General features: G+C 35.4%; 8 protein-coding genes and 1 long non-coding RNA gene across 17 annotated transcripts; 3 read left to right on the forward strand and 6 right to left on the reverse strand.

Moving 5' to 3' along the window:
- The first annotated feature begins 4,717 nt into the window (after nt 1–4,717).
- Nucleotides 4,718–29,723, forward strand: LOC123561441 (EGF-like domain-containing protein 2). Of its 8 annotated transcripts, none has more exons than XM_053553177.1 (12): nt 4,718–4,836; nt 7,459–7,516; nt 12,013–12,051; nt 13,712–13,795; nt 17,425–17,553; nt 18,166–18,380; nt 20,029–20,177; nt 20,474–20,622; nt 23,057–23,144; nt 24,095–24,293; nt 25,493–25,757; nt 26,125–29,723. In XM_053553177.1, the coding sequence occupies exons 2-12, from the start codon at nt 7,468–7,470 to the stop codon at nt 26,361–26,363; spliced, it is 1,605 nt and encodes a 534-aa protein (XP_053409152.1). In that variant the 5' UTR covers nt 4,718–4,836; nt 7,459–7,467; the 3' UTR covers nt 26,364–29,723. The 8 variants fall into 8 exon arrangements, with proteins under 8 accessions (XP_053409152.1, XP_045209745.2, XP_053409149.1 ...); XM_053553174.1 differs by having other exon boundaries at nt 4,828–4,863; XM_053553176.1 differs by lacking the exon at nt 4,718–4,836 and adding an exon at nt 5,131–5,395.
- Nucleotides 29,724–38,122: 8,399 nt separating this feature from the next.
- On the forward strand, nt 38,123–73,912 carry LOC123561440 (uncharacterized). 2 transcript variants are annotated; one of them, XM_053553178.1, is made up of 4 exons: nt 38,123–38,211; nt 44,140–46,555; nt 66,245–66,457; nt 68,239–73,912. In XM_053553178.1, exons 2-4 carry the CDS (start codon nt 44,143–44,145, stop codon nt 68,988–68,990), a joined length of 3,378 nt encoding a protein of 1,125 aa, XP_053409153.1. In that variant the 5' UTR covers nt 38,123–38,211; nt 44,140–44,142; the 3' UTR covers nt 68,991–73,912. The 2 variants fall into 2 exon arrangements, with proteins under 2 accessions (XP_053409153.1, XP_053409154.1); XM_053553179.1 differs by lacking the exons at nt 66,245–66,457; nt 68,239–73,912 and adding exons at nt 49,633–49,845; nt 53,178–54,011.
- Nucleotides 73,913–75,789: 1,877 nt separating this feature from the next.
- On the reverse strand, nt 75,790–78,023 carry LOC123560272 (uncharacterized). Its single transcript, XR_006688162.2, has 2 exons — nt 77,893–78,023; nt 75,790–75,880 (listed from the first exon to the last, which is right to left on the reverse strand). It is a non-coding gene; the product is annotated as an uncharacterized LOC123560272 (long non-coding RNA).
- A 177-nt stretch (nt 78,024–78,200) lies between these two features.
- On the reverse strand, nt 78,201–89,608 carry LOC128546422 (kielin/chordin-like protein). The gene is made up of 9 exons (XM_053516932.1): nt 89,507–89,608; nt 89,266–89,296; nt 88,119–88,250; nt 87,173–87,289; nt 86,742–86,858; nt 86,201–86,317; nt 83,953–84,195; nt 78,563–78,592; nt 78,201–78,205 (listed from the first exon to the last, which is right to left on the reverse strand). The coding sequence occupies exons 1-9, from the start codon at nt 89,606–89,608 to the stop codon at nt 78,201–78,203; spliced, it is 894 nt and encodes a 297-aa protein (XP_053372907.1).
- A 3,922-nt stretch (nt 89,609–93,530) lies between these two features.
- On the reverse strand, nt 93,531–100,614 carry LOC123561438 (uncharacterized). The gene is made up of 6 exons (XM_045353805.2): nt 100,497–100,614; nt 99,459–99,602; nt 97,696–97,775; nt 97,101–97,175; nt 96,117–96,360; nt 93,531–94,225 (listed from the first exon to the last, which is right to left on the reverse strand). The coding sequence occupies exons 1-6, from the start codon at nt 100,534–100,536 to the stop codon at nt 93,654–93,656; spliced, it is 1,155 nt and encodes a 384-aa protein (XP_045209740.2). The 5' UTR covers nt 100,537–100,614; the 3' UTR covers nt 93,531–93,653.
- An 8,328-nt stretch (nt 100,615–108,942) lies between these two features.
- On the reverse strand, nt 108,943–141,513 carry LOC123561437 (GTP-binding protein 4-like). The gene is made up of 17 exons (XM_045353804.2): nt 141,326–141,513; nt 129,608–129,778; nt 127,406–127,509; nt 126,784–126,867; nt 124,083–124,236; nt 122,926–123,018; nt 119,987–120,136; nt 119,449–119,556; nt 118,770–118,859; nt 118,187–118,297; nt 116,491–116,568; nt 115,934–115,985; nt 113,843–113,943; nt 113,007–113,119; nt 111,488–111,641; nt 110,446–110,589; nt 108,943–109,827 (listed from the first exon to the last, which is right to left on the reverse strand). The coding sequence occupies exons 1-17, from the start codon at nt 141,371–141,373 to the stop codon at nt 109,675–109,677; spliced, it is 1,908 nt and encodes a 635-aa protein (XP_045209739.2). The 5' UTR covers nt 141,374–141,513; the 3' UTR covers nt 108,943–109,674.
- Nucleotides 141,514–154,278: 12,765 nt separating this feature from the next.
- Nucleotides 154,279–176,681, reverse strand: LOC128546423 (GTP-binding protein 4-like). Its single transcript, XM_053516933.1, has 8 exons — nt 176,490–176,681; nt 169,069–169,239; nt 167,979–168,082; nt 167,197–167,280; nt 163,589–163,742; nt 160,901–160,993; nt 159,321–159,345; nt 154,279–154,454 (listed from the first exon to the last, which is right to left on the reverse strand). Exons 1-8 carry the CDS (start codon nt 176,535–176,537, stop codon nt 154,279–154,281), a joined length of 855 nt encoding a protein of 284 aa, XP_053372908.1. The 5' UTR covers nt 176,538–176,681.
- A 9,063-nt stretch (nt 176,682–185,744) lies between these two features.
- On the reverse strand, nt 185,745–204,261 carry LOC123560696 (BUD13 homolog). Its single transcript, XM_053553180.1, has 6 exons — nt 204,138–204,261; nt 197,478–197,662; nt 194,233–194,930; nt 192,203–192,354; nt 190,712–190,899; nt 185,745–186,454 (listed from the first exon to the last, which is right to left on the reverse strand). The coding sequence occupies exons 1-6, from the start codon at nt 204,248–204,250 to the stop codon at nt 186,279–186,281; spliced, it is 1,512 nt and encodes a 503-aa protein (XP_053409155.1). The 5' UTR covers nt 204,251–204,261; the 3' UTR covers nt 185,745–186,278.
- Nucleotides 204,262–204,454: 193 nt separating this feature from the next.
- On the forward strand, nt 204,455–263,909 carry LOC123560695 (activating signal cointegrator 1 complex subunit 2-like). The gene is given in 13 exon segments (XM_053516934.1): nt 204,455–204,588; nt 205,555–205,716; nt 207,865–208,035; nt 208,437–208,634; nt 215,862–215,942; nt 215,944–215,958; nt 226,486–226,716; nt 227,540–227,644; nt 228,632–228,735; nt 230,482–230,604; nt 245,661–245,879; nt 256,495–256,564; nt 262,935–263,909. Coding segments are annotated over 13 exon segments (1,809 nt in total). The 5' UTR covers nt 204,455–204,516; the 3' UTR covers nt 263,193–263,909.
- Nucleotides 263,910–282,601: the final 18,692 nt, after the last annotated feature.

Raw genomic sequence — 282,601 nt, forward strand, 5'->3', positions numbered from 1 at the left:
TTTAATTTATGTCTATAATTGTGACTGTCGTTTGGACTCTACACTTACGTAATTATAACTAATAATATTAATTATATTATGTATTTATTAAGTCAAATCATTTTAAACTGTTTCTAAGTATTCAAATGGTTGATATATCTATTAATCAAGACAAATACATAATTGAATCGCAGATTGTAAAATCAAACATTTACGAAAGTTCGCTTTTTCTGAACCCATGATAGAAAATATTCGCTATACAGCCAACCTGTGAAACATGTCTACTTGAAACAATAATTAGACATCCGTGGACATTCATTTTTACCTAAGTAAACAGACAGTTGGCGAAAAAAGCGAAAAAAGTTTCCATACGCGAATGCATTAAATATACAAATAAAGGTAGCAACTGCAATGTATTATATTCGTTATTTAGTTGCAACTCTCACGAGAAAACCTTTCTTAGTGACATGGTTTAATTGTTGCAGTTGTTTAAGTACTGAAAATCATAATTTTAATGTTCTAGTTTATTTTAATTCCGTTATCTAATTCCACTATATTCTACGAATAAATGTTATTTGGGTTGTCATAGCAACCAAACTTCTAAAGCACCCATGCATCGTGAGAATATAGACGTGCATGGATAAAGGGCCCGTGATGAAACCAAAATTAAACAATTGTGTATTTTTTCAGTCAAATCATTTTTAACTGTTTCTAAGTATTCAAATGGTTGGTGTTTAGGTAGTGATAAACATAATTTGTCGTATTAGTGATATGAAATACACGACATCATACTGCTTTCACGTCTCTAAATTCAAACGGCGGCTTACTTAAAAACATTGTAGGTCTTGAAATAGTGACTAAACAATGAGCAGAAATAAACAAACTGGAATTATAGTAATAACAAGTTCAAGAACCACGTTCCAGAGCACATGTTGGAACAAACATATTCGAATACATCAACTCGTTCTTGGAGTGGTCATTCTTGCGACTCTCTTACTGTGGTACTTGTCAATCTTAGTTCGACAGTGTGGTACTTACTAGAATTGCGATGTGCAGGGCCGCCTGTAATGACGGCCGTTCTATCATTTAAATGACTGGCAATAAAGTGCACTTTATTAAATAAATGATTGATTCTATTTTGTGATTGACTTGTGTTCTTCAACTATTTGTTAACGCTAGTTTCACGTGTAATTTATTTAATTTTACAGTGCTGATAATAATTGATGTGTATGTATTGACTGACTGCAGTCAGGCATTTTTGCTGACATTCTTTTTTGTAGGTAAATAATAAAAGTAATTCGGCTAATAAGCACCATATACACATAACTGAAGTTGGAAAATAAGTAATAGGTTAAAACTGGTAATGTCTTTGTCTAAATGTACCAGTCTGGAACTTTTTAAGGCTCGAAGCTACAAATGAAGAAGATGTTGCTTCTTTATTTAAGAATTTAAGGAGGTAGGTTACCTTGTTACAAGGGTAAATTCAAATTAGTTGAACCGCAGCATTTTTTTGTATTTCGTGTAATATGAAGTTTTAACTGCTACAATCTCAATTTCGTTTGTCTCTGTCTCTTCTAGTTCAGTTTTTATCCAGGTTTGAAGAACATGACCCTCCGAAGGTATTTCATAATGAAAGAAGAAGGAAAATACGGATATTTAACACTTTTCGGTGTATTTTAGTTTCATTGATATCCGTAAAAGTCTGCATAATTGATAATTGTACTAGTATGCACGTTAGCTTTCTAATATAAGCTTAAAATGTATATGTCGCGGGGCTCGTGTTTCCATGGTAACGCATTTTCTCTCATTTTTAAACAACTTTGTATAAAAATACGGGTTTTCGACGGCTTCAGTGCCATTCTGTTAATGATTAACATGGAATATTTTGGTAATATTATCAGCAAAATACCAAGCACTTTACATGGTGCCCTATTTTTCTCAAAGTTTAAAGTAACCATGGCAACAGAGATGTTTAAAATAGCTTATATCTTGCTTTTTGTAGTAATTTCTTATAAAAAAATATTGAATAAGATTATCTTTCTAGTTAATGTAGCTTTAAAACATATTATTTCTAACGTAAGTTATATTTTCGTGTTATTTGCATTTATTCAAACAAATTTCACAGCTTAGAATACTTATAGCAGTACCCCTCGTCTGGCATTTTTCATGGAAAAATCGTTCAGCATGCTGTTATTATTCTCATGGATATTGTTGAAATGAAAATAAAAAGCCGAAGCTGTGTTTCTTAAATAGACCAGTGTAAACGCTATTGAATTTCACATTTAGATATATAGGTCACGGGCTTCGTTTCCATGGTAACATCAATTTAATTAAAGAAACCACAATTTTCTACTGAAATTTGAACAATTTTAGATCTTAATTTGAGTATATAAGTAACAAATTATCAACGGAACCTGAAAAATAGGTGTTACAAATCAAACTGCTAGATTTTTTATTTGAAAATGACCGTAACAAGTAACCTTTCACCCAACTATATTCCAAATAACATTGGTTACCATCGTCCATTTTCTTACATTCCTCATAACATTTCAATATAACTACACAAAAGAAGCAAAATATTGATTATTATTCAGAGCAATAGACTCATAAAAATATTTCAACAAATAATGGTTATTTGAAAATAGTTGAAATAAAGTAAATGCACAGAATTACGTACTTTCAAGATAAATGCTATTAATTTTGCGCGGTAACTGACACGTAACGTCATGACGTCAATGACGTCATTTTAAAGCAACATTGTTTTGAAGCGTTTCTGTGGCAATTTATTCATTATTTCTGCATTATTAAGCCATAAAGCATCAGATCGAAGACAGGTTCATGATTTGTTTTCAGAAGAATGGATATACAAACACATTTAGTTTGTCGTAAACGTCGTCGTAATTCGTCACTTTAGCTTCCGGTTGGACATGCGCACATACAAATATGAAGGTAACCTACCTCCTTAAGTATGCGTCGTATTTGATTTAAACAAATCACCTTCTATCCTTTAGATGTGTCTAGAATACTAGAATATGACGACATTCAGATTTGGTTTATCATTAAGCACTTCTTCACCAAGGTTTATGAAATCAAAATGTAAGGGCAAACTTCATAGAAGCATAGAACACAACAGACACGGCAAAAGCATGGATCCGTAAACCGATCAATAAACTCCGCCCCTTAGTTACTGTTACTGCTTCCCACAAGCTTCTTTCAAAATGGCGGATTAATGTACCTTAGCAATTGACTCGCTAGAAAGTATTTCAGATGATTTTTTTTGTGAGGTAGGTCTGTCACAAATAAAAACTGTAGTGGAAAGATATAGCAAATGGTTGCTTCAAATATCCATCAACATGTACGTTTAATTTATATGAAAGATATGAAAATGGCGATGAGGTAAGGAAAAGAGGTCGGTGGGGAATTGTAAGCAAAGGCCAAAACATCAAGGATGAATACTCAATTGGGAAACCAACGTTCAAAAACTGTAAACCACCGAAACAACAGTAGTACAAGCATGGACGCGCGAAAAAAGCACGTATGCGCGCAAGCAAGCCAACACACGCCCGCACAAATACACAGAAAAACATACTTTCTGCCGACCACTTTCATCGGGCCCTTATTTGGTTTTCTCCTATTGCTCTGCCTGGATACATTCGTATATTGTCCACTACGTTATCTTTGCAAATATTTAAAACGACATTTTTTGTTTTACATATCATGCCGTTTGTTTTAAAAAATTCGTCTAATGGGAATAACAACTTGAACAGGGTGTTGGTTGAGAGGCGGGGTTTGGTGATAACAAATAACCAGTTTATTTCTCAGTGGTACTTTTGTCACTGACCAATCCTAGGCGATGTCATATCGTATTCCTTGATTCCTTTGTTTTGTCACTATATAAACCATGCATATAACCAGACACTATAACCGGTTCCAATAACCGGAACATTCCAATAACCGGAATTAAATTTTGAGCCAAAACAACTGAAGGCGCACCAGTGTTGTTTGATAAGTGTACGGTATTGGATACAATATATTTCATATTGGGCAATGTTAATTAAACGATAAAACGCGATGATATAAAATGTATCTAACATAAACAAAGAATACAATATCATTTAATTTGTTCCTGTATAATATTGAGTTTCAAATGGATGTGGCTGTACTGTACAGAACAATTTTAAACAACCTTATATTACTAATATTACTTCTCTCCCTTTTCCCATCCGTTATAGGGAAAACTTTCAAAAGAAATCGCAATATATCTTTACAAATACGCTCTTATTGTTTTCTTTCTACAAGAACCAATATCTATCTAATTGATTTAAAAACAATGGTAATGAAAATACTAAAATAATTATTAAATTATTGACATTTTGTCTGAAATTTTCGCTTTTGTGGAAAATAAGTACCTGTTATTTGATTGCATTTACTTTAAATGAAGGGAAAATATCATACTGTGACTTTTTAAAAAAATATTATGTTGATGTACTATAATATCCTTCACGTTCTTCTCTAAAGTGATTTTTGACATTCTCATTAAATTACATCGTCATATCATACACACTTAATCATAGACCGCGCCTAGCGCTATATTAAACATATCAAAAGAATAATTAGACAGACGCTTATTAAAGTGAATAATTATTAAATTGAATGATTGTTTCGCAACAGGCTTCAATTAATTTTTGCTTAAATATTAATCTTCTCGTGAACTATTTTGACAGAGATTATGTTTAACGCCCTGAGTTTTCAAGGCGGGTCTGCTCAAGATAGGCTTTATTTATTTACGTGCGTCGCTATTTGACGTCTTTAGGCAGCTTTCTGAACCAAGTTTGGACTTTGGAGACAATCAGAAAGGTTCGCATGGATTTTGTTAAAATTATGGTACTGTAATGTTTTGACTATATGAAAAAGTTTAAGAACATATTTTGCACCATCTGTAACTGTTTATAATTGCTGTGGGCCTTTTTTATTCTTTTGACATTTAAAATGTTACCAAACAAAAAATCTAGCTGATAGTGACGTAAATGTTTTTGTTAATGACTGTAATAACATTTTATATATTAGTAGAAAAAAGTAATATTTAAAACAATGTATGAGATATGTTTATAGTTACAGCGTGATAGGCATGTAAATGTTGTTAAAATAATTTCACATTGAAACGGGCGTTTACATGCAACTGTCAAGACTATATGAAATAGTAGTGGAATAAAAATGATTGAAACAAACGCATCTGTTAATAATGCAATGTGAAACGATACGTGAGAATTAAAAATAAATCACAGATTTAATGAGATTATTTGTACGCTATGTGGATACCAAATCTTCCTCTGTGAGGTAATATTTTCACTTGAAAGACACCATAAACAGCTAAAATCCTAACGTACGGTGGAAGTAAATTTTCCCTAATCTTGAGGTATGTGGACTGTTCGGTAAAATTCGTTTAGAGCAATTATTTATTTAGATGTAAAATGATATTTGTGTGCCTTAAATTTTGCATTAGCAAATGCGTGTTTACATGGAAAAGGTGAAGTTCGTTCTGTAATTAGCGTACAATTGCTTGCAGAGAAAATGTGCATTTGTCTGTATCAGCCAAGATTTCAAGTGGGGAAAATGTGTCTTTTATTCTGCACTTGCAATGACTGTTTACAGGGAACATGTGAATTTCATTTGACTGTTTACACGAAACTGTGCCTTTCATTCTGTACCATTGTTTACAGGAAAGTGTGCGTTTCATTATGTAATTATGTAATAAGCAAATGACTGTTAACGGGACGGACACTGTCTCTTTCATTCTGTATCAGAAAATAATTATTTCTGGGAAAATGTGCCTTTCATCCTGTATCAGAAAATGGTTGATTTCAATGAAAACTTGACATTCATTAAGAATGAACTGAACAAATTAATGTGTACATGGAAAATGTGTTTTTCGTTTATTATAAATAAATGACTGTTTACAGTAAAAATGTGCAAAAAAATGATTTAGTCTCTTCAACTAAGCGACCGGTCTTAGTTTTTAATTATTAAATGTAGTAAGAACTGAGCATGAATGTGACAATGACTTAACTGTTTGCAAAGGACCATTGTATTCATCAAGAGGGAATTGTAAATACCTTAGTGTCATACTCAAGCAACATGGCTAGTTTCTTTTGTTTTATAGAAAATATGGGTGTATTTCTTTCATTTCTAGTCTTGAGCAAGCAAGGTCACGCTAGTGGAGGTAACTGCTGTCGCAGCGAATTTTGTTGAAAGAAGTTGTTAAGAGAATGGCTGTGGTTAAACGAAGGGTTTAGCCATCTAAATCAATTTTAATATATCTTGTACTCCATCACATGAATTATATATTGCATTGTTATAACAAGTATCGATTTTGCTGTATCAAATTTAAAGACATTGAGCAAGATCAACTGAAGGATTAGGTTTTCTCTAGTAATTACTAATCATGACTGACTCAGAGACGAGCTGAAATCTACTCACCCTGCTGTTAAGCAGGGTTGTCTGGTTCGCGGCTTAATGGTCGTGCAGAATGAGCATGGCAAATGCAGTTTAACTTTTTGCAAGGGCCAATACTTTGATTGGTCAGTAATTTTATAGGAGGGAGTTATTATATCATCCAAAAATTCTACCCTACCCTTGAGTTTTAAGGTGAAATCAAAGAGTATTTAATGCATGCGTGTCAACTGTGATCGGTCATAAATCCTTTGACGTTTGATATGAAAAAAGAAACATCCATGTGACTAGTTTCTACAAGTTTAGCAAACAATTATTTCGCAGGAACTGAAACCATGTATGTGTATAAAATTTATACAAATTGAATTAACCCAGTCCCTTTAACAATTAACTGGGAAAAATGGTCATAATATAAACGTAATATTTAGCAGTTTCCTGTTATGTTGATATAGCCGCCATCGTGTTACGATTCTTCAGTCGTATTGCACTAAATTTAACGATCGGAGGCGTAACTTGAAAACCATGCTCCTTAACGTACCGTAGTATTTTAATAGACAGTTTATCATTAAAGTTTAGGTGAAGATGTACATCAAATCTATTTATTAAATGCTAATGTCATAATAAATTACATTTTGCGCTTATCGTGCATTTTATAGCAAAAATTCTGTTTTGACACACAATGTGTGGCAACGTTTCAATAATTTAATATCACACTCAATAGGCGCAATTTTCGTTAGTGATTAAACGATAAAAGGAGTTGTGTATAAGGAATGTGAATAGAATATATTTTTCATATTACCTATATTGGTAATTTCTTTTTGTGTTTAAAACATTTTGATTCATGGGAAAAATATTCATATCTATTTAAGTTTGAATCTTTCAAATATATTATACGTTATACAAAGTGAAAATAAAACAAAACTTAAAGATGTGAAATCTAAAGAAAAAGTAACATACATGTATATTTGCGAATATGTGAACAGAATTTGTTTGTTGAACACTTCATAACAAATATTTCCTGAATTTCAGATTCTAAAAATGAGATTACATCTTCTTGTTGCTGTCATCTTCATTTCCATTCTGACAGGTAAAGTAAAATATTATTATACAATTGTGGACTTTTCGGTTGTGCAATATGATGTGACATACACCATAAAAATAATATTTACCGAGAAGTTTAAATATGTTTTATTTCTCTCTATATATGACCATTTTAGTACTTAAAATCAGAACTGATCAATTTTATACTCCCTCATTGGCCAGATCGTCTAGCTATATTTTGTAATTGTGCAACATCATATTTTCAATACCAAACTAAAACTGTGCAATACCATGTGGTTTTCGTGCAATGTGAATTTATCTTGACCAATAAGAATCACTGTAACAATCACTTTTAGTTCACTGATAAACACCAAATACACGTGCAACAGTATATGTCTTTGAACAGAAACAAATGCAGTATAAAGAATCTGGAAAACGCAAACGTATTCGTTTATACTGATTCATATTTGCTCGATTGTGATGAAAGCTTAAAGCTTATTTGAACCACTCTCGACTCCGCTTCAAGGGGGGAGGGGGTGAAGAACAGTACAAGGAATATATTAGAAGGTATGGTCGTGACTCCTGTTGGGCTCGAACCCGAGAGCCCCGGATTAAGCGACAGAAGTCCTAGCTAATTCTTTATGTTCTTCACTGGGTGGTCCATATGCGTATATTTTGTTTGTTCCAAAGACGTGTATTTATAAACTAAGACAATTACAACCGGCTGAAAATGTCAGATTTATCAAATGATCAAGTCCTTTCGAATGGTTTGTCGTCTAATTTATCACGGTTCAAAGTTCAGATTATACAGGATTTTATTTATACGAGTAATAATAAACCGGACTTCATGTGGCAATTTGACGTCATAATTGACGTAATACAAGAGTCTTTCATTGGTTTTATTCCGTTTTTTTTTAAATAAAATATAAATTACTACATAAGTCTTCTACATATATGTTATACGTCATTTACAGTACGAGAGTCATATTACACCCCGGGGTTCTTACATCCCGGGGTGTAAGATGGATTTTTCCAGCACCGGTAAAAATACCGGACATCCCCTTCTGGTATGCAAGAATAATGCTATCTTACCGATCCGCGCGTCAACAGTTGTTTATCGTAATAAAATAGCTTGACCTTCTTCATTGTTTAACTGGCAATAAAATCAAGCAATGTTAGAACTGGAAAATAGATTTTAGTTTTGCATGCTTCGTTGGCAAATAAAACACGGGTTTGAGTACAGATGCGTAGTAATCTAATCACGAAGGCGGAATACTTCCGAATTACACCAGGAAGGGATACTAATCTGGAATCCTTTTTTAGGTGGAATAGCCAAAAGTAGGTCATTTTGCGAAACGTGTTGAATCGACAAGATACGCGGTAAAATCCTTCTCAGTTTATATAAAAGAAAATCTTAAAAGTGTTAGAATTTTAAATACGATACATCTTAACATGTCATGATCTTTAATGTAAACGTAAATTTCATATGCAAATATAGTTTGAAGGTGCATACTGTCATTGTTAATAAATTTAAATACTGATTATGACGTTTTAATTATCATTTCCTTAAGATCAACAAACCTCATTTTCCGGCATTATAAACGGCTATATCATAAATTTGAGTGTTTCAAAACAATTTATAACTATCATGTGGCACAAGCATAAAATGTAAACTACGTTTTGAATAGCACTTCGTGTATTTTTTTTAATAAACAAGATATTTCGTAGGTAAATATTATAAAAAAAATATTGAAACATCATATTTGAAAGTGAAAAAGTCCTTACGTTTATAAAATCATATTAAGCAGACCTGTACATATAACTTATAGGTATAGGTAATAAGCTTCGTATCGAAAAATAGCATATGAATTACTAGATGTACATTTTTTCCTGTAATATTCTGTCTGTGTTCATTTGAATTAACTTGGACAGAAACCAAATGACCGGAAGTAATCTTTTTAATTGTTAAGTACAATGATCAATTTAATTTACAGAAAAGACACGTTTTCAGTTGGTGTAAACATTTATAATTTCATGTCATACAGTGAAATCAAGTACGAAGGCTTTGTTTATTTCACACATCAATAGACTTGACAATAATTATTCAAATTAACAGGTTGATGGCAAAAAGTTCAAATGTATTGATATCTTTAGTTTTTGAAGCAGTTTTGTAAATGAGCCGTGCCATGAGAAAATCAACATAGTGGGTTTGCGACCAGCATGAATCCAGACAAGCCTGCGCATCCGCGCAGTCTGGTCAGGATCCATGCTGTTCTCTTTCAAAGCTTATTGCAATTAGAGAAACCGTCAGCGAACAGCATGGATTCTGACCAGACTGCGCGGATGCGCAGGCTGGTCTGGATCCATGCTGGTCGCAAACTCACTATGTTGATTTTCTCATGGCACGGCTCAAATGTATTTCTGGATTTGTCATGTGTTCTTGTCTAATAATATTTTAGAAGGTTTTGAGTCCGTTTCAAAATTCAAACGATTTTTTTTTTCAAAATAGCCATTATAGGATAGTTGCCACTCATTATTTTTAGGCTATGTTTTACTTTTACTGTAACATTGGTGACCCTAGATCCTGCTGCTTTATTTATGTTAACTAGACAGATCGATATGAAATTTATAATTTTCAAATCTTTAATTCATAGCACAGGCCATCATGTCCAGGTCGTACGGCCCTTTAAGAAGTAATGTAAATAAACTCGGAATAATGCTTCCAGTAATATTTAAAACATATACCTACTGAGCCGTTTCATCCCAGAAATATACTTCTGGTACGGAGGTTATAGTACGACCATTACATGAGGTTCAAAGGCATTGATCTTGACAGAAAGCCAAGAGATTTCATTTCTATCTTCACGGAGTCAGTATGGTTCCTATATAACAATGTTCTTTCTGCCCACTGTATAACTGTATCAATAACAGTGTATTTCATATCAAACTTTTATTTAATAAATATGTGATAACTTCAAAATGACAATCTTTTATTAAAAGCGTGTTGTTCAAACTAATAAACTTATTTATGAATATAATTCAAATGTTCTATCTGGTTCATACTGACGACTCATAAAAGTATAAAAAAATTGACTTCAATGAAAGAAAAATGTGACATTTATACAAGATTTTAAAAAAAGAGAATTTTCAGTGTTATAAATGAAAATAAAGCATAAAAAGGTACACTTTATGCAACTCATCATTCAATATAGATGAAACACACAGATTTGATGCCATTTTATTACTACTCACGAACAGACACACAGATGTGTTCATACGGCGATGCAAATAGAACCTTCAAGAATGCACTAATGTGTAATTCTATGAAGAGCAGCGTATGATCCCCAGATAAAGTACTAGTAATGGGCTTGCCCTAAACGAGAAAACAATTGGTAGAAAAAATTGGCATCAATTGGCAGAAAAAAAAACAGGCACCATATCCATACACAATACCCAAAGCTATGAAAGCAAGAGTATTGGAACCACCCAAGCCGAAATTTTCAAACTGAAAAACTAAAAAGTACCAATAAAAGAAGATAAAAGTCATGCTGAACGATCTGAAAATATCGAAATATAACAGCTCTGATTGAATGCACGGGTAGACATTTTACGGCCGCCTCAAGGAACAAACAACGCTGCTGTGATAATAAAATAGAAAAAGTGGAAACTCTATATGTCGCTCAACACGACAAAAAATGAAAATGGCGCAGGTTCGGTTTGACGTTAACATGAAAAATGAATGGAAAATGTTGATTTTCGTTAGAGTCTTTCTTTTTACATTTAAGCATGTGTAATTAAAATAAAATAAAATAAGATGCAGCATTAAAACCTTTTACAACATTATGTCAAATTTTATCATTCATTATGACTTGAAATACCTAGAACGGAGAAAGAAGTTTTAATGTCATATTTTTGTTAAATTTTATGGTGACATGTGGTAAAAATTGTTTATAACTAAATGTTTTTACAAAATTTCAGTAGGTGTTACGACGCTATAAGGGTAATAGGGTTAACATGTTTTTACAAGCCACAAAAATCATATAATTTATAACAATTGTGTAGGTAGTGCTGATAAACAATGTGAAGGCAATTAACTAAGATATTTTGAAATGGTTGTAAACAAAACAATATAAGGAAATATTGGTGTCGGTCGACACCAATACATCCGTGTGTTTCATATGCAATTTGTAATCAAATCCATCATAATAGCAAAAAATACGAGCTTAGCTTATTTTAAGTATGAGTTTTGAAAAGGTCAGACCTAAAGATAAGTGTCAAGGAAATATGGTGACATGATTCGGTGGACGCGGGAAAAACCCTAGCAAGAGAGAGAGCCACCGCCACAAACTAAATTCTAGCATATCTGGTGTTTTTGTCCACGTAAAAAATCTCAACTTGAAAAATTTGATAACATTAGAGTTTTTAAAACTTGCGTTGATTCATTATTGAACATTTTATCTTTTGATAACGGACGTGTTGTTGTTGACGAAGCAGTACCAAATGGTTTTCTAGAGAAAAATTCTATTTATAGATATATTTCAGTCAAGTCCCAATACAAATATGACTGTCGAAGAATGGAAGGTTGTAAAAATCAACATGTAAATGACGTGCTGATGCACGTATTACAACCTTTCGTGAACAAGATAGACAAAGTGGAAATACCACATGTCGCTTAACACGATAAAAAATAAAATCTACGACTGTTCATGGACGGTAATGGAAAAACATGCTACCGTCCATGCCCTCTAGCCCCGGGTTGAGCAGAACTCAACATTTACAAACGTTACAAGTACCAAAAACAAGACACATCCGCAGATGTGTTCATACGGCGATGCACATAGAACCTTCAATAATGCACTAATGTGTAGTTCTATGAAGCGCAGCGTATGATCCCCAGATAAAATACTAGTAATGGGCTTGCCCTAAACGAGAAAACAATTGGTAGAACTAAACGAATGGGATCTGAGGTTATGGAGCCTGCATATCACAGAAACAATATTAAAAAAAAAAAAAAAAAAAAAACAGGCACCATATCCATACACAATACCCAAAGCTATGAAAGCAGGAGTATTGGAACCACCCAAGCCGAAATTGTCCAACTGAAAACCTAAAATGTACCAATAACAGAAGATAAAAGTCGTGCTGAACGATCTGAAAAGATCGAAATATAACAGCTCTGACTGAATGCACAGATAAACATTTTACTGCCGCCACACGGCACAAACAACGCTGCTGTGATAATAAAATAGAAAAAGTGGAAACTCTATATGTCGCTCAACACGACAAAAATGAAAATGTTGCAGGCCAGGTTTGATTGAACTGTGTCTACTTAATTGCTATTTTTGCTTCCAGATTTCAATAACATGAAAATTTAATGAAAATTGAATGGAAAATGTTGAATTTCGTTATTTAAAGTCCTTCTTTTTACATTTAAGCAAGTGTAATTAAAATAAAATAAAATGCAGCATTTAAACCCTTTACAACATTATGTCAAATTTAATCATTCATTATGACTTAAAATATCTAGAATGGAGAAAGAAGTTTTAATGTTTTTTGTTTAGTGTTATGGTGACATATGGTAAAAATTGTTTATAACTAAATGTTATTACAAAATTTCAGTAGGTGTTACGACGCTAGAAGGGTAATAGGGTTAACATATTTTTACAAGCCACAAAAAATCATATAATTTATAATAATTATGAGCAAGAGATGCGAAATCTTGATGTGTAGGTAATGCTGATTATCAATATGAAGGCAATTAACTAAGATATTTTGAAATGGTTGTAAACAAAACAATATAAGGAAATATTGGTGTCGGTCGACTGTATTCCGTGTGTTTCATATGCAATTTGTTATCAAATCCATCATAATAGAAAAAATACGAGCTTAGCTTATTTTGAGTAAGAGTTTTGAAAAGGTCAGACCTAAAGATAAGTGTCAAGGAAAGTGTGACATAATTCAGTGGACGCGGGAAACCCCTAGCAAAAAAGAAAGCCGCCGCCACAGACTAAATCCCATCCTGTCTGGTGTTTCTGTCCACGTAAAAAAATCTCAACTTGAAAACTTTGATAACATTACAGTTTTTAAAACTTGCGTTGATTCATTATTGAACATTTTATCTTTTGATAACGAACGTGTTGTTGTTGACAAAGCAGCATCAAATGGTTATCTAGAGAAAATTCTATTCATAGATATATTTCAGTCAAGTCCCAATACAAATATGACTGTCGAAGAATAGAAGATTGTAAAAATGGAGGGAAGTGCACCGAGAATGACTGCACGTGCGTCGGGACATTTGGGGGACACGACTGTGGGTACGACACAGGTAAGGAAAATGCATAGATTACAAAATGGACCTTAAATTATAGAAGACTCTCGTACTTTTTTGTTCTAAAACTATTGTATTTGACTGTATCTAAATGATGTGTGAAAAGTCTTTTCTTCCTGTTAAGCTGGCATGTTTACTTAATCTTACTGACATGTCACAGACAAGTAGAAATGTCTATGATATTCAATGACTAGAGCCTTGATTGTTATATGGGTTTCAAAACTGAACAAGATAAAGTGAATATATGACTTCCTTTATTCTTCATTCTTGCAACGTTGAAGAATTTGCCAATATTCACTAAATTTATTGAGGGGTATGGGGTTGTGGCCTTGTGGGGAAAAGGGGGCTGGAGGATGATTCTTGCCGAAATAGCGTAACCAATGCGTTGCAATATATTAAGGTTTTAGTTCTTTCATTTTCCATAACAACAATTATATTTCAATTACACACACATTTACTGAGGAGTTGATAAAAAGGTAAGAGTTATAATTATACATACATTTATTGAGAAGCTGACATAAAAGTTATGTTATAAAAGAGTTATGTTATTTTCAAAAGATGACATTTTCTGACATATGGCAATGTGAGTATTAAATGATATTTTTATTTCCAGGATTCTAGAATTGACAAAACTTCTGTAGAAATATGCCAGCAAATAACCGTTAAAATAACTTTCAAGTGTTCAAGTTCTACTTGTCATATAATACTGGTTTACTTTTCCAGTAGGAACAAACTTTTCACACGACATTTAGAAGCTTTTATTTTTTTGAATAATATGGTTAATAGCATTGTTTAATATAATATTGTTGTGATGTGTTGAAATGAAACAAATATATTATGACTTGCGACATTTTGTGTATCAACGCTTCCGAAGAATCTTCTTATAGATGAACAGGCCCCGTGTTCACAAAGCATTTTTCGATCTCAGCTGAGTTTGAGTTTGAAATTTTATTAACAGTTTTACTAAAACTTCAAGACTTAATTCCAGATGAAACCGATCATCAATACTGAAAAGTCATTTGAAAATAGTTATTAACTTAAAATTTAGTTTTAAACATGCTATTTAGCTATAAGTGACAAATAAAGTTTCATTATCAAACTCAGCTGAGACTGAAAATGTTTTGTGAACACGGGGCCTGATCTCTCTAACAGTTTAGATCCGATCACATCAGTACCACTTTTTGTAATATAACAGTGTTTTTCAACGACCAGCTTCTTATATACAGTTACAGGCATTAAGAATTCACCATGAGAAAACCAACATAGTGCGTTTGCGACCAGCATGGATCCAGACCAGCCTGCGCATCTGCGCAGTCTGGTCAGGATCCATGCTGTTCGCTTTCAAAGTCTATTGCAATTAGAGAAACCGTTAGCGAACAGCATGGATCCTGACCAGACTGCGCGGATGCGCAGGCTGGTATGGACCCATGCTGGTCGCAAATGCACTATGTTGGTTTTCTCATGGTGCGGCTCAATTTTTCGAATTCTGGTTTAATTTGGTGGCATTATCAGGATTTCAAAATTCTTCAACATTTCAACAATCATTTATTCACTATTCTTGGACTCAGTGATTGATCGGCACACTACTAACAGTTACTTATGATATCACTTCAAAAGTAACAGAAAAGAAAGGTAGACGTATAATCATAATATAGAAATTCTGTAGACTTTCATCTGAATGGGATATGTTTGCATCATTGTGTTCATCAAACATATGTGTAATTATAAATGAACATTTAACAATCACTCATACTAGTTTTGATTAAATCCAACAGTTGTGTGTTGGAAATTCCTAAACTATTTGTAAACAAAAATTAATAACGAGGGAAATGTTTGATCAATCATTTAACATAAACAGCTTAAGAAGTTTTATACAAGTTCACTTCATCAAAGTAAAAGTCCGCTATCAGTAGTAATTACTTAAAACATTACATTGTCGCTAGAGTCCGTCCTGTCCTTCTTGTCAATGTTATGGATAAGTCTAAATTCATTAAGCGTTTATTTAAAATGATAGCAACCTCGTAGAAAACTGTTTTGGCATTGGTGAATAGCACTACTTTAAATCCTTGTCATAAAACACGAAAAACAGTCGTTTCAAATACGTATTTCAATGAACTATAAAGATAAATAAGTACATTTGTTATCACATTATAAAAGTCCATTTGTATATCATCAAACTTAATATAACAGCCAAGCAAATAGTATTATTCATGTCACCGTGCGTCACATACTTCTATATTTAGGAACAGTTGTAAATAGACGCCTTAATGTTAAGTAGGTTTTGGCCTACAGTAACTATCGCTGATACCAGATTTATATCAGGTAATGGCTATACATTTCATGTTGATTTCTCAGATAATCTATATTAAATTAAAGTAATTCTCATCCATCTTTGGTTAGATAAAGTCCCTAGACCCGTCATGTAAGGCCTCTGGTAGTAGAGAGTGCACTGTTTTAGCACCACAGATATTTCTGGATTCAAAGTTTTATAGCAATCAACGCCGTTAACATTTATCTATACAAACTATTTTAAATTGAATGAATGTAAAAGTGTCTTGCAGACTTTTATAGTTACAACAGAATGGAGAGGAAATGATCTTGCTAACATACTTATCAAGTAGGTGAAAGAGCGTGGTTTAGTGTATGTGAAACTTGTTTTTTGATACAGGGGAGAATCATCAATAAATGCAATTTCTTATGTAACTGAAAATTGTATACATAATTTGACTACAGTGTTGATAATTAAAATGTAAAACAGATCGAGAGTCTAAATATTTGTTCACATTATAATAATCCCAACATATATTAATTCAAGCAATTTAATTGGTTTAGCTGAGATATTCGCATATCATTGAACACCTTATTTATCATTTTTGTATCCATGCGCGTACCTCAGTGTTGCATACATTGCCAAAACAGATTGCACAAATATTTAAAAAAATATGGTGATGAGTATCTGATATATCAAACAAGTAATTGTGAGCACTTATCTATTCTTAGTTAGATCATTTCCTAACGGTTGGTGATTTTTTTTATTCAAATGTGATGAAATTTTTGATACGGAGAGCATAATCATTTGAAAATGGGAAATTGGTGTTAGAACGTGATTATTTTTTTTATTATTATTTTATAAATATTGATTTTTTTTTATTTCTGGTGTTCATGTATACGTGTAAATACTGCAGAATAACGCACACATTGAACACCATGCATTTAACATAACATCCTTTTGAAGCTTTATTCAATGTGTGCGTTATTCGGCATTGTTTACACATGCATGAACATCACAAAAATCAAAAATGCATTAATCATATAACAGAATCCAAGTTATGTTAAAGTAGCTTTTGGATATCTTCGCTCTTTCAGTGTGGTTTTTCCTTTTGTCTTTGTAATAATTCCGTTTGAGGAATTTTTGAAATATCAGTTTCGGCTTATTTAGACAAAACAGATATTCGATAGATTGCTATCATGAAAAAAGTACATTCTCCTTAGCCCAAACATATCTAATATTTTGAAAGTTTAAACTTTACTCGGTTACTTAAGTCACTGGATTCTTGGTATTTACTCTTCTATTTACTATTACAATGGACTGTATTTATATATTTTCTTCTTCCTGTCTCAACCAGCTCAAGTCGATGCGTGTACAGCTGATCCAAATCCATGTCAGAATGGCGGCGTATGTTATAACGATGGCACTAGTGACCTCTGCTATTGTGTTTATGGGTTCTTCGGAAAGACGTGTGAAAATAAAACGGGTAAAGCGATTTTATGACATATTTGAACTGCACTTTTGTTAACTTTTGTTATGTTTCTCAGTTATTTTTTATTTAGATAACTGTTGTGTTTTTGCGTTTAGCAAGACTTACTGCTATAAATTATTTTTTGAAAATTTTAATATTTTGTTGGCAATTATGCTTGTAATAGAAATGAAATATTCTGAACGTGTAAAATATGGCATCTTTCCTGTTATCCGTACTGGTTTAAAATTGAGGCCACTTTGAAAGAAATTTAAATTCGTTCATTTTAACAACAAAATGCTGTAAACCGGTTTTGTAATAATAGTTTTAAATTGTTTGCTACCTCTCCTCTACTGAACGAAACTGTCAGTAGATAGTATATATTCTGAAATAACGAAAACTACTTTAACAACTGTGGTGCTTTTCGTTTTAGAGACTTTCTGCCATTAAACAATTTATTAACATTTTTAACTTTGTTTGCATTGTTTCTTTGAATAAAATAAATTAATTTCAACCTGTGAAATCGTAATTGGTACAAATTGAGGTGACTTTGAAAGTACAGAATTTTAACATATTGTGTATTTCATGTACAAGATAACTTAGAAAATAACTAACAGTTTACCTTTACAGTTGTAATAGATTGTGAGGGAAATTCAGTTGATTTTACTTTGGCGTTTCCCATGGATTTTGCTGGTACGGTAAAACTTGGTGACGATCCAAATTGCGCAATGACTGAAAAGGAAGACAAGGAGTTGGGAATGAAGACATACTCTGTTAAAGTTGATATCTCAGAAAACGGGGCTGGGTGTAATGTAACAAATATCGAAAATGCCACTAATCCTGAGGTAGGCTTCTTCAGAGTCTAGAACTTACAAAGTTAATTTATATGTGATTATATCTCCTATATTTATAAACTATATAAGTCTCATTTCTGGCAGAGTTTCAGATTAGTTGAAGTACATTTTGTCAACATTTACAAGAACAACTCTCGATTAATTAGACATAATTGTTTGATTGCTGTTCAAAACTCCTTTGAAAAGTCCGAGAAGCTTTTGAATGATGATCGAAATCAACAATATTCCCCAATCTTGTTACTTTTCTATGACAGATATTAATTTTTATCAGGGGTCTCCTAGGCCGAGTGGTTAAAGTCGCTGACTGAATCACTTGCCCCTCACTGCTTGTGTTCGACAGCTTGCTTGGGGTATAGAATTGTTTCATGTGAGGGAGACATTCAGCTGGCTTCCGGAAATTGATGGTTCTACCTAGGTGCCCACTCAGGCACCTTTGGTCTTTCTACGTCATCAGAAGCAGATATGACCTATGAATAAAGTCGATACGATGCTTAACGTAACAAATATACATTGTATAACGAACTCTGTAAATACAATTATATATTAGCCCCAACTGTGAAAAAAATGAGTTACGTATGTATGCACTATGAATGTAACATGATTATTGTCTTTAATAATTGTCATAACTATTACTATGTTTGAATGTAGGAATAACGCATGTTTTTCGTGTTATATCTGCAGAATCCCGTGGAATTGTTTGGTACCTGGGCCTGATAGGGCGAGGGTACCAACGTATCCCGCGGGATTCTGAAGATGTTATCACACAAAATGAACATGCGCTAACGCTTCCCTCACATAAATGGTGTATAAACTAATCCCAACGTCATTAAATTTCAACGAAATGCGCGGAAATAACTGCGTTGTTTTTATCACGTTGCCGTCATTTCCTTTAGAAACATCTGATCCGCGCCACGAGAAAACCAACATAGTGGCTTTGCGACCAGCATGGATCCAGAACAGCCTGCGCATCCGCGCAGTCTGGTCAGGATCCATACTGTTCGCTTTCAAAGCATATTGCTATTAGAGAAACCGTTAGCGACCAGCATGGATCCTGATCAGACTGCGCGGATGCGCAGGCTGGTCTGGATCTATGCTGGTCGCAAAGCCACTATGTTGGTTTTCTCATGACGCGGCTCATCTGTTTTAGCGTCATACCTTTACGCTTTGTCATGGAATGCGCATATATAAAAAAGGTGTTTTAACAGCATGTGAGGGCAAGAATATCTCTGTAAAAACACATTTACTCTCCTGTTAAAGCACCCCCGAAAAGTGAAAAGAACAGCAGTTTTATGCTAGAACTAATTATAAAGTGATTTTAAAAATTACTAAATGAATGTAGGTACTCCGGATTATTATCAAATGGAATAATCAAGAAACAACTCAGACCGGATACCTTTTAGTGCGAAAATTTAGAACTTAATCATGTTTAAGACATGGACACCATTCAATATCATTGTAACAGAATTCCGGTTAAGCCGATGCTATGGGGCGTGAGAAGTATTGCAGTTTCCATTACCTGTCATGAACAGAATCATTCAAAGGACCTTCTTACAGACTTTAATTGATAGAAACAGAACATATACATAACGTTTAAGAAAAATCACAGGCGTTATAAAGAAAGAGAATGTTATTTTTACAGACGGGTGCTACCGAGTTTTCGGGTTTATTCGAAGTCAATTACCTGCCGTTTGTGACAACCGGGCACGATGAACTGTATAACCTTACATGTTCCCATGAGAGTGCTGACATCCAACTATCACAAGCATTCCCAAGCGTTGATGTGGTTAAGTATGTATGATTTTTGTAATAAAGTCTTTGTTAAGATCATGGGGATGAGCTATTGACTTGGTATCAATGTGCTAAGAAATTGAACATCTATATAATAGTTAGGCTTAAGCTTTAGATTTATTGACAGTTTTCTTCGAAGTTGGTATTTCTAGGAAAGATGTTTTGATAAATTAGACTTAGAGATTGATATCATTTTGAACGAAGTGCTGCTTTGAAAAATATTAATTTACCATTTGCATTTAATGTACGCACTTCTTATGACTCTGCTGAAAGCAACATTTTTGTCCCGTTTTCAGAGAGAATTTGACTGTATCAGAATTTAACGAGACCTACAGTCCGGTAGAACTTGCAGTGTTGGATGCCCAGGGTAATCCAATGGCGGCAGATACTCAGTTGTTCGTTGGAGATGTATTCCAGCTGCATGTTTATCTGACGGATGAACTAGGTATGCTGCTTTTTTATAGTCTCCACCTAAGTGCATTTATGAGAAGTAAAAAGCCTAAATTAACTGACATCTAACAGAAAACGTTTTTTTTTTCCATTTCTCGGTTTTGATTAACAGCTTAGTTGTGCATTCTTGCCATTATGGCACACCAAATGTCATAATTGTCCGAGGGGTTTAGCCTGTGGGTCATTATGAAACTATATGTACCATTATGACTAGAAGACACAGCTGGTTGTTTATTGACTTTTTAGCTCACCTGAGCACAAAGTGCTCAGGGTGAGGTATTGTGATCGCTCACCGTCCGGCGTCCGTCCGTCCGTCCGTCCGTCCGTCCGTCGTCCGTCCACACTTTCCTTTAAACAACATCTCCTCCTAAACCAACAGGCCAATTTTGATGAAACTTCACATGGATGTTCCTTGGATGGTCTTCTTTAAAAATTGTTCAAAGAATTGAATTCCATACAGAATTCTGGTTGCCATGGCAACCGAAAGGAAAAACTTTAAAAATCTTCTCAAAAACCAGAAGCCCTAGAGCTTAGATATTTGGTGTGAAGCATTGCCTAGTGGACCTCTACCAGTTTTGTTCAAATCATGACCCCGGGGTCAAAATTGACCCCGCCCCAGGGGTCACTTGATTTTACATAGGAAAATCTTAAAAAATCTTCTTCTCAAAAACCAGAAGCCCTAGAGCTTAGATATTTGACATGTAGCATTGCCTAGTGGACCTCTACTAAAGTTGTTCAAATCATGACCCGGGGGTCAAAATTGACTCCGCCCCAGGGGTCACTTGGTTTTACATATGAAAATCTTCAAAAAATTTCTAAAAAGAAACTAGAAGACCTAGAGCTTGGATATTTGACATGTAGCATTGCCTAGTGGACCTCTACAAAATTTGTTTAAATCATGACCCCCAGGGTCAAAATTGACCCCGCCCCAGGGGTCACTTGATTTTACATAGGAAAATCTTAAAAAATCTTCTTCTCAAAAACCAAAAGCCCTAGAGCTTAGATATATGGTGTGAAATATTGCCAAATGGACTTCTACCAAGTTTGTTCAAATCATGACCCCGGGGTCAAAATTGACCCCGCCCCAGGGGTTACTTGATTGTACATAGGAAAATCTTAAAAAATCTTCTTCTCAAAAAGCATAAGCCCTGGAGCTTTGATATTTGACATGTAGCATTGCCTAGTGGACCTCTACTAAAATTGTTCAAATCATGACCCGGGGGTCAAAATTGACCCCGCCCCAGGGGTCACTTGATTTTACATAGGAAAATCTTCAAAAAAAATTCTAAAAATAAACCAGAAGGCCTAGAGCTTAGATATTTGTCATGTAGCATTGCCTAGTGGACCTCTACTAAATTTGTTCAAATCATGACCCCGGGGTCAAAATTGACCCCGCCCTAGGGGTCACTTGATTTTACATATGAAAATCTTCAAAAAATTTCTAAAAATAAACCAGAAGGCCTAGAGCTTAGATATTTCACATGTAGCATGGCCTAGTGGACCTCTACAACATTTGTTCAAATAATGACCCCCTTGGTCAAAATTGATCCCGCCCCAGGGGTCACTTGATTTTACATAGGAAAATCTTCAAAAAAAATTCTAAAAATAAACCAGAAGGCCTAGATCTTAGATATTTGACATGTAGCATTGCCTAGTAGACTTCTACAAAAAATTTCAAATCATGACCCCTGGGGTTAAATTGGCTCCGCCCCATGGGGTTACTTGATTGTACATAGAAAAGTCTTTAAAATTTTCTAAAAAAAAAACAAACCAGAAGGCCTAGAGCTTAGATATTTGACATGTAGCATTGCCTAGTGGACCTCTACAAAAATTGTTCAAATCTTGACCCCCCCCCCCCTCCCCCTACGCAGGGTCAAATTTACCCGGCCCCAGGGTTACTTGATTGTACATAGGGAAATCTTCATAAATTTGCTAAAAATAAACCAGAAGGCCTAGATCTTGTTCAAGTAAGCAACTCTACTCAGGTGAGCGATATAGGGCCATCATGGCCCTCTTGTTTATTATATACCTTCTCTTCATATTCATCTTCTATTTTCACTTTACATATTTTCCGCAAACTCTTAAGGTTAATTTGTACTGTTTTATTTCATCAACAATTCCATCATATCTTGGGAATTGAGCTTAAAAATGATTTAGCACCCTTTCATCCTCTAATGTGCCGTTTTCTAAATGACATCAGTGTCAGAACGCGTGGACGTTCCGGTTACCATCCGAGGAACACTGCGCAAGTATGGATGGGTCAATGGCGACCCTAATGACCGTTTTCATTTTTGGCGCTTTTTTGTTACTATTTATAGTAAGGTATATAATAAATGTCAGTATTGGCTAAAACACCCTACGAATATTTAAATTCCTATGAGACATTCACCAGGACGCATTAGTAGAACTGATTGACAAGTATATTTCAGCCTTCAACGATGTTCTGATCGAACGTTGCACAACCAACAACACTTTAAAAGATGCTGACCAGAAAACATTTGTAGTCTTGGACCGAGGGTAAGCTACTAGTAACTGGAATCTACTAGTATACACACGATATACTAATCTTCTGATCAATCTAAATAGAGCAATAAAAATTATAATATGCCCTTCTTTAATCGACCTTATAATTGCAAATACACAATAACAAATACAAATAAATTACAAGTAGGGTTGAGTAGAAAGCCTTAAGCTCGCACTTTGCGAAAAAAAAATGATAGTAATCCGTAATTCCATATATTTAGGAGAAATTGAAGGAAATGCCTTTTGGTATAACATATTTAATATTGAAGATATACAATAACTCTAAACCGGTTTCACCATTAACATGGGACATCAGGAGAATAATAGTATTGACGTCGTCCAGCAACGACGTATTGAATAATGACGTCGCTTACGATAAATAAATAATTAATTTAATGATAAACTTAAAATGACATAAATGTATGAAAATGTCACATAACTTCTCGTTAACTTATATAACTGTAGGATCTGCAATTATGAAAAGTATATATTATATATTGATATTAAGATATATTTGACATTGCTAAATAACACGAGTAGATAATGTCTTGACAAAAATCCATGCCGTATGTTCATTACCAGTAATACGTAATCGTACACAAAAAAACTCCATCACTGGTCTACTACCTTAAAAATGAATTAATAAGATTTCGCTAGAAAAAAAAATTGTATAAAAAATGTTAAAGGACTTGTTATTCGTTTCAGTGTAAAATCGAAATATATGTGAAAATGTAAGAAAGTGAAAGACACGTTTATCTGAATCAGTAAGACTGATGCTGACCTTATTGCTGCACTTTTTACAATTCTTTAGTTCCACTCGAGTAAATATATTTCACTCTTATATTCAATTATCCATTTCATAACATGTAAATAATAAGCTACTTTAACAAAAAGATAAGATAACAAGGTATAAGTCATCCAATATGCTATTTTTTCTATTTCAGATGTCCTACAAAGTTAAGCAAACGGCTTACTAAAGGACAAGAGGTGAAAATGTATGATACAACGTTACCTGATGGGACACCTGTTCAGACCAATGGGAAGATTTTACCAATTGAAGCGTTCAAATTTGTTGATTCCAGTCTTATGGGTATCGTCTGCTCTGTCAAAGTCTGCAAACCCGGTGATTTAAAATGTCAAGTGGTAAGTTCATCAATTAAATTAAACACTCCTTGAAAAATTATTTCCTGTATTTAATAAAATGCTACAAAAACAAGTGCTACAAGAAGAATAATGTAAGGTCATAGCCTATATGCTTTACCAAAGCATGCGTACATTCAGCAAAGGCAAAAGAACAAGATGTATACATGCCTTATCACAGTATGCTTGCATTCAGAAGGACAAAGAACGCATTAACCAAGTCCACAGTTAACCGGACTATTGTTATCAAGCAAAAATGAGATAAGGAATTTTGATAAAATTTCGTTTCTAAAGTTTTCACTATATACCTGATTCATGTGCATACTCTCGAGGATGTGCACAGAATTTTGAAAGTCTATCATACTCATAGTCAAAAATAAGTAAGGATCGGACACGCGGGGCTATTTTTTAGTGATGTTGCAATTTTTTCTCCAGTTACAATCGCAGATCTTAGACTGAATCATACACTATATAATTTTAGTGATCAATTTATGTATCGGGTGATATATGGACACTATTTTGTCCATCATTTGAAATTTGATGAATACTTAAATGTTAATGGCGACCCACTAATCAATTATACTTTCCAGCTGACGAAACTAATATGTTCTTATGGTATTATAATAATGCATCTCGTATTCTGCGATTGTATTTCCATTTAAGAGCTAGTAATTGCTTCAATATAGAGTTGGCAAGTTTTGTACATTTATATTTCATGTCTATATGCACTGACTTGCCCTTTTGTCACAGCAGATGTTTAATATATTAGCATTTGAATTTTATCAAAACCATTAGTATGTATTTTGACCTGCCCAGCTTAAACGTAAAGGTATTTGTGCACCGCCAGTGACCATTTTGCAAGCAGTTAAAGGATAATTACATTGCGTGTAATTGTCAGTGTGGTATATTAATTGGTAATATAATGTGACAACCTCCCGTTAATTCTGGTTCACCCCTTGTACGCGTTCAATCAGAAATGAAAAGAATCACATACATTTCTAATAGGGAAAATCACCGTTGAAACAAAAACTGATACTGTTAAAAAAAAGGCTGCAAAGTAGGAAGTCATATTTTCATATTGTCTCTCGTCTTAAACGCTTTGAATTTGTAAATTGCGTAAATTACTTTAATATGCACAAAAAATGCTTGCTTTGCTGTTTGAATTAGCACATACTCATACATTCCATTTTTCCACATAAAAGCCTACCAACTGTGATGAAATCATGTATCAAAAGCCACCCACTCCCACTGAGGCTGGAGGGGCAACAGAAAAGACTGCAGAAGTAACAGCAGTAAAACCACCAACAGAAACACCAACAGAAACACCAGCGGAAACACCTACTGAAACACCAGCTGTAAGAAGAAAGAGAAGAGCGGCTAACAAAAATGCAGCTGAGGAGGAGAGTGTTGTATCAACTGTTCTGACAGTGGTGGGGCCTAGTGACTATCGAAGTAGCAGGCTAACTGGTAGAAACATTTAATTAGTGTTGATAAAATTGTATAAAAGTCCTTACCAGGCAATTTGTGTTTTTAACGTTTTATGGTCATGTTCACAAAAGTTAGTTTGTATTTAAGGGGCTCGTATTTAAGCCGAGCAGGTTACTGATGAATGCAAATATTCGAAAACGATTTACATATTTTCTAAAAGTAGTAACTTAAAAGAAGTAATAAACTTAATATCGCAGGGTTTACAACCTAATGGGATACTAAATAATTAGTAAATTGAGTTTACAAATGGTATGACATGCAATAGTTAAAGTGTTGCTTAATTTCTTTATTGATTTTGTTTTACAATACCATATTCTGAATGAAATGATTTTTATTATTTGTCTAGCACCCGAGCATGTCAATACGTTGGAGAAATGCTTGGCTCACGAAGAAATAACGGCAGTAGTGGCGGTTCTTGGAACAGCCGTCTGTACGCTTCTAATTGCGTGCTTCATACTTTCATGCCTTACAATAAAGCGGAGAGCAAAGGAATCGTCCTTCCATACAATGCCTCAACCCAACACAGAAAAGTTCCGAATACCACGGGCACACATAAATGATTCTTTCACTCTTGGAGACATATAGAATATTATTTTGCTTTATTTCTTTATACATATTTTCAATTTGAAATAGTATTCACGACATGTTTATTCTAACAATTATATTGCAGCATAATAATATATGTATTCTTGTTATCTTATGTATACGTGTAAACCATGTGTATTCTTATTAAATCAAAATCATACCAATGTATAGGACTTATACGGTATATATATTTTCACATTACAACACATCAAGAGTTCGTGATGACATAGACTTCAGTAAGCCTGCAGTCACAAGCGCATCATATAACATTATTTGGAATGACCGCGATCATTCAGGATCATGTATATATTTTTATTAAATCGTACTCATATCAATGTATTAATGTATCAATGTATAGGACGTACATATAATAGATTAAGAGTGTGATTACTAGTAATTGATTAATTAGACCGTCATGTCATAGACTTCCATAAGCCTCTTGCCACAATTGCTCTTACAGTCATAATTTTCATTAGTACCCCCACCTTCAACTAAAATATACGGAAACTGATGTAAATGTTATAAATTTATCTACCGATTATTGAAGTTAAAGGTATGTATACTTAAAAGATACCATGAAATACTTTTATATTTAAACAATGCTTGCGTCGGACATATTGACTGACATCAAGCAGTTTATCGTAATCTTAAAACTTTTAACAATTTACAGTTTTCTTAAAGACATCAGTTCGATTTTTACTGGAAAAGATCGAAACAAACTGAAAAAGAAGTATCACCACTTGTACCATATTTTTGTTTTTGCTTGTGGGAGAAATGACTGGAGCGGAACAGTTGTGTTTCTAGCTAAAGCACAACCCTATCAGTAAACCACTGGTTGAGTTAAATCTGGCTAGAGACACAGCTGTGATTGTAATCATTTACAAAAATACATTTGAACTTCTTGGTAATAATATTAACATGTATTTTTCAAGAGCATGTAGAAGTAAATGCTCTTTGGCGTTTTGAACATTAGAACAAAGTCAATGTTATTTATGTGCTACCTAGGTTGTTGTTGTAAAAAGTGTGCTCCACAATTTAGTTTCAGAAAGCGCAATGGCCCTTTTTAAATTAAGCTTTAAGTGTAGAACTCGTGCGTGTACTTATAATTTTGAAGTACTGTAATAAATTTTGGTGTGAACCTTATTCGTGTCAGCATATGAAAGATGTTTATGTCTTGAAAACACAAAACTGTATATGTTTCCATATAAAGTTAACTGATTAAATAATAATGATAAACGTTCGTGTTGTTTTTCATCTACAATTTAATGAAAATTTAAACATAGAGGAATGAACTTGTATTTTACAAAAGAATGTTTCCAACTGTTACTGTTCAGATTTATAAACAGAAATTCTGTTACTAGAAACAGAAAAAAAACTTCTTCTAACCATATGTAGTATGTAACTTATCTGCTATAAATTAAATTTTGAAAACAAAATTGCTTTTTTGACAATGTTTACAAGGTTAATAGATATGGATTATTCCAATTGACGTATCTGTCTGACATTTGATCATTTTCGACATGACTGTTTGTATTTCATCTACTGTAGCTATGGATTGTTGATAGTATATAAGATTTCAAGATTTTATTCAAGAACTAGGCCCATATGGGCATATACAAAATGTATCATGTATAGAAAGCCGCAGTTATCCCATAGCTGTGACTAAGTGAAGTCTACTTTACAGAGTATAATATTGTTAAATTTCAACTTTATCCTGTCGTACGGTTGTTCTATGTTGTTCACTGACATATTATTTTCATCAGATGTTATCTAAAATGATGAATGTTAGTGATCGAAAAATTATTAAGCTTTTTCTTAACATGATAAAATGTAAATTGATTTAGTATGTTCATTGATGCAATACCTCTCAGTTATAGCGTATAATCATATCTTTAATTCTAAACTGAAGTAAGCAATTGTTTAGACATCACTTTCAAACTTCTCTTTAGAGATATTTGGCAAATCAAAAGTGAAGATTCAGCTGCCTGAATGCAAAAGCTTTGTGAACTGAGTCTAGGACATCGGACAATTTCAACGTAATTGTTCTCATGCCTTTAGTTAAAATGCATGTAAAACTGAGATTATGTTTTAATTGTGAACAAATGTTTGCGTTGTATTTTAAAAGGGAGGTAACTAAAATAATTAATTTTGTAAAGACTATGGTTCTGCGAAAATATATGCAATTCTAACCCTTACCCTGCTAAATTTCTATAATGAACTCGTCCATCTTTCAATTTGGACAGTACTAATAACTGTTAAAAGGGGTGCATACCAAAAAGATACTGACTGAATGGCGAACAGTGCAGATCATGATATGCACCCAGGCCGCAAAGGCATAAACAATCGTGTCCGGCATGATAAGGGCAAATGTTCACAGGAAGTGGGTCTTGCGTATATTGCACATTTTCCATTGAGAAAATAGTTGAGAGAATATATTTTGATTTATAACAGCAAAACAAAGCCCATTTTTGACAAAGGCATAATCATGTTGAGCAGGGTTCGTTATAGATACTGAAACATTCTATTTTAACTAATTGTGAATCATTTTCCCAGTCTCTATCTAAAATTGGTTCAGTGATGGAAGTTGACTTTCAAATATCATTTCAATGTAACAGATGTTTTGAATGTTTGCCACTAGCATAAGTTGATTAATTTGTATTAGTTTGCTGGTGTTAATATGAGGGCCGGTCAAAGGTTTCTAGCAAATCTTGACAGTGTACTGTTTGATTGTTTCATGTACGCTAAGATTTACTTCTGCACAATTGCTTCAATAACATAATCTGCATTCCTAACAATTTTAATTGTCGTAATACACATGAAAGATACGTAAGGTGTTGCTGGACTTGTTTGCGCACCTCGGACAATGCATTAGTAGTAATTCTCCGTGGAATATTTAAAGGCTCATAATGCCTTTGTTTGAATATGGCTGTCACATTTTCCGCCATGAATACAAAAACTATTAATATGTTGTTAAATCCTATTTTCGATGACTATTTTCTCTTAAATTTCTCTTAAAGGTTTGAATATTAATGAATACTCGTACAGTAGAAAGTTTATTTGAATTTATTGTTTTGGTTACCTCCCTTTGTTGCTCTAACTGTAAACGTTCATGTACAATATTAAAAGTAACGGTTTACTGACCATGTTATTGTGCCCATCATCTATTTGAACAGCTGCTTCATTTGTTTTAGCATAAAATTTAAAGCCTCATGGAACTTTAATGTAAGCACATGTTAAGAGAAGAATTAAGACAGTTCTCAAACATATATTGATTGCATGAAAGTTTGATAGTTTTAAAGGCACGCAACAGGAAAGTGAATTTGAGTATCTGTTTTATATTAAAATCCTAATGAACACAAATTTTGTTATTATTAATTTGCGCTGCCAGTTACCTTGTATTTCGCAACAGTCTTCTATTACCTATATCGGATTGTGATAATTCTGCAAGTCCAGATATAATTTAGAATTCGATTTTAACCCCAGTTTAAAAAAAAACACACACACACACATGGTGATGCTTTACTAAAAACATTCTGCCAGTGAAAGGATAGGGTCAAAAGCTTGATACCTTTCTAGAGTAGTTAGAAAACTGATTGACCGCAAGTGAAGTCTACTGTATGAAAAAATCTTTATTTGAACGATATTTTCGCATAAAGAAAAATAAATCCTTCTACCCCCTATATTAAAAGGAAATGTCACAGGAACAATTGATCGACAAGATGTGGTCTAATATTTTAACTAAACATTAGTAAGTCCCCTTGAAATTAGAAAACACCAACTGTTAGAAAGTGCGCATGCATTCCAAAATGTATAATTATACATCCAGTACGAAAAATAAATTGTAGTTCTTACCTTGCACCTAATGAGCTTGCTCATCTTTTAACATTCTGTCCTAGACAAGCCTCCCAGTTATAATCAGTATTGATTGTTGGGCAGTACACTGTATATGTAGATGTAGATGTAGATATCTGAAATTAAATGATAAAGGCGGAACAATATTGCCTTTGTTTCTGATGGAACATAATATATTTCCGTATATAATAACTTAATATTAAACTGCTGATCCAGGATAAGAGAAATATCGACAGTACGTGTATGATATTCAGCAAGCGCCACTAAATAGTCTCGTTTCTTGGTGGCATATTTTCTGATGTAGACGTGTTACATGCTCCCTCAGACAAAAATTATTAATTGCTTCTAAGGTAGTTGACCCGTTATGACAATCAGCAATTTCCGTGCAATGTCATATTCTCGTCTGTTGTTTCGGATTCTTCAGCAATAAATGAACCTCATACGAACGACGGTTTCCCTAGCAACCGGACAATGCCAAAATCACATACGGGGAAAACGTAATCAAAAGGAAATTACCATTTGTCCTTGCAGATCCACTGCTCTCTTCCTCAGACAATTACTGCCTGATATTTTGTATAAATTATGTTTCTGTATGTTCATTATTGTTGACAGTTTTCAACAAAACAGCGTCACGGCTGGATGATATTTCAAATGTGCACTTTATTGCTTTCTTGGGGTGACGAATGTATCAACAAAAATAATTTGCTGCCATTTTATCTGTTTCCTTAAATTCAAATTTCATGAAGAGTAAAGTATTATACAATTATGATGCGATTTGCCGTTTACCATTTCAAACCAACTGTAAAAAGTTATAAAAAGTTATATAGGCCCTAGATAGCATCATTATTACCGGTTCAATGTCATCTCCATTGCACAGCCTTGATCAATATGCGCTACCATCAAGTGAACAAGCAATTTGAGTTTTAATTTAATAATTCTTGAGTATCATCATGTTTGATCATACTAGTAAATTTTGTAGGAAAGCTACGTATCTCCATGCAAGATCAATTTTCTGAAAGACTGGGGTCTCAGCAACTAGTATTAAAGAATGTCCGTATAGGAAATAAAAGACTTAGAGACAGTTAAATGAATCAATTGTGTTCTAGTTTCTCTTCCTTTGGGATCATGGAATCCATTCATATGTAGCCTTATAGAATTCCTCCCAATCCGTTCTTAGCTGGTGTGAGGGGTATGAGCATATCAATACAATACTTATTATACCGGATTTATATAGCGCCCTTTTCATGATCAATTTCACGTTCAAGGGCGCTTTACATAGTTCAATGCAGCCACACAGGGCGCATAATTCATCCTCTACTAGTACAGACACAGAGCGATCTGACCAGAGGGACAGAGTGAGACAAAGCCCCCACGACAGAGAGATCAGAAATCAGATACAGGCTTGTCCGCCTAGCTCGTTGCGAATAGACAGCCTGGTTCTTTAACGTGCCCAGTGTATAGCACTGATAAACGCAAGGATTGCCTGGGTTCCTGACCAGTACACCTCTAGTTGGGTGGGAAACACTGAAAAGCGTTTCTGAAAATTCCCGAGTAGCTGCCGGGGATCGAACCCCCGACCTCAGGATTGGAAGGCCAGTGTGCAAACCACTGAGCTATCCATCCACAATACAGGATAAAAAAAACTTCGGAGGTGAAATATGATATTAAATTGTTTCACTGACATTTTTTTCAGATATTTTATCTAAAAGCATGTAATCTAAAAGTTTCGAGTTTGATCATCCACTTCTCTAATTTGGACATGAGTTCCACGCATGGGTGTTGCACACCTTAGTTGCATGCTAAGGAACCAGAGAAACTTCTGCAGTTAGGGCATCGTTTTGCACTACACTATTCTGCAACTAAAATCGCTGAATTTTCTGTGGGTGAGCCACCCGTATGAGTGTAACAGATGTCTAAGTTGGATACATGTATTTATTTAATTATTATCGGAGTTCCATAAATTGACGATCATCTTCCAAGAGGTACATATTGGATAACCACCTTTCGTTACGGTTTTTTGAAAGTTTTACATATTCCAAAAGCAGGTGAGGTGCAATGTTTTAATAAAAATGTACGCTCATTGTCATTTGGGAAGTGTTGACTTGACATTCAGCGGTGCTAACTTGTCATTCTAAGTTGTCCGTATACCTTACGATGTGGTTTATTTTCATTCTGATGTCATTCGGCAATGCTAACTTGTAATTCTGCAATGCTAACTCAACATTCGGCTGTGCTATTTTGTAATTCGGCAGTGGTAATAAGTCATTTGGCAGTGCTAACTTGTCATTCCGCAGCGGTCACTTGTCATTCGGCAGTGGTTACTTCTCATTTGGCAGTGCTAACTGATCATTCGGCAGAAATTACTTGTTACTGTGCTTCCAGGAAATCTATTCCTACCGTGTTTTTTTCTTTGGTTATTCGTTAGTGGTAACTTTTCATTCTTATGATGTCACTTTAAAGAGTGGTAACTTGTAATTTGACAATGGTAATTCGTCATTTAGCTCTGCTAGCTTGTCATTTGGCAGTGCTAACTTGTCATTCGGAAATGCTAACTTGTCATTCGGCAATGCTAACTTGTCATTCAGCAGTGCTAACTTGTCATTCAGCAATGCTAACTTATCATTCGGCAGTGCTAACTTGCAGCTAAATTGTCATTCGACACTGCTAACTTGTCATTCGACAGTGCTAACTTGTCATTCGGCAATGCTTACTTGTCATTGTTACTTGTTTTTGTTAGTGGTAACCTTTCTTTTTGATGTCGTCACTTTACATTATGATGTGGTACATTTTCATTCTGATGTGGTCCGATATCATTCGGCAGTTATTGTCATTCGGCTGTGCTAATTTGTCAGTCTGCACTGATTTGTCACGAATATCTCAGTCGTCCCAGCTATAAACAGGTACCAGCAAAGAGCTATAAAAATGTATTTTATACTTCTTTGGTACCAGCAAACTGCTAGAGTGTGGTACAATTGTTGTTTTTTCCTGCTCTTAAAATAGTGCCGCTCAAAAGCTTTGCTGAGTTTATGTTAACTGTTTCACAAAGCGACAGTAAATATTAAGTTTTTTTAAAAGTCTAGCATGTGGAATAGATGATGGTCGACAGATTGGTCTTTATTTCTCGGATTATGCAGTGGAGCGAACTAAATGCATCCACTTTAGATTCCATACAGTTTGTTAACTCAGCGCCGGGTTATAGTGATGAGTACAGCCAGTCTACCTACCCCTACCGTGACATTCCGTGCAAAGCATGTACACTACTGACTAATGCACAAATTAAACCTGCGACTTAATATATTATGTTATTATTAAGTTATTAAGTATATATCTATTTCGTGAATTTTAACACAAACATTTGATAATTTTAGGTTTTTATTTATTTATTAATAACTCCCTTACATCTTTAAACGATGTTTCAGCAAATAATTTTTTATTTACACTAAAGTAAGTTCTTTGATTTTTATGCCCCCGAAGGTGGGAATCTTAAAATCGCACTGTCCGTCTGTCCGTCTTTTGTAAATTCTTATCCGGGCTGTAACTCTGCCATCCATTCAGGGATTTTGAAATAGCTTAGCATAATATTTACCTTAATGAGACGACGTTTCATACGTAAGACCCAGACCCCTAGCTCTAAGGTCAAGGTCACACTTAGAGGTCAAACGTTAATAGGGTCTGTTTTGTGTCCGGTTCGTAACTTTGCCATTCATCAAGGGATTTTGAAATTACTTAGCATAAATGTTTATCATAATGAGACGACGTTTAAGCCTATGAAAGATAATTATAAATGAAAAAGGAGTGAAAAAATGCATAGATCGATTGAATGAACAAAAAGCTAGTGGACCGGACAAGATCCTAATAAAAGTTTTGAAACAGTGCGCGAATGAACTTGCACCCATTTTAACTAAACAATTTCAACAATCATTATCTACTGGAGAAATTCCATTGGACTGGAAACATGCAAACGTTGTACCTATTTTCAAGAAAGGAGACCGATCAAAACCTGAAAATTATCGCCCAGTATCTTTAACAGTTGTTGTGTCAAAAATGCTTGAACACATTATAGTATCACAAATAATGGACCATCTTGACTCTCAAAATATTCTTCATGAAAACCAACATGGCTTCCGCTCCAAAAGATCATGTGAATCACAACTTTTAATGACTACAGATGACATCGCCAAATCTCTAAATTCCGGAAATCAGGTGGACATGGCAATATTGGACTTTTCAAAAGCATTCGACAAGGTTTCTCATCGTCGTTTGTCTCAAAAACTTGAATACTATGGTATTACAGGAAATACTAGAAACTGGATAAATTCTTTTCTAACTGAAAGAAAACAACAAGTAGTCGTAGACGGCGCAAGTTCAGAAATAGCACTGGTAACATCTGGAGTGCCACAAGGCACAGTTCTTGGACCTACGCTCTTTCTGTTATATATTAATGACATAGCTGACAACATCACTTCAAATATTCGTCTTTTTGCCGATGACTGTGTTTTGTATCGATCTATAGAAAACTTGTCAGATAATTTATTTCTACAAAAGGAATTCTCTAAACTTGAAAACTGGAGAACCATTTGGCAAATGAATTTTAACGTCAAAAAATGTGCAATTATGCAATTCTCATCTTCTGCTCGTAAAAGGAAATATGAATACAAAATGAAAGGTGATACTTTGGAAACTGTAGGCCACCACCCATATTTAGGAGTTGAACTTAGTAACAATCTGAAATATAACGATCATATTGACACCATCACGAAAAAGGCATCAAGTGTTCTTGGTTTTTTGAAAAGGAATCTAAGATACTGCGTCAAATGTAAAAGTAAAAGAAAATGCATATAAAAGTTTAGTTCGGCCAAAGTTAGAATATGCGTCACCTATTTGGAACCCTTCCCAAAAGACTCAAATAAAACAAATTGAACAGATTCAAAGAAATGCTGTGAGATGGGTGATGAACAAACCATACAATCCTTACAATCCGACCAGCGTTAGTGAAATGGTTACGAAATTAGAATGGCCAAGCCTTCAACAACGCAGAGCTTGTGCTGATGTCATACTTATGTATAAAGTTGTTAACTGTTTAATTGCTGTACCAGTGAACTACCACCCTACAACTGCTACTTTTCGATCTACTAGAAGGAGTCACAGCATGAAATTTATCCATTATCAATCAAGGATCAATATAAATCAAAATTCATTCTTTCCAAGAACTGTTATCACACGGAACATGATTCCGGAATCCTGTGTCACTTCTACGAGTCTGGATGCGTTCAAATCCTCCATCCAACTCGTCTCACTTGTGCCATCCAGTGTTTAAAAACAAAGACAAATATCAAACAGGGAATGCCACGAACCAAAATCGCAGCCTCCCCAAAACGAAACCTACAGCACGCAGACGTGCACACCACAAACACACACACATACACGTGCACACACACAAAGCCAACACACGAGGACAAAACGAACAAACAAAGGAACACACACACATACACGCGCACACACACAAAGCCTACACAAGAGGACAATACGAACAAACAAAGGAACACAGTGGGGCACTGCCTTGGAACGGTCAGTGGCAAAAACACCACTGGGGAGCTTAAACCGGTTTATGGTGCGCACCCAACCTCACTCTTAAAGCATCACGGCATTATTATATAGTGTATATACATGTTGGTCATTAGACTATTTTATGGTGTAGTGCGTAACATCAGTATGAAGAGACAGTTGAAGCTGCGGACTTGTGCATAGTTTCTAAAATAATTGTCGGAACACTTCGCTCTACACCGTTGTACAGTCACCTTTCCTCGATGTCGATGTCTACGTAGTGGATGTTGTCGAGTACCCCCAATGAAGCTGAAGTTGACGTGTCACCCAGACCCCTAGCTCTATGGTCAAAGTCACACTTAGAGGCCAAATTTTAACAGGGTCTGTTTTTGTGTCCGGTCCATAACTATGCCAACGATGAAGGGATTTTGAAATATCTTGGCATAAATGTTAACCATAATCAGACAATGTGTCTTGCGCAAGACCCAGATCCCTAGCTCCAAGGTCAAGGTCACACTTAGAAGTCAAAGGTTAATAGGATCTTTTTCGTGTCCGGTATATAACTCGATCTGTCATCCATGAAGGGATTTTGAAACAACTTGGCATACATGTTTGCCATAATGAGACAATGTGTCCCGCGCAAGACCCAGACCCCTAGCTCCAAGATCAAGGTCACACGTTAGAAGTCAAGTCAAAGGTTAATAGGGTCTGTTTCGTGTCCGGTTCGTAACTCTGCCATTCATCAAGGGATTTCGAAATTACTTGGCATAAATATTCCCCATAACAAGAAAACGTGTCATGCACAACATCCAGACCCCTAGCTCTAAGATCAAGTTCACATTTAGAGGTTAAAAGTTAACATCTTCCATCGATGAAGAGATTTTAAAATTACTTGGCATAAACGTTCCATATATTGAGATGACGTGTCAGACGCAAGACCAAGACCCCTAGCTTCAAGGTCAAGGTCACACTTAGAAGTCAAAGGTTAACATTGTATGTTTCTTGTCCGGTCAATAACTCTGCCATTCATCAAGGGATGTTAAAATTACTTGTCACAATTGTTCCCTATAATGAGTTGGTGTGTCATGCTCAAGACCCAGACCCCTAGCTCCAAGGTCAAGGTTACCTTTGGAGAACTTTTTTTTATCTGGACACAAAATGATTCATACCTATACTATATTCTGGCATATTTTGCGCAGACAACTGTAGCATTCTTTGGCACACTTCGGGGGCGTTTGTCACTAATAGTGACAGCTCTTGTTTGAGGTTCAATTTTAAATACTTAGTATATTTTAAGAGTTATGTATACTTGTATTTTTCCCTATAAAATGTCAAGGTCAGTAATGGCTGTTTGTCAAGTTACCTTAAAAACGCACCACAAAATAACTGTATTCTTTTGTATTTCCATGATGGTAATTATACATATTTTGCATGGAGAAAATGAGAAATAACAAGTATCTAGTTACAATTTGCCATGCAGTGACATATATAAGGCCAAGACAATGTGTTTAATGTCTAAATATATTATTAAATCAATGTAGTAGTATGCACGGTACTTCATGTATTAAGGTGAGTTTAGACAACACTTTGTTTCTACAGTGTAAGATAGTTATTATTCTAAGTTTATAAAACTATACTGAGAAGATAATGTCTAAATAATTTTGCAGATGAAGTTGTAAAAACACATTAATTCAAGAAGGGCCTACATTGTCCACCTGTCATCTTGTAGAATAGCTGTATTATACCAGTATTATCAGAATGATTTGCACCAAGTTCATGTGGGAGGAAGAGTAGGTCACTAGCTAGGTCGTTGTGGGTCTTTAACACTTCAAGTAATTTCTTGAATACCGATGGTTAAAAATAAATACTATAGCCTTAATGCGAATGCAATAATATTACACACTGATAGCCACACGAGAACTACATGCAGATATAGACTTGTCATAGTACGCTACTGCGGGAAATATAAAGTGGTAGTATTGGACTAGTTGGGAATTCATGGCATGCAGAGGTTCGTCAAAATCCCGAGACGATCATCCAGGGAACCATGGTAAAGCTCTGGTACGCGAAAATGACTAAATGGAGTGGATGGTTTTGACAAAGAGCTATAAAATTGTATTTTATACTTCTTTGGTTTTATGAGTCCATAGTATACCAGAAGACCAAATTAAGGGTGTGCAATAGTTAATTTTCAAAAAATTGGAGGACAAAGTTGACAATCTTGGGCGATAAGTCAGCTTTTCATGAAGTCATTTAAACTAGCTGGCTACTAAAGTCGTCCTATTTACATATATTACCCGAGAAATCGATGTCGTGCATTCGATGCGTCGCAAAACGAGATGATAACAATATAAAAAAGAAGTAGTCAGTAATTTAAAACAGAGACAAAAACAACGACGACGAAATACCTACCAAATAAAGTGAACCTGGGCTTTTCCTTTTCTAAAATAAGGTAAAAAGCTGACAAATCCCTTTATTAGAAAGAACTGCGACTTTAAGACAGTGTAATTAGCATGCTGTTCTGATTTTGTTTACCTTTGCGACCTGACTGTTGGAGTAGCCGGATAAAACGTGTCCGGACAAATTGGACAATATCCAGGAATAGTCCCCTCTACGGAATCAAGAAAAGCTAAACACATGCCTTAAATGTATTTTTATGAGGAAAACATCTGCATAGTTTAGAACTTGAAACCAACGTGCCCCTTCTTGCAAATTCTATATACTGAACTAATGGAACTTACAGTTACTCGAATTCCTCAAATCATTCACTAGCTATAGTCCAACAAATTTTTATCTCAGATTCTGTCTATCTCTGTCTTCCGTTAATGTCAAACTCCAAACAGGGACGTAGACATCTGGCGCGTCAAACCATAAACATATTAAAAGAATAAACTTGTGTAAAAAGAAAAATAGCTTTGTTAAAAGTAAAAGTTTAAAAGCAGTTCAAGGTGAGATAAGATAAGATCAATTTTATTTTAAGTCGGCAAGACTCTATATAACAAGGATAAACAGTTAAAACATATAGTAATTAAGATAGTCCAAATAATAGGACGTTTCGGGACAGTGTGATAACTTTTCACCGTCGCTGTCTCCGTCACGTCCAAACTTATTCCATGCATGCCATATCTCCCGCCGGGAGCCTTTTTCTCCCGTATATTCAGTATATCTCCCGGTCTCCCGCCGGGACATGAAAACCCCCCGTAAAAAATAAATTCAGAAAAAAAGTTCTCTGTCGAAAAATCGTATCTTGGACCCGATGTAGACCTTTAGAAAACACTTGAAATTCAATATCGAGTAGCCCGGAAATACTCTTAAAACATAATTTTGATAGTTGTCTGTAATCCCTATATAGCTTAATTGTTTATCGAGAGATACACGCCTGAGGCAATAATTATCTTTCCACCTACTGTCACCATCTGCAAACAATTAACCATTTAATCTTACCCGTAGGCAATTGTAAGCAAGTGCATTCGAGATTTTAGACTGATTCAATTACATCAAAGTCGCTGATCTGTAGTTTTTAAAACAATATGTAAACCAGTCTTAAAATTACGTCATTTTACCGCCACCTGCCAAAGTGTACTTTCGTTTTCTCTGACCTCAGTATTTATCAAGCCATCAGAAGATGAGACAGGTTAGTGCTAGCACCGAGTTCATGCTTCTCAATTTAAATACTTGCACAAGATGCAAAAAATCAACCATGATTTAACAAAAATTGGAGAGTTAATGTCAGACTACATTGAATTTCGGACAAACATGAATTCGGATAAGTGAATTTTATGAAATAAATTGCAATTAATACTGCCCAAAGAATTGACTACCATTCCTTTGTGATATTGTCATGTTGCAATAATTAACAGGAAAAGAATTCCCAGTTTAAATACATGTAGTTTAACTGTTTTAATCTAAATATGGACAATCCAGCAATAGAACGACTTTCATTTTTGTTTCAACAATTCCTGAAAAGAAATGACTGCCCTTAAAAGACTGTTTAGACATATGTCCACAATCTTTTGAGTATTGTATGCTTAAACATGTCAAAAAGATAACCCTCTCCAGATGCAGAAGCATCAACACATAAAGCAAAAACAAAGTTCCTGGTTCAATCTTTCATGGAATTCTGAATTTCCTTGGATTAATTAAAGCGCTGTAAGTAATAATCATGCATTCGTTACACAACTGTTGGCTCCAGTCATCAATTCAATATAAAAAACTTGATGATTTTTTTGTGAAAACGGCTATTTAGCGCGTAAAAATGAGCGAATAAAAGTCTCCCTTATTTCTACACAAATCTCCCTTAAAAAAAGCCCTGTTGAGGCAAATCTCCCTTATTGACCGTCTGAAAATATGGCATGTATGTTATTTTGCATATTTCTGTTAGGAAATCCCCAATTAAAATCCATTGGGAACGTTTTCTGGTACATGTATAAAGTATTCGTAATGATTACATCTCTGATAATGAATTTATGTTGACATTAAAGCATAAACTTGCCACGCTGACATTTTATGAATGTATATTTTGTGTTTTATTTCTGTAATTTAGTGTCATATCAGCAGTCTGTTGTTACTGAAAGTGGTGACGGGGTTAGATATCTCCTCGCACCTGTCACATATTTTTGAAGATTTAAGTCTCTAATTTCAAATTACGGATTAAATTCAACCCATTTGAAGTTTCTGCATGAATGTTAATGTTTAATTTATTATTTAAGTAAGTCTGACCAGTATATTATGACTTCTTTGGATTTTTTGAAGTCTTCATTCTCCTAACAGTAAAATGAAGATACGGGTAAGGCTTAGAGGGATGACAACTATAAAATATCAGATCATAAAATAAGTCATCCCGATAAGCCAGATGAGTAAGGCTAATAGTAAGAAAGCTGTAAAATAAGAGACAAGGTTATAATACATAGCATGTAGCAGCACATATTATGAAGTTAAACCTGTGAAAGATCTGCTGCTCTTGACCAAAGGCCTAAGATCCGCTTAAGACAATCTGGAATAAAAAAACTGATAGGCAAAACAGATGCAAAAAGCTGGGAAAAAACTTGCTAAAACAAGGATATCACCTCAGATCAGACCTGAAGTGAACTGAGCAGCAGCTCCTTCACAGTAGCACATAAAACATAGCATAATAATAAGATGTAGTAATGACAATAGCACATTCAAAGCGTATTATGGCAAGCAAGTTACTATATAATAAATAATAGAAAGCAAAGTATGCAACTAAAGCAACTAAACAAGGAAAGCAAGGTATACAACTAAAGTAGCTAAACATGAACAAGGCATACATCTAAAGTAACTAAACAAGGCCGGAAAGCAAGGTATACAAAGTAGCTAAACATGGAGAACAAGGCATACATCTAAAGCAAGTTTAAGCAACTTTAGAAACAAAGCAAAAACTACCAAGCAAAGCAAAAAAAAAGGTAAAGACATGATCAATACAGCAAAAGGCTGCATTGAACTGCTTAGGTGTCGGTTAGTGGACAACAGCAGGTGGGAGATAATTCCAGTGATACACTGTTCTGCCAAAGAAAGAATACTAAAAATAAGTAATCTGTAGTTGCTGTGAATATCTTGTAACTGAGGGAATGGAAATGACGGGTTCGGCGAGTGAAGGGAACTAAGAAGCCTTCTTTTGGGATGGCAACTAATTCATGGAGGATTTTGTACCTAAGGGAAAGTCTGCTATCAATACGTCTGAGATCAAGGTGACGAAGTTTGAGGGATTGTAACATGTCTGTGACACTAGAGGTTTGAAGTAGTCAGCCTTAATCCAGCGAGCAGCCAGTCTCTGGACAACCTCTATCTGGTCTATGAATGTTTGGGTATAGGGTGACCACACTTCAGAGCTTTAATTCCAGCTGTGGTCTAACGAGCGTCTGGTAAGCTATGGACTTAATGGGTTCAGATTTGACCTTGATGTTTCTTCGAAGAAACCCTAATTTTGATTTGCTTTCTTTGTTGACCTATTGATGTGGGCGTCCCATGAAAATTGTTTGATATATCCACGCCAAAGTATTTGGCCGATGTGACTGATTTGAGTAGGACTCCATGGAGGTAGTACTAGGTGGGAATAGGATGTTTCCTTCTTGTGACGTGGATAGTTTGACATTTGGAGGGGTTAAATTCCATATCCCACTCCAACTCCCTCTCTTCTAACATTTTGAGGTCATTTTAGAGGTTAACTGAATTTACTGATTCATTTGCAGATGACAGTGTGAGGTAGACTGCTGTATCATCTGCAAAGAGGCGGACTTTGGAGTTTATATTTTGTGGGAGGTCATTTTTATAAGCTAAAAAAACAAAATCAGCATTACAACCCAAATCAGCAGCTATAACAATTAAATCAGAAATTTCCTCCACTATTTTGGCCTTTCGAGTCTTTGACGCGAGTGGAGATATTGCCCATAAGAAAAATAACTATTCAATACAGGGGGGGTTTTTTGGCCATTTTTTATAGCTGTTATTCGGCTATATCCCCACTACCAAAATTTATGTATTTTTCCCAAAACGAGTGCAAAAATTCCCAATCTACATTCTGAAAAGAATTTCATCAAAATTGCACAAACATTAACCAAATTATGGACAATTTTGTAATGGCAATATGTTAAAGAGGTTGTACAATGTGAAACAAGTGTATGAGAAAGTGGTTAAACACATCCTTACTATATCCTATGGGACTAAATACTTCCCAATTCGGAACATTTACGCATCAAAATTCCCAATTTTTGGGGTATAGGCTATGTTACCAAAACAGCAAGAAAAAACCCTGCTATATTTTCTAAGATCGCATCAAATTAGTTGGCCAAATTGGGAAAAATTTTATCGAAAAAAATCATTGTTTTGGGGAATATTTTGTTCTCTGATTTTGTTAAATTAATGTGTTTTTCTATATGATTTAAATTGCCAAAAAGTGCTGGTTAATGCATCCAGATTTTTTTTTTTTTTCTGTTGTCTGCTGAGGAACTTTTCCCATGGCTCTCACAGGTCTGAAACAAACTGTTTCTGACAGACTCAGGGTGACTAGTAGAAGGTTCTGGCTCTAGACTCTGGGCTTGACTCTAACTCTATGGAGCATTTGCCCAGAGGGCAACTACAACTATACTTTTACTTGCCCAAACCCAATTTTTGGTTACCTGAATGTAACATGATGATGTGATGAGATACTGCAGTAGTACATGATATTCTGAGAAGTATTTCTTGGGATCTTTCATATATTTTACTTGCCGGTTGTGCAACTGAGTATGATTTTTGCCTGCCCACACTCCAATTTTACCTGCCCAGGGCAGTAGGGCAGTTCTTAAGGTCTTAACCCTTTCGCTGCCGAGGAACCAGTAACGTTATGTACACTTATTTGCGAAGGCACTTTCCTGGAAATCACCTTGGTTTTGACAAAATAGTTTAGAGACTTTATTGTTCACAGAATGTATACAAAACCTATAATTTTTAGAAAGAAAAATAATAAATGCATACAAATGTACAAACGAACAAACTTATTCTACAAAAGGTCTAGTTTTACTTTGAAATATGCTGACGTAAATGTGGGATGGGTATACTTATATACCCGTCCTACATGTAGACAGTGAAGGAGCTAGATGGGGAAGAATCAACGTAAACAGCTATAAATTTTTGAAGAATCTGCTTAGTTTGTAAATCAGTATTTAGCAAACAAAGCAATATGAAGTACCTAATTTCCTTATCGAATCTTCGACCTTTAGAGGAAATATTGGAGTTGTTTTCTCACTTTACCCAGCAGTTGAATTACCTTCCGCCATTTTGAAATGTGGAAATTTACAAGTCACTTAGGTCATTATGGGCTTTCCTATGTACAGTATTCTAAAAATACAACAGCAAACACAGATGGAAAACATTCTTTTGATATGATTGGTTGCTCTGGGATAAATTCATGTGACATCATTGCATTGTTTATAGATTGGAATGTTGGGAAATCCCAAGACGGGTAAACCCGTCTTGTAGGCAAATAGGCTGGCATAGTAGTGGGACAGGTATACCTGTCTGAGACTTTAAAGAAACGGTTTTTAGTGTTCAAGATTGAAGTCAAAGACTATTACTGGGATATTGACTTGTTTCACTGGCAGTACATATATATCTTTTCCCCAAAGGACATCATGTTTTTGTGTACTTTAGGCGTGAAGTTTTCGTAATTTGCCTTTGAAGAATTACAATATTGTGTTACATTTCGTTTGATCTGGCAACTGATCTGTTATCGTTGCACTACACCTCTACAATGTTCCAGAAAATTTTCACTATCCATGAGTTCCACTAGAATTCATGCTTTAAAAACCAGAACAGTCAAATACATAGAATCAGCAGACAGTACACCAACTTGCCATTTATTTTTGACATTTATTCTTTTCAGAGGATGTTTACAGTTCAAACAGTTCACAGTAATGATGAGGAAGGTCATCCCATAAATGTTCAGTTTGCAAATGAGACCCCATCAGTACAGGAAATGACCTCACATGACCTTGGAAATCATGGCGACCTTGGACAAGATGAAGGGCATACTCTGGAACATATTGAAGGTCAGTGCCAACAGTCCCTCGGTCAGACAGATGTCACATCAGTGCAGGGGAGCTACGTGTCTCTTCTTGCTGATATAGCAACCATAGAACAGAATGATGAATATTCAGGCCAGCAGATTGCCCAGGATATTTCAGATACTGTAGACTATGCAACTTCCACTTTTACTGGACAAGAGCATATTCAAGAACTTGCCTCTTTGCAAAATGAAAATCTTGTTTCATACCAGTCTGTTGAAAATCACAATATAGGGTACAGTCTCACAAATCCAGTGGAAAGTGGTCCGGGTATGCCACAGTATGTTATAATTCAGCCGTTTCTTGGTGATACGGGTGTTAATGGTTCAAGTACATTGATTCATTTGCCAAACACAGCAGAGAGTCTAGACAGCAATAGAGAGCTGGAAGATGCTGTAGCCAATATTACTGAGAAAGCTATGGCAGACACAGATGAAACACTAGATGGCAAAGTAATACCTGATCAGAGCTACCTAGTTAGTACAAATAGCAGAGGAGAGGTCAGAGAGATACAAGTTGTAGAAGGTGAACAAAGCTGGACTGCTAATGAGACAGAAGTGTCTACAAATAAAAGGAAGGGTCGGCTTAAGGGTCTTGATAAGGGTGTGAAAGGTAAACGAAAGAAAAGTGTCATAACTGAAAAGAAAGAATCATCATCACATGTGAAAAAGTTTTCTCTGGATGATTTAAACAGTGCTGGGAAGTCTAAGAAGGAAGTATTTGAAGAGTATTTAGTAAAAAGTAAAGTTAGAAATGATATGCAGACTGGTACAAAAGTAGACACATTTGCTAGTGATATTGAAAAATCAAGTTTTAATGTTGAGTGTGGTAGATCCGATACCAATTTGCAAGGTATAAACACACTAACAGAGAATTCAACAGAAATATTGAATGCTGAGATGGACAAAACATCCGATCTTGTGGAAATATTAATTTTTAGTGACACGCAGTCTGCTTCAGATATTGACAAGGTAAATGAAATTTGTCAGTCTGATTCTAGAGACAAAAGTTTGGAATCACAAATGATGGGAAATTTACAAAGATCTGTGAAGGAAAATGAAAGTGTTTCAGCTGTAGAGGATAAATTGGGAAGTGAAAAAGATACAGCTAAATTTTCAGTTGATGCTGAGGAAATTAATAAAGATTCAGTAAAAGAGAAAAAGTGTTTGAGAGTAGCTAAACATCAGACTTCCATAAGTAAATCTAGAATATTAAGAAGCAGACAGGCACTGGACAAGAATGTGACAACTCAAGTAAAATTTACAGGGAAGGAGTCAGAAGATCTAGAGACAAATTTATCAAAAGAAAAGGATGTTGTTAGGTTAAAAAACAAAGGCACTACTTTAAAAAGAAAGAAACATATGCCTAATTTAAAACAGTCTCACAAATTACCAAAAATGGATGACTTATGTGAAGAAAAAGAGCAAATTGAAGATGAACCTACAGATGATAATATTGACTGTAGAGTTCTAGAGGATTTTTGCAGGTTTTTTAGATCTGAAGAAAAGTGCATCCTTCATCTTGAACCTATAACTTTAAAACTTGTTAATCCAAACCAGCTATTAATGATTGAAATGGATGTTCAGAGTGATTTTAATGTAAGTTCTTTAGAAATGGGTGTAACTGCAGATGGATTGACAAAGTATTATGTAAAATTTAGTGTTCCTGAAAAATTTGCACTAGACAATGTTGAAGATATCAGTAATCCTGCAGATGAAAAACAAAAGGTTGAAAGAATATGTAACAAAACCCAGAAACAGGCATTGAAATGTTTAAAAAGTTCTAGGCGGAAACAAAACAAGAAGACAATAAAAGAAAAGAATTTAGTTTCTGATAAAGATACAGGGAAAGCTTTAAGATCAAAAGAAAAAAATAGCCAAGAGATTGATGAAAAATGTTGTAATGATTCAGAAAATTTGGACAGTGAAATTAAGGCAGATGCTGTTAATAACCATGATAATAATGAAAGCAAAGATACACAACAAGTTGAAGATGACCATCGTGAAGAAATTGAAACGGAAACACATGATGATGCAGATGAATTGGAAACAAATGAAGACACTGATATAAGTAAAAATCAAACTAGTAATGAAGGAAGTAATGCTACAAAGTCTAAAAGGAAGAAGGATGGGAAATTATCAGGAAAGAAGAAATCCAAGGTTGATAAAAGCAGTAGTAAAGACACAAAAGAAGATTCATCACAGAAGAATTACACTGTAGTAGTGTCTGAAGAAGGTGTGTATCACATTTCAGCAAATATAATTTGAAAATATTTATGAAGTTATTAGTTGATTATGATAGAAAAAATAATTGAATGATAAGTGAGTTTATAAAAAGTTTTGTCCTTCACTCATCTAGAATTTGTGAAGTTTTCTTTATAAAATTCACTATGCAGTGATGAATTGAGAGTGTATTGCACTGGACTATTTGAGATTTTGCTAGCGTCTGTATCACAAAAGATTTACATGTAGTAGGCAGGTTTCTTAAAGACTATTTTGACAAAAGCTTTCAAACTTCACACATGGTCTTTGGCATAACAGCAAGTAACAACTTTAGCTTTTATTTTGTTGAAGTTATGCCCCTTCTTAGAATTTTTAGTTAAAGTTTTACATATAAATCTATTTGAGCAAATGAACCACCTCAGTAGCCTAGTGATATAGCGTCCGCTTCGAGTGCGGGAGCTCATGGGTTCGATCCCCGGCCGCATCATACCAAAGACGTAAAAAATGGTACTAGTAGCTTCCTCGCTTGGCGTTCAGCATTAAGAGGGTAGTGCTAGGACTGGTCAGCCCGGTGTCAGTATAATGTGATAGGGTGGGGTATCTTGTCATGTGTCTACGGCGTGATATTCCAGTGAGGCAGCACTATAAAGTTGGGCATTGTGCTCACTGCTACAAGTAGACACCATCGTTTATATGACTGAAAATTTTTGAAAAAGACGTTAAACCCGAACGCACACACACACTTGAGCAAATGTTTTAAAACTTCACACATTTCTTCAGCATCATGAGATGGCCTTAAAGGACAAGTAACATAAAATCTAGCTTTTATTTTATCAAAATCATGCCCATTTTTAACACAATAGGAATTCTTATGAAAGTTTTGCATTTAATCTATGCAAAACTTAGCAGGATTTTCAGGAACTATTGTACTGAATGCTTTTAAAGTCTATAAGTCTCTGACATCATGTAATGACATTTCTGGGCCTGGTTTCATACCTCTGGCTTTCAGATTGCCAATTTATGCCCCTTTTCACAGGTTTCATTAATTGTTGAAGTAGAGGGTGGAAATTGCAAAGTAGAGAGGTCCTAGGTTCCTCCCATTTAAAACTTTATTTGATTAAGGAATTGTGGTCTGGACATCAGGCCACTATAGCAGGGGAGAAATCCCCCTCCCCTCCCCCTGGCCTTCAATGAAATCGCTGCTAGTTTCTATATATAAGCTAGTGTCATAAATGTAGTTTTTAGGGTTTCAAATGAACAAGCTGGTTTCTTTAGACAGCTCATGTTATATACTAATTTAATTTGTAAGCAGGTTATGAATTGCAAATGGCAATCTGAAATATCTAATTGATTTAATATCTGGAATATATGGGCTTTTCATTGCTTAATTTCACAATGTACTGGTATGTTTCATGTCACTTGAAATTGCCATTTGTACCAACTTTCAAACATTATGTCTGCTGGGTATAGTCATCTGTTAGTAACACTAGATGTTTTAATTATGTGTATACAATGGTTGCATGCAAGTTCATAGTAACTTTTCAGTTAGGTATTAGTATTTGGACTCTTAGAAGTAATAATATTTGTATGAAATTTATATAGCCTTACAAGCAGCATAAATTTAAAGTCAGTTATTGCTATGAAATTGTAAATTACTTGAATGTGCAACTTTTTAACTTGCAAATTTGCAGATAACAATACGAGACTTACTATCCATAGGTCACGAGTAGGTTTCGCGATTTTTGTTTTCTACGCTTGAAAAATGATTGGCTTCTATTTTGTTGGACTGGTAAGTTTTTACTCTAATCATTTCCTAGATGTTCATTTAACAAAAATTACCAGTGTACCAGTAGTGTAGTTTCAAAACTTTCTGAAATTTTTATATTTTTTATAAAATGTAGAAAATGTTAAAGCCGATATTGGACTGGGTCCTCTCCATTTCTATAAGCCCGTTTTGAAAAAACAGACTTATTATATGATGGCATGTGCGTCCATCTGTCCATCATAATTCGTGTTCAGAGCATAACTTTATAACCATTAAGGGAGTATTGACTATAAACTTGGCATAAAGGTTGATGGCGAAGAGACGATGTGCAGAGCACTTGAACTGGCTCTTTAGGTCAAAGATCAAGGTCATATATTGAGCTAAAAGGCCAAAACTGTCTATCATATTTTGTGTCCGGAGCATAACTAAATAACTATGCAAGATATTGACATTAAACTTGGCATGTAGGTAGGTGATGTGCAGAGCACATGGAACTGGCCTGTAGGTTTAAGGTCAAGGTCACAATTTTAATTCAAGGTCAGATCTGTCCATCATATTTTGTGTGTGGACTTATTAACCATTCAAAATATTGACTTCAGACTTGGCACGTAGGTAGGTAGTGATGAGATGATGTGTAGGATGCATGAACCAAGGTCAAAGGTCAAGGTCACAGCAATATAATCCTTTGGGCATATATTGCCAAGCTTGTAGGGAAATGGGTCCAGGGTCTTCTAATGTAGAGGTGGGGGTAGTTAAATGATATTTTCAAAGTAAAGGGGAATATTACTTCTGAATTTCTGTCTTTAACAGCAAAAACAATACAGTCCTAACACTAAATGTTTTAAAATTTGTCTTTATGGCTTTTCAGATGAGAATTTGCAATTTTAAAGGGAAAAGGTGTATAACCTACTACATGTATACATGGGGTAATTATTGAGCCTCTTGATGGTTCAAAACATGTAAAAGGGCCCTGCTGGATTTGCATTTTTAGATAGACATTGATTGTTTGAAAGTAGTTGTTACAAATGGCTTTGAAGTTGAACATGTAAACATTTAACGGCTTAAGTTGATGATTTTATCTTAGGCAGTGACAAGGTGATTTTCCATATATTCCTAAAGATTCAGTAAAGATTTAATCAATTTGACCTTCAAAATGTTCAAGTGCATGAATTCTTGCTGTTTTGAATGAAATCATGAAATCTTAAGCCCACAAAATCAAGTCATTTCACAGTAGTTAGGTTTTTGTTTTCCAAAATGAACGTTGCAATGTTTGGTTTCAGTGTAGTATAAACATAGTAACATATCTATGTGATGTTTCCTTTCAGGTATACGAATGTACATGTGTCCAGTGTGTGGCTATATGTCTAAGTATGTACAGAATGCAAAGAAGCATATATACGAGCACACGGCAACACGGGACTGGATATGTGAGATGTGTGGAATGAGTTTCAAGAGTAACAACAATCTCCAGAAACACAAGATAGTCCATTCAGATACACGGCCATTTCCATGTCCACTCTGCCCACAAACATTTAAAAGTAATATTAATATAATCATTGTCTGTTATAACCTACTTTACTTTATACTGTGTAATTTTCATGTCACTTTTATTTTGATAGACAACAGACTGACTCATGTTGTGAAGAATTCATGTATGGTAGTTGTTTATACTAGGAGCCACAAAAATACACTCCTGGACAAATCCCTTCCTGTTGATATTTCACAAAGCAGAGAAAAAGTCCACCTATACTTTTAACAGAATAATCACAACAAAGAATTTATGAAAACAGTTTTATATTTCAGCATCAGCATCTGTTTTCAACATTAACTCTTACCCTGCTAAGTTTCTAAAATGTACTACTCTGTCTTTCAATTTGGATATTTCCATTTATAGTTCATAGGGGTATTCATTGAAGATTTACTGACCGAACAGCGAACAGTGTAGATCATGATCAGACTGCATGGATGTGCAGGGTGATCTTGATCTGCACTGGTAGCAAAGGCAGATACAATTGCCACTAATATTTTAAGAGTTAAATATAGTTATTATACTCCCAGAAACAAAATATATGGGGGCTACATATATTTTGGATTCATTCATGACCCATCTGTACATCCATAATCTTCTTAACAGCTTGGAAGATTTTCATTAAACTAAGATCTATTTTTAACCTTATCAAGACAATGAGCAGAGCTCACAAACCAGGTCATTAAGTCTTAAGGTCAAGGTCACACTTGGAGGTCAAAGATCTAATAGCTTAACTTCATGTCTAAAAGATTTTCATAAAACTAACATCAATTGTTAGTCTCACCAAAGTGGTGAGCAAAGCACACAACCAAGTTCACTACGTCCAAAGTCAAAGTCACACAATTGTTTTAGCTCAGCTATTGAAAGAAAAAGTAGAGCTATTGGACTCGCCCATATGTTGGCGTATGTGTTGGCGTCCCCATTTGGTTAAGTTTTTTAGCTCACCAGAGCACAAGGTGCTCAAGATGAGCTATTGTGACCAGTCATTGTCCGGTGTCCGTCGACGTGGGTCATGCGTCGTCTGTCAACATTTGCCTTGTGAACACTCTAGAGACCACATTTTTGACCCAAACTTTATGAAACTTGGTCAGAATGTTTGTCTTGATGATCTCTAGGTCAGGTTCGAAACTGGGTCATGTGGGATCAAAAAATAGGTCAGTAGGTCAAATCATAGGAAAAGCTTGTGAACACTCTAAGAGACCACATTTTTGACCCAATCTTTATGAAACGTGGTCAGAATGTTTGTCTTGATGATCTTTAGGTCAAGTTCGAAACTGGGTCATGTGGGATCAAAAACTAGGTCAGTAGGTCAAATCATAGGAAAAGTTTGTGAACACTCCAGAGACCACTTTTTGACCTAATCTTTATGAAACTTGGTCAGAATGTTTGTCTTGATGATCTCTAGGTCAAGTTCGATACTGGGTCATGTGGGGTCAAAAACTAGGTCAGTAGGTCAGATCAATGGAAAAGCATGTGAACACTCCAGAGACCACATTTTTGACCTAATCTTTATGAAACTTGGTCAGAATGTTTGTCTTGATGATCTCTAGGTCAAGTTCTAAACTGGGTCATGTGGGGTCAAAAACTAGGTCAGTAGGTCAGGTCAGTGGAAAAACTTGTGAGCACTCTAGTGACCACATTTTTGACCCAATCTTTATGAAACTTTGTCAGAATGTTTGTCTTGATGATCTCTAGGTCAAGTTCGAAACTGGGTCATGTGGGGTCAAAAACAAGGTCACTGGTTAAATCATAGGAAAAGCTTGTGAACACTTTAGAGGCCACATTTGTGACTCAGTCTTTATGAAACTGGGTGAGAATGTTTGTCTTCATCATTTCTAGGTCAACTTTGAATGGGGTCATGTGGGGTCAAAAACTATGTCACTAGGCCAGATCAAAGGAAATTCTTTTCAACACTCTAGAGACCATAATTTAAGTTTGAAACTCATGGGAATTAGTCAGAATGTTTGTTTTGATAATCTATAGGTCAGGTTCGAATCTGGGTCATATGGGGTCAAAAACTAGGTCACCGGTCAAATCAAAGGAAAAGCTTGTGAACACTCTAGAGGCCAGAGTTGTAACCAAATCTTTACAAAATTTAGTCAGAATGTTTGTCTTGATGATCTTTAGGTCAAGATCAACTCTTGGTCATGCGGGGGTCAAAAATTAGGTCATTAGGCCAGATCAACTCTGGTGAGCGATGTATAGGGCCATCATGGCCCTCTTGTTTATGATAGCTGGTGTCTCAGTAACCACTTGTTTGTATAAAATATAATTTAACAGACTTATTTACTGCAATATAACTAATAAACTGACTTACACTGCACAGTTTCCATAACTCTATTTGCATTTTTGTGCCCCCTCCCCCCCAACACACCTTTCTATGAGTGGTGGGGGCATATAGATGCATATAGATCTGCTCTTGTCCTTGCGTCCGTCCATCTGTGCGTCCGTCCGAAGTTCGTGATGTGCCTAGCTCAAAAAGTATTTGATATAAATTGATGAAACCTTGCATGAGTCTTTATCATGATATGAACTTGCGCCCCTCCTATTTTTTGTCAGGCTCTGTTTTTAGAGTTATGGCACCTGAAATAGTCAAAAATGCACATTTTCACCTTGTGGCACGCCTAGCTCAAAAAGTATTTGATATAGATTCATGACACCTTGCATGAGTCTTAATCATGATATGAACTTGCGCACCTTCTATTTTTCATCTGGGTCCGCTCCCCCTTCTGTTTCAGAGGTAAATTCACTTTGAACAGCAAGAAACCCCTTATCAATGAAAATTTACAACTTTTGTACAATATATCAATTATAAGTCTTGAAAAAAAGTAAAAATTTACTAGAAAAAAATAAATACTAGTATAAGAGGAATAAATTTGGTCCTAGTGGGGCTCGAACCTATGCCCACTTGAAAAATTCAAGTTAAAGTAGGTTTATGGTAGGAATTAAATACTGTTTAAAAGGAGGTGCACTATTATGGGGATAATACCTTAAATCAGTAATTTTCCATTTCAGCATCTTGTCCAAGAATACTTAAAACTCTTCTCACCTTCAAAATGTACTTAGCTGATCTTTGATTCTGCTGGTGCCAATTGATTAAGCCTTTGCGACCAGTGCAGACCAAGATCAGCCTGCAGACATCCGTGCAGGCTGATCATGGTCTGCACTGTTCGCTATTCAGTCAGTAAAGTTTCAATGTACACCCTTTTAAATAATTAGTGGTATTGCCCAAATTGCATGATGGACCAGTCCATTCTAGAAATTTAGCAAGGTAAATGGCTAGTTGCTTTGCTGTAGAATGTGAATGTTTCTTTAGTGTGATAATTTTACATCTTTTTTCAGGTAATGGTGTGATGAAACAACATCTGCAGAGGCATATAGGTTTGAAGGCTTACGTTTGTGAATATTGTTCTAAAGAGTTTGTGACTAGAGGAGATCTAAACAAGCACACCCGCTCTCATACTGGTGCTACTCCATACAATTGTAAACAATGCCAGAAAACATTCTCGGATATCAGTGCACTATATCGACATATTGCTGAGAAACATGTCACTGAAAAACCCTTCATGTGTTCTGTCTGCAATCAGACATTTGCAAGGAAACCATCTGCCCTTATTCATGTAAAGAAGCATCATTCAAATGTAACTGGAAATACTGATAGAGAAAACTTAGAAACCTGGGTGACAGATTCAAAATCTATTAATGAAAATCTACCAGGAGACAACAATCAGGTTCACACTGGATTTAACACAAACACTTTGTCCACAGTTGAATTGAGTTCTGTTGTTGACAGTGTAACAATATTATAGGAAATGAAGGAAAGCAACTGTTCTAAATGTGATATTACAAGTTACGTAAACAAATTAATTTAATATACTTGTTTGACTGTGAACATTTACTGAGTAGTAACATGTTTAGAGTCATATAAAGAGCTGGTATTTCCCGATGTTAAGGTAGAATTAATAAGAATATCATTTCTTTATTGAAATTCAATTTCATAGTTGCACAAGTATGAAAACTAGTCCTCAAAGAATATTATAGTCTCATAGCATTTATAAGGTATCAAATTTGTGAGAGATTTTGTTAAAATTCCTTGTATGTCTTTATTTATATGTTTATATCATTATCTGTACATGATTATGTCAGGCTGACAATATAATAAAGATATCAAGGAGATTTCAATATGTTTTCAGTTTTCAACAGAAAGCTGTCAGTTTTAAGCTCACCTGACGTGTAGTGACAAGGTGAGCTTTTGTGATCGCCCATCACCCATTATCCGTCCATCGACAATTTCTTGTGAACACTATAGAGACCATATTTTGAATACAGTTTTAATTAAACTTGCACACAACTTTTATTGGCATAATATCTTGGTTCCTTTTAAAAACAGGCCAGATCCCTTCATGGGTTCCAGAGTTATGGCCCCTTAAAGGGCCAAAATTTGCTATTTTGGCTTGTGAACACAATAAGAGACCATATATTGCAACTGATTTTTAATCAAACTTGCACCCAACTTGACTTGGCATAATATCTCGGTTCCTTTCAAAAACTGGACAGATCCCATCATGGGTTCCAGAGTTATGCCCCCTTAATGGGCCAAAATTTGCTATTTTGGCTTTTGCAGCCATATAGATACTTCATTTATGGTTTAATTTGATACAAACTTGCAAAATATCTTTAACAACAATTGATCTTGGATTCCATGATGAATCAGTCAGATCCAGTCATAGGTTCCAGAGTTACGGCCCCTGATTGACCCCTGAAAGAGCCAAAATTTGTTAATTTTTACCTTGTGAACATGATAGAAGTAACATTTTATATTCGATTTTTACCACACACACAACTTAAGTCACAATAAGATCTCGGTTCATTTTGAAAACCAGCTAGATTCCATTGTGGGTTCTAGAGAAATTTTCTATTTTGGCCCTTTCAGCCATATAGAGGTTTCATTTGTGCATTGATTTGATACAAACTTGCACAGAATGTTTATCTGGATGATCTCTAGGCCAAGTTCGAAACATGTGGTGTCAAAAACTAGGTCACCCACTCAAATCAAAGGAAAAGCTTGTAAACACTCTGAAGGCCACATTTATGACCCTATCTTCATGAAACTTGGTCAGAGTGTTTATCTTGATGATTCCTAGGCCGAGTTCGAAAATGGGTCATGTGGGTTCAAAAACTAGGTCACCCGCTCAAATCAAAGGAAAAGCTTGTTAAGACTCTGAAGGCCATATTTATCGCCCTATCTTCATTAAACTTGGTAAGAATGTTTATCTTGATGATTCCTAGGCCAAGTTTGAAACTGGGTCATGTGGGGTCAAAAACATTTTAAGCTTGTTAACACTGTAAAAGGCCACATTTATGACCCTATCTTCATGCAACTTGGGTCAGAATGTTTATCTTGATGAACCCAAGGCCAAGTTTAACAGGTGAGTGATATAGGGTCATTATTGTCTTTCTTGTTGTATTGTTGAATGCCTCTGGTGTTTTATCCACCTATTTAGTAGCAAGTTTTATTGTTAAGTACTCCCTTGTTGATGATGGTTATCTTGGATCAGTAGATATGGTGATCTGTACATTTTGGAATGGAGTGATGGTCATAGTAGGTGAAACAGATTTCAATACTCATCTTGAATAGTCTTAATCTTGACCTACTGACCTACTGTCCTACTGTCTTGTTTTAAGCTCACCTGCAAGGTGAGCTTTTGTGATCGCCCTGTGTCCGTCGTCAATTGTCCGTCATCAACAATTTGACTGTTAACACTCTAGAGGTCACAATTTTGACCCAGTCTTAATGAAACTTTGTCAGAATGTTACCCTCAATAAAATCTTGGACAAGTTTGATATTGGGTCATCTGGGGTCAAAAACTAGGTCACCAGGTCAAATCAAAGGAAAAGCTTGTTAGTAACACTCTAGAGGTCACAGTTTTGGCCCAATCTTAATGAAACTTGGCCAGAATGTTGCCTTCAATAAAATCTTGGATGAGTTCGATATTGGGTCATCTGTGGTCAAAAACTAGGTCACCGGGTCAAATCAAAGGAAAAGCTTGTTAACACTCTAGAGGTCACAATTTTGACCCAATTTTAATGAAACTTGGTCAGAATGTTACCCTCAGTAAAATCTTGGAAAAGTTTGATATTGGGTCATCTGGGGTTAAAAACTAGGTCACCAGGTCAAATCAAAGGAAAAGCTTGTTAACACTCTAGAGGTCACAGTTTTGGCCCACTCTTAATGAAGCTTAGTCAGAATGTTACCCTGAATAAAATCTTGGATGATTATGATACTGGGTCATCTGGGGTCAGAAACTAGGTCACCAGGTGAAATCAAAGGAAAAGCTTGTTAACACTGAAGAGACCACATTTATGACTGTATCTTCATGAAACTTGGTCAGAATGTTAATCATGATGATGTCAAAGTCCAGTTTGAATCTGGGTCATGTAGGGTCAAAAACTAGGTCACCAGGTCAAATCAAAGGAAAAGCTAGTTAACACTCTAGAGGCCACATTTATGACCATATCTTAATGAATCTTGGTCAGAATGTTAATCTTGATGATCTATAGGTCAAGTTCAAATCTGGGTCATGTGGGATCAAAAACTAGGTCACCAGGTCAAATCAGAGTAAAAGTTAGTTAACACTTCAGAGGCTACATTTATGACCATATCTTAATGAAATTATCTTGATGATCTTTAGGTCAATAGGTCAGGTGAGCAATACAGGGCCTTCATGGCCCTCTTGTTTAAGGTACAGCATAGAAATTTGGCCTGGAACCACATGTATAACTTTTGATACAGATTTCAATACTCATCTTTAATATTCTTAACCCTGACCTACTGACCTACTTTCTTGTTTTTGAAGCTACAGCAAAGAGATTTGGACCACTTGTATAATTTTTTAACAGATTTCAGTAGTTATCTTGAATAATCTTTACGATGACCTACTCACCTATTTTTTTGTTCTTGAAGCTTTAGTAAAGAAATATGTTCAAGCAAGCAAGCAAGCAACTATTCTCAGGTGAGCGATATAGGGCCATCATGGCCCTCTTGTTACTGAAACATTTCAGAAACCATTTTGATGACATACCAATATACTGGTCTAACTCCTGTTTTTTTTAATTATTTAGGAGAGGCAACAAACTGATTATATCAGCATACATTTGGATTGGAAAACTATAAAGCAAGATGCTGACATAAAATGCCATAAGAATTTATGGTTGAATTTTTTTCTAACAAAAAAACAAAACAGTTAAAGGGTGTATTTGAGAGTTGGACCAACATGGCATTGAATCTATTAGCCCAATACAGGACCAACTTGAGTTGGACCTATATTCTATTCAGTTTTGCCAGTGCCTGGATATTCCCTGGATGGTCCTCAACAAAATTGTTCAAAGAATTCAATTCCATGCTTAATTCTGGTTTCCATGATAACCAAAAGGAAAAACTTCTTATCTAAGGTAATTGGCATGTAGCTTTATGTAATTGTCCTCTACCATTCAAATTATGCCCCTGGGGTCAAAATTGGTCCTGTCAAAGGTTCACTTGTTTGACATAGGCTTGTATAAGAAATGCATTAAAAATCTCCTCTGAAACTGCAAGGTCCAGAGCTTAGATATTTGGTATGAAGCATTGTGTAGTGGTTTTCTGCCAAGGTTGCTCAAACCATACCTCTGGGATCAAAATTGGCCTTCCCCAGGGGTTCACTTGTCTAACACAGATTTATATAAGAAAAACATTTTTAAAAAAAAAAACAGCCTTTGAGCTTAGATATTTGCACATTGTGTCAAAGTACTTTTAATTACCAGTTCGTTCAAATCATGCTTCTTGGATCAAAGTTGACCTTGCCAGGGTTCGTATGTTCATGTAAGAAATTTTTTCAAAATCTTGTTTAAAACCTCAAGACCTGGAGCTAATAGATATTTTACTTGGAGCATTGTGTAGAAATCCACTATCAGTTTTATTAAAATCATGTCTCTGGAGATAAAATTGTCCCTGTCGGGATTCACATGTTTTACGTACATTTATATAAGAAAAACTTGAAAAGTCTTCTTGCCTAAAGCTGCAAAACCCAGAGCTCTAAGAATTTGGCATATAGCATCATCTGGTGGTCTTCTAACGAGTTTGTTCAGATCTTGGCCTTGGGGTCAAAATTGAACTTACTCTCTTATTTTATCAAGCATTCTTTTGGGACATGCATCGTTCAACATTAATATCATTCTTCTTAATATCTTTCCAATATATCAATTTGTTTTGATTTCATCACCCCTAGAGACAATGAAAGATGAAGAAGAAAAATGAAGAACATATGGAACTGGTGGATCAAACATCAGATTCATTACATGCACAGTAAGGTTTTCACCAAGACCCAGGCACCTAAGACTTACTCTATGCAGGAATACCTGCATAAGTGATACCTTCTGTTGAGCAGCCACATTGGCTGTACTTTCAGAGCAAACTAACCTGCATTTAACAACAACCTGTCTTGAAAGGCCATGTTTGCTCCATTCCTTGCCTGGCTGCTTAGGATAGGTTTATCTTTATGATTGTTTAGATACCAAATGAAACCAACTCTTAAACTATAAAATTCTACTTTAGTATAAACTATGCCAACTATAGGGATCAAGTCATCTGCATTTGTTACTGACTACCTTAACCCCCTCGGAACTTTGAGTGCTGTAGGTCTTGGGCTCTATCCTTGGCCGCATCATACTAAAAATGTAAAAAGTCATACTAGTAGTAGCTTCCTTTCTTGGCGTTCGACATTAAAGAGGATAGTGCTAGGATTGGTAAGCCCAGTGTCAACATGATGTGACTGAGGAGGGTATCATGTCACGTGTCCATGGCTTGATATTCTAGTGAGGCAATACTATAAAGTTGGGCATTGTGTTCACTGCTACAAGGCGTTATATAACTGAAAAATTGTTAAAAAAGACACTTAACAAGAACACACACACACATAATTATAATAACTGACCACCTTGTTACATACTGAATTTCTGTCTTTACAGAATATAGTAGGACTATATTTTGCAAAACCGCTAATCGCTCTCAAACAATAAACATCACAAATTGTACTTTATCTTTATACATTTCTTTGACCAGCACATAGACCTGCAGTATATTTCTGCAGAAACACATCAACTTGAACATAATCAATTGTCTCAGATTACACTGGAATCGCATCTCTTCGTCATACCCAAATTAAAAAACACCAAAATATGACTTATTAATTATCACACTGCTTGCAAACGATAAAGTCCGTAAGTTCCTAATGAAGTCAGCTGCTGGAAATACCTTGAAAGGGTCGTCAGGGAAGGAAACAATATTTTAAATATGGCGCCCGATTAACCAGTTTGATTTGATTTCATACAAATGATAACCGGTTTCAAAATTGTGAAATCGTCCCAGCCCTAGAATATAGGACAAATTCCTCCTGAAAAATTCCACCTACTCTCTCCCTTTGATCTTGTTTGAACAAAATGAAGGGATGATTTTTTTCGCTTTTCTTCTGCAAATGACCATTTCCTCTCAGAGGTAGAGGTAAAGTGACTTTAGTCACGAGTTCGCACACAGGCTGGGAAAGACATGCAAGTCAGCAATGTCAAAATTGAATTTAATCCTGTGATTTCATATACCATTATGGTAATTAGATCTTATTCCAGATCCTGACATTTACAGTTTCATGTCAGTAGACATAGTATAAATTGTGAGGTTATTAGATGCCAAGGAGTTTAGGCCAGAGTTTTTTATCTTTCGTTTTACGGGAGATTTTTGAAAAATGAGCAGGGGGAGGAGGGAATAAAAATAAAAATAAAAAGCTTGAAAGTGAGCATCTCGGAAAAAATAAAAATAAAATAGAATTTTTTAAGATTTTTTTTTATTTTGATGAACTTTCGTTTCAAGTTTTGTTTACTTGTGTTTGTGTCCAGTATTAAATATTGTGATGTATTGTTATGTTTTAAGACTATAAAATCCATTTATACAGGATGAACATTGAATAAAATTTTGTCAAAATGTACATGCCAGACAATTATTTTCATGCATGCTTGTGAATAAACTGCTTCAGGCACTGTAACTCACACTGGCAAGTCTTTAAAATTCAGAAAGCTTGTTTTACTTAATTTAAGTGGAAGACAAAAATTATTTTACCTGTTACAACAGCCACAGTAAATTTCAGTGACAGCAATTATAGACTAAACAGGTGGACGGATAGCTCAGTGGTTTGCACACTGGCCTTCCAATCCTGAGGTCGGGGTTCGATCCCCGACAGCTACTCGGGAATTTTCAGAAACGCTTTTCAGTGTTTCCCACCCAACTAGAGGTGTACTGGTCAGGAACCCAGGCAATCCTTGCGTGTATCAGTGCTATACACTGGGCACGTTAAAGAACCAGGCTGTCTATTCGAAACGAGCTAGGCTAAGTTAGCCGGATAAGCCTGTGTCTGATTTCTGATCTCTCTGTCGTGGGGGCTTTGTCTCACTCTGTCCCTCTGGTCAGATCGCTCTGTGTCTGTACTAGCAGAGGATGAATTATGCGCCCTGTGTGGCTGCATTTGAACTATGTAAAGCGCCTTGGGCGCTATATAAATCAGGTATAATTCAATGTACAACGCCAGTGAATATATTATGTGTAAAATTAGCCGTTTAATCAAATAAAGCAGTTTTTAGAGACTAAACAGGTCTGGTATAATTTAGTGGCCTAGTAGTGTAGTAGTTTTGGTGGTTTGGTTTGCTTGCATTTTCTGCTGTGTAACCTCTGCTTTTTATACATAATATTTACTTATTGTATCTTTCACCAATATCATCTTTAACGAGCTAACTTTACAGTTTATTCCAGCTCATAATATACTGGGTTTTATCAGCAAAATAAAGTATTTAGTAACTTTGAATAACAGTCACAGTGCAGAGGGCAAGATTTTTTTTCAGTGATGAAAAACAAAAGATAATCTAGCAAAAAGTAAACTGAAAATTTACCTCATTTAACTCTGTAATTTGCACCTTTTTATATATACTTAGTTCAAGTACTGAAGTTGCATCACTTTTTGTCAAAATATTGTCTCCAATAAAAAGTATTCTTTATTATTGTTTATACACTTACGAATTCTATTGAAGTTACAAAAGAAATGGACCATCTGTCTGAGATTTTGCCAACACTACCAGCTCACGCCATGTACCCGGATAATCTTAACTCTGTTCAGCGACCCTAACTCAGTGCCAACATGGCTGACAGAAAGACGATGTATGTAGTTAATTTCCTTGTCTTTTTTCATGTTTTTATGTGAGTATGCAATGTTAGCGTAAAACGTTTGATAGTCATAATATCCTGTATTGATAACATGTTTTGTGTACTAAATATTTCAATCGAAATGTCACATTATGTGGCTGGAATTCATTAAAATGTACTCAAAAAAGTCTTCAAAATGAACATGTTTTATGTTTCTAACTGTTTTAAAGTACCAGAAATTGCAGTAAGACCTTACTTATTAAATGTATTAGTTCCATAAATATCTCTTTGACAATGTTTAACAGTATCAAAGTTTGAAATCGATTTTTATAGCTTAAAAATTGTATTGATTATAAGGTGGGTTTAAATTTGTGGATAATTCCTAACTGGTATAGGAAACAGTGCTGGATAAATACGAACTTAGAATGGATAAACACCTAACCAAACGAAAACGGCTGTTCGTCTGTGCTTTTTTATGGACTGTTGATGCTCGAAGTTCTTTGATCTACCCACCCCTGCAGGGATGTGGGATTCCTATGTCCAACTTATCCGACTCGTGATTTTTTTGCCGGCGGACAAGTGCCTTTTTCATTCTGTGTGTCCGCGGACAAGCATACTTTTTCAGGTATAAAATGAGAAAACATAAAATATCATTTAGATTGTGTGTTGCTTCAAGTGTATGGGGGTGATAAAAATAATGGGTTCTTTGACTAGGTCTCGCGCACACTGTAACTCGGTGACTATGATAAAATATCAGAGAAGATTTAGATACAAGAAGATTTATTTAACTTCGGATAAGTATAAATATATAACACTAGCTTAAAGCTATTTTCCGGCAAACACATGTAAATAAGCTCAACATAAGTAAATCAACTGTAATAAAATGCAAATATGTTAAAGCACATTAAAGCAAATAAAGCACCTGGCGCTTAGTAGATAAGAAACAAATCACAAATTATCACATACATGTTACAGCGCATTAAAACAAAATAGCACTTAGGTACTAGCAAATAAAAGGGAAAAGTAATTTACCACATACAGATTTAGCACATTTAAAGCAACATAAAAAAAGATTAGCTGACACTACACAAAAATAAGAAGAGTCACATTTTACAACATGCATTTAAAAAAAAACATAAAAGAAGAAATCATATACATGCTAAAGGGAACATAAGAACTATTTAAAGTAGCTGAAGAAAAATATTTGCATCATCAGCATATAGCATTCTGTAACTAAAACTAAAAAAGGAAAACAAGGGTTACACACAGAGAACTGAAAGGACATTTAAAGACATCAGAAACGTAAACAACTTTAAAAAAGTATTATGACAAGTTTGTAAGTAGAATTCCAACTGCGGAGACAATAAGTCACTGTCAAAGGAAATATTTGAGCCAGTAGTCAGCCAAATCAAAATCAAAAGCACACAGAGATCGCAAGTATGACTAAAACAAGTCGGAACGTTTTAAGAGTCTTTCTCTGAATTCATCTGGCTTTGCAACATTGCGTGGGCAGTGTTTCGGGCCCTGACCTCAAAAGATCCCGAACACTGCTAACGCGATTTCAGACTTCTATAAACGTTAAAAGGCAAATATTTCAACAGCTTATTTTTTACCACAGTTACTGTGATATGCTTTTCTTTTCATTGTCCTAAATAAAGAACTCGATCTCCAGTCTATTTGCGCTTTCATGAAGGTTTAATATTACAAATCAGAGCAAGTGAAATTTGACTATGGACAAGTGGATTTTTAAGTTCCGTGGACAAGTGAAAAATGTAAGGATACCCACACCCCTGTCCCGTCAGTCCATGCATCCCTCCCCCACCCCACCCCCACCACACCACACACACACTTTTCTTCCCTATTTACCGTCTGAAAAAATATCATATTTAATAATTAATCATAAATCTAATCCCATTTAAACAATTTCAAAAATATTCCATTAGCACCTCTATAAAAATCTCTTACACTGTACGATATACAAGATTTGAAAGAAACACAATTCTTCTGAAACAGTGTGTGTGTGCGTATGCGTGTGCGTGCGCGTGCGCGTGCGCGTGCGTGAGAGAGAGAGAGAGATAGAGAGAGAGAGAGAGAGAGGAGGGAGAGATGGTTGGAGACTACAGAACTTCGAACATCGGTGGTATTAAATAATTTCTTATATAAATATAATAATTTTGACTTTTATACTGAGTTATTTTTGAGGGTTTATCCAGATTTTTCCAAACATTGCTATTTGCGTAATATTAAAATTATGAAAAAATATTTGACTGTAGTGGGCATACATATAACATCTTGTAAAATTAATGACAAAGTTTGAAGACAATACCGCTTATAAAGTAATGTTTACAATAATCACACCATGTACATGTCAACTCATTCATTTCTATAGAATACTAGTCAGTTAGGTGTTTATCCGTCACGCAATTTCGTGTAAGTTAGGTTTTTATCCATTCCTCATGTAAACTGAGTTCGGTTTTTATCAACTCAAAGTTAGGTTTTTATCCCTTTTCTCGCTGTCAGTACATTTGAACATGTATTGTGTCAACATGTAGTGGGTTAACAACATAGTGTAAACGGGCCTATAAAGCAGTATATCTTTGCTTTCAAACAACAAAATAGTCGAGGCATCAAAAGCATAGAAGTGTTTTTAAAGATTTTTTGTAAAAGTTTTCATTCGAAAAGTTTTCTTGTTCGTCGTTTTTCCACCTGAAAACACAAGGGTTGATATATTTAACATGATGCATTTTGAAATAAACATACACTTGATCAATGGAGATAGATATAACAACAGAAACATTCCTTTATACATCGTAATTACACAGAAAACATAGTTGTATCGGCTTTATATTCGCCATGTTGGCACTGAGTTAGGGTCGCTGAACAGAGTTAAGATTATCCGGGTACATGGCGTGCAGCTGCTTTATGCCAGACAGTCCCAAGCCTGTGTAAAGTGTGAGGGGTCACCATTGAAATAGAAATGTAAAAAAAATCTGCTGTTACAAACATTTATTTGTTCTGCAAACAATTAATGTTTTGAATAAAATTTAATGTCAAAGCACCTTTGATATTGTATTACCTTTCTATGGCAAACTTGTAAGTTGAATCTATTGAAAACAAAATGTGAGTAAGACAATCTTTAGACAATTTAATACTTTTAATACTGTCACTTTTATGAACGGAGTATTATGTACAACAGTATTATTTCCCGAAAAATATATATTTTGAAAAGTTAAAAAAAAAATTTGGACACAATAATCATCGTCCATCCACCCGTGTAGAAAGAGAGAAAAAAAAGCACGTTAAAGATTATCGGTGATTATTCAGTGATAAACTAAATAATGCTGAATGTTTTCATGATCAATTTACACCCCCTCGAAGAGCTAAAAGAAGTGTGTCAGTATCTTGACATCTGAAGCGGAGATCAAAGCGGTATTTTTGCTCGAGATTGTCATGGCATTACGTCAAGTTTTCGCGCCATGTGACACATCATTGTCTGATCGTACCGCATCGGTTCTTAAAATTGCTGAGAAATAGAAATCAATAAAAAGTTTCTTCTTTAATTTGTTATCAAAAGCGAATGTGCTATATCCCGTATAAAAGGTAAATGTCTCAAACGATAGTTACTATAGTGGATATCCTACCTCTGTGACCTATTTGCCCTCAAGGAATTTACATTATTGTTTGACAAGAAAAACTTTTAAATTGTTGGTCAAAAAATACATGTACAAAGATTCATTTAAAACTTATTAAAACCGCAGTGACATCACATTGCTTTATTTTAAAATCGCATTTCTATTTACGTTCACGAGGTCACGTAACCTATTCTGCCGCACTAACAGAAATCATTTTACTCCATGTATTGTAATTGCTGCCGCCTTTTCATTATTTAAGATTTTTTTATTCTGTTTTTTGTACTTTCTGGTCAAAAGTCTGAATTTTAAGCCCATAGTATTCATCATTTATTTACTTTTAGAAAGAAATATGTAACTAAGATTGCGCTGTTTGAATTTTTACAAATGATTATATGAAAATTCGACCGTTTTTATAGAATTTTGCCTACATTTCTGTCGATATCTTATTAAAATCATTATAGAATTCAAAAAGTATTATTTCTCAAGGGGTGTTGAAAACTTGAAGCGAAAATATTAAAAAATGAATGCACTACGCACGGTTTTTGTGTACGTGTCGATGTAAATTAGATGTTACGATAGGTCACACGTGCTTGTGGAATGGAAAATTACCGGCATGACGTTTTGATATCTTTACGATTCGCGGGTAAATTCCAGTCAATCCAGGTAGCGAACCATCTCAAAGTTTGTTGACGTTTTGTATATGTAATTTCTGAATTTTGGTAAAGTAAGGACGTAAAAAAAACCACTCGCCAAATCGGTCAAGTACACAGCGAGGTCCACTTGTCCTACTCAGACTAAACTCGCCAATGCGAGCGGGCGAGTGGAATTTTACACCCTGTTAATGCCGATAAATGTACCGCAAAACACGATATTTTGCACGCGTTAAACTCCCTTCCTGTGAAATTACGTCCAGGTGAAAAAACACTAATTTTATTTTCTTTGGGGCTGTAAACAACTGACCGGCGGAAAAAATAAAATAAAACTCGGGAAAATGAATTTTAATTTTATTCCATTTTTGCAATATTTAGGACCGGCGCTCCCGTAAAACGAAAATAAAAAAACTCTGGCCTTAATAGCAGTTTCCACCTGTCTTTAAAAGTATTTCATTTCCAATTAAAACATTTACAGTGTATATCTAAACCTTTGTTAAGCAGTCAATCAAGGGAGCAGCATAATCTGGCAGCAAAAGACAGGTTAACTGAAATTAGAACAGAGTGTCAATGTGGGAAGTTAGCTAACTGGCTGTGTAAGGCAAGTAGCTGCTTATAGAGGTAACTGCTGCGGCAGGTTTAACTGTATTTCAACCTGTGAGCAAATACCTACTCCAATCAAAGAGCATGTTTTGCTCTCCCATACATTGGCTTTATATATGCTTGTTTAACTATACAGTCTAACATGTATTCAGCAGCTATTCATGGGATGAGCACAATCTGACTGGTTAAGAGAAGTTTAGCATAGAACAAAAAGTTTATTTGGGAAGTTTTGTAACTGGGTGCTTAAGGCAAGTGTTTGTTTAAAATTGTAGATTGTTTAAATGTGCACACTTTTTAATATTATAGGGAAAAAGATGTATCAGTGTGAGCTGTGTGGGAAGGAGATGTCTGTCAGGCAGAATATGGATGTTCACATCAATCAGCATACAGGAGAAAGACCCTGGCAGTGTGAGGTGTGTGGTCTGGGCTTTCGTGGACCTTCAAATCTCAGAGCACACATGAACCAGCATGACGAGGAGATGCGATTTCAGTGTGCAATCTGTTTCAGGAAATTCAGAGGTTTGAATAACATCGAACATTGATCAAATACTTCAGTTTAGCACTTAACCTAAAACTTGGCATTAAAAAAAACAACAGTTTGAGAGAATTTTTAGTCAAAATAATTGATTAAATACTTCAGTTTGGCACAGACATAAAACTTAAATGAGAAAACCTGATATGAGAGAAGTTTGCAGTGAAAATAATCGGAAAATGAAAAATAATTCTTTAACTAGATTTTAGGAATGTCTAAAAACTTAAGGTATCTGACTGAAATTCATCTAGAATCTAGATTTTATAGTCTTAAAAAATGCTTCTTATCAGTTTGCTGTGTTTGGCTCCACTGTTCCAAGATTAATCAGAATTATTCTGCTCGACCTGGCATTGTCGTCAACTTCACATCTTGGTTGTAATTCTGCATGCAAGGCCATACCTTAATAACCATTCAGTGTATTGACTGGATTGCACAAGGATTCCCAATCAACAAGACTGGCTTACTTACATAACCAAGTTATAGAAGTCTGGCTGAAATTGATATATCTTATGGCCTTTAATATGTCTGACGAAGAAAATTTGGTTAAAATGAAACTTGCCTCATACCACTGTGGGTTTGAAAATCATTTGTTGTATAAAATTCTTCATGTGAAGAAGCCATCAGGAGGTTGGTGGTTATATTTGTATGCCCACACATGTATGAAGTACTTGTCAAGGGGCATTTGGGCTCTTTCTTCACTATCAAAATCTGGAAAAGTCACCAAATGACCTAAATTTTCTTGTCTCTAAACCCAGCAGAAAACACTAACTGTTAGTAACAACTACATAGTTTTAGGTTGCATTGACATAGAGAATAATAGGTTAGTGCCGTAGATGAGAAAGTTTATCTGGCGAGGTGGAGGAGGTTATCGGATGAGCCGAAGGCGAACCTGATAACGTCCGGAGCAGAGCCGGATAAACTTTCTCCATCTTAGGCATTAACCTATTATTCTATTTATCTTGTCATTACTTCATTTTCCGATATTTGGCAATTTATTTTACAAAAATAAGTGTGCAACAACCGCTTTAATGACGTCATATTCGTAATGACGTCACTTATATAATGATGTGATTACCGGTAAAATCGCAATAAATTCTTCGTTTTTGAATAAATTCTCATTATTTGACCACTCATTTTCTTAGTTCGGACATTTTCAACACAATGATGTTGGTTTTGTTGCAAAATTTTTTATGACAACAATATCGATCATAAGGTCACATGATCAAATGTCCGTATATCACTGGTCACATGATCAACTGACGGTATATCAAGAAAGATATACGGCACCCTGATATCGGGTCGAAAATACTGCAAGTGACAGGATAAACTACAAACTATTCTTCCAAGTCATCAAACATACTTGCATATTCAAGTTTGGTGGAATTCTTACTAAGTCTTTAGAGTTTGTTATTATCATTAGTGTCATCACTGTGATGATTAATTTCGAATAGTGTGGAACACTGGACCGCTCTTATAATTAATATATGAAGACATGAAATACTGTAAAACCATTTAATTTCATGGTCATCAGATTTCGTAATTTTGGAAGAAACTGCTACTTGTTTTGAATAGCCCTGCACCATTCTCAAGATGCCCGCAAATATTCTGCCTTTTGAAGAAGTTTTATTTCTCGCTAAAGCAAACATTAATAAAACATTAAGCCTTGCGTAAATATTATATTTTGCAGTGTTTATATGAAAGTCAGAAAATTTGAATTAATTTGCATTGTAAAAATCATCACAAATGTTTTCTGTCTTCTTTTCCTCAGACCGTGGAACTTACAGGCAACATTTAAAGCGCCACCTAGGAGAGAAGAAGCATGTTTGTGAGCATTGTGGGAAATCATTTGTTATAACGTCTGACCTCAAGAAGCATATTCGAACACACACTGGTGAAAAGCCATACAGATGTTCCATATGTGATCAACAGTTCAGCGATGGAAGTAGCCTTGTACGTCATGAGAAAATGCACGCAGCAAAATTTAGGTACGAGTGCAATGCTTGTCGACGACAATATTCTAGGAAGGATTTGTGTAAGAAACATATCAATAAAGCTCATACAGACAAAGGAGAGGTTGAAATAAATGAAATCAGCATCATTGAAGATATAAAACAAGTAGCTAGAGACATAAAAACAGGCAGTAAAAGCAATGACATGAACAATATGCAGAAAGTGGTGCGGAAAAGTTCAAACAGAGAATCAGTGCCAAACACTAGAGTAAAAAAGTTGAAAAAATCATGGCAAAATTTGACAGAAGAAGCATCTAAAAGGTACAAAGAACAGACAATTCAAAACATACCAGGCACTAGTCAGTATAGAGAGTACACCCATCCAGTTGTTCCGACATACAATATTATAGATTACCAGTCGATACCAACATATTACGGAAATATTAACCAGAAGTTCCCAGACCAGCAGAAACCTCTGCGACCTAGCCATAGCGATCAGGAAATGATAACCCCACAAGGACCGCTTGTGTTTCAGTCTTATATAAGAAATCTTGCAGATTCTGACATTTAAATATAGATCACATTACTCTTGGTTATAGTGATTTAAATAATTAACCTTTAGCCTGTTGGTAGCAAGTGATTCTGCCTTTGTGACCAGTGCAGATCAAAATCAGCCTGCACATCCATGCAGGCTGATCTTGGTCTGCACTTGTCGCTATTGAGTCAGTAAATTTTCAATGAACATCCCTTTAATAATAAACTGTACTGCCCATATTAAATGATGAACCAGGCCATTTTAGAAATTTAGCAGGGTAAAGGTGAAGGAGGATGTATTTAAAAGATTTATTTTAACTTCTTTTTTTCTGTTTGTTACGTTAAAAGATTGTTGAAATATTTATGTCTAGGATTTGTTTTTGTTTTTGAGACGGTTAAGAAACATTTGCATGTCAAAAATCATAATTAGATAAAACTTGTTGCGATAACGTACTGTCAATAAAATTGAAGGAGACAACTCACAGAGGTCTTATCAGATCTCTTGCCCTGAGCACAATGGATTTAAGTTCATCTGTGTCTGATTAATTTATATGTTGTTTCTCGTGCTAAGTTTATGAAATTTGTCAAATTTTGTAGCATACCCTTCGAAAATTTGGCACTATTAGAACAAGAAATGCTATATTTCATGTCGTCTGCACTCACAAAGCATATTTACATGTCGGGGGGAAGTCGAAAGTGGCGTGATGCGCATGCGCAGTATTTCCGTATGGTCCCGCTATTTAATCTAAAGGCCCCATGCAAATTTTAGGTAAGCAGACAAGATGTTTAGTAAACACTTAATCGGGAAATACAGATTTGATAATTTAGTGCATGATTTTAATACACCCTAAAACACATTTTCATATCAAAATATCCACATCAGTGAAATTTAAAAAGATATATTCAGGAGAGATACGATCAAATCTTCAATTCAAGAGAGGCAATTTTACAATTCTATGACTTACTGTACGACTACTTTCCCTTGGTTGAAAATAAAAGTTTAATTCAATGTTGAATGTAAACTCTATAAAGTGATACCTCGCTGTCCAGAAACATGGTACGTACTGTTTGACCTTAAAACAACGTGATTTGGTGGCCCTTCGTTCGGGCCTCGAAAAAGAACTTGACCTAATTTTAGAAGTAAACAAGTTAGCTCTTTAGTTGGGAGGAGAACCTAGCTTTGTTCAGGTGAATTTTCAACCACTAGATATAACTATTTCCAGAGTTATTGTGAAAAATATTCCAAAAGTGTCCGGTTGTAGGACGCTAGCCAGTAGTACAATATAAGATAATGACTTGAAACTTAAAATATATCTTTATCATCATCATCTGCATGTGTGGTAACAATCTCCATAACTCTGATTTGTATTTTTGACCAAATTATGCCCCATGCATACTTAAATTTTTTGACAAACTTCGTTTTCTGGACATAACTTTGGTACTATATAAGATAATGATTTGAAACTCAAAATGTATCTTTACCATCATCATCTTGGTGTATCTTCCTTTTAAAGTAGAGGTCTCTTATTGAGACATGAATTCATTTTACTGTCAAATTGCCAAATAGTGGAGCGCTCTGTCTTACGGACAGCTCTTGTTATGAAGGCATTAGCTTCTTTACAATATGGCCTTCAGTATAAAGCAACAATAAGTAAACAGAAATAATATAAATAAAATTTTCATAAAAACATCAGAATTGTTCATTATCCTCAGACAGACGTGTCCTTCATGAAATCATACTAACTGTAAAATGAAGTGGGTTTTTTTAGCTCATCTGAACTTCGTTCAGGGTGAGCTATTAGTATAGGTGGATAGTCCATTGTCTATCGTCTTGTGTCAACATTTTTACTTAAACATCTTCTCATCTGAAACTACTGGTCAGAATTACACCAAACTGGGTCAGTAGCATCCTGGCATCTTCATCAAACTTGGTCTATAGCATCATTATAGGGTCTTCTCCTAAATGGTGACTGCTATTTCTTCTCCTGCTGGATGGATTTTCAACAAACTTGGTCTGTAGTATGAGTATAATGTCCTCTCCTAATTTTATTTAAATGGGGGCTGTTGGTCCCTTTTTGGGACCACTAGAAAAATAGTGTAATCATCATCGGGTCTTATTTCAGAACGATTATTATATTTGATATTGCCCAGGCTTAAGTTACAGGATGGCAGGGCCATATAGTGTAGAGATGGTACGGTAGTGATATTTATCTGGAAAATGGGTAAACTATACACACATAGGATGAATACAGAACAACCAAAATTCACATAAAGGCTGATTTCTATTTCTATACTTTTAATATTGTATTATTAATAAATAAATAAAATACAACAATGGTTTAATTTAATGAGACTTATTACATATTATTATACCTCACATAAATGTCCAATGCAAATTTCCCATTAGTTTAACTTGAATAATATATCATATTCCCCAGTGATTTTATATCACATGCGCAAAATCGTTATTTTCAATTTCTGTGCAGGTGATATGATCCATAATTTCATATCCATGCGCAACAGCGTTATTTTGTTTTTCTGCGCATGTGATATTATTCTTTCATATCACCCGTTGACAGATTGATACTTTCGCATTGATTTTTTTCTTTTTTATGCTACGTGCAAAATATTTCGAAAACAATTTTTCATCAGATATTGAATCGAAACTACAACAATAAGTTTGGAAATGATCTAACTAAGAAAATGAGTACTCACACTTATATGTTTCATTTAGAAAAAAAAATGTTTTCGCCGTTTTTCGATTGCTACTGTTTGACGCAATGTTGAAATATTAGAATAAATATAGGGGTCAGCGATATGTAAACGTCTTGACTAAATCTATCAAAAAAAAGTCTTATTACAGCAAAGTCGCCACAAATTATGTGTGCTAATAAGTAAAGACTGTTTAATTCTGTCTTCATTATTTGGTTAGTAATTACTTTTTAATGTTAAATAAATTATTATGTTGATTTTGCAGTAAATGCTTTGAATCTTATAAGCTTTCGGTATAATAAAATAAATATTGCATTCCTGAGAAGGTGATATGAAAAATGTTCACCCCTCGAAATATGAATATAGACCTCGGCTAGCGCCTCGGTCAATATTCATATATCTCGCGGTGAACATTTTTCATATCACCCTCTCAGAAATGCAATATTTATATAATGTCACCCTTGGTATGAGCTTCCATAATGTTACTATGTTAATATAGGGGGTGTACGTACGTCTATTAAGGAAGTGTAAACTTTAAGTGGATTTTGAGTTTTTAGCAGTGATCTCGTTTTTGCGGATTTAATAACCAGAGTTTACACATACCAAATGTAAATAAATATGTTGGCGGATTAACTGTATATATAAATATGTAGTATCTTTGGCAGATGGCGGATCTTTGACCTATAACACGTGACCTAGCGTCCGTGTCTGACATGTGGAAAGCTGGTGACTGACCTGCGCTCTTACTTATAAGTACATGTATTTGGGCGTTGGAATATACAATCGATATTGTCTCGCCATCAAACTTTCAAAGGCACCCTCATCCAATTGGTGATGGTAATGGAATTGACTGACCAATCAAAACGTTTTGCTAAACTAAGAACTGTCATGGCCCTTAAATATTGAAATGCCTTTAAATGACTTCTTCTCGTGAACTAATTGATGGATCTTCATCAAACCTTGTCTGGAGCATCATTATAAGGTCCTTTACCATGTTTGTTCAATTGGGGCCTTTTAGGGGCCACTAGAGCTAAAATAGAAATACCTTTAAAGTACTTCTTCTAATGAACCACTTTTCTTCATCAAATTTGGTCTGTAGCATCATTATAAATTCTCATGTCAAATTTGTTCAAATGGGGGGCACTCGGGGGCCCTTTTAAGGGCCAATAAAGTTAAAATAGACATACCTTTAAAGTACTTCCTTCCCAGGAACCGCTTGACGGATCTTCATCAAACTTGGTCTGTAGCATCATTATAAGGTCTTATGCCAAATTTGTTTAAATCAGGGCATGTGGGCCCTTTTACGGATCATTAGAATTAGAATAGAAACCTTTGAATAATTTTTTCCTGATGGTTATGCCTTTTTAGCTCACCTGTCACAAAGTGACAAGGTGAGCTTTTGTGATCGCGCGGTGTCCGTCGTCCGTGCGTCCGTAAACTTTTGCTTGTGACCTCTCTAGAGGTCACATTTTTCATGGGATCTTTATGAAAATTGGTCAGAATGTTCATCTTGATGATATCTAGGTCAAGTTCGAAACTGGGTCACGTGCCGTCAAAAACTAGGTCAGTAGGTCTAAAAATAGAAAAACCTTGTGACCTCTCTAGAGGCCATATATTTCACAAGATCTTCATGAAAATTGGTCAGAATGTTCACCTTGATGATATCTAGGTCAAGTTCGAAACTGGGTCACGTGCCATCAAAAACTAGGTCAGTAGGTCTAAAAATAGAAAAACCTTGTGACCTCTCATATATTTCACAAGATCTTCATGAAAATTGGTCAGAACGTTCACCTTGATGATATGTAGGTCAAGTTCGAAACTGGGTCACATGCCTTCAAAATCTAGGTCAGTAGGTCAAATAATAGAAAAACCTTGTGACCTCTCTAAAGGCCATATTTTTCATGGGATCTGTATGAAAGTTGGTCTGAATGTTCATCTTGATGATATCTAGGTCAAGTTCGAAACTGGGTCAACTGCGGTCAAAAACTAGGTCAGTAGGTCTAAAAATAGAAAAACCTTGTGACCTCTCTAGAGGCCATATATTTTATGAGATCTTTATGAAAATTGGTCAGAATGTTCACCTTGATAATATCTAAGTCGAGTTTGAAACTGGGTCACGTGCCATCAAAAACTAGGTCAGTAGGTCAAATAATAGAAAAACCTTGTGACCTCTCTAGAGGCCATATTTTTCATGGGATCTGTATGAAAATTGGTCAGAATGTTCACCTTGATGATATCTAGGTCAAGTTCGAAAGTGGGTCACGTGCCATCAAAAACTAGGTCAGTAGGTCAAATAATAGAAAAACCTTGTGACCTCTCTAAAGGCCATATTTTTCATTGGATCTATTTGAAAATTGGTCTGAATGTTCATCTTGATGATATCTAGGTCACTTTCGAAAAAGGGTCAACTGCGATCAAAAACTAGGTCAGTAGGTCTAAAAATAGAAAAACCTTGTGACCTCTCTAGAGGCCATACTTGTGAATGGATCTCCATAAAAATTGGTCAGAATGTTCACCTTGATGAGATCTTAGTCAAGTTTGAAACTGGGTCACGTGCCATAAAAAACTAGGTCAGTAGGTCAAATAATAAAAAACCTCGTGACCTCTCTAGAGGCCATACTTTTCATGGGATCTATATGAAAGTTGGTCTGAATGTTCATCTTGATGATATCTAGGTCAGGTTTGAAACTGGGTCAACTGCGGTCAAAAACTAGGTCAGTAGGTCTAAAATTATTAAAATATTTTGACCTCTCTAGAGGCCATATTTTTCAATGGATCTTTATGAAAATTGATCTGAATGTTCACCTTGATGATATCTAGGTCAGTTTCGAAACTGGGTCATGTGCGGTCAAAAACTAGGCCAGTAGATATAAAAATAGAAAAACCTTGTGACCTCTCTAGAGGCCATATTTTTCATGAGATCTTCATGAAAATTAGTGAGAATGTTCACCTTGATGATATCTAGGTAAAGTTCAAAACAGGGTCACGTACCTTCGAAAACTAGGTCAATAGGTCAAATAATAGAAAAATCTTGTGACCTCTCTAGAGACCATATTTCTCAATGGATCTTCATGAAAATTGGTCAGAATTTTTATCTTGATAATATCTAGGTCAAGTTCAAAACTGGGTCACATGAGCTCAAAAACTAGGTCACTATATCAAATAATAGAAAAAACGACGTCATACTCAAAACTGGGTCATGTGGGAAGAGGTGAGCGATTCAGGACCATCATGGTCCTCTTGTTAGTGCATGACAGCAAAATATAGAAAAAAAACTTAAAATAACTTTTGTTTAAATGAACAGCTTAAAGGATTTTCACCAAACCAAGTTTGAAGCAAAGTCAGATGGTTAAGGTTTTTTTTTTTCAGGTGAACGACTTAGGCCCATTTGGGTATCTTGTTTAATATTTCTTTTAAAGACATATATAAATAAGATTTTTTAATATATGTGGGTAAAGCATTCTAGACTTGCATAGCAGAATACAGGAGTGTACTTAAGACATATTTCATATTTGGTTTTACATGTACATGTATCAATATGTTCTTTTCTGAACTGCTCTAAGCACATTTGATGCATTTTTAAAAACACTATGGAATTCTAGATATAAGAGTGAATCCTTTAATAGCATTAATGCTGCATTAATTTTTGCAGCTCTTTTCTGTAATTTATTCAATTTTCCAACTTCCTTTTTGTTGCAATTACTCCAGAAAGCTCTTAAACCCATGAAGGTATAGCATAGTGTTTTGGCTCATGCAGTGAGGTGACATCAGTTCTCAGTGAGTGCGATTTTAAGCTTTAGCTTGCTGCCGGCAATTGATTCTGCCTTTGCGACCAGTGCAGTCCAAGATCAGCCTGATCATCATCAGGTCTGCACTGTTCGCTATTCATGTCTGCATCACAGATATTTCACATGCAAGCAAGTCTTAGAAACTGTAAGGCCCAAAGTTAGCCTCACATAACTCTGGTTTTCTTTTTTTAGCTCACCTAAGCACAAAGTGCTCGGGATGAGCTATTGTAATCACTCACACTCGCGTCCATCCGTCCGTTCACACTTTACTTCAAACTACGTCTCCCCTGAATCCATATGATGGGAGCTGACCAAAAGAAAAGATCATAAAAGTAATAATGCTTTCAATGCTTTATTGAATATATGTATTTACATGTATATTCAAATTGTTATTTCGGGCCATTCTGTCCGGATAGTTGTTCATTTCCTGAAATAAAGAAAAAAATAGTTGGGACAAAAATAAATAGATTTATTATTCATTAATCTACATATAATTCTTTAACTAGATATGACATCAAAGTGGTTACGGTCACTTGCCCCTCACTGATGCGGGTTCTAGCCTCTAGGTTATTGGTTCTACCCAGGTGCCGTCCGTGATATGATAATGCACGAAGGGGTACAGGGGGTCTTCCCTACCATCTAAGGTAGATACTCATCATATGGCGTGGGACATTAAACCCAACAAAGAAAACATTTTAATAGCATCCAAAATAAACATTCAGCTTTCATACCGATCGAGCTAAAATCAACTGATACATAAATAAACTAAGAGCATCAAGATCTCTTTAATAGATCAAATTCTACCGAAATCTTATCTTTCGTGTGAAAACAGTTGAGACAGTGTCCTTTTTAAATGTTAATATGAATTTAACACGAACTATTTTTTGAAGTTTTTCTTGTGTGAAAGTGGCAGCGAGTGTACGTTAGTTTTGAAAGGTGTTATTAGAAGTATACACAGTGTTTCGAAAATGACACACGAAATCAGCATTTAGATCTACCATTGTTTAAAGACATTTAATACCAGCTTGGCGGTTCTTCCTTTGAAATTTCTCGGTATCAGATCTGTATACATAGAAGAACAAGAGTGCAAGAATGTCACAATATACGCCCGTCACAGCAAATTTCTTTACTCTAGCACCTGTATTTGCAAATGGAATTTTAATTTTGTGGTTGTTTAGTAATAACTAAGTGTTTTGTTTTTCTAAGTCCACAAAAAAACTCCTTACCAGGTGGTCTTGGTTTTTCCCTACGGTCAATTATAAAAAAGTTACAATATAAGTTATTTATAGTAACAACTAAGGGAAGTTAATCTTAAAAAAAAAAATAAAAAAAAATAAAAAAAAAAAAATTGTAAGTCCTCACAAAAATCTTTACCAGGTAGAGACTGGTCAAAATACACCTCAAAATTGGATGTAGCATGCATGTTGTACTACAGAAAAGTGGTCTCGATTTTTCCCTACGACTAGTAATGAAAAAGTTACAATATAAGCTATTTATAGTAACAACAAAGGGAAGTAATTCGAAAGAAGGGAACTGCGCATGACACTTCGTCTCATGATGGTGTATAATTGTGTCAAGTTACATCAAAATCCCTCCATGCATGAAGAAGAAATGCTTCGGACAAAGTCATTCTTGTATCTGACCTTTGGCCTCTAAGTGTGACCTTGACCTTAGACCTAGGGACCTGGTTCTTGCGCATGACACTACGTCTCGTGGTGGTGAACATTTGTGCCAAGTTATATCAAAATCCCTCTATGCATGAAGAAGAAATGCTCCGGACAAGGTTTTCATTCTTGTATCCTTTGACCTCTAAGTGTGACCTTGACCTTAGACCTAGAGACCTGGTTCTTGCGCATGACACTCCGCCTCATGGTGGTGAACATTTGTGCCAAGTTATATCAAAATCCCTCTATGCATGAAGAAGAAATGCTCCGGACAAAGTTTTCATTCTTGTATCCTTTGACCTCTAAGTGTGACCTTGACCTTAGACCTAGGGACCTGGTTCTTGCGCATGACACTCCGTCTCATGATGATGAACAATTGTGCCAACTTTCATCAAAATCCCTCTATGCATGAAGAAGATATGGTCCGGACAAAGTCATTCTTGAATTTGACCTTTGACCTCTAAGTGTGACCTTGACCTTAGACCTAGGGACCTGGTTCTTGCGCATGACACTCCGTCTCATGATGGTGAACAACTGTGCCAAGTTTCATCAAAATCCCTTCATGCATGTAGAAGATATGCTCCGGACAAGGTCTGTGGACGCCGCCCGCCCGCCCGCCCGCCCGCCCGCCAGGGGCGTTCCCATAATACGTCCCGTTTTTCAAACGGGCGTATAAAAACAATTGTCATTGTGTAACGAGCTCTAAATATGTAAATATATATCGTCATTAACTGCGTCATAAATATGTATATGAAGTATAGAACTACAAACATACCATGTACAACATTTGATTTCACCCCGCCAGTACATCTTGACACTGAAGACTTCCAGTCACACACAGGCAGGCTTTTGGTCCCGTTGGAGATGGCAACGCCAGTACCTCATCTAAATAACATAATAGCAGTTAGCTTAACGGACGGACTCCGGACGGTGAGCGATCACAATAGCTCACCCTGAGCCTTTGGCTCAGGTGAGCTAAAAACAGATGATATACTTTTATTTATAATTCATCTGAGCTACGGTTCGTTTATTTACGAAACTAGCTAGCATTAATTATAATTTTTACATATCACATCAAATTTGTTATCCTATGCAGAAATAAAAACAAATCATCTTTGCAACTGTCTTACATTCTGTTCACTTCCATTCTTAGAAAAATGAGATCTAACTAAGTTTCATTAGGAATGTAATTGTTCTTTGCATGTTTACGTGTTCAACGATATGAGCCGCACCATGAGAAAACCAACATAGTGCGTTTGCGACCAGCATGGATCCAGACCAGCCTGCGCATCCGCGCAGTCTGGTTAGGATCCATGCAGTTCGCTTTCAAAGCCTATTGCAATTAGAGAAACCGTTAGCGAACAGCATGGATCCTGGATCCATGCTGGTCGCAAATGCACTGTTGGTTTTCTCATGGCGCGACTCATATGTCAGTATTTACATACCTTTTCCGTCTAGTCCACCATCTTTACCATCTACAAGTATAAAGTAGCATTTATTAGATCTCTTAATGGTTCTGTGTATTTAGTCACAATATTGTAAATGCTTTAAAATGAAATATTAGTTTATTTATTTTGTTGGGTTTAACGTCGCATCGACACAATTATAGGTCATATGGCAGGTCATATGGCGACTTTCCAGCTTTTATGGTGGAAGAAGACCCCGGGTGCTCCTCCGTGCATTATTTCATCACGAGCGGGCACCTGGGTAGAACCACCCAGCTGGATGGCTTCCTCTGAAAATGGAATAAGACTATGTATTAAGAAGATATATAATTTCCATTTTCAGTTCTAACACGTCATCAAATATTATAAACTTTAAATCTAATCTACATCCATGACGACATCCAACAAATGCGCGCTATTATGACGTGTAATACTTCTGACCGACAACCTTATAACACACAATTTTCTGTACTCTTTGTTTACTCTGTCGTCTTTGTTTACTAGGAAAACAAATCGTGATAATTTGATAAAAGACATTGTGTCTGAAATCATTCGTCCTCCACCTCTAAATTCATGTAGGGAAGTTGGCAGTTACTTGCGGAGAACAGGTTTGTACTGGTACAGAAATCTGGTACACTGGTTAGGTTAACTGCCCGCCGATACAGAATTCCCATCGTCTTCATTACTTAAATGTATCGACTACATTTTAAAAGATAATCCTTTTCACTGTAAACTTTATATTGATTGATAGCAATAACAAGGATGCCCACGGGCAGAATGTCGAGCCTGCCAGCTGTCAAGTGTGACCTTGACCTTAGACCTAGGGACCTGGTTCTTGCGCATGACACTCCGTCTCATAATGGTGAACATTCATGCCAAGTTACATCAAACTCCCACCATGCATGAAGAAGAAATGCTCCGGACAAACTTCAATTTGATATTTGACCCCCAACTGTGACCTTGACCTTTGAGATAGGAACATGGGGTTTGCGCATGACGCGCCTTCTCGTTGAGGTAAACATTCATGCCAAATATAAACAAGATTGATCCATGCATGTCAAAGTTACGGTCCGAACAAAATCGGACGGACGCATGGACGGACGGACATACACCGACCCGCCAAAAGTGACGACTATGTCGAGCTCACCGCAAGCGGGTTCGGCAAAAACGAATGGGTACTATTTTATTAAGAATCTATGAGATCGCCCAACTACAGGATTCCATCAATACTGTGTCAAGCTTCTGCTTTTTCGGTTATAATTATCATGAGATACTTGTATATTTAGCTTGAAATTTAAATGAATACGTACATTTTGCTTAAATTTTTATTTTCCACATTGTAATTACGACAAAATAATGAGATGACTACTGTCTCTGGGGTTGCATGCATTTCTATATTTCATTTCTCGTTTTGCTGGGCTCAATCCAGTCAGCCCAACCCAGACTATCATGACAAATGTCCAGACCCAGGCGAACCCCCGCCCCCCCAGTCAGCCCAAACCCAGACTATCACGACAAATGTCCAGACCAAGGCGCACCCCCGCCCCCCATTCCATGCCATGAATATCCTACCACTTTAGATTTCATACAGTTTGCTGGGTTTTAGTGATGAATATAGCCAGTCTATCCCTCTGATCCATGACATTCCGTGCAAAGCATGGTTGCAAATTCATTCCGTGCAAAGCATAATTGTAAATTATCTAAATACATGTACACTGCTAACTTGCGTACAAATTAAACCAACTATCAGACAAATCGAGTCTGCAATATTTACTATTTGTTTTGTCCTCATTGCTTCTGAGGGATCTATTTTCAGATTTTGTTAGGGCCTAATATATTATGTTGTTATTAAGTGATTAAGTATATATCACATGATATCTATTTCAAAAAAAAAAAATAAATAAAACAAAAACATTAGATAATTTTAGGATTTTATTTAATGATAACATCCTTACATCATTTAAAGATGTTTCAGCAAATAACCTTTTTATTTACACTACCGTATGTTCTTTGATTTTAATGCCGACCGTAACTTTGTAAATTCTTGTCCGGGCTGTAATTCTGTCATCCATGAAGGAATTTTGAAATAGTTTGGCATAAATATATTAACCTTTATGAGACGACGTTTCATGTGTAACACTCAGACCCCTTTCTACACTGTCAAGGTCACACTTAGAAGTCAAACAGTCTGTTTTGTGTCCGGATCGTAACTTTGCCATTCATCAAGAGGTTTTAAAAGTACTTAGCATAAATGTTTATCAAAATGAGAACCCTAGCTCCAAGGTCAAGGTGTTAACAGGGTTATTTTTGTGTACGATCCATATTTCTGCTATCCATGGAGAGATTTTGAAATATCTTGGCATAAATGGTAACTATAATCAGACAATGTGTCACACGCAAGACCCAGATCCCTTGCTCAAAGGTCAGTGTCATATTTAGAAGTCATATCATAATAGATCTTTACGTGTCCGATATATAACTCTGTTATCCATGAGGGGGTTTTGAAACAACTTGGCATAAATGTTTACCATAAGGAGGCAATGTGTTACGCGCAAGACCCAGACCCCTAGCTCCAAGATCAAGTTTACACTTAGAAGTCAAGTGAAAGGTTAAGAGGGTCTGTCGTAACTCTGTCATTAATCATGTTACAATCTAAATATTTTAAGATTTTGTACCAATTGCAAATTAGCTCAGTGGTAAAGCATACAGTCCATGTTAAACAGATCTTTTACCGTGTGGGTTCGAATCTCACCATCGACATTATTTTTTTTTCTCGTAAACATTAAGATTCCTTCACGAACTATGTGACAACACAACAGAGAAGTATCATAAGCCGATATGGCAGATCAGAAAAGTTTACCATTATATCAAAGATGATATTGACTAAATACATGCATTTAAGCCATGCAAATAATAAACATACTGTTGTTTTATATAAAGGCATACATACAAATACAAACCACCAAAGAAAGAAACAAAAATATGGAATGAAAATGAAAACATTAAAAATATTCCCCGATAACGAGAAAACTTGTCGTGCATAACAACCAGACCGCTAGCTCCACGATCGCTGTCACATTTAGAGGTTAACGGTTTACATGGTGTGTTTTCTTGTCAGTTTCTTGTCAGTTCCATACCTATTCCGTCGGTGAAGACATTTTAAAATTACATGGCATAAACGTTCCCTATATTAAAATAAGGTGTCAGACGCAAGTCCAAAATCTCTAGTTTCAAAGTCAAAGTCAAACTTAGATTAAAAAGCTAACATTTATGTTTCTTGTCCAGTCAATAACTCTGCCATCATCAAACATTACTTGTCACAATTTTCCCTATGATGAGTTAGTGTGTCATGTTCAAGACCCAGTCCCTAGCTCTAACGTCAAGGTTACCTTCGGAGAAATTTTTTCTCTTGTCGAAAAGTTAGTCATAACTTAACTATTCTGGCATATTTTGCGCATCGAACTGTAGCATTCTTGGACAAACCTCGGGGGTGTTTGTCACTAATAGTGCCATCTCTTGTTTGAGCTTCAATTCTAACTTTGAGAGTTACATATATTTGTACTTATCACTTTAAAATGTCAAGGTCAGTAGTGGCTATTGTCATGTTACCTTAAAGACACACCACTAATTAACTGTAACCTTTTGTATTTCCATAATGCTGTCTGACTAAAGTACATCTCCTATTACGCTATACTTCGGATCTGAAGACGTGCTAATGATAGCCTCGTTCTGACGACCATTCCGTTAGCCAGGCAGAAGGCTTACTTACAACATTTTGTAAGAATAAAAAATCTGTAAGCGACTGGTCCCGAATTCGGGTCCCTGACAGCCTACTTACTTACAACATTTTGTAAGAATACAAAATCTATATTTAGACTGGGTTTTTGATAGTTACATTTTTATGACGTAAAGTGTCAGCCGGTTAGCTCTGTCGGTAAACCGTTAGCTCTGTCGGTAGAGCACTTGCTCTGTAAGCGACTGGTCCCGAATTCGAGTCCCTGACAACCTACACATTTTTTTCTTAATCTTTGACATTCGAACAAGTCGTCTGATTGGTTAAAAAAAAAAAATAGAATTGCGAAAATAAAAATAGCAATTCTGGAAATCAAAAATATACAGAACACGATTAAGAATGGGTCCTTCTCGGATCTTGGTTTAAAAGATCAAGTATTTCAGTCAGATTGTTCCATAATTGTAATTATACATTTTTGTATGGAGAAATGAGAAATAACAAGTGTCTAATTACAGTTTGACAGTAACAGATATAAGGCTAAGACAATGTATTACTAAATATATTATTCAATTAATGTAGTAGTATGCACGGTACTTCATGTATTAAGGTGAGTTTAGATCACACTTTGTTTCTATATACAGTGTAAGATAGTTATTATTTTATTTTTTATAAAACTATACTGAGAAGAGAATGACTGAGTAAGTTTGCAGATGAAGTTATGAAAACCGGACTGAGCTTGTCCACCTGTCATCTTGTAGAATAGTTGTATGATACCAGTATTACCAGAATTATTTGCACAAAGTTCATGTGGGAGGAAAAGTAGACCACTAGGTATTGGTGGGTCTTTAACTCTTCTAACTTGTTAAATACCGATGGATAAAAATAAATGCTAGATCCTACAATTAACGGTCAATGCAATACGTTAATGTTACACACCGATAGCCACACGAAAACTACATGCAGATATAGACTTGCCACAGTTCTCTACTGCGAAAATCTAAAGTGGTAATTTTGACTGGGAATTCACGGCATGCAGCCCAACCCAGGCTATCATGACAAATGTCCAGACCAAGGTGCACTCCGCCCCCCCCCCCCCCCAGTCAGCCCAACCCAGGCTATCATGAAAAATGTCCAGACCAAGGTGCACCCCCGCCCCCACCACTCCCTCTCCCAGACATTAAGATTACAGTCTAGATTAAACTACTGACAGGTTGGAGACTTACTCATATGACAGAATTCTACATGTCAAGAAGGGTTCGAACACGGACGTGAGGGGTAATCTCAGTTTCTCCGCCAGTGAGGTCACATAACCTTCCTTAGACTATCAAACAACTCAGCATAGTGTATTTTATAGCCTCTCTTTGTTTATCAAATTCTCACTATCTGATATATTGTCGACTCATATTTATTTTCATGTTCAAGCTAATTAAGTCCTCTTATGCCAAGTTTTAATGATATTTTTCAGTCTCTATTTTATGCATCATAAAGTCATTTTTGTTCGTTAATTTCACACGAATATGAATTATGAAGTTCGAAATCCCATCTGTATGAATGGTTTATCCCCATAATCAACAAGGTACATACTTCTTTAACTTCTACGCTTAAGTTTCTACAATTTATATATTTTGATTTATGCATTTGGCATTTTACAACGTACCACATCTTAGGCCCATACACCTGACCTCGCCATACTTGCACATACACTTGTCATTGTTTTCACTAAGGAAAGCTTCTTCAGACTGAAACACCGTGCCATTGACAACACAAGAACTCATTCCCGGACATTTAAACTCCACGCACTCGACGACTCCATCCTTACACCAGCATTCCTTGATGCCATCAGTACTGGGAAACATTTCTCCATGCTTAATCAAAGGACCGTTGACGTTACAGTTATCAGCTGAAAAAGTTATATTAAATTTCTAAACCCAGTGAAAAGAAAAGTAAGTTCATGTCACATCTTCCTCTTCCACATTTTATCATATTGATGATGTGTTGATTTCTATTTTTATGCATTTTAAAAGAAAAAAAATAGGTTAAGCGCTTGTTATCGAAGGAATAACGTATGTTTATTCTGTTGATTTGTGGTGGGGGTCGTGTTTTGGCACCAACCAATCCAATCATTTAAAAGCCCGATTGGGCGAGGATACCAATACATTGGTATCACGAGGGATTCTGTAGATGTTATAATCTGAAATAAACATGCGCTAAGCCGTTATAGCATACAACATGCGCTAAGCCGTTATAGCATACAACATGCGCTAAGCCGTTATAGCATACAACATGTAAAAAGCTAAAAATGATTATATTATCCATCAATGTCCATGAAGTGCAAGAGAATATCAGCGTTATATGATCATGTCACGTTAACGCTTTACCACGAAGCGCGCATATGCATTTTATCAACAGCGCATGCGTGCGAGGATCTTTCTGTTAACACAAGTTTACTATCCTGTTAAAGCACCACTGAAAACTTTTATGCTAAAATATAATGTATTGTGAATAAATAACGTTTCAAAGCACGTGTACATAAAATGGCATGTATTCTAGAATGAACACTCCATTACTGGTTATTTATTGACAATATCGTAATATTTAAAAAGGTCGTACCAAGGAAATAGATGATCGCAGTGATGTTATCTTTATATCTTTATTATATATATAATACATACAAAAATTGGTAAAATGATTTCGTCACTGTTATACGAATATATAACGAGATAAAATCTAGTTACAGTGTTTCATCTATATTACTGAATCTACGACAATATTAAATTTACAGATGTGTCGGATCATACCACACCTCATCAGATATATTTAATGATACTGTAGTTCAGGTTAACTTTGAATTAGACAAAGGTAATTTAAAAAAAAATAGTATCTTGTTTCCAGCAATCGTTAATATATCGTTCAAATATCGGCAAACCGATATCTGTAAATGATATAGGCAAGACATTTAGTCGATACTAACCGTTATCTATTTAAACGATATCTGACCGACATTACCAATATTGAACCATATCGGCCCCATTATTTAATGATTGCTGGATCAACAAATCGGCCTAATACAGAATGCTTGCTAGGTTACTATATTGGCCAAATACATACTGCTTGCTAGGTTACCATATCGGCCAAATACATAATGTTTGCTGGTTTACCATATCGGCCCAATACATAATGTTTGCTGGTTTAACATATCGGTCCAATACATAATGCGTGCTGGTTTACCATATCGGCCCAATACATAATGTTTGCTGGTTTAGCATATCGGCCAAATACTTAATGCTTGCCAGGTTACCATATCGGCCCAATACATAATGCTTGCTGGTTTATTATATCAGTCCAATAAATAATGCTTGCTGGGTTACTATATCGGCCCAATACATAATGCTTGCGAAGCTACCATATCGCCCCAATACATAATGCATGCTAGGTTACCATATCGGCCCAATAAATAATGCTTGTTGGTTTACCATATCGGCCCAATACTTAATGTTTGCTGCGTTACCATATCGGCCTAATACATAATGCTTGCTAGGTTACCATATAGGCCCAATACATAATGCTTGCTAGGTTACCATATCGGTCCAATACATAATGTTTGTTAGGTTACCAAATCGGTCCAACACATAATGCTTGCTAGGTTACCTTATTGGCCCAATACTTAATGCTTGTTGGTTTACCATATCGGCCCAATACATAATGTTTGCTGCGTTACTATATATCCGCCCAATACATAATGCTTGCTAGGTTACCATATCGGCCCAGTACATAATGCTTGCTAGGTTACCATATTGGCCCAATATATAATGCTTGCTAAGTAACCATATCGGTCCAATACATAATGCTTGCTAGGTTACCATATCGACCCAATACATAATGCTTGCTGGGTTAACAATACATACGACAGTTGTATCGGGTACACTCCACATATCCATACAAGCACTCGCACCTGTTACAGTCGTCTCTGTATCTGAACGTTTCCTGATGTTTGTACTTCTTACCATTGTAGTAACAGTTCGCTACAAAAAAGGTAACGTACCAAAACTTCTTTTTGGTCAATACGTCTACCATATACAACATACTGATAACAGAAACTATTTTTCCGTTTAAACAAGTTCCTTACATATGACATCTGTGACTTCTCCAACTTTGTTCTCTCTCAGCTTCTCAGGTGGGGATTTTTTTTACATATTTACTAATGAAAGAAACAACAAAACAGTTTCATTTTATCGAAGTTTGAAATAAGAAGTCTTCTAACATACTATTCCGGAACATCTATATCTTAATTAAACTTCTGTATCTTAAGCGTAACTACAGCATTTCGAAATAAATACAGTTTTTACCGTAATGAAATAAAGAGCAATAGGCTGAAAGATATATCAAAAGCTTTTATGAATGTGTTTCCTACTATGTCTTGTATAAGTAACAGATATTATCACTTACAACATTTTCTTCTTTTGCATTCGACCTTCCCGTTCTCACAAGTACATGTATCGCATTTTTCTTCACCAGGAAAAATAGATCCAGACGGGAACGATCCTACCCCTTTTACTTTGCATGCTGTGAACAAATAAGAATTCTAGTTAGTTAAGGTATTGGACCAATAACGACAATAGATAACGTTTCCTCCGTATGCGATGCCAGCAGTTTCCTTAAAATAAATATACAATGCAACTTCTCCATTATAGTAACGTTGTAGGGAAAACAGTGGAGGTGTTTATTCTGACATAGCTTATTTACTCGAGACACTGGTCTAGCTTATGAAGTATGCTCCTGTAGCTGAGAGTTGTATGATCGCATGCTCTAAACCTATGCTACACTTTTCAGTAAATAAATTCGTGTTACATTAAAACGAATGTTAAAAATTAACATACATTTGCACTTTTTAGATGAACACTTGATTTGACCGTTTATGCATGTACATCTGTTACATCCATCCGGCGAAGCGTAGGACTCTTCGCTTTCATACGTAATTCCATTGTTTACGCAATCTGCAAATAAATGAGATGGTTTCTATTATCATTTTGAACAATTTTTATCTCGACATGAAACGTTCCTATAATATGGTTACAATTGTCGGGCGTAAACTTACAATAAAGCTTTATTTAGATAATGAAAAAAATTGAACAGTATCAATAACAAATAAATGTTAAGAGTTTATTATTACTGTATAATACGTATACATCTTTATTATATACCAATAGTACTAGTCTACGATATTGTCCAGTTCATGCTTTGAGACTGGCTTATCATACATGATTTCTTGCCACAGTAAACTTTTCCTTGTCTACACCGAGACTTACATATGTCATCACTGAGCAATAAATGCCTCTGACTGGCTGATATTGACATACTATTCTGGTATATAATCATATAATCTTTATTATATCGACATCTGTTATCATTTCAGTCTGCGAAAGTGTACAATCAAAGCCTTACACTGCCGTACCTTTACACGCTACTTTGGTACAGTCAATTTTTCCATGGATACAGTGGCTCCCGTTACATCTTTCATCCCTCCAAACCAAGAAAATGTTCAAATAAATAGTGAGTGGCTAACCTAGTCGTTCCTTGCCTGCACCAGTCTACGATACTGCACAATTAATATTTTTGACTTGCTTGCCTATCTATACTACATAGGCAATTCTACTCTTCGGAATTCCGTATCTCGGCACTTTATTCACACTATCCTACGATACTATACACTTCTTGGACAATCTTATCGTTAAAAGCTTCATTTGGTACAATCAGATCTTCCTTGGCTACACCAGCTATTGTTACCCGACGATACTGTAAAATTTATGTCCTTGATTATCTTACCTTTACATACGTCCCTGGTACAGTCAACGCTTCCGTCTGTGCACCGACACGTGTTACATCCGTCGTCACTGTTAAACGTTTCTCCATCAGTGTAAGTCAGTCCATTGTAATCACAGGAATCCCCGCTAGATTCTTAATGAAGAAATAATTTTCCCTGATAATAAAAAAATACTTCTTCCCGATTAATTAAGTAGAAATGGCTATTTTTGGTACATTACTTCAGAGCTGACAACAAATTCTGAATATTATTTTCCAAACAGTTGCCCCTTACCGCCGAAGGTTCGAAACCACACTTGGGGTTACAAACTTCTCTCATGTGAGGAAGCCCGGAAGGTAACTGGTTCTGCCCACGTCCTTTTCTGAAATGATGCCCGGAGGAATGAGGGGGTGCACCTGGGGTCTTCCTCCAACATCAAAAGCTGGAAAGTCGCAATATGGCGTGTAATTGTGTCGGCGTGACGTTATACCAAACGAAACAAGAAGTACTTTGTACGCTTTCATATGCAGTGATACGTGCTATGGTTTATATGAATTCAAGAAATCAACGTGCATAAGATTGAAAAACCTGTAGGTTAATGTGGTCCAACTGTAGAATGGTTAGAGACATTACCTGATGCGCACAATGGTCAACATAGATCCTTCTGGGTTATCTTATTTTCACAATCTAGTTTCTTACATTTTATACTGTCGCATAAATCTTTACCTTAAAACAAAAAGATAATAAATCTCTTAACAACAACTCATAACAGATTTTCAAATTCATTTGGCAATATAGAGGCAAAATAAGTAAATGGATTTGGCGGAACCTTACTAAACGTATTGGACATTTTCAAACAGGTACAAAATGCGGCATGTCTCCGAAGTTTTGTTCATTTTATTGGAATTTGTTTAAAAATCAAAACACTTTCATTTATAAGTCGCTGCACGAGTTCTGCAGCGGAAATGTTACATAACTTAAAGAGTGCAGTATTAATCCGCTAAGGAACGAGTGCTTATTTCTCCATGCAAATTTATTACATACGTATCTACACATATTGATATCGGTGTAAAATTATTATGAATTTGTCCAGTCGCCTAAAAAAATGGACAACACTGGCGTAAATAAAAAAGATAACGGAACGACACACATTAAAATGACGTCACGAACCCGATTTCTGGTTCTGTTTTAACTTTATGGACTGGAAAAACAAGTATGTAGTAAAAACCATTTTAAACAGATGTATGTACTAGCATATACTTGGGTACGCAAGAACAGTAAGAGAGTAACAGTCGTCAAGATACTAAGAAGCTGCCTCAGAAGACATCAAGTAGACAACTAGTACAACTTCAAAAAGAACCTTTTTATATAACGTCTCACATATATAGAAATAGTCATAACAGGTACTTACATTTCTTGTTGGTTTTGCATTTGATATCTCCATCCTTACACTTACATTTTCTACAATTGCCGCCTTCTTTAAAACTTTTTCCATTTTTGTAAGTTTTTCCATTATACTCACATTCACCTGGTCATGAAATTTTATGGAAATATTTATTTATTAATGTTTTCATAGACGGCCCTAAGGACACAGATAAAATGAGTAAATGCATGTTTTATTTAATAGGGCAACACACTGACTGTACGGAATATATGAAATATTGGTACATGTGTAAAACATTGGCATTCGGCACTTTTGTTTGGTCAATAATGATGCTATAGATAATAAAAAAAAAACGATCAATATATATTCCAGGACCTAAAAATAAATTCGGCACCAATTTACTACATATTAATGCTATTATTAGGTCCTAGACTGTCGATTGATGATTTTTTATATCATGTATTATAGCATCATTATTGACCAAATAAATCATTTAATTCGTTAATTTGTAAAAGAAAAAATGTTAGTATTTGCCGTTTCGCCTTTATTTAGTATTGGATTTGTATTATGTCAACGTTCTGCTGATTTTTGGAAAAAGGTAGGCCTATTTGTTATTAAAAATAAGTACGGACGAAGTCCTCTTTCACAAGTACAATACTGCATCATTTTTCAGTGCAATACTCGGTATTTACTAAATTTCTACACTTTCCCACATTTATATAACAATTTTGTTGTCAATCATCAAAAGCATATTATTTAAGTCATTTCATTTAGAAATACTCTTAATAAATGACACTTAAAACGGCTTCTGTCGTTATTAAAATACCAACATATCAACAACAACAAAAAATAAGCCGCATACAACTTTAATCTTGTAACGTTTTCATACCATTTTAAGTAGTACATGTAATTTTATGTATAACTGTGTTGAATTTATACAAAAGCTATTTCGCTGTAAGAATAGTTAAAAGAACATAAAAAACTGTCAAAGAATATTATCTGGGTTGGCTATATTTTTGTGCAAAGTCGGTATCTAGTCATATGTCTTTATCATAGAAATAATACTCACTTATCAAAATACGTTATTAAACCATTTTTGTAAAACGCAATATACGTCATATTTCAAGTTTGCCGCTCATATTAACAATAATTTAGGAAACACCGTCTGCTTGGGTAAGCTTGGATAAAGCAAGAACTCCGCAAACACATATCATCAACAACACATATATTTTAGCTGTGTCCATGTTTTCTTTGCCTGTCCGGTTCTGAAAACTGAAAAAAAAGTCATTTTTAAACGTTCAACATAATGTTTCAGAAGTAATAAAGTGGAAATTATATATTTCTTGATTTATTTTTATTTTATGACTTTTAGTCTTCTAGCCTAAAACAGCGTCTCTCTACTAGTGTATCAGGCAAGTAGATTTACGAAGCAATTTTTCATTTTTATGTAAAACGGTATGAAATTATTATTATTATTACTATTACTATTACTATTACTATTATTACTATTATTTAATGATAACAACCTTATTTAATGAGGAAAACATATTTTGCTATAGTCAGTTTAACAAATAGTACTTTAACATAATGATTTAAAAAACACACACACATATCTTTAGTATGTAATATGGCACATGAATTAAGGTATTATAAACATACTTATCCTTAGTGACAGTGACAGTATGTAGTAGTATGGAAGGAATTTATTGTCAAGGTGACATCAGAAGCTAAAAGATTGTACAAGTTAAAGAATAAATATTATTTGAAATCCGCTCACCAAGACTCTAAAAAGCTCTTATATGACAAAAAATAAAGGAAAGCGATGGATTCTATTTAAAAAGCAACGACATTGTACCTTTAGTACTGAGCTCTGTTCCTTTTTGTATGTTTTCTTACTTCAAAAAGATGTTTTAATTAAGAAACTTGCAGATAATGAAACAAAACAGGATTTCGCCTTTAACCTTTAGCCTGCTAAAATTCTAAAATGGACTGGTCCTTCATTCAATTTGGGCAGTACCACTAATTATGTGAAGGGGTGTTCACTGAACATTTACTGACTGAATAGCGAACAGTGCAGACCATGATGTGCAGGCTGATCTTGGTCTGCACTGGTCGCAAAGGCAGAATCCCTTGCCGGCAGCAAGCTAAAGGTTAAAACGTCATTTCTGTAACGTAAATTCAACGCGTTTCGTTTTATTTTTGGATAAAAAATGACCAAAAAATGTGTATTCTAACCTCGAAAATATTTAATAAAGGAATCAAATGCAAGGTAGCTTGCAATACTAGGTTAGAATGCTAGTGACGAAGAAACAAGAAGGCTCGCTAAAGTTCGCCTTTCAGTGTTTCTAACTTAATATAGTCAGCTACTGTGCATGTAATTGTTACTTATAATATCTGGTGAAAAACATCAAGACTGACATATATACAATTTACGATATTTTTCCGTGTTTTTTTTTTTTTTTTTTTTTTTTATCTTTGTTCACCAACAACTAATTTCCCTTTCCAAGATAAAATTGCCTTAAAACACAGTTTTATTCACATACATAAGTACGTTGAAGCTAATGTTATTATACTTCACGTACGCAGAACTTTACAAAATTAAAACAAGACTCACCTCTCTATCAGCCGGCTCCTGTATGATTGTGTTTACCAGTTGTGTTCTTCTAATTTGACCAACGTTTTGACTTTCTCTAAATAAACTTATTTTGCCTTAAGAATGTAAAATGTTTAATTTACATATGAAATTACGTACATCATATAAAGATAATGATAATTTTTAATATTCAGCGCTTTAATTAAATTTGTATTTGGATATATCAGTTTAATTATCTTCAAAAATATGTAATTATAAGGGCACGAGGTTAATGTATATTGAAAAGAACTAGAGGCTTGAATTAATTTTCTTCAAATGAACGTTTTGAACTGATTTGTTTTGAAAAACACGACGAAACCACATGTAAGTTTCGAGGTAATACGTTGTAAATTGAACAAAAAGTGATGGTGTTTTCAAAGATTTATATAATAAAATTTATTAAGTGAACACAAAAACGTGATTTAAAAGCCACATGTAATCTTGATAGTTCATTGTGCCAAGTGATTTGATCATGGCTATCGAAAAAAGTGTACATGTATGAGTTTTTATAGATCCTAACCGGAAGTATTTTAACAAAAAGTGGGCTTTACAGTTTCGTATTTAAACCGTCTAGCATCATATTAACATACTATGTCTTATCTGCCTTCAATTACCAGCAACTACAGTCCCCGATCAAATTCTTAAACAAAGAAAACATTTTATATAATTGTTCTAGATCTAGATCTACTGGTTAGTGACAAAATATGACGAATAAGATTTTGGCTTCTGAAAATATATTTTCAAGACAAATGATTACTTTGTTTTAGGCAAAATCAATTAATGTTATTGTTTTATCCATAAAATGCAGAAAAAATGTCCCTTGCCCAAACCTTATCATTGTGCACAAACTTGTGCTTACATATCCTAAATAGAAATTTGAGTTCACTAGAGCCATACAAGTATTTTTAAAAAAGTGGCTGCGGTTAAGTTGTATGACACAATTAAACTAATTAAGCTCTTGAATAAAATGTACTTTCTTCTATGTGATAATATCAAAACATGTTTTCATACTCAGTCAAGCTATTTGGTGAAAGATTTTGCCGTTAATGTGTCCGTCTACATGCACAGAAATACAAAAATATTGACTAAGGCCAAGCTGGCGAGAATAATATGTCTATGGTGTTCCATTTGGACCATCGAGAGTTTGAATCCTGAACCCATACCTCGAAAGTCGAAATCAAGAAACTACGGTGATGAAAGTCGAAAGCAAGATGTTTAAAGTTGAAACTACGATGACGAAAGGTCTATGACACAAAACATAATCTAAGAGCATGTGTCACTGTCGTGTTTGAGATCTAAGGGACACTGTGAAACCTGAGGAGATATTGCAATGTTGCAATGTTAACTAATAGATATATGCAATTAGATTCATCGGGAAGTCGCTTAGAGTTTATACAGAAGAAAGTATGAAAACACGTGGAAAATTTCATTTTAATTCTTGTTATTAGCAGGAAAGTATGTGGAAAAGTGGTGAGGCTGTTGTTTAGTTTTATTATATTCATGAAAGTTTATGAACGGCAAAATTGTTTGTCTACCCGGTTTTCATACACAAAGAAGACTAAGAACACGAGGCAAAGTTGTTGTCAAGGTCGAGTAGTTAGGAACATCTATCACGTGACTTGCATCTGACGCCAACGAGGAAAGCACAGAATGTGCCCCATTAGCTCCGACGTTGATAACGATAACGTCTTTCGAAATGGACGACAAGTCGACTGTATGGTGCGCAGGTTGATCAAGCAGATACCTTGTACTGCGTTTGTGGTGAAAATGGTCGGCCATAATGATCACCACGTCTTCGTAATTTGATCGATCACCATGATGACCTTTGCGGAGTTGATGTTGTAAGAATTCAATGACGTCTCCTTTATCTATATCGTTATCAGTGTGCTGAAAATCAATTCTATTTATAGCATTGAGAAGTGCTACCTTGTCAGTATGCTGATCGAGGTCAAACTGTTTTTCAACGTCATGTTCATATAGAGCCAAGCCGATCTGGTTGTGGTGAAGTCCGATGTCAATTTGAGACACAAGGTCTTTGAGATACTGGATAATGTAAGGGGACGAGGAAGTATCCTTCGAGTCTTCAATCAGTACCTCAATGTCTCTGTTGCAGTCTGTAAATATACCAAAAATAAATTGAAAAATCTACTTCAGATTCATGTTCAGGCTCTATAAGACCGGGTCTGCTATTATTTTAATACCCGACTGAGGTCTATGGTCTAAAAGGATTTTTTTTCTAGATTGTTTTCAACTGAACCATTTTCTCTCAGTATATACATACATAGTTTGTCAATATTTGTAAAACATATACATGTTAAACTAACAAAGCGGCTCTATACACAAAAAAAACAGGGGAAAATCAAATTTAAATGTGGACATTTTATTCAATTTGATTACTCGTGTAAGATTACTCGTCATATATCAGTGAATGATATTCAACAACATGCGCCCTTTCTAAATACGTAAGTTTTAAATGTGGCTTCCTTACTAATTAAAAGAAATCTACAATTCATGAGAAAATGAAATCCATAATCATTTATGCAAAAAGAACAGTTTCTTTGACTCAGTGGAACATTTCAGTTTCTACAGGTGACCTCTGGCTTCTTGTCCAATATTTCGCCTCGTACTTTACATTTTTGGTTGCGGGTTTATCCCGCTACCAAAGTTAAGTGTATTTCTGACAATCATGCAGTGTCTTTATTTGATTCCAAATCACATCCATAGGAATTTGTTCATGTGCTACACAAAGTAGTCCCATTCATGAACAATACGAATGAATTATCAATGATCAAGCAGTTCTTCTTCATCCTCTATCCGTTCACACTGGCCTTTTAGATTATATAAGATCTACCAATGATTAGGTATTCCAGTCCATGGTTACATCACTGACTTCCAGCTGTTCATGTAGGTCAGGCAGAGTTTATCTTAGATATGAGGCACACTAGTATTTGGTTCTTATACTTGTATATTTATAGACTGGCATTTAAAATGAAAATAACCCGCAACCACCAGACATCTCAAGGCTTTGATTTGTTTACGGTATTCCTTGTGGACAATAGATATTTTTATTTCTGAACCCCATATCTCAAAAGTCAAAATCACGGAATGACGATGATGAAAGTCGAAAACACGATGGTGAAAGTCGAAATTGTGATAGTGAAAATTTGAAACTACGATGGTGAAGATCAAAATCACGAAAGCACGATGAATAAAAGGTGACGTCATTTTGCATTTTCATCAACGTGGTTTCGTGTTTTCATCATCGTGCTTCTGACTTTCGTCATTGTAGTTTCGACTTTCATCATCGTGGTTTTGACTTTCACCATCGAAAGTCGAAAGCACGATGGTGGAAGTCGAAAGCAAGATGATGAAAATCAAAAGTTGAAACTACGATGATGGAAGCTGAAAGTCAAAAGTTCGATGGTGAATGTCGAAACCACGATGATGAAAATACAAAACCACGATGGTAAAAAATGCGAAATAATACCGCGTTTTCATCATGGTTTCGTGATTTCGACTTTCACCATTGTAATGTCATGTTTTCGCCATCGTGATTTTGACTTCCACCATCGTGGTTTCGTAAATTCGACTTTCGAGGTATGGGGTTCAGGAATAGTCAAAAATCAAATCAAATTTGAGCAGTTGATAGCAATGTTTTTCAGACAACTGAATGTCATTGTGTCTTTCTTAGTTCTTAAGAAAGATTTACTTCTGTTAAAGACACTGGCCTCCAGATCGTTCGACAAAAAAGAAAGAAATTAGATATCTAGAAATCATTGCTATATTTCTTAAGAATGCTTAGGAACTTAATTACTGACAGACTATATGTTATAGAAACGGATGAGAATTTAGCTCTACAGCGCGAAAGAAAATGGCGACTGTTTGAATCCGCCATCATGCAGTGCCATTTTTTCGCGCCATTTTCCTTTTTTATTTGTGGCGATATTCCAATTGAATGTTGAAGTGGTAAAAAGTTTATTACTATCGCAATCATTATAAACGTACGTGGAAAACTAGAGGTGGTAGCTTGTGTGGCTGATGAGGAAGGCAATGGGGTTCCTGCTTTTGTGGCTGATGAGGAAGGCAATGGGGTTCCTGCTTTTGTGGCTGATGAGGAAGGCGATGGGGTCCCTGCAGTAACCACTGACGTGGGATAGTTGCATAAATCGCTCGAACAACACTGAGTAACAAGATTTCGCGACTTGAGACTGCGTCGTTCTGACTGCATTATTCCCTTGCCATCACATACCTGAAGAAAGGATAAAATGTCCAAATTATTAAACTTCAAGTTTAATTTACAGTTGCATTATCGTTTGAATACATTACCATCTCTGTAAATATGATACAATCATTCAATGTGCATTACTCGTTTTATTCCAAGGAATTGAACAGAACGGTTGTGATGTTGAGTTTCGACTTAAGATAACTTATTCCATATAAGAAAGCCCTTCAGCTGGCATACGGAAGGTCGGTGGTTCTTCAGCTGTCATGTGGAGAATCGACGGTTCTTCAGCTGTCATGTGGAAGATTGATGGTTCGGAAGGTCGGTGGTTCTGAGGTCTGTGGTTCTTCAGCTGTCATGTGGGAGATCGGTGGTTCTTCAGCTGGCATGTGGAAGGTCGGTGGTTCTTCAGCTGGCATGTGGAAGGTCGGTGGTTCTGAAGGTCGTCATGTAAACGGTCAATGGTTCTTCATGTGGCATGTGGAAGGTCGGTGGTTCTTCAGTTGGCATGTGGAAGATCGATGGCATGTGTGAGGTCCGCGGTTCTACCCATGTAACTGCATTTGCCTGAAACAATGCAATAAGAGTGCCTGATATCTTCGTCAGGTATGTTAAAGTATCAAACACATTTAATCAACTGCATCAACAAAACATGAACGTAGCGTTGACGTTGACATTAGTCTATATATGAAACTATTTCTTCATGCATATTCGAGATCTAGTTTAGGACAATGTGTTGATCTTCTATGATTAAAGAATATTATTACGTCAAGGCTAGCACAGTTCATTTTATATTCTCGGTGTCCGTCCTTGGATGACACAAGCTGATGTAGTAGGCATTGCTGTAAGAGAAGAAGATGATTAATTATTATTTAACCATAATACACAAAGTCTGTATTTAGAAAACTTCAATTATTATATAAATTTCCAAACAAAACTCGTCCCAGGAACAAGTATTTGCACTACCCTTTATCCAGACATGTAAATGTCTATGCTACTTGATAAACGTTATTGTTCCAAAGCTACATATTACTAATTATACTTTGAAAATTGCATTTATGATGATTAAATGAGCATAGGTAAAAGGCAGCCCTAATATTTGCCACGAGCTGCAGGAGTCCCATGACCATCAGGTCCACGGTCGAGTTAATACTCTCCTTCAAATTTTACCAGAAACTTACGGGATTACAAGCAGGCTCTCTAATCGCCATTGTAAGCATATTAGTATTTGGTGATAATTAAGCATTTTCAGATCATGCGACAATTAGTAAGAAACTATAGCGAATACGTGATTCAGTAGAAATTTAAAGCGAAAAATCTCTCCGATCACGTGGTGATTAGAAAGAAACTAAAGCAAATAACCTCTCCGATCTGACAGGTACGTGTTGTGTTGCAATCTGTGTAATTCCGAACTGACGTATCACAGTGGTAACATATAAGGGCTGAAAAAAATTGATTACTTTGTATTTGTTGGATTTCCAAGAATTCTTAACGGGACAGTTTTTACCAAATGGCGACTTTGCAGTTTTATTGGTGGGATAAGACCTCACCACATAGACGGAAGCACCGCTTTTCCGTAAACCAGCTTAATGACTACCTCAAATAAAAATAGTTTGGGTTCTGGTGTTGCTCAAACCTATAAGGCAATGAAGGACATGCGATTCGAAGCTATCCTCTCGTCTTGGCCCATCACCTGTTGTTTCGAAACCTTGCTTAGACATCCAGCTAGCTAACGGAACCTAGGTACCCGCCCTGCAGAGCTGGAATAATTCACGGAGGGTCAGCTCGAGTCTTCCTCCAACATCAAAAACTTGAAAGTCGCAATGACCTAAAATTATGTTCGTAACAAAAAAAAACAAACAAACAAACAACCTTTTGAACTCTACCACGGATCAAAACTATACTGAATGATACATGGAGTATCAAATGTTTCATCATTTCTGACGCAGGTTTATAAATCCAAGTTCGGAAATGCAGCCCCAAAAATTCTCAACATCTAATTGGTTGATTAAGAGCTAAATATTTAAATTGACCAATGACAATGTTTCACGTGGCTTTGAAAATTGTAATACTGGAGTCACGTGTTGCTTTTATTCACGTGTCTTGAACAACCATGCAAAAGTCTCAGTGTCCAGGAAAAAAATAGAAAAAATATTGGTCTAAAATGTTTCTTATGAAAATAAAATCTTGATGGATTTCACTTAAGTGTAGCTCAGACTTTTTGCTTAAAAATGACTTTTGAGACAGGTAGTTACTGGCTGATTAACGTACTTGGTTGCAGCTTTTATTAATTTCCAGTGACATAAATGTACTCAGCTAGGACCGTATTCTTCCGACTGGCTGATACGGACAATCTTATATTTAAGATATACATGTTCTAGTAATTGTTAGTCGTATTTGTATGGAGAATATATTAGCTAACCAATAATGTTTCATGCGATAACTTTTAGTGTATAAAGTTGACCCTGAAGACAAAGATTGGACAAGTAAATAAAATTTATTCACAAAGTTCAAATTAAGTTTATAACATATGATTGTTAAACGGTCGTACTAAATTGATCATGTAAATAATTCGAAATATTTGTCTTTGTTTCGTTTCTTTAAACAAAATATCAGTTATATTATGTGTATATATGTTATTTTACTTTGTATTATTTGATTAAAAACCTGTAACAGTGTACACTTGAATGCAATGTGTAATCATGAAACTTTCAAACAAACAGCAGTCGTGGCATTATAGTGTCGGTCATATGACCGTCTCAAAGCAATGTGTGGATGATAATGTTCTACCAATATTTTATGAAATAATACATTTTCATAGTGTGACATGCTGTGTCTTTTTAAATTGCCTATATCTAAAATAGACTAATGTCTGTTCTAGGACCAGCCACTGGCTTATCGATGAAATTGTCTCTTTCAGTGTTATCGATTTCTCGGGTAGGATTGGTGGACTATGAACTTGACGTACAGAGCAACTGCCGCCGTTATATACCTTCGAATGCATTTTATATCATGAATGGTACTATATAAGTCTAATAAAATATAATATATACAACTAAGTTAAGCCAAGTTATACTACAACGGGCTTCTATTGCACCGGGCGTTAACAATACAGGTTTACTTACGACATTTGTTGCAATACTTTGGACAAGCCGTGTTAGAAAGGTTTGGGTCATTACATAGATTAGGATTCTGCGCTGCCATGAGTGAGCATGCCTGAGTATCAATGTCGTCACACTGACCAGAACATTGTGCTGCCAAAAACAGGCCTGAAAGAACGAATGAATAATTAATTGATGAAAGGATTTATAGTTAAGTTAGTCACACAATCACAGCTATAGATCATGTGACGACTTTACTGTTTTCACTGATGGACAAAGACCCCGTGTGCCCCGCTCCTCTGGGTATTTTTTCACCACTCAAACAACACGGGAACCACTGGGATCTAGTAAAGCTATGCCAAAGCGAAAGGGCTGTGCAAAAATGTTATCTCAACATCAGCAAGTTTGCCACTCTCTATTTCCTATAACCATCCGTCATTCAGTTACATTGAACATATAACACAATTTCATTTCAAACTATTAAAAGTTCGGAATACTCCATTGCTTCAATAGGTCATAAACAGTCCTAGTAGATTTACCATCGTGTATAGCAGTCAATAAAGTCGTTCCCATATGGATTCAGCTTAAGAAAAGCTGTTAAACAGCCTTCAGTAGATTGTACTTTTCGAGGAGGACGAAGCGATAACGGGTTCGTCTGAAAATATAGAGCTTTTCACTGTCTAAAAAGTACGACTGGGTGGGAGAGTGAGTTCGATTTGCTACAAAACTTTATTCTTCTCCTTGCTTAAATGATAGAAACGATGAATGAGTTTAAGTAATGAATGACATCTGAACAAGTGACCACTATTAAACTCTAAATGAACTGTATAGATCATTCTCGCATACCAGAGGTCTACCGTGGTTCCCCGGATGAGTTTGTCCCGGGATTTTGACGAACCTCTGATGGATGAGAATGTGTATAGATATAAGAACGTCGGCATCGGGACGACAAAACTTTCTGCTTGCAAAATGTACGACTGAGTTAACTAGATGAACTTATAATATTCAGGTATGATATGCTGTATGAAGTGATTGTATAATTTCATTTAACTGCGTACTTACATGCAGAGACTAATGTTACAACAGTTTTCAGATCATCCATTTCTGCAAGATATGTGCACTAAATTAAGTTAAATACGACACCAGTTGAAACGTTATCAAGATAAGATGAAAGGTCGAAGACATGTTATAATAGAAGTCGTGACTCAATATGTGACACTGGATTATTTACATATGTAACAGTCTCAGGAAAGATGTGCAGCCTCGACCGGGATTCGAACCTCGGACCTTTGGCCAACCGTGCCAACGCTATACCAATTGAACTACTGAGGCCACCCGATAGGAGAACCGCTACGCATATATATACAATAATTACCACATTTACATTTATTTGTCACCAGAGTTAAAATATATCTATGTAAATGCATGTATGATTTTTATCCTCAAATTCTTCGTAATAGAAGGATTAAGGTAATTTCGAGAAATAAATTAATGTTTCCAAACTAAGGGTTGTACATAGTCAAAGGGCAAAGTCAGTTTCAATCTCAAGAATCTTTTTTTTCTGCAAGTGTTTTGTCTCAAACAACCAACATATATTTGATAAAATATCACAAACTCTAACCAAGCGTGTTGTAAATTCTAAATAAAAAACACATTCAAACGTTGCAACCTCTCATAATTAAACATCGTTTATTTTTGTCTCAACACAAAGACTTAAGCAGTACATTCAACTTCTGTTCAAAGTATGTAATACTTTCATTAACAAGAGCTGCTGCTTACTCCGTGATGGCTTGGCCAATCGGCAGCTACGAGATCACTATGACCTTGCCCTTTGACCTACTGACCTCCAACATTTTAAGTGTCATCTACTGACCACAGGCAATCATCCTTTTGAGTTTTTTGGACTGCAGGCCAAAGTGTTCTAGTTGTTTCCAATGTCAAAGTCATTGTGATCTTGACCTTTGACCTATTGAGCGCAAGACAATAGAGGTCATCCACTGACCAAAGGCAGTCATCCTATGAAGTTTGATGCATTAGGCTTAAGGGTTCTTAAGGAACAGAACAGTTTTCAGTCTCGGGTGAAAGTCACTGTGAACTTGACCTTTAACCTACTGAAAGTGGAAGCAGTGTTCTAAGATTAGGGTGTCGGATGCTCAACCCAGGGGCGTGGGTTTCAGCCCCACTGGGGTCATACTCATGCCTTCTAAAATGACAAAAGTATTGATTTTTCTAGGAAGCGGACACGAGAGTGGCTCCAAGAAGCTTGAAATTTTCATCAAAAGCAAGCTAAAGTTAATAAGTATAAACTAGACTAACCTACTGAACCCTAAACCCGTAGAGGTCATATACTGACAAATGTATGTCAAAATGTTCTTTAGTTGTTTAGAGGAAACCATTTTTTTCTCCCTCAATATCAATGTAACCTTGACATTTGATCTACCGAACCCCGCAAAAATAGGGGTCATCTAGCCACATGAAATTTGACTCCTGAAGGCCAAAGCGTTTATTTAGCAAATGAGCGGAAACTGTTTAAGTCTTAAGGTCAGTGTGACCTTGCCCTTTGAGGCTTTGACCTACTACCCCAATAACAAAAGAAATCATCTACTGATCACAGGTAGTCTTCCCTTGAATTTCAACTATTTTGAGACAAAGCGTTCTCTTATCTAGTTATTAATCAAAGGACTTCGGACACTATCATGTGCTTCTAGCCTACATTTTAAATGCAAATTTCTCCTTAAGTATTTAAACAATACCCAAATCGTTTCGAGTCAATGATATTTAACGTATTAGTTAATTTATTACAGCAGAAACTGATTTGTATCTGTTCTTATCAAGATGTTTTTCTTATTTTATCTGGGCCAGGGTATATTTTCTTGAAAAATAAAATGTTAATTTCCGTAAAATATAATGTCATCACTTTACCGAAGTTTTAAATTTATTCCATGAAAAAACCGTGCCACTCTGTATTTTTAAAAAAACAACATTGAAACTGGATTAGAAACATCAAACAAAGGTGTGAAAAATTTTTCAACATACCATGTTTGACTTTATTCTATACATCCGTCATTCAGTTACATGAACATTATGACGCAATTACATTTAATATTAAAATGTTAATTCATGACCATGGTCAAAGTCTTAATTACATCGTGTATACAGTATAAGTCGTTCTAAGTTACTTAAGACTTTAACAGCTTAGTTAATTGTAATTTTGTGTGATGTATAACATAATTCTAGAAAAAGGCTTCATTCTACAAGCGACTGTGGGTGGTTCTTTGCTGATAAATACTCATTGCTCACCATAATATAGAACACGCCATGATGAATTAACATATGAGTGAATTGCGTACCACTTTTAAACCAAATGAACTGCTGACATTCTCGTATTACCAGATCCATCTGTTTCGCTAACGGTTGGTTTTTCCATGGGCTTTGACGAACAGCTTGGGATTGAATGTACTGATAATGCTCGGCATGGACTGATCAAACCGCTGCAAGTACGCAAGTTACTAGATGAATTTAATATCAGGTATATTCTGTAAATGTAATGAAAAATTCATTATCCGATAATGAAAACAATGTTCATTTTCAGTAGCATTGCTAAGAAGTGCATCAAATAAGTTAAATCAGGACTAAGTTGAAACTTATCAAGATAAGATGAAAGGCTGAAGTTGTTCAAAAATCACTCAAATGTGACACTGATATTAATAGAACAGTCTCATAAAATTGCAGCCTCGACCGATTCGACCTGGACCTTTGGCACGTGCCACGCTATCCAAATTTTGTAATATGACCACGCATGGAAACCGCTACCATATATGTACAATAATTACAACATTTACATATTTGACCCCAAGAGTAATGATTCTATGTAACTATGCATCATGGATTTCTATTCCTCATTCTGTTAATAGAGATGTAAGGTAATTTCGAGAAAATATATGTTTTTTTTGGGTTGTCATAGTCCAGCGCAAAGTATTCAATCTCTCTTTTTTTGCAGGTTTTTCTCTAAACGAAAACATATATTATAAATATCACAATTAAAGTGTTGTAAAAGATTAAATAAAAACACATTCAAACGTGCAACTACAGAAATAAACATCGTTTATTTTATTCTCAAACAAAAACTTAAACAGTAATTAATTCTACAAATTGGTAAAACCAATTAACAACTGCTGCTTATCCGTGAGGCTGCGAACGGCAGCTAGAGATACACTATGTTGCTTTGACTATTGACGTCACACATTTAAATCTCACTACAAAGAACAGGAAAATCACCATATTGATTTTTTGACGCAACAAATTCTAGGAATTAACAAGTATTTGATTCCTTGACCTATTACGCAAGACAAGTATAATAATGACCTAAAGGCCCATTCAACTATGAGTTTGATATTAGTTAGTTACAAAACAAAATTTCAGTATGTGAACCCACTGTGAACTTATTAAAATGAAAGTAACAGAAGTTATTCGGTTACTTTACACTGGGAACACCACTGTAAATGACAAGTATTGTTTTTCTAAAGTACTGCTCCACCAACTTGCATCACACAACAGCAAGAAATGTTATAATTAAACTGACTACCTACTGACCCCAAATAGGGATACTGACATGTATGCAAAGGGGGGGTGTTGGGAAACCAATTTCTTTAAATCAATGTAACCTTGTAATGTATTACCGAACGGCTAAATAGTCATTAGCACAAAATTGACCATTGAAGAAAGCATATTGAAATAAATTTAGTCTTAAGAATTACCTTCCATTTGGGCTTTGACTGATAATGAAATAAATCTATTTATCTCAGTGTTTTATTTTCAACTATTGGCAAAAGTTCTCTTATTAGTTATGTCGAATCATTCAAAGATTTACTGACAGACCAACAATGAGCATAATAAAACAAGCGGGACATAAAAACCGTTACACTGCTCCGCGGCTATTCAAATTCTGTTGTGTATATGCAACTCATGATTACAATAGGTAACAGTTAACGGCCACGCGCCACACTTTAGCACGCAAAACCACGGGTATTTTATATAGAATTTTATATAAAAATGGACTCTATTTTGACAGGCGTCACTGTTCATAGTCAGGATTTTCATGCTTTTTCAGCGACAATTTAAGGTTAAAAGGTAGGACTGGAGCAGGTCTTAAAAGACGCGCCACAAAATAACTGTATTCTTTCGTGTTTCCACGATGGTAATTATACATGCTTTGCATGAAGAAAATGAGAAATAAGAAGTAGTTACAAATTGACAGTGACATATATAAGGCCACGGCAATGTATTTAATGTCAAAATATATTATTAAATTAATGTAGTAGTATGCACAGTACTTGATGCATTAAGGTGAGTTTAGACCAAACATTGTTTCTTCAGTGTAAGTTATTATTCTGTTTATAAAACTCTACCGAAGAGAGAATGACTGAATAAGTTTGCAGATGACGTTGTGAAAACATATTAATTCAGGGAGGGCCTAAATTGCCCACCTGTCATCTTGTATAACTGTATTATACCAGTATTATCAGAATGATTTCTTGAGGAAAAGGTAGGTCACTAGGTCGTGGTGGGTCTTTTATTGGCTTTAAAATTCAGCTAAAAACTGAATGACACGTTTGTTTATGAGTCACCAGTAATGCTGCACAATTGCGTGATCTTTATTTGCAACCCCTGTATATAGAGATGGTACCTACCCAGGAAAATCTAAGGGGAACAACTCTGAATTGACCAATAAACTGAAGCCAACATAAAACATTGGTCAAAAGTGAAAGAAAAATCAAATAGGTCCTTTTAACAACAACTGATCTGGCAGACAAAATATGACCTACATTTGTTTAAATATCATTGTATTCAATATTATACAATATGCACACTTTTCTCATGGCTTACACTGACAGTTATTTTATAACTTGTAGTAAGGCCCTGATTGAAAGTTTGGTAGTGCATGAAAATAAAGTAAAATAATGCATAAATTCCATTAAAGAAATTTTACGACATTAAGAAACGTTAAGATTTGATCTTTAAGCCAAAGTTATTTATTGTTCCCAATGATGATACATTGGCTTATTCAAAATTTACATACTAAATTTTAAAAACATAAAATGTATATATCCAACAATGAAAAATTACAAAAAAAGTTAAATTGCTATCACGTTTGTGTAACAACGTAGCCAGACTGGTTATATTTGTCATTTCAGTCGATCATTTTGGAATTGTTTTTTATGTTTTAGTCATTTTGAAGAATTTTCTCATACTTATCAGGTGTAGTTTGCTGCAAATAATGTAACACAAAAAGTCATTATCATCAAATGAAATCACAACATTTTAAGGTAGTAGTTGTAAATTAACATTTTAAGGTAACTGATAGGTAATGACTGCAATGTATTTTTAGCAATTCAACATTTTCTGGATGGAACTCTCACCATCATTGTTTTCCATGAAAATCGAATAAATGCTGAAAAAGCATAATATTATGGAGATCACTTTGATGATTTTCGTTTCTGGTCAACTACCCTTAAAAAACTAAAAGGTGTTTATTTATTCTTGTAAACAAGGTAAGCGGGTATCTTCAGATATCAACATTAATTTACAACTTAAACTGCTTACACAACCTGAAAAATAGATTTCGTTAGGGCCTCTCATTTATAATATATCAACAATTATCACCTGTATTGAGTGCTTTCATGAATGAAAAATATTGATGGCAAAATGTCGCAGGGGTTTGTTTACATTATAAAATCTTTAATATCTTCTTTCAGGTATATTTTTGGTATGGTTTTGGTAAGCTTATAATAAAGAGCATGTCATTCTCTTTCACTCAGTTTTTTTTTCATTAGTTTTAGACTCTTGGCTAGTCTTGGATTTTGACTTTATTAAAAAGACAAAAGGAAGTTCAGTATAGGCTCTTTCAAAGTGTTGAAAGTAGACTAAACTTACACTATATTCTATTGAATTTATATAGATGTGGAGACTTTTAATAAGACTATAACTGGGGATGTCCTAAAAACATTGAAAAACGGTCAATACAAGAGTTGTCCATTTTGCTTCAGATATTTTGAGAAAGCCATTTTTTTAAAATATAAAATATTTCTATTTTTACATGGAGAGAAGGAAACCCATAAATATGTTTAGTAATTTGGTGCACTTAGCTATCATTTCACTCTGTAAAAATATGTAAAGATGAATTTGAATTTTTTAGGTACCATCTCTACTGTATATATATAAATTTATCGTAAAATATTCTATATTCATCGTAAAACATGAAAATGTTTTAATTTGTACTAGAATGAAATAATTATAGTTATGTTTATATTCATCCCTCACTAAAAAGTTTTATTCAGACTATAATGTATGACAACAATTCAGCATTGTAAAAAAAGCGCTCGTTATACCAATTTGGTCAAACATCACCTGGATCAAGAAAACACCCAAACACTTAAACAAGTGTCCAGTATGCAGATGTCTGCTTCATGTTCACAATGTATACAGTTTCATTTTTAATTGTATGGAAACTGTTGAAGTTGAGTACAAAAGAAACAGTGACAGACGGCCTGACTGACAGTTCCAACACTATATGCCTCCCCGAGGTCTTCAACTGTTGAACACCCTACCTAAACCACTCAGCCACGGAAAGCCCCTGATCGCCAGAGCACCTGGGATTATCCAGTTGGTTACCGACCTAGTCAAGATACTATGCCCATTGTTTACTGGTTATTGAATAACAAATGAAATTATTTAGCAGACACTTTTCAGCTTTTGAAAAATGCAAGAGCAAATGGGACCTCCGGATATCAAATTGAGATATTATGTCCATTTAAATTTTGACCAAGTTTGCTGAATATCAGGTAAGAAACTGCTCAAGTCAGAGAGCGGACAACTTTTGGGATCCTTGGACGGTTCCATAATACACCGTTTCACGGGCATTTATATTCGAAAAGTGTTAAAGATAATGGTGTGGCTCTTAAGCACTGTTCTTTCTCCCAATGAAATCTATATTTAAGTTTCATTGAAATGTTTCAGTACTTTTGTAATAAAGTTCCAGATAGTAGTGACGGACGAAATAAGAAATGGACAAAGTAACAACTAAAACTATATACATGCTAAGGCTTTCAGGGAGCATAAAGTATTTTTAATTGCTAAGCAAACAACAAAAGAGAGACATATTCTTAGCATCCTTGCAAGATATTTCATATTCAACATAAACATATGTCTATGTTTTCAAAGGAATTACTACAATTTATTTCATATGGCATGTAAGTTTTGGATAAATGTTGCTAAACTGGATTATAAGAGCTATATATTAAGACCTAGTGCCTAGTGGTCAAAATAACTCTTTTCCAACAAACAACAAACTACTTTTATCCAATTGGACGACAGTGAGGTCCTTTACCGACTTTAAGACAGGATACCTCAACAAAGAATAAAACATTTTAGCTGACTATTCGAAGAGTAGGTAGAGCTACTTGATTCACCCGTGCGCCTGCGACCCACTTTGGTTACATTTTTGTAAGCTGGTATCTCCGTAACCACTGGTGGGAATGGATTGAAACTTCACACATTTATTCACTGTGATAACTGAACAAGTTCCGTAACTATTTTGTTTTTTTTACAAATTTATGTCCCTTTTTCGACTTAACCATTTTTGGTTAAGTTTTTGTATGTAAGCTGGTATCTCAGTACCCACTAATGGGGCTCCTTTTTCAACATACTCATTCAATTGACAAGGCTGTTGAATAGTCGAGTGTTGCTGTCCTCTGACAGCTCTTGTTTTCTATTTCTATAGTAACAATAACTGAAGTATCCAACATGCAACCAAACCATGATCTCTGCACAAACAACCCAATTTCCAAGTTTCATCTACATGTCTAATTCGCAACAAGTTACTAAACAAATAACTTTTTTTCAAGTTTTAGAAAGTAACCTTGACCTCGTCGCAACCATTAAAAAATACAAAAGAACATTGCTCTCAATGCCAGTTGTCTTTTACCAAATTTGGTTGCAATACTCCATTCCTAATTAAAGTTACTGAGAAATGAACCAGTTTCCTTCTTGTAAATAACGACCTTTAACCCAGTGACCAACAAACACCTTTGCCACAAAGGTCGTTCAAAATGAAGCCAGAACCTTAAAATGATGCTACCAGACCAAATTTGATGAAGATCAATCAAGCAGTTCATAAGGTATTATCTATTTTCTATCTTTTGCTTTAAAGACCTCTATTTGATGCAACAAAGTTTGAAGAAGATCCATCAAGCGGTTCAAGAAGCTGTCTAAAGGTTTATTCCGTTTTTAGCTCTAGCAGCGCCTAAAATGAGCGAAGTGCCCCGATTTGAATAAACTTAAAATGACCTTGCCAGGATGGTACAGACCAAATTTGGTGCAAGTCTGTTAAGTTGTTGAATGTTAATGACGACTGATACTGAAGGCTGAACCATCTGCCTATTCCTTGAACAGAATTCTGGTGAGCTTCTATTTATGGAATTGAGGAAAATAAAAGAATAAAGCATTTCTTTTCATTGTTATTTTTATTGTCTAACAGTCTTAACAAATACAGATCAAAGTTCATTCTCATAAATTATTTGAAACATTTTAAGGACTTTTTTTATGTAGTTTACCAGTCATTTCTGTACATGCTTCTGCATGATAAATATGTCAGATGTTTTTTTTTTTTCAGGTTCACAGTATTCTAGCATGACACAATTACACGTTTAAGTGAAGATTTATTATTTCTGGTATATCTGGACATCATGAAGTTCAATCAACATTTTTTATTCTACAGGATTTTGCTAATGCCAGCACTAGAGGAAAGCAGGCATTAGGGGTGTAGCACATTTCACTTCCTCTCGTGAACAAACTCGTACCTTTGCTGGGTTACAGTCTCTGCTTTAAAAGGGATCTTCTTGTGATTTGATAATGGTGATCTCAGGCATTTGATCAGGGACAAAAATACTGAAGGGGGGATTTATTCACATTATTTACAAAAAAAACTTGTAAAGTGATACTAGAACAGTGTCGTTGGTTATATCACTCAGTTGATTACAAATGATATATAACATTTTAACAACCAAACAATGTATTTAATTATGACAAGCTTTCCCACCCCTCCCCCATCTTTGATTTAATTAAAAATGATGGAAATATGTCGGGTCTATGTCACTTTCAGAGTCACTTCAAGACAAGCAGGACATTTTCTTTCAGCAATTTTTTTAATATATTTAAACAAAATAATGTATGATCAATCAATTTATCTTCTATCAGTTTTTCCCATTTTACGTTTTCCAGAAAACAAATGTTTTGGTTTCATATCCAGTACACGTCTGTCAGCCTCGCCCTTCCTTGCTTCCATATTGAATGACTTTTGTGCTTTTCTTGCAATCTTCTTAGCCTTCTTTGCCATCTGAAATAACGATATGTAACACTTCAACATTTCATATATAAAATTTCAAGGTATGTTTGCTGGGTTCAACATCACACCAACACACTCACAGGTCACATTGTGACTTTCCAGCTTCTGTCGGTGGAGGAAGACCCAAGGTTCCCCTTTGCTCATCATTTAGGCACAAGTGAGTGCCTGGGTAGAATCACTAACTTTCAGTATGCAAGCTGGATGGCTTCCTCAAGACAGAATTCTACATCACAAGCAAGGTCTCAAACCAAGGCAGATGATTTGAAGTTACCCCTCCTTCCAGTGTACAACAATGTCAATAATTTATAGATTTTCCGAATGTTAATGTAAAATGATTTGATTTTTCAAAAGCTTCAGTTCAGCTTAAAAATGATATAGATATCATCTTTATATATCCCATTACAACTACGTTTAGTTTTCGTGGGTGCTTTTTAATCTTTGAAGAACTTTGTGTGCTTGTTCGCCCTAACATTTCAACAGTACTTCAGTTAAACATTCACAGTCAGTTAATCGAAGTTCACTATATTTTTTGAAAAGTCAAGTAGTTCTCCAAAAGATACTGAAAACCTTTTCCACAAAACATATGTATACCAAAGTAAAAAAACTTACAGTTTCGTCCCTCACTCCTGATTTATCACGTGGTGTTCTAGAGGAGCTACGTGTATGTGCTCGTGTTTGTGATTCTGATGGTTCACGTTTTCTCTTCACAGCTGCTTTACTGGCACTTCGTGATCTCTGTCTGTTATAGTGAGTCTGGAATAAAGAACTGATATGAGCATGCAAAAAAACATAGTGCGTCTGCTTTCAATTTCTCACATAGTACTGACCCAAGAGTATTCCAGGGGTCATATTGCTTCACTGACAATGTTTGTTTACCTACTATGAAATCATTTAACCCTTACCCTGCTAAATTTCTGTAATGACCTTATCCATCTTTCAATTTGGACAGTAACATTAACAGTTAAAAGTGTGCTTACCAAAACGATACTGACTGAATAGTGAACAGTGCAGATCTTGATCAGACTGCATGGATGTGCAGGCTGATCATGATCTACACTGGTTGCAAAGGCAGAATCAATCATCAATCGTGTACAGCATGGTAAGGGTGGAGTTTGTGGGCATGAAATTGCATGGTTTTGGCAAAATGGTTATTTCAAGGGGATAAGATTTAGCGCTTTCAACTTTTGAAGATAAAAAGATTCAGAATGAGATTTAATTTTATTGAGTGATGATTCCAGGAAATCCACAAAAAATAGTCTCCAACAAATATTAATAATTCCAGTATGTCATCCTGTCATATAAAATACATGCACCTTAATAAAACAAAATACAAACTACTACACTACATTTCATTTCTTAATTATGTGAATCATAGTACACTTCACTGGGCAATTATCTTTCCTAAAGTTTTAAGTATATTATTTTTCCCAATGACTTCAACAGCTAAAGTATCATCTGGCCACTTTTGAGCTTTTAGTAATGGCTGAGGACACAATGTGCCCTTACTGTCTTTACTGCAGTTGTTATTCTTTTTAAGTTCTTGACAGACTGAGAGATGGATGGACAGACAGGAGGCCAAATGTAAGTCTCCTCCAGTAAAGCACTGTTAGTGGACTAACAAGGTCAATATAATCCACAGATTCTACTGTACCTCCTCTTTGTTATCTATCTCCACACCCAATGCCTCCATATCATCTTCCATCTGTTTAGCATCAATTTTCTTTGCTGTTCTTGGCACTCTTGGACGCTGTATACGTCTCTTCTCTCCGCTTTCCATGGTAATCAGCTGCCTCTTGTTACGTATTCTATTGAAAAACAGAACAAACAATTGCTTAACAATGTATATATACTAGGGATGGGAACGAATACTGAAATCAATATTTGAATATTCGGTTTGCCATATTCGAATATTCGGCATGTTTTAATGGAATTTTTAAATTCTTATTAAGTGTTTGGCATACACAAAATATATTCCATTTTTTTAAAACGTTAATCATCGTACGTAAAAAGGGCAAAATGTTTGTTTCGGGTAACCCGCCCCTACCTTGTTAGCCCCGCGACCCTAGTGTTTTATTTCACGATTCTGTCAGTATAATCATATTAAACAAATTCAGATTTTTAGAAGATTCATTCAAATCGATTCTAATTTAGACCGTCGCAACTTTATCCTAAAAATAGCAAGTCGTCCAATTTACGTGTTGCGCTGTTGTATTACCGCCGCCATTTTGAAAATTTTTGATTGGCATGTAAAAAGCCGACAAACTTAACGAAGGCAGACGTAAACCTCCTTCAACATGATCATATATTATTTCTTGATTTTATTATAAACTACTACAAAATTTATTTAAAATTATGGCGGATTGCCGGGCGCCGTGGATGAAAACCGATTCTGTGGAGGGTTTATGAAATCTCTTACAAAATTTCGCCAAAAAGATCGCCAATAATCTACAAGTTTGGTTTTGGTTTTCGAAAAAAAAATTATTCTAAAATTTGTTACATAAAAAAGGCCCCAATAAAAATTAACAAAAGATAAAAAGATATCATATTTACGCCTAGTGCAAACTGTTAATCCGTAACGATGACCCCTGTCAATTATGCATTGCAACTTTCTTGTTAATTGGACAATTTTTGACATGTATCACATTTACACCTGTTGCAAACTGTTAATCCGTAACGGTAGCCCCTGCCAATTATGCATTGCATTTTTCTTGTTAATTGGACATCTTTATTAATTTGATATACGATAAAAAAAACACGACAGAACAAAAGGTGTTATTTTGAAAAAAAAAAATATATATATAGCATGCTTATATTGCCCCAAATAAACTATACTCAATATATATTAATTTATGAATATTTGAATTTGATTTTCATATTCAAATATTCGGCCGATTTTCTCTATATATATCTCTAATATATACCCTTTAAGTTTTTAACTAAAGTAATGTTTTTTTGAATTTCATCTGTAATGATGGCATCTAATTCACCTTACCACAAATATATCTTCTTTTGCAGTTATTATTTGACAAAACAGTGATAAAGCTTTTGATTATGTTAATTATGTTGATTGTTAACTGAAAGAGCAAATTTATTTTCACTGAGTTGTCAAAATTTCACAATTACATCTGCATACTTTTACAAGGGAAACTCCAACATTCTGTGTAACTTACTTTGCTGCTGTTTTCCGTAAGTCCTGCATTTCCTCATCTTCCTCGCTATCATCATTGGCATAGTAACCAGCCTTCTCTCGTAACTCTTCCTCCTTCTCTAATGCATCCAGTTTCTATACAAAGAATAAAGAAGTAATAAATTAAAATCAAGTAATGAGCTTTTTTATGTTCACAACAGGATAAAATTAAACAAACAAACAACTAAATTCTTGCCAGACCACAGAAAGTCCCCCTACTGGTTAGAGGACTGCACTTTTGAACAACTTTCTTGAAATTGTAGTTACTTCTACTGAAAATAAACCTGAATATATATAAATTTTCTAAAACTAGCCAGCATGATTGCTAAATACTTCTTCACTCCTTTAATTCCCATGAATTGATATTGTCTTAATTAACTGAACAGAATCAAACTAAAAATAAACTGCTTTGATCTAAATTGTACAAAATAAAAATGAGTTGCATTCTGGAATAAAATTGAAGTAATATAATTATATGAAAATTGCTTAAAATTACCAAATTGTAAAGGGAAGAAATTCTGGTTATAAAAATGTTTTGTCAACATTTTGTTTATAAACAGGTATACTATAGTATGTTCTTCTATATAAACTTTGATTGAAAATGTCAAAAACATTACAGAAAAAGTCACCTCTGACTTAAAATCTTTGACCTCTAAGTTCCACCTCTGAGTAAGGAGCCAGTTAACTGGCACACTGTGTGTAATGCATAAAAAGGCTATAATTATGTTGAACACCTCTGTGACAAACTGTCAGAAATGACAAAATGAAAATGCAAAGATAATAATAAATGAAAGCTGATGTCAACGTTAACTTGTATACCTTCATGATGTCTGGATCTATGAAGTCTGCAACATTGTGTCCCTCCCATATCTCTGGTATTACATCATACTTCTCATCCTCATTGTTCAAGTCCCAGGTCTCTGCAAAATAAAACAAACCAGTTAATTTTGTAACTAGGCATTAACAATCCTCATAATCTTGTATAGTTTATTATTAATAGACTTTATCAAACTCAATGATTTTGGTTTAAATATACAGTAAAACAGATCAACCCGTGTTTAGTCATCTCCTAAAGATTAAAAGCTGTAGCCATTATACTTTCTGACTTCAGAGTCTGGAAGTAATATACAATGCCCTAACATAATATGCCCAATTTCATTTTGAAAAAGAAAAAAGAAAAAAAGAAGATATAATTATAATAAACAAATGATGCTAGCTTTATAACAAGAGTACCAACTAAGGATGCCATCGCTCATCTGCAAGTGCTGGTCAATATGTAAGAAAAGAGTTATAGTTCAGATTTTCTAAGTATAAAAAGGGCAATAATTCTGACAAAATGCAGGTTAGAGGTATGGTTCTTGACCTACATTGTCCCCTAATGATGATAAACAAGTGTGCAAAGTTTCAAAGCTATAGCTCTTATAGTTTTTGAGAAAGTGACCTAAACAAAATTTTTAACCAATAAACTCCAATTTTCCAAGTACAAAAAGGGCCATAATTCTGACAAAATGCAGGTCAGAGTTATTGGTATTGGCCTACATAGTCCCCTAATGATGATAAACAAGTGTGCAAAGTTTCAGAGCTGTAGCTCTTAGTTTTTGAGAAAAGGTGGACCTAAACAAAAATTTTAACCAAGAAACTTGAATTTTCTAAGTACAAAAAAGGCCATAATTTTAATAAAATGCATATTAGAGTTATGGGTCTTGACCTACATAGTCCCCTAATGATAGTTAACAAGTGTGCAAAGTTTCAAAGCTGTAGCTCTTACAGTATTTGAGAAAAGGTGGACCTAAACAAAAACTTTAACCAATGCCGACGCAGACGATCAAGTGACGACAACACCTCGCAGATTTTTTTCAAAAATCAGACAAGTTAAAAATCCTTCCAGTGGTTTAAAAGATATGAAGTGGTCAAGAAATTATCAATCTGACCTCTTACCTACACCAGTGACCTTGACCTCAGACCTAGCGATCTGGGTCATACCTGTATTTTGTTGTACTATAATAGTGAACATTTTGGAGTAGATATTTGATAATCCAATGAAAGGTTTTGCTGATAAGCCTCATGAAAGGAATGATAGATTGATGGCAGCTCCACTGTACTTTGTATCTAGAGGTATGGTGAATGCCCAATAGGTCTTCTAAAACATGGGCTATTTGTAAAACACATATGCTGCACAAGATGGTTTGTCTGTGCAAGTGGGTATTTCATTTTGTATGCTGGGACCTTGAACTCTGACCAAATTACACCAAGAACAGTAGTGGCTGTCTCATAACTACAGGCAGCTGCCAATATGTTCTTCCATCATTGAGCAGGAACTGTTTTCAATCTACTTGTCACTGTGTTTTTTACTCTTGTTCTACTGATCCCAAAAACAGTAGGGGTCATCTATTGACCACAGGCAATCATTTCATGAATTCTGATGATTTAAGTTATTGAATGGAAACCATTTTCAGTCTCGAGGTAACTGTGACCTTGACCTTTGACCTACTGATTCCCAAAACAATAGGGGTCATCTGCTGACCACAAGCAATCATCCTTTGAAACATTACATCTGAAAGCCAGAGTTATTTAATCATAAAGCAGAAACCCCTTTTCAGTCTTCGAGTTCTTTCTTACCTTGACCTACTTATCCCCCATCTACTGACCATAGGCTATCATCCTATTACGTTTGACAATTGTAGGCCAGAGCATTTTTTAGTTATTAGGAGGAAACAGTTTTCAGTCTAAAGGTCTAAAGGTCACTTTGACCAGAGCCAATCATCCTTTATAGTTTAACCATTATAAACCAAGCATTTTCCAGCAAATAATCAGAAACTAAATGGTCTACTGACAGACCAACAGACTGACAGACAATGAGCAAAACAGTATATCCCCTTCATCTTCAAAGTAGGTCATAATGAATCTTACTTCTAAGATCTAATATATAGTCATCACCCTCCTCCAGTTCAATGTCTCTCTCCTGGAATGAAAGAGTATGATACAAGTTTACTATTTCCTCTACAACTTTTGTTTCTATAATAAAATTTCAGCAGCATAATGTAACTGAAAGGAATACTGATTCACAGTCATTACTTTGTAAGTTACGGCAGCGTGGCTGCAAATATGAAACAGAAGCTCGAGGAAGCATGTGAATGCAATACATGTTAACCCTTACCCCGCTATATTTCTATACTGAACTTGTCCATTTTTCAATTTGGACAGTATCATTAACTGTTAAAAGGGATACTTACCAAAAAGATACAGACTGAATGGCAGACAGTGCAGATCATGATCAGACTGCACAGATGTACAGGCTGATCATGATCTGCACTGGTTGCAAAGGCAGAACCAATCGTGGTAAGGGTTTATATTTCAATATCAATTAATTTCAATAAATTCATTAATCAATAAACTCTATAATAATTTATTTTAACAATCATAAAATTTGTAAACAAATGCAGTTATCTTAATTAATTTTCTCATACCAGTTTTCTTTTCTCACGATCAACTTCCATTGCCTGTCGCTTTTTCTTAACTGCCTCTGGTATAAATGCTGGTCTCTCCTGCAAAAGTGTCATACCATCTAAATATTTTTGCTGAAACATGTCATACAAACTCAGAAATTATGTAGAAACTAGGTTGAAAGAACACATGCACCATCCTGTATATATCACAAAACAAATGTATTTGTTATGGTGGCTGTCTGTGCCAAGTTATTTGAATATCTATCCATGCTGGGTGACATTATTGGCCAGACCAAAAAAAATCTATTATTATTTACCTTTATGTGACCTTGACCTTTGAGACAGAGGCCCGGGTCTTACACATGAAAAGCTGTCTCATTATGGAGAACATTTATGGCAAGTGATTTTGAAATCCCTTGATGAATGGTAGATTTATGGAGCGTGAAAGTGATGCTCTAAACCTGTCATCTCCAAGTGTGACCTTGACCTTGGAGCTAAGGGTCTTGGTCGAGCACATGACACATCTTCTCTTTATAATTTTGAGCCAAGTAATGTCAAAATCCCTTGATGAATGGCAGAGGAAAGAACCTGGACATAAATCAGACCATGTTAACCTTTGAACTATTAGTGTGATCTTGACCCTGGAGCTAGGGGTCTAGGTCTTGCACATTACATGTCGTCTCATTATGGGGTATATTTGTGTCAAGTAATTTTAAAAATCCCTTAATGAATGGCAGAGTTATGGACCAGACACTAAACAGACCGTTAACCTTTGACCTCTAAGTGTGACCTTGACTTTGGAACTAGGAGTCTGACTCTTGTGCAATACACATCATCTCATTATGAGGAACATTTGTGCCATTTTATTTCAAAATCCCATCATGGATAGCAGAGTTAAGGACCCGACACAAAGTGAGATGCAGCCCATTTATTTCTGTCCCTTTTTTCTTAGAAATGGCAGGGGACAATAATTAGTAAAGTGCCACCAAAGAAATATTTAGTGTGAAATTAGGAATTTTCAAAGTTCCCACTATTGCATGTACGACCTCTGGCGGCCATGTTTTGTGACAAATCAAAATAATTAGAACAATCTTGGTAGTAGGTCATCAAAGGAACATTTTGTGTGAAATTATTTCATAATCAAACAAGCAGTTTCTGACAAGATTTTAAATGTTCCTACTATATACATCTATAGGGAAAAGAACATTGCTGCGAAATTATTTTGAAATCTGGCCAATGGTTTCTGACATGAAGACTTTCAAAGACTTTCCATTCTGTTGCCATGGCAACCAAAGTACTGCGTGTAATGGATTTCTTACAAAAACTTTGAGAAAGGCCCACCCAAAAAACATCCATACCAAGTTTTATCAATTCCCACCAAATGGTTTTGTCAGAGATGTCTTTTTAAACCCCGGTAAACTGATGCTGACAGTTTAACTGATGGGCAGACACTGAGTGACCATAATAGCTCAGTTGTGCTCCAGTGATCTGGGTTATGAACTGTAGGCTTTAAATAAATATACTACTCAACTGGGAATATAAATCTGTGAAACACTGAAATTATTTTAATATATCCAGTTTCAGAATTATATACTAATTTAATGCCAATATGAAAACTTCTTCAACTGAACAAGTTTTAATGGGACAGAAAACACTATGATATTTTTTCCACTTTGGAAACAAGTTAATACCATTCAGGAATCCAAATGACTAATACCTTATGATCTCTTTTCTGTGGCATGGCTACATGAAGACGGTTTGCAATGTCATTTACTTTCTTTGTTTTTATCTTTGTTTCTACTCTGTGTGCTAGCAATCTATCACAGGCCTGAAAAATACAATGAATTTACAGAGCAAATGTTTATCACAGGCCTAAACAAGAGCTGTCCGTATGACACTTTTCTCAGTGCCTGACTCTGAATTAGAGCTTTGCCAGAATTTTTTTATAAACCTTTACGCTTGACTTTTCTCAGTGCTTGACTCTGAATTAGAGCTCTGCCAGAATTTTTTTTATAAACCTTTACGCTTGACTTTTCTCAGTGCTTGACTCTGAATTAGAGCTTTGCCAGAATTTTTTATAAACCTTTACGCTTGACTTTTCTCAGTGCTTGACTCTGAATTAGAGCTTTGATTAGATTTCCATAATCCATTGCCCATGACAACAAAAAATTCAAAGACATAAAAAATATCCTTTTTCCTTAAAGCTGTTGCAAATTTCTTCTATTTGGGAGCCATAGACCCATTCCACTGAAGCGGAGACACCCCTGTATGTCCAAGATTTATAATGTTAGTTTTATTACCTCATTTCTCAGCTCTATTACTCCCTCATCTGTCAATGTGCTCATATTCATTAAAGGTATACCTTCATCTTCGAAACTTTTTACCAAATCCTGAAACACAATCACATAAACAAATTACCTATCAGAAAATGTTCTACGTTCTAGACCAATATGTCCATCATGTAACTGAACACATGCCAGTTTTCAAAATTTAATACTCTGTCATTTCAAAATCAAATCCTTCATAAATTCAAAGGTAATTTCCAAGATATTCTCTTTCTCTTTTTTAAAGTTAACCATAAGTTCTGTTGTGTAATACAAACAGATGTAAAGTATTGACAAAGGAAATGCTTCTTAACCTTTACCATGCTAAATTTCTAAATTGGACTGATCCATCATTCAATCTGGGCAATACCATTTATTATTTGAAGGGGTGTTCACTGAAAATTTACTGACTGAATAGCAAACAGTGCAGACCATGATCAGCCTGCACGGACGTGCTGGCTGATCTTGGTTTGCACTAGTTAAAATGCAGACTAACTTGCCACTAGCAGGCTAAAGGCTAATGTTCAATGCTTTATATAAATCTACTTCTCACTTTGAACTAGCACTGAACATGTAAACAAAACTATTAATACTAAGTAAGCATTTACATATCTAGTAAGTTAAAATACCTCCTAATAGTATGTGAAATATTTACCTTTTTATCATCTGGAAGGTCTTCCACTTTTAAAATATCTATCTTGTTTACACACACTATCAGTGGCTTGTTTGCAAACAATGGCTTGATGTTTTTGAATAGAGACACCTGGAATATGAAAGTTCAATTCTTTTTACACAGTATCTACAATGATCATTTTTGTTATACACATTCTGAAAACAATACAGGCTATCCCAATATACATGTGATGTACCTTTTTCCGGCCACAGGCCGGTACTGAATTCACCTGTACTTCCAGTAAATATCTGGGATGAAGGTCATTTAACAGCTGATTAAAACTGTACATTTTGATTGGTGGTTGAAAATTTCCACAGGTCCTCGAATGGAATAGATAATATTTTCTTAAGGGGTGTGCAGGTGCTCTGAGCTGTACTGTTAGACTGTATAATCTGTTTCAAGACTCCTGTGGAAATCGCTTAAGCCATAAACCTGAATCCTCTCAGTAGTGAAACTGCGGCAGAGTTTGACTACAAACCAACTTAAGTTATTGAGCAGAAACCAAAGTTGACTACTATACCTGTTGCTCTATAGAGTGGCCACACTGTTCTGAGACATCCATTACATAGAGGACTGCAGCCCGTAAATGAGCTAGAGCTGTGATCGCCTGCATTTCTATTGTGTTTCTATCCTCCAGGGAATGGTCTAGAATACCTGGTGTATCGACTACCTAAATAGCAATCATGTATGTAAATAACAAAAATACTATATCCCAAAATCAGTATTTGGAGTTCAAAAGTTAAGGAATTATAACATCCACCATATTTGCCTGTCTTGCTTGGTTTTCTTTTTCTGCACATCTCTATGACAACTGAGGTTTAATAACTATGACATACAGTGATATTGTTGCATGATAATACACAGTCTTCTTTGTTAAACAGGAAAACAAATCTAGTTGCGTTAAAACAATTGATGTATCTTCTTAAAACATGGCGATTGGTTACACCAATGGATGCTCCCCGAAATTACTGTAGCGTAACGGGCTTTTTATCATGGAGGTTGTGTTATGGAAAAATGTAAAAATCCAAGTGTTTTCAAGATAGGAGTCATGCTCTTGAAAATAATTCTGAACAATCTTGGCAGAGGGTCACACAAGGACAATTTTGGGGTGAAAATTTTTTCAGAATTTGGGCCAGCAATTTCATAAAAGAATTTTTTTTTAAGTTTCTGCTATATATATATAGGTAAAAGTGACCATGCTCTTGGTGGCCCTGTTTTTGATGAATTTAAAAAATATGAACATCCTTTGTAGAGGGTCCAACAAGGACCATTTGTGTGAAATCATTCTAAAATCTGGCCAGCGTTTTATACAGAAGAGTTTTAAAATTTGCACTATATAAATAAAAAAGAGCTGTCGGAGGACAGCAACGCTCGACTATTCAACAGCCTTCTCAACTGAATGAATATCAAAGTCCAAAAAGGGGCATAATTTTGTAAAATTGCAACACAGGGTTATGGAACCTGTACAATGCATATCAGCTCATGACAATAGACAATTGTGTGAAGTTTCAATTCATTCCCATTAGTGGGTACTGAGATACCAGCTTACATACAAAAACTTAACCAAATAAGAGCACCGCCTTGCGGGTGCTGACGCTCATCTGATTTTTTTTTGTGTAATAGAAATATTGTCCTACCCATGATTTTCTAAGTCTAAAAAGGGCCATCATTCTTGCAAAAAGCAGGGCAGAGTTATGTTTCTTGATGTACAGTGTCCACTTATGATGGTGAAAAACTGTTGCAAGTTTTAAAGCAATAGCTTTGATAGTTTATGAGAAAAGTTGACTTAAACATAATACTCAACCAAGAAAATGATTTTCTAAGTCCAAAAGGGGCAATAATTATTGCAAAAATCGGGATGGAGTTACGCTGCTTGCTGTACAGGGTCAGCTTATGATGGTGAACAAGTGTTGCAAGTTTCAAAGCAATAGCTTTGATAGTTTAAGAGAAAAAGTTGACCTAAACATAAAACTTAACCAAGAAATCTGATATTTTCTAAGTCCAAAAGGGGCCATAAATCTTGCAAAAAGCAGGATGGAGTTATGTTTCTTGCTGTACAGGGTCAACTTATGATGGTGAACAAGTGTTGCAAGTTTTAAAGCAATAGCTTTGATAGTTTAGGATAAAAGCTGACCTAAACATAAAACTTAACCAAGAAAACTGATTTTCTAAGTCCAAAAGGGGCAATAAATCTTGCAAAAAGCAAGATGGAGTTATGTTTCTTGCTGTACAGGGTCAGCTTATGATGGTGAACAAGTATTCCAAGTTTCAAAGCAATAGCTTTGACAGTTTGGGAGAAAAGTTGACCTAAACATAAAACTTAACCAAGAAATCTGATATTTTCTAAGTACAAAAGGGGCCATAAATCTTGCAAAAAGCAAGATGGAGTTATGTTTCTTGCTATACAGGGTCAGCTTATGATGGTGAACAAGTATTCCAAGTTTCAAAGCAATAGCTTTGATAGTTTAGGAGAAAAGCTGACCTAAACATAAAACTTAACCAGGCAACGCCGACGCCGACGCCGACGCCGACAACCGCTCAAGTGATGACAATAACTCATCATTTTTTTTCAAAAAATCAGATGAGCTAAAAATGCTATTTCCAAAAAGGGGCATAATTTTATAGAAATGCAAAGCAGAGTTATGGAACCTGTGCAATGCATGTCAGATCATCACAATGAACAAGTGTGTGAAGTTTCAACCCATTCCCATTAGTGGGTACTGAGATACCAGCTTACATATAAAACCTTAACAAAGCATTTCTAAGTCGAAAAAGGGGCATAATTTTGTAAAAAAGCAAAATAAAGTTATGGAACCTGTGCAATGTAAGTCAGTTTATCACAGTAAATAAGTTTGTGAAGTTTCAATGCATTTCCACGAGTGTTTACCGAGAAACCAGCTTACATACAAAACCTTTACCAAATTGCGACGCAGACGCGGACGCATGGGTGAGTCCAATAGCTCTACCTATTCTTTGAATAGTCGATCTAAAAAAGGAAAAGTGATCATGGCCCCTGGGGGCCATGTTTTTGATCAGAATATTTGAACCATCTTGGTAGAAGGTTACATAAGGACCACTTGTGTGGAATTGTTTCAAAATCCGACTAGCTGTTTAAGAGATGTTGTCTGAAGATTTTTTACTTTTAGCACTGGCGGCCATTATGTGCAACCAAGTGGAATCGTTTTAACAATTTTAGAAGAGGACCACCCAAGGAATATCTAGACTTATTTTCATCAACTTCCACCAATTGCTTTCAGTGGAGATGTTATTTGAAGTAACATGTGGATGGACGGTTAAAACATGGACAGAGTGAGCCAGGCGGATGCCGGACTGTGAGCGATCACATTAGTTCACCCCATGCACGTGCTCAGGTGAGCTTATAAAAAACATACCAGCCACCTTAAATACTTATCTGTGTGTGAGCTTAGTTGACAAAAAGTGCAATAAAAAACAACATACCTGCCACCTTAAATATTTATAATCTGTGTGACCAACAAATAATGACTTTGTTGTAAATGCATATGGCTGGACTTCAACATCTGCCCGTGTAATCTGTAAGTAGGATTTGAAAAACTTACAAAAACTGAAACAAACTTAATATTTAACAACATTTTAAAGTCAATTCCACAAGCACAAAACCACTGTTCCCACATCTAGAGCATAGATTTCAAGATCAATAGCAGTCCTTGTCATTACAACACTAGAGAATCTCGTTTCACCATCAAAATTTTTTACATTCAACTAACCTTAGTATATACTGTACAAAACAGCTAACCCACCAGTTGCTATTTTGTTAATACTGTGAAATCATTAATATTCGTGGGGGACTAATTTTCGTGGATTTCGTGGTTTAGTCAATCCACGAAATTTTATCCCAGCGAACAAGTAAAATTCCAATTCGTTTTATGTTCAAAAATTGAAATCCACGAATTGTTATCCCCATATATATATATATATATATATATATATATATATATATATATATATAATATTACATAAGCATGAAGAAAGCTAGGGAGGATAAAACCCAGTATGCATTATCATGAAAGGCATATAAGAAAATTTTCTGCATTGTGAAGTGGCTGTTTTGTGAACTGTGAAGTACATGTATTGAGAAAGTAGCCATTTTATAATTGTGAAGAAACTGAAAATCGGCCTTATTCATGTGAAAAAAAAATGCTTTATATTGTTTTTCTTGTTGATATTTTGAAGAATACATTACCCTACCCCACCTCTTGCTGACGACATCCCTCCCACACCCCACCCCATCTCCAACCCAAGGTAATACGAAGGTTTGTTTAACCAATCAGTAACATTATGACAATACAGTGACAGAAAGTGTGGGCACCATGTCCTATGAACACACATCTAGTTTTCTAGAAAATGATTAAATATCACACAACTATCAAAAAAATGCTATTTCAGACAGTGAATGACTAATTTGTTATGGAATCATTCCATCATTTTGTTTTTGTTGGCAGTTATAAAGTGGCCACAAGAATGCAAACAAACTGATGGAATGATGGACCAAAAGTGCAGTCCCATAGTCCCTTACACTGGCCTGGATCAGTTGCTAATGACAGTAACATATATAAATAAATCTAATAAATCATCACCTTATTTATAAAACTAGATTTGCCGACATTTGGAAAGCCACAGATGAGTAATGTTCTTGTGTTAGGATCTATTGTAGGTAAACGGGATAAGTGCTGGCGAACTTGTTCTAGATATTCCAAACTCTGTTTCTGACGTTTCATTATTGTACACATTCTGTAATACAAGAAATGGTTTATCACAAGATATGGTTAATCACAAGAAATGGTTTATCACAGGATATGGTTAATCACAAGAAATGGTTTATCACAAGAAATGATGATTAGAAATGGTTAATCACAAGAAATGGGTTAATCACAAGAAATGGTGATTAGAAATGGTTAATCACAAGAAATGGGTTAATCACAAGAAATGGTTTATCACAAGATATGGTTAAGGTTAATCACAAGAAATGGTTTATCAGAATCTGCTGGAAAAATAAGCACAATGACTAATAGTGAAACTCCTTTAAAAACTGCTTCTCACACTAAAAACCATAAATCAAGGAATTATTTTTTTACCTTGTTTATACAACTAACAGGGTTGGACAAACAGTCAGCAGTTAAAATTATTGTAAGAGTTACAAAGAACCGACGACAAATACCAGCAAGTTATTCAGCAAGTGTTTTATTGCGTAACATCAGAAATAAAATTTATAACTACAGTAAAGACTGTCTACAGTGACCAACCTACTGAAAATTTCAAAAAGGTCACTGTAGACAGGGAGTCTCTATACACAATCTGACTAGGAGTATGTTCCAGTTAGCATTTTATAAAGGACATTTAAATACTTTGATAAAACATGAAATGTTTTAAATGACTTTTCAGTCTGCTTCACTAAATTTCATTGATTACTGGTATGGAGACACAGTTATAAGATCAGGAACCACACTCCATAATTTGTATTGGAGAAATTTTCTCCCTTTGAGAGGAGAGGTCAAAAAGTCGCTTTAAAGGTTCGAAGTCTTGGTTTGGGACTAAGAAATCATGGACGCTGCATGCATCAGACAGGGGGTCGCTAGAATTAAGCCAATTTTAATGGGAAATGGATCGGGAGGAAATAAAAAGGTCGTTATAGACAGAATGTCTGAAAGCAAGGGGTTGCTAAGGCAGTCTTTACTGTACATTCTTCCTCATTTTTTTTACTATAGCCAGCAAATCTGTATGAGACTATAGACCAGTAAATCGCACAGACTATGGACTGGCAATTTAAGGAGTCATGCAATAATTTTTGTTATTACAGGACTCCTCATGTAAGTTACCAGTCCATAGTTTGTGCTACTGACCTGCCCAAAGTTTAACACTAAATTATGCTGGGCTAAAGTCAAATCTTGAAGAAAACTAGGATGTGTCTATTGGACACAGGGTGTGCCCCGACTGGTACATTTGTCACAAATAAGGGACAATAATCTTAATGTTTGCAGTCTTTAGGGGCTATAGCCTGAACAAACATTTTATATAAAGGATTCATTATTCTAGACCATATACTTCTTGAGCTATGAGCATCACAAACAAAAAATCCATTATTTTGGCTATTTCATGGGCTGTAACTCTATAATAAGTGCTAAAATCTTAAGAAGAATGCCAAGTGTGCAAGGCCACATCATGATAAAGACTCATGCACGGTTTCATGAATTAACATCAAACATTATTTGAGCTAGGCACGTCATTAGGTGAAAATGTGCATTTTTGACTATTTCAGGGGCCATAACTTTAGACATAGGGGGTGGATCCAGATGAAAAATAGGAGGTGCCCAAGTTTTTATAATGATAAAGACAAATGCAAGTTTTCATCAATTTATATGAAATACTTTTTAGCTAGGCACGTCACAATGTGAAAATGTGCATTTTTGACTATTTCAGGGGCCATAACTCTGGAAACGTGGCAGAGCCAGACGAATAATAGGAGGTGCGCAAGTTCATATCATGATTAATACTCATACAAAGTTTCATTAACCTATATGAAACACTTTTTGAGCTAGATGCCTCACAAGGTGAAAATGTGCATTTTTGCCTATTTCAGGGACCATAACTCTGCAAATAGGAGGCGGAGCAAGAAGGAAAATTGAAGGTGCGCATGTTCATATCATGATAAAGACTCATTCAAGGTTTCCTCAATTTATATCAAACACTTTTGAGCTAGGCGCATCACAAACCTCGGACAGACGGAAACACAGATGTTTGGACAAAACCAAATCTATATGCCCCGCTCCCTGTCAGTGGCCGGGCACAAAAATGAAAATTTATTTCTAATGTCATAATGGACATGGGGCAATAGTTTTGACTATTGGCTGGCAAGTGTATACTAGTGACTAAATTTTAACATAGGTTTACTTAGCTGAAGTAAAAAATGAGAGGGGAAAAAAACTTTATTTTTTTAATTGATGACATGTGATAAAATTCTTAGAGAATGGCTTACCAGTCAATACTACAGTCAAAATGTTTAGCACTCAGTCATTCAGACCTCAGGCAAATAGAACTGACTATTGACCACCAGGCTATTCAGTAAGTGTATACAGTCTGAATTTAAAACAATGCTTGGTTTTAAGCCACTCTGAGTTTGGGTATTAGAGCAACTCTCAGCTTTATTAATCATGCAAGACCAGCAACCCCTGAAAGCCAGCAGCACAGATATCTCACATGAAAGAATTAGACTGCTTATTATACTCCAACCAGCACAACTGATATTCTATAAATACAATACATGTTTAGATCTAGAAATACCTTCCTAAAGCCGCTTTCTTTAGCTGTTTACATCTATACAAACTATCAGCATATTTCATCAGTCGCACATAGTCTTTGGCAACACTGAAATGATAACAGGACTACCATTGTATACAAAATTACCCAACTTCCCAAGTACATGTATATTCTTCCTGACAATTCTCGCTTTTCAGTCAGTAAATTTTCAGTGAACTAAGTGGTACTGCCCAAATTGAATGATAGAAATTTAGCAGGGTAAACGTTAAAAGGTTCAAAACCATAATTATATAACTTGAAATCCAATTCCATGATGATATAAATATTGCAGAAATATGAACTCCTAATTGATCTTAAAAACTGAAAACAATCCAAAATATTCAGTCTTATTTTAGGCAAACAGATAGTAATACTGATACTAAAAGGATAATATATGGAGATTTTCTTTAGCTGGATTTAACATCACATCTACACAATTATAAGTCATATGGTGCTTTGATGGTGGAGGAAGACCCCAAGTGCCCCTCTGTGCATTATTTCATCATGGGTGGGTACCTGGGTAGAACCACCAATCTTACATAAGCCAGTTGGATGGCTTCCTCACATGAAGAATTCAACAGATGGAGATTTGAAGATTTGAACATACTTATCAATCAGATGTCTGGCAGTGTTGATCTGTCCTAAAGCCAGCTTGAAATGATCTTTATCATACAGAACATTCATCAGGTCTGCATAAAATGGATGGACATCCTGTAGCACAAACATATAAATAAACACATATCATGATATGCAACTATGAACTAAACTAATGTACATTAAGACGATCTGTTAAACTCCTACAAGCAACAAGCACTAGTAAATGTTTTAACAAACTGGACAAGAAAACAGAACTGCTAATACTTAAATATTATTCTTTTGACCCATCTTGTACATATGACTTACGAAATGAAATTCCGTCATAAACTTTTCCAAATGTATTATTTTCTCTTACTTCTTGCTCTTTGATGATTTCACTGCATAATTATAAGTTTTATTTATGCAAGAATTATTACAGCAGAAACAAGAGCTCGTCCAACACGAAATGCCCCCCTTGATGCATTCAGTAATTGCACAAGGAACAGAAATTACATGCTCACTGTAAACAAAACAAAAGTTTTACTGTTCTGGTTTAATGTGACCTTGACCTTTGATCTATTGACCTCAAAATCATCTGCTGGTCATGATCAACCTCCCTATTAAGTTTCGAGATCCTAGGCCCAAGCTTTCTCAAGATATTCTCCGGAAAGGGTTTAAATGTTCCAGGTCAATGTGACCTTGACCTTTGGCCTACTGACCTCAAAATCTATAGGGGTTATCTGCTTGTCATGATGAACCTCTCTAGCATCAATCATGACCCTTGGCCCAAGTGTTCTCAAGTTATCGTCCAGAAACCGTTAAACTGTTCCTGGCCAGGGCATGACCAATCTCCCTATAAATTTTCCTGATCTTAGGCCCAAGCGTTCTTAAGTTAATGCCCGGAAACTGTTTTACTGTTCCTGGTCACTGTGACCTTGACCTTTGACCTACTGATCTCAAAATCAATAGGGGTCATCTGCTGGTCATGATCAATCTCCCTATCAAGCTTCATATTCCTAGGCCCAAGCATTCTCAAGTAATTGTCTGGAAACTGTTTTACTGTTCCTGGTCACTGTGACCTTGACCTTTGACTTACTGATCTCAAAATCAATAGGGGTCATCTGCTGGTCATGACCAACCTCCCTATCAACTTTCATGATCCTAGGCCCAAGCAATCTTGAGTTATCATCCGGAAACCGTTTAACTGTTCTGGGTCACTGTGACCTTGACCTTTGACATACTGACCTCAAAATCAATAGGGGTCATCTGCTGGTCATGACCAACCTCCCTATCAACTTTCATGATCCTAGGCCCAAGCGTTCTTGAGTTATCATCCGGAAACCGTTTAACTGTTCAGGGTCACTGTGACCTTGACCTTTGACATACAGATCTCAAAATCAATAGGGGTTATCTGCTGGTGATGACCAACCTCCCTATCAACTTTCATGATCCTAGGCCCAAGCGTTCTTGAGTTATCATCCGGAAACGGATTGGTCTACATACCGACCGACCGACATCTGCAAAACAATACACCCCTCCTTCTTTGAAGGTGGCATAATAAAAGAGAACAAGAAATGTGGCAATACCACAAAACCAGATTTTAAATACTTCACTAGGATAAGTTGTTTTCATTTGAATATTCAAGTCCCCGTTAGTGGCACCAGTTATTTCACTTTTTCAATACGTATGATAATAAGATGGTGCAAAACAACATTTATGCACGTGTTAGGTCACCACTGCCCCATGTAAGGCCACAATGTCCCAAATGCAATTAAACAACAACAAAAAAAGTCCCAAGTGGGCCACTCGACTAAGGTGGATTTTTTTCATTTAGGTGAAAAGTATTTTACAATATTGGGTTATGGGAACCTTAATTCTTCTAGCCCCATACAGAATTCCTACCTTTGTTTTTCTAAAAGGCACCTTTAGATGAAATTTTATTTTAATATATGGATCCAAACCAGAGTTGCTAAGCAGAAACTGATTTCATTCTGTTTTTAGTAACAGTGACTTTGACCCCTGCAGTCCTAAATACAAAGCTAGGACTCCCTAACGACAATACATGTATGTCATTTTGAACAACAGTCATTGACCAAAAAACCTTGTTTGTTGCTTGCTGATCCATTTGCCCACCCATGCAACAACTATACCCCTATCTAATAAAGAATGTTTTCCAGAAACTGGGTTAAAATATGTTTAAAAATATATACAGATGACATTATTATATACTTACTTCAAGTTTAGGAAAGTCTGTAATTATCTGTGAAAGTTTATCATGGAAAGTCTGTTGGGCGAACTTGATCTTCCTAGTATAGAACTGTCGAATTCTTGAAATCTTGTAATGCTTGTGAACCACTGTTGGTGTTTTCCTCTGTGTCTTAGACAGGACTATATCCACAAAGTCCTATAACAGAACAAGCAAATTCGATGAATTGGTATCCCCCGCCGAAAGGGTTTGTGGTGAGGAATGGCCAAAAAATATATCCGGAAAAAAGTTAAGGATGTTAATAAGAAGCAAATAATTTCATTAGTCAAAATCAATTTAACAGAAAACACATGTTTAATTAAAGAGTACATAATAAATGTATGATACTTTGATCTTGACTAAAGAATTTATTTTGAATGGGATATGCTTACTGTAATAAGCTTTTAAAATTAAATGCAGTTAATTGAAATGTGAGCTTGAAGTTTAACTGGAACGAAATATTGTCTTTGAGTGGTTTGGCACCAGGTGTTGCTGTTTAACATGTACTTAAAAGAACAGATGTCCTTAAGAGAACACAGGTAAGATATCTTGAACATGTCTGAGGGCAAGGTTTGTGCAGTCACAACTTAACATGTTGAAGGTTTTAACATTTAAAAAAAAAAAAAAGGAATGGAAATATATATATATATACATATATGTATATATTTATTTTTTTAGGGGGGTGGGGGTGCAGGGGAACGGGAGAGGAAACAAAATTTCACATGTTGATTAAAAATATTGATTGAAAATTAACAAGAGCTGTCCATAAGACAGCCAAGCTCGACTATTCGAAATATTGTCACAGAAGCAGGAAATTATTACCCAAAATGTTAAATATCAAAAGAGTTTTAAGTTCGAAACGGGACATAATTTGACCAAAATGCATATCAGAGTTATGGGACTTGATGCTATCAACTAGTTTAATAACCCCGAAGAAACATGTTAAGTTTCAATTCCATATCTGCATTAGTTTTGGAGATAGTAACTTGCATGTAAAACTTTAACCAGAATTTTGTAAGTCCAAAAGGGGGCATAATTTGCTCAAAATACATGTTAAGAGTTATGGAACTTGACCCAGTGAGGTTGGTAACTGACCTAGAAAAAGAATAAATAAGTTTCAAAGCTATATGCCTTTTGGTAATAGCTGTATGTACTTGCACGCAAAACTTTAACCAGGATATTCTAAGTCCAAAAGGGGGCTTAATTTGCCCAAAATACATGTCAGAGTTATGGGACTTGATTCTATCAACTAGTTTTATAACCCCGAAGACATGTGAAGTTTCAATTTAATATCTGCATTAGTTTTGGAGATAGTAACTTGCATGTAAAACTTAAACGAGGATTTTCTAAGTCCAAAAGGGGGCATAATTTCCTCAAAATACATGTCAGAGTTATGGGACTTGGCCCAGTGAGGTAGGTAATTGATCTAGAAAAAGAAAAAATAAGTTTCAAATCAATATGCCTTTTAGTAATAGCTGTATGTACTTGCACGCAAAACTTTAACCAGAATTTTCTAAGTCCAAAAGGGGCCATAATTTGGCCAAAATACATGTCAGAGTTATGGGACTTGACCCAGTGAGGTAGGTAATTGATCTAGAAAAAGAAAAAATAAGTTTCAAATCTATATGCCTTTTAGTAATAGCTGTATGTACTTGCACGCAAAACTTTAACCAAAATTTTCTAAGTACAAAAGGGGGCATAATTTGGCCAAAATGAAGGTCAGAGTTATGGGACTTGGTGCTATCAACTAGTTTTATAACCCCGAAGACACATGTGAAGTTTCAATTCAATATCTGCATTAGTTTTGGAGATAGTAACTTGCATGTAAAACTTTAACCAGAATTTTGTAAGTCCAAAAGGGGACATAATTTGCTCAAAATACATGTTAGAGTTATGGAACTTGACCCAGTGAGGTTGGTAATTGACCTAGAAAAAGAATAAATAAGTTTCAAAGCTATATGCCTTTAAATGATAGCTGTATGTACTTGCATGCAAAAACTTAACCAAGGTGTGACGCCCACGCCGACGCCAGGGTGAGTAGAATAGCTAGACTATTCTTCAAATAGTCGAGCTAAAAATGAAAAAAAAAAAGGGTAAAAGGCTGAAGTTGGGGGGTGGGGGGCAGAGGATGCATGATCAGTGGTGGGCATGACTGGGTGGAGAAGTGAGGTGGGGGAATGGTACAACTTGGAAGGTTTGAAAAAAATCTAAAATAAGAAATGAAGAATTGGGGGGGGGGGGGAGGGGGAGGAGGAGAGGTGTGACCAAGGCAAGTGGGTGACCAGGTGTGGGTGCGCAACTAATCACATGTTTATCATAAATGTTCACAGAAAAAAATGAAAGAAATTTAATGAAATTCTGCCAAATGGTAAGTTTGTTATGTACAAATATGTGGATTTTTAGACAATTAAAGGGCATTAACTCTGAAGTTACAAAAGAAATCCATACAAAATTGTCTGTGCACAACCACATTATAGTACTCTAAATTCTGTTAATGTTTCACAGTTCAAGGTCAAATATATAAAAAGTTATGATGCAGAAATTGCCATATCTATAGATCTATAGTACCCTATAATATTATAGTTAACACTAGAAACTTCTAAGGGCCATAACTCTGGTGTTACTTGGGCAATCTGTCTGAAACTTGATGGGCCCCATAACCTCATACTGGTGAACATGTATATGAAGTTTGTTTGAAAAAAATCTAAAATAAGGAATGATGCTTATTTTTCCAATTTTGAGGTTTAAATTTCCCAAATATCTGCCAAAAACTAACAATTTTGTGGTAATTTCAATTTTCAGATTACCGATTTTTTGTTTTGACTCTTGTTTTTTATTTTTAATCGAGTTAGCGCTGTTCCTAATTTAATCGAATAACCGCTCAATTACCGATTCGATTAAATCTTGCGAACTGTTCTATGTTCCGTACATATACGTGACCCGTGGCTCGCCAATTTTTTTTCCCGGAAATGAAAATATATTGAGTAATAAATAGTAAATATTATATAAATAAAGTCATAAAAACTTATGCTGCTAACAGTGCTGAGAAATAGCCCACCGCGATAAAATCCCAGGATTTGCTAAGATAAGCGAACGCCGATGAGGAATTAAACAAACACTCGGACCAAGCCCGGATATAAAACATTGGATTAAACACTGTACACCAGTGAAGCTGGTATTAACCCAGCGAAAACTGAAGGTTTTACTGACCCTTCTTTGACTTGAGAGGTTTTTTTTTACTTTCTTTGAGCAATTTAGTTGACTTTTATTTGTAATTTGACATACAATGCTGAATTAAATTAATATATAATGGTAAACCTTATTTTTGAAATTTCCCAATTTTCAGGTATTACGTACGCGCCATTTTTCCCAACTGACTGGGTCCCGGGCCCCAGGTTTGAAATGGTAAAAAAATCCCTGGATACACACAAACCTTCACATGACCGAGGTAAAAATTCAACAGAGTAAGCGGAAAACACACTGGCATACATAGCGTTTAGAAGTGTTTTGCCTACAAAACGGAGGTTTTCTCATTAGTTACCACATATAATGATTGTATTTGGAATGAGCTTTCCAGACAAGTAATTTTTAGTGTGAATATTTATTTGAAGCCTCCAAAGTTAGTGACGCGATTTGCGTCGCTGGTTATATACACATAGAAGGAAAACTTTCCGCACTGTTTTGAATGGTAAGCGGGTTGTACATGGAGGAGATATTAACCTGTGCAAAAATTATCACAATATGGTTATTAATAAAACCCGGCCCGGCCCGGCCCAAACCACGGAAATAGCCGATTCCGATTGTACGGAAACCACCGGAAACTTACGGACTGAAGGCTAATATAATTACGAATGATATCGTGCCGATATCAACTTACTTAGTTAGAATTTAGAAAAAAACACTGAACTTTATGATGCCCGCGAGGAATTTCTTTGATGAATGGGTTAAGACTGTGTGTTCTTTCTGGTTGCAAAAACGTCTTAATATAATTTGTAAACTTGTACACAGGAAGTCGTTATACATAGCATTGTTTTGACGAGCCTTCTAATTAGTTCCCGAAATTTTGTATCGTTATCATTATATATTATTTTATAATCACGTTTTGTCCAAAAAGTTGTTATATTTCGAAGAAAGGAATTCCTCTCTGGCCTCAAAGAGTTTTTGTTTCACCTGTGCATTCCCAAATCCTAAATAATTCTTTGTGTCCGGTAACATGCCTAAAAAATAGGTAGTACATAGGCAGGTTTTTTTTATACTTCTTTATTCAATGAGACTTTCCGGAAATTATTTTTATGTCAAAAAAAAAAATGAATACGAATAATTTCTAATATCACTGACAATTTTTAGAGAATAGAATGAGCAGTTTTTTAAAACTTTTTATTAAAAAGTTTTTAAAAAATCTCAACGACCATAAAACATTTAGGGTCATGTAAAAAAATTAGGATAGGTCGGGATACCGATTACGCACGAAGAATGAAACGTTTTACACACGGTACCCCATATTCTTAAAATATTCCTGTATAAATATAAAGAAACAAATACTGAGATAGGTTTGTTCACGCAGTATTCTGAGTATCTCTTGAACTTAGTCGACTGAATTGGCGTACGATGAAAGTCACACATTGAATATATTGTGGTACATTGCAGTTTGTGGCATAGTCTTTGCACTTTCGATAATCGATTTCATATTCGGCAGGTTGCTATGATGTTTTAACATCTTTTTTATTCTTTTTTTTTCAAGTTTGCAAGTAATCTCTGAATAAACTGACTTACTTAAGTTATATTCAAATTAGTTCAAAACTATATAGAGTAGAATCGAGATACAAATTTTACCTTTTTTCATTTTTGTACATATGTATCGTAATCCGGAGGTCGCGGGGTCGAATCCTGTCAGCGGATTTTGACCGTGACTCCAACAGTCCCTACTTTCGGTGCGAGTACTGGTTAGTTTCCAGGAAGCAGTCATCGAGTGTATTTCACATTAGTTGGTGAACCAAAACTCGACGCAAAAAAGAAATCTTTTAAATGGGAACAAAATTACCATTTAACTGCACTCAATAAATAGAACGATTCACACTGTTTCGTGAAAAAAGACCAAGTAAAAACTTGTTAAGGTTCGTTTGGATATTTACCAATGCTCTACACTTTCAGATTATGCATTTAGATACTTCAAGATTAAACTTCAATGGTTAGACATATCTTGCAAAACTTTGCAATTTATTTAGGTTGATTTGATATATTATTGTATACAGAATGCCCTTTCAGTCAGTTTGCTAGTGCTCGGCATTTTTGATACATAACAACAGAAGAATCGTTTGAGCCCGCTAATCATAATTTACAAATAAGTCTGGAAAAAGCAAAATAAAACTTTGAATGGATGTTGTTTCTTCAAATCTCACAAATTTCTTCATTAAGATTTTTTTCTTTTTGTAAATTTATCAATATCACAGTGTACTGCAGACGATTTACTCTAACAGTGCTTACTTTACTATGGTCACGTGACCACACCGGAAGTGAACTGTATTTTGATCTATATTGAGCAGCTTTAATACTGTCGCATTCCGAGACCCTACGTTTTGTGAGTTTTTCACTGGTAGAACCAAACCGTTTTGTGAGTTTTTCACTGGTAGGCAAATTAAACTCTCTCTCTCTCTCTCTCTCTCTCTCTCTCTCTCTCTATATATATATATATACAGAGTAATTGTACGATAGTTTGCAGTTTTTTTTTACGAAGGATCTGAGTGTAATTCTCCAGCTAAAATGGTTTGTTAAACTGTCCATGCGTGGCCAAATCCATAAAGCATCTCAGAAAAGTTTTAACCTTACATATTTTTTTCAACTTTACGGTAAAGAAGGTGTAATGAACGGGATTTTCCAAAACAAGTTGCATCCTTCATAACTTGTTTAAATAATAGTAAAAGTTGATCTTCACCCGATATTACATTGTATTGAAAAGGTAAAATTCGTACTTCTTACGCAAATGGCGTCGAGAAATCACATTTTAGCTTAACCCTAAATATATATAGTTGTGACGTTTCTGTTTTTACGGAGATTAATTCATTTTTTGGGTTGTCCATTATATCCAAAAAGTAATTATGTTTCATTTGGTATAACATGCCCACTGAAACCTATATATTTTCAAACGGAATGACTAAGTAGTGTGTTCTTTTTTTTCACAAATACAATTATGATAAAAAAAAAATTTGAATTGTAATATGAGCGAAAACTAAACAGGGGTCTCCTTCGTTTTCGCGGTATTGTCTTAATTTTCTCCTATTTTCATGCGTAGCTATTGCACACTCAATTTTTACATACAAATGCTTGTATCTAAGGGAAATATAAGTTAATCACCAAAAAAAGTTTATAGCAGCATAAATTTCATTTTAATTATATTCTTATTTTGTTAGCCATTTTCGATTTCTTTCCGATCTTTATTGTTACGCGTGTATACCTGAATACATGTTACACACAAAAGCGGCGTAATGAAAAACATAATATAGTACTTCTTATTAAACATTTTACTGATCGTTCGCCACTCAGTATGTATCTTTTATTTTCTGAAAATGTTCCTGAAATGTTTTTGAATGAAATAAAATTATAAAATGACTACCAGGTTCATTTTCATGCTGCGGCGCTAGGAAAATTTTGACTGTGCATATCAAAGTCCCGACCAACTTAAAAGTCAGAATTAGCCGGGAAGAACTGTATTTCCTGTTGTGGCCTTTTGGGATTTTAAGCCCATTTTCGTCAACATTGTATTATACATTTACATTTTAAATACTAAACTCTTTCTCTACAGTAACTTACAATTGTCGCATTGAAAAATATTAGTCATGGATAGAGTTATTTCGAGGGATCACCCTCTCAGGAATACATTATTTATTTTATTATACCGAAAAATTAATGAAATGATTTATTTAACATTAAAAAGTTATTACTTACCAAATAATGAAGACAGAATTAAGGAGGCTTTACTAGTAAGCACTTAGAAATTGTCGCGACTTTGCTGTATAGGTATAGTCTTGAGGTTATATATCGCTGTATTTATGGATATACTTCAACAAAATCAGCAGCAGTAACATTCGAAAAACGGCGATAACTACGGAACATATAATGAGAGCACTCATTTTCGTAGTAGTTAGTAGTAAGTTAATTTCCAATCTGATGGTGATAGTTTCAGTTTAATATTTGATGAAAAATTGTTTTCAAAATTTTGCATGTAGAACAAATCGTTCAAAAGCAGAAAAGAAAAATAGGCCGGGTTCACACATGTATGAACACAAGATAAAGTAATTTAATCCTATGTATAAATAAGCGCATCGTCTTTTAATCAGTACGAAAGTATCGATCTCTCATAGGGAGACATGAAAATGTAATATCACATGCGCAGAAAAACAAAATAGCGTTGTTGCGCATGTGATATGAAATTATTGTTTTTATCATTAAATCTATATTTATAGTCCTTTCCATTGTTCTAGATGTAGTCACATGCTCAACGATAAAAAGTCGTATTTTCTCGAAGGCGGAGCCAAACACACGTATTGACCTCCAGCTGTGACGTCCACACGTTATTACGTTAAAACAATGCGACGTCGTATACAATTAACCACGAAAGATGACCTAAGGCTGCAGACATTTGTATCTAATGTTTATACTTATGAGTAGGCTGGATTTAATAATAAAACAATTGTCGCCTTTTATGTGTGGTCGATATGTGGATTTATCGACCTGTTAAAGCGATATCAAGTCGATAAATTCGCCCGAGGTTGATATTGCTTTTATCAGGCCAATAAATCCACATATGAGCCACGCCATGAGAAAACCAACAATGTCTATTGCGATTAGAGAAACCGTTAGCAAACAGCATGGATCCTGACCAGACTGCGCGGATGTTGGTTTTCTCATGGCGCGACTCATATCGACCTCACCAAAAGGCAATTATTGTATAATATCACATGCGCAGAAATTGAAAATAACGATTTTGCGCACGAGATATAAAAACGCTTGTAAATATGATATATTATTCAAGTTAAACTAATGGGAAAATTGTGTTGGACATTGTGTGGTGTATAATAATTTAACATCTGAATTGCACACATTTATAATCCATGCTTTAAAATGTTCATTTTAAAAACAAAAAAGTTAACATTGTGTGCATAGTTGTATAAGCATAGGCTGAAATAGTTCGTAGTCCGACCGTTTTTTTTTTAATTCTGTGTTAAAAAGATATGCTAGTATTATTTCAAATATAAAAGAAAGAGAAATCAAAAATTAAATAATCTAAAAACAAAAATAACGTTAGCAGTAAAACACGAAAGCTCGTTCGAAACTTTGCGACCGATCTTTCATATTGTATACTCCACTTCATTCATTTCTACAACTTACTGTAACTCCGGGTATCATCTCCATACATATCACCCGGTTTTGTTTAAAGCTAAATCATATGATTTATCATTTGAGCAACATTTTATGATATTTTTTTTTAGTTTTCTTGTATTTCAGGAACAAAGACCTATTACATAGAGTTATACCTCTTCTGGCAATGTTTACTTTGATACTTTTTATGAAATTTTGTAATTGCCTCCCTTTAATATGAAATAATGTAAAAAGTGGACTATTTTTTTAGCTTTTGATATAATTTATAGTTTTATATTCAAATTTGAATACTTCAACAACCTGAAACAAATGGCAAGTATGAAAACAGCGCATAGCTTCAAGTTCATCTATTTTCGATCTACTTGGTTGCGCAACCGAGATAGGCAAAAGGAGCATAATAATAATTTCATAAACTTACATTTCTAGTTAATTTTCGCAAAATGTGTACTTATCAATGCAAACAACCTTAATATAAGAGTGTTTATATTCATATGTTCCCTAAGGCAAGATATTTTTTATTAAATTAATACTTATGCTAAAACGTTATCTTGGTCGGGCAACCAAATTTTATAAATACTTCCAGTGCACGGTATAGACCCTTCGCCGTACTACACAACCTAGTGTCACATCGTTAGGTGTGAAATAACGACGTACCATTAACTAGCCTGTCAAGTTCTGTTGAAAGTATCCTGCAAACTGCTATCTCATGTCTGTCCGGTACACAAAATGACACATCGACTGCCGAACGTATTACTTCTTTGATTGAGTGTGATTCAAATATCTTGTTATTTTAGGTATTTGCTTATGTCAAGTGCAATACTTCATCAAACATACGTATCGTCAATATTAAATACTTTGCTTCTACTTTTGTAATAATGAAATAAAATACACATAAATTTGCCTTGATTAAGATGACGGTATCACCATTCGTAATTATATTAGCCTTCAGTCCGTAAGTTTCCGGTGGTTTCCGTACAATCGGAATCGGCTATTTCCGTGGTCTGGGCCGGGCCGGGTTTTATTAATAACCTCACAATATCGTGATTCGCTTACAATTAGTTGGACAAGGGGATGAGATAATCTTCCATCTGGCTAGAGAACCTGAATCGGTTCCCTAGACAGCAAACTTATTCGTCCGGAACCGGTTCTCTAGCCAAAGTACCGTGCATAGGCTAGGGAACCGGAATTTTATTTCTATGCATAAACTGGCGAAATTCACTTTGTTTCTTTTCGTAAGTATCATGTGCATGTTCTTATCTTAATAAGTTAATTAATTTTACTATTTCAGCAAGCTATGCCCTGTTATTTATTTGTGTTTACTGTGTCTCCAGAAGTGTACTCGCCGCATACTGTCCGCCATATTGGAATGATAAAATAAACTACTATGAATGAATGCGAAAGCCGAAATAAACTTGAAATTTAAACTTAAAAGATGTAAGACAATAAAAGAAACAATTAAAACAAATTAAGTAATTTCTGTTAATTAGTATTGATTACATATCTTTGAACGGGAAATGCCGAGGTGTTACAAACCATTATTTAAAGAATCTGTATGAAGTTTTAAGGGCAATTAAATTAATTTGTTCATCTATAAACATGTAATGACGCAAATACAAACCAATATTATTTTAGTAAAAGTTGAAAGTAAAATTTAATAACATTTAAAAACTGCAAAGTATAGTTCACGCATTTATTCGTACTAGTTTATATCATTCCAATAAGGCAGACACGGTATATACCGTAATAATTCTATTTATAGCCCATGCTCTAATTAACGCCCAGTCCCGACTTTTTTTAAAAAAAACGGCCTTTTTTAAGAAAAAAATCAAAAATACGATGTTATCTAATAAGCGCCCATCCTATGAATCTTAGAAAATAATCCTACCTTTTATCAGTTAAACAGCGAGTTTTCTTATTTCCCTTCTGATGTACGAGCGTACATCACTTTTCTTGTCTTTAATTCCGTATATTTTATAGGAACACAGTATTTCAATGCCCGCTCCTTGCACGAACAATAGCACTATCACTGTGTTTGTTTTCAGGTTCTAATATGCATGTCAGTATAGTTCCGAAAGGATGATTAATTTTATGAACATGATAACCTTTTATGGCTGCTTTAACTGAAACTAACACACATGCCGCCATATTCATATATACATGTAATGTGTATTGACCCAGGTAAACATGTGCTAATGCAAAGGCGCGCGCTTTTCGTAATTACGTCACGTCACTAGTCTGACATTTCGAAACAGGGGTCCCGCAAGGGAAATTTAATCAATACTGGATTCAAGGTGCTTTGATCTAAAACAATAGGGTGTTTTTTTAATTTGCTTGAAAATGACACAATCACGAACAAAAATACTTAATACTATATTCACGACAGAATAAATTAAATTTAATCATGTATCTTGTGAGTTTAGCTTGGCCGGTTATAGTACCGATATCGTACGGCCGTTATCGATTTTTGTACGACTATCACATCATTACTTTCTTATAGTCACCGGTACATTTTAAAATAAATATTACATCAAGATTTTGAATGTTTGCTGGTGATTTGTCTCTATTATTCGCCCATCCCCAACTTTTGAGCCGACCGTGTTTCTAATAAACGCCCGGGCTATAAATAGAATTATTACGGTATGCGGCGAGTACACTTTTGGAGACAGTAAACGCAGTTAAATGCAAGGGAATAGTAAAATTAATTAAGATAATAATATGCATGACACTTACCAAGAAACAATGTGGAATTCGGCAGCATTATGCTTAGAAATAAAATTCCGGTTCCCTAGCCTATGCACGGTATTTTGCTTAGAGAACCGGTTCCGGACGAATAAGTTCGCAGTCTTGGGAACCGATTCCGGTTCTCTAGCCACTGCCTTAATTTTATGAATGAAAGGCAGGAAATGCCCTGTCTGAAGTTCTAATCGCCCTTATTTTATAATCCGGTTGATTGCCCGTTTTCATTTCTGTGGCTTAAAGTCCTTAACGCCAGTAGGGAGCACTTTTAGAATCTGTCCGTAGGTAAAATCTGCATAATTTGCAATATCCAGTACCTGTATGGTTTAAATAAAGGTAAGGCTTTTTAGTTTGTATATTTCATAATTGGGGGGCTGCTGCCCCCCACACCCCCCGCATTTTCTAAACCTGGCGAGGAAAATATATGCTACCATATCGATAAATAAAAGAATGCCCAAATAACGAGAATATCTACGGACAGATTCTAAAGTCTAGCCCGCCAGTAGCTATTTAAATCATCCACAAAATAAAAAAAAACTGTCAGGAATCTGAAAATTAAACGTCGCGAAAACATATGACTTTGTCTAAATTTACCTTCGCTGTTGGCACAACAGTGATTTTCTTAAAATTGTAATGCGACATAATAAAACTGTGTTTAGTTCTTGTTACAATAGTATTAGATCATTTCATCAAAACCAGAAAACTTTGTCACATATAAAAATGTGAATTTGTTGATTCCGGAAGTTGAAATCCACGTGCACAGCTCTGTGCAGCAAATGTAAACAATTTAATAAAAAATAAATAAAAATAATAATTAGAGGGATTAAATGTTTCGTTATTGAATAAATTGTTAATTTCTTTTACAAAACTCCTTGATAATAACGTTTTTGTTAATTAAGGTTATAACACACTAAATTGCTGCTCTTCTTTATGGTTACAACACACTAAATAGCTGTTTTTTCCTATTCTATATAAAAATCGACTGGCCGCAGCACACATCAGGACCCATTTAAGTGTCTGCAACTTACATTTTCTCGAGAATATTGTCAGCGCTGAATAAAAATCAAAAGAAAAGTGGGGGGTCACGATTTAATAAAGGCAGTGGCTAGGTAGACCAAAGGTCTACGTAGCCGGTTCCGGCTACCTAGACTAAAGGTCTAGGTAGCCAGCTCTATATATATACATATAATAAATGAACACGTAAGTCAAGGTAGCCGGCTTTGATAAACTTTGTTATAAAGGATCATTTTATTAGTTAAATAAATTACATTTTTGTGACTTATTATTTCTATTTGTGATTGACCTGTTTATTTCGCTGTATTTACGCACTGCTCTTTGTTTTGCCTTTTTTAACTGTTTGTTCTGTTTTCTTTTAAGAATGAATCACTGTATCTTGAATATGTATCGAGTACGTTTTAACATAACAAACATGACATCATGACATAACATGTGATATGAGTGCGTAAATGTGGCAAAATAAACAGGTAAAACACAAATAATACATCACAAGAAATGTAATTTATTTAACTAATATAATGATCCTTATAAATAATCTTTTATAGATACAGTTTATTAAAGCCGGCTAACTTTACTTACATGTTCATATACGATATGTATATATAGAGCCGGCTACCTAGACCTTTAGTCTAGGTAGCCGGAACCGGCTACCTAGCCACTGCCTTCAATAAATCACTAAAGTAAACCCCGGGAGAGAAAATATACCAAGGTCCCTACTGGAGCTCCAACTCTGGACCTCGAGATCTGTAGGCGGACGCTCAACCACGTGGCTAAAGGGTTAACCCAACAGCAAGGCTGTTGGAAGTGGCCTATAAACCTACTATCACTACACTTCTCCCCCTTTACTTTTCAGAGCTTACCAGCTCTTCAGACTGACACTCCATGCTCACCGCATGAGTCCGTCAAACACTTCTGACACCATTAAAGTAAATCCTGGGAGAGAAAATATACCAAGGTCCCTACTGGGGCTCTAACTCCGGACCTTGAGATCTGTAGGCGGACACTCAACCATGTCGCTAAAGGGTTAACCCAACAGCAAGGCTGTTGGAAGTGGCCTATAAACCTACTATCACTACATCACAAAATTCTACTTGAAATATGCTCAAATACTACCAAATATCTCAAGAAACAGTAGCTTGGATCTCATCATATCTCTCTGGCAGATCTCAGAAAGTATGTGTCTAAGGTAATTTAATTTATCTGCGCCAGCAGAGGTCCTGTCTAGAGTACCTCAGGGATCTGTTCTTGGTCCCCCCTTTTTGTTATTTACATAAATGTCATTATGCTTTACCGCTACATGTAAAATTTTCTGACATGTTTGCAGATGACACAACTTTATCAAATTCAGATTATACAGCAAAACAAGTCAATGGTAGCCTGCAAGCTGACCTTGACAGTGTAAACATTTGGTGTTCAGAATGCAATGTTATTAAATGCTCAAAAGACCAAGGCAATGAACTTGTCATCAAGACATATAAAATCAGTAAACTCACATATTACAACTCTCAAATTAGAAAATCAACCTTTGAAAATACAGAAAATGAAAAATTGCTGAAAAATTGCTAGGTATTCATGTTGACAATGGACTCAAATGGAAAATACAAGTAGAAAAAAAAAAACACTAAAGAAATGCAATACACAAAAGTTAAAAGTTTTGACTGACTCCATATGCAGCTCTGCAGCTTTATTCAAGGAACTTAACTGGATGAAATTCATTGACAGAACTGAGTATACAAGAGGGCCATGATGGCCATATATTGCTCACCCGAGTTTTATTGCTTGCTTAAACAAATTTCTTTGTTAAAGCTTCGAAAAAAAATATGAAAACTAGGTGAGATCATGGTAAAGATTAGTCAAGATAACTACTGAAATCTGTTTAAAATTTTTTACAGGTGGTCCAAAGCTCTTCACTGTAGCTTCAAAAACAAGAAAGAAGGTCAGTAGGTTAGGGTTAAGAATATTACAGATGAGTATTGAAATCTACAACATGTATCAAAAGTTATACATGTGGTCCAAATTTCTGTGCTGTACCTTCAAAAACAAAGAAGTAGGTCATTAGGTCAGGGCTAAGAACATTAAAGGCCTAGATTTTGGCAGTGGGCCAAGGGATTTCTGTCTTCACCAGCACAGTTGGGGGCTAATGACCATCACAGTATGGTTCCAATTAACAAGGGTCAATGTTTATTGGAGAGTCAGTCTACCATACAAGTGTATCAATTAGTAAGAAGGGGAAACAATGTAATTTATCTTAAACTGATATATAATTGATAACTTTTAAAGTTATACAAGGTTTTTTTTGGCATTTCTATGTAAAGAAAAATATTTGTTGATCAAACACAATAATAAGATAATCAGAAACTTATCTTCACAATAATGAAATAATGATAAACTTACTTAAAGAAATATATGCAAGTTTTTATTTTTTCAAAGTCTGTCCGGAGAATTGTGATATTTCAGAAAATTGTGACTTTCACTCATCTAAAGCTTGCAGAATACTGTAAAACATATGTCTAAAAATTGAAATTAGAATGTGCATTTCAAAGTCACAAAGAAAACAATGAAAAAAAGTCACTTTTGGCAACATACTGAAAATGAAAATTCAGTATAGATGATTTTAAGTTCAAATAATGTTGATTACATGCATACAAGAAACCCAGTTTCCAATTAGAAAAATATTTTGTCAGCACAAAGAACTCCTGAAGTTTTCACTATACTTGTATTTTATTATCATTATTATTTTCAATATTATTACTGTATCTTTAATCATCCTTTATGTAATATAATAATAGTAATAATAATAATAATAACAATAATAATAATAATATTTATTATTATTATTATTATTATCATCATTATTATAACATTAAAGTAATACTTATTATCATCTATATAATACCAAAATAATAATTGATATTATCATTCCACATTCACTGAAGAAAAATAAATTCCTTTCAACTCCACTGCACACATCTTCATGGTCTAGTTGGGGTCCCTGCTGTGCTAATTGCCCTCTAATCAGTTGCTATTACATAATCGCTGATAAGCAGCAGATAAGATGGGAGTTGTATATTGGATTTGGGCGGGGGGGGGTGGGGGAAGGGAACACTTATATAGTAGTGAATCTAGGCCTTTAAAGGCCTAGATTCACTACTATATAAGTGTCTCCCCCCCCCCCCCCCCAAATCCAATACACAACTCCCATCTTATCTGCTGCTTATCAGTGATTATGTAATAGCAACTGATTAGAGGGCAATTAGCACAGCAGGGACACTAACTAGACCATGAAGATGTGTGCAGTGGAGTTGAAAGAAGTTAATTTTTCTTCATAATAATTATTATTTTGATATTTTGTAGATGATAATAACTATCACTTTAATGTTATAATAATGAAAATAATAATAATAGAAATAATCATAATCATAATAATTATTATTATTATTATTATTATATTATCATTAGTATATTATTATCATTATTATTATTATTATTATTATTATATTACATATAGGATGATAGATAAGTAATAATATTGAAAATAATAATGATAATAAAACACAAGTACAGTGAAAACTTCCTGAGTTCTTTGTGCTGACAAATGTGTTCCGTCTATACTCGATTTTCATTTTCAGTATGATGCCTAAAGGGACTTTTATCATGCTTTGCTTTGTAACTTTGAAATTCACATTCTGTTTTTTCAATTTATACAAATGTTATATATAGTATTCTGCAAGCTTTAGATGAGTGAAAGTCACATTTTTCAGAAATATCACAATTCTCCAGACAGAATTTGAAAAAATAAAACTTGCATATTTCTTTAAGTAAGTTCCTCATTATTTCATTATTGTGAAAATAAGTTTCTGATTATTTTATTATTGTGTTTGATCAACAAATATTTTTCTTTACATAGAAAAAAAAAACTAGTATAACTTTAAAAGTTATCAATTATTCATTAATTTAAAATAAATTACATCTTTTCCCCTTCTCACTAATAGATACGCTTGTAAGGTAGACTGACTCTCCAATAAACAATGACCCTTGTTTATTGGAGTCATACTGTGATGGTCATTAGCCCCCAACTGTGTTGGTGAAGACAAAAATCCCTTGGCCAACTGCCAAAATCTAGGCCTTTAAAGAGGAGTACTGAAAGCTTTATCAAAAGTTATAAAACGTGGTCTAAATTTCTATGCTGTACCTTCAATAACAAGCAAGTAGGTCATGATTAAGACTATTCAAGATGAGTATTGAAATCTGTATCAAAAATTATACATGTAGTCCAAATTTTTATGCTGTAACTTCAAAAACAAAAATGTAGGCCAATAGGTCACGATTAAGACTATAGTCAAGATGAGTATTGAAATCTGTATTAAATATTAATTATACTTGTGGTCCAAATTTCTTTGTAATTGCTTCAAAAACAAATAAGTCTATTTAAAACAATGGATCACCAAGGCATGGCCTAACACTGACACCAGGGATCTTGGTAGAGAATCACTAGAGCATGCCACATACATGTACCAAATATCTAAGTTCTGGGCCATATGGTTTCAGAAAAGAATTTTTAAAGGTTATCCCTATATAAGCCAATATAAAAACCGTTGACCCATGTTTAAAGAGACCTGCTAATTTTGAAATGTCAGATAAGACTAAAGATATGGTTTTATCAGTTATTACAAATGTTGTCATTTATACAATGTATGTGATAATTGATTTACTTTTCTATATGCCCGGTCTAGACTTTATTATATCTTTTACGTATAAATGAAGTTACACCATCATTTTCAGTGTTTCAAATGTGCAGAACAACTTTGTTACATTTTATTAAATAATGTTTTCATTTTTTTCTTCTGTACCAAAGAGCAGTCTTGCTGATCAATCGAAAATTATGAAAACAAACATAGTAAGCTCATGCTAAAGAATTTATTAATCATTGTTATAAAATGGACATATTTCTAAAACAATATTTCAAGTTTCTGTTATGATAAAATATTAACAAAATGAACACATTTAATCCAAACGATAACTGCACAGTAAATTACCATCTCCCGCACTTTGAAAACTTGTATAGAATGAAGTGTTTCTGTTGCATTCCTACTGTAGATATTTAACATTCTTTTCTCATGATTATTTCAAGGCTAAACACATTTAAAGGCATGATAACCTCCTGATCATACAACAACAAAAACGAGGAAAATTTTTAGGTATCAGAAATTTATTGCTCTATTTAAGAAGGCTTTGAAACTCAGTAAATGAGAGATTATATATTATGGAAAAACATAAAAATTAGTAATTTTTACCAATTTTTCCATTCAAAATTGAAAAGCTTTGGTAAACAGATACTGGAGGTAAACTGCCTTAACTATAAAGCTTTATATTTAACGACATCTCGTGGCAGTTCGATCCAAGCATGAACGCGAAATTTTGCAATAAAACTTTCAGGAAATGAATAAAAATATCTAGAAAAGACTGTTTATTACTGAAATGTTTTCAGAAAAAATGAACACATTTCCTGGAAAGTTTACAGATTATCGCGATAGCTACCTAGCTATCTCGTGGCAGAAATATGCCACCATAAATGTTCATTACTTAAATTTTAAAGAAAGATAATTTTTAGTGAAAATCTTGAGGTCAGTGCCTGTTACAAAGGCCAACCATTTTATTCTTATAAACAAACGTTACATCTAATTAAAGAGCATCTCATATCTCCAATTCTGTTCAGATAATAAAATTTCAGCCATGGCCTCAATTATGGAAAATGTTATGAAAGCATATCTAGCTGTTAAAGGTGGGCACATAACACTAACAGTTACATAAGAGGGCCAAGATGGCCCTAGGTAGCACACCTGAGTAACACACCATAACAACTAGTGTAAACATATTTGACCTAGTGACCCAGTTTTTGACACCGCATGACCCAGTTTCAAACTTGTCAGAGATTTTGATGAGATAAACATTCTAAGTTTCATGAAGATTTGAGCAAAAATGTGGCCTTTAGAGTGTAAACAAGATTTTTCTTCGATTTGGCCTAGTAAACAATATTGTGGCCACTTGAGTGTAAAAAAGTGAATGAAGTATTGCCATGCAATACAAAATCCACTACTGGAAGGCGTCTCATCATAATCATCATCATCATCCGGTATAAGGGTGTCAGAATGTCGAAAACCCTCTGTAAAATTCTATGCAGCCAAATAAAAGAGTTGAAAAGTGTCATATAGGTTAAAACTATTTACAAAATGTCTGGTCATCTAGTGGTGAGGTGCGCGGGTTCCCAGGCTGGCTTGGAATGCCTCTGTCGTGGTGCAGTCAGCTAGCGGTCCGTGTCGGGAGGTGGTTCTAGTCGCTAATAGTGCGGGGGAAGGAGTCCCTGTAGATGGCGGTTGCACCCGCTGTCTGTCTGAAACAGTTTGAGCCCCTGGTTTTACTGTCATTAAGCTGAAGTGCTTCAGCTGCCCCGGAGACTTCTACCAGATGATGATGGGTTTTGAATAACATTGGGAGTCTTGCAAGGTAACACCGGTGTTCAAGTGACTCCCAGCCTAAGGCTTACACCATCTTTGTCAAGCAGCCTGGTGTATGGTCCATGTATACTGAATGGACACACCTGGCGGCTTTACCTTGGAGCTGCCCTAGTTTGTGCTTCAGCGCTTGAGGCTTCGGGTCCCATACGGTGGAAGAATACTCAAGGGTTGGCCTGACCATAGCTGTGTATGCAGTGCTCTTAACTTGCTTACTGCAGTCACCAAGGTTGCGGCCAATGAAGCCTAGGGTTCTGTTGGTTTTGCTGGTTGTGATGTTCACGTGCTTCTGCCAGCTCAGATTTTCACTAAGTGTGACTCCTAGGTACTTGCTGCTGTCGGTGGTCTGCAGGACTTGGCCTTGTAGAGTGTATGTGGTGTTGATCGCTCTGTTCTTGTTGGTACATATTCTGATGACAGTGCACTTTTCCGGGTGAAATGACATCTGCCAATCCTGTTCCCATTTCTCATCTGTAGGTGGTCAGCGTCTTGTTGGAACTTAATTTCCTGGGAAAGTAGGCTGTCGTCAGCGAACAGCTTGGTGTCGGATGAGGTTATACAGTCAGGGAGGTCACCTAATTTACTCTGCTGCAGTATAACTCTGTCAATGATGTATAAACAATATTGTATTATATATACAATATGTTATATAACAAAACACTTGGCTTAATATTTGCATACACAAAAGCCTACAGTTGACAATACAGTTGACTGTTTCATAACATCTATAAACATAAACAAGAGTGCCAGAATGTAGTAACATGATTAGGATTGGTGAAGAAATGAAGATGCTAGAGTGTAAACAAAGTGGAATATAGCAAATTTTGTCAATCAAGAGCACATAACTCTGGACATACTAATCCGATCTAGCCCATAATCGAACACATCCGAGGTCTTGTGACCAAAAAACATTGTGACCAAGTTTTATTAAGATTGCTTCAAAATTGTGGATACTAGAGTGTTAACAAACTAAATGTGAACAGATGGACAGACGACGAACATTCATCGATCCTAATAGCTCACCATGAGACTTCGGCTCAGGTGAACTAAAAAAGGCAATACTTATGTACAAACCTATACATGATGAGTGGTCTCCTGACTATTTGAAAGAAAAAATTCAAAATGCATTTGCAGAAATCAAATTCATAACTACAACCTACTCTCAAAGACTAAATGCTTTTGAGAAAAGTGCATCATCTCCCACAACTGCCCCTATGAAAAATGTCTAGTTTCTCTAGATGGTTTAGAGTGGAGCCAGTTAGATGGTCTGGATGAGTGGATCCAATCAGTAAGCCAAGGGCCATAATTCAAAAGTGCCTGGGCGGATTTGGCTAGTTATCAAACTTGGCTGAGGTCTTATGACCAAACACATTTTGGTCAGGTTTGGTGAAGATCGGATGAGAAATGTTTGACTTAGAGGGCGGACAAGAGTAAAAAGGCCGATTTTTTTTGGTAATTCAAGGGCCGTAACTCCAAAATGCCTGGACTGATTTGGCTAGTTATTGAACTTGGCCGAGGTCTCATGGTCAAACACATTTTTTTCAAGTTTGGTGAAGATCGGATGAGAAATGTTTGACTTAGAGTGCAAACAAGAGTAAAAAGGCCGATTTTTGGTAATTCAAGGGCCATAACTCCAATACGCCTGGACCGATTTGGCTAGTTATCAAACTTGGCCGAGGTCTTATGGTCAAACACATTTTGTTTAAGTTTGATGAAAATCGGATGAGAAATGTTGGACTTAGAGTGCGGACAAGCTTTGCGACAGACAGACAGACACACACAGAGACAGACTGGAGTAAATCAATATGTCTCCCACACCACTGTGTGGTGGGAGACATAATAATGAACAAAATGTGCCAAAACCTAAAATTAAAAGTAGAATTCTTTCGTAATCTTTTGCCTATTCTGATCCAAAATCATGGAATCAAAATTGCCTAGCATCCATAAATCAAAAACTCTAAAACAATTTCAAAGTTCACACATTAAATGGCATTTTTCGTTAAACAATTAAAGGAACTGTCACTATCTGCAATATTTGCTTGCAATCAAATAAGTATGCATTATTTTATTTTTTGTATGGGATTATTACAGCCTTTCATTTTATTGATTTATTGCTGTTTCTGTGATACGTTACTTCAATATTTTTCAACATTTATTTTATATTAGTATTGATGCCTATTCACATAACATACAGTCGACCAAGGTTTAATAGGGGAGTAACTGCAACATATCTTATAGTCATAATATAGCGCTCTCTAAAAAAGAAGATAGAAATAACCGACAAAAAATAAACACAAATTACGGTCATTCTTACCAACGTACATTTTGACTTAGTTTAGGTTTAATGCTGTGTTTCAACACTATTTCGGTCATAAACATACAGGCAGTTTACCTTACCATCTCTCCAGGAAAGGCCCAGTACTGGACTCGCAACTTTCTCACATAAAGATTTATCAGGTACATGGTCGGTCCGGAGTGTGAACACACAGCCCTTTTTAAATGTCCGTCAAATAGTGTTTGCTATACAAATTGTGTTTGTTATACAAACCTTGGTTACAAGGAACTAGTTTGCTATATAGATATAAGGAACCTCGATTAAAAGGAACAATTTTAGAGGTGACCCAAGCTGTTCCTTATAAGCAAGGTTTACTGTAAAAATCAAATTCGTAACTACAACCTACTCTCAAAGACTAATAATGAACTAAAAGAGCCAAAACCTAAAGTAGAATTCTTTCGTAAATATCTTGCCTATTCTGGTCCAATATAATGGAATGAAATAACGCCTAGCATCCGTAAATCAGAAACTCTAAAACAATTTCAAAGTTCATTTTTCATTAAACAATTAAAGGAACTGTCACTGTCTCAAATATTTATTTGCAATCAAATAAGTATGCATTATATTACTTTTTGTATGGGATTATTACAGCCTTTTATTTTATTGTATCATTGCTGTTTCTGTGATACGTAAGTTCAATATTTTTGCTTGTATAAATCCTGTATTGTACATTTTGTATTAATGATAATCTATACTTGATAATGTTCAATGTTTGTGTATATACTGCATATAAGTTGAGGACCACATACCACAGGGTAGATAGGGTGACACAATACGTAGCCTCTAAAAATAAAAGATAGATACTCAATACTAACTTACTATTTAAAGGTTTTTCAATTTTTACCCATAACGGCTCTTATATTAGGGCTGTTGTCCTTTTTCAAACAAATTTGGAAGTAATCTTATAACAATGCTACAGAACAAGTTTGATGAATATCCATCAAGCAGTTCATAAAAAGAAGTTGTATAATTGCTTTTCTGTTTTCAGCTCCAGTGGCCCCTAAAAGGGGTCAAGTTGAACAATTTGAACAATTTTGAGAGAGGACATTGTCAGGATGCTCAAATCATGTTTGGTGAAATTCTGACCAGTAGTTTCAGAGGAGATGTTTATGTAAATTGTTGACAATGGACAACAGGAGCCAGACTATACACCAATACTAACAGCTCACTCTGAACCTTCGGGTCAGATGACCAAACTTTAAGTAGACAAATTATTAAGGAAGTACATGTAGATGCAAAAAGAATATTTGGTGATTATAAGTTAATTTCAGACTCAGAATATGGGTGATAACAAGCCAAGGCCTACCATAAAACCAGGGAAAACAACAGTTCAAGCAAACAAGAGGGTCATTGACCCTAAAATGCTCATCTATGTACAAGGCTTCAAATGTGTTTGGATAAGTACATAGTTAGTTTTCTTCTATGTTAGCCTATATTTTATACATGTCACATACATTTTTGAACCTAGGGCAATAATTTAAACAATCACGGTAGAAATTACAAATCTGATATCACACGTCAAATATCAAGGCTCTAGCTATTATTGATTTTCAAAGTTTCCTATATAAAAGCCTTTAGTAAGTACATGTCAGACACAGGGGCGTGGCCATTTTTTTGACCTTAGGGCAATAACTTGGACAAGTATTGTAGAGAGTCAAACCCTTATATCACATGCCAAATATCAAAGCTGTAGAGAAAAGGATTTTTAAAATCTAAAACCTATTTTTAACCCAAAAGACTCATATGTGCAATGAACCGGAGCCATTTGAACAACTTTGAAAGAGGGCTACCTAGAGATCATTTGTATAAAGTTTCATCAAAATCCATTCAGTGGTTTTGGAGGAGAACTTGTTTAAAGAAATTGTTGATGAAAAGTGACCATGCCCTCTGGCAAATTTTAACAATATTTGTAGGTCACACGAGAACCATTTGTGTAAAATTATTTTAAAATCTGGCTAGAGTTTCCACTATATACATATAGGGAAAAGTGACCTTGCCCTCTGGCGGCCATGTTTTTTGACGAATCAAAACAATTTAAGCAATCTTGGTAGAGGGTCACACAAGGACCATTTGTGTAAAATTATTTTAAAATCCGGCTATCAGTTTCATACAAGATTTTTTAAATTTCCACTATATACATATAGGGAAAAGTGACCAGGCTCCCTGGCAGCCATGTTGTTTTGACGAATCGGTATAATTTGAATAATCTTGGTAGAGGGTTACACCAAGACCATTTGTGTAAAATTATTCTAAAATCGGGCCAGCAGTTTCACACAGGAAGATTTTTAAAGTTTGCACTATATACATATAGGGAAAAGTGACCACGCCCTCTGGCGGCCATATTTTTTGACAAATTTGTATAGTTTGAACAATCTTGGTAGAGGGTCTCACAAGGACCATTTGTGTAAAATTAGTCCAAAATTGGGCCAGCAGTTTCCCACAAGATTTTTAAAGTTTGCACTATATACATATAGGAAAAAGTGACCACGCCCTCTGGCAGCCATGTTTTTTAACGAATCAAAATAATTTGAACAATCTTGGTAGAGGGTCACACAAGGACCATTTGTGTAAATTTATTTCAAAATCGGGCCAGCAGTTTCACACAAGAAGATTTTTTTAATTTCCACTATATACATATAGAGAAAAGTGACCACGGCCCTTGGCGGTCATGTTTTTTGACAAATCGGTACAATTTGAATAATCTTGGTAGAGGGTGACATAAGGACCACTTGTGTGAAATTATTTCAAAATTGGACCATCGGTTTAGGAGATGTCATTTGAAGATTTTTCTATTTTTAGCTCTGGCGGCCCCTATGTGCAACCAAGCAGAACCGTTTGAACAACTTTGCTAGAGGACCATCCAAGGAACTTCCATGCCAAGTGTCATCAAAATCCATTCTGTGGTTATGGAGGAGATGTCTTTTAATCACAACTGTTGATTATGGATGGATGCATGACGGACACAGTGTGATCACAATAGCTCAGCATGAGCATTGCTCAAGTTTGCTAAAAACAACAAGTTATTTACAGATCAATTAACATTTAATTTTGTTAAAATAAAAATGTGTATAAAAGCTTGTCCTGTATGATGACTGCAGTGTTTAGCTTCTTTATAGTACTGTACAGGAAATATTTACTAAATCATGCACTACTATGACATACAAATTTTAATTCCTTTCAGATGATGTAAATGACAATTATATCAACAAAATACAACAATAAAACTTGTACTATTTAAATGCTGCAATGTTTCACTTTTTACGACCAATTTAGATTGGTAAAATTTGGCTTCATATAAATTCAAATTATCAGTTTATCTGTCAACTTTTACGTCAATAAAATTAACCTGTTACACAGTATGTTTTGATGTCAGAGCAGAAATTTCCCCATGTTCATATTATTATTCTCACAAGTTCACAACCCTTGTAACTGCTCGTCATTATTAGCCCAGCACTTGTTCCATCAAACATGATTACACCAGACAGTTCCACAAAACTTCTGCGAATAATTTTTCACTCAGTGACACACTTTCTCAAAGATAATGACAATTTGGCCAAGTTCTGCTCGTCTTTGAGGCTATATGCCAATAACTTGATACCTTTCCAAATATGGTATCATCATTTTCCACCTTACAGTAACTAGAAATTGGAAATCGATGACTCAAGGTCTAAATGTTGATGTCATCACATATCTTCAACACTCCATTTGTAAGCTTGTTCAGACACTGCTTTTCTCTCTGCTTGTTTTGCGTATACTTGTTTTTCAAAACCATTTGACCGATCAACACCGTCCCAGCGGTAACCTGGCATGATGCCAAATCTGTTTGGTGGAGGAGGTCGACCAGAATATTTTGGCTTCTCTGAAAATGCAAAAAGAGTAAATTAATGCAATACAACTGAACCTGACTTTTGTTGTCCTTTCACGAAATAGTGAATAGTGACTAAACAACTCAATGATTTATCTTTAACTGCATAATAGTATTGGAAACCAGAAATGAAATATCAGTAATAAACTGCATACAAAATATTTTGTTAGCTTGTTTTCTTTTTTTGTGAGGTTTCAAGAAACAATAACACAGTTCAGCTAATATAATTTAGAAATCAACAATTTTCATAGATTTCATGGCAGTGTGAAATCCTGACAAATAACAGAAGGTTGGGCAGGTTCTATAATTCAATCTTTAAAATCTGAAATCCACAAATTAATATTCCTACAAAATTGTTATTTTGCCAAAGCAATGAAATATTATGTGACCACGAAATTAGATTTTCACAGAATCGTTTTATCTTATGATATGGAAGAAAACACCCATTGTACATGAGCGGATAATCAGCTTTATCACACTCTACAGGTATTTACAGTAACTACTATACATTTTAAAAGATTTACAAATGGAAGATCATCAAAGCTTTTTTTGGACATCCACAGTGTATTCGGCTGAACCACAATTGTACCCCTATTACTTTATCCTGCATATATATATTAACACGAGCACCGCCTACAGGTGCCATCGCTCATCTGCAAGTACTGGACAGCATGTAAGAAAAGAGTTATAGTTCAGATTTTCTAAGTACAAAAATAGCTGTAATTCTCACAAAATGCATATTAGGGTTATGATTCTTGGCCAACAAAGTCTTCTAATAATGATAAACAAGTGTGCAAAGTTTCAAAGCTGTAGCTCTTATAGTTTTTATTGTACGGCAAGACCCAAATTGCGTTGAGTTGCGTAAAGGGCATCAGTAAATAGTACAAAGTTTTCGGTAGTAAATAATTAGTTTAGATTGCAATAGAATACTACAGGTTTGATGCCATTCTTTAATAAAGTCGTATGACTCGAAGTTGCTTTGGATCACTTTGTCCGGCTCTTATAGTACTGTAGGACCTAGATTGCTTTGCGTTGCGTAAAAAGGCATCGTTAAATAAAATAAGATTTTTACAGTAAATATTTAGTAATGTAGTGTAAGATTGCAGTAGAATACCACAGTTTTGATGCCATTCCCTAGTTAAGTATTATGACCGATTCTTATAGTGTGGTAGTACCTATATTGCTCGGGTTGTGTAACAGGCATTAATAAACAGTAAACCACTGTAGTAAATAACTGGATTTAGGTAATGTAAGGTTGCTTATCTTTCTTTTTGATGATTTGTTTTTCGACGTCAACAACGTGAGTAAAAAGACTATGAGCTTGAATGGAGCCTCGCTTGTTTATAGTCCCAAACTTCTCTCAAGTAACGTGAACCGCAATTGGTATTTAACCTTAGTTTGTTTAAGTTGTTGCATTGCGTTGCAGTTACATATTTTCCGTTAAGGTATGATTTTTGATTATTCGGACTGACTGGCATGTCACGCTTGGTCTCCTTCCCGTCGAGTGAATTTTTCATCAACCTGGTCGGAGCCCTCGCGCTTACCCTATCAAGTTTAATTAGAGCGGCCGTTACAACCCATCTTATTATAATACTATCCCATCTTGTTATAATAATATTATGTAAATGGAATTGAACCTTCAAACCAACTTGACAGGAGCTTCTGTGCCTACCCTGTCTCGTTGAAAATGTTACTGCGTATTTAAGATTGAATTAGGTCTTAATTACTTAACGGATAACTTTATTTTGTCATATTTAATTTTGTTGTTGAGTATGTTCAGAATTGTTGGCAAGGCAGTTAAGTTCATTAACCTTCATCAGCTGGGCAGGAGCCTCAGGCGTACCCGGTCCCGTTGAGGAGGTTACTTATTTTTGACATAAAAAGTTATTAATTATTTAACTTATGATCACTTTATTTTGTTACATTTGTTGTTATGATAGAATTGTTTGCAAGGTAGTTATTAAACATATAGAGGAGGCAATGTGTGTTTATTTTTATTTCGAGTAATTTCAAATAAATATCAAGGCTCTAGCTATTATGGTGTAAGGGAAGAAGATATTCAAAGTTTCTTTTATATCAGCCTATATTATATACATGTCACACCATTTTTGAACCCAGGGCAATAATTTGAACAATTACCATAAACAGTCAAACCCTGATATCACATGCCAAATATCCAAGAAACATCTGTGTAAAATTGTTTTAAAACTGGGCCTTCTGTTTCTGACAAGAACATTAATTTTTTAGTTTTCAATACATACATATAGGGAAAAAGTCCCCTTGGCCACCAAAATGACAAATCAAAATGATTTGAACAGTCTTGGTTAAGAGTGTGTGAAATTATTTTTAAATCAGGTCAGTAGTTTTATATAAGGACTGTTCACTATATACATAGAGGCGACCATGTTTTTTGACAAATTGGAATAATCTGAATACTCTTGGTAGAAGGTTACATAAGGACCATTTGAGAGAATTTATTTCTAAATCAGACCAGTGATGTAAGACAAGATGTTGTTTGAAGATTTTTCAATTTTTAGCTCTGGCTGCCCCTATGCTTAACCAAGCAGAAGCGTTTGAAAAAATTTGGTAGAAGACCACCCAAAGAACCCCCAAGCCAAGTTTCATCAAAATCCATACAGTTGTTTTGGAGGAGATGTTGTTTAAAGAAAAGCGGAACAGGGTGATCACAACAGCTGAGTTTACCATGAGCTAAAAATACTAAGACATAATCACAAATAGAAGTGTGTGCAGGAAGATACATTGAGTCATAAAATTAAACCAACAGCATAACAAAATCTGACCTAAGTAGCCTTGACCTTTAAGATATCATACCTAACCCTAAACAAATTAATGTCTGCCTTATGTGAGGTTTGATGATCACAGGGTACCTAGCTTTTAAAGGCTCATAATGCCTATGTTTAAAATGTGGCTGCAGAATACAATACATTAATTTCTTGTTAAATCCTATTTCTGATAATTACTTTCTTTAACATTTGTCATGGGTTTGAATATTGCTGAATATACTAGAATGTTTTATTGAAGCTATTGTTTTTTTATTACCTCCCTTGAATGATCTAACTATAACCAGGGTTGTAGTAATGCTAATGCTAATGGTAATGCATTAGTAATGCATTATTTTTTTCAAATAATGCCACAGTTTTAGCATTGAAAATAATGCTAATTTAATGCCAAAGTAAGTAATGCTTAGCATTACTTAGGTATTATTTTTGTATCATTGGAAGAAAACATAATACACATGTATGTAGAGATAGGCCCTAAAAATTTCAATGATAGAATTACATTAAATAAAGTCTAGAAATTAATTTCCAAGTCCTTGAAATAACCAAAAATGATTTCACAAATGTGAAGTTTATGATAGTTTTCTTAATATCAATAACAGAAGTTTAATTTTTAATTTAAAGTTGTGATCCACAAAGAATGACAACTCTTGCCTTGGGCTAGTACTTATAAGTCGATTGGTTACACCGATGGATGCTCCCCGAAATTACTGTAGCGTAACGGGCTTTTTATCATGGAGGTTGTGTTATGGAAAAATGTAAAAATCCAAGTGTTTTCAAGATAGGAGTCATGCTCTTGAAAATAATTCTGAACAATCTTGGCAGAGGGTCACACAAGGACAATTTGTGTGAAATTATTTCAGAATTGGGCCAGCAATTTCATAAAAGAATTTTTTTTAAGTTTCTGCTATATATATATATATAGGTAAAAGTGACCATGCTCTCTGGTGGCCATGTTTTTGATGAATTTAAAGAATATGAACATCCTTTGTAGAGGGTCACACAAGGACCATTTGTGTGAAATCATTCTAAAATCTGGCCAGCAGTTTTATACAAGAAGACTTTTAAAGTTTGCACTATATAAATAACAAGAGCTGTCGGAGGACAGCAACGCTCGACTACTCAACAGCCTTCTCAACTGAATGAATATCAAAGTCCAAAAAGGTGCATAATTTTGTAAAATTGCAACACAGGGTTATGGAACCCGTACAATGCATATCAGCTCATGACAATGGACAATTGTGTGAAGTTTCAATTCATTCCCATTAGTGGGTACTGAGATACCAGCTTACATACAAAAACTTAACCAAAAAATGCTATTTCCAAAAAGGGGCATAATTTTATACAAATGCAAAGCAGAGTTATGGAACCTGTGCAATGCATGTCAGATCATCACAATGAACAAGTGTGTGAAGTTTCAACCCATTCCCATTAGTGGGTACTGAGATACCAGCTTACATATAAAACCTTAACAAAGCATTTCTAAGTCGAAAAGGGCCATAATTTTGTAAAAAAGCAAAATAAAGTTATGGAACCTGTGCAATGTAAGTCAGTTTATCACAGTAAATAAGTTTGTGAAGTTTCAATGCATTTCCACGAGTGTTTACCGAGAAACCAGCTTACATACAAAACCTTAACCAAATCGCGACGCGGACGCATGGGTGAGTCCAATAGCTCTACCTATTCTTTGAATAGTCAAGCTAAAAAAGGAAAAGTGATCATGGCCCCTGGGGGCCATGTTTTTGATCAGAATATTTGAACCACCTTGGTAGACTAGCCGTTTAAGAGATGTTGTCTGAAGATTTTTTACTTTTAGCACTGGCGGCCATTATGTGCAACCAAGTGGAACCGTTTCAACAATTTTAGAAGAGGACCACCCAAGGAATATCTAGACTTATTTTCATCAACTTCCACCAATTGCTTTCAGTGGAGATGTTATTTGAAGAAACATGTGGATGGACGGTTAAAACATGGACAGAGTGAGACAGGCGGATGCCGGACTGTGAGCGATCACCATAGTTCACCCCAAGCACGTGCTCAGGTGAGCTTATAAAAAACATACCAGCCACCTTAAGGAGGTAGGTTACCTTGTTACAAGGGTAAATTCAAATTAGTTGAACCGCAGCACATTTTTGTATTTCGTGTAATATGAAGTTTTAACTGCTACAATCTCAATTTCGTTTGTCTCTGTCCCTTCAAGTTCAATTTTTATCCTGGTTTGAAGAACATGACCCTCCAAAGGTATTTCATATTGAAAGAAGAAGGAAAATACGGATATTTAACACTTTTCAGTGTATTTTAGTTTCATTGATATCCGTAGAAGTCTGCATAATTGATAATTTTACTAGTATGCAAGTTATCTTTCTAATAAAAGCTTAAAATGTATATGTCGCGGGGCTCGTGTTTCCATGGTAACGCATTTTCTCTCATTTTTAAACAACTATGTATAAAAATAGGGGTTTGCGACGGCTTCAGTGCCATTCTGTTAATGACCAACATTGAATATTTGGGTAATATTATTAGCAAAATACCAAGCACTTTATATGGTACCCTATTTTTCTTAAAGTTTAAAGTAACCATGGCAACAGAGATGTTTAAAATAGCTTATATCTTGCTTTTTGTCGTAGTTTCTTATAAAAAATATTGAATAAGATTATCTTTCTAGTTAATGTAGCTATAAAACATATTATTTCTTACGTAAGTTATATTTTCGTGTTATTTGCATTTATTCAAACAAATTTCACAGCTTAGAAGACTTACCGCAGTACCCCTCGTCTGGCATTTTTCATGGAAAAATCGTTTAGCATACTGCTATTATTCTCATGGATATTGTTGAAATGAAAATAAAAGGCCGAAGCTGTGTTTCTTAAATAGACCAGTGTCAACACGTTTGAATTTTACATTTAAATACATAGGTCACGGGCTTCGTTTCCATGGTAACATCAATTCAATTCAAGAAACCACAATTTTCTACCGAAATCTGAACAATTTTAGATCTTAGTTTTAGTATATAAGTAACAAATTATCAACGGAACCTGAAAAATAGGTATTACAAATCAAACTGCTAGATTTTGTATTTGAAAGTGGCCGTAACAAGTAACCTTTCACCCAACTATATTCCAAATAACATTGGTTACCATCATCCATTTTCTTACATTCCGCATAACATTTCAATATAACTACATAAAAGAAGCAAAATATTGATTTTTATTCAGAGCAAAAGACTCATAAAAATATTTCAGCAAATAATGGTTATTTGAAAATAGTTAAAATAATAAAAATGCACAGAATTACGTACTTTCAAGATGAAAACTATTAATTTTGCGCGGTAACAGACACGTAACGTCATGACGTCAGTAACGTCATTTTAAGGCAACATTGTTTTGAAGCGTTTCTGCGGCAATGTATTCATTATTTCTGCATTATTAAACCATAAAGCATCAGATCGAAGACAGGTTCATGATTTGTTTTCAGAAGAATGAATATACAAACACATTTAGTTTGTCGTAAACGTCGTCGTAAATCGTCACGTTAGCTTCCGGTTGGACATGCGCACATACAAATATGAAGGTAACCTACCTCCTTAAATACTTATCTGTGTGTGAGCTTAGTTGACAAAAAGTGCAATAAAAAACAACATACCTGCCACCTTAAATATTTATAATCTGTGTGACCAACAAATAATGACTTTGTTGTAAATGCATATGGCTGGACTTCAACATCTGCCCGTGTAATCTGTAAGTAGGATTTGAAAAACTTACAAAAACTGAAACAAACTTAATATTTAACAACATTTTTAAGTCAATTCCACAAGCACAAAACCACTGTTCCCACATCTCCAGCATAGATTTCAAGATCAATAGCAGTCCTTGTCATTAAAACACTAGAGAATCTCGTTTCACCATCAAAATTTTTTACATTCAACTAACCTTCAGTATATACTGTACAAAACAGCTAATCCACCAGTTGCTATTTTGTTAATACTGTGAAATCATTAATATTCGTGGGGGACTAATTTTCGTGGATTTCGTGGTTTAGTCAATCCACGAAATTTTATCCCAGCGAACAAGTAAAATTCCAATTCGTTTTATGTTCAAAAGTTGAAATCCACGAATTCTTATCCCCATATATATATATATAATATTACATAAGCATGAAGAAAGCTAGGGAGGATAAAACCCAGTATGCATTATCATGAAAGGCATACAAGAAAATTTTCTGCATTGTGAAGTGGCTGTTTTGTGAACTGTGAAGTACATGTATTGAGAAAGTAGCCATTTTATAATTGTGAAGAAACTGAAAATCGGCCTTATTCATGTGAAAAAAAAATGCTTTATATTGTTTTTCTTGTTGATATTTTGAAGAATACATACTCTACCCCACCTCTTGCTGACGACATCCCTCCCACACCCCACCCCATCTCCAACCCAAGGTAATACGAAGGTTTGTTTAACCAATCAGTAACATTATGACAATACAGTGACAGAAAGTGTGGGCACCATGTCCTATGGACACACATCTAGTTTTTTAGAAAATGATAAAATATCACACAACTATCAAATAAATGCTATTTCAGACAGTGAATGACTAATTTGTTATGGAATCATTCCATCATTTTGTTTTTGTTGGCAGTTATAAAGTGGCCACAAGAATGCAAACAAACTGATGGAATGATGGACCAAAAGTGCAGTCCCATAGTCCCTTACACTGGCCTGGATCAGTTGCTAATGACAGTAACATATATAAACTAGAAAATGCTTTTGTAAAAAAGCGCATGTCTCCCCCAATGCAAAGTCCTATAGGCAAGAAGTCAATAGGGGTCAGGAGCGAAAGTCAAAGAGACACTGATGGTTGGCTGCAATAGGGATCATCTACTTGGCATGTCCAGTCATCCCGCTAAATTTCAACACTCTTGGCCTAGTGGTTCTCAAGTCACTGTTCAGGCTCCTGTGACCTTGACCTTTGATCAAGTGACCTCAAAATAAATAGGGGTCATCTACTCTGCATGTCCAATCATCCTATTAAGTTTCAACATTGTAGGTCAAGTGGTTCTCAAGTTATTTCCAAAAAATGATTTTACATGAACAGGCCACTGTGACCTTGACCTTTAATAGACTGACCCCAAAAACAATAGGGGTCATCTACTCTGCATGTTCAATCATCCTATGAAGTTTCAAAATTCTGGGTCAAGTGGTTCTCAAGTTATTGATTGGAACTGGTTATCAATGTTCAGGCCCCTGCGACCTTGACCTTTAACGGAGTGACCCCAAAAACAATAGGGGTCATTTACTCTGCATGAACAATCATCCTGTGAAATTTCAACATTCTGGGTCGAGAGGTTCTCAAGTTATTCATTGGAAATGGTTTTCCATGTTCAGGCCCCTGTGGCCTTGACCTTTAACAGAGTGACCCTAAAATCTTTAGGGGTCATCTACTCTGCATAGGGGTCATTTACTCTGCATGAACAATCATCCTGTGAAGTTTCATCATTCTGGGTCAAGTGGTTCTCAAGTTACTGACCGGAAATGGTTTTCAATGTTCAGGCCCCTGTGACCTTGACCTTTCACAAATTGACCCTAAAATCGTTAGGGGTCATCTACTCTGCATGACCAATCATCCTATTAAGTTTCAACATTCTGGGTCAAGTGGTTCTCAAGTTACTGACCGGAAATGGTTTTCAATGTTCAGGCCCCTGTGACCTTGACCTTTAATGGAGTGACCCCAAAATCGATAGGGGTCATCTACTCTGCATGTACAATCATCCTATGAAGTTTCAACATTCTGGGTCAAGTGGTTCTCATATTACTGATCGGAAATGGTTCTCAATGTTCAGGCCCCTGTGACCTTGACCTTTGACGGAGTGACCCCAAAATCAATAGGGGTCATCTACTCTTCATGACCAATCATCCTATGAAGTTTCAACATTCTGGGTCAAGTGGTTCTCTAGTTATTGATCAGAAATGGTTTTCAATGTTCAGGCCCCTGTGACCTTGACCTTTGACGGAGTGACCCCAAAATCAAAAGGGGTCATCTACTCTTCATGACCAATCATCCTATGAAGTTTCAACATTCTGGGTCAAGTGGTTCTCTAGTTATTGATCGGAAATGGTTTTCAATGTTCAGGCCCCTGTGACCTTGACCTTTGATGGAGTGACCCCAAAAACAATAGGGGTCGTCTACTCCAGCAGCCCTACAACCCTATGAAGTTTGAAGGTTCTAGGTCAAATGGTTCTCCAGTTATTGCTTGGAAATGAAGTGTGACGTACGGACGGACAGGGCAAAAACAATATGTCTCCTAAGGGAGACATAATAAATCTAATAAATCATCACCTTATTTATAAAACTAGATTTGCCGACATTTGGAAAGCCACAGATGAGTAATGTTCTTGTGTTAGGATCTATTGTAGGTAAACGGGATAAGTGCTGGCGAACTTGTTCTAGATATTCCAAACTCTGTTTCTGACGTTTCATTATAGTACACATTCTGTAATACAAGAAATGGTTAATCACAAGATATGGTTAATCACAGGATATGGTTAATCACAAGAAATGGTTTATCACAAGAAATGATGATTAGAAATGGTTAATCACAAGAAATGGGTTAATCACAAGAAATGGTGATTAGAAATGGTTAATCAAAAGAAATGGGTTGATCACAAGAAATGGTTTATCACAAGATATGGTTAAGGTTAATCACAAGAAATGGTTTATCAGAATCTGCTGGAAAAATAAGCACAATGACTAATAGTGAAACTCCTTTAAAAACTGCTTCTCACACTAAAAACCATAAATCAAGAAATTATTTTTTTTACCTTGTTTATACAACTAACAGGGTTGGACAAACAGTCAGCAGTTAAAATTATTGTAAGAGTTACAAAGAACCGACGACAAATACCAGCAAGTTATTCAGCAAGTGTTTTATTGCGTAACATCAGAAATAAAATTTATAACTACAGTAAAGACTGTCTACAGTGACCAACCTACTGAAAATTTCAAAAAGGTCACTGTAGACAGGGAGTCTCTATACACAATCTGACTAGGAGCATGTTCCAGTTAGCATTTTATAAAGGACATTCAAATACTTTGATAAAACATGAAATGTTTTAAATGACTTTTCAGTCTGCTTCACTAAATTTCATTGATTACTGGTATGGAGACACAGTTATAAGATCAGGAACAACACTCCATAATTTGTATTGGAGAAATTTTCTCCCTTTGAGAGGAGAGGTCAAAAAGTCGCTATAAAGGTTCGAAGTCGGTTTGGGGCTAAGAAATCATGGTCGTTGTACACATCAGACAGGGGGTCCCTAGACCCTAGAAACAAGCTAATTTAATTTGAAATAGATTGGGAGGAAATAAAAAGGTCGTTATAGACAGAAAGTCACTGAAAGCAAGGGGTTGCTAAGGCAGTCTTTACTGTACTTTCTTCCTCATTTTTTTTTACTATAGCCAGCAAATCTGTATGAGACTATAGACCAGTAAATTGCACAGACTATGGACTAGCAATTTAAGGAGTCATGCAATAATTTGTGTTATTACAGGACTCCTTATGTAAGTTACCAGTCCATAGTTTGTGCTACTGACCTGCCCATAGTTTAACACTAAATTATGCTAGGCTAAGGTCAAATCTTGAAGAAAACTAGGATGTGTCTGTTGGACACAGGGTGTGCCCCCACTGGTATATTTGTCACAAATAAGGGACAATAATCTTAATGTTTGCAGTCTTTAGGGGTTATAGCCTGAACAAACATTTTATATAAAGCATTCATTATTCTAGACCATATACTTCTTGAGCTATGAGCATCACAAACAAAAAATCCATTATTTTGGCTATTTCATGGGCTGTAACTCTGTATTAAGTGCTAAAATCTCAAGAAGAATGCCAAGTGTGCAAGGCCACATCATGACAAAGACTCATGCACGGTTTCATGAATTTGCATCAAACATCAAACATTATTTGAGCTAGGCACTTCATTAGGTGAAAATGTGCATTTTTGACTAATTCAGGGGCCATAACTTTAGAAATAGGGGGTGGATCCAGATGAACCTGAGCTATCACTAAAGGTGATGAATGTACCCCCCGCATGCACTGACACAGTACATTGCAATTTGACGCACACAAGACTGCATAATTATGTGGACTGTATGTATATAGACTGTATGTATACAGTATAGTAACAAAAAACAAAGTCCCATAACTATGCAGAATATTTATCTAAAAGAATGTAACATGCACCATGCACAACTAGGGTTGGTACTGATCACCTGTGTGAAGTTTCACTAAATTGTGTCCAAGGGTTTGGTAGATTAGGCATGCACAAGATTGCATATGCAGACTGTATGTATATAGTATGTTAATAAGAAACAAAGTCCCATAACTCTGCAATTTTTGTCACTGAAAGAACCCAACATGCCCCATGCACAACTACTGTTGTTACTGATCACTTGTGTGAAGTTTCATTAAATTGTGTCAAGGGGATGAGGAGAGATGGTGCGCACAAGATTGTGTCTATGTATATAGTATAGTAACAAAAAAACAAAGTCCCATAACTCTGCAATTTTTTTTTCTTAAAGAACTTAACATGTGCCATGCACAACTACTGTTGTTACTGATCACTTGTGTGAAGTTTCATTAAATTGTGTCAAGGGGATGAGGAGAGATGGCGCGCACAAGATTGTGTCTATGTATATAGTATAGTAACAAAAAAACAAAGTCCCATAACTCTGCAAATTTTTTTTCTAAAAGAACCTAACATGCCCCATGCACAACTACTGTTAGTACTGATCACTTGTGTGAAGTTTCATTAAATTCTGTCAAGGGGATAAGGAGAGATGGTGCGCACAAGATTGCGTCTACGGACAGACGGACAGACAGACAGACGGACAGACAGACAGACAGACAGACAGACAACCTGAAACCAGTATACCCCCCCCCCCTTACAACTCTGTTGTCGGGGGGGGGGGGGGGGGGGGGGGGGGTATAAAAATAGGAGGTGCCAAAGTTTTTATAATGTTAAAGACAAATGCAAGTTTAATCAATTTATATGAAATACTTTTTAGCTAGGCGCGTCACAATGTGAAAATGTGCATTTTTTACTATTTCAGGGGCCATAACTGCAGAGCCAGACGAAAAATAGGAGGTGCACAAGTTCATATCATGACTAATACTCATACAAGGTTTCATTAACCTATATGAAACACTTTTTGAGCTAGGCGCGTCACAAGGTGAAAATGTGCATTTTGCCTATTTCAGGGCCATAATTCTGGAAATAGGGGTCGGAGCCAGAAGGAAAATAGGAAAATTGAAGGTGCGCATGTTCATATCATGATAAAGACTCATGCAAAGTTTCATCAATTTATATCAAACACTTTTTGAGCTAGGCGCATCACAAACCTCGGACAGACGGAAACACAGACGTTCAGACAAGACCAAATCTATATGCCCCCTCCCTTTCAGTGGTGGGGGCACAAAAATGAAAATTTATTTCCAATGTCATAATGGACATGGGGCAATAGTTTTGACTATTGGCTGGCAAGTGTATTCTAGTGACTAAATTTTAACATAGGTTTACTTAGCTGAAGTAAAAAATGAAAGGGGAAAAAAACTTTATTTTTTTAATTGATGACATGTGATAAAATTCTTAGCGAATGGCTTACCAGTGAATACTACAGTCAAAATGTTTAGCACTCAGTCATTCAGACCTCAGGCAAATAAAACTGACTATTGACCACCAGGCTATTTAATAAGTGTATACTGTCTGAATTTAAAACAGTGCTTGGTTTTAAGCCACTCTGAGTTTGGGTATTACAGCAACTCTCAGCTTTATTAATCATGCAAGACCAGCAACCCCCTGAAAGCCAGCAGCACAGCTATCTCACATGAAAGAATTAGATTGCTCATTATACTCCAACCAGCACAACTGATATTCTAGAAATACCTTCCTAAAGCCGCTTTCTTTAGCTGTTTACATCTATACAAACTATCAGCATATTTCATCAGTCGCACATAGTCTTTGGCAACACTGAAATGATAACGAGACTACCATTGAATACAAAATTACCCAAGTACATGTATGTTCTTCCTGACAACTTAATTCCATTTTAAAAAACATGTGCTTTAACCTTTACCATGCTGGCGGCAAATGATTCTGTGCCTTTGTGACCAGTGCAGACCACATCAGCCTGCACATCCATGCAGGCTGATCATGGTTATCACTGCTCGCTATTAAGTCAGTAAATTTTCAGTGAACACTCCATAATAAGTGGTACTGCCCAAACTAAATGACAGACCAGTCTATTTTAGAAATTTAGCAGGGTAAAGGTTAAAAGGTTCAAAACCATATATAACTTGAAATCCAATTTCATGATATAAATATTGCAGAAATATGAACTCCTTATAAACTAATCTTAAAAACTGAAACCCCCCCGCCCCTCCCCCCAAATATTCAGTCTTCCTTTATGCAAACTGATAGTAATACTGATACTAAAAGGATAATAGATGGAGATTTTTTTTAGCTGGGTTTAACGTCACAACTACACAATTATAGGTCATATGGCGACTTTCCAGCTTTGATGGTGGAGGAAGACCCCAGGTGCCCCTCCGTGCATTATTTCATCATGGGTGGGTACCTGGGTAGAACAACCGACCTTCCGTAAGCCAGCTAGATGGCTTCCTCACATGAAGAATTCAACAGATGGAGATTTGAAGATCTAAACATACTTATCTATCAGATGTCTGGCAGTGTTGATCTGTCCTAAAGCCAGCTTGAAATGATCTTTATCATATAGAACATTCATCAGGTCTGCATAAAATGGATGGACATCCTGTAACACAAACATATAAAGAAACACATGTCATGATATGCAACTATGAACTAAACTGATGTACATTAAGAAGATCTGTTAAACTCCTACAAGCAACAAGCACTAGTAAATGTTTTAACAAACTGGGCAAGAAAACAACTGTTAATACATAATAATTATTCTTTTGACCCATCTTGTACATAAGACTTCCGAAATGAAATTTTGTCATAAACTTTTCCAAATGTATTATTTTCCCTTACTTCTTGCTCTTTGATGATTTCACTACATAATAATAAGTTTTATTTATGCATGAAATAAAAGAGAACAAGAAATGCGGCAATACCACAAAACCAGATTTTCAATACTTCACCAGGATAAGTTGTTTTCATTTGCATATTCAAGTCACTGTTAGTGGCACCTGGTGACCAGTTATTTCACTTTTTCAATATGTATGATAATAAGATGGTGCAAAACAACATTTAAGCAGGTGTTAGGTCACCACTGTTCCGTGTAAGGCCACAATGTCCCAAATGCAATTAAACAACAACAAAAAAAACAAAGTCCAAAGTGGGCCACTTGACTAAGGTGGATTTTTTCCATTTAGGTGGAAAGTATTTTACAATATTGAGTTATTGGGACCTTAATTCTTCTAGCCCCATACAGAATTCCTACCTTTGTTTTTCTATAAGGCACCTTTAAATGAAATTTTATTTCAATATATGGATCCAAACTAGAGTTGCTAAGCAGAAACTGATTTCTTTCTGTTTTTAGTAACAGTGACTCTGACCCCTGCAGTCCTAAATACAAAGCTAGGACTCCCTATTTAACGACAATACATGTATGTCATTTTGAACAACAGTCATTGACCAAAAAACCTTGTTTGTTGCTTGCTGATCCATTTGCCCACCCATGCAACAATTATACCCCTATCTAATAAAGAGTGTTTTCCAGAAACTGGGTCAAAATATGTTTAAAAATATATACAGATGACATTATTATATACTTACTTCAAGTTTAGGAAAGTCTGTAATTATCTGTGAAAGTTTATCATGGAAAGTCTGTTGGGCGAACTTGATCTTCCTAGTATAGAACTGTCGAATTCTTGAAATCTTGTAATGCTTGTGAACCACTGTTGGTGTTTTCCTCTGTGTCTTAGACAGGACTATATCCACAAAGTCCTGTAACAGAACAATTAAAACACTGATAACAAGAGCAGTGTTTATTTTTTTTTTTTTTTACTTTCAAAACAACCTGTGGCTTCTGAATTGGAAAATATGGTGCGATAATCCATAAGACGGGGAAAATCCAAATCATTTTGTTTTCAATTTGGCTTCATGGTAACAGGCACAGTACCAATTTGCAAGAACTGATGCTGATGTCCTTATGAATTTGGCACCTTTGAGAAGTAAACACAATATGATAAAATTATCAGTCCATTACTGCTGTGCTAGTTGTAAATTCGAAGTAACATGGAGGTAACTGGTGTTGAAAAATTTGTAACAAGAGTGCAAGACTGTCATAAAATACACCCGTCTAAATATCCAGTTACGTAAATTCAAGGGCCATAATGCAAGAGTGCCTGGGGCGATTTGGGTGGTTATTGAACTTGACCTAGATATTATGCCCAAAAACATTGTCACCAAGTTTGGTGTAGATCAGATGAAAACTGTTCGAATTTGAGGGTGGACAAGGCAAAACTCGCAGTTTTTCCAGTAATTCAACGGCCATAATTCAAGAGTGCCTGGGGCGATTTGGGTGGTTATCGAACTTGGCCGAGATATTATGCCCACAAACATTGTCAGCAAGTTTGGTGAAGATTGGATGAAAACTGTTCAACTAAGAGAGCGGACAAGGCTAAATTGGCAGTTTTTTAGTAATTCAAGGGCCATAATCCAAGAGTGCCTAGGGCGATTTTGGTGGTTATCGAGCTTGGCCAAGATATTATGCCCACAAACATTGTCAGCAAGTTTGGTGAAGATCGGATGAAAATTGACTTTGAGAGCGGACATGCTTTTGGACGCTGACCACCCGCCCACCACGGGTATTCACATAATACGCCCTGCTCTTTCTAAGACGGGCATATAAACAAGAGCTGTCTGATGACAGCGTGCTCGACTATTCGAAGAACTGATTGAAGAATGGGGTCAAAATATTTCCACAGATGTTCAGACAAAAGAAATAAATAGATTAGACAAACAATGTTCCTGTATTTCTTTGATTTCGATAAGTCTTGCACTAAATGGCAATGTATGAACCAATTTCAAAGTCCAAAAAGGGCCATAATTCAGTCAAAATAGTTATGTACTCTTGCCTACAGATGGAAATCATAATGATAAACAAGTGTTCAAAGTTTAAAAGCCATATGTCAAATAGTTTTGACAAAACTTGGACTTGTATGAAAACAGAACCAATTTCGAAGTCCAGAAAGGGCCATAATTCAGCCAAAATAGATGACAGAGTTATGTACTCTTTCCTACAGACAGAGACTATTATACTAAACAAGTGATAAAAGTTTCAAAGCCATATGTCAAACACTTTACAAACAAGAGCTGTCTCCATAGAATAACACATGCCCCCGATGGCACTTTGAATGAATAGTTACGGCCGATGTTAGAGTTTAGGACCTTTGACCTACAGAGCTGGGTCTTGCACGCGACACGTAGTCTTACTGTGTCACACATTCATGCGTAGTTATTTTAAAATCCATGCATGAATGACAAAGATATGGACCGGACACGCCCATCAATGCACTATCATGAAAAACGACCTTTAACATCTAAGTGTGACCTTGACCTTTGAGCTACGGACCTGGGTCTTGCGCACGACACATCGTCTTACTGTGGTACACATTCATGCCAAGTTATTTGAAAATCCATCCATGGATGACAAAGATATGGACCGGACACGCCCATCAATGCACTATCCTTTAAAGTCTAAGTGTGACCTTGACCTTTGAGCTACGGACCTGGGTCTTGCGCGCGACACGTGGTTTTACTGTGGTACACATTCATGCCCAGTTATTTGAAAATCCATCCATCGATGACAAAGATATGGACCGGACACGCCCATCAATGCACTATCCTTTAATGTCTAAGTGTGACCTTGACCTTTGAGCTACGGACCTGGGTCTTGCGCGCGACACGTCGTCTTACTGTGGTACACATTCATGCCAAGTTATTTGAAAATCCATCCATCGATGACAAAGATATGGACCGGACACGAAAATTGCGGACAGACTGACAGACTGACAGACCGACAGACCGACGGACCAACAGACGGTCCAAAAATTATATGCCTCCCTTCGTGGGCATAAAAAATATGAACTGGTACGGAAAACTTAACCAAGATTTCTAAGTCAAAAGGGGCCATAATTCAGCCAAAATCCTTGATGGAGTTATGTACTCGTGCCTATATCTGGATATGGTGATGGTAAACAGGTGTTGAAAGTTTCAAAGCTTTATCTCAAAAGACTTTGTCAAAATATGAACTGGTACAAAATATTAACCCAGATTTCTAAGTCAAAAAGGGCCATAATTCAGCCAAAATCCTTGATGGAGTTATGTACTCTTGCCTATAACTGGATATGGTGATGGTAAACAGGTGTTGAAAGTTTCAAAGCTTTATCTCAAAAGACTTTGTCAAAATATGAACTGATACGAAAAACTTTACCCAGATTTCTAAGTCAAAAAGGGCCATAATTCAGCCAAAATCCTTGATGGAGTTATGTGCTCTTGCCTATAACTGGACATGGTGATGGTAAACAAGCGTTGAAAGTTTCAAAGCTTTATCTCAAAAGACTTTTGTCAAAATATGAACTGGTACAAAAAACTTAACCAAGATTTCTAAGTCGAAAGGGGCCATAATTCAGCCAAAATCCTTGATGGAGTTATGTACTCTTGCTTATAACTGGCCATGGTGATGGTAAACAAGTGTTGAAAGTTTCAAAGCTTTATCTTAAAAGACTTTGTCAGAACTGGTATGAAAAACTTAACCATGATTTCTAAGTCAAAAGGGGCCATAATTCAGCCAAAATCTTTGATGGAGTTATGTACTCTTGCCTATAACTGGCCATGGTGATGGTAAATAAGTGTTGAAAGTTTCAAAGCTTTATCTCAAAAGACTTTGTCAAAATGTGGACTGGTACGAAAAACTTAACCAAGGTGTGACGCCGACGCCGTGATGAGTAGGATAGATCTACTTATTCTTCGAATAGTCGAGCTAAAAATGCCAGAATTACTCACTATGCATATTATGGAACATTCTTTGAATTCTAAGGGGAAAATATACCCTTCTTTAAGGGAAAATGTAACTATTTTGGGGGAAATATAGTTTGTATTTTTGACTAGAGGAAACTGCATGTATTCAGCTCTAAAAATTTGCAAAAAAAGATCACTACAAGAGCTCTTGTCATGTGTGTATATTTATAATCAACAGATGATTAAGGAATACTTAAACTTTACATGCCTGACCTAACATAACCGTATTAAGCAGGTGAAATATGCGCCATTCTAACATACTCAGGCACAATGTTCATTAGCAGGGTTGCAGAGTTACGGATCAGACATGAAAATGGAGATGGAATGACAGAGTCACAGTTTTCTATAAATAAATGTCGCCATTTAAACCGCCATGGTTATTACTTGTCTATCTTCCAGTACTGTCTAACCCTTTCCAGGGACGTAGACAGTACTGGAGCGCGTCAAGCCACAAAGATTGTTAGTAGAAAATAAAAGAAAATCAGGCCAAAATAAAAGGGAAAGGAAAATTTGTTAGTTAATTTAAAAGATAAAAACGGGTGAAGAGCAAGATTATGGTGAAGTGTGTGCAAATTATGTTGCAAACAGCGGCACTGAACTGCTCAAGGGTTGGAAGGAAGGGAATGTCAGGTGGGAGATTATTCCACAGGACTACAGTCCTGGGGAAAAAGGAATATTTGTAGTAGTCAGTGGTGGCAGAGATTAACCTGTAAGACATTGGATGATAATGGCGTGATTGCCTTGTTAGGTAGTCCAAATAATAGGATGTTTCGGGACAGTGTGATAACTTTTTACTGTCGCTGTCCCATCACGTCCAAACTTATTCTGCATATTTCTGTTTGGAAATCCCCAATGAAATCCATTGGGAACATTTTCTGGTACATGTTCAAAGTATTTGTAATGATTACATCTCTAGATAATGAATTTATGTTGACATTAAAGCATAAACTTGTCTCAAGTAGTTAGGATCAAAACTGTGGTGGAAATTGACACGATTTAAACTTCATGATTTGTAGTTTTACATATACATTTTTTCATTAGTGTGGTTATTTTTCACTAGGAATGACAATGATTGAAAAACCCCAAAATATAAACAAAAGTTAAACTAGAATGTGTCTGTAGGACACAGGGTGTGCCCCCCACTGGTACATTTGTCACAAAAAAGGGGCAATAATTCAAAAGTTTGCAATCTTAATGGCGTATAGCCTCAACAAACATTTTATGAAAAGGATTCATTATTCTAGGCCCTATACTTTTTGAGCTATGAGCATCACAAAAAAATCCACTATTTTGGCTATTTCAAGGGCCATAACTCTGTAATAAGATTCTAGAGAAGAATGCTAAGTGTGCCAGGTCACATCACGTTAAAGACTCCAGCAAGGTTTCCAGAATTTACATCTAATATTTTTTGAGCTAGGCACATAATTAGGTGAAAAAGTGCATTTTTTTACTATTTCAGGGGCAATAACTTTAAAAATAGGCGGTGGAGCCAGCCAAAAAATTAGAGGTGTGCAAGTTTATATCATGATAAAGACTTATGCAAGTTTTCAACCATTTATATTAAATACTTTTGAGCTAGGTGCGTCACAAGGTGAAAATGTACATTTTAGACTATTTCAGGGGCTATAACTCTAAAAATAGGGGGCGGACCCAATGAAAAATAGGAGGTGCCCAAGTTCATATCATGATTAAGACTCATGCAAGGTTTCATGAATCTATATCAAATACTTTTTGAGCTAGGCATGTCACAAGGTGAAAATGTGCATTTCTGACTATTTCAGGGGCCATAACTCTGAAAATAGGGGGCGGACCCAAACGAAAAATAGAAGGTGCGCAAGTTCATATCATGATTAAGACTCATGCATGGTTTCATGAATCTATATCAAATACTTTTTGAGCTAGGCATGTCACAAGGTGAAAATGTGCAATTTTGACTATTTCAGGGGTCATAACTCTGAAAATAGGGGGCGGAGCCAGACAAAAAATAGGAGGTGCGCAAGTTCATATCATGATTAAGACTCATGCAAGGTTTCATGAATCTATATCAAATACTTCTTGAGCTAGGCGTGTCACAAAGTAAAAATGTGCATTTTTGACTATTTCAGGGGCCACAACTCTGAAAATAGGGGGCACAGCCAGACGAAAAATAGGAGGTGCGCAAGTTCATATCATGATAAAGACTCATGCAAGGTTTCATCAATTTATATCAAATACTTTTCAAGCTAGGTGCGTCACAAACTTCGGACGGATGCACGGACAAGACCAAATCTTTATGCCCCCACCTACCATAAGAACTCCCGTATACATATTAAAAATTTGAAACGTATAAACGTGTAACCAACCAAAGAGCTATAAAAATAAATAGATTGGCAACTTGAAAGGCATATAGAGCAAATCTCGCCAACCTCCCGTGACAAAAAAACGAGATCTCGTTTACCGGAAGTGGCGCTTTCTCCACGTGCCATTTTGTATGCGAAAGCAATTATTCATCGGTATAATAATTATCACCGTATGACCACGCTTCTTTCAATGGCAAAAAGAAACGTGTACTTCGTTTAGAAGCTAACATGTATTTTAAATGTAGTTTTAAAGGTACAAATTGCAACTCCATGCTCGCCGATGTTTGTTTTTAGTAAGACAACGCCGAATCACGCTCTGACACGAGCTCACGCGAGATTACAGCCAGTTGCCATTCTGTGTATTTTATACTTCTTTGAACCAACGAAATGCGCGGGATGTATAACAGGGTTTAAAGATAAACCGATTGATACCATGGATTTTTTACGGCCGATTTTAGGGCCGAATTTCGGGCCCATTCCAATTGCAGAAATATGCTTATTTTCCCAATTTTGAGGTTTAAATTTCCCAAATATCTGCCAAAAACTAACAATTTTGTGGTAATTTCAATTTTCAGATTTCCGATTTTTTGTTTTGACTCTTGTTTTTTATTTTTAATTGAGTTAGCGCTGTTCCTAATTTAATCGAATAACCGCTCAATTACCGATTCGATTAAATCTTGCGAACTGTTCTATGTTCCGTACATATACATGACCTGTGATCACATTTAATCAAGCTCGCCAATTTTTCCCGTAAATGAAAATAATTATATTGAGTAATAAATAGTAAATATTATACAAATAAAGTCATAAAAACTTATGCTGCTGACAGCAAAAAGCTATCAAGCTTCAGCTTTGTCAATAAAACAAGTGCTGAGAAATAGCCCACTGCGATAAAGTCCCAGGATTTGCTAAGATAAGCGAACGCCGATGAGGAATTAAACAAATACTCGGACCAAGCCCAGATATAAAACATTGGATTAAACACTGTACACCAGAGAAGCTGGTATTAACCCAGTGAAAACTGAAGGTTTTACTGACCCTTCTTTGACTCGAGAGGGTTTTTTTTACTTTCTTTGAGCAATTTAGTTCACTACTATTTGTAATTTGACATACAATGCTGAATTAAATTAAATATATAATGGTAAACCTTATTTTTGAAATTTCCCAATTTTCAGGTATTACGTACGCACCATTTTTCCCAACTGACTGGGCCCCGGGCCCCAGGTTTGAAATGGTAAAAAAATCCCTGGATACACACATACCTTCACATGACCGAGTTAAAAATTTAACAGAGTAAGCGGAAAACACACTGACATACATAGCGTTTAGAAGTGTTTTGCCTACAAAACGGAGGTTTTCTCATTAGTTAGCACATATAATGATTGTATTTGGAATGAGCTTTCCAGACAAGTAATTTTTAGTGTGAATATTTATTTGAAGCCTCCAAAGTTAGTGACGCGATTTGCGTCGCTGGTTATATACACATAGAAGGAAAACTTTCCGCACTGTTTTGAATGGTAAGCGGGTTGTACATGGAGGAGAGATATTAACCTGTGCAAAAATTATCACAATATCGTGATTGGCTTACAATTAGTTGGACAAGGGGATGAGATAATCTTCCATCTTTAATTTTATGAATGAAAGGCAGGAAATGCCCAGTCTGAAGTTCTAGTCGCCCTTATTTTATAATCCGGTAGATTGCCCGTTTTCACTTCTGTGGCTTAAAGTCCTTAACGCCAGTAGTTATTTAATTCATCCACAAAATAAAAAAAAAAACTGTCAGGAATCTGAAAATTAAACGTCGCGAAAACATATGACTTTGTCTAAATTTACCTTCGCTGTTGGCACAACAGTGATTTTCTTAAAATTGTAATGCGACATAATAAAACTGTGTTTAGTTCTTGTTACAATAGTATTAGATCATTTCATCAAAACCAGAAAACTTTGTCACATATAAAAATGTGAATTTGTTGATTCCGGAAGTTGAAATCCACGTGCACAGCTCTGTGCAGCAAATGTAAACAAATTTAATAAAAAATGAATAAAAATAATAATTAGAGGGATTAAATGTTTCGTTATTGAATAAATTGTTAATTTTTTTATAAAACTCCTTCATAATAACGTTTTTGTTAATTAAGGTTATAACACACTAAATAGCTGCTCTTCTTTATGGTTACAACACACTAAATAGCTGTTCTTCCTATTCTATATAAAATCGACTGGCCGCAGCACACAGCAGGACCCATTTTAAATGTCTGTAACTTACATTTTCTCGAGAATATTGTCAGCGCTGAATAAAAATCTAAAGAAAAGTGGGGTCACGATTTAATAAATCACAAAATTCTACTTGAAATATCCTCAAATACTACCACATATCTCAAGAAACAGTAGCTTGGATCTCATCATATCTCTCTGGCAGATCTCAGAAAGTATGTGTCTTAGGTAATTTATCTGCGCCAGCAGAGGTCCTGTCTAGAGTACCTCAGGGATCTGTTCTTGGTCCCACCCTTTTTGTTATTTACATAAATGTCATTACGTTTTACCGCTACATGTAAAATTTTCTGACATGTTTGCAGATGACACAACTTTATCAAATTCAGATTATACAGCAAAACAGGTCAATGGTAGCCTGCAAGCTGACCTTGACACTAAGTGTAAACATTTGGTGTTCAGAAAATGCAATGTTATTAAATGCTCAAAAGACCAAGGCAATGAACTTGTCATCAAGACATATAAAATCAGTAAACTCACATATTACAACTCTCAAATTAGAAAATCAACCTTTGAAAATACAGAAAATGAAAAATTGCTAGGTATTCATGTTGACAATGGACTCAAATGGAAAATACAAGTAGAAAAAAAACACTAAAGAAATGCAATAAACAAAAGTTAAAAGTTTTGACACTCCATCTGCAGCTCTGCAGCTTTATTCAAGGACCTTAACTGGATGAAATTCATTGACAGAACTGAGTATACAAGAGGGCCATGATGCCCATATATTGCTCACCCGAGTTTTATTGCTTGCTTAAACAAATTTCTTTGTTAAAGCTTCGAAAAAAGAAATATAAAAATTAGGTGAGATCATGGTAAAGATTATTCAAGATAACTACTGAAATCTGTTGAAAATTTTTTACAGGTGGTCCAAAGCTCTTCACTGTAGCTTCAAAAACAAGAAAGAAGGTCAGTAGGTTAGGGTTAAGAGTATTACAGATGAGTAATGATTGAAATCTACAACATGTATCAAAAGTTATACATGTGGTCCAAATTTCTGTGCTGTACCTTCAAAAACAAAGAAGTAGATCAGTAGGTCAGGGCTAAGAACATTAAAGAGGAGTACTGAAAGCTTTATCAAAAGTTATAAATCGTGGTCCAAATTTCTATGCTGTACCTTCAATAACAAGCAAGTAGGTCATGATTAAGACTATATTCAAGATGAGTATTGAAATCTGTATCAAAAATTATACATGTGGTCCAAATTTTTATGCTGTAACTTCAAAAACAAAAAAGTAGGCCGATAGGTCATGATTAAGACTATTCAAGATGAATATTGAAATCTGTATTAAATATTATACTTGTGGTCCAAATTTCTTTGTAATTGCTTCAAAAACAAATAAGTCTATTTAAAACAATGGATCACCAAGGCATGGCCTATACTGACTCCAGGGATCTTGGCAGAGAATCACTAGAGCATGCCACATACATGTACCAAATATCTAAGCTCTGGGCTGTATGGTTTCAGAAAAGAATTTTTAAAGGTTATCCCTATATAAGCCAATGTAAAAACCGTTGACCCATGTTTAAAGAGACCTGCTAATTTTGTTCACTTGTCAGATAAGACTAAAGATATGGTTTTATCAGTTATTACAAATGTTGTCATTTATATGTGATATGATTTACTTTTCTATATGCCCGATCTAGACTTTATTATGTCTTTTAAGTATAAATGAAGTTACACCATCATTTTCAGTGTTTCAATTGCAGAACAATTTTGTTACATTTTATCAAATAATGTTTTCATTTCTTTCTTCTGTACCAAAGAGGATTCTTGCTGATCAATCGAAAATTATGAAAACAAACATAGTAAGCTCATGCTAAAGAATTTATTAATCATTATTATAAAATGGACATATTTCTAAAACAATATTTCAAGTTTCTGTTATGATAAAGTATTAACAAAATTAACACATTTAATCCAAATGATAACTGCACAGTAAATTACCATCTCCCGCACTTTGAAAACTTGTATAGAATGAAGTGTTTCTGTTGCATTCCTACTGTAGATATTTAACATTCTTTTCTCATGATTATTTCAAGGCTAAACACATTTAAAGGCATTATAACCTCCTGATCATACAACAACAAAAACGAGGAAAATTTTTAGGTATCAGCAATTTATTGCTCTATTTAAGAAGGCTTTGAAACTCCGTAAATGAGAGATTATATACTATTGAAAAACATAAAAATTAGTAATTTTTACCAATTTTTCCATTCAAAATTGAAAAGCTTTGGTAAACAGATACTGGAGGTAAACTGCCTTAACTATAAAGCTTTATATTTAACGACATCTTGTGGCAGTTCGATCCAAGCATGAACGCGAAATTTTGCAATAAAACATTTTCAGGAAATGAATAAAAATATCTAGAAAAGACTGTTTATTATTGAAATGTTTTCAGAAAAAATGAACACATTTCCTGGAAAGTTTACAAATTATCGCGATAGCTACCTAGCTATCTCGTGGCAGAAATATGCCACCATAAATGTTCATTACTTAAATTTTAAAGAAAGATAATTTTTAGTGAAAATCTTGAGGTCAGTGCCTGTTACAAAGGCCAACCATTTTATTCGTATAAACAAACGTTACATCTAATTAAAGAGCATCTCATATCTCCAATTCTGTTCAGATTATAAAATTTCAGCCATGGCCTCAATTATGGAAAAAGTTATGAAAGCATATCTAGCTGTTAAAGGTGGGCACATTACACTAACAGTTACATAAGAGGGCCAAGATGGCCCTAGGTAGCACACCTGAGTTACACACCATAACAACTAGTGTAAACGTATTTGACCTAGTGACCCAGTTTTTGACACCGCATGACCCAGTTTCAAACTTGTCCAAGTTTTTGATGAGATAAACATTTTAAGTTTCATGAAGATTTGAGCAAAAATGTGGCCTTTAGAGTGTAAACAAGATTTTTCTTCGATTTGGCCTAGTAACCTATAGTTTTTGATACAACCTGACCCAATTTTTTACCCTTCAGAGATTTCATGGAGACAAACATTCTGACCAGTTTTCATTAAAATTGGACCAATATTGTGGCCACTTGAGTGTAAAAAAGTGAATGAAGTATTGCCATGCAATACAAAATCCACTACTGGAAGGCATCTCATCGTAATCATCATCATCATCCGGTATAAGGGTGTCGGAATGTCGAAAACCCTCTGTAAAATTCTATGCAGCCAAATAAAAGAGTTGAAAAGTGTCATATAGGTTAAAACTATTTACAAAATGTCTGGTCATCTAGTGGTGAGGTGCGCGGGTTCCCAGGCTGGCTTGGAATGCCTCTGTTGTGGTGCAGTCAGCTAGTGGTCCGTGTCGGGAGGTGGTTCTAGTCGCTAATAGTGCGGGGGAAGGAGTCCCTGTAGATGGTGGTTGCACCCGCTGTCTGTCTGAAACAGTTTTAGCCCCTGGTTTTACTGTCATTAAGCTGAAGTGCTTCAGTTGCCCAGGAGACTTCTACCAGATGATGATGATTTTTGAATAGCATTGAGAGTCTTGTGAGGTAACACCGGTGTTCAAGTGACTCCCAGCCTAAATCTTTGTCACGCGACCTGGTGTATGGTCCATGTATGCTGAATGGACAAACCTGGCTGCTTTACGTTGGAGCTGCCCTAGTTTGTGCTTCAGCGCTTGAGGCTTCAGGTCCCATACGGTGGAAGAATACTCAAGGGTTGGCCTGACCATAGCTGTGTATGCAGTGCTCTTAACTTGCTTACTGCAGTCACCAAGGTTGCGGCGAATGAAGCCTAGGGTTCTGTTGGCTTTGCTGGTTGTGATGTTCACGTGCTTCTGCCAGCTCAGATTTTCACTAAGTGTGTGACTCCTACGTACTTGCTGCTGTCGATGGTCTGAAGGACTTGGCCTTGTAGAGTGTATGTGGTGTTGATCGCTCTGTTCTTGTTTGTTCGTACATATTCTGATGACAGTGCACTTTTCTGGGTGAAATGACATCTGCCAATCCTGTTCCCATTTCTCATCTGTAGGTAGTCAGCGTCTTGTTGGAACTTAATTTCCTGGGAAAGTAGGCTGTCGTCAGCGAACAGCTTGGTGTCGGAGGAGGTTATACAGTCAGGGAGGTCACCTAATTTACTCTGCTGCAGTAAAACTCTGTCAATGATGTATAAACAATACTGTATTATATATACAATATGTTATATAACAAAACACTTGGCTTAATATTTGCATACACAAAAGCCTACAGTTGACAATACAGTTGACTGTTTCATAACATCTATAAACATAAACAAGAGTGCCAGAATGTAGTAACATGATTAGGATTGGTGAAGAAATGAAGATGCTAGAGTGTAAACAAAGTGGAATATAGCAAATTTTGTCAATCAAGAGCACATAACTCTGGACATACTAATCCGATCTAGCCCATAATCGAACACATCCGAGGTCTTGTGACCAAAAAACATTGTGACCAAGTTTTATTAAGATTGCTTCAAATTTGTTGATACTAGAGTGTTAACAAACTAAATGTGAACGGATGGACGGATGACCAACATTCATCGATCCTAATAGCTCACCATGAGACTTCGGCTCAGGTGAACTAAAAAAGGCAATACTTATGTACAAATCTATACATGATGAGTGGTCTCCTGACTATTTGAAAGAAAAAATTCAAAATACATTTGTAGAAATCAAATTCATAACTACAACCTACTCTCAAAGACTAATTGCTTTTGAGAAAAGTGCATCATCTCCCACAACTGCCCCTATGAAAAATGTCTAGTTTCTCTAGATGGTTTAGAGTGGAGCCAATTAGATGGTCTGGATGAGTGGATCCAATCAGTAATCCAAGGGCCATAATTCAAAAGTGCCTGGGCGGATTTGGCTAGTTATCGAACTGGGCTAAGGTCTTATGACCAAACACATTTTGGTCAGGTTTGGTGAAGATCGGATGAGAAATGTTTGACTTAGAGGGCGGACAAGAGTATAAAGGCCGATTTTTGGTAATTCAAGGGCCATAACTCCAATACGCCTGGACCGATTTGGCTAGTTATTACACTTGGCCGAGGTCTTATGGTCAAACACATTTTGTTTAAGTTTGATGAAAATCGGATGAGAAATGTTGGACTTAGAGTGCGGACAAGCTTTGCGACAGACAGACAGACACACACAGAGACAGACTGGAGTAAATCAATATGTCTCCCACACCACTGTGTGGTGGGAGACATAATAATGAACTAAAAGTGCCAAAACCTAAAATTAAAAGTAGAATTCTTTCGTAAATCTCTTGCCTATTCTGGTCCAAAATTATGGAATCAAAATTGCCTAGCATCCATAAATCAAAAACTCTAAAACAATTTCAAAGTTCACACATTAAATGGCATTTTTCGTTAAACAATTAAAGGAACTGTCACTATCTGCAATATTTGCTTGCAATCAAATAAGTATGCATTATTTTATTTTTTTGTATGGGATTATTACAGCCTTTCATTTTATTGATTTATTGCTGTTTCTGTGATACGTTACTTCAATATTTTTCAACATTTATTTTATATTAGTATTGATGCCTATTCACATAACATACAGTCGACCAAGGTTTAATAGGGGAGTAACTGCAACATATCTTATAGTCATAATATAGCGCTTTCTAAAAAAGAAGATAGAAATAACCGACAAAAAATAAACACAAATTACGGTCATTCTTACCAACGTACATTTTGACTTAGTTTAGGTTTAATGCTGTGTTTCAACACTATTTCGGTCATAAACATACAGGCAGTTTACCTTACCATCTCTCCAGGAAAGACCCAGTACTGGACTCGCAACTTTCTCACATAAAGATTTATCAGGTACATGGTCGGCCCGGAGTGTGAACACACAGCCCTTTTTAAATGTCCGTCAAATAGTGTTTGCTATACAAATTGTGTTTGTTATACAAACCTTGGTTACAAGGAACTAGTTTGCTATATAGATATAAGGAACCTCGATTAAAAGGAACAATTTTTAGAGGTGACCCAAGCTGTTCCTTATAAGCAAGGTTTACTGTAAAAATCAAATTCGTAACTACAACCTACTCTCAAAGACTAATAATGAACTAAAAGAGCCAAAACCTAAAGTAGAATTCTTTCGTAAATATCTTGCCTATTCTGGTCCAATACTATGGAATGAAATAACACCTAGCATCCGTAAATCAGAAACTCTAAAACAATTTCAAAGTTCATTTTTCATTAAACAATTAAAGGAACTGTCACTGTCTCAAATATTTATTTGCAATCAAATAAGTATGCATTATATTACTTTTTGTATGGGATTATTACAGCCTTTTATTTTATTGTATCATTGCTGTTTCTGTGATACGTAAGTTCAATATTTTTGCTTGTATAAATCCTGTATTGTACATTTTGTATTAATGATAATAGATACTTGATAATGTTCAATGTTTGTGTATATACTGCATATAAGTTGAGGACCACATACCACAGGGTAGATAGGGTGACACAATATGTAGCCTCTAAAAATAAAAGATAGATACTCAATACTAACTTACTATTTAAAAGTTTTTCAATTTTTACCCATAACGGCTCTTATATTAGGGCTGTTGTCCTTTTTCAAACAAATTTGGAAGTAATCTTATAACAATGCTACAGAACAAGTTTGATGAATATCCATCATGCAGTTCATAAAAAGAAGTTGTATAATTGCTTTTCTGTTTTCAGCTCCAGTGGCCCCTAAAAGGGGTCAAGTTGAACAATTTGAACAATTTTGAGAGAGGACATTGTCAGGATGCTCAAATCATGTTTGGTGAAATTCTGACCAGTAGTTTCAGAGGAGATGTTTATGTAAATTGTTGACAATGGACAACAGGAGCCAGACTATACACCAATACTAACAGCTCACTCTGAACCTTCGGGTCAGATGACCAAACTTTAAGTAGACAAATTATTAAGGAAGTACATGTAGATGCAAAAAGAATATTTGGTGATTATAAGTTAATTTCAGACTCAGAATATGGGTGATAACAAGCCAAGGCCTACCATAAAACCAGGGAAAACAACAGTTCAAGCAAACAAGAGGGTCATTGACCCTAAAATGCTCATCTATGTACAAGGCTTCAAATGTGTTTGGATAAGTACATAGTTAGTTTTCTTCTATGTTAGCCTATATTTTATACATGTCACATACATTTTTGAACCTAGGGCAATAATTCAAACAATCACGGTAGAAATTACAAATCTGATATCACACGTCAAATATCAAGGCTCTAGCTATTATTGATTTTCAAAGTTTCCTATATAAAAGCCTTTAGTAAGTACATGTCAGACACAGGGGCGTGGCCATTTTTTTGACCTTAGGGCAATAACTTGGACAAGTATTGTAGAGAGTCAAACCCTTATATCACATGCCAAATATCAAAGCTGTAGAGAAAAGGATTTTTAAAATCTAAAACCTATTTTTAACCCAAAAGACTCATATGTGCAATGAACCGGAGCCATTTGAACAACTTTGAAAGAGGGCTACCTAGAGATCATTTGTATAAAGTTTCATCAAAATCCATTCAGTGGTTTTGGAGGAGAACTTGTTTAAAGAAATTGTTGATGAAAAGTAGCCATGCCCTCTGGCAAATTTTAACAATATTTGTAGGTCACACGAGAACCATTTGTGTAAAATTATTTTAAAATCTGGCTAGAGTTTCCACTATATACATATAGGGAAAAGTGACCTGCCCTCTGGCGGCCATGTTTTTTGACGAATCAAAAAATTTAAGCAATCTTGGTAGAGGGTCACCAAGGACCATTTGTGTAAAATTATTTTAAAATCGGGCTATCAGTTTCATACAGAATTTTTAAATTTCCACTATATACATATAGGGAAAAGTGACCAGGCTCCCTGGCAGCCATGTTGTTTTGACAATCGGTATAATTTGAAAAATCTTGGTAGAGGGTTACACAAGACCATTTGTGTAAAATTATTCTAAAATGGGCCAGCAGTTTCACACAGGAAGATTTTTAAAGTTTGCACTATATACATATAGGAAAAGTGACCACGCCCTCTGGCGGCCATATTTTTTGACAAATTTGTATAGTTTGAACAATCTTGTAGAGGTCTCACAAGGACATTTGTGTAAATTAGTCCAAATTGGCCAGCAGTTTCCACAAGATTTTAAAGTTTGCACTATATACATATAGGAAAAAGTGACCACGCCTGGCAGCCATGTTTTTTAACGAATCAAATAATTTGAACAATTTTGGGTAGAGGGTCACACAAGGACCATTTGTGTAAATTATTTCAAAATCGGGCCAGCAGTTTCACACAAGAAGATTTTTTTAATTTCCACTATATACATATAGAGAAAAGTGACCACGGCCCTTGGCGGTCATGTTTTTTGACAAATCGGTACAATTTGAATAATCTTGGTAGAGGGTGACATAAGGACCACTTGTGTGAAATTATTTCAAAATTGGACCATCGGTTTAGGAGATGTCATTTGAAGATTTTTCTATTTTTAGCTCTGGCGGCCCCTATGTGCAACCAAGCAGAACCGTTTGAACAACTTTGCTAGAGGACCATCCAAGGAACTTCCATGCCAAGTGTCATCAAAATCCATTCTGTGGTTATGGAGGAGATGTCTTTTAATCACAACTGTTGATTATGGATGGATGCATGACGGACACAGTGTGATCACAATAGCTCAGCATGAGCATTGCTCAAGTTTGCTAAAAACAACAAGTTATTTACAGATCAATTAACATTTAATTTTGTTAAAATAAAAATGTGTATAAAAGCTTGTCCTGTATGATGACTGCAGTGTTTAGCTTCTTTATAGTACTGTACAGGGAAATATTTACTAAATCATGCACTACTATGACATACAAATTTTAATTCCTTTCAGATGATGTAAATGACAATTATATCAACAAAATACAACAATAAAACTTGTACTATTTAAATGCTGCAATGTTTCACTTTTTACGACCAATTTAGATTGGTAAAATTTGGCTTCATATAAATTCAAATTATCAGTTTATCTGTCAACTTTTACGTCAATAAAATTAACCTGTTACACAGTATGTTTTGATGTCAGAGCAGAAATTTCCCCATGTTCATATTATTATTCTCACAAGTTCACAACCCTTGTAACTGCTCGTCATTATTAGCCCAGCACTTGTTCCATCAAACATGATTACACCAGTCAGTTCCACAAAACTTCTGCGAATAATTTTTCACTCAGTGACACACTTTCTCAAAGATAATGACAATTTGGCCAAGTTCTGCTCGTCTTTGAGGCTATATGCCAATAACTTGATACCTTTCCAAATATGGTATCATCATTTTCCACCTTACAGTAACTAGAAATTGGAAATCGATGACTCAAGGTCTAAATGTTGATGTCATCACATATCTTCAACACTCCATTTGTAAGCTTGTTCAGACACTGCTTTTCTCTCTGCTTGTTTTGCGTATACTTGTTTTTCAAAACCATTTGACCGATCAACACCGTCCCAGCGGTAACCTGGCATGATGCCAAATCTGTTTGGTGGAGGAGGTCGACCAGAAATTTTTGGCTTCTCTGAAAATGCAAAAAGAGTAAATTAATGCAATACAACTGAACCTGACTTTTGTTGTCCTTTCACGAAATAGTGAATAGTGACTAAACAACTCAATGATTTATCTTTAACTGCATAATAGTATTGGAAACCAGAAATGAAATATCAGTAATAAACTGCATACAAAATATTTTGTTAGCTTGTTTTCTTTTTTTGTGAGGTTTCAAGAAACAATAACACAGTTCAGCTAATATAATTTAGAAATCAACAATTTTCATAGATTTCATGGCAGTGTGAAATCCTGACAAATAACAGAAGGTTGGGCAGGTTCTATAATTCAATCTTTAAAATCTGAAATCCACAAATTAATATTCCTACAAAATTGTTATTTTGCCAAAGCAATGAAATATTATGTGACCACGAAATTAGATTTTCACAGAATCGTTTTATCTTATGATATGGAAGAAAACACCCATTGTACATGAGCGGATAATCAGCTTTATCACACTCTACAGGTATTTACAGTAACTACTATACATTTTAAAAGATTTACAAATGGAAGATCATCAAAGCTTTTTTTGGACATCCACAGTGTATTCGGCTGAACCACAATTGTACCCCTATTACTTTATCCTGCATATATATATTAACACGAGCACCGCCTACAGGTGCCATCGCTCATCTGCAAGTACTGGACAGCATGTAAGAAAAGAGTTATAGTTCAGATTTTCTAAGTACAAAAATAGCTGTAATTCTCACAAAATGCATATTAGGGTTATGATTCTTGGCCAACAAAGTCTTCTAATAATGATAAACAAGTGTGCAAAGTTTCAAAGCTGTAGCTCTTATAGTTTTTATTGTACGGCAAGACCCAAATTGCGTTGAGTTGCGTAAAGGGCATCAGTAAATAGTACAAAGTTTTCGGTAGTAAATAATTAGTTTAGATTGCAATAGAATACTACAGGTTTGATGCCATTCTTTAATAAAGTCGTATGACTCGAAGTTGCTTTGGATCACTTTGTCCGGCTCTTATAGTACTGTAGGACCTAGATTGCTTTGCGTTGCGTAAAAAGGCATCGTTAAATAAAATAATGATTTTTACAGTAAATATTTAGTAATGTAGTGTAAGATTGCAGTAGAATACCACAGTTTTGATGCCATTCCCTAGTTAAGTATTATGACCGATTCTTATAGTGTGGTAGTACCTATATTGCTCGGGTTGTGTAACAGGCATTAATAAACAGTAAACCACTGTAGTAAATAACTGGATTTAGGTAATGTAAGGTTGCTTATCTTTCTTTTTGATGATTTGTTTTTCGACGTCAACAACGTGAGTAAAAAGACTATGAGCTTGAATGGAGCCTCGCGTGTTTATAGTCCCAAACTTCTCTCAAGTAACGTGAACCGCAATTGGTATTTAACCTTAGTTTGTTTAAGTTGTTGCATTGCGTTGCAGTTACATATTTTCCGTTAAGGTATGATTTTTGATTATTCGGACTGACTGGCATGTCACGCTTGGTCTCCTTCCCGTCGAGTGAATTTTTCATCAACCTGGTCGGAGCCCTCGCGCTTACCCTATCAAGTTTAATTAGAGCGGCCGTTACAACCCATCTTATTATAATACTATCCCATCTTGTTATAATATTATGTAAATGGAATTGAACCTTCAAACCAACTTGACAGGAGCTTCTGTGCCTACCCTGTCTCGTTGAAAATGTTACTGCGTATTTAAGATTGAATTAGGTCTTAATTACTTAACGGATAACTTTATTTTTGTCATATTTAATTTTCGTTGTTGAGTATGTTCAGAATTGTTGGCAAGGCAGTTAAGTTCATTAACCTTCATCAGCTGGGCAGGAGCCTCAGGCGTACCCGGTCCCGTTGAGGAGGTTACTTATTTTTGACATAAAAAGTTATTAATTATTTAACTTATGATCACTTTATTTTGTTACATTTGTTGTTATGATAGAATTGTTTGCAAGGTAGTTATTAAACATATAGAGGAGGCAATGTGTGTTTATTTTTATTTCGAGTAATTTCAAATAAATATCAAGGCTCTAGCTATTATGGTGTAAGGGAAGAAGATATTCAAAGTTTCTTTTATATCAGCCTATATTATATACATGTCACACCATTTTTGAACACAGGGCAATAATTTGAACAATTACCATAAACAGTCAAACCCTGATATCACATGCCAAATATCCAAGAAACATCTGTGTAAAATTGTTTTAAAACTGGGCCTTCTGTTTCTGACAAGAACATTAATTTTTTAGTTTTCAATACATACATATAGGGAAAAAGTCCCCTTGGCCACCAAAATGACAAATCAAAATGATTTGAACAGTCTTGGTTAAGAGTGTGTGAAATTATTTTAAATCAGGTCAGTAGTTTTATATAAGGACTGTTCACTATATACATAGAGGCGACCATGTTTTTTGACAAATTGGAATAATCTGAATACTCTTGGTAGAAGGTTACATAAGGACCATTTGAGAGAATTTATTTCTAAATCAGACCAGTGATGTAAGACAAGATGTTGTTTGAAGATTTTTCGATTTTTAGCTCTGGCTGCCCCTATGCTTAACCAAGCAGAAGCGTTTGAAAAAATTTGGTAGAAGACCACCCAAAGAACCCCCAAGCCAAGTTTCATCAAAATCCATACAGTTGTTTTGGAGGAGATGTTGTTTAAAGAAAAGCAGACACAGGGTGATCACAATAGTTGAGCTTACCTGAGCTAAAAATACTAAGACATAATCACACATAGAAGTTTGTGCAGGAAGATACATTGAGTCATAAAATTAAACCAACAGCATAACAAAATCTGACCTAAGTAGCCTTGACCTTTAAGATATCATACCTAACCCTAAACAAATTAATGTCTGCCTTATGTGAGGTTTGATGATCACAGGGTACCTAGCTTTTAAAGGCTCATAATGCCTATGTTTAAAATGTGGTTGCAGAATACAATACATTAATTTCTTGTTAAATCCTATTTCTGATAATTACTTTCTTTAACATTTGTCATGGGTTTGAATATTGCTGAATATACTAGATGTTTTTAAAAAATTAAGCTATTTTTTATACCACCTGAATGATTAATAAACCAGGTTGTATATATGCTAATGTATGATAATGCATTAGTAATGCATTTTTTTTCAAATATGCCACTTTTAGCATTGAAAATACTAATTTAATGCCAAAGTAAGTAAGCTGTAGCATTACTAGGCATTATTTTGTATCTTGAAAACTAATACACATGTATGCTGTTATTTACACAGGTTATAGCAGTTCTCTAGTAGTTTGTTGTTTGATTTTAATAAACTGTCTAATGGTATAATTGCCTTTTGTTCAATGTACACCTGAAAGATTTTTAAAAATAAATTTAAAACCTGGGACAGCTCCTAAGTGCATATTTATAATAGCCATAGAGATGTGACATAATTAGATTTGTCACCCAAAATATCAAACAGGACCTATTATCTTTTGACACCTTTTTATCAATTAACACTATGCCACTGATAGTAATGTTTAAGACCATAAGGCAGCTAGCTTTTACATTTTTTACATGGCATATTAAATTAGGCTTTTAGGGAGCCATTAAACAAGTACTTGACTTTCTCTAACAATTTAAATGCTCATGCATGCTGTACTTCAACATACAGCATAAGGTTTTTTTTTTGTTTTTTTTTTATATATATATATTTAAAATAATGGTACAAGAAAAAAAAACAGATATAATACAAGGAAGTCATACATGTATTTAACTATTCATGTAGATGACCTAGGTAAACTAAAATGATTTAATGAAAAACAAACAGTGTATGTGATAATAACATGCAATGATTCTCAATAAGTAACGGTAATGCTAATGCACCCTATGTAATGTTAATTTAATGCATTATTTTGATAAAAATGAGTAATGCTAATGCTAATTTAATGCCATCTTTTTCCAAGTAATGCTAATTTAATGCATTACTTTTGCAAGTAACTATTAACAACCCTGTCCCCTGATGATGATAAACAAGTGTGCAAAGTTTCAAAGCAAGCTGTAGCTCTTACAGTTTTTTAGAAATGGTGACCGAAACAAAATTTTTAACCGACGCCGATGATGAAGTGATGACAATACCTCATAGATTTTTTTCAAAAATCAGATGAGCTAAAAAACAAACCTTTCTATTGACAGGTTCTGTGTATGATTCCTATTGTCATAACTTTCAGTATGCTGCTAGTAGCCCTACTTCAACCCCAAAGCAATCCCTACAATTCATGCATTTTACCTTTCTTTGCAGGCCCAGCATTTTTGCTCTTTTTCTTTGTAATAAAAGCCAGCATGGGGTCCTCAGCCCTGTCCATGTTACGTAACATCTCATCAAGATCATTGTCATCTTTATAACGAGCCAGTGGTTTATTTGCCTCGTGTAAAGCATCCTCAACCTGCTTTGTTTGTTCCTCTATCTGCTTAAGTCTGGTCAATGAAAATATAAATTATCTTAATTTCAAATTAAATGAAACAGCTCAGCAGATTGGATAAAAATCATAGTAAGGAAGGCATACTCGATTTGTATGTCCCAAGTAAACTGTTAGCAAGTTTATTCGCAATAATTATATTTTTTTATTTCTTTTACTTTTTTGCACACTTATTCACTTGTGAACTATCATCAACAAGCAGCTAATGCCTGACGGTGTTTTGGCCGGGTTTTCCAAATTAGGTGATAATGAGTTAAATTTCTAATAAAGGCATACAATAGATAACCCCCAAATTAATAAGCACTATTGAAGGAAAAAGGGAAAAAAAGAAATGGACAGGTAGAAAATGAAGTTAAAGAAATAAATTGGTGTAAAATAAAATGAAATTAAAGAAATAAATTGGTGTAAAATAATCAAAGTAAGAAAAACACCATTTTCAATGTTTATTCAATACGTATGAAGTTTCAAGGTCCTAGGTGAAATACTTGTCTAGATATTGAATGGGAACAATTTTCAATATTTATATCCCTGTGACCTTGACCTTTGGCCCCGAAATCAATAGGGGTCATGTACACATCAATACCAACATACATATGAAGTTTCAAGGTCCTAGGTGAAATACTTGTCCAGATATTGGTGGAAACAATTTTCAATGTTTATATCCCTTTGACCTTGATCTTTGACCCAGTGTCCCCGAAATCAATAGGGGTCATGTACACATCAAGACCAACATAACTATGAAGTTTCAAAGTCCTAGGTGAAACACTTGTCCAGATATTGAGTGGAAACCATTTTCAATGTTCAGGTCCCTGTGACCTTGACCTTTGACCCAGTGACCCCATTCTCAATTTGGACCAACTAGGGTAATAGAGGGTCATTCTGACCAAGTTTCTTGGAGTTTGATTATGTAGTTGTTGAGAAAATTAAATGACCAAAAAGGTTAACATGAGGCTCATTGTCCCATCCATCCACCCACCCGGACAACCCTGATCTACAAGCCGGATGTTTCCTCAAAAACCCGGCTAATAAAAGAAGACAAAGGATGCCCTAATGTACACAGTTCAAGGTAAAGGACAGTCACACCACCACCCTGCTACATGTCATCTAGATAGGTTAAAAAATTTTTATATTCAATATGCCATTTATTTTTCATAATGATTGGGCAACAACAGACTGATAAACATGAAATTTCAAGCTGAGTCTGACCTCAAACTCAGTTTAATCTATATGTACTCCCTGTTTAAGTTCAAATATGTGTTAACTTCTCTTCATCCAGAAAAAAAATTACCACTAAACCTTACCCCTTTCCCCACTTCTGGAATTTTTCATCTGCTTTAGCCTTTTTCTTTGCCTCTTCTGATTCTTTCAATTTTTCTTCGGCCAAATTTCTTTTTCTCCCAGATTTATCTCTGAACACAGTTGCAGCATCTTTTCCCAACCTTTCATCTGATATCTGTAACCAAAACAGTAATTTGTAATGTAATGCAAAATAGTAATCTGTAATGTTCTACTAAACAGTTATTAGTGATATTATACAAAACAGTAATTGATAATGGTAAAGTTTAAACAAAATGGTAATTTATAGTGTAACACAAAATGATAATTGGTAATGTTATACAAAATAGCTATCTGTAGTTAAACATGTGATTCCACCATTGTAGCGGATGATGTATTCATGCTAAGTTCATAAAATACAAGACAAATTGTTTTCTAGCATTTCAAAGTGTACATAAAATTTGGCTTAAAATGTTGATGAATGTTGGCCCTAAAGTTCATTGAAAGTACAGCATCCCAACATATTCATTGAAATAAATTTTGTATGTAGGTAAAGCAGAGCAGATATTTTCACTATTTGAAAGAAGATAATTCCAAAAAGAATTCATTGCATTTTTAGCTCGACTATTCATAGAATAGTGAGCTATTGCACTCGCCCATGCGTCGGCGTCGGCGTCCGCGTCCCGATTTTGGTTAAAGTTTTGTATGTAAGCTGGTATCTCAGTAACCACTTGTGGGAATGGATTGAAACTTCACACACTTATTCACTGTGACAAACTGACTTACATTGCACAGGTTCCATAACTCTATTTTGCTTTTTTATAAAATTATGCCCCTTTTTCGACTTAGAAATTTTTGGTTAAGGTTTGTATGTAAGCTGGTATCTCAGTAACCACTTGTGGGAATGGATTGAAACTTCACACACTTATTCACTGTGATGAACTGATCTACACTGCAAAGGTTCCATAAGTCTATTTTGCTTTTTTACAAAATTATGCCCCTTTTTCGACTTAGAAATTTTTGGTTAAGGTTTTGTATGTAAGCTGGTATCTCAGTACTTACTAATGGGAATGGATTGAAACTTCACATACTTGTTCACTATCATGATCTGACATGCACTAAGCAAGTCCCATAACTCTACTCTCTTTTTTTTCAAAATTATGCCCCTTTTTCGACTTAGCAGTTTTTGGTTAAATTTTGTATGTAATCTGATATCTCAGTATCCACTAATTGGAATGGATTGAAACTTCACACACTTGTTCACTGTCATGATCTAACATGCACTGTGAAGGTCCCATAACTCTACTTGGCATTTTTACAAAATTATGCCCCTTTGACTTAGCAGTTTTTTGTTAAGTTTTTGTATGTAAGCTGGTATCTCAGTATCCACAAATTGGAAAGGATTGAAACTTCACACACTTGTTCACTGTCATGATATGACATGCAGTACAGAGGTTCAATACCTCTACTTTGCATTTTACAAAATTATGCCCCTTTTTCAACTTTTGTATTCATTCAATTGACAAGGCTGTTGAATAGTCGAGCGTTGCTGTCCTCCGACAGCTCTTGTTGTGATAAGATATTTGTTTGAAAAGCTTAGAAAAGAAATGGCCACATTTCCAGGTGCAAGGTGCCTTTGAAGTGATATATGAAAACCAGAACTTGAGTCATAGAATAATGTTCGAAGAAAGGCCCATGCAACCCTTCTGGCATTATATCAAGCATATGGGTAGAACCACTGTTACCAGCATTATTACCAATGTAGCTGCATGCAAGTATTCTATCCCTGGCAGCAAGTACACAGTGGGGGACTTATGATTCAAAGTCAGGGACTGAAACTATAAGATTACGTATTCTCCAAACATTTCCAATGATAAATATGAAGTTGCCTTGCCAAAAAATAGGGATGAATCCGGATGTCTTAGAAACAGATATAATCTGCATGTGACAGATCTCAACTTCACAGAATGTTTCTGTTGGCAACAATGATAAATGTCACAGACAACTATTGAAGCTTTAGGTAATGCTGGACTATTGAAAATACTGTAAAGCAAACCTGTTTAAATTTGGCATCTTCTTTTCTTTTTAACTCTTCTGCTTCTTTCCTCATTTCCTGAGCTGAGGACAAACCTGCCCTTTTCCCAGAAAGAGTTTTATCAGTCTTAGAGTTTATTGCACTTTCTTTTCTGGATTTATTTTTAGATGATGCTGGACGCCTTGGTGGAGACTGATCAGAATCTGACTGATTTCTTTTTCTTCTAGGAGGTGACTGATCACTATCAGAATCATGTCTCCCCCTCCTTGGAGGTGATTGGTCACTATCAGAATGATGCCTCCCCCTCCTTGGAGGTGACTGGTCATTATCAGAATCATGTCTCCGCCTCCTTGGAGGTGACTGGTCACTATCAGTTCTTAAATTTGATTTATAATTGGACATTTTTGAACTACTGTTTGATGGAGATTTACTCCTATTCCTTTTCCTTTTGCTTGATAACTTATCAGAATCAGAGTTATTTTTATGTTTCCTAGGTGGTGATTGGTCAGAATCTGAATCATGCCTTTGTCTCCTTTGTGGTGATTGGTCAGAATCTGAATCATGTCTTTGTCTCCTTGGTGGTGATTGGTCAGAATCTGAATCATGTCTTTGTCTCCTTGGTGGTGATTGGTCAGAGATTGAATCATGTCTTTGTCTCCTTCCTGGTGATTGGTCAGAATCTGAATCATGTCTCTGCGCATTTTCATTATTTTCATCATCTAAAAACAGATAAAACACTCTTTGAGTTAATTTCCCAAGTTCTAAAATGATTTATAACTAACAATAAAACCTATAATAAATTTCACTGGCATAGCAGCACAAAGATCTAAAACATTTGCTTTGTATCTTTGTCTAGTAAATCAAACATAAAAAATACACTCAGTAGCTTGAATATATCAATGCATGAAAGTTGAAACTGTAACTCAGAAAAAAAAAAAGCAAATATGACAGTCATGTAATATGTCCATGTTCACTTGATGTTGATGATGTTGTGTGAAGTGGACAAGGCAGGAGGAGTTGAGTTGAGTACACGAGAAATCTGATGGAGAGGTTTACAGAGAACTCAAACATGATATGCCAACAAGAAAGTCCTGAAAAGACACACATGTCAACTTTAACAATTTAGACTAACAGATGAACCTGGACACATATGTACATATAACACTATCAAGCCAACATAATACATATTCATCAACTGCAGTATCTCAAATATCAAGATTCCCTAGGATAATGTTATTGATGCTTTGACCTTTTTCCTACTCTAGTGTTATTGTATACCCCTAATCAGGCATTAATACCAGTATCCAACTGAACAAGAGCTCGTCGAACACGAAATGCCCCCCTTCATGCATTTAGTAATTGCACAAGGAACAGAAATTATATGCTCACTGTAAACAAAAGTTCTACCATTCTGGTTTAATCTGACACAAAACTATGCATGTGGTCCAAATTTGAAGCCTGTACCTTCAAAAACGTGAAAGTAGGCCACTAGGTCAATGTCCAGGTCAAAATTTTTTTCGGTGCACAAAACTATGCATGTGGTCCAAATTTGAAGGCTGTAGCTACAGAAATGTGAAAGTAGGTCACTAGATGGTGGTCAAGGTCAACTCATGCCAAGGTTCATCTTGCAACTCAAAACCATACATGTGGTCAAAATTTAAATGTTGTAGGTTATTGACAAGAAGACTTTAAAAACTCTTCCCTATATAAGTCTATATGAACCATGTGACCTCCAGGGCGGGGCCATATTTGACCCTAGGGGGATAATTTGAACAAACTTGGTAGAGAATTACTAGATGATGCTATATTACAAATATCAAAGCCCTAGTCTTTGTGGTTTGAACAAGAAGATTTTCAAAGTTTATCCCTATATAAGTCTATGTAAACCATGTGACCCCTGGGGCGGGGCCATATTTGAACCTAGGGGGATAATTTGAACAATCTTAGTAGAAGCCCACTAGATGATGTCACAAACAAATATCAAAGCCCTAGGCCCTGTGGTTTTGGACAAGAGGTTTTTCAAAGTTTTTCCCTATATAAGTCTATATAAACCATGTGACCCCCGGGGCGGGGCCATATTAGACCCTAGGGCAATAATTTGAATCATCTTGGTAGAGGACTACTAGATGATGCTTCACACTAAATATCAAAGCCCTAGGCTCTGTGGTTTTAGACAAGAAGATCAGAAACCGTTTAAACTGTTCCTGGCCAATGTGATCTTGACCTTTGACCTAATGACCTCAAAATCAATAGGGGTCATCTGCTGATCATGAACAACCTAATTATCAATTTTCCTGACATTAGGCCCAAGCGTTCTTGAGTTATTGCCCGGAAACCACTTTACTGTTCCTGGTCAATGTGACCTTGACCTTTGACATACTGACCTCAAAGTCAATAGGGGTCATCTGCTGGTCATGACCAACCTCCCTATCAATTTTTGTGACCCTAGGCCTATGGGTTCTTGAGTTATCATCCGGAAACCGTTTAACTGTTGAGGGTCACTGTGACCTTGACCTTTAACATATTGACCTCAAAATCAATAGGGGTCATCTGCTGGTCATGACCAACCTCCCTATCAACTTTCATGATCCTAGGCCCAAGCGTTCTTGAGTTATCATCTGGAAACCGTTTTACTATTCAGGGTCACTGTGACCTTGACCTTTGACATACAGACCTCAAAATCAATAGGGGTCATAAGCTGGTGATGACCAACCTCCCTATCAACTTTCATGATCCTAGGCCCAAGCATTCTTGAGTTATCATCCGGAAATGGATTGGTCTACATTCCGACCGACCGACCGACCGACAGACCGACATCTACAAAACAATATACCCCACTTCTTCGAAGGGGGGCATAATTAGAACTGCCACTTCAGAGTTACAGATGTACCATTAAACACTATCACTCGAAGTTGCAAGAGAGTAAGAAAAATGTTCAAGTAATCCAGCATTTCAGGCAACCCAAACATACAGAAAATATAAGAGAAACAGGAATCATACGAATTGTCTGGGCCATGGATTCTTTGAACAGGGAGTGGTATTGCACTGTACCAATAACTTAAAGCTGATCTAAAATGAAATACTCACTAATAATCAAAATTTTATCACCTCACTAAGTTTCTTTGCCTGTCATTCAGCACATTTTGTTTCTAGTACTCTAAGTATCCCAATGTATTAAAGTCATAAATGTTAACACATAATTACACCATCAAACAGACCACACTATATTTATTAATTAATATATGTGTTCACAATAATTGTATTACCTTTCCCAAGAAATTTCCAAGCTCCTGATTGTCTGTATTTTTCTAACAGCTTGACATGTTCCGGTCGCTCATCAACAAAGTCAGCAATAACTGGCTCATTATCCCCAACATCTTCCTCCAGTGTGTTTGCTAAGTTCTCAGGTAGGAGGCTTTTAAAGTCAACATCATCATCCACAATTCTTGACCTATAATGGTATAAATATAATAAGTAAAACTGCTTTTTACACACAAAGTTCATTCTGATTTAGTCAGTAATATATCAAAAAGCTATTTTGAAATAACTGCTGTTAAAATGACCATTTGTTTGATTGGGTCTAACATTTAGTTCACAGTATTTCAGTTATGATATGATAGGTGGTTAACCTAACCAGTGTCAAGTATTAACCTGTTCACCTCATGTTATTGCCAACTTCTCCACATGATTCAGATGTGAAGGACAAACAATTTAAGACAAAATGTATTCTGTAAAATTGTCATAGAATACATATCTTGCCCTGGGATAGTGAAGTTCAATGTTGTAAACAGTGGCATTTAACTGCTCAAGGGGTGAAAGGAAGGGAATGTCAGGTGGAAGATTATTCTATAACAATCGTCCTTGGGGAAAAAGGAGTATCTTAGCAGTCAGTAGTTGCAGATATTAACCTGTTAGACAGTGGATGGTAATGGTGTGATAATCATGACTGATATATATTTTTTTAGCTAAATAAGATTTCATTAAGCTCGCTTTGAGGCTTTGCCTTATTTTCATATTAACAATAAATCCCCATTCTTGGCAGAGCCTTAACTCATATTACATAAGAGACCTAGGAGTCAATGCGCCAGAGATCTAGCTAGCACCGTTTTAGACTGTACAGCTTGTCAGTGGCAAGTGAAGTGTGGCCAAAGTCGGACATAGCCCAACCCGCTGCCTGCATAGCTCAACTGCTGCCCATCTTTGGACCACCTCTATTTGGTTTATTCGGATTCTAGCAGTGTATTATGCTGGGAGTATTGTTAGAGAAAAGGATGTTTTAATTGGTAACATGGATAACTTGACATTTGCAGGCATTGAATTCCATATCCCAGTCCAACTCCCACTTTTCTAGTGTTTTAAAGTCATTTTGGAAGGTACTTGATTGTCCGACAGTGGCGCATTATGGTTAGACGTGAGAAAAAGAAAACAGAAACAGATCTAGTGTATCTACTATCAAGCTGAAAATTCGTGGTATTTATTGGAATCGGTGCATGTTCGGTTTTCTTCCACTAGACTATGTGCATAGTAATTAACGGGGTCAGCAGACGCTTGCTGTTTACAGATTATAAAAACGTCTGGATTACTATTAACATTGAATAACAATGTAAACAGGTGTTTGACGATAAGAAATTAGCGCCAAAAAATTTTCTACGTAGAAAAATAGCTGTAATACATAAACTTCAATGTGGAACGATTTTCATCCCGCTGCCTAACTGAAATTTTCTATATATACATCTAATTGAATGGTATGATGTCATACACAGTTTGGTGCAAAGGTAGCGTGCCCGTCTTACGATCGAGAGGTCGGGAGTTTGATCCCTACACGCGCAAGACTTTTTCTTTCTTTCTTTATTTAAATTTCACTAGTTTTTTTTTTATTGTATTTATCATAAATTTTTCAGATATTGTAACAAACAAGAGCAGTCACTAATGGTGACAAATGCCCCCGCAGCGCCTTGACCTTTGACCTGGTGACCCCAAAGTCAATGGGGGTCGTGTACTCAATAAGTACTATTAGTATGTGAAGTTTGAAGGTCCTGGGTGTAGTGGTTCGCGAGTAAAGTGCCTTCATGCAAAAAATTAACATTGGCCCCTGTGACCTTGACCTTTGACCCCAAAGTCAGTAGGGGTCATGTACTCAATAAGTACTAACAGCACGTGAAGTTTGAAGGTCCTGGGTGCAGTGGTTCACGAGTAAAGTGCCTTCATGCAAAAAGTTATCGTTGGCCCCTGTGACCTTGCCCTTTGACCCCAAAGTCAGTAGGGGTCGTGTACTCAATAAGTACTATCAGCATGTGAAGTTTGAAGGTCCTGGGTACAGTGGTTCACGAGTAAAGTGCCTTCATGCAAAAAGTTAATACTGGCCCCTGTAATCTTGACCTTTGACCTGGTGATCCCAAAGTCAGTAGAAGTCGTGTACTCGATAAGTACTATCAGCATGTGAAGTTTAAAAGTCCTGGGTGCAGTGGTTCACGAGTAAAGTGCCTTCATGCAAAAAGATAACATTGGCCCCTGTGACCTTGACCTTTGACCTGGTGACCCCAAAGTCAGTCGGGGTCGTGTACTCAATAAGTACTATTAGCACGTGAAGTTTGAAGGTCCTGGGTGCAGTGGTTCGCGAGTAAAGTGCCTTCATGCAAAAAGTTAACATTGGCCCCTGTGACCTTGACCTTTGACCTTGTGATCCCAAAGTCAGTAGGGGTCGTGTACTCAATAAGTGCTATCAGCATGTGGAGTTTGAAAGTCCTGGGTGCAGTGGTTCGCGTGTAAAGTGCCTTCATGCAAAAAGTTAACGTTGTGACTAATGAACTAATGAACGAACCAACGGACAGTTGAAAACTAATATGCCTCCCTTTGGGGGCATAAAATTCATTCATGTGAAATTTTACCAAATGTTTTGTTTTGATTTCAGGTTCCTATGTAGCCTGGAACCCTATTGTATACTACCTGTACAGTAGAAATAACTTTAAAAAAGGTTTTGGGGTCCAAATTAACAGGCATTGAATTTTGGAAATGCACACATTGCTCTTCTCCCCTTTCACATATATCGCATCTAGCCATTTACACTCTTAAGAATCATGACCAGAGTTTTACACTTAATCAGTACTTTTCAAAAATGATTTATCATTTGAATTCAAATTAACTTTGTACATGTAAATGGATGTTTGTCATTCTCCCATACCAGACGTCTACCATAGCCGAATTTTTGGCAGAAATTTGTTCCAATTCTTCTTTCCAAAAGAACGTAATTTGACAATAATGACATTAAACTGAATTAGAATTATCATTGTCTATGATCCCAGGATTACATAAATTCTGATTTCTATAAACATCAAGGGCGTAGGAGCTGGGGTGGCAGGGGCGGCACCTGCCGCCCCAATATTTCAAGGAGCAGCAAAATACCGCTCGTTAATTTTTGAAAATGCTAGAAAATATAATTGAAAAAAAATACAGCGGTCTTCCCTTGCCAATTGTCAATTTATCATGAATGCATCGGGGACTGACATGTACACAGAATCTTGTCAAATCGCTGACACCTTGCTAGATCACCTCGGTGACAGGGTATTGTATAAAACGACCAAGGTTGCTGTATTTTAACGCCCCGCAGACTTGGATGATAAGCGATACATTAATTAATGAAAGTTAATCGTCTTTAATTGCTTAATGCCGAACAGATTATAGACACTTATTATTATAATTAATGTTGTGTTTCAAATTCTGTCGACAAAGGTAAATATCTTGATTAAAACACAAATGCAAATTGGCATTTTTAGATGTCTTTTCAAAAAATATATTAAAATAAATTAAATATTTTTGACACCTAAAACACCTAAACATCTTGTTTGAAATATCAAAGAAACCTATCGTAATGATTTAATTCAACACATCAAAAAATTAATGTAGAAAAATCCTCATAGATTTTACAGATCTAGTTACAGTAACAAGTATTACAATCGAAAAGGCCAATCCGCCTCACAAATTTTCATTTCCAAACGGATCATCCGGGTATATAAATAGTGCTTATTAAACAGTGAATTGCGTTTTACCTTTATAATGCCATTTAATGACTAAAATGGCATAAGGACTGGATTATCCCTTTAAGTCAGGGCCTTGTGCTTGATCCCCTACTTAGACATTACTGGTTCTACCCTGGCAAGACACTGTCTGTATCTAACATCGTACTGCCATTATAGTGTTTAAACACAGTAAACTGTAATTAGGGGTGAAAACTCGAAAAAAAACAAGTATGTTCAATGTCCAAGAAGTCGCCAGATTGACCATTTTCTCTAGCTATATGCAAAATTTTCCCGGACCCCGGACCCCATTAATGGGAGGGGGATACCCCAACCCCATCGCCACTTCAAAGCTCAAATCATCCCTAGGCCCATGAACATTGGAATTGGAACATAAAATATTATAAAAATATTTACATTAGGTCTACATTTCCAAACATTCACCCTTAAAGAGACACAATTTCTTTAATTAGACTATAGGCCTGATGAGATTTTATTAGGTTAAAAACATTCACAGGTCACGCTTTTAAATTTGAAGCATTTATTATTAGTGATTGGTTTAGAACTATGATGATAATTTATGTAAAACTGTGCATACAATATGTTTCAATATGAATAATGGTGATTTTTCCAGCTTCCAGACCAAGTACAAGCTCTACAAATCGCTCGTCTTGTCCACCCTCATATATGGATGTGAGACTTGGACACTAATGGCAGAGTCTGAAAGAAGAATCCAGGCATTCGAGACAAAGTGCATGAGGAAGTTGCTGCACATCTATTACTCGGAACAGAAAACAAACAAGTTCGTAAGAGATCAATTGGTCCCCAAGACTGCTGAGCACCGTTAAGAGGAAGCCCCAGTGGTTTGGCCACATCACAAGACACGATGGCCTCAGCAAAACAATCCTCCAAGGAAGGAATGGAGGAGGGAGGGCACAGACGTGGAAGGCAACAGAAAAGTTGGTCGGACAACATCAAGGAATGGACTTCACTGAAGATGCCCGACCTCATTACACATGCAGCAGACAGACCAGTCTGGAGAAGATTGTCAGATTCTTTGGCGACAGACTTCCCCCTACGATGAAGCATCGTCAAGGGACAACTGGACTGGACTGGTGATTTTTCAAGGGAGCTCTGCCTTTTAGGTAGGGCCTAATTTCATATTACATAAAATATTTTGTGGGAGGTCATTTGCCCAAGCATAGACCCCTGCGGAACTCCAGAAGAGACAGGTATAAGTATAAAACGTATTCCGAACATATCTTTTCATTCCCCACCCACTAAAATTTCCTTCATCCACTCTCCTGAGACTAAGTCTTCATGAAATATTAGCAGAGCTACCGGCGCCGCAAAGCGGCGCCGACAGCGTCGCATTACAGTTAGACGTATGAAAAAGAAAATGAACAGAGAGATCTAACTGTGTATACTATCGAGTTGAAAATTCGTGGTACTTTTTGGAATCGGTGTTGTTCGGATTTTTTCAAGTACACTATGCACATAGTAATTAATCAGTAAACACGTCAGTAGACGCTTACTGTTTACGGTTGACAAAAGCGTCTCGCTTACTGCTTTGAATATTAAATAAAAATGCAAATGAGCGTTTGATAATAAGAAATAAGTGCTAAATACATTTTCTACGAAGAAAAAAAGAAATAAAGCACAATATTTTCATTTCGAAACGACTTTCGTCACGCTGCCATTACTGAACTTTATTATATATACTTATGTTTGTCCTATGACGTCATAACTCCACAATGGTGTAGTGGTTAGCGAGTTCGCGTTGTAATCCAGAGGTCGTGAGTTCGAACCTCACCTGGACCAGATTTTTTTTTAAATTTTTTTTTTATTTCATTTTTTGTATTATTGTGAGTTTTGAAAATATTGTATAACTAAAGTCATTCATGTGTTTAGTTTTGATGTCAGGTTCCACTGTAGTACCTGTGTAGTAGTCAGTAGACATAAAAGCTTTAGGATCAAAATATACAGGCATTAAACTGTGAAAAGCAAATAATGCTCTTCTTCCCGTTCACATATATTTCATCCATTAGCTTTAAAATCACTGACCAGAGTTAATCCAAAAAAAGAAAATAAACAAAATTGGCGAACATCAAAGAAGTTCTTACTACCATCCCTATTCTATAGTGCTAAAAGATTAACCACTTTTGGGTTTAAAACAAGCTTTGTACAGTCATGGAAATGATTGTAATTTTCTCATACCAGGCGTCTGTTATAGCAGTATTTTTGACTGAAAGTTGGACACATTCTTCCTTCCAAAAAGAACCAAAATTTGACAATAATGACATTTAAAAGAATTACAATAGTCATTTCCAGGATTACGTAAATTCTAATTTCTCTTAACTTTGGAATTGGAACATTAACTTTTTACATTAAGTCCTCATTGCCCAACATTCACATGCAAAGACACAGAATTCCTTTGGCTATTGGCGTAAAGAGATTCTGTTAGGTTTGAAATTTTCAAAGTTCAAGCTTTTCAGTTTGAAGCAGTTATCATTTTGTGACTGGTTTCCAGTATGATAATAAGTTATGTAAAACCGTTGATGCAGTACGTTGTAATAAAAATAACAGAAATTATTCAAGTACGTTTTTTTCTTTATCTTGGTGCAGATGTTAATCTATACCGAACTTTCTTTTGATTATATACAGAATATTTGTGGAGTTTTCACATGTCAAGGATTAATCTTGATGCAGTCTAAAACATGCATTCAGAATTCGCGAATTATCATTAATAATTTTAATAGATCTAAAGAACATAAACTTCCTAAACGAATCCATAATTCCTGATAATTCCAGCACCACTCCTTTAATTTTTAACGGGCACTGGTGATTTTTCATGCCGGGCGCTCTGCTTTTTAGGTAGCACCTAATTTCATATTATCATGCTAAAATATTGACCTGCCAACTTTTGCAGGAGCTACACCAGTTTTTTTCTTTTTCTTCTTCTTCTTTTCTTCGGCGTTGACAGAAAGATATTTCTTCAAATATTCTTCCTTACTGGAGGCTGCCATTTTCTTTTGTGGACTAGTTATTTTTTTTGTCTTCCCTTTGAAAATAAATTTAGTTGTAAACAGAAAAAGCGGAACTTACTGACATAAATAAAGATTAAACCTAAAATTTAGGAGATTTAACAAAAAGTTGCAAAATTAGTCTTCATTTTTTAACGTTTTCGATATAAAAGAGCGTAAATTTAATAACTGATCCTAAGCCAGATTTTCATTCGGATACATTCGTAATATTTCATTGCGCAACATCAACATCTTCTTGACAGTTCACCATGAGTGTGCCATTAGATAAATTGCATGTTATTGTAGAATCAGGGAAAAGTAAACAAACTGTAGCTGCACTGGTAAGGGAACTTTTGTAACTGTTGTTTAAATGAAGGGCTCTGTCATGCTACCTTTTATACGCATTTGGCTTAGTTAAATAGTCCAAATAATTTGTAGGCCAGGGATCTTGCGAGCGGGCGACTTGAGCGAAATAGGCACTTTGAAACTTCAAACTTGGCTCAAAACTAACCTCAATGCGAAAGGCAAGTTGCCCGATTTTCTTTGATATCCGCATTCGCTAATTACCGCTACCAGGACTGTTGACAATTTGCACGGTGTCAGAATGAGTGTTGAATACACAGACACACGCCGATAGCATAATTTAAGCTCTGCCTACTTCTGGTACTTGCAAGATTTTCCCCGAGAAGTGTGAAAGCCAATTAAATTATCCGATACACCTGAGCCGATTGTGTTTAACCATTTAGCGCATTAACGTGACTGTCCGGTTTGGTGGTCGTCCGGATTTGGTGGTCGCCAGCCAGTATGCGTTAAGTTAGCAAATTGTCTTGAGTTTCATATGTTTAAGGTTTCATAGGTACAGTCTTGTCTGAAAAAATTGAGAAAAAAAATGAACTTCGGGAATTTTAGCTTTGAAATTAGGAAAAAAAAAACATACTACTTGCCATTGTTGGAATTGGGGCCCAGTTTTGGCCCCAATTTAGCCAGAAAAAAAACCCACTGTATATGTAGACTTTGATATTTTGGTTAGTGTTTTGATGCACTAGCTTTCACTCTATTTCTGTCATTACTAAAATGTTTTAACTCCTACTCAGTGTTGTCCAGCATCATCATCTACACCAGGGATAATAAGTCACTCCAATGATTCCTCAGAACGATATGCTCTATTTCACTCTCTGGTATTGAAATAGTCAAGCACCCAATCTCCTCTGACAGCTCCAGTAAAAACTTAAATATGGGAATAGATTGAAACCTCTTACAGTTGTTCACTGTGGTGATCTGACATGCATTGGTACTTTTGTTTTCAGGACCCGAGATGGATGGAACAAGTTCAGTTTGTGAGCTACCAGGCCCCTCCAAAGGATCTGTCAGACAAGGGACAGTATGAGGCATGGTTAGAAAGGATTAAATTCATAGAAGATGATTTACACTGGCTGTTACAACTTCCACATAATAAATTCTGGTGTCAGGTAAACTATCTCATATAATAAATTCTGGTGTCAGGTAAAGTATCTTGTAAGATAAATTCTATTGTTTTCCTTCAAGAGATTTTCCCATAAAATGGAAGAGAAAATATGACTTCAAATTTCCATGCACTGCTGCTGATAAGAAGAAAAAGTTAATGTTTTCAATTGACATTCCAGATGACCCTTATAAAGAAACCAAGAGTTGTTATCACCTATCTTCATTCAGTAAAACAACTAAAGTCATGAACAGAAGATAAACCTTATTATTACCTTTCAAGCAATAGATCCATTTTTATCAGAGCCTCCTGACAGGGAAAACAAGTCAGTTGTTGGTGGATTGTCACACCGCCCTACGGGCGGCATGACAAGTACCCACTGACAGCTTATAGTGTTAGGCAGGGCTCCAGATAAAATGCGTATTAGCGTAAATTACGCTTTGAAATAATGCATATACGCATACTTTGCGATCATTTTTAAGCATATTAAAATGTGTAAGAAACTACAGAAACTCCTGCAATGACTTTTTACTAGCATAAACAAAATCTGAATCATCTAAAGGCTTTACTTAACAAAGCACGGTCAGTATTAATTCTCCAACAGAGAACGTACGTCACACGCATTGAATGGTACTTTGTAAGTTAAACTATATTATAAACCCAATGCATTTGTAAATCAAATGGTTGGGAAACAATATTAATGGTATGGTAATGTATTTTAAAGCAGTGTCAATTTAAAATATCAACCTCCGGTGTGGAATAAACAACAAAATGTCTCTTTCTAAGGTTGTAAAAAGTGAACAAACACTCGACGCATCTTTAAACCAACAAGAACGATCATTGAAACATATTTAAAGCTAGACTGAGTATTCTATTAAGCCAAAGTAAGCCAAGGGAGTACAAAAAGCAAAAACTTGAATGCTGAATTGAAACTGAACTGCAAACAAATTCATGGGTGTTACACCAAATTAATAAATATGTTATAAAACCGTTTTCTTTTTTTTTCACATTTACAAATTTTCAGTAGTAAAATTACTCCTAGTAAATTTCAGATTTTACCATTTCACTCATTCACAAAAATTATGATGAGTTAATACTCATAGGCCAAAAAAAATTATCTGGAGCCCTGGTTAGGTTAACTATCTCTTGTATGATAAAACTGTGTGTTAGGTAAACTTCTCTTATAAGATAAATGAGGTAAACTAGCTCTGTTATGATGAAGTTTTGTGTCAGGTAAATAAGCTAATGCTGAAGTCAAATAAACTACCTTTCTTATTGTAAGTCTGGTGTCAGGTAAACTGACCCTCTTATGGTAAAGTCTGGTTTTGTGTACTGTAAACTAGCTTTCTTCTGATTAAGTCTGGTTTCAGATTTAACTTACTCTCTTATGGTAAGTCTGGTGTGGTGTAATTATCCCATATAATACATTCTGGTGTTGGGTAAAATGAATTTTGATGTTTTAAGCATAGAAGACAATGTTCAAATTGATTGTGTCTTTGATACTTTAATACTTAAAGAAAGAGGAACTTTTGATGTTTTACAAAAAAAATGACCAACATGTGACATAATATATTTCTACATTGAATTTATTAAAATAATTGAATAAAAATCAATATTTCATTTAGCTTGTTTAATATTTCTAATATGAAAAGACACTCATTTAATATCATCTACATGTATACATTGCCTGTCAGTTGAAGAACAAGAGAAATAGCACATGATAAAGAAAGATTGTTCAGTTGATTCAATTTACGTATTTTATGGCCAACAAGCCTTTTTTAGCATTAGAATATCATACTGGTATATTTTTGAAAAAAAAATTCATTTTGACTAAAAATTCCATTATTTCAATGCTGTGTTGAATACAAAAATGATAGTCACAATAAAAAAATCCTGGATTTACATTTTACATAAATCACTTAAAACTTTGCTAACACAGTAGTAACTGTTGTGAGTTCCAAACCTCCTTTGGGGTGTAGAATTTTTCCAGGCGAGGAAGTCATCCAGCTAGTTTGTTTAAAAATGGATGATAGGTGGTTCTACCCATGTGCCAGCCAGTGCTTGAAGTAATGCTTGGAGGGGCACCCCAGGTCTTCCACCACTGTCAAAAATCTACGACGTTGCCATTCTATCTTATAAACATGGTAATTTACAGGCTATATTTGATGAGACTCTGCATCGCTGCATAGACAGTTATCTTCGCTTTGCTCCAAGGTCTTACAATGTGCTGCAGGAATTACCTGAACATGCAAGAGAAAAACATAATGAAGTTCACAGACTTGTGTTCATGACATGCGTACGCATGTCCACATTTAAAGAATCCAAGGTTTGTCTTAAACACGCAACTATGTTTTGTGCAAACCCTTTTTAACCTTACTCTTTTATGGAGGTTAAGGTTTCAAGTTAAAAAAATAAAATAATTGGCAATTAATTTGCTTCTTTGAATAAGACTGTACCCAGGAAAATCCACAAAATAGTATAGTCTCACTGCAAATAAGAACACTTGCCTTTAATGAAAGAACTTTTTTAATTTATTTTGAAATCATTAACAGTTATGGAGGATTAATTATAGAGTAAACCAATAAAATTCATGTCAAAGCAAATAGGTTGTTTTGGTCATACCAAAACTTTTTGCCAAAAAGGTTTTAATATTTCACAGTTGTTTTGTTCAGTTCTGTGAACCTTAATAGCTGTCAACAGAATGGCTTTGTTTTTATTGAATTTCAGGAATGTTACATCACTCCAAGTGTTTTTGGAGAAATTCTATATGAGAATTTTATATTTGATATTCCGAAACTATTGGATCTGTGTGTACTGTATGGTCAGGGAAATGGTGCTCTGCTGGCGAAAATGATTGAGAATATCTTCACCAAGCAACCTAAATACAATGAGGACCTAGCACAGACTATAAGTACATTGTCACAGGTTGGTTTATTTATGTTGTATGGCTATATTGTTTCCACTCATCATAGATCACCTCTCTCCTCCACTTGCCTGACATTCCTTTTTTGACCAAAAACTCATTCTCCCTCAAAGACCACATAAACTTCCATATGGGGGCCTCCGTGGCCGAGTGGTTAAGGTTGCTGACTTCAAATCACTTGCCCCTCATCGATGTGGGTTCAAGCCTCACTCGGGGCGTTGAATTCTTCATGTGAGGAAGCTATCCAGCTGGCTTACGGAAGGTCGGTGGTTCTACCCAGGTGCCCACTCGTGATGAAATAATGCACGAAGGGGCACCTGTGGTCTTCCTCCACCATTAAAGCTGGAAAGTCGCCATATGACCTATCATGTGTCGGTGCGACGTTAAATCCAACAAAAAAAAAACAACTTCCATATGGACATATAACTCATCCCATATCTCAGGGGTGTAATGATACGCTAGTCTCACGATACTTGTTTTTAAAGTTAAAGAAATTTTTATAAAAGATAAATTTGTTTAGTTACTATTTTTAATGCTGATTGTATGAATGTTTTCATTCAGTGTTTCTATTTTTACTGTATTGTTTCTGTATCATGAAACAGGCCTTTGATATGATACGCATATCGCCAGACTAATGTATCGTGATACAGTGAATTTAGATTTATCGTTACACTCTTAATCTCAGTGAAGAATCCCTTGTCAAGATATGCACCTCTGAACTGACTTCCAGAATGTATCCACTCTCTACCTCACTGCCACCATTTCTTTTCCTGATATAACTCATCCTAGATCTCCTAGCACATATCACAGTCTCTGACCATACAATTATCCTCTCCCAGCATTAGTCTTCCATGCATCTCTGATAAATTCATCTCCATCTTCCCTACCTCAAAAACAGCTCATAAACCTATCAAACAGATCCAGACATCTTTGTCACTGACCTCATATTTTCTTTCTGCCTCACTGATGCCCTTTGGTTTCCTTACAGTCCAGTCCTCACCCTTTCTTACAGAATATCTCTGATCTGTGCAAGTGAAAACATATTTTCCTGCTTCCTCTCAGGCTACTGTCTCTCCTCTGTATCATAAAACTTGTTCCGTTACTGTTTATTAAGAGAATAACATTGATGTGTGTAGAATTTCCTTTTACCTTTTTCAGAAAATATTTGAACTGTAACATTTGAGAAAATGGATGATATACTGTTAACCTACAAATGGTTTCATGCCATTTAAGGTGATTCGCGGGGTTCCTTCCAAAATTTCGAAGTATGAGATATAAGACTGATATTAGGTATGTATGTATTAACATCTCCTGTCTTTGATTTGGAGAAAAAAGAAAATCGTTCCGAGTCCACATTTCCTTTGAAGAGCGCCACCTGGCGGCATATGTATTTTTCAAGGGAAATCGCCGTTTTACTGTAATAATCTCATTAAAATTAATGTTATTACATTTTTTCAAACTCAGGAATATAGCTAAATTCAATGTTATTGTGTATATGTTGCGTTTTGTAAATTATTTCATTTGGAAAATGCTTAGATAAAGAGATATCCGTAGTAGGGGTGGGGAAAAATAGCGAAAATATTCAATGTATTTCATAGCCGTTTAGCCGAAATAAAATAAAACGGAACGGTCAAAGTTCTTGATTTTCAAATATATTCTTCTTTAATCATTTCTGAACCAGAAAATAAAATAAAAATTGGGGGTCTTCACGGCAGATTTTTTGCAAATTTACTTTTTATTTGTTTTGGTAATGTAAAATTTGTGACGTTGATACACAATGACGGCGTTAACGTCGCGCAAACGCTGATTTCATTATGTCTTTCATTGATATAAACAGGACCTTCAGAGTTTACAAAAATCTTTAGAATCTTTTTTATTTGAATATATTCACATGATGTAAATTAATGCGTATTTTGCAGTCAAAGTATATTATCTAGGAACATATATCAGAGTCAGTTAAAGCTACTTGCCCACAGTTTCGGTGAAATTATTCAACATGTTCATGTTCATAAGTGGTTGGATTTTTTATGAAAATGTTTAATCTTGCATAACTCGCGTATCTGACTCCGTATTTAAGGATTAGTGAAGTATTGGGGGACGGGGGTGGGGGTGTAGAAAAAAACCTTATCAGTTTATCCGCTATGAATTAAAACGGAGTCACAATTCTTTATTTTCAAACATAGGTTTCTTTAATTATTCCCCGACAAAGAAATAGAAAAAAAAGTGTGATTTGCAAATTTACATTGAGCCGCGCCATGTGAAAACCAACATAGTGGCGCTGCGACCAGCATGGATTCAGACTCCAGGCTGTTCGCTTTCAAAGCCTATTGCAATTAGAGAAACTGTTAGCGAACAGCATGGATCCTGACTAGACTGCACGGATGCAAAACCATTATGTTGGTTTTCTCATGGCGCGGCTCATTTTACCTTTTGTATGAAATGTTTAAGTGCAAAACTGAACGACACTCCTTATTGTTTCAATATTTCAAGTGACCAGCTAACAACGAAGATACAAGATACGAAATGTGGTGAAACTGTTTTCCAGACAAAAATGAAATACATTTTTAACGAAAAAGAAATTTTTGAAGGGTGGCTAAAACATTAATATGTTTCTTTTTTGTTATGACATGTAACTTTATTTAGAGGTTTTGATTTTCATTATAATTCTAATTGTGTATTATATTTATTGCTTTTTAAACCTATATTGAATATTTTCAATAAATAAAATCATGGAATCTTAAGCAGATGATGGATAAATGAGATAATGCCTCTTACGGTAAAAATGTACTTCAGTCTGTGAACTTGAAACCGTTACTTGAATAAAGCTCATTTTGGGGCCGCTTAGTGCATTAAATTTATAACGTCAACGTGAATGCACAATGCAAACCGTATTGAGGGAAAACTTGCTTCAAAATGACACAACAAAAATAAAACTCTAACTCATTTCGCTTCAAAACATTCAGAAAATAATATAAAACAGATACAGTCGACGCAGACGATATTTTAGGATGGAAAGATGGAAGAAGGGTGGTTTAACTGAGGCTGCTCTTGCGAAAGGTTTAGAGGCATGCATTCATTGTTCAGACCCGCTGTTTCTGTCAGATGTTTTCAAGGAAACGCACTTTCGACATGGTTCACTGTTATACATACAAAGAGTTTCGATTATAGAATTTTGACGGCAAATTGGGATCATTCTTATTTGATGAAGGTTTTATTCCAAAATCGAAGTATGGTATTCCAGTGCTGAATGTAATATCAAAAAAGTAACCACTATGATTTCATCTCGTGCATTTCTTTTGGTGTTTCAAAAAATTTAAAAGACGGATAAAACTAAGAAATAAATAAAACCACAATTTACATGTACTTTGAAATGTTTTCGCCAGAATGCTGAAAACAAAATATTTGACTTGTATTTAGTGTAAAAGTGCATTTTGACGCAGATGCGAAAAAATTCGGATATTTCAGGACTGCAACTCACTGCAACTGTAGACCTGGAACGCCTGTATAAATTACAGACCCCGGTATATACCGGATTCAAGCAATTTGAATGAAAATTATCTTTAATGTATATATTTTGTGACCATTGTAATACTAACCCTAACCTTTTGTCAGTATATTATACATATTATACACTAAATGCATGCTGTCGTACAATTATTTGCGTATTTTTGCCGTGCGCTCCGATTGTTAATCAGTTCAGGACATGCGCAGAAGACCGCTCCAGCTGTGACAGACTGCAATGAGCAACACCGCATAAAGAATGTCCGTGACACTGAGCGCAAAGTGAACAGAAGTTACGACATGCAAGCATCAAATGGGGATTTTACATTTATGCGTTTTGAAGCGCCTTGTCAGATTTTTCTGTTGATTTTATTTTCACAGTTTTGCATATCATGGATCACAATTGTATCATAATTAAAATGAATATAGTGAAGTCTACAAGCAACCACCGACTGGATATATTCCTTAATGAATTACTGTGATCATTACGTTGGAGATCCATGGCTTAAAAATGTACCATGAATTGATTCCAGTGAAGTCTTCATGCATTAAGTTAGCTCTAAAACTGTTTCAAAAATGGACAAAACAATTTAGCAGATGCGTATTGGTTGCACGCAATGCTAATTACGACGCCAGTATTCAGAAATCCATGTGAATGTAGGCTCTGTTCTTGCAGACAGCTAGTCTAATAGAATTTGAGACGGGCTGAAATTTTAATACCCTGACAGAAACGGCAAGGGTGTCCGTGGTCATCATTTTTAAATGACATTTTACATAATAATATAAACAAAATAATTAACGTCTTTAAGGAAATTGTTGAACTGTCAAGAAAGTATATTTCTAGATGATATACTTAGATTGTAAATTACTTAACACTGTGAATCTATTTAGTAAAAATATTTCATTTTTGTGTACTTTCATCATCCTGCTTATACAAAAATGTATCTTTAAAGGACATAATGAACAAAACGTTTGTGTGACGTTAACACCATAAAAGACGTATCTACGTCACAATATTTACATTACCAAAACAAATAAAAAGTAAGTTTACAAAAAATCTGCCGTGAAGACCCCCTATTTTTATTTTTTTTTCTTGTTCAGAAATGATTAAAGAAGAATATATTTGAAAATCAAGAACTTTGACCGTTCCGTTTTATTTTATTTCGGCTAAACGGCCATGAAACACATTGAATATTTTCGCCATTTTTCCCCACCCCTACTACGGATATCTCTTTATTTAAGCATTTTCTAAATGAACTAATTTACAAAATGCAACATGCAAACAATAACATTGAATTTAGCTATATTCTTGAGTTTGAAAAAATGTAATAACATTGATTTTAATGCGATTATTACAGAAAAACGGCGTTTTCCCTTGAAAAATACATGTGCCGCTAGGTGGCGCTCTTCAAAGGAAATGTGGACTCGGAACGATTTTCTTTTTTCTCCAAATGAAAGACAGGAGATGTGAGTACATACAGACTTAATATCAGTCTTATATCTCATACTTCGAAATTTTGGTAGGAACCCCGCGAACCACCTTAAGTTTGCAAGTTTAGCGATAGTCATGTTTCCGAATAGTTTTGAAGTTGCAAAACAACCAGGAACTGTGAAAAGTTTGTAGTTTTCATTGGTAGTAAGTCTATATTTATTCCCAATAGTGAATGAAATACACAGTTTCCACTTTTAACGCTCTTTCATTTACATATAGTGACTGTATATTGTGAAATGTAAATTTCGCTCACATTCACAGAGCATAGTCAATTGAAAAGTGTATTAAGGTTAGGTTGCCAGTTTACCTGTAGTTTTACTGGCTATGTTGCCTGTTACATTCTTAAGGAGGTAGGTTACCTTGTTACAAGGGTAAATTCAAATTAGTTGAACCGCAGCATCTTTTTGTGTTTCGTGTAATATGAAGTTTTAACTGCTAAAATCTCAGTTTCGTTTGTCTCTGTCCCTTCAAGTTCAATTTTTAGCCAGGTTTGAAGAACATGACCATCCAAAGGTATTTCATATTGAAAGAAGAAGGAAAATACGGATATTTAACACTTTTCGGTGTATTTTAGTTTCATTGATATCCGTAGAAGTCAACATAATCTTTAATTTTACTAGTATGCACGTTAGCTTTCTAAGATAAGCTTAAAATGTATATGTCGCGGGGCTCGTGTTTCCATGGTAACGCATTTTCTCTCAGTTTTAAACAACTATGTATAAAAATAGGGGTTTTCGACGGCTTCAGTGCCATTCTGTTAATGACCAACATGGAATATTTGGGTAATATTATTAGCAAAATACCAAGCACTATACATGGTACCCTATTTTTCTTAAAGTTTAAAGAAACCAGGGCAACAGAGATGTTTAAAAGGGCTTATATCTTGTTTTTTGTGTAATTTTTAAAAAATAATATTAAATTTAGTTAAATTTTCTAGTTGTTTAGTTTTAAAAAACATATTATTTCTAACGTAATTTTATTTTCTGTTATCTGCATTTATTCAAAAAATTTTCAAAAGCTTAGAATACTTACGCGTACCCCCGTCGGCTTTTTTCAGGAAAAATCGTTCAGCAGCTACTTTTATCCATGGAAATTTTTTTTTAAATAAAAAAAAAAGCCGAAGCGTGTTTTTTTAAATAATTGTAAAAGCTTTGAATTTTCATTTGATACAAAGCCGGGGTTTCTTTTTCCATGGTAACATCAATTCAATTCCCAAGAAACCCAAATTTTTACTGAAATTTAAAAAATTTTTAGATTTTTAGGTATATAATAAAAAATTTTATAACGGAACTTTTTAAAAAAGGTTTTACAAATAAAAATCTAGATTTTTTATTTAAAAAGGCGTAACAAGTAACCCTCACCCAACTTTTTTCCCCAAATAACATTGGTTACCATCACCATTTTCTTACATTCCGCAAAAATTTCAAAATCTACATAAAAGAAGCAAAATTGATTATTATTCAAGCAAAGCTCAAAAAAAATATTTCAGCAAATAAGGTTTTTTGAAAAATTTGAATAAAGAAAATGCACAACTTACGTACTTTCAAGAAAAAGCGTTAATTTTGGGGGTAACTGACACAAAACGTCATGACGTCAATGACGTCTTTTTTAAGGGCAACATTTTTTTTGAAGATTTTCGGGCAATTTTATTCATTATTTCTGCATTTTAAACCAAAAGCGTCAATAAAGAAGGTCTATGATTTGTTTTCAAAAAATTTAATATAAAAGCTTTATTTTGTCGTAACGTGCGAAATCGAAACGCAGCTTCCGTGGCTGCGCCAAAAAAATATAAAGGAACCTCCCTCCTTAAGCTTTTTAAAAAAATTTTTTTTGCATATTTCGGCCCATTATATTTCGGAAATTTTGTAGTGCTAAATTTTCCCTCATCATTAAGAGTGAGATTAGGGGGGGGACGTTTCAAAGTTACAGTTCTCGAAGTTTTTTTATACTCCAGGATCCCTTACTTTGTTTAAAAGCTTTTAAAAAAGACTACAAAAACAAACTTTAAAAGAAAAAATTTTTAAATGATCTGTAAGGCAATTGTAGCAAACACTTTTTCAATTTTTTATGTTAGTAAAACTGACAGTAAAGGGGACCCACGGGGGACATGTTAAGCAGCGATTTTGATCCGAGGTCTTTGGGTTAAAACCTGAGCAGCAGCCCACAACCATTTAGTAAGATGTGATAGATATAAAATGAATAGGTTTAAAGTAATCACAAGTAATTCAACATTCAGGTATTTGACAGTGTTATGGAGAAATGTGGAATCAAGTTTGATAGTGGCTCTCACTCACCACAGAAGCTCAGTGACCACGGAAAAAAAAACGCCCTTGGTTACAAAAAATACCGATTTTAAATACATTGCACTGCCTATCTGACTTTGGGGATACTTGACCTCTTTTTGTGTTTTTCCAGCAGCTTGCCAAGTTTTTCATACAAGATTTTTTGATCGGGTTTGTTTTAGCTATTTTTGTTTTTTTGGAAATTTTTAGAGACTTGTTCACATTCTTTTTTTTTTAAAATGAAAATTTATTTTTTAAAAAGTGATTTTGGGAATACATTAGAATAAAGAGAAAACTTGGTAAATACAAGAATGTTAAAAGGGAAAGAAGAATGTCAGATACTTAAATGATAAAAAATCTATGAAAAAAGCAGATTTAAAATTAAAAAAGGGAAATATCACTAAAACACCAAAGCCCAGACCAAGTGGTAAAGCGTCACTTTGAGGGGGGGAATGGGGGGTTTCTTCGGCCCGGTCATACCAAAGACGAAAAAATGGTAAGTAGCTTCCTCACTCACCCAGCTTTAAGGGAAAATATGCTGGGACGGTAGCCCGGGTCAGTTGATGTGACGGGGGGGTTCGCGCTGTTTTTGGCAAAAATTTCCAGTGAGGCACACTAAAACGTTGGGCATTGTGCTCACGCAAAATAAAACCATTGTTTATATGACTGAAAAATTTTGAAAAAACTTTAAAACACCCGCACGCAACACACAAAACTGGAACATCGATGGCACAAGTACAGTGGCTAATTCTAGCAATTCATAAATCCTGGATAACTCAAGCATTTTTCTCATCCTCTTGAAGTGATGATTTTTTTCGTAAAAAAAAGCTAAATCTCACAACATCATAAACTCTCACAAAAACCCAATTTTTAAAAAACATTATCAAAATTTATTAAATAAATGTCTAGCTTGGAAGAAAACATTATTATTTCTTTGAAATAATAAAAAAATTTCTTTTTTACAAAAATAATAAAAATCAAAAAAAAGGAAGGACAATAAAAAGTACTTTGACTCGTTTAATTTTGCGCGAGAAGAAAAGTTTCTGTAATAGGGCTATTTGTAGAGAAAAAATTTTGTAGACTTTGCAGTTAATAAAATGCAAGTTTAAGCATTTTCTTTTGGATTTCTTTCCGGATCATTGCTTTCTCAGTTTTCACAAAAAATATTCCACTGAATAATGTGGGTCGTTAAACAGATATTTTTCGGGTTTTTAAAATTTAATCTCTTTAAATTACTTAATGTTTTATATTTCTGAAAGGTTTCCCTGCATTTTTGAGGCTTTATACCAGAGGCCAGTCACTTTGAAACGCGAGACAGATACAAAGAAGTTAAGTATTACCCTAGTTGACAAAAAATTAGTAAACGATCATGATATTCTTGCTTTTTTACGCAATAATTTTTTTTAAGCAAGCATACTATTGGGGTAGCTATGCGGGAAAATTTAAAAGTCCAATTGTTTTCTAGCTACAATCACAAGTGTTTTCAATTTTTAGTTTTTTTTAGCTATAACAAGTTTTTTTTTTAAACCAGGGCAATTCGCATTTGTACAAACTGTACTATTGTACTGATGTAAACAGAACGCTGTGTCGTGTAGCCATACGTTATAGTTTCGGGAAAACAGCAGATTGGGCGTACTTTTTTTTTTAGACAGTCAATGATTTAATGTTTTTTGGCAAATTTTAGGAAAAATTTTTATTAAACATTTTAAACTTCGTTTTCTTCTTTATCCCCTACCCCCCCCCCACCCCTCCCGTGAAGTAGTTTATAGTTTTGCAAAGTCGTCAGCTTTTCAATTTCTGAACAATTGTCAGTAGGTCACAACGTTACTGGTTTTTTTAAAAATTCTGGAAAGGGATTCATACAAAAAAAATGAGACTGTTGTTTAAAAAAAAATACCCTAAAATTTTTAGGGTCTTTATTTTTAAAGGTCTTGGCACAATAAATTATCTAACCCATATTTCCATGCGGGGTTATTTTTTGTTTTTGGGGGAAAAACAGATTCGAAGCGCTTTGATTCAAGCAAAGAAATGTCGTGACAGTGTTCCAGACAAAAAGGGTCAATGGATACACCTATTTTAGAGAAGAGGAAAGAAATGGCAAAAGTGTAAGTTACAGATTTCAACAAAACTAAACATGCGTAACGTCTAACTTAGTGGAAATTTATTTGGCTAAAGTGTCGAGACAGTTTTTCAACAAAATGATTATGCGGGTTACAGCCCCGTTAGGGAAAATTAAATAGGCAAAAAATTCACTTAGTGTTTCAGACAAAAAGGGTTTTTGCGTTTTCTTCTGTCCAGAAGAAAATTAAGTATGGGTGAAAAAGTAGCTAATAGTGTTTAAAACAAAAATGGGTTTATTATTGAAAAATTTGTAGGGAAAATGTCGCTGATGTGTTTCAGGGTCTTGCTCGTGTTGTTACGATTGTCTTTGAAAAAAAACTGTAATAGGAAGGAGTGTTGTACAATAGATAACGCAGTTACAACTTTAGGGGTTTTCTTACTAAATAAATCTAGAACTGACCCTTTAAATCTTTAAATTTTCTGGTGGAAGCAGCATAAAAAAAACATTGCACCTCATTACTTTACAGATAAACTTTTTTTGTGTTTAGGTTTGAAACGCATCGTACCCATATGAAAACTAAGGCAATCTGTACAGAAAAAAAATGATTTTGATTTTGATATTTAGAAATTAAGTGATTTGACTCAAGCCTTTGCAAATTTTACTTTTCTACAGTTCCAGTGTTTGTGAATATTTCAATTTTAAAATTTTTATTTATTTTTTTTACAGAGAACCTTTTTTAAAACTTTTTGGAAAATTATTTCAAAATTTGTCCTCCAATTGGGAGAGCGAAGGATTTTTATTTTCCCTTTTTTTTTTCTTGGGTAGACAAAAGTTTGTGGATTTCATGCCTCACCTATCCCTGAAAGAAAATCCAAAAAAAACAAAAGTCCCATTTTTTAACCCAAAAGTTTAAATTCATAACCTATTCATGAAAAGCCTTTTGACCAGAACCACAAAATTTCATGCCCACTCAAGTGATTTCACAGTATCTATAAAGACTATATGTGGTGCATCTGTCCGGGTGTCCCCTCCCTCCCAAAATTTTTTTTTCATCATAGTTTTAAAAATATTTTCCTGGATTTCAAAAAAATTTTGGTTTTATTCGATTTGAAGGGGTCACTTGGTTTTCTTTGAATTCACCAGTAAGACAGAGTTGTGGCCCATGACATCAAAAATATGGGGTCCAAAGGTTGTGGCACTTATCTCAAAATATTTGACCTTGGTCATAAAACAATTTCGGGTTCTATACAGGGTATGAAGTTGGGCACCTCGCAAACCCTAGTTGTGGGCCCTTTTAAAAGTTTTAAAAAAAGCATAAAAAGGGGCCTTTTAAAAATTTTGTCACATCACATGTACCACAAAAAGTATTTGGTCTAGAGTTACATCGGATAGGCAATATGATTTAGGGGAATATGGTTTTATTCCCTTCCCTTATTATGTTTAATTTCTGATTTTTTGACCCGTTCTCTCAACTAAATATTCTGTGATTAATTATTACATCAAAATTTTGTAAGAAGTTTCTGTTTGACAAAAAAACATCGAAGAAAAAAAAACACTGTCAGGTTCCATCAACAAATTTTTGTAAAGGGGAAGGGGGTTTTTTTTTATTAACAAATTTTTTGTTATTTCGATTTCTGGAGACTATGAAGTCTGCATAGTTTCCCCGGGTGAATTGAAATTTGTCCCCAGGGTTCTTTTGGGGAAAGTTCCTTAGCACATCATTGAAACAAAGATAGGGCAAAAAATTGATTGGTCTTTTAATGTCCCAAAAAACCTCTCTCCCACACGTCTCTTGTTAGTTTTAAATTTATTTTGTAAATTTGGGGGGGTGGGTGGGGGGGCGGCATGGAAAAAATCCATGTAACTTGAGCGCTTTTTTTTTTTCACCCCAATTTTAAAACAATAGGAAACATGATTAATAGAACCAAGGTCCATTAATTTTATTCCCTACACAAATTTGTTTTGAGGAAATTAATGTAAATCATTTTTGGTCTTGGTTTGTTTCTAACCAAATATTAAAACTGTGGAAAAAGAATTAATGCCCTTTTGAGTGATACCAGGGTGATGGTGGATTTTTTTGCTAAATATTAAAATGTGTAGTAAAAATTGTGAGAAATTGAAATTTTTCAACATCAAACTTCATAAATACAACACTAAAATTAACAACACTTATTGAATGCGACTTTTTACTCACTAATAAAAGCAATCAAACGTGACAGTGTATTCGAATTGTACATGGACTTTTTGTATTAAATTTTTAAAAGTTTGCTTAAAATCCATTCACATTTTTACTGTAGAAGTACACCCTATTAAGTGACCTTTTCATTATGCAACCAGCAACCTGTAAAAGAAGCTCCAGCAGCTGAAATTATCTGCAAAGTATCTACCTTATTCAAACAATTTTTAACGAAAACTAAGTTTTGTTTTCTGGAATAAACAGCGGGAATTATTACCAAAAAATATTAAAGAGCCATTTTTAATAAAAATTTCAGTCCCCTTTGTATCTCTTAATGCAAATTTTTACTGCATAGGTGACTTTGGTCACCCTCGTCCCTCGTCCGTCCAGTCCGTGCGTCAAAAATTCTTGTCGTACGATAGGGGGTTTCATTAGATTTTTTTTTTACCAAACTTGCACACAACTTGTATCACCATAAAATCTCGTTTTCCTTTTTTGAAAGGCCGCCCATTTTGGATTAGAGTTTGGCCCCGAAAGGCCAAAAATTTGCTATTTTACCTTGTCGCCAATGCACTTATTTAGATTTGATTTTTTAAATCACCTTTCCCAAAAACTTTTTTGGGTCGCTGGTTCCCGGGGCTGCGTGCGTCCGTAAACTTTTTTCTTGTGACCACTCTTGGGCACTTTTTATGGGATCTTTTTAAAGTTGGTCAGGGTTATCTTGAGAATCTGGCAAATTCGAACGGGGCACGTGCGGGCAAAAAATAGGTCGTAGGTCAAAAAAAAGAAAAAACCCTTTTGACCCCTCTAGAGGCCCCAAAAATTTTACAAAATCTTTAGAAAAATTGGCAGAATGTTTTACCTTTATAAAATTAGGTCAAATTCGAAACGGGTCCGGGGTCAAAAACAGGTCAGTAGGCTAAAAATAAAAAACTTTGTGACTGTCTAGAGGCCCTTTTTCCAAGATCTTTTTGAAAAAAAGGGCAGAATGTTCCCTTTATGAATCTGGTCAGGTTCGAACTGGGTCAGTGCCTCAAAATAGGGCAGTAGTTTTAGAAAAGAAAAAAAAAATTTTACCTCTTAGAGGCCCAAAATTTCACAAGACTTCAGAAATGGTCAGAATGTTCCCCTTTAGATATCAGATCAAGTTCGAAACTGGGTCCGTGCATCAAACTAGGGCACAGGTCTAAAAAAAAGAAAAAAACCCTTTTGACCTCCTAGAGCCCTATATTTCACAAGATTCATGAAATTTCAGACATTCACCTGATGAACAGGGGAAGTTCGAACTCGGTCAGTCCCCCAAAAATAGGGCCGATCAAATAATAGAAAAAAACCCTTTTGACCCTCAAGGCCATTTTTCATGGGATCTGAAAAAGTTGGTCTGAAAGTTCTCTTTATGATATCAGGTCAAATTCGAAACTTGGGCCGTGCCATCAAAAAAAAGGTCGTTGGTCTAAAAATAGAAAAAACCCTTGTGACCCTCAGAGGCCAATTTTTTTTCAGACCTCATGAAATTGGTCAGAACATTCACCTTGATGATATCTAGGTCAGGTTTGAAAGTGGGTCACGTGCCGTCAAAAAGGAGGTCTAAAAATAGAAAAACCTTGTGACCTCTCTAGAGGCCTTTATTTTTCAGGGGAATCTGTTTTAAAGTTATTCTGAATGTTCATCTTGATGATATCTAGGTCAAGTTCGAAAGTGGGTCACGTGCCGTCAAAAACTAGGTCAGTAGGTCAAATAATAGAAAAAACCTTGTGACCTCTCTAGAGGCCATATTTTTCATGGGATCTGTATGAAAAGTTGGTCTGAATGTTCATCTTGATGATATCAGGTCAAGTTCGAAACTGGGTCACGTGCCATCAAAAACTAGGTCAGTAGGTTCTAAAAATAGAAAAACCTTGGGGCCCTCTAGAGGCCATATTTTCATGACATCTTCATGAAAAATTGGTCAGAACATTCACCTTGATGATATCTAGGTCGGGTTTTGAAAGTGGGTCACGTGCCATCAAAAACTAGGTCAGTAGGTTAAATAATAGAAAACCTTGTGACCTCTCTAGAGGCCATTTTTTATGGGATCTGTATGAAAGTTAATCTGAATGTTCATCTTGATGTATCTAGTCAAGTTCGAAAGGGGGGTAACGTGCCATCAAAAACTGGTCAGTAGGTCAAAAAATTTAGAAAAACCTTGTGACCTCTCTAAAGGCCTATTTTTCATTGGATCTGTATGAAAATTGGTCTGAATGTTCACCTTGATGAATCTAGGTCAAGTTTGAAACAGGGTCATGTGCGGTCAAAAACTAGGTCAGTAGGTCTAAAAATAGAAAAACCTTGTGACCTCTCAAGAGGCCATACTTGTGAATGGATCTCCATAAAAATTGGTCAGAATGTTCACCTTGATGATATCTAGGTCAAGTTTGAAACTGGGTCACGTGCCATAAAAAACTAGGTCAGTAGGTCAAATAATAAAAACCTTGTGACCCCTCTAGAGGCCATACTTTCATGGGATCTGTATGAATAGGGTCAGAATGTTCACCTTGATGATATCTAGGTCAAGTTTTGAAACTGAGTCAACTGCGATCAAAAACTAGGTTCAGTCGGTCTAAAATTATTAAATCTTTTGACCTCTCTAGAGGCCATATTTTTCAATGGATCTTCATGAAAATTGATCTGATGTTCACCTTGATGATATCTAGGTCACTTTCGAAACTGGGTCATGTGCGGTCAAAAACTAGGCAGTAGGTATAAAAATAGAAAAACCTTGTGACCTCTCTAGAGGCCATATTTTTCATGAGATCTTCATGAAAATTTAGTGAAATGTTTTACCCTTTATGATATCTAGGTAAAGTTCTAAACAGGGTCACTTACCTTCGAAAACTAGGTCAATAGGTCAAATAATAGAAAAACCTTGTGACTCTCTAGAGACCATATTTTTCAATGGATCTTCATGAAAATTTTGGGCAGAAATTTTTTTTCTTGATAATATCTAGGTCAAGTTCAAAAACTGGATCACATGAGCTCAAAAACTAGGTCACTATGTCAAATAATAGAAAAAAACGACGTCGTACTCAAAACTGGGTCATGTGGGAAGAGGTGAGCGATTCAGGACCATCATGGTCCTTTTGTTACCAAACTGGCACACAACTTGTATCACCATAAGATCTTGGTTCCTTTCTTGAACTGGTCAGATTTCCATTATGGGTTCCAGAGTTATGGCCCTGAAAGGGCCAGAATTAGCTATTTTGACCTTGTCTGCAAAAATAGCAGCTTCATTTATGATTTTATTTTAACCAACTTGCACCCCAAATTGTATCACCTAAGATCTCAGTTACTTTCTTGAAAATGGCCAGATCCATTATTGATTCCAGGTGATGGCCACTGAAAGGGCCCGAAAATTTGCTATTTTGACCTTGTCTGCACAATAGCAGCTTTATTTATGATTGATTTTTTAAACCCAAAATTGCACAGAACTTGTGTCACCATAAGATTTTTGGTTCTTTACTTGAACTGGCCAGATTCCATTATGGGTTCCAGAGTGATGGCCACTGAAAGGGCCAGAATTAGCTATTTTGACCTTATCTGCACAATAGAAGCTTCATTTATGATTTGATTTTAACCAAACTTGCACACAACTTGTATCACCACAAGATCTTGATTCCTTTCTTTGAACTGGCCGGATTACATCATGGATTCCAGAGTTATGGCCCTTAAAGGTCCAAAATTGGCTATTTTGGCTTTTGCAGCCATATAGAGACTTCATTTATGGTTTTATTAGCTCACCTGTCACATAGTGACAAGGTGAGCTTTTGTGATCACCCTTCATCCGTTGTCCTTCGTCAGTCCGTGCGTCTCGTTCGTTCGTCAACAATTTCTTGTCTGCACGATAGTGGTTTCATTAATGATTTTATTTTAACCAAACTTGCACACAACTTGTATCACCATAAGATCTCGGTTCCTTTCTTGAACTTGCCAGATCCCATTATGGGTTCCAGAGTTCTGGCCCCTGAAAGGGCCGAAATTAGCTATTTTGACCTTGTCTGCACAATAGCAGCTTTATTTATGATTTGATTTTTACCAAACTGGCACACAACTTGTATCACCATAAGATCTTGGTTCCTTTTTTGAACTGGCCAGATTCCATTATGGGTTCCAGAGTTATGGCCCCTGAAAGGGCCAGAATGAGCTTTTTTGACCTTGTCTGCACAATAGCAGCTTCATTTATGATTTTATTTTAACCAAACTTGCACACAACTTGTATCACTATAAGATCTTGGTTCCTTTCGTGAATTGGTGAAATTCCATTATGGGTTCCAGAGTTATGGCCCCTGAAAGGGCCAGAATCAGCTATTTTGACCTTGTCTGCACAATAGCAGCTTCATTTATGATTTTGTTTTAACTGAACTTGCACACAACTTGTATCACTATAAGATCTTGGTTACTTTCTTGAACTGGCGAGATTCCATTATGGGTTCCAGAGTTATGGCCCCTGAAAGGGCCAGAATTAACTATTTTGACCTTGTCTGCACAATAGCAGCTTCATTTATGATTTGAATTTAATTAAACTTGCACAAAACCATAAGATCTCATTTCCCTTGTTGAACTGGCCAGACCCCATAATTGGTTCCAGAGTTATGGCCCCTGAAAGGCCAAAGTTAGCTATTTTGACCTTGTCTGCACAATAGCAGCTTCATTTATGATTTGATTTTAACCAAACTTGCACACAACTTGTATCACCATAAGATCTTGGTTCCTTTCTTGAACTGGCGAGATTCCATTATGGGTTCCAGAGTTATGGCCCATGAAAGGGCCAGAATCAGCTATTTTGACCTTGTCTGCACAATAGCAGCTTCATTTATGATTTTGTTTTAACCAAACTGGCACACAACTTGTATCACTATAAGATCTTGGTTCTTTTCTTCAACTGGTGAGATTCCATTATGGGTTCCAGAGTTATGGCCCCTTAAAGGTCCAAAATTGGCTATTTTGGCTTTTGCAGCCATATAGAGACTTTATTTATGGTTTTAATTGATACAAACTTCCAAAATACAAAAATGTATCTTCAACAACAATAAATCTTGGATTCCATGACAAATCAGAGCCAATCGAAGGTTATTTTATATCTGATTACCTGCCCTGATTGTAATCAAACTGGATTTATATCAGTAAGTACTTATAGGACTTATTTGAAATTTCATTATTGTCATTAGTTGGACTGAGCCAATCAGGGTAGATAACTATGGACTGATTTTGTTTCAAATTACCTCCCTTTATTTCAAATTAAAATTGGTATATCTTCGTAACTAATGAAGATACTGAGCTGAAATTTCATTTATGTCAACAGATTCCTTCTTTTGTTCACTTACAATAATTTTCTTTTTAATTACTTCCCTTTTACGTTACTATGAATAGCTTATTTTTAGTAACTTTTTTATTATTGGCTAAAACCGAGACCACTTTTCTGTGGTACAACATGGATGATACCTCCAATTTTTTTGTGTATTTTGACATATATGTACCTTTTAAGAATTTTTTTTTCTTTTTGGTTAACTTTCTTCCCTTTGTTGTTCCTATCCTTTGAACTTAGATATTTTTTCTGAGGACAAGAAGTGCAATGATAACAGATGAGCGATATAGGGTCATCATGGCCCTCTTGTTTGATACAAACTTCCAAAATATCTTCAACAACAATAAATCCTGGATTCCATGACAAATCAGATCCAGTCGTAGGTTCCAGAGTTATTTTATATCCGACTTCCTCCCCTGATTGTAATCAAGATGGATTTATATTCAGTAAGTACTTATAGGACTTATTTGAAATTTCATTATTGTCAATAGTTGGACTGAGCCAATCAGGGTAGATAACTATGGACTGATTTAATGTCAAATTACCTCCCTTTATTTCAAATTAAAATGGGTATATCTCCGTAACTAATGAAGATACTGATCTGAAATTTCATTTATGTCAACAGGTTTATTTGGCAGATCCTTCTTTTGTTCACTTACAATATTTTTTTTTAATTACTTCCCTTTTACATTACTATAAATAGCTTATTTTTAGTAACTTTTTTATTATTGGCTGTAGGGAAAAACCGAGACCACTTTTCTGTGGTACAACATGGATGGTACCTCCAATTTTTAGGTGTATTTTGACATATCTGTACCTTGTAAGAATTTTTTTTTTCTTTTTGGTTAAATTTCGTCCTTTTATTGTTCCTGTCCTTTGGACTTAGATATTTTTTCTGAGGACCTTCTTGGCCTCAAGTGCAATGATAACAGGTGAGCAATATAGGGCCATCATGGCCCTCTTGTTTGTCAGCTTTTGTTATGGTATAGCCCTTGACTTCACACCAGAGATGAGACTAGGCTTCAGTATATACAAGATGCAGTCAATAGTGCATTTTCTACATATGGTAAGAGGAAGTCTCCAAAAGGAGCGATGAAAAGAGGTGGTAGACAGAGTCCTGAGGGATCCTCTGGAGAAACTGTTGGTGCAGTTGGTGGTGGGAAAACTTCTTCAGCTGTATCCGTGGCAGTTAGCAGTGTACCCACAGACATCTACCAGGTCGAAGATTCAGTAAGTATTTTGTTTATATGTGCATGTCTTGTTTAGAAAAAAGTTGTGTTAACATGTGGGTGGTTTAAAGTCAGTGATGTTGTCAGTAAATAATATGTGCATGTATCACACAATGCAGTAAGGGCATGTGTTCCACAAGTGAGAGGTATGGAGCTAGAGTCACAGATTTCCTGAGTGAATGATATTTGAATGTATTACTGGATGCAGTAGGAGCATGTGGTCCACAGGTGGCAGTTGTGGAGCTAGATTCATGGATTTCCTGAGTGAATGATATTTGAATTTATTACAGGATGCAGTAGGAGCATGTGCTCCACAAGTGACAGTTGTGGAGCTAGAGTCATGGATTTCCTGAGTGAATGATATTTGAATGTATTACAGGATGCAGTAGGAGCATGTGCTCAACAAGTGACAGGAATGGAGCTAGAGTCATGGATTTCCTGAGTGAATGATATTTGAATGTATTACAGGATGCAGTAAGAGCATGTGCACCACAAGTGACAGGAGTGGAGCTAGAGTCATGGATTTCCTGAGTGAATGATATTTGAATGTATTACAGGATGCAGTAGGAGCATGTGCTCCACAAGTGACAGTTGTGGAGCTAGAGTCATGGATTTCCTGAGTGAATGATATTTGAATGTATTACAGGATGCAGTAGGAGCATGTGCTCCACAAGTGACAGGAGTGGAGCTAGAGTCATGGATTTCCTGAGTGAATGATATTTGAATGTATTACAGGATGCAGTAGGAGCATGTGCTCCACAAGTGACAGTTGTGGAGCTAGAGTCATAGATTTCCTGAGTGAATGATATTTGAATGTATTACAGGATGCAGTAGGAGCATGTGCTCCACAAGTGACAGGTGTGGAGCTAGAGTCAATGGTGTCCTCAGTGAAAGATTTACTACCCGAACTTGGTGAAGGATTTATTGAGGTAAGTATCTCATTTTTAATTAACTTATTTCACTGGCCTTCAAACAGAGTGATTGTCAGAATCATCTTCATTATCTTAACTATCATTATGACGGTCCCACCTATTTCAGGTATCCTATTTTACGCATTGCAATATCGCAACTATCATTACAATATACTGTGAAATCATTTAAATTCGCTGGCATGAAATTTCGTGCAAATGTGAAAAAGGATTGTTTCGTGCGGGCTTTATTTCGCGCATTTTCTGTTTTAGAAATGAAAAATAAAATTAAGAAATAATAATGGCACGGTCTTTAATTCGCGCATCGGTCCTAGCGCGAAATAAGCGAAAATTCGTCCTACGCGAATAAAAATGATTTCACAGTAAGCATAGTTTATACTTATTTATTTAAGCGCAATAATGATGGAAGCTTTAAGCTTATTGGTGTTAGTTACAGTAACATGTCCACTTGGTGAAAATTGGTTCTGGTGTAATATTGGACATCTAACCACTAGATGACCACTTGCCTTCTACAACATTATAAATTTGTTCATTGTAAGTTTGCAGTTAACATAATCCTCCTCTCAGCACATTCAACATTAGGAGATATAAAACAAAAAAACTTTTTTAGAGGGATGTTCCAAGTTTTTTTAAATCTGATATACATATTTATAACAACATTGGTTTGCCTTGTTCTCTGCCTATCATTACAGTCAAGAGGAGTCAGAAAAAATTTGGTTACTGTGCTTAAGCTAATCATATGCCCGCCAGTTTAAATCAATATGCAGAGTTACTAGAGGAGAATTAGTATGATATGAATGATATTATGTCTTTATATTTAAAGATGAATTAATGAAAAATGTTAATATCAAACAGATGCATCAAACAATAAGTGGATAACTTGTCAATGATTCTGTGTGTAGATGATTATTGAATCATAGGAAAACTAGAATATCAGTAACATTGACCTGTCATACCATACAAGTTAAATTACATTGTTATTTTCAGTTATGTTTAGAAGAACTTAATTATGACATAGAGAGAGTTATAAATGCTGTTTTAGAAGACAGACTGCCACCGTCACTTCAGCAAGTGGATAGAACAATGCCTAGGTAAGGAAACAGGATAATTCAGGAAGAGAAGCTATAGAAAACATCTCCAGAATCCTTTATGTCCTTTGTTCAAACAAGACTTGAAGAAAATTTACTTAACTAGTTTGAAATCAGTATTATCTTTGGCTGACTAGGTGTCGTTGATTTCATTTCTGTGTCAATCCACAAAATAAAATCCTGGTACATGTATTAGGTAGAATGGCTTCAAAACAATTTCAGTCCATTTTATATGAAACTTGGTAAAACTGTTCATTGTCAACACATGCACATATTGACACAAGTTTCTTGTCTAGCTACTTTTTAGCTCCCCAGAGCCAAAGGCTCAAGGTGAGCTTTTGTGACCACTTGATGTTCATCGTCCTTCGTGCGTCTGTCAACAATTTCTTGCCTGCACGATAGTGGTTTCATTTATGATTTGATTTTAATCAAACTTGCACACAACCTGTATCACCATAAGATCTTGGTTCCTTTCTTGAACCAGCCATATCCCACCATGGATTCCAGAGTTACAGCCACTGAAAGGGCAAAAATTGGCTATTTTGGTTTTGTCTGTACGATAGTGGTTTCATTTATAATTTGATTTTAACCAAACTTGCATACAACTTGTATCACCATAAGATTTGGGTTCTTTTCTTGAACCAGCCATATTTCATTATGGGTTCTTGAGTTACGGCCCCTGAAAGGGCCAGAAATTGTCTATTTTGGTCTTGTCTGCACAATAGCAGTTTCATTTTTAATTTGATTTTAACCAAACTTGCACACAACTTGTATCACCATCAGATCTTTGTTCCTTTCTTGAAGCAGCCATATCCCACCATGGGTTCCAGAGTTTCAGGGGGCAAAAATTTTGTATTTTGGTCTTGTCTGCACAATAGTGGTTTTATTTTTGATTTGATTTTAACCAAACTTGCACACAACTTGTATCACCATAAGATTTTGGTTCCACCATGGGTTCTAGAGTTACGGCCCCTGAAAGGGCCAGAAATTGGCTATTTTGGTTTTGTCTGGACAATAGCAGTTTCATTTATGAGTGGATTTTAACCAAACTTGCATACAACTTGTTACAACATAAGATCTCAGTCGGTTCCTTTCTTGAACCAGCCATATTCCACCATGGGTTCCAGAGTTAATGGTCCCTGAAAGGGTAAAAAATTGGCTATTTTGGTGATCTCCATATTCAAAGACAACATAGCTTTCTATAGAATGGAAATTTCTGAACATCACACAAAATGCATGTCCATACTTGTAAATTAGCAGTGCTCAGTCTGAAGTATTTAAAGAGGAAATAAGATATCACTATGAAATACAGACCATATGACTGTAACAAGTAGTGATTTTAAAAACTGAAGAAAATATAGTCAAAATTGTCACAAATGTTCCTTAAGAGACCCTTTACTAAATTCTTTCAATTACACAATATGGCTTTAGACAGTGCTGGTTTTCCCTATATATCTGTATAGAAAACTTTGATAATCTTACAAACCACTGGCCTAATTTCAATATAAATTTAAACATCTATTATTATGAAACTGCCTTATTTTACCTTCTGGCCTACTTTCTTGTTATTGATGACATGTAGGCAGTATTACTCAGGTGAGCGATCCAGGTTCATCATGACCCTCTTGTTTAAGTGAGTCCCTTTTTGAACTTGATAATATTCTATTCATTATTATACATGTGATGTTGACATAATTCTTCTTTGAAGCATCTTTTACTTATAAATGTTGATCTATCCCGTTTATACAGGAAGAAGCGTGCTATCACCCCACCCAGTGTGTTACATGAGAGGAAGAATGTATATGACTTTGATGAGTTTGATGTTTTCCACAGAGATGATATAGACAAACAGAAAATACGAAAAGGCAAACTGTGAGTATTCAATATGCAAATAAACATTACCATTATACAACCTCAGTTGTCTGAAAACAGACTAACAGAAACTGACACTGTTGGACCTGTCACATTTATGTTATCATATTTCTGAAAATACTGAGGAAATACTGTTAAATTGGCAGGGAGATGGAGTGGAGGGGGACTGATTTCCGTGCTTGAATCTATCCACCAAATTAAGTCCAAAGGAAGTGGTAAAATTCCAGTTCATTTTATGTTGAAAGGCCAGACATTCACGACTTCAGAGCCCCATGAAATAGCTGCTTTTGTCGAAACCATAAGATTTCTTGCTCTTGAAATACAATTTTTTCACAGTACCTGAGGAAACTGCTTCAGTTTATTATTTAGGATATTTTGCCTTTTGTTAGTAGAGGGGCCTCCGTGGCCGAGTGGTTAGAGTTGTTGACTTCAAACCATTTGCCCCTCATCGATGTGGGTTCGAAACCTCATTTGGGGCGTAGAATTCTTCACGTGAGGAAGCTATCCAGCTGGCTTACGGAAGGTCGGTGGTTCTACCCAGGTGCCCGCTCATGATGAAATATGCACGGAGGGGCCCCCGGGGGTATTCCTCCACCATTAAAGCTGGAAAGTCGCCATATGACCTAAAATTGTGTCGGTGCGACAATAAACCCAACAAAATAAATAAATTAATAAATTTTGTTAGTAGAAGACCTGTATTGGTTTTAGGTTTGGTATGTCAAAGCCTCAAAGGTCAAGATCATAATATCCTCAAGTCCAAAAACAGCTTCTTTTAAATTATTTGGGAAAGCTTATGCCTATGGTAATAAAACTGTACAGGACGATTGTCTTTTGTCAGTGGATGATACCTCAGTGTTGTTTTTATATGCCTGAAGAGACGTATAATGTAATGGTGCTAGTCATTTTTAGCTTGACTATTCAAAGAATAGTAGAGCTATTGGACTTGCCCGTGTGTCGGCGTCGACATCGACGTCCGCGTCCCGATTTGGTTGTTTTTGTATGTAAGCTGGTATCCCAGTAACCACTTGTGGGAATGGATTGAAACTTCACACACTTATTCACTGTGATAGACTGACACATTGCACAGGTTTCATAACTCTATTTTGCTTTTTTACAAAATTATGCCCCTTTTTGTACTTCGAAATTTTGGGTTAAGGTTTTGTATGTAAGCTGGTATCTCAGTACCCACTAATGAGAATGGATTGAAACATCACACACTTGTTTACTGTCATTATTTGACATGCACTAAACAGGTCCCATAACTCTACTTTGCATTTTTTCAAAATTATGCCCCTTTTTTCACTTAGAAGTTTTTGGTTAAGTTTTTATATGTAAGCTGGTATCTCAGTATCCACTTATGGGAATGGATTGAAACTTCACAAACTTGTTCACTGTCATGAGCTGACATGCACTGTGCAGGTCCCATAATTCTGCTTTGCATTTTTAGCTCGACTATTCATAGAATAGTAGAGCTATTGGACTCAGCCATGCGTCCGCGTCCCGATTTGGTTAAGTTTTTGTATGTAAGCTGGTATCTCAGCAACCACTTGTGGGAATGGATTGAAACTTCACACACTTATTCACTGTGATAAACTGACCTACACTGCACAGGTTCCATAACTCTATTTTGCTTTTTTACAAAATTATGCCCCTTTTTCGACTTAGAAATTTTTGGTTAAGGTTTTGTATGTAAGCTGGTATCTCAGTAACCACTTGTGGGAATGGATTGAAACTTCACACACTTATTTACTGTGATAAACTGACTTACATTGCACAGGTTCCATAACTCTATTTTGCTTTTTTACAAAATTATGCCCCTTTTTCGACTAAAAATTTTTTGGTTAAGGTTTTGTATGTAAGCTGGTATCTCAGTACTCACTAATTGGAATGGATTGAAACTTCACACACTTGTTCACTGTCATGATCTGACATGCACAAAGCAGGTCCCATAACTTTATTTTGCTTTTTTTTTTAAAATTATGCCCCTTTCTCGACTTAGAAATTTTTGGTTAAGTTTTTGTATGTAAGCTGGTATCTCAGTATTCAGTAATAGGAAAGGATTGAAATTTCACACACTTGTTCACTGTCATGATATGACATGCAATGCAAAGGGTCAATAACTCAACTTTGCATTTTACAAAATTATGCCCCTTTTTCAACTTAGGAGTTTTTGGTTTAATTCCTATATGTAAGCTGGTATCTCAGTACCCACTAATGGGAATGGATTGAAACTTCACACACTTGTCCACTATCATGAGCTGATAAGCACTATGCAGGTTCCATAACCCTATTTTGCTTTTTTACTAAATTATGTCCCTTTTTCGACTTTCATATTCATTCAACTGACAAGGCTGTTGAATAGTCGAGCGTTGCTGTCCTCTGACAGCTCTTGTTTTTTTCAAAATTATGCCCCTTTATAGACTTTGTATACATTCAATTGACAAGGCTGTTGAATAGTCGAGCGTTGCTGTCTTCCGACAGCTCTTGTTCTATCTGTCCATCTGTTTGTAACATAGTTTCTGCTTAAAAAACATTAAGAAAGATTCAGCCTTTAATCCTAAAACTTGATAGGGAATCGATCTTACCGATTTTCGTCGCGAAGCGACGAAAATCGGGATCGAATCCCACTACGGAAAACAAACGAGGTATCCAAACAACACATCATCCAAAAAAAAAAAATGGATTTCCGGTTTAGACCTTGGCGTGCGACGCCCCCGAAAATTTCGGGATACACGGCTTCGAATTTTAATAAGCCCCGTCAGATCGTGGCAAAACGAAATTTCCCGCACAAAAGATGTCGCGCCCAAAAAGAAATTCAAAGAAAGCTGTTTTTTTTGTTGCGTCAAAAGCAACCCCGGTAACGTGACTACCCTGATAAATTTGGGTACAAACAAATTTTATTCAATACTGAGTAGTTTTTTTAAAACGGCGACATTTGAACATTTTTATATTTGGAGTGAGAGGGGATACCGTTACACTGGCGCCGACATTTTGAAAAAATTTTGAGGAAACAAAAATATCCCAACAGTTCTTCACTGGGGGGAAGAAGAGAATCACCTTTGTGTCCCCTTTTCAGATCGAAATTTTTAATTTCCCCTTTCCCGGTTACTTTAGTTTCTTTGAACTTCCTGTTACTAACCCATTTGAATTTTTTAAAAATTCAGAATCCGTGTTTTTACTTGCAGGCAGACTGATGAAGGAAAATTTTTTACTTTTATATAAATATGGAGGGCACTCCATTACAGCATGGCAGGGTTGGGACCTGTTGAATTTTTAAAAGTGAGTAAAAAACTTTCCTTGTAAAAATAATGAAACAAAAACCCCACCCATAAAAAGCATAGAAATTCCTTATTTTTTACATTTTTATTTTACATCAATTTAAAATGGGCCCTTTTAGTTTATTGTTTTTTAAGGTCACGATGTAAACAGTAATTAAGTTGACTTTGTTTCTCCCGATAAGCTGCCGTGCTTGGCCTAAATATGGGGAATTTTTCGGTTCTACAAAGAGCTAAAAAAATAAACAATGGGTTAAATTGAAAAGGCATATAAGGGGGAAATCCCCCAACCCTGGACAAGAAGAGATCTCGTTAAAAGATTGTTGATCATGATTGCTCAAGTCAGCAAACGTTTGAAATAAGATTTTTTTTGGGGTTCGGATCATTTTTTTACATATAATTGCATTTTTAATTTTAGTATTTACAGTATACTAAAAGGGGGAAGGAAAAGAATTTTTGATTGAAAGTCTGAAAAAATAAACTTTTTTTTCTTTGAAAACAGACAAAAACGGGGTTTATTCTCCGGGCGACCCCCAGTTTTATAATCATAAGCGTCTTTTGATTTTTTATGATTGTCAAGTTGGAAAATGCAAATTTGAAAAAAGATCAGAATGACTTGGGTTTATCCCAAGTTGCCTTTCGGTATTTTAAGTTCTTTGGCTTATAGAAAAAAAAATAGATTTTAAAACAGGCGGGAAATTGCCTGATGGGGCTTTCAACAAAAAACTAAATTTTTTTAAAAAAGTAAAGAAATTTCTTTCAAACTGGTTCGTCTGTTCTATGACACAATTAAAAAAAAAATAGTTTTTTTCCTTCTTTTGGTAGAATTATTTCCCCTTTTCGATTTTTATGATGCATAATTTTTGAAGTCCAAAAAAATTAAAAGTGAAAATGCATTACATTAGCTATTGGGCGTTTGTTTCGTATATTCCATACTCTTTTGACACCGTGCAAATTGTCAAAACGGTAGCTTTAAAAGCGCAATTTGGCGCGAAGCAATTCGCTCGATCTTTTTTGGAATATATTAATACTGTTTACAGTCTACTGATGAAAACCACATTTTAAAATAAATTTGTATGATACGTCCACATTTTAAATAATTAAAGTCATATTGACCCCCAACAGTTCGTAATTACAAAAAACAGCCTTTTGGATTTCGAAGCAGCCGATTAGTTGGTCAGAATTATAAGGGAAATTTAAATTCAAATGTTCCATAAAATGCAAATTTTAAGATTATTTCAGAACCAAATCATGCAAAGAGTAATTCTTTCACAAAATCACAGGCTAAATTTTTTGGCCCGCTAAATGAAAGCAATTTCAGGAATGAAAAGAAAGAAAAAAATTTCACACAATTTATTTGCAAATACATATAAAAAAAATTTGTTGGGGGTTTTTGTTAATTTTTGTAGTTTTCGTTTCTTTTTTGAGGAAAACAGAAAAACAACATTTTTTTTTTTGGTTAGCCATTTTTTTGTTAAATGGTTTACTAAATTAAAAAAGAAATGAGAGGTCTATCTTATAATTAAATCTAAAAGGGCGGCTACCCAAAAAATTCTACTGATATAATACAGTTAAACGCTTTTAAATATTGGGTACAAAATTTGCCTTCCCCGTATTTTTCAGCCAGTATTTAAATTACCCCCAAAAATACGCCCCGATTACTTTAAAGGTTTTTTTGAGTTATAACGCACAAAATTACACCCCAAAGGGAAAAACTGTGCAAACAAAAATGATGTTCTAGCTTTTTTTTTTGGATATTCTAAAAATTTTTAAAATTGAAAGTCTAAATTTGCAAGAGATTTCAGATTAAGCAACAAGAAAAAAAAGTACAGTCTGCGAAAATTTGCATACATTGGCAAAAAAATTTAAAATTTTGAGCTCTGCAAATGCAAACTGAACCGCTCAATTTCTTTTGGCCGAGCATTCAGTTCCTTTCTCCCAAAACCCCCATCGGCAGGTCCCAAACAATCATGATGAAATTTTTGAGGGTTTTGAGCTAGACCATTTTGTTTTAGGGTTCAAAATTCAGTTTAAGTTCAGGCAGGGAAAATTGGTTTTCAGGTTTGGAAATTTTCTTCTGGTTCCCACATGGGTTAGTTGAAATCGAATTGGTATACTGCACACATACCAAATACGTTTAAAAGTTATATGTTTATAATCATACCGTGGGTCCCAATAAAAAATTGTAGCATTTTTGGGGCCCCTGTGTTCATACTAAACTGCAGAGGAAGGCAGAACAGATTCTTCTAGCGCTTTCCAGTCTTTTTTTCCCTTTTTAATGATAAAACAAAGTGAAGGCTTGCCCCCAATTTAAAAAAAGGGGTACCGGGGGTTAAAGTAATGTTTGGCGTCTGGCGGGGTCAGTTGGTAAAAAAACCTACTTTTTACAGTGACTTTTTTTTTTTTCAAAACGAAATTTTTTTAAACCGCTTTTACTTCGTTTCTTATACTTTGAAAAATTTTTGCTCTGTTTTTTTTTTCTTTAAAAAAAATTTTATTTAACAAATTTCTCCCCCATGCCAAGATTAAAAATTTGGGGTTCTTTTGGGCATGAAAATTGAAAAACTCGAAAAGGATTTTAGCTCTTGCCTTTGAAATTTAAAAAACCGGGTTGTCCAGTTTTCTTAGTTTGCTCACTTTTCAATTTTCGGGCATCTTGGTCTATTTCAGAGTATTTGTTGAAAAATGTCCAAAGTGCATGTTGACAGACTAAAAACCACTTGCTTGGTCATAAGTATTTCTATTTTTCTGTTTATTAAAATTTATTGCAGCGTGGGAAGCATTTTTAAATATTCAAAAAGCTATATACTGTATACTAAAAATTTAAATATTTGTGGGAACAAATTTTCATAAAAAAAAATTGTCTGTTTCCTGTATCCTGACCTCAAAAATTTTTTTGGCCCGACCCTAAAGGGCCCTTTTGTCTTTGGAAATTTTTTTAAATTTTTTTGAAAAAAAAATTGCAATCTGCACTTTTTATGCTTAAACATGGAAAAGTGGTTAAACAATTTACTGATGCTCTAGAGGAAAACCCCCCTTTTTGATTCATTTTTTGGACAAAAAAATTTAAAAAAAGTTCCCTAAAAATAATTTTAAAAAATCCAAAGAAAATTTTTTTTCCGATACCCCCCCAAAATTTTTTTTAGCAGTTCCCGGAAACAAATTTTTTTTTTAGACCTAAGTAAAGCTCCATTTAATTTTTTGATGATAAAGCATTTTGGAAAACCCATAAAATTTAATAATTTTGCAAATTTAAGAAATTATTACTCGATCCCCTTCAAGGGGTGACAACATGATTGATGTCCTAAGTGCCAACAATTTGTAAAAAACTTTTTCAAAAACCCTGGGCAATTACCCCAAAAATTTCACAAAGACATGGGGTTGCCTTTTTCAAAATTACCCAAAAAATTTTAATTCCATATACAATTTACCGAAAAGAAAACTTTGAAAATGATTTCTTGTCCTTATATGAAAAGGGGCCTAAATTCGGCCATTTCCCCCAGTCCAAAAAACTGCTTTTTTTGCTCAACACCCAAAAGCAAGGTAACATTTCCCAAAAAACACATCAAAAAAAAGGGTTTAAATTTTATTTACATTTAGTTTTACCGGGGGAAGCGGGTTTTCAATATTGATTTTTTAGCTCCCCGTCACAAAAGGACAAAGGGGAGCTTTTGTATAGCGGGCGTCCGTCGTCCGTCCTGGTCGGAAACTTTTACTTTGACCATCGTAGGTCACATTTTTATGGGGTTTTTTTTGAAAATTGGGTTGGGGGCTCTTTTATCAATTTTCAATATTTGATTTCTGTTTTTCAGGTTCACTTCTTAGAGCAGGCAGCTAAAAAATGGAAGGCAACAAAACCAGTATACTTGAAAAAGCAAGAAAGAAAAACCAAAAATATAAAAGAAGAAGAACAAAGGAAATTTAAAAAAAAAAAAAACTTTTAAAAAATAAGAATTTAAAGGGTTTTTTTGAAACTAAATTTTTTTTTGAGAACAGCGTGTTTGACTAAGCTCTGTTACTTTAAGAGATAAGAAAAACACATTGGGGTTTTTTTATTGTCAGCCCCGTTTGGGGAAGCGAAGAAGTTTTCCAAATTCTATTCGGTGTATTCTGCTGCGTGCGTGCGTCCGAATTTGTTTGTCCGGGGCCATAATTTTGGGCATGCATGGAGCAATCTTGTTTAAAATGGTATGAAGTTAACCCCAGGGGGAGTGTCATGCGCAAACCCCCCGTTCCTACCAAAGGCAAAATCACACTTTTCAGGGCAAAGGCAAATTCAAAAAAGATGTCCTGACTTTTCTTTCTTCAGCAGAAGGGATTTGATGAACTTGGCACAATTTTTCACCACAGGATAGATGTCTGCGCAAGAACCAGGTCCCAGGGCTAAGGTTTAAGGTCACACTTAGAGGCAAAGGATACAAAATGACAAATTTTTCTGGGGCTTTTTCTTTATGCAGGAGGGGCTTTGATGAACTTTGGGACAAAAGCACCACCAAAGGGGAGAGTGTCTGCGGAAGAAACCGGGCCCTAGGTTTAAGGTCAAGATCACACAGGAGGCAAAAGTCAGATACAAAATTTCTTTGTCTGGGGATTTTTTTTTGATGCAAGAGGGGTTTTTATGTAACTTGGCACAATTGTTCATCTCATCCGGAGTGTCTGCAAAGAACCTAGAATAATTCCCTTTGTTTTTACTATAAATAGCTTTTTATTTGTAACTTTTTTTTTACGGGGCGAGGGAAAAATCAAGACCACTTTCTGATACAACACATGTAAAAATCAAATTTTCGGTGTATTTTTACCCTTTTCTGCGGGGCGGATTTTTTTTGTGGACTTTTGAATTTTTTTAAATTTTTTTTTTTTTTAATTTTAAGTTCCTTTGTTTTTACGTAAATAATTTTATTGTAACGTTTTGCAATCCTTTTTATTTTTCATAAATGTTTGCCCCAGTGAGACCGGGGTGTCATGCCCAAAAACCCCCCTCCTTTTGACAGTGGGAGGTTTGACAATTCCCGGGCATCTAGTTTTTATATTTTCAAAGGGTTTTAAAGAGAAGTTCTGTTTACCCCCCTGAAAAAGCTTTTCTGTCTTTCAGCCCCGCATTTTTTCATAGCTTTTCCCAAAATTTAAAATGATTTAAATATTTTTTGGTACATAGTTTTTCAGGGCAATTTGACTTTGGGGTCAGTAGGTCAAAGGGCAAAAATAACTTGCAAACGCTTTGGCCTGGGATCAAGCTTTTGAACACAGGTGTTACATGTAAAATACGGTTTTGTGAATTTGAGGTCAAAATAAAGGGCAAGGTCACAGGACCTTTAAAGTTGAAACCGTTTTGAATGATAACTTGAGACCTTGGCCAGGATGATAAAATTTGGTACACAGGTGTCACATCATGAAATACAGGTTTATGTTTTAAATTTAGGTCAGTAGGGCAAGGGCACAATAAGGGAAAACAGAGAATTGTTTTTAATTAAACTTGGTGCTTGTCATGGATCAGAAAATTTTTAGGGGGGGTGATTTTTGGGCCAGAGGTGGCCCCCAATGTGTTGAGGTTTAGTAGGTCACAGGTCAAGGTCACACGACCCAGTTTTTTTTAAAAGAAAACACGGAGGGGGACCTGGGGGCTTCCTCCACCATTAAAAAAGGAAAGTCGCCCAAAAACCCATTTTTGGTGTGTGTTATGTTCAACAAAAAAAATAAAAGGTTCTTTTAAAACGGTTTTTGGAAATAACTTTAGGGTGCTTGGGAGAAAACACAAAATTTAGCAAAAAGGGTTGGGGCTTGCCCCGATTACCTGTATTTATTTAGAGTTCCCAAAAGGGCAGGAACCCCCAACATTTAAAAACCTTTTCCCTCAACAACTTGAGAACCTTGGCAGAGGGCAAAGAAACTATAGAATGAATTCGAGGTTTAGGGCATGCTCAAGAAAATGCTGCTTTGAATTTTTCATGTTCTGCGTAAAAGGGCCTATTGTAGGGGGTTTAAATTTTTTTCACCCGTGACACCTAGTGTTTAGCCACCAAGCACAAAGGCCAAGGGGAGCTTTTGTGATCCCCCTGTTTCGTCCCTTTTTCAAAATTTTTACTGTTTACCTCTGAGTCACAATTTTTGACCTAATCTTATAAAAGGGCAAAATTTACCCCCAATAAAAACTTGGACCAAATTTTATGTTGGGGGTTTTCTTTGGGTCAAAAAAAATATCACCAATCAAAACAAAGGAAAAAGCGTTAACCCGTAAAGGTCACATTTTGGGTATTCTCATGAAATGGTCAGAATGTTAACTTGATGACAAAGGTCCATTGAAACTGGGTTTAAAGGGTCAAAAAAATATCAAATCAAAGGAAAAAACTAGTTTTTCACTTAAAGCCAAATTTTTGACCATACTTAAGAAAACTTGGTTTAAATGTTAATCTTAAGATCCATAGATCAGATTCAAACTGGGCAAGTGGGGTCAAAAACTAAGCCCAGGTTTTAAAACAAGGGAAAAGCTTTTTAAAACCCCTAAGTACAATTTTTGGCCCAATCTTAATGAAACTTGGGAAAATGTTCCCTCAATTAAATATTGGAAAGTTTTATATTAGGGCGCTAGGGGAAAAAACTAGGCATCGGGCAAATCAAAGGAAAACTTTTTAACTGTTGGGCCACAAAGACCTTTTCTTAAAAAAACTTTGTCAGAATTTTAACTTTAGATCTATGGCCATTTTAAATCTAGTTCAGGTGGATTAAAAATTAGGGACAGGTCAAATCAAAGGAACACTTGTTTCACTCCAAGGCCACATTTATGATGCATCTTTTATGAAACTTCATCAATTGTTAACGATGATCTTTCAGTCAAGTTTGAAATCTGGGGCAAATTTGGGGTCAAAAACTAGGTCACCAAACAAAACAAAGGAAAAGTAGTTAACTCTTTGAGGCTACATTTTTGACATATTAATTAACTTTGGTTTAAATGTTTATCTTTATGCAAATTTTCGGTGACGATACAGGGCCACATCCCCCTTGTTTATTTTTCTTGTTGAAGAGAAAATTTTTACATTTAGAATACAGATTACAGCAAGTCACATTTTCTTTATTTTGACAATACTTATTTTAAAGCCGACAAAAAAATCAGTACTGTTATTAAAAGTTGTTTTTCCCGTTCAGCTATATTTCAGTATGAATAAAACAAGTTTTTGATCTGTGATCATTTTAAAAAGTGTATAAGATAAAACTTTTTAAAATGTGAACTTTATTTTAATAAAAAATTTAAAAGGTAATGCAATCTTTGTGAGGATATAAAAACAAAAATTGGATTTGTTTTTGGGGGTAATTTCAAATTACAAAAACAAATAGAAAAAACCAAACCCGCCCAAAAAAAGGCGATATGTCTCCCTAGACTGAGCCTTTTAAACCGCCGGGGGGGCAAATAGATTGTTAAAGGTCCATTTCTAAGGAAAGTGATTGGCAATTTTTTTCATACCGTGCATGACTTCTCAAGCACTAAATAACAAGATTTAGGTCAAAATTTCAGAGGTCTTTGGAACTCAAAAAAATGTATGGGGTTTTTGTTAAATTTCAATGAATCACATGACCCCCCAGGTCTTTAACTTTCTTATATTTTATAGAAAATAATTGTACATATCTGCATTTATTTCGAATTTCTCATACCCAAATTTCATTTTTTCCCAAAAAAATAAATAGTTTCGTGCTTTTTAAAAAAAATTAAAATGTTCACTTCCTTAGTATTGGGCCTTTTAATTGTCGTCGTTAAGTTTGTTAACAGTGAGTTGCAATTAGTAAAATTTTTACCTTAAAAACTGTCAGGGGCTTCTCAACAATTTTGGGGGGCCCGTTTTAAACACCCTAGTAGAAGTTTTTTTTTTTAAATTTTAAAAGGGAAAAATTGAAGTCTGGTCTTCCCCATGAGGCGTGCCCTTTTTTTAAAATTAGGGACGTGATTTAGGGAATATTACTCATCAGAGTGGTTTTGTTGTTGGTCAGTAGATTTATGGCTATGGTCACAGCAGCTTTGATTTGGAAAGCAATTTCAGATATTTAACGCAAGAACACTAATAAATGGTTGTTGAACTTCATAAAACGATTGTCTATGGTCAGTAGATGACCCCAATTTTATATGGTTTTAGTAGGCTAAGGATAAAGGTCGCAGTGGGCCCAGGACTGAAATTGTTTCAAATTAGTAGTACTTGGATTTTCAGCTCTCAAACAGGGTGATTGCCTGTGATCAGCTGATGTCCCTAATGTTTTGGAGATTAGTAGGTCAGTTCAAGTCACTGCCCTTGAGAACGAAAAAGTTTTCAGATCAATAACTGGAGACGACTTTGGGCCTACAACATTCAAACTTCATACAATGATTTGTATGGTCATTAAATGACCATTTTTTGATTAAGGGGTTAATATTCCAAAGGTCAAGGTCATAGTGGCATCGAGACTGAAAATAGTTCCCAGTCAATAACTGAACAATGTTTGGGCTTGTGGCTGTCAAACTTTGTATGATTATTGCCTGAGGCCAGTAGTTGACCCCATTTGTTATGAGGTCATGAGATCAAAGGTCAAGTTAATGGTGACCTTTAAAGTGAATATGGCTGTAGTACACTTTGACCTGCAACGGTCAGACCACATAGTATTATTGCTTGTGGCCATGATATGACCCATGTTGTTTTTGTGGTCAGTAGGTAAACAGTCAAGATTACGGCTTTAAACTGTATATTACATATCCACACACCTTTGACTGGCCATCATTGAGACAGATATGTTTTTCAAAAAGCTCTTGTACTTTTATACAGTAAGGTGTTAACTTCAATGAAAACTTAAATTCCGTTAGGAAAGTTAACCTTTACACTGCTATGTTTCTAAAATGGACTGGCCCATCTTTCAATTTGTACCACTTTTTATCAAAGGGGTGTTCACTGAAAATTTACTGACTGAATAGCGAACAGTACAGACCATGATCACGGATGTGCAGGCTGATCATGGTCTGCACTGGTCGCAAAGGCAGAATCACATGCCGCCAGCAGGCTAAAGGTTAAGTAAAACTTATGTATAAAATGATTGGTGTTAAAATTCTTTGAGAATAAATTGACCTTTCAAGTTTAAAACATTATTGTTAACGTTTGAACTTTATTGTTACATAAAATATCACATTTGTTAAGTTCACATAAACATTTATGGATATTTCTAGTTTTAAATACTTTTAAAAGTTTGAATAATTTTGTTCCGTTTAGCATTTCATTTCAAAACTTTGGATATTTTGCATTTATCATTATGCTGATAAAGAAGATATTATGATGACGTTTAAAGTCATTTACAGTTTGTTGTGACATATAATGTATAATAGCAAAAGGTAGCTCTCTGCTCTGACGTTCTGTTACATTTGTACTATGAATTTCACAAACTGAATATCTAAAAAGAGTTGTGATGATTTATTTTATTAGTACATTGTTTTCACTAATACATTTATGGTTCAAGCCTTATTAAATCAAAGTACTGATAGTACAGTACTGATGCAAGGTGATTTATGTTAGTACGTGTATGAAAATAATCCATTCCAAAAATGGCACAAGCCCTAACAGCACTTTGATAGTTAGAAACCCAACATATATAGGATTTGATTCGGCTAGCCATACTACAATTTGATGAAATATACAGTTATGCATTCAAACCCCCTGTAAAGTAAAAAGATGTTAAGTAAAGGCATGCAGCCAATAGTTATTCGTAGTAAATTACTGCGCAATTGGTATAGCCTGGAACCCCATTGTATCGATCTAGTTAATGTTTCAAGTTAAGTGCAATAAAGAATATACAACTTACTGGTATATTTCATCAATATGCAATCATTTAATCCCTCTCCTCAAGGGAAATGTCATTTTATGTGGCAAAAAACGTCAACTACAAGCAGCCATGTTGAAACTGGGTAAAGAATAGGTCACGCCATTATATCGTACTATTATGAGAATCACTCATTTTTTTCAAATTATGGAAAGCCTGTTCAGCGTTCCATAGTTGAAAAGAAATTAACAGGAAGTGGTCATGTGACTTTTTGTTTTGCAGACGAACATACTGATCATTAAGACGCAATGGCAAACAAAATGTCATATCAGTGTATCATGCATAAGATTTTGTTAAAAACTGTTGTAAAACTTTCAATTATGGTACTAACCACTGGTCTGAACATGTTTTTGCTGAAAAACTTTGCTGAACAGAAACTGAAAGTAACCGGTGACACTGTTGTGAAGGTAAACAATCAGTAGAGGGCACTCATAAACAATATCACGAGATTTGTACATAGGTAAGTTTGTGGTCCACGGCTGCCTCAAAGGTGGTGATAGAGTAGGCCAAATTTTCCGGTCTGTAACTATAATGACGTCAGTGGTAAATTATTCGGCATTGAACTACATTGTACAGCGGATAGATACAATTGTGAGACAGTCTATTTCTGATTAGATTTTGCGTGGTTACATAGAGAAGGTGATTTTAATAAATCACCTTCCAAACATGACTTTATTAAATGTAAAGTTCTTAAGTGTTTTACACCTGATGTCAAATGACATGCTAGATGATATCAAGTCTTGATTGATGTCCTGTAACATTTTACTTTCACATAATGATAATTTTACATTATTCTTTTATGGTCTGAATAAGTTTCCATGTAATTCTGACTTTTGTTTACACTAAATGTCATGTAATTCTGACTTTTGTTTACACTAAATGTCATGTAATAGGAGCAGACAGCTGATTATTCAAATTATCTTGTGTGTTGTAGTTATATAGGCTATAATAATTATTTACTGTCCATAGTTGATTGTTATAAACAAACTTGTTTTTCTGTGGGAGATGTGCTTTTCTGCATAAATTACCATTTTATTTAATTTCCAGCACTGGTATATCTGTTAGACTGAACCACCTAGAACACTACACATAACTCTACTTACATTAGGCACTGTAGGCCTGGGTCTGCATGTTATTTATTTGAATGGTGTTTTCAAAACATCACATTGATCTTTGAAAAATGCTCTTGCATTCAAGAAAAAAAACAACACTTTTCAAGGGAAGCATGCCCATAGACCCCCTAGTTGGTTAGACCTGCATATTTATTCTGGTGTAGCTTCCTGCCCTCTGGTATACCTAAACTATGCATTGAGCCTTTTGCTAATTACCATGCAGCTTTAAATGCTTGTCATATTTGAGACAAAAAACAGTTAATACATATTAATTACTAGCAGGCACATGGATCTACAGCAGTAAAACTTTGAAGGAAGATCTCCTGTAGTCTTTGGATGACCTTATTGTTTTTGAAATAATTAGGTCAAGGGTCAAGGTCATAGCATACTTAACACTTATCTTGCTAAATTTCTATAATGAACTTGTCTGTCAGCACCATTAATTGTTAAAAGGGGTGCTTTCTAAAAAGATACTGAGTAAATGGCAAACAGTGCAGATCTTGATCAGACTGCATGGATGTGCAAGCTGATCATGATCTGCACTGGTCGCAAAGGCAGAATCAATCATGTCCAGCATGATAACGGTTAAGACTGAAACTAAGATACCCAGTTTCTTCAGGCAGGTTCTCATAGGGTGGGTGGGGAGTGCATATGTGTTTAACAAACTGCTTTTGTTAACTTTGCTGTTTAATTTATTCTATAAAGTAAGATACTTTTCATTGGAGATATTCAAATTACTTAAAAAAAGACAAATTTAGTATGTATTCTGTAGAAATGTGTATATATTTCAAGGGAGAAAAATCATGTTTTTCATCTCAAAATAGTATTGAAACTCTTTCATTTTCAGTGGCAAAACAGAGAATGTCAGTATAGGTGACCAGTCCGAATTAAAAGACATTAAATCTGCAATAAGCAAAGACTATGGTGTTATACAAGAAGTGGTTATTGACGATGGTGGCGATAAATACACACGAGACATGTACGATGATGAGTATGATGATACATATGATGTTAATGCTGTTGGTGCTGATGACGCTGATTCAGCAGATGAACTTACAACTGTGAGGTAAGTGCAGAAAGTTATTCTATAAGTTGTAACTCATTTAGATATGTTTGTATCCACAAATAAGACAATGAGGGACATTAGTCTGGTACAGCAGTATAAATAAGTTGGTTTATTTGGCATAGCAGTTTGTGGGTTTTTTTTTTTTTAATGAATAGTATAAATCTTGGATTACATGTTATCCTACTACCTGAAGGTGAAGAATGATAGAATACAATTAAACTGAATTTCTAAGATGGCAAGTACTATGGATAGCATATTGGATTTGTGTGATATTCATAAGTTACATCCCTTGCCTGCCATTTTTCCATGTAAAGGTTACATTATAATAAGTCAGTTTTGTCTTCATTTCATGTAAATAAGTCAATCTTACACTTCTTTTCAGTACTTTAGAGCATTTCTGTGATACGAAAACCGTGTATAGCCAGTTGTTATAACACATCTTCTTACCAAAAATAAGTTATGTTACACACAACAAAAATAATCTGTTTTGAAATACAACAGCTGCTGAAAGTGCTCCTAATGAAATTCTCTTAACCTTATTAGTAGGTGCTTTTAGAGCACAGAGCAAACTAAAACATTCTTGGTTCATTGTTTGTCTGCAGTTTCTTTAAAAGAGGTTAATTATGCACTGCATGACATGGTACAGTAAATATTGGTGTGCCTGCAGTCTGTGATGCAGTTGCATGGACAGAGAAATAGGGGACCTGTGAGGAAAGCACTGTAAAAGTTTAGTCATACCAGAAAAGGCAGCTGTAAAAGAATCGGGCACCAATGACTTTTCTATATATTTTACAGACCTACATCATGTTACAATGGTTTTAGTTATTATTTATTATTGTGTTTACTCACAAGTCACATATAAGATGGATTGCCTATAAGACAGGGTAACCTACTTATTTTAGTAAAAGAAAAAAACTTGTTTCCTCAATGCATGCTGGTTTAATCAAATAAGTGAGGCATAAGTTTGAAGTCATTGTACAGTTATAGTGCATAATTACACAAAAATGTAAATTTATTACTAGACAGAAAGAAAAATAGTTGTAAATGTATGAATATAGTATATTATAATGCAAAACTCTAAATTTATTATGAAAGTAAAAGAATTATATGTATTGTTAATACAACACCTGGTTTATGTCCTTTTATGTAATTATTTTTATCTGTAATTTAGATCAGAATATGTTATGATTCATTTTTTGACAGTTTGGCACTTATTCAGGAAAAAACAGCTTGTTTCATTTAAAAAACAAACCACTTAGTTATTTTTGTCAAACTCACTAATTATCTGGCATAGTTAGTTGGAAGTTTTTGTGACTTGATGAGAAAAATATGCAGCCAGATCTGGACTTGAACCTAAGAGTCCTCAGAATACATTTCCTTTGTGCTATTGACTAAGAAACTGTCCACCTTTTTTTCCCCAACCGGTGTCTATAACCATAACAGACTTCCCTAAGGAACTTGATATCTGTAATGTTTGAGGACTAAAAATTAATTACAGGTGCTGTACGACTTTATGTTATCAAAATCCCATGTTTGCACTAAATATCACATCTAGAGAAAAATAATATGTAACCAGGTTGGAACTCAAACCTGTGGCCTCTTTATACTGATCCGCAGACCTACCAGCTGGTCTACTAGGCTACTAGCCGGCACCAGGAGTATCCCAGAAAGCCATGTAAAAGCCAAACCGACCTCATACCGGCACCAGAGAGTATATAAGCAGAATGCAGCTTCACACCACATAATGCAAACCAAACTTGCCTACTCATTACGGTCAGGTCCTCAGAAGAAGTTCACAACTGCTGAACGAAACCGGTCAGGGAAGATATCTAACCAACTAGGGAGCATGTCCTCCATGGCTCACACCCAGCCACATCATACTAGAAGCAACCCCACTTGGGCCATGGAGACCTGCTCTGCAGCAACTCCAACTATGAATCCCACCTCTGGGAGTAAATCCAGCATCGGCAACTATCTATGCAACCTTACACTTGCCTCTAGCTCCACCAGCATAATAATTACTGTGGGCACTAACAATATAGTGCCGCAGAACAGAGAGCGAAAGTGAAACAACTCCAAAGATGAGGATAACCTTAGACATATCCAATATATGTATGCCTCTTTAAAAAGAAGCAACATAGATCCTAAGTTTATATGTAAAGTCTTAAGGCATTAAAGACTACACACTAAACGTGCAGCAATAGTACGATATCAAACCAAAATCATTGAGATCATGCATTGTGACCCAGAGACAGCAAATAACACAAAAATATAAGATTTAGCAGGTAATACTCTTGGATCCACGAGCTTCGTACTTTCAACCCAGTAGGGATCAAAATTTCTGGATAGAATGGGAATACGCAGCCATTTCATTGGTCTACTAGGCTTGTTTCATATTTTTAAGCAGGTCTTCTAAAAAACTGGTTATTAGATTGGCGAATGTCATTGGGCGGGAGGATGGTGGTGTCAACTTTTTGTTTCAGCTTAATAAATTAAATTAGAAGTGACTGATTCAAATGAAAGTTGGTATATAGGTAGCTAGCTAGAGACAGTGTTTTGGAGAGCATAGGAGATCACTTGGGTCAAGGTCAAGGTTACTGTTACTTAAAATAGAAAAAAACATTTTCCACTGAATAACTTTAGTTTGCAATGATGTATTGAAATTAAACTTGGCCTATAGGTAGCTTATAGAAAAACCAAGGTTGGGATTGTATATGGGGTCAGTGGGGTCAAGTTCAAGGTCAGCATAACTTAATTAATCTTCATATTTAGAAAATTCCACCATGGCATAGTGGTTTAGAGCAATGCGCCAAAGCTAGTTTATGTGATGTGGAATGGAAAGGTAGCAGTCCAAACCCAACTGAGAACCAAATTTTTATGATAAAAAGATCTTTTTAATGCCGTTGGGTCAAGGTCACAGTTACTAAAATTAGATTTTTTTTCTCAATTTGATCATCAAAAAGGTGGTTTCCGGTTTATAGTTTTAGTTTGGACTTACTTACTGTCACCACACTTGGTGTGCAGCATACTTATCTGAAGACTTAGCATTTGATGATATTTGGGGTTACTGTTACTAAAAATTGAAAAATGGCTTCCACTCAATATCTTTAGTTTGGGTACACCTGTTGTCAGCAAACTTAGTGTGTAGATAGCTTTTATCAAAGAGTCATAAATAACATAAATTATGGCAATGACACGTCTACATTTCTTATATCTGTACTTCTGAATGGCATGATTGGATGCAGTCAGATATGTATAATAGAACATGTCCTCTTTCAAACAGAACCTGTTGGCGTGATGTAAAGTTTGAAAACCTGGTTTTCGTGGAATTTCCATGTTTCTTTTCTTCCAGTATTGTGAATGAAGTCTGAAGCTGTGCTATTTTCACAAATGATTACCATAATGATGTATAGGTGTTTGTGAAGAAATGGATTTTAAGCTCAACTACTCAAAGAATTAGGAGGGCTAATATCCTGTCTGCCATGGGGTTGTAGTTGCTTTCAGGTTAAACTTTAATGGCAAGCTTATCAAAGTCATTATATCTTCTGAACTACTGCCCCTTATTGTCATCAAATCTCATTTATGGGTTAGTCTTTGTAAAGTTCAAATATCTTCTAGTTAAAGGTAAAATAATTTTATTTTAAAAACAGATATTATAAACAGCTTTCCAAATAGATTTTATGCTTACTTACATGGTTAGAAAAGTGCTGTTTTTAATATTGTACAGTAACTGTTATAGTTACCGTAGATCATTCAAGGGAGGTAATAAAAAAAACAGTAGCTTTGATAAATCATTCTAGTATATTCAGCAATATTTAAACCTTTGACAAATGTTAAATAAAGTAATTATCAGAAATAGGATTAAACAAGAAATTAATGTATTTTATTTGGCAGCCACATTTTAAACATAGGCATTATCAGCCTTTAAAAGCTAGGTACCCCTCACATAAGGCAGACATTAATTTATTTAGGGTTAGATATCTTAAAGGTCAAGGCTACTTAGGTCAGATTTTGTTATGCTGTTGGTTTAATTTTATGACTCATTGTATCTTCCTGAGAAGTGTGTGATTAGGTCACAACCAGTTAAATAGTTTTCCCTATATATTCTATATAAAACTGACATTTTTTAAAGAGCTACCAAACATAGCTAGACCCATTTCAGGGAACAAATCCTTACCTCATTTTAAAGAGATGATAAAACTGATATAAAATGAAGAGAAAAGTAGGGGTCATGTATCTTCTAAGAGAGATTTCTCTGGTCACATTTGCTTACTGTAAACTGACATCAAAATCACACTGCTGTGACCTGGCAGTACTACTCATACTACAACTGAGAATCACTTCACCAAATACAACCTGATCTCCTATCTTTCCTACCAAAATGTCACAAATACATCCACAATGAAATTTAAACAGAAACTTGCTTTAATTTAGACCTCTGTTGCCATGCAAAGTGAAAAATTAGTGTTCAAATACCTGACAGCCATTAGCGACTAGACCAGATGGCTCCCACGCTGGTTCCTTTAGTTTAGTTAGGCCATTATGTCTTAGTATTTTTAGCTCAGGTAAGCTGAGCTATTGTGATCACCCTGTTCTGCTTTTTAGCTCACCTGTCACAAAGTGACAAGGTGAGCTTTTGTGGTCGCGCGGTGTCCGTCGTCCGTCCGTCCGTGCGTCCGTGCGTGCGTGCGTGCGTCCGTAAACTTTTGCTTGTGACCACTCTAGAGGTCACATTTTTCATGGGATCTTTATGAAAGTTGGTCAGAATGTTCATCTTGATGATATCTAGGTCAAGTTCGAAACTGGGTCACGTGCTGTCAAAAACTAGGTCAGTAGGTCTAAAAATAGAAAAACCTTGTGACCTCTCTAGAGGCCATATATTTCACAAGATCTTCATGAAAATTGGTTAGAATGTTCACCTTGATGATATCTAGGTCAAGCTCGAAACTGGGTCACGTGCCGTCAAAAACTAGGTCAGTAGGTCTAAAAATAGAAAAACCTTGTGACCTCTCTAGAGGCCATATATTTCACAAGATCTTCATGAAAATTGGTCAGAATGTTCACCTTGATGATATCTAGGTCAAGTTCGAAACTGGGTCACGTGCCCTCAAAAACTAGGTCAGTAAGTCTAAAAATAGAAAAACATTGTGACCTCTCTAGAGGCCATATATTTCACAAGATCGTCATGAAAATTGGTCAGAAAGTTCACCTTGATGATATCTAGGTCAAGTTCGAAACTGGGTCACGTGTTGTCAAAAACTAGGTCAGTAGGTCAAATAATAGAAAAACCTTGTGACCTCTCTAAAGGCCATATTTTTCATGGGATCTGTATGAAAGTTGGTCTGAATGTTCATCTTGATGAAATCTAGGTCAAGTTCGAAACTGGGTCACGTGCAGTCAAAAACTAGGTCAGTAGGTCTAAAAATAGAAAAACCCTGTGACATCACTAGAGGCCATATATTTCATGAGATCTTCATGAAAATTGGTCAGAATGTTCATCTTGATGATATCTAGGTCAAGTTCGAAAGTGGGTCACGTGCCTACAAAAACTGGGTCAGTAGGTCAAATAATAGAAAAACCTTGTGACCTCTCTAGAGGCCATATTTTTCATGGGATCTGTATGAAAGTTGGTCTGAATGTTCATCTTGATGATATCTAGGTCAAGTTCATAAGTGGGTCACTTGCCTTCAAAAACTAGGTCAGTTGGTCAAATAATAGAAAAACCTTGTGACCTCTCTAAAGACCATATTTTGATGGGATCTGTATGAAAATTGGTTTGAATGTTCATTTTGATGATATCTAGGTCAGGTTCGAAACAGGGTCATGTGCGGTCAAAAACTAGGTCAGTAGGTCTAAAAATAGAAAAACCTTGTGACCTCTCTAGAGGCCATACTTTTGAATGGATCTCCATAAAAATTGGTCAGAATGTTCACCTTGGTGATATCTAGGTCAAGTTTGAAACTGGGTCATGGGGCCTTCAAAAACTAGGTCAGTAGGTCAAATAATTAAAAACCTTGTGACCTCTCTAGAGGCCATACTTTTCATGGGATCTGTATGAAAGTTGGTCTGAATGTTCATCTTGATGATATCTAGATTAAATTTGAAACTGGGTCAACTGCGGTCAAAAACTAGGTCAGTAGGTCTAAAATTATTAAATCTTTTGACCTCTCTAGAGGCCATATTTTTCAATGGCTCTTCATGAAAATTGATCTGAATGTTCACCTTGATGATATCTAGGTCAGTTTCGAAACTGGGTCACGTGCGGTCAAAAACTAGGCCAGTAGGTATAAAAATAGAAAAACCTTGTGACCTCCTAGAGGCCATATTTTTCATGAGATCTTCATGAAAATTAGTGAGAAAGTTCACCTTGATGATATCTAGGTAAAGTTCAAAGAGGGTCACGTACCTTCGAAAAATTTGGTCAATAGGTCAAATAATAGAAAAACCTTGTGACCTCTCTAGAGACCATATTTTTCAATGGATCTTCATGAAAATTGGTCAGAATTTTTATCTTGATAATATCTAGGTCAAGTTCAAAACTGGGTCACATGAGCTCAAAAACTAGGTCACTATGTCAAATAATAGAAAAAACGACGTCATACTCAAAACTGGGTCATGTGGGAAGAGGTGAGCGATTCAGGACCATCATGGTCCTCTTGTCTTTAAATAACATCTGCTCCAAAACCACTGTACGGATTTTGATGAAACTTAGCCTGGATGTTCCTTGGGTGGTTCTCTACCAAAGTTTTTCAAATGCTTCTGCTTGGTTAAGTATAGGGGTAGCCAGAGCTAAAAATAGAAAAATCTTCAAACGACATCTTCTCTTACATCACTGGTCAGATTTAGAAATAAATTCTCTCAAATAGTCCTTATGTAACCTTCTACCAAGAGTATTCAGATTATTTCAATTTGTCAAAAAACATGGCCACCTCTATGTATATAGTGAAAAATTCTTGTATGAAACTACTGACCTGATTTTAAAATAATTTCACACACTCTTAACCAAGATTGTTCAAATCATTTTGATTTGTCATAAAACTTGGTGGCCAAGGGGAGTTATCGCTTTTTCCCTATATTTGTATGTATTGAAAACTAAAAAAAATGTTCTTGTCAGAAACAGAAGCCCAATTTTAAAACAATTTTACACAGATGTTTCTTGGATATTTGGTGTGTGATATCAGGGTTTGACTGTCTATGGTAGTTGTTCAAATTATTGCCCTAGGTTCAAAAATGGTGTGATATGTATATAATATAGGCTAATATAAAAGAAACTTTGAATATCTTCTTCCCTGAATCCATAATAGCTAGAGCCTTGATATTTATATAAACCTTACTCTGTACTTGTACCATTACATTATACAAACACACTTGAAAACTGTAAGAACTACAGCTTTTAAACTTTGCATACTTGTTTATCATCATTAGATGACTATGTAGGCCAAGAACCGTAACAGTTACTCTGATAGGAATTTTGTCAGAATTATGGCCCTTTTTGTACTTAGAAAATTTGAGTTTCTTGGTTAAAATTTTTGTTTAGGTCCACCTTTTGTCAAAAACTATAAGAGCTACAGCTTTAAAAATTTGCACACTGGTTTATCATCATTAGATGACTATGTGGACCAAGAAGCATAACTCTGATTTGCATTTTGTCAGAATTATGGCCCCTTTTGTACTTAGAAAATTTGAGTTTCTTGGCTAAAATGTTTGTTTAGGTCCACCTTTTCTCAAAAGCTATAAGAGCTACAGCTTTGAAACTTTGCACACTTGTTTATCATCGTTAGGTGACTATGTAGGCCAAGATTTATAACTCTGATATGCATTTTGTCAGAATTATGGCCCCTTTTGTACTTAGAAAATTTGAGTTTCTTGGTTATTTTTAGCTCACCTGTCACAAAGTGACAAGGTGAGCTTTTGTGATCGCGCGGTGTCCGTCGTCCGTCGTCCGTCCGTGCGTGCGTGCGTGCGTCCGTCCGTCCGTAAACTTTTGCTCGTGACCACTCCAGAGGTCACATTTTTCATTGGATCTTTATGAAATTTGGTCAGAATGTTCATCTTGATGATATCTAGGTCAAGTTCGAAACTGGGTCATGTGCCTTCAAAAACTAGGTCAGTAGGTCTAAAAATAGAAAAACCTTGTGACCTCTCTAGAGGCCATATATTTCACAAGATCTTCATGAAAATTGGTCAGAATGTTCACCTTGATGATATCTAGATCAAGTTCGAAACTGGGTTACGTGCCATCAAAAACTAGGTCAGTAGGGCTAAAAATAGAAAAACCTTGTGACCTCTCTAGAGGCCATATATTTCACAAGATCTTCATAAAAATTGGTCAGAACGTTCACCTTGATGATATCTAGGTCAAGTTCGAAACTGGGTCACGTGCCATCAAAAACTAGGTCAGTAGGTCAAATAATAGAAAAACCTTGTGACCTCTCTAAAGGCCATATTTTTCATGGGATCTGTATGAAAGTTAGTCAGAATGTTCATCTTGATGATATCTAGGTCAACTTTGAAACTTGGTCACGTGCGGTCAAAAACTAGGTCAGTAGGTCTAAAAATAGAAAAACCTTGTGACCTCTCTAGAGGCCATATATTTCACAAGATCTTCATGAAAATTAGTCAGAACGTTCATCTTGATGATATCTAGGTCAAGTTCGAAACTGGGTCACATGCCATCAAAAACTAGGTCAGTAGGTAAATAATAGAAAAACCTTGTGACCTCACTAAAGGCCAAATTTTTCATGTGATCTGTATGAAAGTTGGTCTGAATGTTCATCTTGATGATATCTAGGTCAGGTTCAAAACTGGGTCACGTGCGGTCAAAAACTAGGTCAGTAGGTCTAAAAATAGAAAAACCTTGTGATTTCTCTAGAGGCCATATATTTCAAGAGATCTTCATGAAAATTGGTCAGAATGTTCACCTTGATAATATCTAGGTCAAGTTCGAAAGTGGGTCACGTGTCTTCAAAAACTAGGTCAGTAGGTCAAATAATAGAAAAACCTTGTGACCTCTCTAGAGGCCATATTTTTCATGGGATCTGTATGAAAGTTGGTCTGAATGTTCATCTTGATGATATCTAGGTCAAGTTCGAAAGTGGATCACGTTCCCTCAAAAACTAGGTCAGTAGGTCAAATAATAGAAAAACCTTGTGACCTCTCTAAAGGCCATATTTTTCATGGGATCTGTATGAAAATTGGTCTGAATGTTCATCTTGATGATATCTAGGTCAAGTTCTAAACAGGGTCATGTGCGGACAAAAACTAGGTCAGCAGGTCTAAAAATAGAAAAACCTTGTGACCTCTCTAGAGGCCATACTTGTGAATGGATTTCCATTAAAATTGGTCAGAATGTTCATCTTGATGATATCTAGGTCAAGTTTGAAACTGGGTCACGTGCCTTAAAAAACTAGGTCAGTAGGTCAAATAATAGAAAAACCTTGTGACCTCTCTAGAGGCCATACTTTTCATGGGATCTGTATGAAAGTTGGTCTGAATGTTCATCTTGATGATATCTAGGTCAAGTTTGAAACTGGGTCAACTGCGGTCAAAAACCAGGTCAGTAGGTCTAAAATTATTAAAATCTTTTGACCTCTCTAGAGGCCATATTTTTCAATGGATCTTCATGAAAATTGATCTGAATGTTCACCTTGATGATATCTAGGTCAGTTTTGAAACTGGGTCACGTGCGGTCAAAAACTAGGCCAGTAGGTATAAAAATAGAAAAACCTTGTGACCTCTCTAGAGGCCATATTTTTCATGAGATTTTCATGAAAATAAGTGAGAATGTTCATCTTGATGATATCTAGGTCAAGTTCAAAACAGGGTCACGTACCTTCGAAAACTAGGTCAATAGGTCAAATAATAGAAAAACCTTGTGACCTCTTTAGTGACCATATTTTTCAATGGATTTTTATGAAAATTGGTCAGAATTTTTATCTTGATAATATCTAGGTCAAGTTCAAAACTGGGTCACATGAGCTCAAAAACTAGGTCACTATGTCAAATAATGATGTCATACTCAAAACTGGGTCATGTGGGAAGAGGTGAGCGGTTCAGGACCATCATGGTCCTCTTGTTTTTGTTTAGGTCCACCTTTTCTCAAAAACTATAAGAGCTAAAGCTTTGAAACTTTGCACACTTGTTTTTGATCATTAGGTTACTATGTAGGCCAATATCCATAACTGTAAACTGTATTTTGTCAGAATTATGGCCCTTTTTGTACTAAGAAATTCTGAACTGTAACTCTTTCCTTACATACTGTCCAGCACTTGCAGATGAGCAATGGCACCTGTTGGCGGTGCTCTTGTTTATTGATTTGTATGATCTATATTTAGCTGTCATTTTATAATACCAAAGAGTGTATGTTGTTACTCTATGTATTCCTATATTTTTAGACCTTTTATAATATCTGTGTGCATTGTTACTCTGTGTATTCCTATAGTTTTAAAATTCTTTAAAATTATTACATAGTGTGTGTTGTTTCTCTATTTGTATTCTTATGTTTTCTAGAATTTTCACAGGAGAGTGTTTACTCTGTATGTATTCTGAAATTTTCCAGACCTTATTTAATATCAGAGAGTGTGTATTGTTACTATATGTATGTTTTTTGTTTCAGACCATTTACAACACCAAGAGTGCTGGGTGGTCAGACCAAGGCAGACAGGAAAGATCATTCAGAATCAGAGGTAAGCTTTTATAATTTTAGGCATTCTTTTTATAACTAGATAAACCTGTCAAACTTTTTACACAGTGCTCATTGTCCTGCATCATTAACATTTTTTAATCCCCCGCCACAAGTGGTGGGGGGTTATAGGAATGGTCTCTGTCCCTTCTTCATTCCGTCTGTCCGTAACACTTTTGTGTCCGCTCCATATCTCCTAAAAACCTTGAAGGATTTCATGAAACTTGGGTCAAATGATCACCAAGACGATGTGCAGAACCCATGAGTCAGCCTTGTTGGCTCAAGGTCAAGGTCACAACTTGGGGTCAAAGGTTTGAGCCTTCCATTTTGTGTCACTCTGTATCTCCTAAACCCCTTGAAGGATTTTCTTAAAACTAGGGTCAAATGATCACCTCATCAAGAACTCATGAGTCAGCCATGTCAACTCAAGGTCAAGGTCACAACTGAAGGTCAAAGGTTTGAGCTCTGTATCTCCTAAACCCTTTGAAAGATTTTCATGAAACTTGGATCAAATGATCACCTCATCAAGACGATGTGCAGAATTCATGAGTCAGCCATGTCAGTTCAAGGTCAAGGTCACAGCTAAAGGTCAAAGGTTTACCCTTTCTCTATCCATAGCAGTGACGGGGATTTAGCTGTCTTTCAGACTGCCTTGTTTTACCTACTCATAAACTCCATTAAGTTGCAGTAGAACCTGAAACATCAATATTTTTCCATATTGACGTTCTGATTTCATATTGGGTGCATGACATCTTAATTTGATGTCATTTGTTACATCAGTTTCATGCATGTTGTTGCGTTTAAAAGTTCTTTAATGACACTGTTTTCAGTTTCAATCAGGCTAAAGAACAAATTTATATCAATTGTATAATTATTATAAGTGTAGTATATGTATGTAATAAAAAGACGATTAGATTTGCATTGAGAAATATGCACTTGTTCTTTCATGGAATGATATTGCGCTCCTAAAGTTACACAGTATTTCTGCTGCAGAATTTGTGCATATTTCTCGATACAAGTCTTATAAGCTATAATTACTTTTATGACTCTAGATACTGTATAAAAATTCCTACCCAATATTAATGAAACTTGGTCAGAATGTTTTCCTTAATAAAATCTTGTATAGGTTTGAAACTAGGTCACCATCTCAAAACATGGAAAGAAAAGTTGATAACACTGTAGTTACCTTATTGTCTTCATGTCATTGATCTATATAAACTATAGTCAGATTGCTTATCTTAAAGTCCAGTCCACTTGGAAACTTGAACATTTTGGTTCAGAAACTAGGTCTCTAGATACAATTATAGAAAAAAAAACTTTGCTTACACTCAAGAAGTACTATAATTTTCTCTTTGGTCTTTATGGATCCTGGTAAGAATGTTTGTCTTTGTGGAATCTAGGACAGCTTTGAAACTATTTCATCTTGGGTAAAAAAATAGGTGTTAAGGTCAAATCATAGAAAACCCCTGTTAACACTTCAGAGGCCATATTCACTTCCTGATCTATTTAAACTTGGTCAGATTTATAATTATTTGTCTTTATGAAATTAAGGTCATGTTAGGAAATAGGTCATACAAGGTCATAAACTAAGTCTGTAGTTGAAATCACAAACAGGCAATACTTGCTACCTGATACATGTGAGAATTTAAAATGGGTCATCTGTGTTCAAAAACTCAAGAATGGACACAGTGGTCCAGTGGTAACACTGTCTGACTACGAAATCAAGGGTCATGAGTTTGAGCCCCTGCTCCTCCAACTGAAAATTACTAACATTGGGATAAGAGTCCAGTGTATGGGTGCTTTACACATGGCATGCTAAAGAACCAGGGAAGCTTCTGGAAAAGGAGCGTCTTCTGTATCTTGCACTATCCTCCCACTAAGATTGTTAACTGTCTTCTGGAGGAGTTGCCCATATGAGTTACTGGTGGCGACTATAAATAAGCTTAAAAACAAACAATCAAAAACTACGACACAAGGCCAGATCATAGATAAGCCTTGTTAACATTCAAGAGACAATATTTTCTATGTGATCTATATGAAACTTGGTCAGAATGTTTGTTTTTATGATGAGTTCAAGGTAGGTCAAATAAAGAAAAATGCTGGTAACCTGCTAGAGGCCTAACCTATATGAAACATGGTCAGAATGTTTATCTTTCTGAGGTAACGTTTAATCTCACACTGAGTTGTCTTGTGTCAAAAAGAAGGTCACAAGGTCAATTCAGAGAAAAGCTTTTTAACTCTATAAAGGTCACAGTTTCTGCCTGATGTTCATGAAACTTTACCAGAATGTATGTCTTTTAAAAATGAAATGTAATTCATGTTCTAAATTTGTTTTAAACTTTGTCAGTACTATGTCTCCCCCATAGGTGGGAGAGACAAATTGTTCTTCTGTTCTTCCAAGAAACTTAAAAGACAGAGAGGCCATCTAACTGTAAAGAGAACAAAAGAGAACAATAGCTTCAATCCATTAACAATATATTATAGGGCCAGGACCCCCTATACAACAAAAGAAAATAACAAAAGAAATGGCCCCTCCTTCATTTCGGTGGCACGTCCGTCTGCATTAAGCTTGTCCGGCTTTCACAGGTCAAACTGCTGGCCGGATTTCGACGAAACTTCACAGGAGAGATCGGTACCAAGCCTAGTTCTGCATATCGCCGACACTTTCAGCTTCGCTGCACAAAATGGCCGCAAGAGCTAAAAATAGAAAATTCTTGTCTGGCTTTCACAGGTCAAACTGCTGGTCGGAGTTCGACGAAACTTCACAGGAGTGATCAGTACCAAGCCTAGTTGTACATATCACCGACACGTTCCAATGGCCACCAGAGCTAAAGATAGAAAAATCTTGTCCGGCTTTCACAGGTCAAACTGCTGGCTGGGTTTCGACAAAATTTCACAGGAGTGATCAGTACCAAGCCTAGTTGTGCATAGCACTGGCATGTTCCACTTCGCTGCACAGAATGCCCACCAGAGCTAAAAATAGAAAAATCTTGTCCGGCTTTCACAGGTCAAACTGCTGGACAGATTTCGACAAAACTTCACAGGAGTGATCAGTACTAAGCCTAGTTTTGCTGACACGTTCCGCTTCGCTGCACAAAATGGCCGCCAGAGCTAAAGGTATACATAGGGGGGAGACATACGTTTTTGTGACAAAAACGCCTTCTAGTTGTTGTCTTTCTGTAAGTTAGAAAAGATTGGAAGCATCAGGCAAGCAGTACAGGGCATTTATGGCCCTGTTGTTTTTTTATGCTCACTGTGAGTTATTGTGATTGCTCGATGTCCGTCATCCGTCGTCTGTTCACACATAGCTTGTGTATGAAATAGAGGCTGCATTTTTACTTGATCTTCATGAAATTTTATCAGAATGATTGCCTTTATGAAATCTAGGTCAAGTTCGAATATTGGTTAACTGGGGTCAAAAACTAGGTCACCTGGTTGAATCAAAGAAAAACCTTGTGTATGAAATAGAGGCTGCATTTTTTACTTGATCTTCATAAAATTTTATCAGAATGTTTGTCTTGCTGAAATCTAGGTCAGTTTTTAATATGGGTCATCTGTGGTCAAAAACTAGGTCACCTGATCAAATCAAAGTAAAACATTGTGTATGCAATAGGCACTGCATTTTACACTGGATCTTCATGAAATTTGATCAGAATGTTTGTCTTGTTGAAATCTAGGTCAGGTTTTAATATGGTTCATCTGTGGCCAAAACCTAGGTCACCTGGTCAAATCAAAGAAAAACTCTGTGTGTGCAATAGGGGCTGCATTTTTCACTGAACATTCGTGAATTTTGATCAGAATGTTCTTCTTGATGAAATCTAGGTCAAGTTTGAATATGGGTCATCTGAGGTCTAAAACTAGGTCATTCGGTCAAATCAAAGAAAACCTTGGTGTGTGCAATCTGGGCTGCATTTTTCACTGGATATTCATGAAATTTAATCAGGTTAATTGCCACGATGAAGTCTAGGTGAAGTCGATTATTGGTCAGCTGGGGTAAAAAACTAGGTCACTAGGTCAAATCAAAGAAAAAACCTTGTGTATGCAATTTACACCAGATATTCATGAAATTTGATCATATTGTTTGATTTGATGAAATCTAGGTTAAGTTTGAATATAGGTCATCTTGGTTCAAAAACTAAGTTACCTGTTCAAATCAAAGAAAAACCTTGTGCATGCAATAGGGGCTGCATTCAGGTTTCTATAGTATTAATCTGGTGTCAAAAACAAGGTCACCATTTCAGTTCAAAGAAAAACTTTGTGTATGCAATAGGGTCTGCATTTTTCACTGGATATTCATGAAATTTGATCAGAATGGTTGTCTTGATGAAGTCTAGGTCAGATTCAAATATGGGTCATCTGGGGTAAAAAACTAGGTCACCCAGTCAAATCGAAGAAAAACCTTGTACATGCAATAGGGGCTGTATGAAATTTTGATTGTTTGCCTTGATGAAAGTAGGTCAAGTTTAGTTATGGGTCATCTTGGGTAAAACCTTATTTATGCTATAGGGACTGCATTAAACATGGGATATTCATGAAATTTAATCAGATTGTTTGTCTTTCTCAAAATGTTGGTCATCTGGGGTCCTTCTGTATGGAAAATTAGAGGCTACATTTTTCACTGGATTTTCATGGAATTTGATTAAGATAATTGCCACAATGAAATCTAGGTCAAGTTCGAATTTGGGTCATCTGGGGTCAAAATCTTGGTCACCTGATCAAATATAAGAAATGCCTTGTGTATGAAAAATAAGGGCTCTATGAGTAGATGAACCCTATCACTTTAAGGGTCTAAAGGGCAAGGTCACTGGGGCCTGAAAATTCAAAATGGTTTCTGCACTATAAGAACCCTTTCGCCTACAAACTTCAAACTCACTTTCAGCAAGGTTATTCCAGATGTTCATCAGTTGAGCAACCTAGGACCATTTGGTCCTCTTGTTTGTAGTTTGATGTCAAATGTATGATGCAACATAGTGAAATAGCAAAAAAGAAATCAGTCATATTAACACTTTAATGCAGCGTGATGATTTTGTAAATTAATTATTAAATGTTTTGTAGCTCTTAAGCCTTTCTAAACACAAGGAAGTATGTTAACTTTGTGTCTTGTGTAACCAGAGACATAGCCTTTGTTCTAGGCATCCAGCAATTAGTTAACATAATAATGATAATAAGATAATAATATTTCTATAGACTATTTTATTATTTAGATTCAATATTGATGTTCTTAAAATGAAAATTTATGTTATTTATTATGATACATTGACACACCCTTTATGCTATAACTTGAAATATTTCTATATGTTAACAAATGCAAAAGTATGTCAGTAACATATTATTTAAACCAATTTAAATTTTGAATTAATACTGATTTCAAAGATGAATTGTTATAGTACTTAGAAATTATGATGTTGGTTATGGGACCTAAATGGCTTTAAACAATTTAAATTTTGAATTAATTTTTGATTTCGAGATTAATTACATTTCTAATCAGTTTTAGTTGACAAGTATGAAGTAGATTTATTTCCTTAAAATGAAAATTGATGTTAGTTATGACACTTCAATAGTTTTAATCAGTTTGATTTTTGAATACATCTTTAATTAGACTTTCATACTATACATAAATACCATAAATTGACACAGATTGTGCGAAATGCACTGGATGTGAATCATAATGAATGTAATAACAACATTAGTCAAAAGATAATAATAAATTCATGTAAATGATTTAAAATGCAGAATGTAAAGCATTTATATGAATGACTTCTAGCTTTTAAATTGCAATTTAAAAGGTGGCAACAAAATGCCAACCAAAAGCTTTTATAGTCATTTTTAAAAGCATTCTGACCATGATGATCAATTTTAGATATTGTTAATTTAAAAGTGAATTACAAAATACAATGAAACATCACTCACCCAAACAGTGAATATTGGAGCATTCAGGTTAACTCAAGCAAGTTATATGGTCCCTAGCTTTTTTCTTATACTTTCTAATATGTTTTAATAACTTGACACCCTGGATAATTGGAGAATTTTGCTCAACACCTTACCTCTTTCAAAAATACATATTGAAATTAGAAAACTGTTGTGAAAATCGTATTTGGACCAGTGAGTTTTTAAAGAGGGTTTATAACACTTATAGATCTAATACAATTTTTGGTGGATTATTGAGATTTCACATTATATTTTTCAGCAGTAGAGAGGAGCAGACAGGCAAAATTTGGTTCAAGCTGTTGAAATGAGATCACATTGAAACAATTTTTTTTTTTTTGCATGTAAGATGATTACAATAAAACTCCAGATTTTACTATGGTACTTATGGAAAGATTCTTCTTTGTGTTCCATTCGTGAAATATATTTCAGTCTGTATATTTTTACAGGAGTCGGATGAAGATGCCAATGCAGCAAACCGTGACAACTTCATTGAAGACCCCGCAGTGATCAGACAAAGGGCTGAAGAAAGGGCCAGATGGAAGGCAGGGCGAGCTAAGCCAAGTCAGGCCCCAAAGACTCATGATGTTAAAGGCGGGCCAAAAGGTCAAGGTCAAAGTGCAGAGGTATTGCGCAATAGACGCTGGAAAACACAGCATAAAGGAGATCACAGAAGAGCGGCCGCTGATAAAAAAAGAAAAGTTTGATGTTATCACATTTTACATGAAACAAAAAGGAACAATAACTTTATCAGATATTTGTGAATTGAAATATGTTCAAAAGAACCATGATTATCAAACATAACCTGTTATTGAATATGAAGAGTAATTAGGTGTCACAACTTCCCAGTTTGTTGAATTACAGTGAAGTCAATGTCTTTAACCCCGTGTTAACAGCAAATCATTTCCAAAACATTCAAGAGTGAGTAAATAACAGTCATTCTTTGCAGTTAAGGTTTATTAAATATCCACTTTTGCTTAAAATTTTAATATCGGTAGCTTTCGAAACAGGAACAGGTTGCTTTTAAAAATTAATCATGAAGTCAAAAACTTTAAATAAAATTGTTTTGCTACAAAAATAACATGTTAAACATCCTTTATTTTGAATGTCACTTTATAAATGAGGAAATGGTACATTAGCAGTTGGGATTTTTAGTACATTTATAATTTGTAAATGGTATTTACTGGTAGTTAACAAAGCCTGTATTATTGAGATAAGATTTATTTATTTCTCATCTTTGTTTAGAGCCGTAAATTGTGTACCAGTCCTGGTGTAATTGCTCTACATCTACGTCTAATTGATTGTTGTACTAGAATTATTTAAAATTTTAATTGACACTTTGTCAGTTTTCAGAAAACAGTGCACAGGCAACTGTGCTACAATTGATTTCCACCAAATGTTAATAAATGTGTATAATATGCAAACTAATGTCGTTTTTATAGCTGAGCTGTCAACCTATTCCTGCATTCATAAGTGTTTACCAATTAAAAAAAATGTTTCCTGTTTTTCTTGAGTCATCAAAGTTTTATTTTCCGTCCAGTTTTTTTCTCAACATTTTCTTCATGAGAAATGTTTTTACCTTCTCCATTTTGCTACTTTGTTCGACCTAAAAATTCCTAAGAATTCAAATTTTAGTTGATGTCGGATCCATCTTTAAGAAAGGCAGATGCCATTTTCTAGCAGGACATTAGAGGCTAGTAGTACCATTCTTGGGCATTCCTGAATATGTGGTTTAATAGAGAATGTGCATGTCATCCAGATCTCAGACAAATTTATTGATTGAAAAAAAAAAAGCTCAGATTACATCAATTTATGTCCCTTGAATTAGCCAAACATTTAATTTTTTTTTTTAACACCTTAAAAGACCAAACAGCAATCGTACAATTATGATGAAATTTCTTAAAATGAATATGGCTGTAAAATCTTGTAAAAGTTTGGTCATTGTGTAGATTGCTCATGAATTAACCCATTTTGCTCTATTTCACCTTTTAAACATTAATTAGAGGCCATATCTCTTTAGAAATCATCATGAAACTTCCAGAGAAGGTTTAAGCCTGAAAGACATCACATAATTATGTTCTATAATTAGCAAGACTCTATAGAGATATGGTCCTTAAATAGTCAAAATTGCAATACTTTGCCTTGTTGACAATCTGACTAAAGTACATCTCCTGTTACGTTACGCATAGGATCTGACAACGAGCTATTGATGGCCTCGTTCTGACAACCCTTCCGCTAGCCAATCAAAAGCTACCTTACAGCATTCTGTAAGCTTTATAAAGTCTTGGGGTTTGATATCAACAATTTTTAAGTCGAAAGATTTCAGATAGCCGGTTAGCTCAGTCGGTAGGGCACTTGCTCTGTAAACGAGAGGTCCCAGGTTCGAGCCCTGGGTTAACTACAAATTTTTCTTTCTCTTTGACATTCGAACAAGTTGTCTGATTGGTTCAAACAAAAATAGATTTGCGAAAATAAAAATAGCAATATTGGAAATCCAAAATAAGTAGAAGACGAATGTGAATGGGTCGTTTTCAGATCTTCGTTTAGAAGATCAAGTACTTTAGTCAGATTGCCTTGTTGATACATTAGCGGTCCATCACGGAACTTGTGCAGAATGTGTATGTTTTAAGATAATAGAAAAATTTGATATTTGGCAATATTTTTCCAATGACATTGAGCTGTGACCTTTGAATAAGTCAAAGTTGCTGTATCTCACCTTGTTAAAGAAAACATTCAGATTGAGGAAGGAATTAAAATCCCCTGAACTAGGTAAGTCGTAAAGCACTAGCAAAACAATTACGAGTTTTTGTCGCATTGAAACATCATATTTTTTTTACTGTGTGAAATCATTTACTCTCGTGGGCACAAATGTTTTCTTTGGGATATGAATCATTTGATGATTTCAAATTTTGAATATAAAATGAATGGGAATTTTACTTATTTATTAGGATTTAATTTCTTGCATTCACTCGACCACGAAATCCACAAAAATGAGTACTACCCCACAAACACCAAGAAATTCACAGTAACGGATTGATAATGTTGATTTGAATGTTGTAGCCATAAACACTCTAACAGTATTGTTTAAAAGTTTGTCCATGATATAAAAGTTTTAATTTATAATTTAACTCCGCAAAAAACAAGACATTTTTATGGCAACAGAATGCCCCTTCTGTTGTTTAAAGCTATAACATATTTTTACTACTGGGTTATTATTAAAAATCAGTATATTATATTAAAGAAAAAAAAACGAAATTGTCTGTTGCTTTTTAGCTCATAGATGATTAGATGATTACCTTGCTGGAAATTTCTGTTTTCAATAGTTTTTAGGCAAACTTTTCACAGATATTATTTAATCAGAAGAGGGTGCAGTTCTCCTCTTGAACTGGCCTGATTTTACTGTTGCTGTCAAAGCTACTGACCTTTAATTGTCAGATTAAGCACATTTTTTTGACACTGCAGTACCTTTATTTTTCAAAAGATTTTAACCAGAATTGCCTAGTATCAGAAGGAAATAGAGGCTTGGCACTTGTTGCCGCTTTACTTCAATTGAGTAAAACATGCATGAAGATTGTGTAGAAAATACTGTAGGAAGTGAATTTCTATCAGCCCACTTGCATGTATATCATAGGAATTAGAGCGCATCAGCATGTCACTTTGGTGAGTTTTTAGCTGACATGAGCATAATGTGCTCAAAGTGAGCTATTGTGATTACCCTTTGTCTTCTTCCTTTGCCAACAATTGATTGTTAACACTCTAGAGACCACAATTTTAGCTCAGTCTAAATGAAACTTGGGCAGAATATTACTCCTAAATATAATCTTTGACAAGTTTGTTTCTGGGTCACCTGGGGGACAAAAAATAGGTCACTAGATCAGTTATTAGGAAAAACTGGTTACCACTCTTAAGAGGTCACAATTTCAGCCCAATCTTAATGAAGTCTGGTCAGAATATTACCGTACAAGTTCATTATTCAGTCATCTGGGTTCAAAACTGCGTCACTAGGTCAAATTGTGGAGAAACTTTGTTAACACCCTAGAGGCCACATTTTCTGTTTGATATGCTTAAATGTTTGTCTCTATGAAGTCTAGGTCAAGAATGATAATAACTTGGTTACCAGAGATAAAAAATTAGGTCATTGGGTCAAGTCATAGAAGACCATGTAAACTCTCTGGAGGCTACATTTTCTGTTTGATCTGAAAGCTTTGTCAAATTGTCTGTATGAATCTACATCAAATTCAAAACTGGGTAACCAGAGGTTAAACACTTGGTCACAGGGTCACAAGGCCAAATCATAGAAAACATTGTGTACACTCCAGGCCAAGTTCACTACTGATCTTCATACAACGCAGTCAGAATGTTTACTCTTTGAAGTTTTAGTCAGGTTTAAAACTGGGTTTCCTGAGGTCGTAAACTAGGTCACTAGGTCAAATCATAGAAGCACCTAGTCTGTCTCTAGAAGCCAAACTTTCTGTTTACTCTCCTTAAAACTTTGTCAGAGTGTTTGTCTCTATGAAATCTAGGTTAAGTTCAAAACTGCTTTATATATCAGAAACTAGGCCACTAAAAGACCTGGTTAACACTAGAGGTCAAATTTTCTTCTTGATCATCATAAATTGTTGTCAGAATGTTTTTCTCTATAAAATCTAGGTAAAATTCAAAACGTGATTACCTGCAGTCTAACACTAGGTCACTAGGTCAAATCATAGACAGACATTGCTCACACCCTAGACTGAGGCTAGGTATATTATTTGATCTTCATATTAGATACTAGGTTATCTGAGGTAGAGACTAGGTCAGGTGAGCGGTACATGTCCTTCAGGGCCCTCTTGCTTGTGATTACGATGTATCTGTCATCTATTCTTCATCCCTCGTTCAGCGTTAACATTTTACATAAACATCTCCTCTGAAACTGGCCAGAATTACACCAAACTGTCTCTTAACACATTGGCATAGAAAATCCTTCAAACGGCTTCCTATGAACCACTGGTTGGATCTGTTACATTCTTACATAGACCTTTCCCAGATTCAACCTGGCAGGTCTTATAATAGCAATCAGACCTGTAATGTCAGTATATAAATTACTATGGATATAGAAAACAAAAAGCGCTGACAAAATACGGACAGATTGTCAGAGTTTCGTCATAAATCGTGTCATCTGTGATACATTTACTGATGTAAGTTACTTGACAGTCAATTTTAAAGAGAAAAATAGAAAATTAGTATCTTGTTAACTTACAGTTTTCAACCGTTGAATTTATATGAACGCTTTGTTGAGTTAACGTTCAAATTTAGTACAAACTTACACCTGGCTAGAATTGCATGACAATTTCATTTCCGGATAGTTCCAATGACAAACGTTTATCTGTTGTCCTACTACGTAGAAACGTGGAGTCAGGTCGCTGCCGTTTAGCACTGACAATGACATCATCTGGCGACGTTAAAACTAGGGTGGTAATTTTGAAAATTTCATGTTCGATTAGGAAAACACCCACAGAAAATTAAATTGAACATGATAAATGGATCGTGTATCAAACATAACTGTGTCCGCGTATTAGTTTTCAAATTGTACGTGTGATTCAAGAATGAGCAGTGGTTCATATAAATTAAATATAACACTGTTGAAGAACTATTACAGCACGTACAAAAGTTATTTCTCCATTTGATAGTGAGTAGTATATAGAAACCTACAACAAATGGATTAAATGCGACCCAAATTATGTTAGTACCTGGAGAAAAAATAAACGTATAACTGTATTGATCAGGTCGGATATCCGGGCTCTTCAGCGTATCGCGTTGCGTAGCAACAAGCGGAGGTGACAGCAAACGCTAAATTGTAATTGAAAAGCGTTTCATGTTTCACTAGTGCTGGTTGTTTTTCTTTGCTTAAAGTAAAATTTTGGGCAATATTAATAAGTCAGTGAATTTATAATGTAGCATGATGTTCCAGAAATCACTCCCGAGAAAGAAACCTTTCTTTTTAGCTCACCTGAGCAATGCTCAGGTGAGTTTTTCTGATCGCTCGATGTCCGGCGTCCGTCGTCCGTCGTCTGTCGTCTGTCGTCCGTCGTCTGTCAACATTTAGCTTGTGTATGCGATAGAGGCTGTATTTTTCAATTAATCTTCATGAATATTGGTCAGAATGATAACCTTGATGAAATCTAGGCCGAGTTCGAAAATGGGTCATCTCGGGTCAAAAACTAGGTCACTAGGTCAAATCAAAGAAAAACCTTGTGTATGCGATAGAGACTGTATTTTTCATTTAATCTTCATGAATATTGGTCAGAATGATAACTTTGATGAAATCTAGGTCGAGTTCGAAAATGGGTCATCTCGGGTCAAAAACTAGGTCACTAGGTCAAATCAAAGAAAAACCTTGTGTATGCGATAGAGGTGGTATTTTTCAATTAATCTTCATGAATATTGGTCAGAATGATAACCTTGATGAAATCTAAGCCGAGTTCGAAAATGGGTCATCTCGGGTCAAAAACTAGGTCACTAGGTCAAATCAAAGAAAAACCTTGTGTATGCGATAGAGGCTGTATTTTTCAATTCTTCTTCATGAATATTGGTCAGAATGATAACCTTGATGAAATCTAGGCCGAGTTCGAAAATGGGTCATTTCGGGTCAAAAACTAGGTCACTAGGTCAAATCAAAGAAAAACCTTGTGTATGCGATAGAGGCTGTATTTTTCAATTGATCTTCATGAATTTTGGTCAGAATGATTGCCTTAATGAAATCTAGGCCAAGTTCGAAAATGGGTCATCTCGGGTCAAAAACTAGGTCACTAGGTCAAATCAAAGAAAAACCTTGTGTATGCGATAGAGGCGGTATTATTCAATTGATCTTCATGAATTTTAGTCAGAATGATAACCTTGAAGAAATCTAGGCCAAGTTCGAAAATGGGTCATCTGGGGTCAAAAACTAGGTCACTAGGTCATATCACGTAAAAACCTTGTGTATGCGATAGAGGCTGTATTTTTCAATTGATCTTCATGAATTTTGGTCAGAATGATTGCCTTGATGAAATCTAGGCCGAGTTCGAAAATGGGTCATCTGGGGTCAAAAACTAGGTCACTAGGTCAAATCAAAGAAAAACCTTGTGTATGCAATAGAGGCTGTATTTTTCAACTGATCTTCATGAAATTTAGCCAGAATGATTACCTTGATAAAATCTAGGCTGATTTCGAAAATGGGTCATCTGGGGTCAAAAACTAGGTCACTAGGTCAAATCGAAGAAAAACATTGTGTATGCAATAGAGGATGTATTTTTCAATTGATCTTCATGAAATTTGGTCAGAGTGATTGCCTTGATGAAAACTAGGTCGGTTTTGAATATGGGTTATCTGAGGTCAAAAACTAGGTCACTAGGTCAAATTAAAGAAAAATCTTGTGTATGCGATAGAGACTGTTTTTTTCAGTTGATATTTATGAAATTTGGTCAGGTTGATTGCCTTAATGAAATCTAGGTCGAATTTGAATATGGGTCATCTGAGGTCAAAAACTAGGTCACTTGGTCAAATCAAAGGAAAAACTTCTGTATGTGATAGAGGCTGTATTTTTCAGTTGATCTTCATGAATTTTGGTCAGAATGATTGCCTTGATAAAATCTAGGTCGAGTTTGAACATGGGTCATCTAGGGTCAAAAACTAGGTCATATCTAAGAAAATGCTTGTTTTATCGCAAGAGACCAATTTTTTGGTCCAATCTTAATGAAAATTGGTCAGAATATTTGTTTCCATGAAATCACTAGGTCAAACATGTTTTACACTGTTATGGAGTGTTTCTTAGGTGAGCGACCTAGGGCCATCTTGGCCCTCTTGTTTAGGTTTCAGACGTGATATTCATCATTGATCCGTGTAAGCTGCAAGGTCTCATATTTGTGACGGACTGGATGAAAATTATAATTTAAAAAATCGGAGGTCTTTTTAAAGTAAATAAAACAGAAAATCTATTTCATCTAATTAGGTTTCTCCATTCGTTTCACTTTTCTCGTTCTATTTAGTAGCCTGCCATTAAAATAGTTCTGAAAGCCAGATAGCTTATACTGTGGTGTCAAAAGTGATTCAGTCACTCCAAATTTAATCAAATCAACACCTCTTACCTAAATTCTCATTCGTATGAAATTTAATGAGAGGTGTCATAATTTAAAGCTTAATAGCACATTATGGGGTACGCCTATAGTGCGCAATGGAGATAAAGTGCGCAATGGTGCGAAATGGAAGTAAAGTGCGCAATGGAGTCAATTTTTTTTAGGAATGATTATTTATTTAAAGGAAATATCATTGTAAGGGTAATTAAATAATAATAACTAAAAAGGAAACACAAACATCAAATAATTATATATTTTTACATGTTATTTTTTATATATTTATACTAAGTTTAAACGTATTTGAATGATATATATATGATGTTAAAAATATACAAACATGAATTTAATAGATTTGAAAGTAATCATTTACAACACGCTGTAAATCGTAAATGCAGTTTAATTTCATTTTTTTTCTTTAACAGAAATTATATATTTAAAACAAACAATGCGATGAAAACATAGTAAAAACATTTAGATTTCATACATTTTTAAACATATAATATATGTCATATATGCGCGGCTCTAAGTCTTTTTTTAACTTAATAACAATCATAAAATATTTTTTCTATATCAATATTTCCTGAAGTACAGACAAAGTTCAAAACAACAAACAACTGAAGTTAAACAAATAAATTACGTTAGAACAATATACACAAACATTTGATTCTAGAAAGATTCGAACCCATAATTTAACATTTTGAAAAAAATATAGATAGACAGACAGACAGACATACAGATAACTTTATTTCACCTATGGTATTATACAATACTACGTTAATAGTTTTATTTCTCTAAACAATTTTCCCAAAAAGGTTATAAATTATATGTTAAACATACAAACACGTGAATTTGAAACTCACTATAAAAGCATGCTAAAAGTCTACTAGTTTAATATCAATTGTAAAAAGGAAGAATCATATTTAAAAGAAAAAAATGGCAAAAACATGTAAATCTTAATACATCTTTATACAGATAAGATAAGAAATATAAATGATATGTTTAATAACAATAGTATGGTACATATAAACAAAAAATATTAATATTTACACACTGCTCAGTAAACCTATGACCCTTTATTTATAATGTGTTAACATTTTTCAGAATAATTTGTACTTGTATATCTAAGAAAGGCGATAATACAACTTGGAACATTCGTAGCATTAGGATATTTAATCTCAAAGCTTACTTAATTACTCTTTTATACATTAAAAGGCATTATACAGCGATTATTAGATCAATAAACACGTGCGCTCTTTCTTGATGTAACCAATTAAAATAGCGTGAAGTACTTACCGGATGCGTGATTTAATCAGTTAGCATAGGTGTGATAATCCTGATAATTCAGTTATACACCTTAATCAGTCGGCAACTAATTTTAGATAAAGGGGTTATTAAAATTCTTTTAAAGTTATAATTATGATATATCTATCATTTTATTGCAATATTATTTACCGATAATGAATTAATTTAAAAACTATTTTAAACAAAAAATCTGTAGCTGGGAGTATTTTTTTTTAATTCAAGTTATCACTCCTAATAGAATGTTTCCATTGCGCACTTTGCCTCCATTGCGTGTCAGTGATTTAGCTCAAACATCTGTTATGTGCCTTTTTTAAAGATTTTTCACGACAATTCCATTATTTCAAACAAGTTTACACAATAATAATCGTTCGTATACAACGACTATACAATAAAATTGATTGAATTATAAGGGTTATTATTAATGATAGATATAACTATAATTATAATTATGATACATCTATCATTTTATTGCAATAGCATTTACCGAGAGTAAATAAAATCTTTCAAACAATTTTAAACATACAACTATGAGTATTTTCTAAATATTTGAACATCGCTCCTAAAAAGGTTCTTAGCGCACTTCACCTCCATTGCAACAAAAATTTGAATTAGCACAAATATATGCTGCTTGTGTGCCATTTTCATTTCTTGGAACGTTTCCATTAACTATAGCCAGCAAGTTTACCCAATAATCGACGCAATAAAAAAATTGACTCCATTGCGCACTTTACTTCCATTTCGCACCATTGCGCACTTTACTTCCATTGCGCACTATAGGCGTACCGCACATTATGCGTAAATACTGGAGAAGGGTATCAGGATCACACTAGCATTTAGAACACAAAGCGGTTTTTTATATGTTACAATTGTTTTAAATGTAATATGACATCCAGAGCTACTGTGTTACACGCGGAGATAAAATGATATATATAATAACTGCATGCTAGTTTCTTTTTTACGAAAAGCCAGGACGTATTAATAAATTGATGACTTCCAATTACGAAAATACTAAAAAAATACTGATCTCTGTTTTGTCAATTATTTAAAACTGAGAACGATAATTTGCATGCTTTGTCTAGAATAATGTAAGACATATCTTGTAGTTTTCAATATCCATTTTTTTTGTTAATTGTTAGACTGTCACAACTGACTGCTTCCACATACCACAAAATTAAAGCATTCATTCCAGTCATAAATCACTATTGAAACCAATCAGTATGTGGTTTATTGATGAAAATCAGTTTTGACCAGTTCCTAATGACTATCACTTTTTAATAGATTGATTTCCTGTTTTATCCCTCTGATGTACCCCTTTGGGGCCTTATGGTAATTTCCTCTCTTATCCGTTTGATGTATGCCTTCAGGGTCTTATGATATTTGGAAGATGCACATTATTGTTATTTGCGTGTCAATTGACAAAGGGATTAATAGAGCTACTACATAAAAAAAACTTTAACCAATACACATGCCCGAACATTTAGTTCATTTGAAACTTTAAAATTAATTCACCAAACTATTTTTTGGCTGGAAGGACATTTCTTCAAAAAAATGTCTGCAATAAGATTACATATAGAATAAAGTATAAGTTTTCAACTTTATTTAAATGACTTTCATACTTAATGTACTTCGACATTATAGCATTTTACATTAACTAAATAAAATATATCGCACAAAGTGCATTTCAGAAAATGGCAACAATATAATTATTTCAGAGCATTAAAACATTTAGAACATCAGCTTATTTAAAAAAGACATAAAAATATCAGAAAATTAATTTTTAAAATTTAAAATTCCGGTTCTCTAGCCACTGCCATTTAAACAAGGGGTGGAACATGGCCAATTTCGATCTTGTCAACTACCTTCTTGTTCTCCATTCTATCGCGCCACATATTTGTAATATCCGACTCATAACCACTGAATTACATGAGCAAAGGCTCACTCTAACTGAAAAAGTATACTTTTCCCACCTTAAAATGTTCAACAAAGCCGTAATTTATAACTTTATATATGCTGACACAGCCGTGTTTTCATCTTGGACACACAGTCGTAAAATATAAACACGATCATGTCCAGGTGTACAAGAGCCATGTTAGACATGGCCAATCCCCCCGCCGGGTATATTATAATTGAAGGCTAAAGTTCCTGGCAAGTTAGTGTCTGAAAGTATTAATTTTGGGGAAAGCTTTGAAGAACCGTTTAGATGTGGTCCGCATCAGAGGTTTTAAAGATGTGGAAGAAAGAATAAGTCAGTAGTGAGGTGGTTTACTGCTAAATTTTATTAATTTTAATGAACAGTATAGCTATGATGTTTTTCTATATGGCTACTGTAAAAAGAATGAATGGAAAGCTAACAGGGAACAAGAGTGCCAGAATGTCACAATATATGCCCGTCACAGCAAATTTCTTTACTCTAGCAGCTGTATTTGCAAATGGAATTTTAATTTTGTGGTTGTTTAGTAATCATTGTAAGTCTTTTGTTTTTCTAAGTCCACAAGAAACCTCCTTACCAGGTAGAGATATCTTAAAATACACCTAAAATTGGAAAGTAACATCTATGTTGTACCACAGAAAAGTAGTCTTGTTTTTTCCCTATGGTCAATTATAAAAATGTTACAATGTAAGTTATTTATAGTAACAACTAAGGGAAGTTAATCTTAAAAGAAAAAAAAAAGTAAGTCCACACAAAAATCTTTACCAGGTTAGAGATTGGTCAAAATACACCTCAAAATTGGATGTAGCATGCATGTTGTACTACAGAAAAGTGGTCTCGATTTTTCCCTACGACTAGTAATGAAAAAGTTACAATAAAAGCTATTTAAAGTAACAACAAAGGGAAGTAATTCTAAAGAAGGGAACTGCGCATGACACTTCGTCTCATGATGGTGTATAATTATGCCAAGTTACATCAAAATCCCTCCATGCATGAAGAAGAAATGCTTCGGACAAAGTCATTCTTGTATCTGACCTTTGGCCTCTAAGTGTGACCTTGACCTTAGACCTAGGGACCTGGATCTTGCGCATGACACTCTGTCTCGTGGTGGTGAACATTTGTGCCAAGTTATATCAAAACCCCTCTATGCATGAAGAAGAAATGCTCCGGACAAGGTTTTTATTTTTGTATCCTTTGACCTCTAAGTGTGACCTTGACCTTAGACCTAGGGACCTGGTTCTTACGCTTGACACTCCGCCTCGTGGTGGTGAACATTTGTGCCAAGATATGAATGTTTCTCTTTGCAGAGTTGGTGCAGTAGTTCTGCGCATGCGCGGAATTATTATCAAATGGAACGCACGGCAAAAATACTCATTTTTTTGCATGTCCGCACGCATTTAGTGTATAATGTGCATAATATACTGACTAAAGGTTAGGGTTAGAATCACCATGGTTACAAAATATATAAATTAAAGGTGTTTTTGTTCAAATTTAGTTAATCCGGTATATACCGGAGTCTGTAATATATCACGGGCGCACCAACTCTGTATTCACACTGGCCATAGCTTTCGCAGAAGCGGTGGTTCCAACGCATTGGCGGTGGAGGATTCGTCGCAGAAGCGGTGGAGAAATATGGCCGATTGACTATATTTACGCTTTCATCGGTACTTTTTCTAACGAGTGTTTCACGTTTGACTGAAAACAACCAGTGAGACAGGAGCCCACATGTGTATTCTACCAGCCACAAACACTTGTTCCGTGCAATTCTTTGTCATTAATGTAAACACTTCTGTACAGTTTGACGAGGGACTGCCGTTTTTGTAGAATTTATATCATAAATGGTAAAATCTTGTACAAAACAACCCCTGAGCACGTTTGCATCAAAATGTAAGTATGACACTGTCAATCAAAAACTTTTTCTCCGTAATCGGCGATTTTTCATTGCAAGCATACAAAATGGTCAACCAAAAATCATTCCAACGCAGTGTGCGGTGGGTACAGTTGCAACGCATTACGGTGGATCTTGTTTCTTTAATGTTCGCTATTGACTTTAAATTGGAATAAACAGCATTTTCCCAGAATTTTGATTCGGTAGGGCCATGAAATCACTTTGACATTTGATAGCAGCAGAAACTGAAAGTGTAGAATAAATATGACATCGATTTGCACATCCGTAAATACATAATATCAAGTGACAATATTAATTTTCTAATTTGATCACATGCGACCTCTGCATCGCATGATAAACTAACTTGACTAAATACAATTACTAATATGTAGCATACCTTAACAAAATGCCATTGAGCAGCTGTATTACTGGAGTTAAGACTTTTTACAAGTAGGCTAATTTACCTCTTCTTCAACAATATCCTTTTATTTTTAGACGTTTACCACAGCATCTTAAAGTGTCAAGGAGAAAGTTTAGATTTTTTTCTTAGTGACAAGATGAGATTATTTGATTGCCCTTCGTCCGTCGTCCGTCAGTTGTCTGTCTGTCCGTCGTCTGTCCACAATTTCTTTTGAACACGATAGAGGTCTGATTTTCAACAGATTTTAATTCCTGAAGGAGCAAAATGTTCACCTTATGAACATCATGGCCATGACATTTTACTTTCGACTTTAACTGCATTTACACACAAATTAAGTCACAGTAAGATCTCGGTTCCTATTGAAAACCAGCTAGATTCCATCATATTTTCAAGAGATACAATCTGACTAAAGTACCTGATTTTCTAAACGAAGATCTGAGAACAAACCATTCACATTTGTCTTCTGTATGTTTTGGATTTCCAATATTGCTATTTTTATTTTCGCAAATCTATTTTTATTTTAACCAATCTGACGACTTGTTCGAATGTCAAAGAGTAAGAAAGATTTGCAGTCAGTCCAAGGTACGAACCCGGGACCCTCGCTAACAGAGCAAGTGCTCTACCGACTGAGCTAACCGGCTATCCGACCTCTTACGACATAAGAATTGTAGATATCAAAAACCAAGGCTTGCAGAATGTTGTAACTGAGCTTTTGATTGGCTTGCGGAAGGGTCGTCAGAACGAGTTTATCAATAGCTCGTGTTCAGATTCTAAGCGTAGCGTAATAGAATATGTACTTTAGTCAGATTGCAAGAGATACTACCCCTGAAAGAGGAAAAATTTCTATTCTGGCCCTCTCAGTCATATATAAGGTTTCATTTATGCTTGGATTTGATACATACTTGCATATATGTATGTCCAATTACATGATCGCGCTACGGGATTTAAATTTGAGCCCGAATGTGAAAGTGGAAACGTAAACAAAAATAATAAATCAGGGCGTAAGTTTATTACTCAATATATTGTGTTAATATCATGTACATCGTTCGGAACCTATTTGAAAGTGCTAGCCCCGGTACTACAATTGTCCCCCCAAAACCTTCTCGTTTTAACACTATTCCTGTTCAACCACTTTCGACAGTGTGCGCTCAATGTGCAAGTCAACTGAACAGGAATAGCATTAAAACAAAAAGCCTTTGGTGGGGAAACCGTGGGGATAGCTCTTTCAAATAGGTTTCGAATCATATGCACGATATAAACACAATATATAGATTTAAAAAAATACGCCCTGATTTTCAATTTTTGTTTACCTTTGTACTTTCACTTTCGAGCTCAAAATGATGTAGCGCGATCACATGATTAGACACACTGTGCATGGAATTTTTATCTTAATAATCTCTAGGTCAAGTTCGAAACTTTGTTATGTAGGGTCAAAAACTAGGTTACCAGGTCAAATGAAAAGAAAAGCCTGTTAACGCCATATGCCACATTCATGGCCTTATCTTCAGTAATGTTTATCTTGATGATTCTAAGTTTAAGTTTAACATTGAAAGATAAACGGAGAAACAGAGTACAAATCACTAACAACGGACAAGCAGAAAGAAATGTTACAAAAAATGAAAGACAAAAACTTCATATTCCTCTGAAAACTGTCACAGCACCAATCAAACATATTAAGAGACCTTTAACTCCTTGTTCTAGTGCCAAGAGGACGGCAAGGAATCAAGAAAAACTCATTTCAGTTATTCTTATTATAAAAACTGAAGAAAAATTGTAGCTGGGAACATACTTAAATATGCTAAAACATGATTAAAAACTTATAAAAATGACAAATGGTTGCAGCATGTGCAGTGTGTTGGAGAATACTCCCCCACCCCCACTCCAATGCAAACCCGAATTCGATATTATGTGGCCAAAACAAAGGGACAGCAGAAACCCTGTCAGTTTGTATTAGATAAGTTCGAAATTGTCAGTTGATATTTTGTATATAATAAGGGAAAAGGAAAATGAAGAAAACCTTCATACTTTAATATCAATAATCATAATTGGGGGTGTATTTAGTACGAAAGAACATGCCTTTATTATTTGGCAGTTGATTTAGTAAAATAATTATAGTTTAAAATAAAGATTTTCGTGTGTGCACAACAGAACTGAAGTGCAAATCAATAGTATATGATTAGTTTACTAAACATTAAGTTTCTGTTGCTGATGTCAAAGTGATTTCATGGACCTACCCCTATCAAAATCCCATGAAAATGCTGTTTACTTAAGTTAAAAGTCCAGAACGAATATTAAAGAAACAAGATACACCGTAATGCGTTGGAATTGTATCCACCGCACACTGCGTTGGAATCATTTTTGGTCGATTTTTTCATATGCGTGTAATGAAAATTCACCTGTTACGGAGAAATAGTTTTTGCTTGACAGGACCGTACTTACGATTTGCTGCAAACGTGCTCAGGGGTCGTTCTGTACAAGATTTTACCATTTTTAATGCGAATTCTGCAAAAACGGCAGTCCCTCGTCAAACTGTACAGAAGTGTTTACATTAATGACAAAGAATTGCACGGAACAAGTGTTTCTGGTAAGAAGAGTACACATGTGGGCTCCTGTCTCACTGGTTGTTTTCAGTCAAACGTGAAAATGCCATTAGAAAACGTACCGATGACAGCATAAATGTAGACAGTCGGCCATATTTCTCCACCGCTTCTGCGACGAATCCTCCACCGCCGCTGCGTTGGAACCACCGCTTCTGCGAAAGCTATGGCCAGTGTGGTATTTAGTCACAGCCCCAAGATATATCAAAATCCCTGCATGCATGAAAAAGATATGCTCCGGACAAATTTTTTTAAGAAAATATGATAAAGGGGAATAACTCAATAAAAAGGCAAGGCAGAGTTATTGTTCTTGAACACTGCACTTCCTCCCAATGTGTTCTATCAGTGTATGAAGTTTGAAGAAAATCCCTCCAGTACTTTTGGAGTTATGCTCTGGACAAAATTTTTCAAGAAAATAAGATAAAGGGGAATAACTCAAAAAATTGGCAAGGTAGAGTTATTGTTCTTGCACACTGCACTTCCTCCCAATGTGTTCTATCAGTGTATGAAGTTTGAAGAAAATCCCTCCAGTACTTTTGGAATTATGCTCCGGACAAATTTTTTTAAGAAAATAAGATAAAGGGGAATAACTCAAAAAATAGGCAAGGTAGAGTTATTGTTCTTGCACACTGCACTTCCTCCCAATGTGTTCTATCAGTGTATGAAGTTTGAAGAAAATCCCTCCAGTACTTTTGGAGTTATGCTCCGGACAAAGATCGTTGCGGACGCACGGACGGACGGACGCACGGACGGAGAGCATTTCTAATATCCCCTTCGCCTTTGGCGGGGGGATAAAAAATGCAATAAACAGCCGTAGAACGTGGTGAAACAAGTTATGGTTCTTAATAATGATAATAAATACACTAACTGCAAACATTTACACACCTCGGAAAGCTCTATCGACGAAGAATTCGTGTATTTAGTCTTTCTCGCTCTATTTTCTATCATTTCTCGGCATGTTGATATCACATGACAATCGTCAAACACTGTTCATGAAACCTGTGTTCTGACTGGATGACTGATACAAAAAATGATCATGTGACATTTCTAGTGTCATGGACGGAAAAGAAGAAGTGTTTGTTAGAAATGATAAAAATACACGAATTCTTCACCGATAGAGCTTTCCGAGGTGTGTAAATGTTTGCAGTTAGTGTATTTATTATCATTCTTAAGAACCATAACTTGTTTCACCACGTTCAACGGCTATTTATTGCATCTTACACCTGGACATGATCGTGTTTATATTTTACGACTGTGTGTCCAAGATGAAAACACGGCTGTGTCGGCATATATAAAATTATAAATTACGGCTTTGTTGAACATTTTAAGGTGGGAAATGTATACATTTTCAGTTAGAGTGAGCCTTTGCTCATGTAATGCAGTGGTTATGAGTCGGATATTACAAATATGTGGCGCGATAGAATGGGGTACAAGAAGGTAGTTGACAAGATCGAAATTGGCCATGTTCCACCCCTTGTTTATATTTATGCTATTTATGGACGATTTTTTTTCACATATAAGTTCTTGAATTTTCATCTAAGAAACATTTTAAACAAAAAAAAAGCCCCTCAATCATAATTTTTTCCCCTCTATCATAGCACGTGACGGATCCCTATGGTTATATTAGGGACCAGTGAATAATCTATAATAACTTTTATGTAAATTAAGTGGTGTAGCAATAGCAAAAAAAAAACGGTTTGCTGTCTTTAGAAGAGAAAGAAATGCACTTGTAACTGAAGTATATTTTATTTTTGTTTTTCAGCAACATTCAAATTTTATGGAGACACCCCTCATATGAGACGCCGTGGTGCGTAAGAATGAACCACTTTAAGCTAACGTGTTATTTTCTCAAATTCAGATAATGTTGAATTTCTCGACCTAGATAAAGTTGCATTGTTACTGGCTGAAATGAATATGGAAATTATCTTGTCGACTTACTTCAGATTAAACTTTGAAGAGAAATAATTGCCTGGCCTTTTGTTGTTGACTGCATTTTCCTGTTTTTGCAAGACTGAAATATTCAAGCTGAGAGCTGTCATTTTAAGGGAATTTTAAAGTACAAAAATACATGCTATAAATAAGTATCGTCTGTATTTCCTGTTCTATTTACTATTATGTAAGCTATCCACTTTTGTTTTTAATTTTCTTGTTTTTATAAGCTTTATAATATACAATATGTTTGAGAAATATAGGTACAGTGAAAACCAATTACTCAAGCTCAAATTACCAGAGAGCCCTAGGTGACATGATTTATTTGTTTGCTAACTATACCACCCCTGGTTAACGGGATTAGTCGCTGTATTTTCTATAGAACATACGACAGTGTCTACATTTTTAGCAAATAAGCTCATAAAGTCATTTTATCAGTTTACACATTCATTTCTCGAGTCAAGTTTTGGATTCTAAACCTCCGTGGCTGAGTACATAAGGTCGCTGACCTGGAATCACTTGTCCCTAACATTAATGGGTTCGAGCCTTACTCGGGTTGTCGTGTGAGGAAGCAGCTTGGTTGCTGGAAGGTAGGTGGTTCTAGCTAAGTGACATCCCTTCCTTTGATAATATTTTTCCATAGTGGCATCTTCGGTCTTCTTCGCCATTTTATGCTGGAAAGTTCCTATATAACCTGAATTGTATGGTTGTGCATTAAAACCCACCTAAACAAACAAAATATTTAGGATTCATAAGTAGATACGTCGAAACCGTAAACTAATCAGGTATTCGGCTTGTCCCAATTAACAAGACACTGAGAAACTAACTAAAACAGATGAGCTTTCGAGATTGCACCTCTTTATTTTTAGCTCTGATCATCAATGTCCGGCGTCTGTCGTCTGTCGTCCGTCAACATTTAGCTTGTGTATGCGATAGAGGCTGTATTTTTCAACTGATCTTCATGAAATTTGGTCAGAATGATTACCTTGATGAAATCTAGACCAAAAACTAGGTCACTAGGTCAAATCAAGGAAAAAAACTTGTGTATGCGATAGACACTGTATTTTTCAATGATCTTCATGAATTTTGGTCAGAATGGTTATCTTGGTGAAATCTAGGCCGAATTCGAAAATGGGTCATCTGGGGTCAAAAACTAGGTCACTAGGTCAAATCAAAGAAAAACTTGTGTATGCGATAGTGGCTATATTTTTCAACTGATCTTCATGAAATTTGGTCAGAATAATTACCTTAATGAAATCTAGGCTAAGTTTGAAAATGGGTCATCTGGGATCAAAAACTAGGTCACTAGGTCAAATCAAAGAAAAACCTTGTTTATGCGATAGGGGTGTATTTTTCAATTGATCTTCATGAATTTTGGTCAGAATGATTGCCTTGATAAAATCTAGGGCGGGTTGGAATATGGGTCATCTGGGGTCAAAACTAGGTCACTAGGTCAAATCAAAGAAAAACCTTGTGTATGTGATAAAGGCTGTATTTTTCAATTGAACTTCATGAAATTTGGTCAGAATGATTGCACTGATGAAATCTAGGTCAGTCTAGTTGATGGGTCGTCTGGGGTCAAAAACTAGGTCACTAGGTCAAATCAAAGTAAAACCTTGTGTATGCGATAGAGGCTGTATTTTTCAATAGATCTTCATGAAATTTGGTCAGTATGATTGCCTTGATGGAATCTACGTCAAATCTGAATATGGGTCATCTGGCATCAAAAACTAGGTCACTAGGTCATATCAAATAAAATACTTGTTTAAACTCAAGAGACCATATTTCTGGTCCAATTCTAATGAAAATTGGCCAGAATATTTGTTTCCATGAAATCCTTAGGTCAAACATGTTTACACTGTTATGGTGTGTTTCTCTGGTGAGCGACCTAGGGCCATCTTGGCCCTCTTGTTTTATGAACTTACTACATTTTATGTCATATTTTATGTAATTTAC

Source organism: Mercenaria mercenaria, chromosome 10, assembly GCF_021730395.1.
Source record: "Mercenaria mercenaria strain notata chromosome 10, MADL_Memer_1, whole genome shotgun sequence".
NCBI classification, from domain to species: domain Eukaryota; kingdom Metazoa; phylum Mollusca; class Bivalvia; order Venerida; family Veneridae; genus Mercenaria; species Mercenaria mercenaria.

What these genes read in the sequence shown, in the direction of transcription:
- LOC128546423 (XM_053516933.1), bottom strand. Translation starts at nt 176,537, where the DNA reads ATGTCGCATTACAATTTTAAGAAAATCACTGTTGTGCCAACAGCGAAG. An exon ending in AAGAAAGCGGCTTTAGGAAG is followed by an intron (nt 163,743 to 167,196) that starts GTATTTCTAGAA and finishes CTTGTATTACAG; the next exon opens with AATGTGTACTATAATGAAAC. An exon ending in ATAAATATTTAAGGTGGCAG is followed by an intron (nt 159,346 to 160,900) that starts GTATGTTGTTTT and finishes CCTTGTAACAAG; the next exon opens with GTAACCTACCTCCTTAAGGT.
- LOC123560696 (XM_053553180.1), bottom strand. Translation starts at nt 204,250, where the DNA reads ATGGCAGCCTCCAGTAAGGAAGAATATTTGAAGAAATATCTTTCTGTC. An exon ending in GCTCCTGCAAAAGTTGGCAG is followed by an intron (nt 197,663 to 204,137) that starts GTCAATATTTTA and finishes ATACCATTATAG; the next exon opens with GTCAAGAATTGTGGATGATG. An exon ending in AAGATGCCAAATTTAAACAG is followed by an intron (nt 192,355 to 194,232) that starts GTTTGCTTTACA and finishes TTTTGGTTACAG; the next exon opens with ATATCAGATGAAAGGTTGGG.
- LOC123561437 (XM_045353804.2), bottom strand. Translation starts at nt 141,373, where the DNA reads ATGTCGCATTACAATTTTAAGAAAATCACTGTTGTGCCAACAGCGAAG. An exon ending in ATAAATATTTAAGGTGGCAG is followed by an intron (nt 120,137 to 122,925) that starts GTATGTTGTTTT and finishes ATTGCTATTTAG; the next exon opens with GTAGTCGATACACCAGGTAT. An exon ending in GCCACTCTATAGAGCAACAG is followed by an intron (nt 119,557 to 119,986) that starts GTATAGTAGTCA and finishes TTCATATTCCAG; the next exon opens with GTGTCTCTATTCAAAAACAT.
- LOC123561438 (XM_045353805.2), bottom strand. Translation starts at nt 100,536, where the DNA reads ATGGATGATCTGAAAACTGTTGTAACATTAGTCTCTGCAT. An exon ending in TGTAACATTAGTCTCTGCAT is followed by an intron (nt 99,603 to 100,496) that starts GTAAGTACGCAG and finishes TCGTTCTTTCAG; the next exon opens with GCCTGTTTTTGGCAGCACAA. An exon ending in GTACCTGTCAGATCGGAGAG is followed by an intron (nt 97,176 to 97,695) that starts GTTATTTGCTTT and finishes CTTCTCTTACAG; the next exon opens with CAATGCCTACTACATCAGCT.
- LOC123561441 (XM_053553174.1), top strand. Translation starts at nt 4,843, where the DNA reads ATGGATTTTGTTAAAATTATG. An exon ending in CTTCATTTCCATTCTGACAG is followed by an intron (nt 7,517 to 12,012) that starts GTAAAGTAAAAT and finishes GATATATTTCAG; the next exon opens with TCAAGTCCCAATACAAATAT. An exon ending in GACGTGTGAAAATAAAACGG is followed by an intron (nt 17,554 to 18,165) that starts GTAAAGCGATTT and finishes TTACCTTTACAG; the next exon opens with TTGTAATAGATTGTGAGGGA.
- LOC128546422 (XM_053516932.1), bottom strand. Translation starts at nt 89,608, where the DNA reads ATGGAAAAACTTACAAAAATGGAAAAAGTTTTAAAGAAGGCGGCAATT. An exon ending in TTCATCTAAAAAGTGCAAAT is followed by an intron (nt 86,859 to 87,172) that starts GTATGTTAATTT and finishes ATTTGTTCACAG; the next exon opens with CATGCAAAGTAAAAGGGGTA. An exon ending in GTGTATGGGCCTAAGATGTG is followed by an intron (nt 78,593 to 83,952) that starts GTACGTTGTAAA and finishes TTATACTTGTAG; the next exon opens with ATGGTAAAGATGGTGGACTA.
- LOC123561440 (XM_053553178.1), top strand. Translation starts at nt 44,143, where the DNA reads ATGTTTACAGTTCAAACAGTTCACAGTAATGATGAGGAAGGTCATCCC. An exon ending in TGTAGTAGTGTCTGAAGAAG is followed by an intron (nt 46,556 to 66,244) that starts GTGTGTATCACA and finishes TTAATATTATAG; the next exon opens with GGAAAAAGATGTATCAGTGT. An exon ending in CTGTTTCAGGAAATTCAGAG is followed by an intron (nt 66,458 to 68,238) that starts GTTTGAATAACA and finishes TCTTTTCCTCAG; the next exon opens with ACCGTGGAACTTACAGGCAA.